Source organism: Drosophila ananassae, chromosome XR (assembly GCF_017639315.1).
Source record: "Drosophila ananassae strain 14024-0371.13 chromosome XR, ASM1763931v2, whole genome shotgun sequence".
Taxonomy (NCBI): Eukaryota; Metazoa; Arthropoda; class Insecta; order Diptera; family Drosophilidae; genus Drosophila; species Drosophila ananassae.
In genome coordinates, this window is record NC_057932.1 from 20,670,490 (window position 1) to 20,887,859 (window position 217,370).

At 40.4% G+C, this 217,370-nt stretch overlaps 6 protein-coding genes, 2 long non-coding RNA genes and 6 other non-coding genes across 34 annotated transcripts; 7 read left to right on the forward strand and 7 right to left on the reverse strand.

Annotated features, from left to right (window-relative positions):
* Positions 1-12,587: 12,587 nt before the first annotated feature.
* On the forward strand, positions 12,588-12,669 carry Trnas-aga. The gene has a single exon. It is a non-coding gene; the product is annotated as a tRNA-Ser (tRNA).
* Positions 12,670-12,933: 264 nt separating this feature from the next.
* Trnas-aga lies at positions 12,934-13,015 on the forward strand. The gene has a single exon. It is a non-coding gene; the product is annotated as a tRNA-Ser (tRNA).
* Positions 13,016-20,546: 7,531 nt separating this feature from the next.
* Trnar-ucg lies at positions 20,547-20,619 on the reverse strand. The gene has a single exon. It is a non-coding gene; the product is annotated as a tRNA-Arg (tRNA).
* Positions 20,620-21,498: 879 nt separating this feature from the next.
* Positions 21,499-21,580, reverse strand: Trnas-cga. Its single transcript has one exon. It is a non-coding gene; the product is annotated as a tRNA-Ser (tRNA).
* A 266-nt stretch (positions 21,581-21,846) lies between these two features.
* Positions 21,847-21,928, reverse strand: Trnas-cga. Its single transcript has one exon. It is a non-coding gene; the product is annotated as a tRNA-Ser (tRNA).
* Positions 21,929-22,089: 161 nt separating this feature from the next.
* Trnar-ucg lies at positions 22,090-22,162 on the reverse strand. The gene has a single exon. It is a non-coding gene; the product is annotated as a tRNA-Arg (tRNA).
* A 6,090-nt stretch (positions 22,163-28,252) lies between these two features.
* LOC123257698 lies at positions 28,253-29,334 on the reverse strand. The gene is made up of 3 exons (XM_044717571.1): positions 29,178-29,334; positions 28,669-29,113; positions 28,253-28,612 (listed from the first exon to the last, which is right to left on the reverse strand). The coding sequence occupies exons 1-3, from the start codon at positions 29,241-29,243 to the stop codon at positions 28,605-28,607; spliced, it is 519 nt and encodes a 172-aa protein (XP_044573506.1). The 5' UTR covers positions 29,244-29,334; the 3' UTR covers positions 28,253-28,604.
* A 5,429-nt stretch (positions 29,335-34,763) lies between these two features.
* Positions 34,764-38,340, reverse strand: LOC6501993 (ubiquitin-conjugating enzyme E2 N). 5 transcript variants are annotated; one of them, XM_014904208.3, is made up of 3 exons: positions 38,138-38,339; positions 38,007-38,068; positions 34,764-35,667 (listed from the first exon to the last, which is right to left on the reverse strand). In XM_014904208.3, exon 3 carries the CDS (start codon positions 35,564-35,566, stop codon positions 35,111-35,113), a length of 456 nt encoding a protein of 151 aa, XP_014759694.1. In that variant the 5' UTR covers positions 35,567-35,667; positions 38,007-38,068; positions 38,138-38,339; the 3' UTR covers positions 34,764-35,110. The 5 variants fall into 5 exon arrangements, with proteins under 5 accessions (XP_014759694.1, XP_014759696.1, XP_014759695.1 ...); XM_014904210.3 differs by lacking the exon at positions 38,007-38,068 and having other exon boundaries at positions 38,138-38,340; XM_014904209.3 differs by having other exon boundaries at positions 38,007-38,339.
* Positions 38,341-45,282: 6,942 nt separating this feature from the next.
* On the forward strand, positions 45,283-48,770 carry LOC123257699. 2 transcript variants are annotated; one of them, XR_006507810.1, is made up of 2 exons: positions 45,283-46,282; positions 48,735-48,770. It is a non-coding gene; the product is annotated as an uncharacterized LOC123257699 (long non-coding RNA). The 2 variants fall into 2 exon arrangements; XR_006507811.1 differs by lacking the exon at positions 45,283-46,282 and adding an exon at positions 46,372-48,557.
* Positions 48,771-49,074: 304 nt separating this feature from the next.
* Positions 49,075-67,089, forward strand: LOC123257700. Its single transcript, XR_006507812.1, has 2 exons — positions 49,075-49,816; positions 66,761-67,089. It is a non-coding gene; the product is annotated as an uncharacterized LOC123257700 (long non-coding RNA).
* A 48-nt stretch (positions 67,090-67,137) lies between these two features.
* On the forward strand, positions 67,138-199,021 carry LOC6501829 (broad-complex core protein). Of its 8 annotated transcripts, none has more exons than XM_044717573.1 (10): positions 67,138-67,552; positions 108,164-108,240; positions 142,040-142,200; positions 157,067-157,258; positions 157,573-159,444; positions 159,509-159,637; positions 185,789-185,955; positions 186,025-187,465; positions 190,430-190,890; positions 190,949-199,021. In XM_044717573.1, exons 3-10 carry the CDS (start codon positions 142,060-142,062, stop codon positions 191,220-191,222), a joined length of 4,677 nt encoding a protein of 1,558 aa, XP_044573508.1. In that variant the 5' UTR covers positions 67,138-67,552; positions 108,164-108,240; positions 142,040-142,059; the 3' UTR covers positions 191,223-199,021. The 8 variants fall into 8 exon arrangements, with proteins under 8 accessions (XP_044573508.1, XP_044573509.1, XP_032308173.1 ...); XM_044717574.1 differs by lacking the exon at positions 108,164-108,240 and having other exon boundaries at positions 157,573-158,374; positions 158,447-159,444; XM_032452280.2 differs by lacking the exons at positions 67,138-67,552; positions 108,164-108,240 and adding exons at positions 102,135-102,262; positions 102,767-103,036.
* LOC6501992 lies at positions 78,951-80,687 on the reverse strand. Its single transcript, XM_001966802.4, has 2 exons — positions 80,003-80,687; positions 78,951-79,939 (listed from the first exon to the last, which is right to left on the reverse strand). Exons 1-2 carry the CDS (start codon positions 80,393-80,395, stop codon positions 79,295-79,297), a joined length of 1,038 nt encoding a protein of 345 aa, XP_001966838.1. The 5' UTR covers positions 80,396-80,687; the 3' UTR covers positions 78,951-79,294.
* On the forward strand, positions 125,193-133,155 carry LOC123257686 (prisilkin-39-like). Its single transcript, XM_044717511.1, has 8 exons — positions 125,193-125,294; positions 129,011-129,148; positions 129,715-129,803; positions 130,523-130,619; positions 131,045-131,182; positions 131,608-131,745; positions 132,460-132,597; positions 133,000-133,155. Exons 1-8 carry the CDS (start codon positions 125,193-125,195, stop codon positions 133,153-133,155), a joined length of 996 nt encoding a protein of 331 aa, XP_044573446.1.
* Positions 199,022-200,094: 1,073 nt separating the features above from the next.
* On the forward strand, positions 200,095-215,516 carry LOC6501836 (AMP deaminase 2). Of its 9 annotated transcripts, none has more exons than XM_014904104.3 (11): positions 200,095-200,608; positions 207,954-208,098; positions 210,109-210,443; positions 210,945-210,980; positions 213,131-213,249; positions 213,318-213,412; positions 213,481-213,937; positions 214,005-214,459; positions 214,522-214,816; positions 214,874-214,984; positions 215,052-215,516. In XM_014904104.3, the coding sequence occupies exons 1-11, from the start codon at positions 200,488-200,490 to the stop codon at positions 215,223-215,225; spliced, it is 2,343 nt and encodes a 780-aa protein (XP_014759590.1). In that variant the 5' UTR covers positions 200,095-200,487; the 3' UTR covers positions 215,226-215,516. The 9 variants fall into 9 exon arrangements, with proteins under 9 accessions (XP_014759590.1, XP_014759594.1, XP_014759592.1 ...); XM_014904106.3 differs by lacking the exon at positions 200,095-200,608 and adding an exon at positions 205,283-205,902; XM_014904109.3 differs by lacking the exon at positions 200,095-200,608 and adding an exon at positions 205,284-205,908.
* Positions 215,517-217,370: the final 1,854 nt, after the last annotated feature.

Below are 217,370 nucleotides of genomic sequence, written 5' to 3' on the forward strand. Positions count from 1 at the left end.
GAAGATCCGGCTCAGGTTTATATTTTTTTCAAAATTCAGGAAGAAAGTGATAAAGATTGAAGTTTTCAGAGATCTTTATATGTTTATTCAAGAGATGATTTATTAAAAATTAAATAAAAGGAAAACTTTTAAAGATAATCTTCCTTTTGCCATTCAAGGTACTATAATTTACTTAACTTTTCTGAAGCCAATAGTTCAAAAATAATCAATCTGAAACTGAATATCCAAAATTCAAGCCTATAAATTTGTAGTTTCCAGCTCTGCCTTGCTGGGAAGTGCTCCCCGCTGAAAACTATTAATTAATTTAAACAAATGGAAATCATTTTGGGAAGCAAACAAATAAATTTACTGTTGTTTGCAGACAAACACGCAACACAATCGAAAGGGGTGGTTCGGAGGGATTTTTCGTGTGCTGGGATGTCCTGGCTCTGGTGCTGCTCCTCGAAATGAATGCCGTGTGCAGATGTCCTGCCAATCAATGGCTACGCTTCAATAAACACATACATCGCATTCTGTGAGAGGGGGGGGGGGCGGGGTGTTGCAGGGGTGGTGCCAGTATCCTGGCACCAACACACGTACATGCAAAATAGGGGCGACTCCAAAGCTCGAGGCCCCCGCAAAAATTTGCAGCACGAACAAATCGTAAAAATTATTAAACAAAAAAAAAAAAAAAGAGAAGAGAGCAAGGAGCGAGGGAGATGGGACGTATGTATAGAAAGAAATGGAAAATCGGGACTATGGGGCTAAAAAGAGATGGACGGCTGGCATAGAGGGAGATGGTAAATAGAAAAAAAAAACAAATTAAAAAATAGCTGGAAAGGAAAATATAGGAGAAAAAAATCGGAGAGTGGAAAATAGAGGGGGTGGTTCGATCCCTTCATTTATTGATGTGCAGCGAGTATCCCTATGATTGCCTTTTCAGAAACTATAAGCCCGCCTGCCCCCTGCCACTCCCCCCAAGCCTAGCAATCTGCCTCCCCCCCATATGCTGCGGCACTGATTGCTTCATTTTTTATACTTCGTCCTTTGCAGGAACTCAACATTTTGTTTCGCTTATTTACCCACACACACACACCCACACCCACACACACACACTCGAAAAGAGAATGGATAAAAGGACTAAAAGGGGAGGAAGGGGAGAGAGAGGGGCAGGGGCTGTCCACTTACAAGGACTCTGAATATATTTGCAATTTTTAATTAGAAATCTGCACACATGACTGGTTCGCTTGATGAGTCCTTTTTTTTGGTCAAGTCCTTAAAGTTCATCACCATCAACAAATCCCACTAAAATCGCAAGAATCAGATACTATATAGGTAGATATTTTTTAGATATCTGCCAAGAAAGGCCAACCGACTAAGCTGACGCACCAAAAAGTCATTTGAAAGTCGTACAAGGAACTGCAAGGAAGGCCAAAGTTTCCGTTCTGGGGGGAGTTAAAAAATAGGGGAGCTGCCAGGTAACAGGAAAAAAGGGGGGCCAATGGAGATTTGTTGCTTGTTTTCGAATAATACCATACACCCCAGATGATGAAAGGACATAATGAGCTCAAGGACTAAGCGCCTAAGGACTTGTTGCCAGCAGATTATAGTTTCTTGGAGGAAGTATCTGAGATGATAGTTCGTGATGTATCCATACAAGATATATCTACATTCCACAAACATTCTTGTTTAGATAATTAACTATCCAACTTTTCGAATAAAATTGTTAAAATTTTCTTGGCATATTTCCCAAGCTAATGGGGATCATTCGAATGGCCGGAAAAATGCAGGCGGCTAAAGTTTGTGCCAATAATGAGAGCAGGCCGTTGGGGTGACATCACACGCAAACACACACACTGTCACACACACTATAAGATGGTGGGGGGAGGGGAAAAAGGAAAAGCGCATCGAAAATGGCAACAAAGGACCAACACCAACACGAACAAACACACATCCGAAGGGATACAAGCTGGCGTGAAAAATAAAATGTCAAAAGTGTTTACGTGCTGCCCCCCCTAACCCTCCCCCCACCCTTCAGGAACTATCTTTCCCTCGGCGCCCCGTCTCTTTCTGGCAGCTATCCGAGGCATGCAACAACAAAAAATGTCATGGTGGGCGGCACAGCATTCATTATATGCAACAACACTGAATGTTGCCGACTTGGCAAGAAGCACAAAATAAAAATATACAAATAGGTATACTATATACTATATTACTATACTATATTATTGCCAATATCAAAGATATAGAGACTTGTGAGGAAAAGATATATCAGAAATACTTGAATTTCCCTAGAAACAAAATTTCAATTTTTGTAGCATACTTTGCGCCGCTCACGGCCTATGGAGTGCTGGGTGGTATACGTAATATTTAATATTTCAATTCGTTCAATTCGTAAAACTCGTTAAATGGTTAATAAATAAATTTATAAAAATAAATAATTCAATATTAATAGTTTTTAACCTATAGGAAAGAAAATTTAAACTAAAAACTATTCTGGGCTATGAAAATGTATGCAATTTTTGAAAATTTGTATAACATTTTTATTCCTTTGAACTATGAAGTGTTTTTTATAAAATATTCTTTATTATCTTAGATTTTATTTCACTATAACCTATGTTTTTCAAGAGCTTATTAAATTAAAACGAATAAAAACCGCATCTTATGACCACCTTGTAAAGTAATCTATAACTTTAATAAAGATCTTTTATCTTATAACTTGATCTGAAGACTTTTAAGAAATGCTCTCTAGAAAACCAAGGCACATGTAACTAAATATACAATTTTCAAAAATATTTTAAAATAAAGCTTAACTTGTTCTGGTATTTTTTCAAGGCCTTGTCCAAAATTCTATCATATTACTATCATATTAATTATGTTTGTAGTCCCCTAGTAGGGAACCCCTTTCATAAGATACAAAACTTACCATTTCACTTATATTTTAATAATAATTTTAAAAATAGTAATATTTTTTTAATAATTTATTTATTTCCTCATAAAAAACTCAAGTAAACTCCCCATCCCTTCGAAGTGATCTCAAATGCAAATACTTTGGCACCAGTGACCAGTGCCTGGCGGTGACTGTGACTTTGGGCCACGTGACTGCTAGAAGAAAGACTGCCAGAAAGAGATGGATGACTGGGAAAGAAAGTGCTGGTGGGATGGGGGTGGGGGAGGCTGCCATTGGAGGGAAGAGGGCTCAAAAGGGACGCACCGAAACGAAAACGAAACGAGGGAGGCGCCAGCGCCGGCGTCGACGTTGGCGTTAACGTTGACAGCGCTGTTGGCGTCTCTGCCGGCTGCCCAATGGGTCGCCACATGCTCTCACTCTTCGACTCTTTCTCTCACTCACTCTCTGGCTCCTTCTCTGTCTCTCGCCCGCCCGCCCCCCTTTTGGGGTCCCTCTATCTCTCTTGCTCTCTGTTTCGCTGTTGCACTCGTCACAGTTTTGTTCTCCTTGTTGTTGTTGTTTTTTGTTGCCTTTGCCTGCTGTTTTTGCTTTCTTTCATTTCTTTTGCGTTTGTTTTTTTGTTTTTTTTTTTTTGTGAGTGTGTGAGTATTTTTTTGCATTTCTTGCTGCGTTTGCCAAAAGGGGCGATTTTTGCTCCGGTGGTGATGCGTTGTTTTTGTTTTCTTTTATTTTTTTACTTTTAGCATGCTTTTTTTTCTGTTTGTTTGTTTTTTGTTTGTTTCGCCTTTTTCGCAACGAATTTTTTCCCATGCACCACTGATGTTGTTTTTGTTGCAGCTGCTGTTGTTTTTTGCTGTTGTTGTTCTTGTTGGTGTACTTTTGCAGCTGACTGCCAATTGTTTTGGGCCAATCACAACGGAGTGCAGCGTCGCATGTGGGTGTGGCCTAAAAATGCAACCCCCTGCAGGTGGACGCGGGCAGCGCTGCCACCGCGCGCTCACTTTTAGCTCTTGTTTTTTTGTCCACTTGTTTTTGTTTTTTATTTTTTAGTTTATATTGTTGTTGTTGTTTTTGGCCAAGCTGCCAAAAAAAAATTTTGTGTTTTGACCCAAGAAAGGCAAAAAAACAAAAAAAAAAGAAGGAACAAATAAATAGAGTGACCAAAGGCCCTCCGCACACACACACTAACACACACGCATCCACACTAATAGGATATGCAGAGGGGGGCTAGAGGTCGGAGGTTCCAATCGAATATGTGGGTGAGGCAGAGTGCTGGGGGGGGGTGCAGCTTACAAAAAAATATAGAAACAAGTCCTCTTATTTTGAGACACCTGCTTTATAATTATCTGTTTCTGAACTTTTCATTTTAAAATTCATGATAAAAATATTTATATAATCTACTAAATTGTCTTTTTTTTTATAAAACTATCTATTAAAAATAGGATTGATAATTTGAACAAATTTCACAAGAGATACATTTTAAGATACATTTTAGTTTCACTGTCTTTTAATATCTTTTAAATGAAAAGGTTACAAAAAAGGAAGAGTAAATTTTTCATTTAAAAATAAATAAAATATCTCATTAATTGTATTAAAAAATATCTTAAAGATTCTCACCATTTAACAGAATTAAAACTTCAACTTAATAAGTATCTCAGTATCTTTATTTTGGTTTTAAATTTTATTCGCGATTCTTAGTTTCCATTTTTTTTTTGTTGTTTTGCCGGCAAAAAGTTTTCACTTTCCTTCTGAAGGAAAAATGGGTGGTATCAACAACAACACTAACAAGATGAAGAAAAGCTGAGCACAATAAATACTTGACGCCATGTGGCACGAGTGGGAGTGTGGGGGCGAGTGTTTGAGTTGCAAGTTGCAAAGTCAAAGAGACGAGCAAGTTGCAGCAGAGGCAACAATCCGAAGAAAAGGCGAAGAAAAGTCGAAGAAGAAGAATGGGAATGGGAAGTCTGCGGGAAAAACACTTTCAACTTTTCCAAGCCAACCAAGGATCAAGTCAATTGAGGAATCGAGATTATGAATAACAAATGAGCTCTATTTCCGCGGGTAATTATTGCGATTTTATAGATACTTCTTACACTAAAGGATAGGGCTTTAAGGTTTCTAGATACTTTTTGTACTTGTGAGTTAAAAAGGCTATAAAATATTGGAAATAAACTTACCTTTATAGGAGGTTTTAAGGCCAATCTGTAAAATAAATTGTAAATATTAGATATAATTAATAAATGATAAGAAAATGATAAAAATGTGTCCATCTCTTTTTCCTAAAAATAACAGACAAGTTTCCTTATTAGTACCCCCTTAAATCACCAGAGTAGATCCCTGAACAAAAGGATAATATTCAGATGGCACACAGTCTGACGCCACATATTGCATACATTTGTGCGCCATCCGAGGGAAATAAATGGCCGAGAATGTTTGCGAATTAAATTTTATTTGCCGCTATTTTGCGCACAATTTAATGTCATTTTTATGCAGCTAATATATATATATGTAAAGTATATAGTCGGATATATATTTTTGGGGATAGGAGACAAGAGCAAGTTTGGCCAGCCAGCGAGTGAGGAGAGTGAAAGTGGCTCCTTTCTTTTAGTTTTTTTTTTCTTTTTTTGGAGCACAGAGCAGAAAGTGGCGAACAAGTTACACATATAGTGTGTTCTGGCAAATATATAATATATATATAGAGTGCTGTACATAGGGAGTATCTCAGTGTGTGGTGGCAAAGTTTTCAATTTCGCTTTCAGCATAAATATGCCAGAGAGAAGTTTCCTCGACTCGACTCGACTCGACTCGACGACTCGACGCTTTTCCTTTCTTTTTTTTTCTATTTTTGGCCCGCTGGCTGTTTTGTCTGCATTATGACCCACTTAAGTGGCTTTATTGCGAAGGTTACGGAAACTTTGACTAGGCATCCCCCCCTCCCAGCCCCTCCTAGCCCCTCAGCCCCCTTGTCTGATATGGAGATGCAACCCGATATCAGTTGGAAAAAGTTTTTAACTTGATTTAATGAGTTTTAATTGCCGACGCTTGGCAACTTCTCAAGTGTGTTAATTCATTTGACTGTTTCCCTGTTTGCCTTGTTTTTATTGCACAGTTACCCCTTCTACCCTCTCGCTCTCACAGCTATTTATTTTCCAAAAAAGCACATGTATCTGGCAGATACATCAACTATCTTTGCATGCCATGTCATCACCAAACAGAAACAGAAACAGAAACAGAAGCCTGTCTGTCATACCAACACAAATTGTTATTTTTGTTTGAAACCCTGAACATATCCGATATATATATATATATATATATATATATATATTCCAGGTATTTGTATATATATATATATATTCTCTTAATAAAACTGTCAATCAAACGGCACAGGAGACGTAGAACCGCCGAACACAAACTAGAGCGACAGAACGACATTTAGAAGATAGAGCCAACAAGACTGTCAAGCTCCGGGCCGGAGTTCGAAACTCCGCCCACAACTCATGCCAGCCCGGCCCGGGCCCGGACCGACCCAGGAATTATGTCAATAAACAAAAAAATTATAAACAGTTTCCTCATAAAGAGAAAATAATACTCTTTTTCAAAACAAGCTACTAACAAATTCTCTAACAATTTTCATAATTTTTCCAATAATTATTTTCAATAATTTGTAGAGACTGGTTGACTAAAATAAATTTTAGGTATAGATTATAGCACTTGTGGTATTAAACTTTTATTTTTTTAAGCAATTTCAATCCCTTTTTTAAAAGAGGACAAGATTGAAACACTTTTTTTAGGCACTCTTAGCCCTTAAAGTCTATTAGAGGCTATTACAGTACCATTTACTCAAAAGAATAATAGATCCTACCTGTCTCCTCAAACAGTTCCCTTCTCGAACAATAAATATAAACAAAAAACTTAAATAAATAAAAAGAAACTTCGAACCCTTCACCGAACAGCTATGGACGGAAAAAACAACCTGTCATGGGTTTAGTTTCCGAGTCTGATTCTGAGTTTCTGGCCTTTTGCTCTTCGATTTGTTGTTTATGTCATTTGGCAAATTGATTTCATTTGAGGACACCTGACACCTGGCCCTAGCCCCTCAGCTCAGTTGGTGGCAGTTGTTTTATTGGCCCATGTTTGTTTAATGTCAAGTGAAAGTTTTCTTGTTTCATTATTTCCATATCCTTTTTCCAGGTGTCCAGGTAGTGCATTACTTGATCACTTTGCCGAAAGGAATGCTAAGATATATGCACTTCTTGGATGTAGTTTTGGTCTGAGGATATACCCAAAGATATCTTTCGTTTCTGGTTCTATTAATTTTAGCCAGAGAAGCGGGAGAAGTCACTAAAAAGCCAAAAAAGCAAATCTTTCGTTTCCTTGCAGGTCTTTCAGTTGTCAGCAACATGTTGCTAGCAGCAAATGTTGACGCTAATTAGACACTCAAGATGTGCCGATGCTGCACTGCAAGAAATATTCTCAATGTTTTATAATTACATTAAAAAAATATATGTCTTCAAAACTAAACTATTTGGCATTTAATCTTTTAGTATAATATGTTTCAGACCAAGTTGTAATATTTTTTTGTTTATTTTTAGACAAAAGCTTCATAGTTTTCTTAATTAGCATTTAATATATTTAAAATCTATAGCCAAAAATGATTAAAAACTTTAATAGATTCAAGTGGATTATTTTGTCCAGTGTATAATCTTATTAATGACCAAGAGGGAGGCCTTTTGGGGGCGGGGCTGGTGACTTTAGTTGCCTGACGTCGGCAAATAACAAAAGACTTGAACATTTTTGTACACCGGCAACATGTTGCCGGCAGGTTGCTGTTGCCGCTGCTGCTACTGTTGCAAGTAGCTGCTGTTGTTGCTTTTGTTGCAAGTTGCTCCTTTTTGTCGTCTTCATCTGGTTTTGTTGCCCTGCAGCGGCGGCATGTGAACAACACAATGTGTCATGTTGTTATTGTCGTTGTCCGCTGTCCGTGTGTCCGTGTGTCCGTGTGTCCGCTTGTCCGTTGTCTGGTGTCCGCTTGTCCCCTGTCCGTTGTTGTTGTTCGCGCAATCGATTTGTTGTTGGTGTTCAATTAATTGTACTCAATGCCAATGTTTGCCGGCTACTGTTTGCTTGTTGCATGTTGCATGTTGCTGTGGCGCCAATCGACGACTTTGAAAGCGACGGCGGCATTCAAGAGAGAGATCCCCAAACGAAGCGAATGGATTGGATTCGAATCGAATCGAATCGAATCTGAATCTGAATCCGAATCCGAATCGTTTTCGGATCAACAGAGATTAGCATCGACCTGGGCAGCAACAACAAATTGCAATTTATTTTGAAAAATAAATTTGTACTATTTGCGGCCGGGTGGTCTTCAAAATGTTTGCTTAATTCATGTCATTGTTGAGTTGTTTACTAGCTTTTTGGTTGTAATTACAATTCAATGAGAGATTAGCGAGAGGGCTTTGTATTAAGCTTCTATCTTTTTAGTAAATAATTTATGGTAATAGTAATATTCTATAGGGCCCACTTAAGAGATTCTTAAAGAAAAGAAATAAGATTCTATTTTATTTGTAATTTGAAGTAGAGTTTTTAATTATTGTGCTTCTTAAGTCATCCCTATGAGAAGCGTGGAGAAGGGCTCTAATCGGTCTGTTGGTATATTCTAGTATTTTTCTTTGTTTTAATTATTTAGTATAATTTTAAATTTTATTTAGATGTCAAAAGAAACTATCTAATTAATCTTAGGATTAATAAATCTTTTTATTTATTGTAATTTAATATTTTATTATATTTTTTTTCTAAACTAGACCCTTTGAGAAGCGAGGAGAAGGGCACTCTTAATGGAATTTATGAAAAAAATAATATGTTTCGAGCCAAGATTTAAGCAACACTCTCCCTGACTATTGATGGTCGATGGCCAGCCAGAAAGCAGACACATTTCGACTTGTTGGCCAGAATAACTAGCCACGTTAAGACCGGCAAATGGAAGATGCTTTTTAATTAGCCGGCTACGAGGAATTCCAGACAAAGGGACCAGGGACCAGGGACCAGAAATCCCAAAAAACGAAAACAACAACGATGGGAGGCATAAAAGTAAGGATGCCGGGCGCCGGGGGCGTTGTGAGGGAGGGGGGTAGAGGCGTTGTGGCAATGATGAGTGCAATTTGGAAGGTGCCCCAAAATGCTGCAAGCAAAATGAGGCGACGAAACACGAGCCAAGACAAAATTCGCGGACAAAAAACACTCAGAGACCCAAAAGACAACTTCATTTTTGTTGTTTTAGTGTCTGCCGCAAGCGGGTGGTTTTTCCAGGGGGGTGGGGGGGGAAGAAGGAGGAGGGGTCATGCAAAAGTGTTAATGGCGGCTAATAAGGCGAGACACAAAAAAAGGAACGAAGGACTAAGGACGAAGACCGAAAGGCGGAACGTCGCCGAATGACATTAACAAGCGTGATAACAAAAAAAAATATATATATTCCGCAAAAAATTATATATATATTCAGATACGGGGAACAACAACAACACAAGATGAAGACATTTTCGCAAAAAATAAAAGAAAGTGGGGCCGGGAAAGCCACAAGGAAGGAGCTGGCTGACAGACACAACTTTAAGTTGGCCAGGAGGCACTAACTTGGCCCAGACTCTTATTCAATTAAAGGCATGACCTTTGCAGATGAATATTAAGAAATTGTCCTTAAAGTTAGTCACTAAAATTAGTACTAATGCCTTAAATATTTAATTTGTATTATGGTCTTGTTGGCTAACTGCCTTTTGGCTTAAATACCCACCTGATAATTAACTCTTTCCTACTTTACTCTTTTTTATTTCCAAAAAAAAAACCATATACATTCCTGGACCAACATACTTGCAAGGAATTTAAATCCTGATATATCCTGGCCAGTTGAGTAAACTTTCCAATCATTTTCCAACTAATATTCCGCTAAAAGGACACTTTAAAATTTGTGAAATATTTGCGCCACGAAACTATGGAGCGGTTCTGGCGCTGGCGAAAGGATTATTAGGGGCCAAAAAAGGACCAAGGACCAAGCGGAAAGCAGCAAGGACCAAGAGGCATGAGGCATGAGCGTGGGCGTGGCAGGATGAGTGAAGTGTGGCAGCTTTAGACAGCTTTTGGCTGCATAGTTTCAGTTTTGCCTCTAATTTAACGGCAGAGTACGCCGAAAAACGAGAAAACGACGACGAGAAGGCAGACAAAACATTTGGCAGCTGCCAAGACATCCTTTAAGGACCTTCCCTTGATCCACCCCCCCCCCCCCCCCCAGGCACACCCCATCCATCCGCGACAGGATATTACGCTGGGTTGGCCTGACAAGAAGCGATTAAGAAGATAAATGATTATTTTGAGAAATGCTAAAATAATAGACACCGAAAATCCTCGGGCCTCGTCTTAAATTTCTAATTAGATGCGAGCGTAGCTGCAATTTTTGCCGCCTCGTCTGCCAGCTAACTTATTGATTATTTCTACTCACTATACCCCCTCCACTATACCCTGTCTACCAAGACCAAGTACATATGTATATCCAAGTATTTTGACCCCCGAATAAGGGAGCAACGCACTTCACTTCATGCCCAAAAAATAACACGAGGCCGTAGACCTGAAACCGGCTGTCCTTTTTCGGCATTTCTATATATATATATATGTCTCTTTATATATATATTCTATATATAAACAGTTAGTATTTTCATTGTCAAGGCTAAGCACCCTCAACACGCATTTGTGCGTTTGTAGCTCACGGATACTGAGATACAGGCAGTAGGCACTCGGAGATACTTTCTAGATGAGTGACAGGTTTTGTATGCTCTGTATTATTTAAATAATAAATTATTAAAATAAGACAATAATTTATAAAAAAAGGATTTTGTTTTCAAAGATAATACAAATAATTACGAAATATTTTATGATTTCTAAGTAATTGAAACTTTGAAAGTGAAGAGTTGAAAAAGTGGAAAAGTTTTATTCTTAAGCTTAGATAATTATTTTTAATAATGGATAAATATTGCTTTAATTGAAATCTAATTTTTTTTAAGAATTTTAAAAGAAATTACTCTCGAACCTTTGAAAATCAGCCCATTAATGACTGGCCAAGACTGGCAACCTTCTCAAAAATCCCAAAAATACCCCTTAAAAAATTGTGAAAAAATTACAGTAACAATTATTTATAAAAAACCCCTTAAAGCTATATTATTTTTCAGTCAAACAAACTTATCCCTCCAGTCCGAATATACCCGCTAGAAATGCCTTTTTCCCGCAGAGTATTGACAGGCATTCGTAAGAGTGCGTAGAGCATTGAACTTGGCCCAAGTTGAGTCAACTTTTGTGCGTGTATCCGTCAGATACATTGAACCTGCGCAGCCCTCCTCCGCCCCCCTCCGCCCCCCAGCTGGCCCAGCACACACCCCCTCCTGGGCGGCGGGGCAGCCTAGTAAGATACTCGCCGCTAACGGCGCTTTCTTTTATGATTTTTAATTAATTTTTATGTGGCAAGCACAAAACCGAAAATCTTGTTAGCCAAAAAATTAAAATTTAAGCGAATTTGATAGATAGTTAGATAGGTGGATGGATAGATAGGTTGCCAAAAGAGAAACAAAACCATAATACGAGGAAAGAGTCAAGTCAATGAACCAAAAAAGGTCAAAAACCAAAATGTTTGCAAAAATCTTTTTTTGCTCATCGCCGATTTAAATTGTATTTTTTTTTTATTGTTTTATGATTATTTTATTTTTTTTGGGACTAGAGCTTGTCGGAGTCTCTATGTCCCTGCGTAGCACATTAGATCTAATGTTTGGGGCTGAGATATAGCCAGTGATAAATAGGGCTTGATCCGATTTCAGCAAAAATTCGCCAATCTGGCCAATCACTTGGCCATATCTGGCCCACCCAACCGATGTTTCCTTGTAGTATTGTCATTTGATATAATTTCTAACAAGTTCATTTCAGTTTGTCCATGGGGGCTGTGAAAGTTTCGACCAGATCGCACGATAATTGCACAAATATGGTAGTAGCTTTTGTGAAAATTATTCGAATTAACATAAAACTCATAAATGTTTCCCAGCTCGTTCCAGCTCGAAAAATGAGGACGATCTCGAATAGCTTGCGGTTTTGTAAAAGAAATTTGATATACCTGTATGATTATAGTATTATTATTTTAATTTTGGTTTGGAAATGATTTTTTTTAACTATCTATGCGAAATTAAAATATTATTTCGAAATAGTTCAAATATTTATTAGAGATTATAAGTATTATTTGTATATAAAATAGTATCTTGTTAAAAATAGAACTATTTATGTATATAGACTCCATATTATAGGCTCTTAGCTTTATCTTCACATTAATTCAATAAGAAACAACAAATATATATGGCATATATGTATATCTGAATATGAAAATTGTGAAAACTCTTTATTTTTGAACCGAAAACTAAGAAACCATAAATTATGAACATTTTTACACAAATCCCTCAGCTACAAGCTCCGAATTCCATAAAAAGGCTCCCCAAAATCCCCAAACTGATTAAATGAATATCAAATAAGTGTCTCCTATTGATTTGTGGTATCTGCATATAGTTATGTAGTTTATACAGCTTTTTTGATTCCTATTTATAGGTCTGCCCCCACACCGCCCCATCCGGTCCATAGTTTCTTGAAGTTTTGACGCCGACTGGAAGCCCGGTGGTCATGAGCAGTCGTGGCCGAGCGGTTAAGGCGTCTGACTAGAAATCAGATTCCCTCTGGGAGCGTAGGTTCGAATCCTACCGGCTGCGATCATGGAAAGTATCTTTTTTTCGAAATTATTTATTAAATCTATCTAGAAACTCGCTTTTTATTCATTTCTCCACTACAAACATTATGTTATATTTTCACAGAAATAAACAATAGCCTAGTAATTCTTTTGATAGTAAAAGCTCTCAAATATCTCTCATTTCCTGAAAGATAAACCCACAAATACTTATTCCATATACTTTTTATATAAATAAATGTCAAAAAGTTAGCTTAAACCAACTAACTAGTGTAGGCGTGACAAGCAAGCAGTCGTGGCCGAGCGGTTAAGGCGTCTGACTAGAAATCAGATTCCCTCTGGGAGCGTAGGTTCGAATCCTACCGACTGCGATCGAGAGTACTCTTTTTTTTTTTTTCAATAAAATATTGGTGGGGGGAGGAATATTTTGCCAATATTCCGCTCCGCCAAACCAAAGAGCAAGAAATTGGCACTGTAATTAACCCCATATTGATTGAATTTTAAAGGCGTTTAGGTTGGGCCACCCGCTGAGTCCCGAATCTTCGATTTCGGACGGTTAAGGGGCAAGGAACTCTGTCGAGCGTTGAACTCGCCCCAAAGAGGCAGTTGTAGAAATGTGCAAAAAACAAAAAAGCAACAAAAACAAAAACAATACCCAAAAGGCAACAGAAACGCGTCGAGCAGTTGCCAGATGCTAAGTGAGTGATAGACAAGCAACAAGCGACGACAACTTGCGCAAATCGACGACAGAAATCGGAGCAACGCATGAGGCCAGCTTAGAAAAAAAATTGGCAAAGATTTCAAGACACCATCAGGGGAGTGAAGCTTCCAATACTCTAACTCTAGAGCTATCTTCTAGAGCTATTAAATTGAGTGTAGATTGGATATATGCAGATGAAATGAAACATTTTAAAAAAGATACTAAAAGAGAAGCCTTACCTTTAAGGTTCTACCTTTTTGCCAAAATAAATATAAATTAGATTAAAATATAAGAAATTAATGGCTTAGTTTATTCTTTATTTTCTATGTAATTATAAGATTAAATAATAAGATCTTTCATGAAGAAATACAAATGAAACTAACCCCTTCCAAGAGTATAATTTTTTATGCAGAAAAAAAAAGGTGGAAAAAAAGTGCGGAAAATGTTAGATACGCGTATCTTTTGGGCTGATTTCGGGCTGGTTGTTGTTGTTGGCTTTGTATCTGCGAGTATATATGTATCCGAGAGATAAACGACCGCACAAACGAAAGACTTTGACCCAAATTCGCCTCCGAAGCCTGCGTTGATTAATCGACTTTAGACTTTAGAGTTTAGAGCTGCCCATCTCACAGATACAAAAAAAAAGAATTTGCACAGCTGCTCCTGAGCCGGCTAATTGAGGAAATCGAATGTAAAATTATGTGAGCGGCAAGCCAAGATACAAAATTCGCAAATGGTGACGCATTCGTCTAATTTATGTATCTGATAGATACCGCCCGAATGGTCACACGAACTCCAAGCCATCTCTTCTTTTTTCTTATTTTTTTGCTGACCTTCTTCTTCGGTTTAGGATTTTCACTTTTGGGCCACGCCATAAATTAGTTACCTTTGCGGCGATTTTAATACAATATATGTATATGTTGAAATTATTTCAGTTTCTTGGCTCCCTTGGCTCCCTTGGCTCTTTGCCGCTTCGGCTATGTTTTCATTAATTTTATTGTGTTTCTGCAACAAGCGATTCGTCTTACCGATACCTGGAAACTGTGGCAGTTTTCTGTAATTATTGCCACATTATCGCCGCCGGTTGACAAATCCGGGGCAATGTTTTCTGGTAATCAGAGATCTCTCTAGTGGCCACAGCTTAATGACCTCTCAGTAATAATTACCTCGATATTATTTTATTCATTTTTGAATATGTGGCTCTTCGGAGCCCTATTAGTGGTGGAAAAATAAACACGCCCCCGAATGGCAGCCGGACAAGTCAAAGGGGAGGGTACTTCCCTCTATATATCTTAATACATAACTACTTATATACCATAGTATAGTATAGTATAGTATGTACTATATAGATAAATGGTAAGCTGACTCAACTCGACGAAGAAATCATTTGCATAAAATAATTTTGCGTGTTTTGAGTAAATAAATTATGGAACAAGTGTAGGGCGCAAAAGAAACCGATATGGCAACAGAATGCCGTCTCATACAGGTGCAGATACTCTACTCCACTAAAGATACAGATACACACAGGCGCACACTTGTGGATGCAATTGCAAAAGTTTTTGTTTTTGTTTTTCATTCAAGCTGCTTCAATGAAGTTGTGCAGACAAAAGATACAAATGTATCAACATAAACTCTAGGAGAGCACACAGAAAAAAAGAGGGGATTACTAAGAAATGTTTAAAATTATAAAATAATCGCGTTAGGACTTCCTTTCACATTTTATTTAACCAAAATGAGTCTTAATAAACCTGGGCACACTGTTCCCAAGCCAAAACAGAAATAATACGACTTTGGTCACACCTTTTTTCAACAAAAATCTATTTAAACAACAAATAACTCCACAGATATGATCGTATTACTTTCCACATCTAAAAAACCCTTAAAATTAATAAATTTTTTTCGCAGTGGCCTTATCGAGTGGCCAAGCCCGTTGAAAACTTAACCGTTTCTCCTTCTTTCTAGATCCTGGTAACATGTCGTTGGGCAATTAATAACGGATTATGAGGCGACGACTCCCAAAGCGTTGACAATGCGGAAAAAATAAAATAAACCCAAAGACTGCACAGCAGGGCAGGATGGGAAATGGATGGGAAGTGGAGAAGCTCATGGATGAGTGGGTGGAGGATGGTCGGGGCATCTTTGAGATGCACAACATCGAGTGGATAGAATGCACGAAAATGTATAAAAGTAACGCGCGTATCTGTGCGCTACAAATGTATCTTTCATCATCATTGGGTCTCCCCTCGTTTTCTTTTCGTATAATTCTCCTTTGGCCCCGGATTTTGTATTATTTTTTATTTTTGTTTTTTTTTTTGTCCACCCATTGCGCCATTCCAAGTCCCAGTCTCATTCCATAATCAGGCTTTTAAGCTGATGAAAAGGAAAATTCCCGAGCATTCAGAGTCCAAAGTTTTCTTTCTTTTCAGTTTTTCTCCTTCAATTTTCCTCCTCACAGCCTGAAGATTTTTCGTTTCGTTCGTAGGTTTTTATTTTGCGGATTTCTTGTGAAAAGCGTAAAAATTGCTGTAGATTAGCCAGGCAATGACATTGTTGGCTCTGTTTGCGTTTCATAGACACATCTCATATGAGCCGAGCTTTTATTCGGTCAGGGGTTTCAAGAAGGGTTCGACACTCTCTTGACAAAAAAAAAAATACGAGTTGAGAAGTTGTTTTTGACATTTTTTGGAATTAAAGCGTTTGGAATTAAAGCGAATTAAGGCAAAGAGGCCTTGAACTTTTAAAAATGCTGGCCACACTATTCCTAATCCAACACCAACCTAGTCACATTTTTATTTTAAGGAAATATACATAAATATGATAAAAACTATGATAGTTTTATTATTATTTACTTTTTTTTCCAACAAATTTAAAAAAATATAAACAAATTTCTGTTACCAAATATTCCTTATCAACTAAACTAGATTCAAAAAATGTATTTAACTAAACTAGATTCAAAAAATGTATTTATTATCTAGTTTTTGTCTAAAAAAGTGGCCTTTTTAAGATATTTTATGCCACCTTAAGAGCACATCCCAAGCAAAAAAATAAAAAAAAAATGCCTTTTTGCATAATTCTATAAATCATAAAATACAACTACAAAAAAAAAGGAAGAAAACAAGGCAGATGGAAATGCCTCAGCTTGGGGCTGTTGTTCCTTTGATTTTATTTTATTTTGTTTATTTTTTTTGTCGAAAAACCTTTCCCTGGAAAATTCTATTACACTTTTCTTTTTTCTTTTTTTTTTTTTGCTGCCATCTTGGCTGTTTTCTCATTTTTTTCACTCACATTTTATGTGCGTCTTGTGATTTTTTCACAATTTTCTCCGTTGTTTCATTTTTTTGTCGTAGATGTTGTTGTTGTTTGTTGCACTGTTTGTTGCTGTTTTTCCTCTCAAGTGCAATATGCAGGCCTGCCCCGTGCCACACCCCCTCATCCCAACCCCTTTGCCCCCATCTGTTTTTTAGTACACTCTGGCTTGGCTTTGGCTCCTTCATGTATTTTTTATCTAAATGCCCCAAAGGCATTCTTTTGCAGAAAAGACAAAGTCGCCTGCTACTCCTCCAAAAAAAAATAATAATAATAAAAAAAAGGAGGAGGAGAAAATAAGAAGAAAATAACGCAATATATATGTATATTATTTTTTGTTGTTTTTTTTTTTTGTGACTTGCAGCAGAAAGTTGGCGAATTTGGCAAGAAGAAGGCAAAAGTCATGCGCCAGAGAGCTCCTGAAGGACGCATCAAGGAGACAGTTGCCAGTTGTTTGTATTTTTTCGTGTTTTTGTTGTTGTTGTTGGTGCACACACCCCACCCCCCCTTTTTGGCCGCTTCATCATCATTAGCGCCCTCCCAAAAAAAAAAAAAAAAGAAAAGGCGAAAAAACCAAAATGCATTTCACACACAAAAGAAAAGAAACGCCGAAATATGCTTAGGGTTAAGTATTCCCGTTAGAGGAAGGACAGCTGCCTCAGACCCTGATCCCTAAATATATATATTTTTTTTTTCCACCAAAGTCTTCGCCCTCGCCCTCGTCTTTTTGCTTTTTTTGTTGCAATTGTCAATGGCCCTAATCCAAAAGAGGTCCTGGCCCACGGATAACGGTGCATCAGGACACAAGCACACATGCCTCTGTTACGAAGGATATGCCCATTGTTTGACCAAAAAATTGTCCTTCACACACAAAAACCTTTGACAGGCCGACAGAATTTAAATTCCAAACGAATTCTTAGATGCTCTTTCTATAAAATATTCCATATTAAATGAGTAAAATTTAAGGATTTAAGTCTGAATAAATTAGTTCTAAATATATATTTTTTAAATATTTTATAAACTGAAGATATCTAGAATAAGTTAAGAGCCTTAAAATTTTAAGCTTTAGGCTTTAAAAAATCACCTCTAAGAGTAAAAATTAAATTATTCCATTAAACCTTTCTTATTTTTCTTCTTTATTTTATATAAAATAATACAAAAATCCTAAAATAATTCATAGTCTAGAAACAAAATATTTTTCTAATAAGACTAAAAAAAGATCCTTAAAAAGCAGAGTATCCCGTATCCCTAAAAACTCCAAAGACCCTAAGAAGCGAAGCGAAGGATGTGCCACCCGTCTTGAGGACCAAAACAAAATCGCCCCCGCCGAGAAAAATACGAAAAAGCGTCGAGGAGGCGGCCCGGCCTGCAGTTCAATGCACCTACGACATCTAAACCGAAAAAGGCGAAAAGAAAAAATTAAGGCAAAGAAATAAGAATACAAATAACGAAAATAAACAGGCAAGGCCCACACACACACACACACACACACACATGTGTGTTATTTATTGCGACACAAAGGACTCGCGCAGGGAGACAGACGTTCAATGTCCTGCAGCCTGCAAAACGGGCTAATAAAATGTGACGAGCGTAACGCAGAACGCAGCGCGAATCGAGAACTTAACGTTAGCAGGACACAGGACACATGGCTAACACACACACACACACACTCACACTGATGCAGTTGCAAGGATACAGATACAGCACGCAGGACATTGACACCCGAAAATGGAATGGCATAAAATAAAAGCCGGCGAGCCGAAAAGTCCGAAGCCCTACGAAGACGCCGAAACTGCCGACGCGCCGGCGAAGCCCAAAAAGCCAATGGCCCCCCGCAGGATGCGGCCAGGATCCGGGATAAGGCACTTAAAGAAATTATATATTGATTTAAGATTTTTAAGATTTTTCTTTTAAAAGAAAAGGCAAGAGGTATAACTTTTTTAATTGATGATTTGTTAGGTTTTGAATAAATAGGTTTTAAATAATAATAAATTAATGCAAATATTGTTTAAATATTATTACTTCCTTGAGAAACTTTTCCTACAACATTGACTTAGAAATCCTTTAAGGATATCCTTTTTTTCTTCCTGTGTTTGGGCACGTGTGCGTGTCTATACACAAGACAGTCGTGGGTCCTGCTGTCCCGAGTCCTCAGTTCTCAGTTCTCAGTTCTTCGAGACCTCCTCACTCCGGCCCCTTGGTAGTCCTGGGTAGTCCTCGAGTCCTGCTGGATTATCCCTAACGTCATCGGAGTGCATTGAACTCCTTTCAACCTTTTTTTGCCGCTCTGTTCGTCTTCGGTTCGGTTCTTCGGCTTCTTTTTCTTATTTCTTTTGTTTTTTGTGTTTTTTTTTTTGGGCGTAAATCAAAATGCGCCGAATGTGTCCTGGGGTCTGGGGTCCTGCAGCCCGCCAACAACAACAGCTGATGTCCTGGAGTCCCGAAGTCCTGACGCCCTCGTGTCCCAATATCCCTTGCTGTTGTTGCTGACATTGCGTATACGCAGTGTTGTCCTTCCCTCCTTGAAGAACAATTTTCTTGTTTTTATTTGATTATTTTGTTGGAAAGTTCGTTGAACGCTTTTTCGGTGGCAAGGATATCTCAAGTTGCAATTTCGATTTCATGTTGACAGGCCTAGCAACATGTTGCTAAGCAACATGAGGCTTGGATTCTCAAAAAAAAAGTGTAATTTCCAAAATGAAATAAACCAATCAAATTATGTGATTTATCCCCCCCGAAAAAAAAACCAAAATTAAATAATACTTAGTATGATTTTTTCACGCCTTTGAAAGAGCTTTGCAATTTCTTATTTAATCACGTTTCATGCTGAAAGTTCGTTGCAATTTTCTGCCACAAACCGCCAATCAAAGTTCGCCCATTCGGCGGCGTTTTTGGGCCCCAAAAGTCAATGGAATGGGGGGTGTCCATATAGCTGGACTCCATATAGTTGGACAAACGACCACCAGAACGCCACCAGGAGACGCGGAGACATGCAAATAGACTTCATATATGCGGCTCTGCTGAGTCGCTTGGTTGAGCATTGTTAAGATCAGTATCGGAATGAAGGAGGAGGGAGGTCTGGGATGGGATGGGATGGGTGGAGGAGGGAGGTCCATTCATGGCAAAAAGTCGGCGGAATAAAGCAGTCAGCTATCCCAGTTGGCAATACATTCTCCACCAGCCGAGCCATCTAGTTTGGCTGCACTTAATTTCAGCGCTTAACAGACAATTAAAATCCAATTAATTCTGACGTTTATTATGCTAAGCCGACTGTGGGCCTTTGGCTTGGATCTTTGGCTCTCTTGGCCAGAGGTTCCTCTGGCCAACCAGTGCCCCGAACGCCTGACTCCCCCTTGTTTTTTTTCTTTTTTTCCCAAGGAAGCTCCAACATAAATTGCAGACCAAGTCCTCCACTTTGTAGACGGGCTTGTTCTCTTGTCGGTTTCTCGTTGCTGAAAACTAAAAACTAAAAACTTGCTCCTCTGTCTTCTGTCTGCCAATGGCATACGAAAAAAAACAAAAAAGGTTCAGAAGCTACCAGAAGGCACTGCGAGAATTATAAATTCCAAGAAGACTTGACTCTGACAAATAGGGAATAGGGATTACAACCATGTTCTTCATATTTTCGTCAATATTTCTTATTTCTTGAATGTATTTTTGTCAGTGCACTTGCAGAACAAAGTTTAGCAGCCGCACTGGTGCGCTGGTGGCTGCCACATGTTGATTTGTCCATGAAAAAGTCAAATAAATCTTGCAATGCCTGATGCCAATTTACTAAAAAAGAGAGAAACAAGCAACAAGGACATGATTATTAGAAACCAACTACTATTTAGACCCTAAGACAGTCCAAAGTGCAAATAGCTAGTCCGAGATTGGAAAAAAAAGCTACAGTCCTTCGACCGTGACAGGAATCGAACCTGCAATCTTCGGATCCGAAGTCCGACGCCTTATCCATTGGGCCACACGGTCAGTTGCGTAATTTGCATATCTAATTTAAATTACATATTTAATTGTTACACATTTAATTACAACATTACAATGCTTAAGAAACATGACACTTTAACCTGGCACTCTTTAAAATAGTTCCACAAGAGAACATTCTTTTGGGCAAAACGCAAAAGTTAAAATGTGATATTACATTAATTTAATCCCCCGAAAATTTGGCACATCATCTCCGGAGTCCGGAGTCCGGAGTCTGGGGCTGATGACGGAGCAGTCCGAAAAACAAGTCCACGGGGAGACACTCTGGTGGAGCACAGACCGCAATGATAAGCAAAAACAACAACAAAGTTGTGAAACGACCAAGGACCCGACAGGACCAGACAGGACACACACACACACAGGACACGGTTAGAGCCTTTTTAGAGCCCGTCCGGAGCGGGGCGGGAGCGGGGCGGGAGCGGGGCGGGAGCGGGGCGGGAGCGGGGCGGGAGCGGGGCGGGGGCCACATAGGTCGATACACTACGCACACAGCGTAACCAGACGGAAGGGCAACGAAAGTAAAGGAAAGCCAGCCGAAAAAAAAAATAAAAGAATTTATTTTGCCAAAAATAAATGCCGGGGAACAGACCGAAAAAAGGTTGTGAAGGGTTCAACGAACCCGCCGGGCCCCGAATGTAAATAATTTGTGCGTGTCTGCCGGTGTTTTTGTGTATCTACGCAATGCCAGACAAAATTCAAACAGAAATCTATGGCGGTGAGTGTAAAATAATCAAAAAAGGTAACTCCAAGAGGGGGTTTCCTTTATTAATTGGAAACTGAGATTTCAGGAAACATATTTAGTAGTTTTCATATGATAGTTGAATAAAATATAATAAAAATAAATAAAAATAAAATAGAACACTCTTTCGCAGCCGGTAGGATTCGAACCTACGCTCCCAGAGGGAATCTGATTTCGAGTCAGACGCCTTAACCACTCGGCCACGACTGCTTGGTCACGATCAGTGCCAAATTTTGCTCCCGGGTAGCTCTAACTATAAAATAAAACAAATTCTGACTAATCTTAAAAATAAAAACAAAAATGTAATGTAAAAAATAAAAGCAAAGATGTAAAAAAAATAATGTAAAAAGTATTTATTTCAATACAATATTTTTAGAGAAACCTTTTCAAATTCTCATATAAAAAAAAAGACTCTTAAAAGAATAAAATAAAAAATTAAATTAAAACAAAATATGTAAAAAAAAGATTATTTATCTCGCAGCCGGTAGGATTCGAACCTACGCTCCCAGAGGGAATCTGATTTCGAGTCAGACGCCTTAACCACTCGGCCACGACTGCCTCATATTCGCCTCCGCCTCGAACACGCTGCTTAAGAATCTGTTCTATCTGCAACCATTTTTTTGCCACTTCCAACATAATTGGCAAACTAATTCGACTTTTTTGACACTTTCAAAAAGAATACAAAAAATGATAAAGAAAATAAAAAAAATTTACCAATTCGACCGTGACAGGACTCGAACCTGCAATCTTCGGATCCGAAGTCCGACGCCTTATCCATTAGGCCACACGGTCAGTTGGTACAGGGGGAGCTAACATCAAACATGTTCTGCCAGCGGGAGAACAAGTTGCAAGAGAACCTGGTGTGAGAACACTGTGGGATGAGAACATGTATGGAGCGAGCGGTTGGCAGTGGGAACAGAGTGTGAGAGGGTGGGCCGGTAAGAAAATTAAATAAATTAGGGTAAGACTTGTTTTGATTTTAAATTGTTTTATTACCTTTATTTATCCCATTTTTCTTTTATTTAATTTAGAAAAGAAAAGTAATAGTTGGATGACCGCTAGCCCCGATTTCAGCTTGTTTTCGTGGCAACAGCACCGCACAATTGGCCAGTTATTTACGGCTGTGTTGTGCTAGGTCATGATTATTTTATCAAGAACAAGTGGAAGACGAAGTTGCTGCAATAAAAATTCCGTTGCCCGTGGACCTAACTCCACTACCCACCACCCACCACCCACACAAAGCCCTCCCCCTTTTCCAGCCACTACTTAAGGGGGGGGTCCTTTTTTGGGGCTGCTTAAATTTTACCAAAATGCGAGTGCTTGTATTGGTAATGGCTGGATCGATAATTTGTGTCTGCGGCAAACGCACTTTTCCTGTTTTCTTTTCTTTTTTTTTTTTTGGGTTTTTCCTTTTTTCTTGTCTGCTGTTTTGGATGAAAATTCACAGGAATTTCCGGAAGTAAGTGGCCATATTATAGGTATTCTACCCAGTTTTTTATATTTACTGGCTAAATAAGAGTTAAAAGAGTTAAAAATATTAAATTCAATTTTATGAAACTATATATAAACTTGAATATATATTTTTAAAAAATGATTTTCTTTGTCTGCCTTTTTGTATAAAAAATATTAGTATTTTGGAAAGTAATTTTTTATTTTGTACCATATTTTAATAAACTAAACATCTAATTTTTTTATTTTAAATTAATACTAAACTTTTAGTTATTCTTTTCTTTAAAAATATGTGTCTTTAAGGGCCTGGGAAAGATGGAAAGTATTTCATTTATTTATTCTTTCTTTTTTCTTTCTTTTTGCCTTTATTTTCCTTCTTTTTTGTCTTTGTTAATGTGGAAGCTAAGTCGGTTACAATTAAAATTAATTACAAACTATCTAATTACATGGTAATATGCTAATCAGCCTCGCCTGTCGCTCCCCGCTCCCTGTCCTCCTTCTCTCCTGTCTCTTTTCCACTTGCCACGCACTTGGCAACCACTGATACAGGAGCGTGGCGGGGGAGGAAGGGTGGCTGGGTGGCATCCACCAATTCACAAATGCAGTTTGCATGTCGGTTGTACGTTGCATGTAAAACTTAATGAGATTTCTGCCATGGCCATGACAAACCCAAAAAAAAAATACATGTATAAAAAATATAAAAAATGAAAACAAAACAACAACAAAAAAAGAAGAGTATATAATATGTATAAAAAAAGATAAAGAGAAAAGGAAAGATAAAGAAAGAAATCCACTTCGAGATGGAGACTAAAGTTGGCGCTGCTTCTTTTGGCCAATTATTGGCAGCACTATCGGGGCGCCATAAATCAGGTAAGGGCGAGGGAGGGGGCGGGGGCGGGGTCGGGGCAGAGGAGGTGCGGATTACAGGTAACAATGCCACAGCCAACAAAGAGTCATAAATAAATTCTTGCAACTAATTCTGTCAGCTACCGGTTGCCTTGCCCCATTGCGTTATTATTGATGGTTGCGGTTGCAACAATGCTCTCTTTCCCTCCCTCTCTCCCTCTCTCTCTCTCTCTCTCTCTCTCCGAAAATTGTGGCCCAGCAGGCCTCTGGAGTGGGGGGAGGGGGGCCCGCCCATGACCCATTCTAAGTCCCCTATTCATGATTAATGTCCTACCGGTGCTTTTTTCCAGGTGTTCAAGTGTAAACTCTAGTCTATTTCATTTTTTCAAACAAATGCATTTAATTATTTTTCTTAATAGCTGGGGGAGGGATTTCAAATAAGCAGGGTATACGGTATAGAATTAGTATATATTTTATATCTCATATTAACTATTTATATTTGTTATAATACTCTAAAAATAATAATAAAAATTAACACTTACATACATACATAGTTATTCTTCCCAAAGTATAATTCGCAAACATTCACGCATAAACATTCCAGCAGTTCATGAGTTCGAGTTCTCTTTTTTAGGCTAACTGTACTTTAAGGTGGAGACGCTTCGGTCCTTGGATGCTGCCCACCAACACTTGCATACTTTACACACACACGCGAAAGGAGAACACGGCCACGGATAAAATATTCCTAAATTCACTTTTCACAATAGGAACCATAAAAAACGATTTAAAATCTTAACTAAAAATGAAATTCTTCCAGATTAATTAAATAAAACTCTTCGAAATTACACAAAACACTTAAAAACACACGCGACTACTCTGGAATATTTTTATTTAACACTTAAATACATTTCAATTTAACAATTACTTTAAAATAAAAAGATTTAAAGACCGATTTAAACAAAATATTAAATTCTCGCTCGACGAAACGCTCCTTTTAAACCAAATTGCAGCATCCAAATGAATAATCAGCCCAAAAAATAAACGGGAAACAAGGAAACTGGGGGAGAGCAAAGGATCGCAAGGAAGAAGGAGTAAGTGGGAGTGGAAGTACAGTAGGAGAGAGCAATGGATCCTAGTGGGGAGACAGTGAGTGGGAGTGGGAGAGCAGGTGATCCTTGGCTCTCGCCACCTTTGCCTCGAAAAAGTTAACGGGAAACTGGGGGAGAGCAAAGGATCGCAAGGAGTGCAGTAGGAGAGCAATGGATCCTAATGGAGAGACAGTGAGTGGGAGTGGGAGAACAGGTGATCCTTGCCTCTCGCCACCTTTGCTTTGAGAAAGTTAACGGGAAATTGGGGGAGAGCAAAGAATCCTAAGGAAGAGGTAGTAAGTGGGAGTGGGAGTGGGAGTGGGAGAGCTGGTGACGCTGTGTAGCGGGTGTCACTTGCACTCCCAGCTATCCTTGGATCTCTCCATCTTTGCCTGGAAGTGTTCCTCGTTACCGTTTTGCGACTTCTTCCATTTATTTTTTCAGATTCGGGAGTTGATGCAGACGTTTCTTCTTAAATCGCGTGTGTTTTTAAAAAAGTGTAAATTTATCAACAAAATGGTCCTTGTGCTGGTTAAATTACATATTTAATTAAGTGGAATTTAGTCGTTTTTTAATTAAATATAATGACATTCCTGATTCGAACCTGTGAACATCATTTGGAGCCTTAGCAGAAAGATCTAACGGTAACCTACCGATATATTTGTTGCAGTATGAACATTTTCAACAGTTATTAAAGGTATTTATGTCATTTATCTTTATTTTTGTATTTTATATTATTTTTTATGTTTTAAAAGAAATACTTAATTAACGCATGCATAGATATAAGTTTATTATACATTTGGGGATTGAAAAATGTTTTAAGACAATCCGCTTAAGAATCGGATGAAAATCGGTCAAGATATAGCCATCCCTGTGGGCCATATAGGCCTTCCATGCATTTCCGAAGGGGATCCCCCAGAAAATTTAAGAAAAAAATGAAAAAATATTTCGTTCTCAGATTTTGATGCAAAATGATGGAGAATCGATCCACAAATCGATTAAAACATTCCGCGTAAGAATCGGATGAAAATCGGTCAAGATATAGCCATCCCTGTGGGCCATATAGGCCTTCCATGCATTTCCGAAGGGGATCCCCCAGAAAATTTAAGAAAAAAATGAAAAAATATTTCGTTCTCAGATTTTGATGCAAAATGATGGAGAATCGATCCACAAATCGATTAAAACATTCCGCGTAAGAATCGGATGAAAATCGGCCAAGATATAGTCATCCCTGTGGGCCATATAGGCCTTCCATGCTTTTCCGAAGGGGATCCCCCAGAAAATTTGAGAAAAAATTGAAAAAATATTTCGTTCTCAGATTTTGATGCAGAATGATGAAGAATCGATCCACAAATCGATTAAAACATTCCGCGTAAGAATCGGATGAAAATCGGCCAAGATATAGCCATCCCTGTGGGCCATATAGGCCTTCCATGCTTTTCCGAAGGGGATCCCCCAGAAAATTTGAGAAAAAATTGAAAAAATATTTCGTTCTCAGGTTTTGATGCAGAATGATGGGGAATCGATCCACAAATCGATTAAGGTATTCCGCTCAAAAATCGGATGGAAATCGGCTAAGATATAGCCATTCCAGTGGGCCATATAGCCCCTTCATGCATTTCTGAAGAGGATCCCCCAGAAAATTTGAGAAAAAATTGAAAAAATATTTCGTTCTCAGGTTTTGATGCAGAATGATGGGGAATCGATCCACAAATCGATTAAGGTATTCCGCTTAAGAATCGGATGAAAATCGGCCAAGATGTAGCCATCCCTGTGGGCCATATAGGCCTTCCATGCATTTCTGAAGGGCATCCCCCAGAAAATTTGAGAAAAAATTGAAAAAATATTTCGTTCTCAGGTTTTGATGCAAAATGATGGAGAATCGATCTACAAATCGATTAAGGTATTCCGCTTGAGAATCGGATGGGAATTGGCAAAGATATAGACATCTTCCTGGCCCATATGGGCGAAACCCATATGCTTTCCCAGAGTTACTGAGAGCGGGTGTCACTTGTTCTCCCATGGATCCTTGGATCTCTTCATCTTTGCTTGGAGTTTAACCACGAAATTAACGGGACATGATCAGGGAGCACAGTACGTGGGAGTGGGAGAGCAAGTGGAGGGAGCAATAAATAGACTTACTCTGAGAGTAAGTGAGACAGCCAGATGGTGTCCATTGGGGAGCATTACATTATGTTCTTTCGCAGAGTTACTGAGAGCAGGTTGCACTTGATCCTTAGCTCTCTCCATTTTTTCCATCCTGGAAGTTTTTTTGGTTACCGATTAGCGGTTCTTCCGTTTATTTTTTGCAGATTCGGAAGTTGAAGAGAATGTGTTTTTTTTTTAAATCGCGTGTGTTTTGTAAAAAGTGTAAATTTATTTAAAAAAGTGGATTTTAATCGGTTTTTTTTCAATGAAATACCATGGTATTGAACTCTACCAATGGTGTGCATATTTTACAGTTATTAAGGTATTTAATTTTTATTTTATATTATTTTTTATATATTTTAAAAAAAATATTATTTCAACTACCTATGCACAAATATTTGTTTTTTATGCGTTTTTTGATACAAGACATGGGGAATAATAAAAAATAAATATTTTAAGACATTCCGCTCGAGAATTGGCTAGAAAGTGGCGAAGATATAGGCATCGTCCTGGCCCATAGAGGACGAAAGGACCTCCAATCACATGCAGCTGGCGAATAATTATGAAACTGCTAGTATTTTAAGGAGTCTGGCCGGGACGGCTAAAGGCGAATTATGTAAGCAACTCTGAAGCATATTCCGCTTCAATTGATCTCTGAATATTTGATGGGAACAGTCGAGTAAACAATATGGTAAATGTTGTTTGTAGGTATTGTACGGAGGGCAGTGCCAGTAGTAGTGGAGTGGAGTGGAGTGGAGCAAGTTGGCTGCCAAGTCAGGGGAGTCAGGGGAGTCAGGTGGTGTGGTGGAGTGGTGGCAGCCCCGGACGCCGGCTGCGGGCTTTGTCCTTAGCTTTCCTGGTGCTCCCAGTGCTCCACTATATGGTACCTTGTACTTACATATCCCCAAACAATCCTTCGCCGCCCACGCCTCCCGCCCCCATGTCCAGTGGCACAAAACCGAAATAAATAATTGATGAAACAGCAAAGCGCACGTAGGGATTTCAAGTCAGTCCATTCCCCCCATTTCCGCCCCATCCAGCTGCACTAGCTCCGGCCCCTCCTCTGCGCAGGACCTCCCTCCTGCCCTCCTGCCCTCCTGCCCTCCTCCCTGCCAGGACATTCGACTCTTTTTCATCCATTCGCTGCGGGGGAAACTGAAAACTAGAGACCATCTCTCTGGCCTACAACGCACGGTGTTGCACATATTCCTGCCACATACATACGCTGTCCTTGTTCTTTGCAGCGCATGGGCTTTTGAAGGATGAAGGATGCATCGATATGGTATGCGGTATGGTAGGGTATAAAGTGGAAGAAAATATGAACATGTAGTTAGATCCTTAGATATATAGATCCTTTTTCAATTAGAACTTATTTTTAATAACTTATTAGTAATAATGCGAAGCAATTAAATATTAAACTGTTTTTTAATAGCCTAAAAATAACTAAAAAGCTCCGAATACTCCGATATATTTTCCTCAAAATGCGCATTTTCCAAAGGACCGGCTGCTTCTTCCATTAGTCCTTTCGTCGGATCAATAAATATACAAATTCATCTTAATAAGATCTATCAAATAAAGCAATGGAATTAAAAAATTAATAGTAAAATTAATTAAAAATTAATTTTGGAATACATCCACATCCATATTCAGTTGCCAAATTACTGTCAGGATATCCGTCTTCGTCTCGATCGAAAGTGGAAAACTTAGTGCCCTGTCTCAAAAATACTTAATAAATAAATAAAAATAATAAGATATTGTTTTACTAACGTAGCTTTATTTTTTGGCTATCAACTGAAAGTTTAGGCAGAACATCAATAGTTAGTACTTTTGTTGTTATTTGACCAGAAGACTCGATATAATCATGTTTCACTGTTCTATGAATTTCCTGAGAATAGCCAATACCATTTTCTTGTAGGTCGCTGAGTTCATCGTTTACATTTTGATTTTTATTACTAATTTTCGGACCTATTAGGTCGAGGAAGTTGCTTAATTTCGGGTGCTGTGATTGCAACTTTGCGTATTTAACATTCAGATCATCGAGTTGGCGCTGCACTTCCATATTGTTCTTAAGCAACTCCGCATTATCCTTTTGCAACTGTTGTATCTGGAAGTCCTTCTCGTGGACCTTCTCGAAGTACCTCAGCAATGGCTTAACTATAGGATAACAGACGGCGGCGCAGTCGTCCTCCTGCTCCTCCGACAGGTAGCAGGACTGTGGAGTTTTTGAATTTGAATTACTCTTCGGAATAAAAACACTCGAGGCGGGCAGCTCTTACTTCTTCCGATCCTTGGGAGGCGGAGATGAGAAAAGTCACAGAAAGCAGGATCACAGGAGCTATCATTTTTTTTATTTTTTTGGTTTTGAAGAGACTGTGTTCTAGAAGAAGCAATGGTCAAATTTCAACTGATACTGCCAGAAATTTAAATCGTCCACGAGCCTCAGCTTGACCTAAAAAAGGTTTAGCTAGTCCCTGATAAGAAGAACAGAACCCCGATAAGAAGAACAGTCTCCGCGAGAGTGCTCTCACGGATAGAAAAATGGGTTCTACATCTGACTTCTGTTCTTGAATCAATACCAGAATTTTTCACGCCTAAATCAGGGAATAAATTCGTTATTGGGGATAAATTGGGGATTCCACAGATGGCACACGCATGGGAGGTCAGAGGTCGGAGAGCTGTCGGTTGGCAAGAAGCACTTGTTCCTCCTCCTCCTAGTAACAGATGCGCGTGTTTATGAGTGTTATCAGTCAGAACCTATCACTGAGATTCAAGAGAGGTACTTCCGTCCGATGCCATTTAAAATATTTCCAAACAAATTCCAAAAATAATTCCAAAAATGATGAATATAAAGCTAATAATACGAAGGAATACCCCGAAATCTATCTATAAATGCGGGTTGTATATGGTATTTATATATTTCCACGCATACATATATATACATATATATTCCTGTACGTGCGCACTTATCGATTTTCTGGTTGAGAAACTTTAAGCGAAATGCGCCCAAAGCGTTCGGTCCGGCCGGGCCGGGCCGAGCCCAAAAAGCCAGGGTTCCCACCTAACCCACCAGTCCCTAACCCACCTAGACGCCTCCTGTCCGTTCCCTTATATCCTTTTTTTTTATTTTTATTTTTTTTTTTTGCGAAAGGGTTGCCAGGGCCACATGCGAAGCATGTCTGTGTGTGAATTTTATTTTATATTTTTTTTTGCCGAGAACGTGTGTGAACGTGTGGGAGGTGGCAACAATAGGCGTGTTACGTCCACTTTTTTTCGGTCCTCGTCATCGTCAACGTCAAACAGACCCAGAAGCGTAAAAAAAATATATAAATATAAATAAATAAATAAATAACTGGAGGAATAGAGATTGGGGAAATGCCAACAGAATATTAAAGGATAGTCCTTTATTATCCTGAAACGTCTTGAGTTGCAATTAATTTGGGGCTAATGGAAGGGCCATCGGCCGATACAAACAAGGACACATGTCCAGGCACTCAAATACCTATATAAATAGTTGAATTTGTGGACTTAATTCCCCGAAAAGTTTCCATAGGCTGCCCCAAGAACATATCTCTAAATACCCAAAGACCACACAGTGCGTTTCATGAGTGTAGAGTCGGCATGGCAGTACAAAATATTTAACTAAATAATCTTGAAAATAAACAGTTTAATTGTCAAGTCAAGAGTTCAAATTGTTTTTGTTTCTATAAATTTTCGAAAAATTGAAGTGAAAACTTTGCAAACTCCTATTTAAGCCTTAAACTTTAAAAGCAAACTTTAAACTTTTCATTTAAAAACATCAACTTTTCCCTACCTATTTTTAATTCAAATTTAAAAACTCTCATAATTTCAAATGTATTTATTTATTATTGAAGAGCGAAACTTATTTTGGTGAAACGCAAGTTGCAACTATCTGTCAGTGTGGGTGTGGGTGTGTGTGTGTGTGTGTGTGCCAGGGCCAGACATGCAACGCACACGACCCCCAAAGAGCCACCCCCTAAACACACACACAAATACACGCAAATAGAGACAGACATCCCTAGACCTAAGTTGCATGAACTTCGCATTTTGGTGCACGGGCGCCCCCAAAGGGGGTTGCGATGCGATGGCGCCTACCAAACTCGAAACAAAGGGGTGGCAGCTACTCCAAGGGGGTGTCCTTGGAGTGTATGTGTGTGTGTGTGGGTGTGTGGGAGGCGGTTGCACGCACACACACGGACTCTGGCCAAGCCCAAAGGCCTGAGATGCCGCCATTTTACTGCGTCCTGCACACACACACACTGACACTGACACACCTCTCTCTCTCCCCCCCTCCCTCGCCTTTGGCACCCCTTGCACATTTGTGCTGCAGGTGCGCCACCATGACAGCAATATGGGCAGGAGGGGGGGTGGTGGTGGTGCCTAGTCCAAAGGATAGCTGATTGCGAGCTCGGCAGAAAATTTCCGACCTATCGCATGCAGTATCCTCGTTGCGTTTGCAACTCAACCCAAAAAAAAAAAAAAAAAAACAGGAGTAAGGGGGGGAGTGTGTGTGGAAAAAAAACATACTGCCCTAACCGCTGGACACCCCCCTGGCCCCCTTTGTCCCTTAAAACCGACACCCGCCCATGCGTGCCATACACCCTTTTCGACAAAAAACAAAAAAAAAACACAAAAAAGGATATAAGAAAAGAAGAAACACGAGATATAGCGCAGAGAGCTCATCCTGCCCGAAGCCTGGACTTTCCTCTTTCTATTTTTCCAGAGGGGTGGGGGTGGGGTGGGATGGGGTGGCAGAGGCACAGGCACTGGCACACTGAAATTCCTTGCTGCGATATCAATTAAGGATACAGCTCACTCTCGAGCACTCCGCTTTTATCCTTTTTGCTTTTTGTGAGGATTTTTAGGCAGACTCAGACTCAGAGACCGAAAGTCCAGTACTGTCCGACTCCAAGTACGAGTCCTGTGGCACCCCCCCATCCTCCTGCCAAAAAAAGAAAAGAGAAAAAAAAATCTAAAACCCGAAACTTTGTTCAATGCTGCAATGGACAGGCCAAAAAATACAGACAACGATAGCGGTGCGAGCGAGAGCCGGATGTCCTGCCGGAGAGAGACAGCACTACTGCACAGGACTGCATGTGCGTGTGTCTGCGTCATGTGTGTGTGTCAGTCAGTGTGTGTGTGTGTGTGTGTGTACTGGCCCTAATGGAAATTGGTTTTATGCATGTTGGCTTTTGTTTATTTTTACAATTTTGATGATGTTTTGCTGAATGCGATGCGAGTGCCACCCCTCTCGCTTCCACTCTCTTAGTCCTCTCTCTCTTTCTCTCTCTCTCTCTCTCTATCACTCTAACTGGCCTTTTTTGGGTGTCGACTGTACTTCCGGACATTGCATCTATTTCGTAGCTACATGTGTGCTGGTGTCCTAGGCTGTACGCCCTTTTTCGATTAGCTTTCAAACAAAAATGGCGGTGCTAGAGCGAGAGCGAGAGACCAATAACAGGTGCACCTGGAGGTCCTTTGGGATTGACTGTACCTACTCGGTGCCATGTCGGTGGGATTACACTTTCCCCAAAAATGCCAAAAATGCCAAAACAATCAGCCAACAAGTTTTCTTTTGGTGTCAAAAGCGATCGAAGAGTGAGAGGTGGACGAAAAAAAGGACTCTGGTGACTGTACTTGATCACTTGCTTTGGATCGAATCAAGGAATCAGGATTGAGAGTACAGTCCTTAGTGAGTTAACCCCTATATTCTTAAGGGTCCAAGTGAGAGATAACTTTGGCGATTGACTTCCTCAAGGACTTGTCCATTTGTCCTTTTTTGGCTCTAGTTCTAGATCTTAGAAATAGCTCTTAGTCCTTTCCCAGTCCTATTTCCAAGGAATTAAAACAAATATAGTCCTTAAAGTAGCTCTAGTCTGGGACAGATCTTAAGCTTTTCTTATAGACTCCAAGGATCGAACACTTCTGGCCTTAAAACTCGGATGATAGTTCCTTACAGGACACTACTTGCCCAGAATTATGAATCCTTTCAGACACCTAGGCCCAGGACTATGCATCCTGATTAGTTTTAAATACGAGACCAGTTATCAGAAGACAAGTGCCTGCCAGAAAGTACGAATTAAGAAGAAAAACTGAAGCCCACCTGGGAAATGTGCCTAGAAAGAGATGCAACATGGACCAGAGCAGGATGGAAATGGCAGGAAAATGGAAAATAAAGGCTACACTTGGTAGAGGAGGGGGAGGGCACCTCTTGTAACGATTAATAGCCATAGTTATGGTCTGCCGGACCACCCAACCACCCGACAGGACACCCCCAACCCCCCTGGTGTCTGCAACACACAATGAAGCTGCCGATAAAAATCCTGAAAAGCACACAAACACACCCACAGGACACAGGATACAGGACAGGACACATCGCACTTTGCATATGCGTTTTCCACCAGCCGTGTCGAATTTTCCGCCCGCCCATTTCCCAGGAAGAGAAACAGAAACAGGGAAGGAAAATGGTGAAAAAATTGCTTTAGGTTCGACATTTGACTGCCCAGTGCTGGTCAAATGGGGCCTCGAAATCGCCAGGACACCACATATGTATATAGGATGTGTGTGTGTGTGTGTGTGTGTGTGTATGTGCGAGAGTGCCCAATCAGAGGCGGGAAACAGGTCCTTTGGTTTTTCCGGCTTTTCCGGGCGGGGGTGTGGCCATTGGGCAGTTCAAAACAACAAAAAACTACACGGAGGAAAAAACAAGGCAAATTTTAAGCATTAATTTTTTTTTTTAATAAACTAATCTTTTTTAAATAAAATTTTCTTTTAAAAACTCCTTTTTCTAATTTTCCGATTTAAAACCCCCCCTTCCACCTTAAAAGAAAACACAACCTTGATATTTATTTTATTTTTTTTTTAATTTTTATTAAATTTTTCATTTTTATGTTGTTTTTATTTCACGTTTTTTGTTTTTACTTTTTCTTAGAAAAAAATTAATTTAATAAAAAAAAGGCGGAAACTGAATCAGATTTTGCTTGATTTTTTGTTTTTTATAATTTGTTCTTTGATTTGTGGTTGCTATTGTTGTTTTTTTATGTTTATTTTTTAGTGATTTTTGGTGGAAAAAAAATGTTGAATTACTGTACATAATTTTTTGTTTTTTTTTTTTTCTTCTGTAAAGTTGACAAAATCCAGCCACTACATTTATTATTTTGTTTTTTGTATAAATATATATATTGTATGCATTTATTGTTTTACTTTTATATTGTTATTTTTTACTAATAGCTTAAAGGCTTCTTTGTTTGGTAAAAAAAAAAAAAGATTAATTTCTTCATTTTTTTTTTAGTCAAGGGGACTTATCGAAACACAACCCAGGCAAAGCTCAACAATCGAAAAGTTATCAAAAAATTTCACTTTTAATGCGAAAAAGAGAATTTAATTTTTCAATAATGAAACTAAACAATTTCTATAATTTTTAACTCACTCTCTGTTATAAAAAAAAAATTCAAACTGCCTTTCGCTAGTTGGGTTAATGTTATGGGTTGGTTATTTCCGATACAGATACGATACAAATATATATGGCGTATATATAGTATAGTATAGCCGCCCCCCTCTCTTCCAACCAAAATAGAACTCTGCAGAAAATTATTTAAAACGGATACTTGTATTGTTTTTTTTGTTTTTGTTTTTTAAGTTTAAAATTTAAACTTATTTAAAGAATGCTTTCGCTATCGCCACTCTCTCCCCTCGATCGCCCCGATCGCTTGGATGAAAAAAAATATATTCATATTTTTTGTTGTTTTTTTTTTATATTTATATGTATACGTATATTTATGTAATATATATCCCGCCCGAGAAGGTTCTTCCAATTCAAGACAAAAAATAAAAAAAAATATTGATTTTTCTTCTTCTTCTTGCGATCTTATTTTAGTGTGTGGTGTTATTATTTTTTTTTTGTAGTTTTTTTATCGGTTTCTTTAGTTTTTTTTACTTCTTTAGGTTCTCCTCTGAATTCTCCCGGCTATTCTTCTGGCTCTATCTCTCTCTCTCTCTCTCGTTCGGACTGCTTCTGGTATTCTTCTGGTAGGCTCTTCCCCACCCGCCCCCAAAACGCACAAATCCACACACAAATCTCCTGTTGCAACTTCAACTGATCCTGGTACTTAGACGGCTCTTCTCTTCTGGTGCTACTCTCTTTCTTCTGTTGCTGTTGCTATTGTGTTTCTACCGGGGGGAGGGGAGGCATTCAGTCTTCAACGGCATACCGCTGGGTCCACTCGCGGGCATTGCGAATGGCCTCCGCCTCGTTGACCTTCCAGAGCTCGGCGACGTCGTTGGCCAGCGGGTCGTCGGGATTGGGGGCGCTGAGGAGGGCCTGGATCGAGAGCAAAATGGTGCGGATCTGGAGCGCCGGACTCCACTTGTCCTTGAGGACGTCCAGACAGATGCGGCCGAGACGATCGATGTTCGGATGATAGATCTTGGTGATGAAGCGGACCTTCGGTGCCGACATGGGGTAGTCCTCCGGTAGGAACAGCTCCAACTTGAACACACCGCCCTCGAACGGCGAGTCGTTGGGCCCGGTGACGATCACATGGAAGTATCGGGCGTTGTTCTCGTCGGGTATGGCGTTGATACCCGGCACCGGTTCCTGCATCAGACGCTGCGTCTCCTTGATGATCCGACGTGGCAGACTCGACATTTTCCCTTCTGCTCTAGCTCTTCACGCTCTCTCTCTCTCTCTCTCGACTCTAGCCCGGGACTTGGTGGTGGATCTCCTCCGACAGTTGGAATTGTTGGTGTCTAGAGAACAACAAATAATAATAATAAATAAATAAATTTAAATTGTAAAAAAATAGAGCCGCAAGTCCACGCTGCATTTCTCCACTCACATTTCATTGAATCGAAGCCATAACTACCGAATTTTCTATGAAAAGTTCTTACAAACAAGTGTACTACAAAACAAACTGTGATCTGGATGCAACAAGGGGTCGAAAAGTTGTGGGAGGGAAGCGTTTTCGAGTCAATGACAGTCGTGAATTCGGGGTTTGAGGGCTACTTTGTTTCAGATTCACTCAGTTTCTATGGTTTTTGGTTGAAAAACGGTACAAAACAAGTCAGGACATGTCCCAGATCCAAGATCTCATGCCAGGAGCACCTTACAACCTCTTAGATGCCACTCTTATATGCCAGACTTCATGTCCAGAAACTCTTTATAACCTCTAATACCCCAAGTTTCTATGGTTTCTGGTTGAAAAATGGTACAAAACAAGTCAGAACATGTCCCAGATCCCAGATGATCCTAGATTTCGTGTCCATTCATGTTCAGAAGCTCCTTATAACCTCTAAAACTCTTAGTTCCTAGAACTATAATACTCTATTTGAAATATAAACTAATGCCTGTTTTTTTTTAATTTTCTGCAAATTAATGGAACAGCTGTTCTCCCTCCAAGTAATTCAAATCGAGCGGCATGTGCAGCATTTCACCGTTATAAAAAAGAACAAGCGTTTTTTTTATTTTCTTGCTTTTTCCTCCTCAAGGACGTCGTCCCAAGTGTACGTGAGGGGGTGGGGAGGTGGGGAGGCAATGAGGTGGTTGCCGGCAAGAGGGAGGGGTGGGGTGGGGTTGGCTGGGACTTTCGGTCTGATTCGTCGCTTTCACTTTCCTCAAGAAAGTTTTCGCAACACAGAATTTTGCATGCCACAGAGATGTCTCTCGGATGCATGGAGGAGCGAGCTTCTTTGCCACTTAAGGGGGGGACTTGCTTAACAACTTTAATTTAAAATAAATATTGCTTAAAAGTTATAAGAATAATTTTATTAAATAAATAAAATATTTTAGGATTATATTTTTATTAGGAACCCCCCTAAATAGTAGTATATATTTAAATATGAAAATATGAATAATACCAGGACCCTCCCTAAAAACCATAATAAAATTAAAAAATAAATGAATATTATTTCTTGTTCTTGACTAGAGAACCCCTTTTGCCACTACTAGAACACTCCCCACTATGACCTTGCGGTTTCTTTTAAATATTTTCCAATATTTTGTAAGCCGGACCACCCTTCGGACTACCAGGACACCCCCTCCCCCCTCACTGTGACCTTGCCAGTCCCTTCAAACCGTTAAACAGACAAAAAAAAAAATAAAAGGAAGACAAAAGTAAACAGACACAAAGCGTCTAGTGACGCACAATGGCGCGCGTGCTTCGTGCCGCGACGCGAGTCCCAATATGCGCACCACTGCAGCCGCCAGGCGGGCCAGGCCAGGCCAGGCCAGGAGGAAGCTTCCAGAAGAGCAAAAACAAAAACAAACAGAGAATTCCAATAATTCCTCAACTAGCACCGCGGTAATTAGCAATTATCGGCAGGTGGGAGAGAGAGAGTGAGACAGAGAGGGAGTGCTGGCGGCTTCTATTCTATTAAAATTTATTGATTTCTTTTGGGTGACAAGCGCACGCACGCACACACACAAACACACACACACACGCTGAGACACGCAAGCGGGAGGGAAGAGGAAGCAGGGCGAGGTAGCAAGAAGAAGCAGAGTTGGTGGGGCGAAAAAGGCAAGGCAAGGCAAAGGGGAGAGTGGCGGAGAGTGCCATGCGGTGTTTTGGAAAATCAATAAAGTTGGAAATTAAATAAGTTGCCAGCTAATAAGTTTACAGTTGCTGCTCTTGTTCTTTCTTTCCGCTATTTTCATGCAAAAATTCAAGAGCTGGCAGAAATTTTTCACTCACACACACACACACACACGCAGACACTAGGAGAGAAAAAACGAAACACCGACACGCAGGCACGAAAAAGACAAAGAAAAGAAACACAAAAGAGCAGACAAATTTCGCAAAGAAGTTAAAAAGAGAAAGAAACGAAAACGCCGCAATAATTAAACAAAAAACAATATAATATTAACAATTTCTTGTCGAAACAAAGACTTACCACATACACACACATGCACACAATCGCACACACACACACACACACAGTGACAGAAAAAAAAAGCACACAAGATGCCGCAGTCTTTTCTTTCTATTTAGGAACAAATGTTTCAAAAAACAAAAAAAAAATACAAAAAAACCATAAATTTTTAATTAAATTAAATAGTTTTGATTTATTTGCGGCTGCCTCTTGTTTCTTACTTTGTTGTTTTTGTTCTCTCTGCACTTGCACACGGAATTTTCGTTGCCTTTTCTCGGCGGAGCTTAGGTAGCGGGTCAAAAACAATGATTTACTTTACAGTTACGAAAATTTTGATCAACACTCGACTCACTGAGTTGGGGCCAGTTGTTTGCTTTAATTTTTCGTTAATACTTTTAACGTTTTCTCGTTGATTTTTTGGTTATTTTAGCCTGGCAACTCAGCCACAAAAATTATGAATGTCGAACACACTCGAAAAAAAATTTCGACGTTTGCTGGTATGCGTGTGTCGGTGTGCGACTGACTTGCATGTGTTCTGTACGTGAGAGCGGCAATGTCAGATTTCCAGGGTTGCCAGGGCGTTGCCTCCAAATAATATCTTTTTCATTTGCAATTTTCGGTGTTATTCATGCTTTTATTGTTCGGGGGAGTATTTTTCTCAAAAAGTTTATGCCTTTAAATATTTATTTTCGATTTTAGTTTTTCAATTGCTATGTTGTGGAATTATTATATTTAGTGTTTCGGAAGCAGCTTTTGGCAGCCCTATTGCTTAGCGGCTGTCAAACGTGCCCGATTTTCGTAGCAATCGGCTGCGCGGCACGCTGTTAGCCCTGGTTTTGTAGCATTCAGCTTTTTGTGGCTTATCCAATTGGTTTGAATATGGGCGCCAAGAGTTTCTTATTGGATTTCGAATGGGAATGTCTAAGCTTTTGAGATTATTAGGGTTTGATTTTTAGTTATTTAGATTTTAGTATGAAGTTTAAAAAGTTATACTACGACTTAATAGGAATTTCGACTCTCTTCTGTACTTTTTTATACTTTTTTTTAGTTCAATCACCTAGATTTTTTAGTATTTTAAATTTTAAAATTAAAAATTTTTTTTTTTTTTAGGTTTTGAAGACGTTGAAGTATGGTTTGCCTTTAAGTTTATATAAATATTAAGTTGTTAGGATAAAAATTCTTTATTGTTTCCAACAAAATCTTAAAAAGAGGATTACTTCTGAATAAGAAAGGGCTTTAATGGATTAAAAGTTAATGAAAGTATTATAAGATAACTTTTTTTTTTTAAGTTTTCCAAGCAAAAGCTTTAAAAAAATACATTTCTTTTTTTGTTATCTAGTTTAAGCTAATTAATTGAAAGTCCTTGCAAAGGCCCTTTAGACTCCATTTGAAAAATGTTCGGAAAGTGCTGCCAAAATCTAAAAATTGGCTAAATGGCCAACAACAAAAAATGGTAAACGGAGTGAGACAACAACAAATTGTCAATTTGGTATAATCAACATTTATGCGTTTAACGAAAAGAGAGGCTGTCCAGCCCACACACACACACACACACAAACACACACACTACACACACACTAGACACACACGAACACAGTGAAACGTCGAATGCAATGCCCAATGGACGCACAAGAGGCGAAAAAAGCAACAACCAAAAACGGCAGAAAAACTAAAAATGCCAACAACAAACCCAATCGCCACCTCTCGCTTCCGCACACACGCGATTCATCATTCGTATTCGCTCGATTGCATTGCATAGGCCGCATATATATTCGAGTGTGTGTGTGTGGTTGAGTGCGAGATAAAAACAAACAACAACAACATCAGGGCAGCCATATGCATTACACACTCACACACACACACACACACACCATACATACGTGCGATCTGTTTTAGGCTGGGCAACGATAGTTAACCCAACCCACGAGAGAGAGCGAGCAACCTGACACTCTCTGCTGCTCTGCTGCAACGGCGCTGCTTCGCTTCACGCAGCCATCGATATGTGTGGGCGAGAGCGGGACGGGTAAGGGAGAGGGACAGAGGGATTGCATGCCGGTTTGGGGGATGGGGGCTTGGGGCGGTGGTTGGGGGTGGGGGTTGGGTGTTAGGGGTTGGGGGTTGTAGGGTGGGAGGGAGAGTGGGACGGCGACCTTTATTTGCTCTTGAGTTGCAGCTGTTCTAGTGCATTCAGTTTTTATTATTTTTTCTCGTTTTTTTTTTCCTGCCGTTTTTTTTTTCCTCGTGTTTATGGCCGGAGGTTTTCTTAGATTTTATCAAGGTTTTCTTTTGGCACAAAACCCGAGAAGAAGAAGCAGCACAACTTGAAGGAGTTCGGTTGCAAAAGGAGTGCGGGTGGGCAACTTTTGAAACTGATGTGGAGCAGGGGGGTTGAGGGCATAGGTGATAGTATTTAATTTACAAATATTTATTTTAAAAGTAATAAAATAATAAATTATAAATCAGGCATAAGATGTTAAAGGAAAAAAGTTAAAAATACTCATAAAACTTAAAACTTTATGAAAAAAAATGTGAGTTTTAGTTCTCACATCCTTTTAATTTTACTTTTTCCAAATATCTTTTATTTTCTTTATATTGAATATAAAAAATATTCCTTAAAAAACATTCTAAAGGTAAAAATATTTCATAGCAATGAGTCTTTGTTTTCAAAATAGAAGAAATATTAATTAAAAAATACTCAATTTAGTTGAAGAGTCTACTAAATAAAGTCCTAGCAATATAATATGTAATTTCTACAATCTAGTAACTTAAGAAGTCTTCCATTTTCTTAAAAATACACAAGCATCTCATAGATTTTAATGGCCGACCATTTTCTACCATAGTTACAACAACATGGCGTAGTTCTCTAGGGGTTCAATAGCACTAACGGGCTCTTAAGGGTGGGTAGGGGATCATTTTATGAAAGATACAATTGAAGAGTGACTATTTAAACTTTCTTAAAAAAAAAAAAACTTAAACTAATACCACTTAGAGATTAAGATTCCAACAAAGATACCAATTTAACTATAAAAATAGAGATTTTAAAACGAAGGATCGGAGAAAGTGATAGTTCCTTACAAGAAACTAAAACAAAGGACTCGAAAAAGAGCAACCTTTGAAACTTTCCCATTTTAATTGTTTAATTTTTGTTCTGTGGTGACTAAATTGTATTAGCAACACATCTGGTTAGCAACAAAATGTTGCCAAACGAGAAGCTTCGCAACATTCACGGCCCGAAGATGCGCTCTCTTTGTGGCGCCTGCAGTGCGAATGCATCTCAAGAGAGCGGAAAGAGCGAACATTGCTCTCTTGAGTCGAATATTAAAAACGCAACGAACAAAACGAGCAAAACAAAAGAAAATGCAAAAACACAAACAAAAAGAAGAATTCTCACTTTCTTTTTTGCTTTCTTTTCGGTGTTTTGTTTGTTGTTGTTGCTGTTGCGAAGGGCAGGACTTCAAGGGGGGCAGGGGGGCGTAGGAAGCGAGGGTTAGACGCACGCAAAAACCAAACAACAACAACAACAACAAAGTTAAGTCAAAAGTGTCCGTTAGTCAGATTAGATTTGTTGTTTTTGTTTTTGGGTTTTTCTTATTGTGGTTTCTTCTTCTTCTTCTTATTGTTTTTTGTCTTTATTTTCTCATCACGTGCGTCCTTAAAAAAAAACTAGTTAGATCTTGGGCTTTTTGGTTAAAAAATCCAAGTTTGTAAGGACTTTATAATGAGTTTCTTTTTTTTAGGTTTTTTTTGATGAAATTTCTAACTTTTTTTGAATTTTTTGAAAATGAAAGTTTTCTAAAAGGATTTTGAGTTAAGAGTTTGTAGTTTAAATAAGAAGTTTCAAAAGTTAAATTATAAAAAATCGGGTATAATTAAATATATAATAAAATAAAATATATAATGAAAATATTGAAAATAATATCATTGATTTCAAAAATTAAATTTTTGAAAAAATAATATCTTGGATTTAAAAAAATATATAAAAATAAATAAAAGAAATTTCAATTTTAAAATTAATTCTCTGCAATTGAAAAATGTATATTTTTTTAAAGTGTATAAATATAAATAGTAAATATTTGATTCATTTTCTATGTTTGATTTCGAATTAAGCCAAAAAAAATAACTTTTCTTGAATTTGAATTAGAAATTTAAGAATTCTAGTTAATAAATTGTAAAAAAATCACTAAAAAATTAAAATAAAATGTTAGTTTTCATTTGGGGCTCGAACCCTAACTCTATTAGATCCATTTAACCCCCAGGGTAGCCCCCCGCTTGGGTGTCCTGTGAGGAGGTTTCTGTTTTTGTTTGGGGTCGCGCGCCTCGTTTTGTGAGTGCAACAGACTTGGCTTAGAGTGGGCGGTGGTGTGGCGCTGGGTGGTCCTGGGTGGCCCTGGGTGGCCGAAGGAACAAAGGAAACCCTTGGCAACGCAGGCCAACAAAAAAGAAGCAGACACAAAAAAATATCAAGAAGCAAGAGCAGCAGCAGCAGCGACAACGACAACGACGACGACGAGGACGACGTTTAACGAAAAAGGACGAAGTCCTGTCTGTGTGAGTGTCTGTGTGTGAGTGTATGAGTGTGTGGGTGGAAAATTGCGTCCTGTCGGCCGTTTATTTGGGTGGCTGGGTGGTGCAACATAGGCTGTGAGTTCTTGTCGCCTTCTAATTTTTTTTTGGTTAAATTTTTTTTTTTTTTTTTTGATTTTTTTTTGGAGTCAATGTCTGGCACAGGCTTGTGTTTGAGTGTTTCTCTCTCTGTCGGTGTGTTGTTGTTTTTGAGTGTGTTGGTGTGTGGCGACTGCGTGCAGACAGGACACAAGTCCTGGAGCCAACCCCCATCCACCACTCGATGCGTTTTTTTTTGTTGCTTTTTTTGTTTGTTTTTGTTTTTAAGAGTCGGCGTCGCATTTTCGATTTTATTGAGCAAACAACGAATTCGCAAATAAAAACAAAACCAACGATAAAAGTGCAAAATAAAACAAAAAAAAATATAATGTATATAGAAGGCGATAACAAAAACAAAACAGTTAAGAGCGGCGAGGGGGTTGGGGGGTGGTGGCATTTGTGGTTTTTCATAGTTTACAGTTTGAGCGCCTCTTGGCAGCGATCGCTAGGGGTGGCAGGGCCTTAAAAACTGTAGGTAGTGCAAGTGATCGCAATGCTTCTAAAACTTCAGAGACAATTTCAAAATATACAAATTTACAATTGTAATTCAATTTAATGTAATTTTCAATTAAACGGAGTATACTATTATTACTATTTTACTTTACTTTTTATTAGTTTTTGTAAAGTGTGCAGTTTGAGAGGGTCTTTGCAGTGATCGCTAGGGGTGGCAAGGACTCTAAAACTGTAAGAACTGCAGTTTTACATTTATTTTATTTAACTATTAATTACTTGTATATTTATTGGTTTTTGTATGTTCTTAGATTGTTAAAATACTTGCTGGCCATTATTATTTACACTTTTCACCCCACTATGGCTCTCAAACTGATTGTCCTGGCAGTCCTTGTAAAACCCAACAAGCAGTGCCTCTCAAAGCCAACTGATCCTTTGCAGTGGCTCCGAAACCTATGCCTGTAACCAGAGCTCCTCAAACTATACACTGTCATTTTTAATTTATTTTTTTTTAACAAATATTTCTGATAAATAATAAATAAAAGTGTCAAACTGAAAAGTGATCGACCGAAAAAAAAATTATGATTAATCACTTCTCCGCCTTCCCCTCCGCCTTCTCCACCTTCTATTCCCATTTTTTTTTTGGCAAAAAGCGCGCAAATTTTTTTATATTTTTTTCGCCACTCAATTCCTATACCCCGATTTGATTTTTTTGGCTCATCTTTTTTATGCGACGCTTCTCTGTTTCTTCCACTTTTTTGCTCATTTAATTTATGTATTTTTTTGTTGCTTTTTTTTGCCAAAAAAAAAGTTCTTGTATAGTTCCATGTGTGCGAATTCTTGGCAAAAAAAATTAAAAAAAAAAAAATAGAAATAATGTTCAACGTCAACAGTGGGATCTCTCATTGAGTTTTTGGGGCGATTGGGAAGAAAGAGCGAGCGAGACAGGGAGAGGGAGAGCGGCGACGCAGGTGTATTTGCGTGTGTGGGACAGAGAGAGAGAGCCAACGACAGAGCCCCCACTCGCTCTGCGAAAGCTGATAAAAAAATTCGCAAACTAAAGAGAATTTGCAAATTCTTTGTTTCGCGCTCTCTCTGGTGAGTGCATGTCTGTGTGTGTGTGTGTGTGGCGTTGCGTGGCTTTTGAGCTTTGCAACATGTTGCTGGCAACATGTTTTTTCGCAAACTGCCGAGAGGGAGGATCTGGCCTTCTCACTTGCACCCACCAATACCCTACGCGTTCCCCCATCCCCCCATCATGCTCCCTATCTCTTTCCCTCTCGCTCTCTCCCCACTCTCTGGCTCTTTTTGACCAATGCAACTTTTGCACTTTTGCCTGTGAGTGTGTCCATGTGTGTGTGTGTGTGTTTGTGTGTGAGTGAGTGGGGGTCTCTTCTATGTCTTTGGTTTTTATTCTATTTCCCTTCAGTCTTTTTTTCATTGCGAATTTTTTGTAATTTTTTTGCAACTTTTTTTTGTTTGGAGCTCACTGGACCTCTGCTGCTGCGGCCGGCGCCGCTGCCGCCGCCAACGGCTCTGCCGGCGTCATTGTTGTCGTTGTTGCCTTTTCTCAGTCGCCAGTTGGCTTGTTCATTCGGTTGTATCGTTTGCTCCTCGTCGCTTGGTGTGAGTGCGAAAAGCGCAAAAAATATTTGCAAAAAATAAATATTAAGCACGTAAAAAAGGCCTCCTTAAAAAACGCGTAAATTTCGCCTCTAAAATAAAATTTCAAACAACAAAAATTCGGGACTAATCGCAGATATTTTTCTGATCTTTTTTTTCCTGTTCTTCCCAAAAACAAAAACTGTGTGAACAAAATTTTTACAATTTCTCTGGCAGTCGATCTTTTTTCGACTTTTTTTTTTGTGATCTCCGGTGGGTGGTTTCACCCAAAAATTCAAATCTACACAACTCTCTCCCCCTCTCTTATTCGCCAAAATTATGGAAATTGGCTAACAACTAAAGAGTTTCTAAAAATACTGAGAAAACAAGTGATATTTTTTATAAAATTAAAGGAATAATTCATGAAGTATCTTTGGCTTGATGGATAATTTTTTTTTTGCAGTTTCCATAGATTGTGTAATTAATTAATTTTTTTTCTTAGTAAATTTCATCAGAAAATAGTTTTAGAACACAAAACGATTGAAGAATTCTTCGGGAGAAGAATAGAAGAATTCTTAATTGATTTTATTTTCATTTAAATTTTAATGAATGTGATGCATTTTGTTAGAAATAATTGTTAAATATATATTCGCCTTTGAAGATTGTCAGTAAAATTTGTAATATTTTTAAAATATAATATATATTTTTTTTAATAATTAAAAATATAATTAAAAAGATAGGATTTAGGAAAACTTTACTGAAAAAAGTCGTCAAAATGTATACATTTTTAAAATTTATTAAATAATGTTTTTTGTTCTGCCACAAAAACTTCCTTATAATTCTCTGATAATATAATAATCAAAAATTCCTCGAAAAAAATCCTTTAAAATATTCAAACCTCTATTTTTGATTTTTAGTAAAATTTAGAAATTTCATATCTTAGAATTACAAATCTCCTTCTTATTTTTTAGTAATTTTAGAAATATTTCAGTTTATTTAAAAAAATATTTAAAAAATATCCTTAAATTGATCTTGAAACTCCTCTTAAACCCAGGCCCCCTTCGCGCCAAAGTTCTATTCTCTCGGCCAGAAATCAAAAGCGGCGAAAAAAGTCTCAAATGGCCCCCAAAGAGAGACTGAGCGAAAAGGAAGAGAATCCAAGTGCAAGAGCAGTGTGGCTCTGCCGGCGTAGGCGCTGCAGTCGACGCTGGCAGCGCAGCGCTGCGCGCACACCATGCAATGCGTTTTTCTTGCTTTTTGCGAATTTTCTCGCTCAGCCGAAGAGAGAATTGCGAAGTTTTCACTCGAATTTGGAGCGGAGTTGCCTTTTGGTCTTTAGCTTCTTCTTTGAAAGTTTTTTTCCCCCATTTTTTTTTTTTTGCATTCTGCGTTGCGCTCTCTTCCGCGTGTGCATGAGTGTGAGTGTTAGTGTGTGTGTGTGTGTGTTGCTGTTGCTGCGAATTGCTAGTTGGTGTTGTTGTTGGTGTTGCTGTTGTCATCCGCGGGTCCGGCAACGTAAACGAAACGTATCGAAAACGTATTGAATCATAACAGATCCGCACGTTGTCGCGCACGTACGCAGCCCGCGGAAGATACAAGATACAACATTACTAGATACAAGATACAACATCCAACAGCTACAAACCACAGCGCTAAACAAGAATATTTTTTTCAATTATTATTGCAACTGCAACACCGACAACACAGCAACAGCAACAACAACAAATCCACACACCAACACCCAACAAAAAAAAATCATCAAGAATCTCATCATCATTTTCCAGTAATTTTACCCCAAAAAAAGATACAAGTTTTTTGAAAAATCCCTTTTTTTGAAAAATTAATAATTTTTCCAAAACCGCGTCGCGCAACAAAAAAAACAATACAATTTTTTTCTAGTGATGAAAAAACAGATTTTTTTTTTGTAAAAGAAACAAATCTTGTTTAAAAAAAAAGTGTCCATTGGCAGCATAAGGAATTTTTTAATTTTTATCTCAAAAATTATGCTGCTTTCAAGTGTCAAAAAGTGAAATATAAGGAGTTTTTAAGGATTTACAAAAAATACAATATTTTATGGTTTTATTTTCGAAAAAGTTTCAAAAGTGACTTGTCAGTTTCTTAGTTTTGATTCTGATTTTTAAAATAGCTAGTTTTGAATAGTCTTTTTTCTGTAAATATTGGTTCTTAACTTTCGCCAAAAATATGAATTGTTCTGGACTCTGTTTGGTAAAAAATATTCATATTTTTCTGAAAAGTTGTGGCTAGTTTTTTGAGGAAGTGCTTTGTTGGAGCGAGTGCCTCAGGAATCCCAGCTCTAGCAAGTGTTTAGAAAAAAGGCCGACGGTTTTTTTAGTTTTCTGTTTTGGAGTTTGAGACCTTTGAGGTTCTAAAAATATGCCAGTTTTTCAACAGAAAGTTAAAGGAGGTTTCTGTGCCTTGGAATTAGTTCAAAATTTATTTAGTTTATAAAATTAGATCAAAGTATCTATTAGTTCTCAAGTAGTTTGTAGCCAATTCTTCGTGTTTTCCAGTTATGGTTTAAAATAAATAAGCATAAGATTTTGTATAAATTTATTTATAAAATTTCTGACTTTTGAAACTTACTGCTTAGTTTGTGTCTAATTATGTATGTCATGCACACTGAGAAAAATACTGAAAATACTGAGAAAAATGTTGAAAAATAGTGGCTTTCAAGAAAAAATGTTTAATAGAATTGTAATTTATGTTCAAATTTTGTGGAGTTTGTATGGGATTTTGTGTTTTTTGTTTAGAAAATAATATTCTATTTAGAAAAGAGACAAGAAAGTTTATTTTTTAGAAGTATTTTGAAAACATTACAAAAGTCTTTAGAATGTTGGTTTTTAGAGACTTAAAAGTTAAAAAATAATAGTAAATAAAAGTCAGGTATATCTTCCTTCTCTTAATTTAAATTTTAAATTGTGCTTAGGAATTTTTGTTAGATTCAATTTTCATTTTTAAATGACAAAATTTTATTCGAGAGTTTAAGTTTATTTTTTTATAAATTTTCTAATTATTTTACTTAGTATTTTTTCGAAAAGTTGAAAAACATATTTTCAAAATAAACAAATAAAAAAGTATTTCAAAAAGGATATTTTTGAAAGAAAAACAATAACGATCATGTCCTTTAAGCCCTTCCTAGTACCGTTAGCTGCGTAGCCTTTGTCTTGTCCTTTTGCCCTTCTCCCCTCTTTTTGGCTCGTCCTTTGGCCACAAACTTTTCCAAAACATATGGCAGACGTTTGCCGCCCCCTCCGGCCACCCCCGCCTCCCAAGTGTTGCATTCTGACTAGATTACGCATACGCCGCATTGACCGCTCCGAAGAGAGCGAGAGCCCGCGACAGAGAACGAGAGCTGCAGTTTTGAGTGAAAGAGCGTAAGAGTTATGCTGCCGCTGCCCCTGCTGCTGCGTTGGCTGCATTTCGCTGTCGGCGTCGCAGCTGCGTTTGTGGCCGCTCTTTGGCGAAGCGCGTGCGGCGCTCTTAGAAGCGAAAAAGAACAAAAAAAGTACAAATAATAGTAATAATCCCAAAGAGGCAGGCAGCCAGGCACTTTTATGCCATTCGGATGAGACTCTTTTGTTTTTTTTTTTTTTGGTAAAACGCCGAAGCCCAAGTTCGTTGCCTCTGCTGCTGCCTCTGCCTCTGCCTCAGTCGGTGGCTCTGTCGCTGCCACTGCTACTGCCACTGCTGCTTCTTCTTCTTCTCTCTCCTTTTGGCGATTTTTGGCCCCCCAAACGGTTTTCGGCTTTTCTGTCGGCTTTGGACTTTCGCAGAGATTTCACACGCGATGCGATTGCAGTTCTTGCAGACACTTTCATACGTTCGTTCGTGTTCGTTTATTTTTGTTTGCATTCTGCCTTAGCCTTTGGATTCCAAAACCAAATTCGAAATATATTTATGGGACTAACGGCAGTTGTACTAAAAAAAACAAGATACAAAAAATAAATCTTTAAAATTATCTAAAATAAATAATTAAAGCCAAAAAACACGATATTTTCATTTATTCGGAACACTACGCGCGCAATTTTTATCGTATTGTGAGTGCTTAAAAATAAAAAAAGAGAAATTGAAACTATAAACAAAAAACAAATGATATAAAAACTCAAAACTATTCTTAATTTTTTTTTATAAATTTTTTTCAAGTGATTAAGCGTCGGCAGATAAAAGTTTCATTCAAGTATTCTATTATCCTTATTATTATCCTATTATTGCAGGCATAAACTCAAACACAACTACAACAACAACAAAAATAAATAAAATAAAATAAAAAGATTAATAATAATAATATAATTGAATCCATAACAAGAAAAATGTTTTATAAATATATTAATTATCAACCAATAATACAACAAAGTTTTTAAAAATAATAAGAAATAGAAAGGGAAAAGAGAAAAAATTAAGGAAAAAAAAGTCAACCGAAGCAAATGTAATTTTTTTTTTTAAATTAAAATGAAACTACAACAACAACTACTACAACAGCAGCAACAACAACAACAACTACAGAAGCAGCAACACCAGCAGCAGCAACAACAGCAGCAGCAGCTGAAACAGCAACACCAACAACAGCAGCAACACCAACAACATCAACAACAACAACAACAACAACCAAATGCAACAACCAACCAAGGCGGCTTTCTTCATGTGTGTGTGTGAAAAAAACAACAACAACAACAGCAACAAGAACTTTAGAAAAACTTACAACTTTTTAGACTTGGAGCATTTTTCGAGGGAAATAGTTTAAAAAACAAAAATCGCAAGAAATCCAAAATTTATTTAGTGTTTTTTCTCCCAAAACAACAACATACAAATTACAAAAAACACACACGAAAAACAACCAAAAAGTGTCACTCAAAAAACAAAACAAAAAAAAACGTTAAGGAAAAAAGTCAAAAATGTACATTTTTTCGCTTTAATTTTTTAAAAACAACTTCGAAATCGAGACAGAGCGAGAGCGAGAGCGAGAGAGAGAGAGAGAGAGATGATGACGATCGGCATGCTCTAAGGTTGTGTTAATTTTGCACATAATTTAAAAAATAAAAAAAAACCGTAAACAATTTTTTCTCAAAATAAAAAATCAAGAAAATCACACAAAAAGTGAAAAAATTCTTTCGAAAGCGAAATTAACAAAAAGTCTTACAACAAAAAAATTCAATTCAATGCAAGCAGCAAGTGCAACAGCAACAACAACTAAAAAAACAACAATTTCACCCACAACAACAAAAGCGGCAACAACAACAACAGCAAGAACAAAAAGAACGAGAACAACGTTTTGAAACTGCGGTGTTTGGCGTTTATGGTGAGTTTTTTTGTTAAGATTCTTCTTGTTTTATTTTATTTTATTTAATTTTTTTGTTATAAAAAATATTTAATGTATGCGTAGGCTGGAAATCGGACACAAAGTGCTACTTGAGGCTCTCAAGTGTTAACTTGGTTTATTTCTTTTGGCCAAAAATGGCAAAAGTGTCGAGTGAGTGTCAAGGAGAAAGAAAGGAAAGTGTTTTTTTGGCTTAAACACTTTTTTTAAGAGAGATTATTGATTCTAAAAAATAATAAAAAAAAAGACAATTAGTCATTAGTTTGTTGTTTTGAAATTTTCAATAAAACTTAAAAATATTCTCCTAAAAATATTTCCCGTAAAATTTGCTTATTTTTTAAAGAAGAATCTCCCCCTCTGACATTTTCCGTTTGAACCGGATGTGCTTTTTATTGAAAATTTCTGCTGAATGTTATCAAATATGTAAAAAATGGAAATGCATTTTTCTGGGACGCTCCACAAAAAAACTAAAAACAGAACCGAAAAAAGTTGCAAAAATCGACAGAAAAAAAAGAACAAACAAATAGCCCAGCAGAGAAAGTCAGCCAATAAATTGAATAAAAAAAAGATTGAAATAAAAGTAAAAAACAAGTTAACTAAATGCTGGGTCAGTTTTAGAAAATGCCAGCAAATAGAACGGAGAAGAGGAAGTTTTGTCCGAACTTCCGGCGCCACCAGAGGCGCCATCTATTTTTTTATGTCATTTTCTCGCTTACTTTTTTTTAGCCTAGTTCATCATGAATTTTTTGCAAGAATTTGCTAGAAAAGTGCTTTTGAGGCAAATGTTTTGGAGTAATAGAAAAGGGGGGAGTTGGTTATTTTTTTCACTAAAATATAAATGCAAGAAAGATGTTTTTAAGATTTTTTGCAAGATGGTTAAGTTGAAAATTGCCATTTTATATCATAGAAATTATAGGAAGTTAAGTTTTTTATTTCTCCTACTTCCACTTAAGATCTTACAACACTGAAACGCACTGTTCCTGGCCCAGCAAGCTAAGAAATAAAATGTAGAATTCCAATCCCATTCCCAACGATGTCTCGCTGATTTTATGCCAATTATAAATATTTATAAGCAATACTACCCGCAGTTCCCATCCCGCAGTTCTGCGGGGGCTTCTCTCGTTAAAACTTTTCCTCCAATTTTCATTTAATTTTCCAGTCTTAAATGTTTTATTTGTCCTTTTCTGCGCAGGCGCAACAAGGTTGCAATAATTATTACTTTTACCTGAGCAAATATAAAAACTAAAAAATAAGATTCTTAAATTTTATTTAGAATTTTTCGTTTCCCGTTTCGAGTGCAAAAATTCATTACAATTCGCGTAATATTGTTGCTTTATTTTTTGTTGTTTTCTTTTTTTTATGTGCAACAGTTTTCATTTTTTTTGCTGTTGTTGGTGTTGTTGTTGTTTCTAATTATTTCGTGCAAGTGTGAGTGCAACTAATGAGCAACTGCCGCTCGCTCGCTCGGTCGGTCGGTCGGTTGAAATTATTAACTCATTATGAGGTCTCGGGTGTTTTAAGTGCCTCAAGTCAGCCTGTTTTGTTTCATTGTTTTTTTTTTGCCCATATTTTTTTTTTAATGGTTTGCGTGCGTTTTTTGTATTTTTTTTTTTTAAGTGTGTGCATCTTTTTTTATTTGCAATTTTCAGTTTGCAGTTGGCAGTTGGCAGTTTGTGGCAATTGAAAAAGGTGCAACATTGTTGGCGGCGGAAAATTAATTGAAATTACCCGAAAAAAGGTGGAAGGCAAAAAAAAAAATATGGAAGTAAGGTGCCTTTTTTAAGACAGGTGAATTAATAGGGTTAATTCAACGCTTCAGTTCTTAATATTTTTTGCTAATTCTTTTTGTTTTTTTAGGTAATTGCCGACTACTTTCAGCTGCTGTTTAATTTTTGGTTTCAAAACTGAGGATCTAAGTAATAATTTAGTTGCTAAAAAGGGGGGTACTAAGCTCAAAAAATTGGAATAAAAAATGGGAATAAAAAAGGTGCTAAATTAGGAATATAAATAGTAATAATTGAAGAAGGAAGAAAACAAATAAAATATATAAGATCTAAAAATTACAGGAAACTGACTTAAAAAATGAATAATATTTTGTATAATTTCCCTTCTCTAAAGTCCCTTCCTATAAAAATATCCCAAACTTTACGGAGCAACGAAACTCCGAAACTTCCTGATTTCCAATTGCCGAAAGGTTCAAATAAATATTTGATATTTTATAACCCGACCACGCCCCCCTCCGACTGGAATATACATATATATATTTTTTATTTGGCTCTTGACTTGCCGTAGTCTAGACAAATCAATATAATCCAGACGGCAAATGGCCAATATAAAAAGCACTACCTACCATCCATACACGTACGTACATATATAACAAAAATATTACGCATACGCCCGGCTGGATTCAATATCCTTTGCCTGTCGACGTATTTTATGTTTATTTTTTTTGTTATTTTATATTTTGATTTGAATCGTTTTTTATATATATATTTTTTTTTTATTATTTTTGTTAGCTGTAGTCTGTCTGGTGCAGCAAATTAAACAAAAATTTTTAGATTTCCTCAACAAGTTTTTGTCTCTCGATTGTATTTTCGGGCGAATTTTAGATGTCCGATTGTTGTAGGGGGGGGTGCTCGTATATATGTGCATATATTCTATATAGATGTATATATTTTATGTATGAATAGAGGGAGAGGGGAGGGGAGGGAAAACGTCTATATTTGCATTTGACAAAATAAGTGCATGAAGGCAAGAACGTAGCCTGAAAAGAAGGGCGCAAAAAAATGCCGTTAAATGTTCCAGGACACACAGGACACGGGACACAGACAGGAGGGAGCAGGGGCAGGAACAGGGACAGGGACAGGGACAGGGACAGGAGAGAGACAGGACTCAATTGCGAAAGTAAAAACAACAAGAAATAAACAGGCGAAGCAACTTGCGGTTGCAGGGGCGTCGTTATATTTAAGGGGGGCTGTGCACTGAGGGGGGAGTGGGGTGGGGTGGGGTGGGGTGGGGTGGGGTGGGGTGGGGTGTGGTGGCACTCGGATTTCGGGCTTGGAAGTGCAGGCAGGAAGGGAGGGCGGGTGGAGAAGGGGGGAATGTAATTTGGCGGCGCTTTCGTTTTTCGTTTCTTTTTCGTTTTCGCATTTCGCCGAAACTCGCACTTCAATTAATCAGGGGCTTGCACCCCCTTTTCTTTTCTTTTCTTTTCTTTTCTTTTATTTTATTTTATATTTTTTTTGTGGCCCCCCCCCTCCTTAACCCTTGTTCTGCCAAGTGCAAGCGCCGTCCTGTTTCTGGACTCTTTCTCTCTCTCTCTCTCCCTCGCTGTGTGTTTGCGTTTTTGTGCAAGGACCTTTCGATGCGCTCCTGCACACTCACCATCACACACTTAAGGATATATACCTCAAATTTTATATATATATATATATAAATATATAGAAAAAGGGGTTCAAATTTGTAGCCTCTTCTTCTTCTATGTCGGGTTTGTGTTTGTTTTTGTTTTTTTTTATAAACTTTTTTTTTTTTTGGAAGGTTGATGCAGCTTTTGTTGGTTTCTTACTCGTCCTGGAGTTCCTTTCCTTCCTTTTTTTCCACTTTTTTTGGTTTTTTTTTTTTTTTGGCAATTTAGCCTCTAAGCTGCGTGTTCGTGTGTGTGCATGTGTGTGGTACAGTTGCGCTTTCTATACGATTAAGGGACATGCCACCAGGGAGAGGGCACTTTGTGTAGCACACTTAAATGGTTGGGGAATAAAAGGTCCCTTCTTCGCCTCTCCACAAATATCAAGTTGGGAAATTATTATTTACTTTCTTGCTCTAATTGTTTTCCAACTATTAGATATTCTTTCTATATAATTTTTAGCTCTAATTATATATAATTTAAGTAACATACTATTTGTTCTTGAACCATTTTATTTCTATGATATGGGGATATGGAATAGTAGTATATGGAATATTCAGTCCTTTGAAGTGGTTTAAGGATAATTAAATGTTATCTATTCTTCTACTAGTAATACTTAATTTATAAAATGTTTCTAAATATTCTTTAATATTTTTAAAGTATTCTATTCTAATAATCTATATATTAAAATATATATCCTTTATTAAAATGGAGTATTATTGGTAAAAAATAAAGAAAAAAGGATAAATATATACCACTTTTCCATAGAATTCCATAGAATAGAGCTCTTTGCTATAGAATTCCATAGAATAGACTTTATATATTTCTTATATTTCAAGATTTTAAGCTCCTTTTTATATCCTTTTTTCATTTTTTATAATATGAAATAATCGAATAAAAAGACCCATTATTTAAGACCTGTTTTTGAAGCCAAGATTAAATGAAAAACTGAAAACCCCCTGAATCGTGGATATAAATAAAAGCTATTAAGGCCCACAGACCTGCCACAGAAGTTGTGCCACATTTTCAGAGCATCCATCTTCGCTGCCCCATGCCCCATGCCCCTCCACTCCCCTCAGCCCCTTCAATGGGCCCCCCTACTTGACCCCCTCGATCTGGCTACCGGTTTTTGCACTTTTCCCCCCCAAACAGATCAATTATGATACAATTATCTCTGCACTATTGACAGGCAGCGCGAATGGGCTCCTCGGTCCCCCATCACCCCACCTCTATCGCTGTCTCTGTCTCTGTCTCCCCCTAGGTAGTGCCATCTCTTTCGGCGGGATGTGAAGTGAAATGCGCGCATGCGCACAAGTGTTGCTTGTCATTATGTTAATTGCATTTAAGCGCCAACTCCAAAAGACTCCAAAAGACTCCAAAAGAGGAAACGAAACGCCAAGGAAACAAACAGAAAGAGAGGGGGCATTCAGAGGGGAGAGAGAGACAGAGACAGGGGGGGGGGGGGGGGAGACTGACACTGCTGAGACTGAGACTGGAGACTGGGACTGGAGACTGGGAAGACAGAAGCGAGAAGCTTTTATTATATTAACTTGCTGCTGCATATAATTGATGATGATTAAATCAATGCTACCGCAATGCGCCAGCATCTTCCATCTTCCTGTGGCAGCCCCCCCCTGCCCTGCCCTGTCTCCTGCCCCTCTTAATCCCCCTTATCCAACGCCTCTGAAGCGTGCTCTTCTTGTTCTTCTCTTTCACATTTTGTTTCGCATTTTTTTATGATTTTTTTTTCGTATTTTTTTATCACAGTTTCAGGTTTCTTTTTTAATTTTTTTTTTGCATCTGCTTTTCATTACGCAAGAGTTTTTATTATTATTATGCTTTTTTTAATGATTTTTTTTCGGCAGGCTGCTGGATCTGTGAAGTTAATGGGGATAAGGCTGGAGAGTATTTATTGGATGGGGATACGAGTGTGTCGTTATTTTTAAGCGAATAATTTTTGTGATTAGTTGGCTCTTTTTGTACTTTTTTTTTCAATTCTTGAGGATCCAAGTTTAAGAAAATAATTTATAAAAAAAGACATGATAGCTACATGTTAGTTTCTATATTTCAGTGTGACCAAATCAATGTATTATCCTAGGAATTAATAGGACTATCTGTAGAATTTCATAAACATTTCATAAAAGTATTTTTTACCATATTGTTTGTTAATAAAAAAATATACAATATATAAAATAAACACCAGAACTTGAATAATGTTTTTGTGGAATATCTATTCCCATATTCAGTGGAAGTGCAGCTAGACAATAATATTGCCGGGATAGGATCAAAAAATATTCATATTTTAGCTTAAAATACATGCATATTTGTGCTGAAATTTCATTCAACCCCTTCGAGTCGAAATTTGGGACCCTAAAACACAAAAACAGACGCAACAGAATCAACCCCAACAGCCAAAAAATGGTTTATAAAAAATGGCATAAAAAACAAAAAACGAAAAAGCGACAAAAAAAATGCCAGAAAAGCCAACGAGCCATGGAGTTCCCCCTTTTCCTTATGCACAAAAATATATATATATATATATATATTTGTCTAGATATATGCTGGAGATATAGATATATATTTTGTGCAATTTATACACCTGACCCTGCTGCACCGTCTGTTTGTTTTCGCTGATTATCTTTGGCGTATTTAGAGCGTAAAGCGTAGTCAGACAAACGGACATTTAAATACACAAAGTCCACAAACACACACATATATATTATATATATATATATATGGGTATATGGCCAAAAATGATAATGATGGCCAAGGAAAAGGGTCCAAGGATCAGCGGTCCCTCTGAAGAAATTGCCGCGCCGCGCCGCGCCGAAATTCAAAGTGAAATGCAATTTATATTTTCGACAAATTTCCATTGCCACCTGCACACCGAAAAAGTGCAATAAAAAAAATTAAGGAAAACTTTTTTTTTGCTTTTATTTCTGATCAGTCGAGGAAGAAGATTCCAGATGGGGATAAGGGATAAATGGGGTTTCGAGACTTTACGAGAGGGAAACAAGAGGAAATTGGTTTGTATTTTTGGCAAATTGGCTAGAAGTTGGAACAAGGGCTGGTATTTAGTTGATAAAAATGGAATAAATTATTTAAAAAAACTGCACTTTTCTCCTGAAAAAAATAAAAATTATGAAAAAAACATATTTCTTTAATATTTTAAACAACCAAAAAAACTTGACAACTTTATTGATAATTTTATCTCAAAATTTGAACATTTTAATCACTGTTCTCTGGAAAGTCAAAAAAAATAATCAGCAAAGCCCTTTGAACAAAATTGCTTCCTGGAGGTTCTCCGAAAAATTAAACAACGGTCATTGATCACAGACTTAAGCTCATTTGAAAATCATTTGAAATTGGCCAGCCGCGGTCCTCTCCCCCCCCAAAATGCAATCCTTCAAAGTTGAGCCATTAAAAGAACTCGGAAAACTCAAAAAAAAAAAATAACAAAAAATCTACTTGAATGCGAATGAGGGTAAAAATTGCACATGCATCGAGCACTAATGCAAATACTGCCCTGCGGCATTTGCCAAAAAAAGCTTATTGCCAAAAAATATCCAAACAGTAATGGGATGGGAATGGGGCTTTTCATTTTCATGGGTGGCTTAAAAAAATTCTCAGTCTGGGGATTTTTTTCGGTTTGGGGTTCTGCGAATTATATTGCATTCAAAAAAGACTAAGATTCGTTTAAATTTCCAGGGGTGTGGTCACAGGGGGACGCTAGGAAAAATATCAACACCACTTTACATTTTCCAGTTTTTATTTTATTTAATTCCCTCCGCCCCAACTCTTCCCCCCCATTTTGTTGTGTGTGTTTTGTCCCAATTTTCGGGTGTGTGTTTGGGAAAGTGTCACCCCTTTCGCCGCCTCTGGTTATGCTGCAATGCAGCTGAGGGCAGAGCTTGTGTTTCCATTAAAATGGAAGAGTTTCGGGGAAATTTGACAAACATCCGGTTGAACTTGACAAAAATTAGGAAATATTTTAAAGATATTTTAAAGAAAAATTGAAAACATTTGACAATTTCAATGGATTTTGTAAAAATCAATAAAATAATGGAAAAGACTATATGACTTCTATAAAATATAAAATAAGTCTAAGAAAAGTAGGAAGAATTTGGAAAAAATCTTCAAAAATGGGAGGAAAATATAGAAGTTAAGAAACCAATTAAGTTATAAGTTAGGAAGAAAGCAATTAAGACTTTATATTGAAACTGTTTATAAATACATGCAACATATTAAAAAATATATATTTCATTCTAAAATAATGCACTTGCTCCTCAAAAAAAAGCCACCAAAAGCCCAAACTCAAAACCAATATAAAAGCAAATATAAATTTATAAAAAAGAAGCATACTCTGTCTGGTTGCCCCTTACCCTGTTGCAGGTCCTGGGAGTCTTGACCCCCTCTCAACTCACACCCCTCCTTTGGCGAGCTGCACGCCCCTGGTTTGTAACACATTTTTGTGTGTTTTGCTCGTGTAGCACTTTTTTTTATTTTCTTGCATTTATTTTTTTTCGGGGAGTGTGTGCTAAAGGGGTTAAACAGGACGAAATGAAGCCCCCTCTTAACGCTCCTGCCACTTTACATTTTATTTATATATTTCACTTCTTTCTGCATTCTGTCCTTCTGCCAGTTTTGTGTTTGTTTCTTTTTTTTTCTCGATTTTTTATTTTTTTGGGTATTTTTTTTCGAGAGTCCTTGCAAAGGGTATTTGCATATTTTGAGTTGGGATATACATAGATGGTGTTATTGTTGGGGGTTTGGAAAATATTTCTCATGAACATATTAGGGATATATTTAAAAGAATATTTAGGATCTAAAAAAGTATAAAAATAAATGAAACAAATTTGTATTATTTTAGTTTCTTATTTTCTATCCTTAATAATTATATTTTCTTCAAATTAAATATATTTTAAGCTTCTTAAATGTAATATTTTTAGAAAAGTTCAAATACCATTTGTTTATTTCCTAATATAATAATAATAATAATAATAATAATAATATTTTTAAAGAAGTGTATTCCCCACTTCGGCTTGCCCAATTAACCCTTTTTTTTTAGTTTTATTTCCAATTTTTGTGTTTTTTTTTTTTTTTTTTGGTAATTTTTGGCAATTCGCTTGCCGCTGCTGCTTCTTCTCCTGCTGGCTGGCAATGGGCTTTTTTCGGGGTTGACTGCAATTGCATCCTGCAACCCAACCCCTGCTGCCACAGCCACTGCCTCTGCCTCTGCCCCCCCCCCCCCCCTTAGTGCTTCTTCTTCTTCTTCTTGCCGTGCGTTGTGAAGTGGAACGCAGTGACGGCGGCCGGAGGCAGGGGGGGCCTCGCCAAGGGGGTCGCTGCTCATCAGCCATCATCATCATCATCATCAACATCATGAACATCATCCGACGGACGCCGGGGCCTGGAAGGGGGAAGTTTTTTATTTTATTTCTTTTGCAGAAATATTTTTTTTTTTGGTCATTTTTTCGCGCTCGTTTTCCGTGTTGTTGCATTTCTGGTCTCGTGTTTTTGGGACATTTTATTTGTTATTTGCTGTCCTCGCACACACACAAACACACACACACACTCACACCGCCGCACGCACTTCCGGGCCGGGCTGCGAAAAAAAGGAAAGAAATTAAAATGCAAAAAACAACTGCCGAAAAAATGAATAAGAAAGTTGAAAGTTACAAAGGAGTAGATTTTAAAATACCCTAAGGGATTTTTTAAATTTATTTTTAACAGAAAATTATATAAAAATTCTTTCTAAAAATAAATACAAAATTTTCAATCAAGAACAGCTACAGAATTTCGATGAAAAATCGATAGTTTTGATTAAACTTTAAATTATATTTAAAAAAATGTTCATTTAAGAATTCAATTTAAATTAATTGTCTAATTTTGAATAGTTTCAAAGGTTTTTTGTTTATTATTAATTTAAAAGATATTTTAAACTCAAGAATTATTCTAGTTTCGATTAAAAATCATGTTCTATCGATAGATATTTTTCGATAAGAAATTGATCATTTTTCCCAATTATATGGAATAAATTTTATTATCTCCCTTTCTTGTGAACATTTTTAAGGACATCCCATATTCGAATATCCTTGATTCGCGAAAAGGATGTAGGCTAAAGCGGGAGAGTTTATTAGCCCCCGTCACTGATGAGGACAACGTTGACACCGACCAAGAGCAGCCGGCGTCGTTTTTGCCGTTATCGCGTCCATCGGACATAACCGAGGACATCCGAGCAGGACGAAAACCGGAGGGGGGCCAAGGATGGCGGGGGGCGTTGGAGGGGGAGGGGGAGCACAAGGCAGATAACCAGTGGACAGGGGACACATGTTCCATTCGCATTTTTCGTTGCGTTTTCGGGACTTTTTTCGCGCACTTGTCGCCGCTGCAAAATGAGTTCATTTTTTTTTTTGTATTTTGTTTTTTAGTCCTTGGGTTCGTTTGCATCTGCCAATTTTTTGTCGTCCTTTTTTCGGTGGATGGGGGAAGGGGGAGCGATAGCCAGGATCAAAGGGGAGCGAGCCATTGATGAGCACGCGATCGAACATTCTTGGTAGACTTTTGGGATCATTTTTTTAAGGTTTTGGAAGTTATTTAATTTTTATGACTTGGGGGGAATAAGTTTTATATTTATTTTTAGCTTTTCTTAATCATAATTTTAAATAATAATAGCTATTGTAATAATATCCGCTTTTCCTACAAAGCCTTGAAGTATTTTAGGTAATTTTGTTTCAAAAAATGAAGTTTTTGAAATGTGTCCTTAGTATGATATAGTATCAGAATAGTACCTAGTATCATATTGTCCCTGAAACCCCTTCGCAACCATACTTTCCCCTATTTACTTTTCTCAAAAATTAATCGGACGGGCAAAAGGACAGCCAAAGGACAGCAATTGCATTGTTTGGGATCCCCTGGCCTGTCGTGTCCTGTCTGATTCTATAATTTCCCTGGCCCGGAATATCCTTTTCTTCCGAGTACGCATCCGAGAGATGCCTTAGTGGCCCCAGCCACTTTGTTTTTCCTTTGGACTGGTTAACACTTGATTAGTTGTGTCACCGGCAGCACTTTGTCCCATTCCATTTGTTTTTTTTTTTTACTTTTTGTCGTCCTGTCGCCAAGGACGAGGTGGAGGGGTGGCAGGAGGAGGCTGTCGCTTGTGTTTCATCAGCTGCTTACAACAAAAAAAAAAAAAAACAAAAAAAAAATGAAAAATATAACACGAGAAAAGTAAAAATCTCGGGGGCAGCGACATGAATGCGACGCACTTCGATGACCTTTCATTATCTGTGCATCCCCTTGGAAAAAAAAAACTGTGAAAAAAGAAAAGGGGGGGTGCTGCTGCTACAGCTTGGCATGCAGCGCCTCCCCCCTCCTAACCAAGTTTTGTTATTGTTGTTTGTCAGCCTTTGTCAACAGAGGCATTGTTGTTGTTGTTGTTGTTGTCAGCGTCAGCAAAGAGAAACCTTTTTTGAAAATTGCGTGAGTTAGTTGCAACATCAAGAAGAAGACGAGGAAGAAGAAGGGGCAGAAACGCAGCATCAGCGACAGGATCAAAGGACCTCCAACATTTTTTTTGTTGTCGTATTTTTCGTTTTCTTGTTTTTTTCTCTACTTTTATTTGGGATGCCCTAAAAAAAGGATATTTTGTTTCAAAAAAATTAATATATTTTTAAGAAAATACTCCACAGATTTGGCTTAAAAAACAGGCCTAAATTTTTATTAAAAAATTTATAAAATTCTTGGCAAAAAAAGAACAATATTTACCTTCAAAAGTGCATATATTTTGGAAAAGAAACTCGACTTGAAACAAATATTTCTCTGTTATATTGTAGAGTATTCCCTATATTCGTTCTAAAAATCCTTCCTAATTGGAGATATTTTTTTTTTTTACATATTTTTTGTGTGCGTTGTAAGTTTGTTGCTTTTTGTTTTTGCCAACTCTTATATTTTCTCGCATTTTTTTGTTAGAATGAACTTCCCTGCGGGTCGCAAAAGGGAGAAGTGCGTCAGAAGTGCACTTCACATGGCAGGGAGGGAACGCAACGTTCAACAAAAGTGTCCAGACTGGGAGGGGGTACCTCCACCTTACCCCCTTCCCTCCCTTCGTTTGGCATCATCGTCTTGGGCTTTTGAGGTCCTTTGTAGTTCGCCGACGACTTGAATCCTTTTTGCCATTGCCTACTTGTAGGCGCACTAAAATGCGTTTATGCATAATTTTGTAGAGGGTCGAGGCACGAGGCTCGAGGCCCTAGTCCCCCGGGCCCCCCTTTTCGGATTTCTTACTATTTGCCACGCCCCTTGGTTCCTTTTTTTCTAATTGCTGCGCCACAAGGCCTGCGTCATAAATTATTATTAATTATTTAAGCCGAGTCGGGCTAGAAAGGGGGCTTTCATTTGGGAATAAGTATTAAAAAATAAATATGGAATAAATTAGGGCTTATTATTTAAGTTACTAATATTTAATTTATGTAAGTTTTAGAAATTTTAAAAGTATTCTTTAAGTAGAAATTGTAATGGGAGTTCTTCAGTATAGTTTTTTAAGAATTAAAATATTTTCAAAATACTCTCACTATTTTTAAAATATTTAACCTTCTAGCTGGAATATTTTTTAGACCCTTAATAATATGTAAAATAATTTTTTAATGATAAAATATTTGTTATTAATTAATTTCCTGCGAACCCCGTCGCTTTCTGTGTCACATATCGATTGCATTTGGAATCCAAGCCCAAGTGGCAGGCCAAACACGAGTCCCTGCCAGGATCCTGGGCTGAAAGAAGGAGGCGTGTGACAGGGGTGGAGCGAGAGGGGGGTTGTCGCCTAAAATGCGTGCTTAAGTGTGTGCGAAAAGAAGGAATCAAACACACACGCACAGGGGTAAAAAAAAGAGAAAAAAAATGGGAAAAAAATAAGAAAAACTCGAACCGCAAGTGAGACAAAAACTCAAGAGCCTCAAAGGAAGACGGGGTTTAGTAAGGGGGACGGGGGATGGCTGTGGGCGGGGGGTGGGAAGGATATAAGGAGTCTACGCAAGTTTCCTTTGTGAGCCTTTGGTTTCCACTCAACTTTCTGCCCCTTCAATGAGTTCTGAAAAGTCATCAACCGCGTTGACACGAGTTCAACAAATTGTGGCAATCGGAAATGGAAATTGTGGCGAGAAGTTATTGGAATTAATATCGGAGGAGATTAAACTTATAGATTATAAAATATTAAATTATATTTTATAGAAAAAACATAATATTATAATTAATCACAAGCCTTTAAAAGGAAAAAGAATTATAACTTCCAATGATGTAGATTCTTTAACTTTGCAGACACTTTCTAGCCTGGTTCTAGTCTCTAAGATAATAGTTTATAGACTTTTTAAATATATTATTAATGATATTAGCCCTCTGGAAACCTTATTTTCCAAACTAATACTGGAAATATTTTCCATTTGATCCCCAAGAACGAGAACCCGACTCCGCTCCAAAATTCTCTGGAACTTAAATTGGTTGATGTTTCTCGTTGCACTTGTTGGCTGTTTTTTCGAACTTGGATCTGCTGACATTTTCAGATTTTTTCCGCAAAGGAGTAGGCGTTGAACTTGCCAAAAGGGGGGGGATGGGAGATGGGGGATGGGGGATGGATGGGGTTACAATGTCTTGGTATCAAAATTCATAAACCCACCCGGCGGAGAGCTGACGCTGCCGCTTTTGTTGCAATTGTTGACTTCTCCTTCTATTTGCGCGCTTTTTTCCAGGAATTCCGTCACCGATACTGCCCATATGCAAAACTAAAATTAAAAAAAAAAAAGGGATAAAAAAAATTAAGACTGAAAAAGAAGTTCGTAAAAAATGATTGCTGCATTTTTCACAACGTCATTTTCTGGAAAATAAATGCAGCGAAAAAAATACAAAAAAATTATTGTTTGTTGTACAATAATTTATGCAAATATTGCAGACGCGCTCAACAAAAAAAACTTTATAATTATGACAAAAAAAAAAAATGAAAAGGGGAAAAAGGGGAAAAAGGGGTGCCCAGAGCCGTCACCGAGAGGGGTAACTGACCAGTCTCTGTCTGTCTGTCAGTCTGTCATTCAATCATTCCCGCCGTCAGTCAGTATGACATTCCGAGGCACTTGGGTTAGGACTTCATTGGATAATGGAATGAAATTTGAATAAAAATAACTTCAAAAATGGTTTAAAAAATATTTATTTTTGCAAAAGAAAGTGTAAAAATGATATAAGCAAGTCTAGCCTTATTTTCGTTCAATTTATTCCACATTTTATTAAACAATTATTGGACTTTGTTTATGGCATTTGATTTCTTCTGACATTTATGGTAGAAGAGCCAACCCCTCTTCGCTCCTTTCGTATTTTGGGTTAAAACTTTGTTTACTTCGTGGCGACTTTTTGAACTTGTTTGGCGTTTTGCATATAAACTATACTCTCAAAATGGTAAGATGTCGTGACAGTTGTCGGTTTATGCACAATTGCCTTGCAGTTTTCATAAATGGCACTGCGAAAAATAATAGGAGCTATCTGGGATATCTGGAGAAACAAAATAAAATCGAATGAATGGAAAAACAACATTATATTATTGAAGGAATTTAAAGAAAATAAATACTTAGAGAGAATTTTATTCTTATTTTATTATTGGCTCTTAAATATTATAATTAATGTTAGTATAAAAGATTTAAAATAATTGTTTATATTTGTTTAGTTTCTATTCTAAAAAAAAAAGTAAAGAATTGTCTAAAGAGAAGAACAGACAGACAGAAGGACACTGGACACTATTAAGAAGTCTCTCTATCTTCTACCTTTTAAAAATTAAAAAATAAATATATTAAAAAATTTCCCTTAAGTTTAACCCTTTTAATTTCTTAAAAATTTTTATCTCAAAAAATTCTTTAAATTTTAATATTTTTTGTAAATATTTATATTCCACTTTTTTTTCTGCCTGCTGCTGCCTGGCAAGTGAATGGAATTTTGTCATTGTCCTGTTCGGCATGTCCTTGCCCGTGTTTAGTTGTCCTTATCACCGCTGGAAAGAGATGGAGCTACCAAGACAGAATGGGGGGGGGGGGGGGGCTAGAAGAACGAGACGGCAGATCAGGGGGCAGAGAGGAAGAGAGACGGCAGTTGCAGACAGACAAACGGACGAGACAGATAAAATAAATGGGAAATTTGCACAAAAGAAAACGAAATTAAAAACGCAAGACGCAAAAGCCAAGTTACAACCAACAACAACATGAGGAGAGGAAGAATAAGAAGAAGAGTAACAGTAACATTTCATATGGCAGACTTGCAACAACCACCCACCCACCCATCCACCAACGCCCCCTCTTGCATTCTTTGCCTCCTACACCCCACACCCCACACCCCTCCCCATTCCCATTCAAATTCCTCCTTCCACCTTTAGACCCCCCTTGGCCCCCTTTACCGCCTTTTTCCGCGTTTTTCTGTTTCACCTGCAACACGGAATATGCAACTTTGCCACCGTCGAGGGTTTCTCAGTTTCTTTTTTTTTTTTTATTTTTATTTTTGTTGTTTTCGTTTTCGTATAGCTGGCTCTTCTTCTTCTTTATGGCTAAAGTCCTGGGAACAGACATTAACCCTTAAATAGGTCTTGGGGCTACAAAGGGCTCAAAATAATATGTTTTTTGGGTACAAATTTTACCTTTTTTAAGAGATTTTATTATTAAAAATAAAATAAAAAAATAAATATGAACTTCAACCATCTAAACCTTAATAGATGTGGGTTTTTGGGTTTTTGTTGCACCGTCTGTAGTTGCCACAACTGTTGATGCAACACCCAAACACACACACACTTGCAACTCAAACAGCTGTGCAGACATTTTAAGCAGCCTGTCGACATTGTTGCTGTTATTTTTTTCGTATTTTATTTTTATTTGTTGGTGTTGGTAAGGGAATTACACAGATACACACACACACAAACTGCAGCAGACACTTGCAACTCGTCTACTTGCAACTTGCAACAGCCACACACGTCTGGAATGAAGCGTAGACATTTTGTAGACTCACTTCTAGTATCTATCAACAATGCGTCTCGCCGTCTGACTTTCCTTCCAGTCTGTCTGGCTGTCTGGCAGTCTGGCAGTCTGGCAGTCTGGCATTGGTTTAAACTGTCTGTTAGTTTGTCAGTAGTCCCCCCCCTCCCCCCTTATACACATAGGTACTCCCACATAGATCCATTTAACCCGACGGGGTGGGAGTCCCAGGTCTGGTTTTTTTTTTCCAAGCTTATCAGTGCTCGTTATTCCATTCGATATTGAAGGGGTAATTTGAATGTTAAGTAGAAGGAAAAATTGGTTAAATGTGCTGGAAAAGGGGGTAACAAATGGCAAAAAAAAAAGGATAAATTACATGACTGTTTTGAACTCTCAACTCCAGAAAATAAAATAGAAATAAAAATAGAAAAATGAAGATTAACATCCTTTTGATTAAACTCTTGAGGGATTATTAAAAAAATTCATAATTTCCCTGAAATTATGTTTATTTTTGAACTTGAACTTTGAACTATGAACCTTGAACCTTGAACCTTGAACCTTGAACCCTGAGCTTGGGAACCTTGAACCTTGAACCTACTTTGTATGCTTCGGCAAATAAAACAAGAATAATTCTCTCTGAAAGTCAAGGAAAATGGAAGGAAACTTTTTCAATGCCACACCACAGACTTGGCCTTCTTCTTCTTCTTTTTAGCCTTGTTGGGTAGCATCATTTTCTTCTTCTTCTTCTTATTCTTGTTATAGCCACGTCTGATTAAAATATGCCAGAGTGTTGGAAAGAGATGGCAGGCTGAAAGGGAAACATAAAAGTGATGACGTCAAATGGCCAAAAAGTTGTTTCTTGAAACTTTAAAGGAAAGAAAAAGGAGTGAACAGAGATAGCTAGAGAGAGAGTAGGAGAAAGAGGCAACAGGTGGGGGAGGATTATTTAAAGGTTGACTTTTATGCAGCACTGTTGTGGCAGAAAACGTCATAATTAAGCCACATGTTGCAGCCTAAAATAATAAGATAATTTATTCATTTATTCTTATTATTTATTAATTATTAAATCTTATTATTACTTATTTTTTTATACTTTTTTGTTTATAAATTTCTCCAAGTGTATGTGTCTGTGTGTGTATGCTACTTGAGGCAACAAAGCAGACAGTCAACAGACTTTTCGAGTCAACAAGAACAACAACATGTGACCATAAGGCATTGCCGTTCAACTTTTGGCCTCCCACCACGCCCCCAACGCCACGCGTGCCTTTCTTACCCCATTTTGGGGGGTAATTAAAATAGTGAAAGTTGTACTTAACTTTTTGCAACGAAAACACAGTTGGGTGACATTTGCCATAGCCTACATTTGAGCTAAAAAGACAAATATGAAAGTGCTTCCGAATGAGTTGACGAGAAACTTGACTAAATGATGGGCTAATATTTTCTTAAACTATATTTTCATTATTTATACTTATACTATCTAAATTAAAGGCCTAAAGACTTAAATTTCTATTTTATTTAATTTATTTTCAGCATATTCTTCAAAATTCCAAATTTCAACGAAGAAGAAAGCGTGTAAAACTCAAAGAGAAACCAAGAGGAAAAGGAAACCAAAAAGCTAAAGGCACAAAAAATTATACAACACTATCCGTAATCTCGGCAATTCGAAAGGCAACTCTATCCCGAACAACTCTACCAAAACAACACGCTACAACTCTGGCAGCGCTCTCTGGCTATAAAATATAGAAGAAAACAAAAGAAAATCAACCAACATTCTCTCTCCCTCACACACACACACACACACACACATACAAAATCAGATATATATATAGAGATATATCTATATGATCCAATAGTCTCTACCAAGAACAACAACCACACAGAATCGACGAAGATATAGCAACCAACTGGACCAATTAATCGTTTATGGATTAAAAAAAATTAAATAAACTTTCGAACTTGGAAAATCATTTTTCATATTTTCGGAAATCACAAAAATCAGTGTTGTAAAACGGCCACAAAATTATAAATTTCGGTGTGCGAAAATAGCAAAAAAAGCAAAAACAAGATAAAATAAAAATCACTAAAAAGACTCTAAATAAAATCAAATAAAGTCGCTGATCTTTCAACAACAACTAAATATCGTTAACCAACACTTGCAAACAACAAACAACTATAACAAAAACAACAACAAACAACTAAATCCCAAAAAAACAACAACAAAAACGACGAAGACGACGGCCCCCGGACAAAAATCAATTGAAAAATTGAAACTTATGGATTGCTGGACGGGTAACGCCCGACTGGCGAGTGTTTTAGTTTAAGGTAAGTTTATATTTTTTTTAATTACATAAAATATTGCAATACTCTATAGGTTTTAGGTTATATAGTTTCCCCACCACAAAAACCACAAAACTTTAATTCAAATCTATTTGTTTCTTTATAACACTGGTTGTCTAATTTTCTAACTAATTACTAATGGTTATTTTACAATTATATTTTGTCGACTATAAGTTAAAATGGTTTAAGGCATTTAAGATATATTGAATCTTGGTGCTATCCACGTGGGTGACGAACAGTATGCCTTAGTTAGTTGAGAATTATACCAAAAAGAGATATATTCGAAAAAAAATGTTTAAAAACCTTTGCCAAGACTTAAGTTTCAGTTTGAGGTTTTTTTTCTAAAGTGTATTATATTATATAGGAATTATTTCAAAAAATTAAAAATAAGGGTTTTCAATACAAAAACATAGAATTTCCAACCCAAAACAAGGAAGGCAGGCGGCTGTCAATCAAAAGTACAAAAAAAGAAACGAAAACCACTGACAGCCATAGAAAAAAAATATGATGACGGCCATAGAAATATACATATCTGACTGGGTGTGTGTGTGTGTGTGTGTGTTTTGGCTAATTTTGGAAACTGCAATTAACGCACACACCGGCACGTACACACAAACTAATTAAAACAATTTTGCAATTGTGCAAAAAACCAGAGAAGCTGAACAAAAAAATGTTCAATTTAAAATGAGAAACCTTCAGATGAAACAAAGCCAAAGCCAAAGTTAAAACGCCATGTTTGGCCATACAATTGTTTGCCAGCAAACATACACACACTGGCACACACCCTCATAAAAGTATATGTATTTTTTGTGCGATCTTTTAGCATTCACTTCCCATTGTCAAAAAAATAAAATAAAAACGCAGACGACTTCCGCTTCGATCAACTCAAAAAAAAAAAGCACCAAAAAATAGCACAAAAAAATTTGGTAAAAAATAAAATAAAATCTTTGTTGTTGTTGTGGTGGCTTGCATTAAACATATTATTGTTGTTGTTGTTGAGGGCCCCCTCCTCCTCTCCTTCTGCTCATTATGATCCCATGTGCGCTGCGACCTTGGCCTTCAGAAATAAAATACCGAAAAAAAACGAAACGAAATTATTCGCAAATAATTTTTGCAGTCTCTCTTTTTTTTTCCTGACTTGTGGTTTGTTTGCCTTTGTTTGATGTTTTTGGTGAACTGCCCCGAAGGGGGTGGGGCAGCCAGGGGTGGTGCCGCCTTTATGGTTAATTGTAAGGAAGTGATTTGGTGATTTTTTTCCATTTGCCATTTTTAAAAAATCATAATTGGGGAGGGATGTAAGCTGAAATTGCAGAGATTGCCAGGAAAATAGTTCTTATTATTTATGTATATTTAATTTATAATACTGTGATATATAATATTTCAAGTATAGAGCCTTTAAACCCTAAAAACTAGCACAAAAAATAATTAAAATCAAAAGAAAAACTTAATCCACAAAAGAAAACTGTTTTCGAAAAGGTTTTGTCATGCAACATGATTTTTTCCTTTTTTTCCCCTGACTTTTCTTTACCATTTCCCCAAGATGAAGATTTTCCATTTTTTCAAATTCGTATTTTTGCCATTTTTCCGTTTAGTTCCCAGGGTCGGCGGCACAAATGCCTTTTCTCGTTTTCTCATTAATAAAACGTTAGCACCCGTTCGGGCTTCAACGCTTGGCCAAAGTGGCCAAGTGCAGGAGAGTACTGCTCGTATGACAAAATTAAGGCCTAATTGATGAAACGGCACAAAAACGGCCAGAGCCAGAGCCAGAGACAGAGCCAGGTTATTTCTATTGATTGAATGGGAAGGGAAAAGATCGAGGAAAGAGTGCGGAAAATGCCGGCGATGCCGTTGAGTTGCAAAGTGAAATGCGAATCGCCATACAGTCTCTTACATAATTATGTGCAATTTATGCGCAACGTGACAAATCAATTTTACTTACGGCCCCGTTGCCTTTTTTCTTTTTTTTCCTGGCTTTTTGTTTATTTGTTTGTGTTTTATTTCTGTGCTGTCTTCTTAAAAAAGCGTCGACAGCCCACAGATCCCGCTGGAAAGTCGCACGCTCGATTGTTGGCCAGAACCGTTAGCAGAAAATGGTCTAAACCAGAAAAAAATTAAACCAAAATTTGTTTATTGTTTGAAGAATATAAATTATAAAGTTAGAGCTTTTGTTTTTAGTGTAAAGGATCTTAAATATTAAAAAAAAAATTAAAACAAAAGTTCCTACTCTACCCAAAAATGTTTTTGGATTAAAATGTCTATATTGTTTACTAGTTTCTATACAAAATCTTTCCATTTTATTTTAACACTATTTTATAAACAATTTTTCAAGTTAATCTGTACTTGTTGTACTTCATTTCCGCATTCTTTATACTTTTTTTATACAAACACTCTTATTTTTCAATATTACGCATACGCCGCGTGGTTGCGTGTTAAATTTTTATTCAACTGCAATTTTTTGCGCCGTTTCTTGTTTTGTTTTCTTTCAAATATCAAAACACACGCAGCTGCACTGCCATTTTTTATGTAATGCACTCTATACATCATTTATACTCCATATGTACATATTTTTTTATTATCGAAAAATGCGTGCTCAGCTAAGCATTGAAAGAAAAAGAAACAAAAGCCGAGAAAAGCCAAGAAAATAAATAAACTGAATTGCTCACGATGCCACAACGTGCAATTTGTAATTGTTTTTGTTGCAATAGTGTGTGCCACGCCCAATAGCGCCCACACGCTCTTTATTTTTATTTTTTTTTTGTTTGTGGCGCCTGTCTTAAGTCTTATTACGGAAAAAATAATGAAAACTGAAAAACACTCGAAAGTCACACGTCAGAGCGAAAAAGATAAACCAGAGCCGAAGTATTTCAGATACAATGGAATGGAGTGTGGACCCACGGGTTGGATTTTCATTATTGATATTATTGTAAGCCGATCTGACCAGGTGGTGGAGATATATCTGCAGCATAAATGCATAATTGTATGAATGTACGTGGGAGCTGTTGTTTCTCCATTCTGTTCGCTGGTTAGTGGTATTTAAAAGTTAATAGAAGTTAAAATTCTAAAAAAAATTATAACACAGGAACGAGAAGGATAGCTCTCTAAAGTAACGAGAGGAAGCAACGAATTTTCTAGCCTGGTCACTCTCTAAAAACGTATTAGTTTCTTAGACATAGTACCTAGGCCCTATTATTTTTAAGAAAAGGAAAAAAAACTCAAAGTCAAGGCTAAATTGGAAGAAGGAAACACCTAATAAAAGAGAACAATGTTCTGGGTTAACTAGGAAATGACTTATGAGCGTGGGAACGAGAAGGTTGAGCCACAAAAGTAGCGAGTGAAAAGCAACGAGAGCTTGCACGCAATTTGCTGGCATGGTCACCCTAAAAATGTATTTCCTTGTGTTTTTTTGATTTTAATAATACATTTTTTATTTATTTCACGGCCCACCCAACCCCCCAAACCCCCAAACCCCCAACCTTCCCTAATTTTTTTTTACATTTTTTAATGCATTTCTTGTTGTGTAGCTGGTGCGTTGGCGTGTGTGTTATCGCTGTGGCATTGCCACAACTACAAACTACAACGCAATTATATGCAGGCCGCCCCCCCCTTCTTGCCCCTCGCCCCTCTTGGGCTTCTTCCGCCCACGTGGCGCCTACTCGCTCGCACTCATTATTCAAATGGGAGTGGGAGTGAGGGGCAATCGCATTTTGCGTGCATCAATTATTGCGCATTTCTCAGTTGCGTTGTTCAATTTTTTTTCTTCTATTTTTTTCTATTTTTTTTTTTTGCTTGCCTCCGTTGGCTGTGTTTTTATTTTTTATCTGACAGCCGCCTTCTAATTTACACAACAACAACAATTACCACTGTACAATTATAATGCATAACATTGGCCGAACAACTAAGCCAACAACCACACTAAAAACAACAACAAAAAATAGGAAATATAATTTAAAAAAATAGTACGATATCAAGGGCTATAAGGAAAATGTTAGTTTTTGTTTTTAAGACATTTTTTAATCAAAAAGTACCACAATACCATTTTTTTAATCAATTTTATTAAGATTTAACTATAATTTTGTAAAGAAAAAAATCATATAATTGAAAATTTTAAATTAAATCTTTCAAATAAGCCTCAAAGAAAACTCAGCTCTGGTCACTCATATTTTAACACCTGCTTTTCACAACTTCTACCCTTTGTCGGCCGGAACACATTGCGTATGCGTGATATTTTTTGTTCACTTTCGGAAAGAGGCATGCGTGGCTTCGGCTCTGATGTTTTTGCGGCTATTGGTGTTGCACTTGGCTGCGTGACACATTGTGTGACTGATTTTCCAACTAATAGTTGCAGGAACAACAGGCCATCAAGAAAAAAAAAATTGAAAAAAAAGAGTTAAGGGAGTTGTGGGCTTAGGCGAATTATATATGCCCTACAGGATGTATTTTATTTATAATCAAAGGCTTAAAAGCTTTAAAAGAAAGGTTGATATATCCTAAGAAGAGCTATAAGTTTCCCTCAAAATCTAATGTTTAAAGTATTAATAAAATCACTTCTGAAAACAATTTTTAGACCAACAATACCCTCATTGCAAAAGAGTAGTACAAAAAATAGCCAACAAAAAAAAAAAGAAATGTTGACATGCAAGCCAGGTCTGACCCATTGGCAATTAGCATTTTGGATGGAGTTGAATTTTTTAAGCTTTGCTTTACCAAAAAAAAACAAAAAAAAAAGAAATAATGATTTAAAAAAAAAAAAAATAACAGAAAAAATAGTGTACGGCAATATCTGATCGTGGTTTGCGTGTTCTTCTACTCTATATATGTGTGGGTTTGTGTGTAATTGTGGATTAATTATAGCCAAGGACCCCACACAAGATACAAATAAAGATACAAAATGTATCTCTATCTCGTCCAGTGTGTGTCTGTGCAATTTCCGTCCAACAGAACAAGGTTAATTCAGTTAGCCATTGTTGTCCGTTTTTTTTTCATTTGTTGCTTTTTTTCGTTTTTGTTTGTTGTTTTAATTACGCTCAGAGTTACATAATCATTGCATCTGATGAACACGCACATGGACTCTCACACACACACACACACACACACACACTTGTGTTTAAACTATTCCACTTTATGGCCAAAAAAAAGCAAAAAGAATTAGAAGCAGTTAATAAAATAACCCGTTAAGGGGTCTTTGGGTGACAATTTGTGCTTTTATTTTATTTGTCGGGCTTGTCTTATTCCATTTAAATTAAGCGAGTGTGTATGTCTTAAATAAAATCTACACTAAAATAAAAATTCACATAAACTGGTTTTTATGGCAAGCTTTTTTTTGCCAGTTGTGACTTGGAAATTGGAAAACTTTAAAAAGATGGCAAAAACTTATATTAAAAAAAAATATAGTATTAATTTTTAACATATTTTTGTTTTTAGAAATTGAATCTTATTAGATTTTCTTTATTTTAAATATTAAAAACCTTTTTTTTTTTTGACTCAACCTCCGACTAAAAATTTCACCAACACCCCAACGGCGAGAATCGACAACCTCCTAAGCGTGTTGGCTTGGGCCATTGCAAAATGTTTCCCATGACTTTGGCCCGAAAAGGCAACCCAAATGAAATTAAAATAAAAAGCTAAACAAAAAAAAAAAAATTGCAAAAAAGTGGCTAGAAAAAAAGAGAACTTTCGAAAGTTGTGACGAAAAGACAAGAGGAAAGCAGAAAAGAAGCCATCGTCACCGCAAGGCGAAGACGGAAAAAATTGCATAAATTTGGCATAAATTATGCTCTCACCTTAAGCAACTCAATACCCCACTTATCGCACTCCTATTTTTTTTGTCTAAAAAGGTATAAAAAATATGTATGAATATGTATATATTTTTAAAACATTTTTTTTGGTAAAAATACCATTTCAGGATAAAAGAAATGAAGGCATAAAAGATCAATTGTTCAATTGCTTTATTGTTAGGCTTTGTTAATTATTGTAGGTTTTGTTAAATAAATGCGGGAACTATATTTATTTTTTTTGTATATTTTTGTAGTTAAATAAAGGAAAGACTTAAACAGAAAACAGAAAGAGGGTGCGGCTCAGGCAGAGCAAGTGAAAGGAAAAGTTCAGGTCTCATCTCTCAGAGAAAGTAAATATATACTTTAAAAATGTATATATATTTTGTATAAAAAGGGTATTATTTTTAATAGAAATTTAGGCACATATCTTGGAATATATTTTATGTTTAATAATTAATCACGAATTTTAATTTCTGGCCAGCAAGCTAAAGAACTAATTTGCAGAAATAATGGCCATAAATTTGCACATTTCAATCTAGATAAGTGAAGCAGAAAAAAAGCCATAGTCGCACATTAATTAAACGAATTTCGCCATAAAACCCTTTAATCAGATTCGCCGGATGATTAATAATATTTGGTTTTGTGCCTAAATCGAAGCGACAGAACGAGCGAAAAATTCGCGAGTCTATTGAACTTTCCAACGGCCGCCCCATAAGCTTCCCCTAGAACGCCAAAAAAAAAGCCGAAAAAGTTCAATGAACCCCCAAAAAAGCAGAGAGTTGTAGTTGTTGCTGATAGTTCTGCTGCCCAAAGAGATCAACGACACGCACTACAAATGCCAAAGAACAACAACAAAAACTAAACCCCGCATAGGCCTCAATTCGCGAAAAAAAAATGCGAAAGTCAATGAACTCACACGCACTACACGCACACGCACACCACGCCAAAAAAGAGGCAGAGAAATTGGCAAAGTCAGCCGCAAAAAAGTGCGTAAGCAAAAAGCAAAAAAAAAAAACAACAAAAATTGCGAGATCAACGCACGCACGCATGTTGCCAAAAAATTTGCGAGCTCTTCCTCTTCGCTTTTTTTTGGCGCTCTATCAACATTTTCTTTTCAAAGTCAAGTTGAAGAGCAACTGCGTGCGAGGGTGTGTGTGTGTGTGGGTGTGTGTGTTGGCGATATTTTGTGCGAATTCTCTTGCCGCTCTCCGGCTCGCTCGCCCGCTCTCTCGCTCGCCATTTTTCTAATCGCTCTTGTTAGAGATTTCTATTTTTTTTTTTTTTTCTGCTTACGCAATTTCGCATGTTTGGCAAACAAAAAAGACACAAAAATAATAAAAAATAATCATCAGCGTTTATCAGTCTCAGATACACACACATATAGAACTGTACGTATATGTGAGCCATATGATTGAATTTCTGGCCAGATAACTCCCATATAGGCCTAGGGAAGTGCCAACCACCCAGTGTGTGGAGCTCTGACTGTAATAATGCCTTCTTATCGCACAAATGGCAAAAAATAAACTAGAAAAACTTGCAAAAAAATGAGAAAAAGGCACGTTCGCAGCTTTTCAAGGCATGACAATTAGAAACAATCATATAGGGTTAAAAAAACATACAGCGATAAGTGACAAGGGAATCAGGTCTAAAAACAAAGAAAGTATAATATTAAAAAATAAAAAAAATATATTTAATAAATAATATGCATAGATTTTACATAAATAAAACTTTTTAAGCCAGTTTTTAAGCCAGTTCTTTAATAGTTTTTATGGAAGGGAGTAAAAATACAGTAAAATGTATAAGCTATTCTTAAAAAATGTCTAAATAAATATTTATAAATAATAAGCCTTTTTTAAATAACGAACAATTAAATATAAATCTTCCAATTTCCATTCAATCTTGTTCTAAAAAATAATCATGTTTAATTAAACATTAATATTTAAATTTAAAACAAAATAATTTTTTGGAAAATCATCAAAAATGATGAAGAAATCCCCCTCCAAACCCCCAAAATTATGCAAACTATCACTTTTGCCATTTAAAGACACTGAAAAATAAATGATGGACATTTCAGTTAAAGGCAGCTGTCAGCTGGCCAGCAAGTCCAGTTGTAATTCCCCAACATTTGACCCCTGAACCCGCCGCACTCCCAAGAAAATGCATTAATCAATGACAGAAAAAAAAAATGCTGAATTTCTGCAAATGCCGAGACTCTTCCGCAAAAAACCGACAAAAAACATATGTTATCCGTATCTATTAGATTTCCGTATGTGGGTCACACACCAACGCTTTGCAAAAATCATAAAAATGGCAAAAAAAAATCGCGAAAAAAAAAAATAATTCGCACGCACTCAGCCGGCTGCGTAGATTGCGTATACGCAATGTATGTCAAGGACAGAAATGTGCGAATTTTTTTGTGTTATATCTCTCTCCCCTTGTCTCTCCGGGTCTGTCTGGTGCTCTAAGCTCTCCCCCTGTTCATTTTTCCAAAAAGCTAAAAAGCTAAAATTAGGAACAACAAAACCCCAAAAAAAAAAGACACCTACTGAACTAATTTGCACAGTGTATTCGTGTGCGTGGCGATAGCATTGAATTTCATCTGTGCGACACCACACAGCCCGCTAGAAATATTGCTCGCACTTCTCTATTTCTTTTTTTTTTTGCTTGGTTTTCCCTAGTTTTTTTTTTTTTTATTATTACTACTACTATTTTTTTTTCGCAACTATTCGCAATTCACGCCCACGGTCAAGCCAAAGGTCAGGCCAGTTGCCAGCTGCCAGTTGGCAGTTTCAGTTTCCAGTTCGCGGATCCGCGAAACAAAAGCCAGACACACTGAAAAATCCACAAGCGAGTGGCCATAGTTTTCCCTTAATTTTTTTTATTTAATTAAGATTATTTTTAAGGTTTAGGATGCTCGAAAAAAATTTTGAAAGAAGGAGATACTAGGATATGAAGTTTGAAGTAGAGCTTTTTAAAGAAAAGTATCTAGTATTATAAGTAGTATTTATAAGTTTATAAAAAAGCCGAAATTATGTGATTTTTTATTTAATTTCAAGGCAATATATATATATTTTTTTTTAGGGAAGTTATATGAAATTGGAAAAATTAGAAACAAATACTTTAAACAAAATCCAAGAATTTGTAATTAAAATAATATATTTTTTGATAATAAAAATTAAATTAAAAATATAGAACCCATAAAACCACATTATTTAAGAGGCTTCTTATATTTTTCAGTTAAAAAATAAAAAATCTTAGAAAAAATAAGACCAAAAACCTTTAAAAACCACCAAATATTTTCAAAAGAAAGAGTATCTTTTCGCAAACATAAATAGGCGACCGAGTATCTGTCGCTGTATCCGCCTTTGTATCTGTATCTTCTGGGTTCCCCATCCGAGCAGCAGCTGCTTCTGGGCTTTCTGGGCCCAATGCCTCTCCTCCACCTCCCCCTCCCCCTCGACGTGGGGCCCAACGCCCCTGTGTCCCAACTATGTATGTCAAATTTCCAATTGGGTCGCACGCACAAGCCACTTTGTTGTTATATTTGCGAATATGCCTCTTTCCAATTATTTTTTTTTGCAGTGTGTGTGACTGTGTGAGTTTTGTGCTTTTGCGAATTTTTGTTGTTTTTTGTGCTTTTTTTTGCGAGCGCGTTGATCGCGGAAACGAAACAAAAACTTTTTTGTTGTTGGCCGGCGTCTATCGCTTCTGTATCTGTATCTGTAGTTGTATCTGTGGCTGTGTATCTGCATCTGTGTGGCAACGCATTGCGTAATCGCTGCTGTACTCTTTGCTGAATTTTGTTGCTATTTTCGCAGTTTCTAGCCGCACCGTTTTTTCTTTCTGTGTGGACAGCAGCTTGACAACAAAACAAAGCGCCGAAAAAAACCAAAAATATGTAGTAGTTGGGGGGGTTTAACTCGGTGGCTTTTGCCTAGTTAGCGCCTTATAAAAAAAATGCCAAAAAAAAGCCCACATTCATATGTAGATGTGCGGTGTTTGGCGGCACAAAAGCAGTTAGAAGTCAAATTTCGCAACAAGCAACAAAAAAACTAAAAAAAAAGAAATAAAATACATTAAAAAAATCCGCAACATTAAAAAAAAAAGGCAGAAACCTGAAAAAGAAGAGGAGAAATTTTTGGACAAAATCAAGATTTGAGAGCTACATGTGCCATGAGCTAAAAAAAAAATAAATATATTTAAGAATTTCGAAATAGAAAATTAGATAGTTCCAGGAGGCATATCTTAAAGATGAATTATTTTTTAGAGTTTATTTTAATTGATTTCAATTTCGATTTGGATTTTTATGGGCCTGGTAAAGAAATAAAAAATAATAGAGGCCTCTAACATTTATTTTTTATTTTTATTTATTTTTTTTTTTGTTTCCAAGCGGTACGCAATCATTTTGATGAACCGTTAGTTAAGCACCAGGAACAACAAAAGCAACAATGGCTAATAAAATACAAACTCACACAGAGAGAGGGAGAGACATGAAAACCGAAAAAAGATAAATGAAATCAGCAAGGCAACAATAAAAAAAAATTCGCAAAAAATAAAACTTTTTTGCCAATCGCTACGCAGGCAGCGACGCCAACAGAGGCAGAGGCAGAGGCAGAGACAGCGACGGCGACCGAGGCAGCGAGTTGAGCATTTGACCTAAATTCGGGGACAGCTCTTCTGCTTCTTGGTTTTCTATTATTTTTTTCTTCTAATTTTTCTTCTTTTTTTTTTTTTATTTTGTTCTCAAACGCGCTTTTATGCGTTAACCCAAAACAATAAAAAAAGACTAGCAAAAAATTCGCAAACTTTTTTTTTGACTTTTTTGTGGCCTCTACTAATTTTGCAAACAGAAAAACATTTCAATTCCGCAAAAAGAGGAATTAGAAAAGAAACAAGCTTGAAACAACTGTACACAAAGCAAAAGTCAACACAGAAGAGGCATTTTTTTATTTTTAGTTCTTTTTTTTATTAAATTGTGGTCTAAGTCAGGGTTTTTTTTCGGTTTTTTTTGGTGTGCGGGATATCTTTTCGTAGAATTCTACATAGGAAACTCAGTACCTGTTTGGGTAAAGTATTTCAAAGGGCTTCTCATACTTTATTTGAAGCATACTTTTTTGTAAGAAATATTTATAGATTTTCCATAAAAGAAACAAATTTTAAAAAATATTTTTAATATTTATATGTAACTAAATACTTTTATAGATTTACGATTAATTCCTATAAAATAGGCATTAGTGTGTATTTTCTAGTGTATTTCCCAAAAGGATTGTCTTTTTTTATACTTTTTTGTAAGAAACATTAATTAATTTTTCAAATAAGAGATATATAATTTTTAAAAAATATTCACAATCTTTTTTTTGGCACTAAATAGCTTCAGAAAAAAGCTTATAGAACTCGAGATTAAATTTCTATGAAATTAGTTCCAATTTGTATCTATTTTCTCTTAAATATTTCCCCCAACTTAAATTCAAAAATATATTCACAATCTTTTGAAACTAAAAAGATATATCTATAAGCCTGTTATATCTATAAGCCTGTAGATTTTAAAGAAATATATATAGGAATAGATAGATACCCCGAATAATCCCTAATAATCTTCACAAACACCATTCATTTCACTCTTTTAATACATTTTCAATCAAGAGAATTTGACGACGTCTTCATAAAAATTTGTTACAAAAATATTCGAAGCATACCGATCACGGAACACGATTTAAATTTGGCCAAAAATTGGGGTTTTCTGATACGCAGCATCTGGGCACGATGCCTGCTATCTTTTTGCATAAAAATAACAAATGGAAATGGTACACGAATGGGTTTTGGATTAGAGATAGGGGGGATCTGAGAGGGCGATGCTACCACCTTATTTTGAGTAACAGTTACGGCTACAGTGGCACGTTGACACCGGAAGGTAGTCGCAACACTGTTACGGGCTTTTCACACACACAAGTATTCACACTTTGCCAGGCTGGTGCATCATGAGACGCCGGCGGACACATCCGATGGCCAGCTCCCAGTTGGCTGCCGCCGCCGCCTTCTCCTCCTCCTCGCGCAGGGCCTTCCTCTGCACCCGGATGCTCTTCTTCTTGGGGGTCTTTACGGCCTTCACCTCGGCCGCCGTGAACTTTTCCGCCAGCGGCTTCTCCGCCTCCAGCATCTCGTTGAGATTCTTGGACTTGCCCAGGCGACACTTTCCCTGGCGCCGGCGCCCCTTCCTGCTCGCAATGCTCTCCATCGAGAGGATCTCGCGGATCGAATCCATCCGCCGGATGGCGATGGGGGGCGTGGGACTCCGAATCCTACGGCCCGACGAGGGCGACACCCGCGACACCTTGGGATTGTGGGGCGGGGGCACCCGGGCGGCCGCCACTTTCGGCGGCAGCTCCAGTAGGTTGTCGTACTTGGGCCGCCTGTCGGCCAGCTGGGTGCGCAGGCGCGACTGTTTCGGGGGCGGCTTGTAGGACTCAACAGTGTAGCGGGTGGAGCGGTGGTTGTTCGCCGGGGAGCGCCCAAGGGACCACAGGCCGTTCCGCTCCTTCTGGAAGGCACGGTAGACCAAGTGCTTGGGCACGGGAATGGGCAGTTCGGCATGGCGTTGCTGGAGAAGACGTGGAGTCCTATAGTTTAGACCCCAGAGATCTCTGGGGAAGCGACTACTCACCGAATCGTATAGCTCCCGCTGGGCCATGCTCAGGCCCGGCCAGGTGAGGGCCGCCCGTTCCAGGCCCTCGTCTATGGAGCAGTTGTGCATGATGCACAGTTCGCGGACGCAGTTGTAGAACTGGAGGGGATTGGCGTCGCGTGGCTTGAAGCGGCTGAGGGCCTTTATAAGTCTGGCCCTCTGCTCCCGCCTCTGGTCGTCGGTCAGTTCGGCGTTCAAGGGTGGCACAGATCCTGGTGCCGATGGTGGGCCAGATCCTGCCCCGGAACCCGACACCCCGCCACCAGATCCCGAGTGAGGTGTTGGGCTCTGGACAGAACCCGATCCGTTGACGGAGCCATAGCCCTCGCGGTGCTGGACGGCGATCGGATTACCATGCTGGTCCTTGGCCATTGATGGATATGCCCGGGTATATCGTCTAGTTAGTTATTATAAAGACTAATCGGTATTAGTCGGTATCAGTACGAAAATATTAACGGAGCGCACTTCCAATTTTGTTCCTATGGACTGGTCTTCTGTTTTTTGGGGTTTCTCAAGCGACTGTTCACTAAGACATTGGAAATTTTAACTTGTTTTATAAAACCTAAAGCGAACCGGACGAAAAACAGACGAAATAGAAAAATACGCGTCGAATATGTGTCTATTCCAGACCGGCACTCTGAATAAAATGATCCAACCTGGAGATACAATCCGGCCCATGGCCGAAAAGTAAATCTCAAGGCCTACTATTCGCTCGAAAAGGAACAAATACTTCTAGCTTATGGCCATTATTTGCAAATAATAAATTAATAACACAGGGCAATTGATGCGGACAATGGGGGAAAATGGGAGTGCGTTTCAATGGGAGTGCATTTATCGGTTTAGGGCTTATTTGAATACATTTTTGTTAAGGGGTAGCATTCTGCGACACAATGGGCCCAATTGATCTACTCTGTTTGGTTGCAGAACGGAAATGAGCGCTTTAAATGCCAAGAGTTTCCAGGAAAGTTGGGAAAACAAATAGAATGGGTTTTTCAAACACTTTGGAGGAGAAAAGTTGCAGGAAAAGTGAGGTTAGGTGAGGATCTAGGGGATTTTGTTTTCAAAAAAGGGACTAACGCTTCAGTAGACATTTTTAATGATTTTTTTTTAGGTCCTATTCTTCACTTTTTTCTTCCATTTTGTCGTATTTTAGGAGCTTTTGAAAAATTAAGAATTTAAACTTCAAAAATGTGAGGTTAGGTCTGGTTTTTTGAGAATTTCTTATGAATTCCTCATTTTATCTTGTTGGAATTTTGAAATATTATAGTTTCCCTTAACTTTTAACCCTTCCCGCCCATCTTCCCGTTAAAGCTTCTGTGGTTGCTTTAAAAACTACGACTAAAAATGGCCGCCAATGGGTTAAACCTGAAAGAATGTCACTTGCTCTCTTTCTGGCCTATGATAGGTTCGCTATTGCCCACTCCCTCTCACACACACACGCACTGGAGAGGGTAAGCAACCCTTAGAATTCCCTACCCCTGAATGCGGATTCTCACCCTCGACAAGACTCGAGCATTTGTTCGACCATTAAATGCGTTCAGCAACAAAAAAGCAGAAAAAAGGCAAAAATAGAAGAATACCAACCGGAAGAATAGTGTGTGTGCTTCTCTAGTTTCTAAACCACTGTGTGTGTGTGTGTGTGTGAGAATGTCCTTAGCAGGAATCAAGCTACTACCCTTGTGCCTATCAGAAAAAAAAGCAAAAAACATGCGAAAAAGGAGTAGTAGCACACACCACGCCTTCTCCCTTGAGGTGCACGGCTAGAAAATAAAGGAAATAAAAGGTTTAAGTTTATTTAGGTAGTAAGATAAGGGGTTCTTCTGTAAAAATTATATTTAATAATATTTAAAGTCTGTTCTTTGGCATTCAAACTATCACAATTATCACAAAAAGTAATTTTGTGAGTCTTTCAACACACATAAAAAGACAATAATTGAGAAGAGCCTTAAATAATAATATATACCAAATAAATACCAAAAAAGTGAGGTTAGTTTTTGTATTAGATACCACTTAAAAAGGTATTTAGCTTAAAAAATCAAAGAAAATTATGGCTTAAATATTATCTTAGATATTAGATAGTTTTTAAAATAAAAATAAGTATATTTTCTTTGATCCTAGTAGCTTATTTAATGGAATAATTTATACAAAAAATTCAACCTAACCCAACTTTTTGTAGCCTTGTCTTTGGACTTTGCGTGTTCAGTGTGTTTTCGATAGTTTTGTTTCTTTTTTATTGTTTCTGGTACACCTGTTAGTGTTGCATTTATTATTGTTTTTTTTTTTTTTTTTTTGGTTCTCTGTTTTGCGAATAACAACAAATATTTGGACTATTCCATAGACATTCATTATACCTTTCGGGTAAACCAAACAAGAGGGAACGAGATAGATCTAGAAAGAGAGAGGGGAGGGCCAGGTCGGCCATTGGAATGAAGTTATAGTTATATATATATATATATATAAACAGACATATATGCACGGATCTAGGTGTATGAATGCAATTTTTTGCATGTGTTCTTCCCTTTTGGGCCAACGAATCGCTGGAGCGTTAAGTGTGTGCAAGGGAGAAGGGTAGTGGCTAGCGGAAGGGGGTCTGTAGGGGGTGTCCTCGTGTCTCGTGTGAAAATATATATATATATATATATGTGTATTTTCTTTCATCTTTTTTGCTGTTGTTGTTTGTACACAATTTGCATTTGCGCAAAAAGTGCAAAAGTTGACACACGCAGAACTGGGCAGCTTATTAGTGTCCATGTGTGTGTGTGTGTGAGAGAGTGTGTGTTCCAGTGTGTGTGTTTAAGTGTGTGTGTCTCGGTGTCCATCGCCGCCATTTTGCCGGCCAGTTTACTCACGTTTTTTTTTTTTTTTAACTACTTTTTTGTCGTTTTCCCCTCTGCCCATTTATAATTTTATTTGTTTTCTTCCCTGCCATTGCTTTTAATGAAATTTTTTTTTATTATTTCATCCCCCTCTTCCCCGTGAGAGCCCCCCTCTTTTAACTCACTTCACTGACATGCTTTCTCTTTCTCTCGTTGCAGGTGAGTGTTGGCGGCCCGCTTTTTTATTTATTAATGGATTTTTCATTTACCCTTGAGAGCGTTTTGACACAAGGATTGGCGGCCAAGGGAATAACAAACTTGACGTCATTTTTTACCAAAAAAAAAAAAATGGTACAAAAAACTCACTAAATAATTAAACTACAAAAAAACAGAGCTAATTGGTTGAGGGCAGGTAAGGTGGAAAATTAAGTAAAAATCAATTGGAAATAATTTGATGGACAATAATGATGTTTTTTGCCGATTTTCGGTCGCATGATTAGAGTTTATTAGCTTCTGGGAGGGATTAGTCTGCCCTCTGCAGGGGCATAAATTTATAAAAAATATTTCGTTCTCAGGTTTTGATGCAGAATGACGGGGAATCGATCCACAAATCGATTACGATATTCCGTTTAGGAATCGAATGGAAATCGGCGAAGATATAGCCATCTGAAGGGGCCATATAGGCCTCCCATGCACTTTCGAAGGGGATCCCCCAGAAAATTTGAGAAAAAATTGAAAAAATATTTCGTCCTCAGGTTTTGATGCAGAATGATGGGAAATCGATCCACAAATCGATAAAGGTATTCCTTTTAGAAATCGGATGAAAATCGGCGAAGATATAGCCATCTGAAGGGGCCAAATAGGGCTTCCATGCACTTTTGAAGGGGATCCCCCAGAAAATTTGAGAAAAAATTGAAAAAATATTTCGTCCTCAGGTTTTGATGCAGAATGATGGGGAATCGATCCACAAATCGGCTCAAGAATCGGATGGAAGTCGGCCAAGATATAGACATCCTTTTGTGCGATGTAGTCCTTCTATACATTTACCTTTTAATTTTTTAAAATTTGACAATAAATTTAAATACCCTCTGCAAGGGTATAAAAGGGATTAAAAATAGGAAGGAAAGTGCCAAATAAGAGACCAGAAAAGGCATAAAAAACCAGAAGGGTTTCATTAAAAATTGCTGGCTCATTTGAGGATCTCTCCGCTGGTGTTTCTTCAGCTTTCTTCGGAGTCTTGCCTGTGTGGGCTGCGAAAAAGTTGCGTATGTCAACAAACAGATCCCGAAGTGTTGCCTGGCTGCTTCCCTGGCTGCCAAAAAGTAAACAACAACAAAGTAGCAGTCGGGGGATAAGTCAACAAAGTCAAATAACAGCAACAAAATGATGACAAAGTTAAAAAACTAGTGGAGGAAGGAGGAAGGCCAACTTCTATGCGGCTTCCAACGGCTGGAAAACTAAAAAATTAAGCCTAATAATAATAATATCTAACCGATCTGAACCCAGAACGTGACAAGAGTTCACTCAAATCAGAATTTTTTCCACCGAGATCTTCATATACATATATATTTTTTTTCATCTTTCTTGGCCGCAAAGTGTTGGGCTTTTGGCATTTTCCGGCATGACGGAATGAAATCAGCTACATCCCACCACGGCAGCACCTACACTTTTGGCCCGAAAGCTTCTTGGCCATGGCTTGAAAGGAATAGGCCAAAAATATCATATACTCTTTCTTGCTGAGAATAATTTATATTCAATTTTAATCTTATATAGATAGGACTTAGGACTTACAGAATACTAATACCCGGTACCGCTAAAGATCCTAATACCAGGAACTCAAGCACCTTTAAGTATCTAAAACTAAGTTCCTTACACTTAATTGTTCTTCAAGCTTAAACTTAATTATAGAAACTTAATTGTAGACCATTTAGTTATTTACAAGAATTCTTAAACTATTTTTTATAGAGCATTTATTGGTTTGTCTTTGGCTCTTTTTGCTCTTGATAGTGTTGTTGCTGTTGCTGCTGTAGTTGCAGCAAATGTTGCAGTTGCTGCTGCTGCCTATTGCCGTTGCAGTTTTGTCTTTTTTTGTATTTTTTTTTTGGTTTTAGTTTTGCTGCACGCAGAGCACGCATTTCCAGCGTGAAATGCAATTTCTGCGCCAAAGGAATTTCAATTGTGTTGGTGGGGCCCGAGGGGCAACAGTGCGGGAGGAGGACGTTTCAGACTCTGCCGAGGACTGGAGTCCAGTGAGAGAAAATAAGGCGTTTTTATAGAATTTTTAACAAAAAAAAAATGATATTTTGATAAAATTTTTTAAAGATATTAATACCTGGTACTCGAGAAGCCTAAAGAAATATAGTTCTGATATTTAGAAGAAGTTCTTGGTTTTTAAAGTTATAAATTATTTTTAGAAGAAGGTCTTAGAACAAAAAACTATTTATAGATTATTTTATAAAGAATTTCATAAAATAAATTAAAGAATTCTAAAGGAAGCTATTTCAATTGCAATCTTTTTAAGTTTTAATAGTTATATCCTCCTAAAACTTTATTGTTTCTTCTACTATATCTTTTCTACTATTTTCTTGAACTCCTACGTATTTTTTCTCAGTGCCTTCATGTGTATAATTTGGTTTTTTCTTTTGCCGTTGCAACTCCCGCAACTGCAGCTCAAAAGTCTGAAATCAACGGATGGATGATGGGCCAAGTCAGTCTCGGTTCTCGGTTGCAGTCTTCAGTCTTCAGTCTTCTTGTGGCGAGGAGAAGTCTTCTTTCTTCAGTCCTTACAGACTTGGGGCCTTTTGGATTAGACCCGGTTCAGTTTTGGCGTTCGTCAGTTTGTCAGTTTGTCAGTTCGGCCGTCATTCAGCCAGTCAGTCAGTCAGTCAAACGCACGACGCTCACGCAGAGCACGCAACTCGAATTTTCTTCTTTTCTGACTCTCCGAACTTCGGACTCTGACTCTGACTCTGAGCTCTGTCTTCTGAGCTGCGAATTCTTCCCGGCATAGACTTTGGCATTCTTCCGCAGCTTCCCATTTTTCTTCTTCTGCTTTTCGGTTCTTTTTTTTTTTAATGTTAGTTGAACTTGGAGGCCAAAGCAAATTGCAGGCAGGCTCTTCCGCGACGTCAGAATCTATTGTGGTTCTGGCAGATTTGTGCGGGTGTTTCTCCAGACTCTTTCCAGAGTCTTCTGGCTGGGAGAAAATGTTCTGGCTGGCAAGCTGGCAAGCGGAGAAACGGATCTCTTTGATCTTGATAAGCAAATCAAAGTGGAGCAAATGCAGAAACGCCAGAGTAGAAATTTGCCTCCAAGATGTTTCTATTTGAGGAGAATCCCTTGAATAGAAGAATTCCCCTTCCCCTTCGGTGACCTTCTGGGGCTTTGTTTCAATTAAAATTCATTATGCATTATCTTGGCATCTAGAGCCGTCGCTTTCGATCCTTGTTTACATATTTTATATTTACTTCTACCCCCCCCATTCCAAGTGAGCCTTGCGTTCCTTTTTCAGTTCTCCTCTCCTTTGGGTTGCAATTAAAATAATTACGATAATTATATAGTTACCAGGTAGCTACTACCTGGTAGCTAGTGTATGTGCATGTGAAAGGACACTCCCTCTCTCCCTGGAACCCAACCCTTTTCATCGCCAAGTGGCCACAATATTTTATTATTTATTTTATAGATTCCGGCATTTGTCGCCAGACATGCGATTACTCGGTGAGTCGGGTGACTCGGGCGAATTACGCAGAAATTGCCATGAAAAATGGCTCGATTTCGAACCCCTTAGGTCCTTAACCCACCTTAACCCTATAAACGAGGGTCTCTCAGCTCCTCCCCGTTCACATAATTAGTTGTGGCAAATAATTAGCATAAGCGAGCATAAACGCAGGGCAGCTGTCCCACGGAACGTGCCCCAAAAAAAGTGGTTAATTACGCGATTAATGGAATTTAAAAAAAGATATTCTCGAGGGGTTTTTTATTGCCTTTTTATATATTCCTTATAAATTTGTTACAATTAATTGATAAAATATTATAAAACTTATCGATTATTGTACAGTCTATCAGTGTAAGAGTGACCAAATCACTTGAAGAATCTATGGCACCTAAGAGGAAGTCTTCTTAAAAGTTATCAACTATTATTGATCAGTTCTAGACTCTTGAGGGACAAAAAGATGTATATTGGAACCACTATTTATCAGTTTTAGAGTGGCCATAGCATACATTTAACCAAATTTCAAGCTTAGAGTGACCAAAGCGCACTTTAAAACCAAGGAACTACAATATTTCAAAGTATGAGCTTCAAAAACTAAACATTCTTGTAGGATTTCCTTTAAAATCCACAACTCTTTTTTAGCTTAACACAAAATACAAAAAAAAGACAAATTATTGTTGATAATCAAATTGATAATTTTGCATTGAGTTCCTGACAAGTTCAATATCTTTCTTTGCCTCTTCTGTGGTTTTTGTTTCAGTTGCTTTGTTTTTTTGAGCTGGCTGAGTGGTTCAGTGGTCGGGCCCTGTGGTGGCGATGCCTGATGCCCTGCAACTGGTCAAACCACAATAACTGCAGGTCCAAGGGACCTGCCCAAAAAACAAAACAACAACAACAAAAAGTGGATAAAACCCGGGCAGATAAAGGAAAAGGGGCCATGCTGCTGGGAAAAATAAAAAAAAACTTCTCTTCCAACTGCTGTCTGCATTTTTGTGTTCAATGCTTCTGGCTACTCTTTTCTGCATTTCAGTCTTTTGTGCCTTGTTGCTTTTTTTTATACACTGCCAAGGGGTATACTAGTTTTTATTCTAAACTAGTTTCTGGATCAAGATTACTTCGGAAGTCTATATAGGCTTGTCCTTCTGTCCCCCAAACTAGACTCTCAGTTGTAGACCTTTCTGTGGAATCTATTTTAAAAGGTACTGCTCTGTTCTATTTCATAATAATTCCTTTAGGGATCTCCCAACTATATCCTCCTTCTTACCCCAAAGAGAGTATTTCAGCTTCGCTTTCTTCCAAGGCCCGCTTTCCTTTCCTTTTTTTTGCGCTTTTTAGCCGGTGGTCCTGCCACTCGCGCCTCTTTTTGTTCTCGACTTCTCGACTCCTTTTCGGACCGCAATCAGTTGTTTTTTAGCCCTCTTTTTTTTTTAGAGAGATACCTCTAGATGAGTGTGTGTGTGTGTGTTTTTTTTGTGCCATTGTTGTGTGTGGTCAGTTTCGGTTGCTCCTTCGGTGGCGGCTGTGCTGCTGCTGCTGCTGCTGTTGCTGTTTTGGGTCCCCGAGTTGATTACTTAATTCTATTGATGACGTTTTGACTGATTGCCTTATGAGCTTTCACTTTTTTGTGCTCTCCGGTTATTAACTGCCGTCGCTGTTATGAATTATTCATGCAACAACCACAAGGCGCACACTTTGTTGCCGCCTTGCCGCTGCCACTGCCGCTGCCGCTTTTTGTTGCAAGTAGTCCATGCCATGCTTTCTTGCCTCTTTTTTTGTATGTTGCTGCCTTGGCTGCGTGTCCGCTGCTTTGGGACTTCATCAGGCCTTCCGATCCGATCGGATCCGGACTGATGGTTGGGTCTTTGGGTCTCCAATGGGCTTTGCTCTCGTTAAACGTTTCAATTGACATTGCTGATTACACTGGACAGCAGGTTTTTGGATTGAAGTATTGAAGATTTCAATTAAATTAAGTCAAGTGAAGTTTTTAAGTGAAAATAGATGGTTATTCTAAGGTTATTCTAAGCTACCATATCTTGAGAACTATTGATAAAAAAATTATATCAATAAATTACTTAAAAGCTAATATCTTACCTTACCATGTCTATATGTGTCTATATCTTACTATATACTACTATCTTCCTGTACGATATATCATAAAAAACCATCGAAGAATCATAGGTTGAGAATTATAAGCACCGGAAATGGCAGCAAATACTTAGTTGGGAATTATAAATACAAGCTAAACAGGATTAAAGACTTGAAACTAAGCTAGTCCATTTTTAAAATTGAAAGCAAGTTAGAAAAAGGGACTGATTCGGAATAAGGACTTGAGAATTATAAGCAGAAATAATAAGAAAAGACAAGTAGCTTAAAAAGATGGTTTCTAGGCTTAAAACCCCCCTTATACTTAATTATAAAGAAAAACCCACAAAGGGTTAACCTTTTCCCAGGCTATTTAAGCACCTGTTGTTTTTGTGGCTATTTTTTGCTGGCCAGTGTTTACCGCTAGATGACTTTATTAACGCCACTGGTGGTGGCAACATCATCATCATCGTCATCATCGTCATCATCATCGTGGTAGTGGTCGTCATCGCCGTCATCTGAACATTCGAGTCCAGCTCTTCGAGTTGCAATCAAAGCCGCCGACAAAAGTTCCGCCGCACACTGCGGACAGTCGCCGACATGAGTGTAAGGCTTAGGCAGAGGTGTAGAGGTGTTGGATAAGGAGGGAGGGGAATGTGAGGTATATGGCACATGATTTAGTGTCAGGCAAGGCGAATTCCTTCACACCTGCTAAAGTCTCGCTGTCATGTCAATAATGTCGAAAATGCCACACTCTGTCTCTCTTTCTCTTTCTCTTTCACCTGGCACCAATAGTGCCATCTCTGTCTGGGCTGGATATTTCCCACTCTTTCACCTGATACTTGATAATGATGTGACAAAACAGCGGTCGAGATTTTTTTTCTCCTTATTTTTATTTCTTTTTTTTTAGTGGCAGGCCCCGCAGGCTAAAAAAATTGAGGCGCATCTCGAAGGCGAAGAAACTGCAACAAAAACTACAAAAATTTATATGAAAAAAGAAAGAGAAGGAGCTACAGGAGCGAGTGGGGGAGTGGGGAAGTGGGGCAGAGACGGGGTCCAGGTGGCACGTCGTCGTTGCCTGTCATTAACGTGATTTTGTTGCCGTTGCTGTTATGCGTTATTACGCATGCGTAGCGGCTAAAAAAGTCACTGAAAACTGGCTTAAAACAGTGACGAAGTCTATATACTCTGGGATTAGGGTTTTTAAGGATTTCTAGGGTGGTTTTGGGGTGAAATTATAGGGTATCTATAGCCTGCTACCATTATAGGCTGCTCTTTAGATCCAAATACAGCCGTGTTGGAAGTTTCAGTTGGATAGCTTCAAAACTGAGTGAGTTACTTGGGTTAGGAACTATATAGGTACTTCGGAATAATACAGTACAAGACAACTAGTATACCCCCTGTTAGTGTATTAAAAAAAAATACAACAAAAAATGCGTTTAAAGAGGAGGAGTGGTCTTGGAAGCTGCGACTACCGCTCCTTCTGGGATATCGCCTGCCAACGTTAAGCTAAAGTGACACTTTGACAGCGATGCGTGATAAACGGCCAAATAAAACCAAAATAAATTCACTAAAAAACGCAGCAGGAGAGGCCAAAAGACAGGAGGCAGGAGGCAGGAGACAGGAGGCGCTGGAGAAAATTAGAGAAGATTTCGGGAATCTACAAAGTGGCAGCTTAAGGAGGTAAAAAAATTGGTGAATGAAAAGGTGAAAGTGTGGGAAGTTCAGGAGGGATAGAGGGTTAAAGGTGCTGATTATAGATAGTTACTACTAGTAGTTAGTAGTAGTAATAGTTAGTAAATAATATACTATAATAACAATGAAATAATATATAAATAAAATAAAGTTTAAGGCTGAAAGTCAAAGGTTTAAGGTTTAATAAATAAAAGTTATATAGATCTCTTTAGAAAAGGTCTTTAGAAACATTGTAGATCTTTAAGAATAGGAAGGTTTCTTAGAAAATATCCCTAGAAATCATATGTAGGACAGATATAGAAAATATTTATTAAAAATCATAAGAAAACCTCTGAGAAAAGCCGTCTAGAAGCTGCAACTCCCTGCCTGCCATATATTCTGCTGGAAATTAGTTTATGCAACTCTGCTTGATATTTTGATCCGAAATATCAATTGTGGCCGCACCCGCACTAGATCTCAGGCCGCAGCCCCAGCCGCAGCCCCCGCACCCTCCCCCGCCCCTGGCTAGCTCCTTTAATTTTTTAAAAAAATTTTTTGTAGCCCCTGTGGGCCTGACAAAGCGTCCGCTGAAGTCGCATAAAAATGTTCGATGGCGCAGGCAAATAAAAAACTATAAAAACATGCCGTGGGGGGCTGATAGTGGGGAGGGGCAGTTAAAAGCCGCAAGGGGTGAAGGGGTATTATGGTATAGGGGTATTATGGTATAGGGGTATAGGGGGGGTTGACACGAGCACACACAGTGGTCGCGTTTTAAAACGCGAACAAAACGCGTGGGCGCACAATAGAGTTGTTGCTGCCATTGCTGATATTTTATTTTTTTTTTTTATTTTTTTTTTATTTTTAGCCATGTTAGTGTTGTTGTTGTTGTGCGGCTGACTTGAGAGCTTGGCTGCGCCGCTGGATTTTGACATTTTCTAACACGCGCCTGCCAAGCGGCATAAAAATTGACATATTATAATGTCATGGCGTCCCCGATTTGCGCCACTGCGTCCAACGAACAACATGCCACAACGGAAAGAGGCAGAAAAAGGAGGCCCTGGGTTTCGGGAAATCTCTCAATCCGTCAGCGGAGGCTGCGTGGGTGGGCGGAAAATGTTGATGGGTGGCTTGAAGGCTTGAAGGCTTGAAGGCGCAGGCGCAACAGAAACAGTTTTGTTGGCATTTTGTTTTGCCAAAAGTAGTCACTAAAAATATACATAAATTCTCTAAAAATTAAGAATTAGTTTAAGGCTTAATCTAAATATATTTTATGAGAAAAAAACTCTTTTTTGTTGATTATCTGACAGTTAAAAAACTGCCTCAAAGTCAGAGGAAACTCCAACCCACTAGTCTCTGAAGTCACAGCTCACGCACTTTTTCTCCAAAAGCCTTATTTTTATTTTTTTTTATAAACAAATTTGTTTGTTGCCTGATTTTTTTTTTTTTTAAATAGACTGTTTTTTTTAGTTGTTGTTGTTGTAGAGCAAGTCGGGACGATGCAAAACCGCAATTGAGTTTCTCAGTTGTTGTCTTTATCAGATTGTTGCAATTTTCTGTTGTTGCATGTTGTTTGTTGTTTTGTTGTTGTTGTTGAACAGCCCGCACTCTCTAAGCCAAGATCTTTATCAGGCTTTAAGGTTGGCTTTTGCCAACAACAACAACATCAACAACAAAAACAACAACAACAACAACAGTAACAACAGCAATGGCAGCAAAAAAAAAAAAACATGTAATGAAAATTATGACAAGCCAAAATCCACAAAAAAGAGTGAAAGAGATGCCAACTGAAAAGGAAAATTGTAATGCAACAAAAATCGTAGAAAAAAGCAAAGAAAAAAAATTATAATTCAATGGAAAATTGCGCCCACACACGCCTCGCTCAGCAAACAATTGTTGTTGCTTGTTTCTTATCGCAGGAAACAAACAAAAAAGTTGAAAAAAAAAATAAAAGCGGAAAGCGTTGTTGTTCAAAGTTGTCAAAGTTGTTGCTCTGGTTGTTTGGTGTGTGTGTGTGTGTGTGTGTGTGCTGAATTCTTGTCATATTTTAAGTTTTTCCAAACCTGGCCAAAAGTGATGGATTTGGCTTAAATGCGATTTGATGTTCGCGTCAATCTTGATTGCAAATCAAGCCACATTTTTTCCCGGAAAATTGCTTGTGATAAGATGTGTAGTTTTCTGGAGAGATGAATAGATTTATGGCATAAATAATAGGTTAATAATTATGAAAAAAAAAAAACTAAACAACAATTTAATAAAATAATATATATGATACCCGGTACTCCTACTCTTTTGACTCTTTCGGGATTCGTTTTCTAATAAATGTTACAAATTATGTATTTAATATTTCAGCAGGGAAATTGTTTTTATATTTTGTAAAAAAATGAACAATTTTTCTTTTAAGAATAAAAACAAATAATAATAATTAGAAAAACTATATAATGCCCGGTACTCCTCTTGACTTCTATTTTGGGAATAAATATTGGAAATTATTGGCTTAAAGTCTTTTACGTTGAATTTTTTAACTAAAAAGGCTTAAAATACTTTAAAAGGTAGTTTATTTTTGCTTTTTTTTATTAGAAAATAAAATAAAACACTTGCTTTCCTATTAAACTTAATAATATGTTTTATTTTGAAACTAATTTAAGTTTAAACTTTCAAGTTTTTTTCATTCTTTGGCCTAATAATAAAAATAAAAATTTATTTCACTTAAAAATAGTTTATTTAGTTTATGGTAATTTGTTATTTGCCTGAAAATCTCTCACTGATTTCGTATAATTTTCCCAGAGACTCTAATAGATGTTTTAGCAATCACGACTTGTAACTGACATTTATTCCCCCCCATCTGTCCGATCTCCACTCTCCACTCCCCACAGTCCTCTTGGCAATCGGTCGATTAATGATCATTACAAATTACACTTGCCATTCGAATGGCTGTTCTTTGGCTTTCCTGGTAACATAATTACCATGATTTCTAACCGACTTTTAATTGAATTAAATACGAACAAGCGAACGCTGCATAATAATAAATTGCCGTCGATTGACGATCGTTAGCAGGCCAAAAGCGAAAGTTGCGTTCGCCAAATTGGCCAAGATCGCATCAGTTGGCTGTTACTTTTTTTCTCCTCCATAGTATGTATGTATCTCTGTCTCTTTTGGGACGCCGGTAGTAGTCCTGTCCTGTGTTTGCCTGTAAATTAAGATCGTGCGATTAGCGCTGACAGATCGCCGGATCGGCGGATCGGCAGATCGGGGGAATCCGGGCGATTCGGGCGATCCGGTGGATATACTCGTCGTATGTATATCGTTCGATCCGCTCCATCTCTTTGGGAGAGCTTTCTACATTTTTAATGAGCATTTCAGCTCCGCCATCGATCGTGACTGCCTTCCTTCCTCCCTCTCTTTCTATTCCCATCTAGCTGTCTCTTTCCGATGGCCCCTCATACCTGTCTGCTGTCTGCATTTCAGATTTCCGTTGTGGGTGGCTCTGATCGTCAATGGTTTGCTTTGATTGCTTCAGGAGAGTACCAATATTCCTGTTTTTATTCACATTAGGCAGTTTTTTATTTAGCTTTATTGTATTTCTCATAAATATATCTTAACTAACGTATAAGTGATTAATATATCAAAAGAAATATATCCACTTTGCATTCTGAAACATTTAATTTCATTGTAGCTTCGTAAAGCTTCTAAAAAATGTCTTAAAAAAAAATCTAAAAAATATTCTGTTTCCACATTTTTATGGAGAAGAATAGGGAATCGATTTACAAACCGATTAAAACATTCCGCTTAGAAATCGGGTGGAAATCGGCCAAGATATAGCCATTTCAAAAGGCCATATAGGCCTCCCATGCACTTTCGAAGGGGATCCCCCAGAAAATTAGGGAAAAAATTGAAAAAATATTTTGTTCTCAGGTTTTGATGCAGAATGATGGGGAATCGATCCACAAATCGATTAAAGCATTCCGCTTAACAATCGGATGAATATCGGCCGAGATATAGCCTTCTGAAGGGGCCATATAGGGCTTCCATGCATTTCCGAAGGGGATCCCCCAGAAAATTTGCGAAAAAATTGAAAAAATATTTCGTTCTCAGGTTTTGATGCAAAATGATGGGGAATCGATCTACAAACCGATTAAAACATTCCGCTCAAGAATCGGATGAAAATCGGCCAAGATATAGCCATCCTTGTGGGCCATATAGGCCTTCCATGCATTTCCGAAGGGGATCCCCCAGAAAATTTAGAAAAAAAATGAAAAAATATTTCGTTCTCAGGTTTTGATGCAGAATGATGGGGAATCGATCCACAAATCGATTAAGGTATTCTGCTTCAAGATCGGATAGAAATCGGCCAAGATACAGTCAAAACTCTGCCCAAAGTTGTAGTACCCTCTGCTAGGGCTTAAAAGCCAAGTTCGTTTTAGCCAAAAGATGTGTGTTTTTGGCCAAAGGGTATTGCCAGTTTCCTCCAGTTGGCATCTTGTTGTTGTTTGTTGCGAGCGTTGTTGGTTTTGTTGTTGTTGGCTTTGTGCGGGTGCGGATACCTTGGCCAGGTCGCGTTGTTGTTTTTCTTCTTCTTCTTGGCCTTTTTTTGCTGTTACCAATCGCTGTCCTCGTTGTTGTTGTTGTTGTTTGTAGTACCAACATCTCTGTGGACTCCTTTGGGCCCGTCTCCAAATATCTGAATCTGAAAAACTGTGAGTGTATGTTGTTAATTTGCGTTTTGTTGCGTTTGTCGTTGTTTTGTTTTGTTTTGTTATGTTGTTGCCATTCTTGTTGTTGCAGTTGTTGTTGTTGTTGTCCTTGTTTCTGTTGCTGCTGCTGCTGTTGTTGTTGTTGTTGTTGTTGTGTTTGTTGGCTGGCAAATTGTTACACGCGTTGCCTGCTTTGATGTCTTTATGGGTTTTGAATTTAGTGTTGGCCTGCCCCGCACAATCGTGACTGCAATTCGTCGAGGGGGCCAAGAGGGGGGTCGGCAGGGGGTTACCAACTGGGAGAGTTCACTGTACACTGAACAACACAAAAGGTTAAGAAAAATAGTCTGAAAGCTAAAAAAAATCAAGAGAAACTTTAAGACTTCAAAGTCTGGGGTTTAAAAGGGATTAACTAAAAAATGTCTTAAAAAAAGGGTTTATTTAAGGAATTATTATTAAAAAAAAATGTATTTTAATACAAAAATATTAAAATCTTAACAAACAATTAACATTTTATTATAAAAACCTAAAAATACTTAAATAATCTCCCTGAAAACCTCTAGAAACCCCCCTTTTTTTTAAGTGCCTCAAGACCCATCTAGCTATAGCTCCCTCCCCACTTCCCCCCCACCCCTCTGCAGAAGACATAATCAAATGTGGACAAAATTATTGAGCAATTTAGTTTTACTTTATGGAGCAATTGCTTCGAGGTTGCGGAGCAGAAGGTTGTGGAGCTACACAGGAGGGATCTCTACTGGGATCTCTTTGTGGCATCTGGGATCCGAAATTTTCTTTGCCTTTGGTGTTGATGCCCCGAAAAGTCAGCTGCATCATCATAATGATGATCATCATTGCCATCCAGAGTTTATGTTTATGCGGTAAATGGCATTAATGGATTTATAGATGCACGTTCCGGAGAGGTGCCTTGAAAACCCAAAACCCAGGGCTTCCTTCCTAGCCGAGTGGAGTGGCTTGTTTGCGCTTAGTTTTGATTAGGATTTATGGCAGAGTGGCCTGTGGGTGGACGAGGCAGAAGGCAGGAGGCAGAAGGCAGGAGGACTTTCCACCTCAAAAATGGCCACTAAAAACGGCATCAATCACACGCAGATGTTGGCAATTATATTTTAAAAGAGTGGCTTTTCATTTATTAAAATATATTATACAAGTAGAACTTCCACCTCGAGATCTCTCTTATTTTCCCATCAATCACTCAATCATCCAGCCAAGCCGAGTGCAGTTACTGTCCATCAATCAAGGCATCTTCTTCAAAACATAATTAAATCCGGAATGGAGTCCGAAAGAAGTCCTCTTCTGAAAGCGATTACTCCCCGGGGTCAATGAGGCTCATTAGCAGAGTTCAATCATCGTGAGCTGGAGTCCTCCAATCAAAATGAATGCATCCATTTATGTCAATCAGGGCTGACCTCTCGCAAAGGCCATCCCATCCATTGATTGACGGTCACCCACACGAGCTATTTGATTGATAGTTGCATTGAGATGGCCAATCCCCCCAAGAGACCATGACAAAGTAGTTTGTCCATTTTTCTTTATTTTTTTTTTTTTAATATTTTTTCCTCAAGGAAAGGTTCTCTTCTTCTCCAGGCCGAGCCCCGTTTTTGAGGCTTTTTTTCTGCCATTTTTTTTCATAACCTTTCGAAAGGGTATTGGAGATTATAGGAAAAGGTTAAAAGACTAGACAGATTTTACTTTAAAGTTTCAAAAATATAAATAGATATTCATACCCGGTACTTTATTAAATAAAATTCATAAAATATCATAAGAGAGCCTTTAAAAGTTAATAATTTAAGAGCCACACTTTATTTTTTCTTTGCACAGTTTTAACTCAAAAGTTTATAAACAAAAAAAGATATTCATAACCGGTACTTATCAGAATAAATATTTCTGTCCTTTTGGATACAAATTCTATAAAATATCCTAAGAGAGCATTTAAAATTCCATCATTTAGGAGCCACACTTTACTTTTCTCAACTTATTTTGTGGATGATTCTGCCCTTTGGCCAAAAACTGTCGCAACTCATCAATTTTCATTCAGCGGCCCCGTGGAGCGGACGCGTCTTGTGGCAACTATTATTCACGCCTAGGCCTCGGCTCGGCTCGGCTCGGCTTGGCTCTTTCTTCTGCAAATCTTCTGCGGCTCTTGGGGAGCAGCTCTTCCCCAGCTCCTGCCAGCCTTCTGCCTGCTGCCTTGTGCCTTGTGCCCCTTTTAGGCCAATTTGACGTTAAGCCAGAGCAATGAATGCTTTTAGCTGAAAACTGAGTAATTGAGTGACAATTAAGTTATTTCCAGACGAACAAGCTGCGATCTTCGACGGTCCTTGGCCGGTTTTTGGTCATCTCTGGTCGGGACTGGACTGCACTGGCCTGGACTGGCCTGGCCTGGTCACTCCTCTTGGCTCTTTCTTCTTAACTTTTTTTTTTAAAGTGACTTGCTCGTTTTTTGTCTACATTTTCTTTTTATGAAATATTGCCAAGTTCATATCTCAATTATGAACGCCAAAGGCACAGTGGGCTGAAAGGCTTTTTTTAAAGAATATTTTTGATATTAAATTATATATTGTAATATTTGTGTCTTTATATATTTTACTGCTTATAAAAACTTATAGATTATAGATTAAATAATTTTCTATTCCGAACATTTACTCAGACTTTCTTATTATTTATTTTAATTTTCTTAAACAATATGGCTATTTTTGTTTGCCCTTTTGTCCTTTCTGTTACAGATTTCAAGTTTTTCAAATTAATGTATTATTTATTATACAATTTATTAAATTTTAAAAAATATTTATAAATTATTAGACAAAAAACGTATAGAAAATATTATAGATTTTAGATAGTTAGTCTTAGTTCGACTTAAATATTAAGCTACCATCTGAATTAAATAAATAAATATTATAGATTTTATTTATTAATTATTTTACTAATAATATTTTAGACATCTTAAATAAATGCCAAAATATTTCACTTTTTTGCTGTCCTGCTCCCACTGTCCTGCAGCTTGTGGTGCTGCCGCTGCACTTTCTGCTGCATGCCCCTCTTTCAGCGACTCTCTGAGTGAGATTAATCGCGGCTTTGACAGGAACTGCATTTGCTGCTGCACTTCGGTTCTCCGCTCTGGCGGGGGATGCTGGGGCAGGCTTGGGGCAGGGGCGTGCCAAGGGAGGGGCCGGCTGGGCAGGCTGCCTTTGACATTATCACCAAAAGAAGCCGCCCGTCCGCGCAGTCGTCGTCAATCAGTCGCCGGGTCTGCCTCTCGTCACTATTTTTTTCTCAGACACTGTTTAGTTTAATTAATCTTTTATTTTTTATTTTTTATTTATGCCTTTTGATGCATTTTTTTGTGGGATTTTTGTTGGTGAACTTTAACACCGCTTATGTCAAATTATGTCTTCACTTCGGACCAGTTGGACCAGTGGGCGTGGCGCCTTGCAGTCTGTCCCCCCACCCCCTCCCTCCTCACTGGATGCTCCTCGCTGATTTATGGCCAAAAGTGCATTTGGCGGCGGCTTGTTTTTGTTTACGTTTACCGCTGACAAAACGCAGCAATTTTTTTGCACTTCACTCTCTTGAAATATTACGCATACGCAGCGTGGGCGGGTGAGGGTGAGGGCGAGGGCGAAGGCGAGGAGATTACAGTAAAATGGGTCTCAACGGGTGGGAATGGTGGCGGGGGCGGTGGCGGTGGCGGGGGAAGTATTATGACAAATTGCACAAGAGTCGAGCGCGAACTTGAGAAAACAAATGCGATAGGAAAACATGAAAAAAAGCACAAAAGGCGCAAAAGGCAACAAGAAAAGAGGGGGGAACAAAATGAGTAAGTGTGTACACACTGGGAAACAGACGCCAAGCGATATGAAAAGCGTTCGCCGACAACAACAACAACAACTGCAGGCAACAAGAAAGTGCAGGAAGGGGCGTGGGTGGCTGGGAGCGAGGGGGGCTACCACAAAGGACTAGCGGATTAAAGAAATTTGATAAATAAATAAATTATTCAAATTTTCAAGCCCCACTATGCCCTCTCTGTGGGAAAACCCGCTATTTCTATCACCCTTCCTGTTCTTTTCCTCTCCTTCGACCTACGACACTGTGCTGATAAAGAGGTGGTGGTGGGGGTTGAGGGGGCCGGCGAAGGGCGAAACGAACGCGTGCGTACATTCATTTGACGCTGCCAACGCGTCGCCTTTACTTTGTTCTTGTTGTTGTTGCTGTTGTTGTTGATTTTGTTGCGATTGTCGCATTACATAAGTTGCATATCGTTTCCGCCATAGCGCCCACACACACCAGCACAGTGGAATCAATTATTGGCCCACTGTGGCAGAAAAAAATAATACGATTTTAATACATTTATTAATATTTAATATTTAAATAAGTTTTCAATTCAATAGTATTTAAATAATTAACAAGATCTATTACATTTTCTTTACTTGTTTCCCCAACTTTCCCCACTGTATCCCCTCCTTGCATCCCCTCGCCGTCCCCCCAAGGAAGAGGCGTCGTGTGCACTCTACATTCGTGTTCTCGTTTTCGTTCGCACTCTGGGCATTTTTTTCCCCCCCATTTTCTTCTCCGCACTTTTCTCGCTCTCTACCTCTCTCTCGGGGGCCAAGCGATCGCATTGCGCATTGCGTTGCGCATCAGAACAACGCTCGACCTTGACAGTGAAAATTCAATGGCTGCGATGGCTGCGATGGGGCACTGCTGCTGCCGCGGTCACTGCCGCAGCTGGCGTTGGCGTTGGCGTTGGCGGCGACGCGTTTGCAATTGACGAGCGCAAATGGTTACATACAGACATACAGTTATACAAACGTATGTATGCACATCGGGGGAAATGTATATTGGAATATATGGTACAGTAAATATTTGAAAAAAGGATCACTAAATTTTTATATAGATATTTAATCTATTTAATGCAATAAATTTCAATAGTTCGATAGTCCATCAATACTTCCACCCCTACTAATTAGATCTATAAAAATCGATCCTTCAAGTCCCCACTGTGGGAAACTGTGGGAATGTCTATACATTCGGCGTTCCCTGCACTAGTTTTTGCAATTTGTAGAACTCGAACATTTTGCGTATGTTACTGTCTGACTGACTGACTGTTTGTTATTTTTTTATTTCTTTTTTTCCCCTATTTTTTTTTTAATTAAATTTTTTTTTTTGTTTGTGTGGGCCTTTTGTTATTGTTTTAAGTGCATTCGCCGCATGACCTTGAACATTTCAACTTTTTTCTCGCAATTGGCAGCATGCGCACATAAAATAAACAAATAGACCATTGTATGTATGTTTTTTCTGTAAATAGATATATAGATATATATCTTGCATCTCTGTACTCCGATCTACATAGCATGACGTTTGGATATCTCTTTTCTATTTCCCGATCGAGGAAAAGGCAATTAAGACGGATCGAATTTTCAAATGAAAATATTTAAAAATCATATTTAAAATCTTAATGATCAAAAGACAGTTATGTTCTCTACAAAAATAATAAGTTCCACCCAAAAACTACCGTTAGATCAAGTGAGCAAACTTCATCTCATTCCTTGCCCACCATTTTGCTCTCATCTTCTTCCTGCGTTTCCCTTTTTCTTGTAATGTCGCCGCTCTCTTCCGCTCTCCTTGTGCATCTCCCCCCGCTTGCCCTGTAATTTGATTTTTTTCCCCCAAAATTTATTTTCGTTCTTTTTGCGCAACTCGGCGAAAAATAGCGTCTTAGAGGCACAAAAAAAGTCGAAAAAAAGAAGGAAAAACTGTGTGCTTGGCAATGAAAACCGTGGCCATTGGCTCTTAGCAACATTTACGTGCGAGGTTCGAATTCGTTTGTTGCTGATTTCGCTAAGAAAATTTCAACAATTTGTGCACTTTCTTTTGTTTGCCAGCAAACAGTTTGAAAGTGGCGGGGGGTGGGGAGGGATGAGGGGGATGGCTAATCTAGGGGAGCGAGCAGAAAAGGGGGCGCTGGCAGCAGCTGCCTTGGGTTAAGTTTTCAAGGGCACGCGAGTGCACGTAAAGAAATTAGAGTGATTACTAGGGAATATTTAATATAATATAAATATTTTCTATCATTATATAATAGTATTTCATATTTTTCAATAATAATAAACTGAAAAATACAAATATTTCAATTAATGGAAGAGGAAGAACACGCGCTCTCCGCACATCTAACGCGATCAGTTACAGTTACACTTTGCCAGTCGCTCACCTACACTAAAAGTGTAAGGAAGGAAAAAACCTAAAAGGGGGAGGGAAAAAAAACTTAGTTAAATAAAAATTCACGCTCCATCTCCCTCTCCCCACTGTCTCTCTTTCGCACGCGTGTGGCCTTGCACTTACGCCGTTGCGTTCCGCCGATGCGGTCGACGCCGACGCCAACGCCACCGCCAACGCCAACGCCATTGACATCGCCATCGCTCTGCCATGCTCTGCACTTCCGCACACACGACAAACGAGGAACGTATAGCTGACGAAGCGTGGCAGCAAAGTGCCACCTCTCTCCGCGCTCGTTCTCTCGCTCACTCACTCTCCACCAATATCACGTCATCCCCACCGCCCGCTCTCACCTTTCGCTTGCTCGCTCCCTCCTTCATCTCAGTAGACTGCGAATGCAAGTGAAAAGTGAAATGCTTGCAAAAAGAATGTTAGAATCATTAGCGGCGGGGAAAAAGCTAAAAAAAACAGCTAGAATAGAAGATCGTTTAAATAAATTAGAAGGAGAAAAATTTAAAACAAGCTAGATAAGCTTAAAAATAGGTTAATATTTTAAGATTAAGATTTAATTCTTAGAAAAGCATAATTGTTAATAGAAATTATTTTTTTTATACTTTTCTATTGAAAATATTAAAATAAAAGGTTATTGGGTGATTTGAAAAAAACTATTGCATATTTTTCAGGGTATCCTCACATCTTATCCAATTTCTAACATCGAATGATAATTAGTATAAAAATAGTTACTATTTTAAGCTCATTCGATTATTACGCAAAAAAAAACCGCCAAATGGCCCCCCAGCTTCAGAGATTTTTTGTGCATCTCTAGCGAGAACTAGCCAGCTGCAGCTGCGTTTGCCGTTTGCCGTTTGTCGTCGCCACTGCCCATCGCCAATTTCATTTCATTTAGTTTGTCGGTGCAGTGCAGAGGGAGCGGACGTGAGTGAGTGCGATTTTTTATTTTCCGTGTGCCTTTCTGCTCTATCCGTTATTCGTTTCCATTGCGCCTGCTGCGGTCAGTTGCCATTTTACAACAGCCGCTGTTAGTTATTTTCTGTGCGTCGTCGCGTGTTTCTCCACAGCAACTGCAATTGCAACTGCAACTGCAACTGCAACTGAAACTGCCACTGCTGCCACAGCAGCAGCAGCAGCAGAGGAGGCGGCAACAGCATCAGCCACCGTGCAGTAGTGACACAGAAAAACGTGAAGCCATTTTTTTTTTGTTTCCTTTTCCTCGCTTCCTTCCTGGGCGTGCGTGCACGCGCGTGTTTAGTCGCAATCGCGATCTTCTCAAGGCTGCACGCGTTTTCTGCCGACGCCGCTGCGCTGCTGCCTTTTGCCTGTTGCCCGCCCGCCTTTCGCTGCTGCTCTGCCGCGTCGTCTGCGTCGCGTCTACGTGTTCAAAGGCAGAAATTCCTTTGCAGTTCGTGCCGTTTGCCTTCATAATTCCCCCCTAATTATAATTATTTTTTTTTTGTGAAAAAATATTCAAAAAAAAACTATTACCATTTATTTATTTTTTTTTTGGTGAAATTTGTGCGGAAAGGAAAATGAATGCATAACGCATACTGCAGGTTCAAGGAAGTTTAAAGGGCCCCCCTCAAATGCATCTAAAATAGTCCGCCCGCCCACCCCCCCACACGCCGAGTGAAAAGGAAAAGTGAAAATAATTAATTTAAATAATAGAAGTAATCAACGAGAGAGCGAGAGAGAGAGAGAGACGGATTTCAGTGTTTCAGTTTATCTCTTGGAGTGCTTTCGTTTGTTGTCTTTCGGTCTCCTCTTGCCTCCGCTGCCTGCTGCATCAGCAACCAGGGTGAGTCCGCCGCCGCAGCGTCCCAATCTGATCCGATCGCCCCTTAAGAAAACGATCTGTCCAAAATCGGATGGAATTTTTTCTGAAAATAGTTGACTTTGTGGCCCACATTGCGTATACTTGATATTTGCTATGTATCAAGTATACGCAGTGTGTGCATATTTTTTTAAGGGGCTTGTTTTTATATTTTTAAAGGGTTTTAATTATTGTTTATTTAATATAAAAAAATATATAAAGAATATGAAAACATTACTTTTTAAATAAACCAAAACAAGTCTTGAGATATTACGTATACGCAGTGTGTTTTTTTAGAATTCAGAGGAAGTTAATGATTTTATTTATTTTTTTAAATTAAAATCCATTTTTGTTTGAAAATTTAAAATTCCAAAAAGTAATTTCCTTAAAAATCTTCAAAATAAGCCCCGTTATATTAAGTATACGCAGTGTGTACACATGAATTTAGGGGATATAACGGTATAATAGATAGAAATATATTGATTTTCATGTAAAAATTTAGTGTTTAGTTTTTAACAATAACTTAAATACATTTTTTATTTTGATCTTAATTGAATTAATTTATAAATTCTGTTAAAAAGGTTACTATTTTTGAATTTTTGCTTAAAGAAATAGGTTTAATATTAATGTTTTATTTCTTATTATATATTTAATGTTCCACAATTCTATTTAAAAACGCATCTCCCAACACCCTCTATTATATATTTTTTGTGATATCGCAATCAGAAAATGGAGCAGACTTTCTGTCGTGCCAGAAACCCGAAGCCGAAATACCTTGAACTGTCTCATCGAATTATTCTTCTTCTTGTTCTTGTTCTTGTTCTTGTTCTTGTTGTTCGTTTTCTTTTTGCTGTTACTGTAATTATTATTATTGCCGGCTTTGCCTTTATCAGTCATTTGCTTGTGTATTATCAGGCCAAGTACCGTTAAGGCGAGCCAAGAAGTCGAAAGAGATTTAGAAAAGAAATTGAAAATGCCAGAAATTCAATTGGAAACAGGGGAGTGACTGGGGGGGGAATGTTTGGAATTGCATACATGCAAGTCCATGCCTGTCCGCCCGCTCAGTCGGTGATAAACGTTGCTGCCTCTGCCGCTGCCTCAGTCGCAGTCTCAGTCACTGTTGGCGTCTCTGCCGGCAGATGCCGAAGTTGGAAGTTTTTTTTTTTTTTTTTGCAAAACTGATAAGGAAACTCAAAGTGCGCTCGTGTGGGCGGTATTGGGTGATATTTGGAGCCCGCAGGTGGGCAGGGGGGTGGGGGAGGGTGTGGGGGTGCAAAGGGGCGGGCGCAGGCGGTCCAAGGGCAGGGCAATGCGTGTGTGATAAGCCAGGGGACTGCGCTGCTTCTGGCGCTGCTGCGTTTCTTGATTATATTCCACTTGTATTATTTTTTAATTATTTTGTTTTTAATAATTAAATAAATTAAATAATTATATACATATTATAATTGTTATAAATAATAATACACCTGCTCTAGTTACCTTTGAAATGAAAATCGAAAATCAAAGCTTCAAAAAAGTGTGCCCGTTTGCTGAGAGTGAGAGAAAATCCCCGAAATCCCTTTTCGCCAAAAAGCGTCCTTGGACCTTAAAAGGCTTTAGTAAATTTTTGTCCTCAAACGAGCTTACTTTGGAGCGAGAGTCTCGGAGTTCAGTCAGAAGCGGTCGAGGAGTCGAGGGCTCCACATCTAGCTCCTCCTTTTATTTTTCTTTCTTTTATTTTATTATTTTAATTATTTTAACTAAAATAACCAACGAGAGCTTTGTTCTTATGATTTTATTTATTTAATATATTTTATTTCTTTTTTAATTTTAAAAATTAGTTTTTGGCAATGGTTACCACGATTTTTCTTCTATCTTTTCTTCTATCTTTTTTCCTAATTTATTTTTTAAAGCTTATATAATGGCTGATTTTCTTCTTTTTTTTGTCCCTTTCTTTTTCCATTCTTTTCAAGTCCTGGACTCTCCGAATCCTTGAGACTGGAAGCTTCTTCTTCGATTATTAAACTGATTTTCTTTTATTTCTTTTTATTTACTATTTTTTATAAACCTTATTTTCTTTTATTTCCTTTTTATTTATTTTTCAAACTTTTGGTGCCTTGGTGATCCAGTTGCACTGCCCTAGGCCTCAAATTCGTAGCCTGCTTTTGGGGGACAGTTTAAGACAGACTCTAGAAAGAAAGCTTGGATCTAAAGAGTTGCCTTCAAAGAGTTCTCTTTCGAAGAGTTTAATAGAAAGTTTATGGCTTAGATAGTTGATGGAGTAAAGGTCTCTTTAAAGAGATGTTGAAATATAGACTCTTAAAATATAAACTATATAAGCTATGGAAAAATTAGAGAGATTTGCTCCCTAACTATCTCCCTAGTATTAAAATACTAGTATTATCACTAAAATACCAACCTTTCTAGATCTAGAACAGATTTTTTTATTTTTTTTTTGTAATTTATTTGAAAACCCTATTTTTCTTTCGATTTTTTTTTTGTTTTTTTATTTTTTCTGCTTAATGCAGCGCAACGAATTGCGGCGAGCGGCAAAAAAGCTTTTCATCAGCCCACAGTCGACAAACAACAACACTAACAACTAGCAACAACAACAACACACCCCATTGAAACAACAACAATGCAACTACAATGCCAGAAACAACAACAACAACAACAACAACAACAACGGCAACAACGGCAACAGCAACAGGAGCATGAAAAACATTTTCCCACGATTTGAGAACGGCGACGATGACGTTCGTCACCTAGAGAAACGCCCCAGACCACAGAGCCCCCTCCTCCACCTCCACGTCCACCATCACCCCCATCCGTCCAATTCTCCACGCCCCTGTCTTTGGGCGCAATTCTCCTCGAAATCGCTCATCTAAATGCAGACGCCTTTCGATTCTCCCGGGGCCTTCTCCTCGACAGCCCTACCATTCTTCTTTTGGGCATCATTTTCCGTACAATCTCTTTTCATTTGAGGGGGGTGGAGGGTGGAGATTGGCGGCGGAGGCGGGGGAATCGTATATTGATTCACATTTCCTTTTTTTTTTTAATTTTTTTTAGTTTTTTATGCAAAATTATGGGAAGGAAGTGGGAGAGAGAGTTTTAGGGCAACAGGATTGAGGTTTCGTGTTTAGATTTCGATTAAAAACTATTTTTATTCGATTATTCGATTGAAAGAGTCTTTAAACTAGCTTCAAATAACAAGTTATTCGATAAAAGTGATTGATTTCGATAAATCGATTAAGGAATTGTCTTAAACATCGATTTCATCCAGTTTCTAAGCTTAGCTTATCGATGAAATCGATTAATTGCGATAAATCGATTAAGGAAGTGTCTTAAAAATCGATTTCATCCAGTTTCTAAGCTTCGATTTTCGATAAAATCGATAAATTTCGATAAACAAATCAAAGAAGTCCCTCAATCTCCAAATCATTCTATTTCCCAGCAAACCTTGCTTTAAATTTCGATAAACCCGATTAATTTCGATTAATTTATTTAGACAAACATTTTCACATGGCCACCCCTTCTCCCCTTTTTATTACCCACCCCCGCTGCCCTGCACTTTGCGTTCATTCGTCATTCGCTGAGTAGATGGGTGTGGGAAAGTAGGCGGAGCACCAACAAAATAAAAAAAATAAAATAAAAAATGGAAAAAAAAAGAAAAAAATTACAATCGCGTGTTTGTTTGTTTGCCAACCACCCCCTCCCCCACAAGCACCTACTCCCCCTGGGCCTACTTCCCCCCCTCTGTTTTAGTTGTAATTGCATTTGTACCAGATGTGTGGGTGTGTTGTGTTGTGTTGTGTTGCTTGTTGGTGTTATTATTATTAACTTTGTTGTAGTTGTTGTTACCTTCGCCGTGCGACACGCGCTTAAATTGAATTGGATCATATCTGGGGACCGACCCCCAGTGCCCAGTACCCAGTACCCAGTACCTATTCCCCTATTCGACGATGGTGTTTCTAAATTACTAGCCACGCCCTTTCCTTTCTCTCTTTTTCTCACTCGGCTCTGAAGCCTCTGGCCTGGCCTGGTCTGGTATGGTCTGGTCTGGTCACACTGTTCGGGCCACAAAAATAAGAAAAACAAAAAAACTATCAGCAAAGTGACAGGAAAAATGCATTTTTCTTGGCCCGATTTTGGCCCTGAAACGTCCATTAGTTCATTAGCCACAATTGAAATACTCTAATAGTGGGTAGGCTGGTTAGGGGGGGTTGTTTGGGGATTTCTATGAAATATTATTGAGGAAGACTTGAAGGGAAATGGGGATTAAAAGGAAGAGAACTGTTTAGAACCAAGTGGTTGATGATTATAGAACTTCAGATCCCTTTAGCACTCTATAACTCTAAAAAACTATATTGGTTCGGCTCACAACAGTCATAATACAGTATTGTATCATTTTTCAGAGTACTTCTTAGGGGTTTCTTGAAGAATATAGAACTCCTAAGAACTAAGAACCCTAGAACTCCTAGGTTTCTATACTGTTCTTGATCTATAGATTCCTACTCATCATAATAGAGAGGTTCTCCCTTTAAACTCTTTATATTTCAGAGCATTTGTCCATCAATCTCAGCCAGACTCACTTTTCTATTGGCAGTTCTAGCATACAAGGGCAATTCCCGCTGCCACAAATCGCAGTTGCACTTGTAGAACTTGTTATTGTTGGCTCTTGGCCGACTCGGTGGGGCTATTACCATTTGATTCTGCCTTTGGAGCGCTGCCTTGTCATTATGAATGAGTTTAATCAATTTCGCAGAGCGGAAAGGTAAGGCGAGAAGGCCATTGTGTGCTGGCCGCTGACAGGTCGCAAGTGTTTGCACTTGACTTGCACCTCAAGAAACAGGCACATGTATCTGCAATCCATTCCCATTCCAATTTCAATTCCAATTTCAATTCAGAATTGAATTGCCGCTTAATTGCAGAGCAGGTTGTGGTGGCTGGTAGCTGGTAGCCATTATCTTGGCCCAGATGATGGCCAAGATCGGTGGCCATTGTAATAGCTGTCGGCCTTTGTCGGAGATCCCGCTGATTGATTGTCTATTAATAAAAGTTGCCATTTCCCCCACATTTTCCCCTCAAAACTCAAACTAATTCGTTCTTCTCTCCCATCTCTTCTCGTTCCAGGTGAGTTCCATCTCCATCTTAGCATCTTGGGATCCGAGCCGCCAGAAACATGTGTTGGGTCCTCGCTTCCAATTATGGTAGGAGCTATGGTACGGCAGGATAATTAATTCTGCCACCAAAAATTGTTATTTTTATTTGTATTTTTTTAAAAGCCAGCTGCAAGTCGTTCTTTGAAAAGCGCGCGTGCCAAAAAAAACTGAAACTGAAACAGAGGGCAGAGGGCAGAGGATGTTACCTGCCGACCTGCCTTCCGCTCTCCTATTTCCTTTATTTTCGAACGCCTGTCTGGGACCCTTGCGGCAGCTGTTTGTCGTTCTGCTGACCCAAATTTCTCAGCCGAAGATTTCTATCAGTCGATTCTCCAAATTTCCTCAAAAAAAAGCCCTCTGGGGGGCAACCCTTTTTCAGTTTCAGTTTCAAGTGAAAGTTCCTGGCGCGTGACTTTCCGGAAGACTACCGGAGGGTACCGAAGACCTTCAGAGTTAAGTGCGCCATCTGTTGGCTAACTGTAAAGGACCAAGCACCGTTAGGGTCCTAGTGAAAGTTCCCTTTCCTCTTTTACTTATCTTCTTTTCTTTGAAGATCCTGAGATCAATCTAAGGAAGTGCCTTTAGAGGGTCAGTGAAAGTTCTATTAGGGGTTGCTGTGGCTTTCTTTCCCTAAAAAAAACAGTTAGTTTCTTGGGAGACAGTAATTTCTGGTGAAATAATGATATAATAAAGTGAAAAAATGCAAGGAGAGCCAGAAAAACATATCGTTTTTAGTTAGAACTGACTTTTTCCTAAAAAAATATGATTTATTTTTACTAAAATAGTTTTAAATAGTTTTTCTATTGGTTTATAGATCTATTGATCCTCAATTTTCCCTTGAAACACCTGATCTACAGCCTAAAATAGCCAAAAAAGTCATAAACTACTTAATTTTAAGGCCTAAAATTGTCCAAAAATTGATTTTTTTAAGACTAATTAATAAATATAGAAGATTATTGAAAGAAATCTTAAAATTTCATATTAATGGTCATATTTCGACAAAAAATAACGAGTACAAAAGTCTAAAACCCACAAGAAACAGTTCCTCCATCGAATATGATTAATAATCCTCCATCTTGGGAGAGAAATGGCAGAAATGGGAAACTTCAAAAGTGGCATTAACGGCAAATCGGTTTGCTAATGTCTCTCCATGGATCACCGTTAGGCTGCTCTCCTGTTCTCCCTCTCTCCTGCTCTCTCATGTCGTGCGTGTTTCCGTTTCATTCCAGAAACGAAAAACCGCTCCAATTCGTTCCGCTCCGAAATACCATTAACTTGACAACAAAAAAAAAAAATACCAAAAAGCAAATACCAATTCCGAATGTTAAAAGCATTAATCAATCATATATGTATGGCTGGAAGTATGTTCCTGCCGCGATCTGGGGCGTTATCTTGCCTAATGAAGCATAATTTGTATCCCAGCTCGATCAGCTCGGAGAGGGGGAGCTAGGGAGGGCCGCCAGGACGATTCATCTTTTAATTACCGCGTTGAAAGCCAGTATTTTTCATCGCCGCATCGATCGATAGTCTCTCTAGCTAGCTGTCTCTATCTCTCTCCCTCTATCTCTCTCTTTCTCGCAAGCTTTTGAAGCCAAGACTGTTAACCCACGCATGCCCGAGCAATTTAGTGTGTTAAGGCCTTTGCACTAAAATAAATCTGCGGCGATTTGTTTGTTTGCACAAGCTGCCGGCAGTGCCACGCCCCCCTCTCTCCACCTCTCCCCCTCTCGACGAGGCCTCCTTTTTTTTTTTCTTTCCTTCTTTCTTTCATTTTTTTTTTCTCCTTCTGCCGTTAACTGCCTGCGGGGCCTACACGAAATATAACAGTCTAAGCCTGGTTTTTGTAGAGCTCTCCCTCTCCTCCTCCTTCTCTGCCGATCTCCCTCTCTCTCTCTCTCTCACACACTCTGTGGTAATGCCGCCCCCTTCTGCCAAGTGTTATTTATCATAAAAAATTGCCCAGATTTGTTTTGCGACGGCCAGGAGACATGGGGCTCATTTGTTAGAGTCTCCAGCTATAGCTTTCTCTTCTCTCCCCCCCCCCCAGCGAGGAGTCTCCTCGCTTCTCTGAAGAATTGCTCTGGTGGCTCTGGGAGAAGAAGGGTATTGAAGAATTGACACACTCTCTTGCTAAACTCTTTACACTCTTTTCCTCTTTAATTTCATATTATTCTCTTTGAAATTATTATTTTTTTTCATATTATTTCCTCCAACTGCTTCAGCAAGTGGAGATTCTTGTTAATCTTCTTGTTCACTTTCTCCAGCAGCTTCTTGAAAATAAACTTGGTCAGGGTATGTCCTGGAGCCTCCGGATGGCCCCTCTTGGGAGGCCTGCCCTTGCCTGCCTCCTCCTCCTTCATCCCGTCGCTGTCGCCGTCGCCCATCCTCTCAGATTCCGGAAGATTCTGGCAGATTCTGGCAGACTCCTCTTCCACAGTCCTCCTCAAAGTTCAACGCAAACACAACCACAATCTGTCAAATAATTTATCAGTGTTTGCCGATGATGTTCACAGGCAGGCGCTCTAAGATTATACGATTCTTTAAGATTCTCCCGTCTTGCTGACGCGTCTTCTGCGAGCTTGCGATATAAACTGCTGATCGAGCTCGTGGCAGTATCGAACTGCCTTCTGTTTGCAGAATCCTCTACGAGTCTACGATCCACTGGCGCTTGGTACGCCGTTAAATAAACAAACTGCCGGCCTCATAGGGCTTGGAAAGCAAACACGGAGCTCGGCTGCTTCTCAGGTTCACTGGTGGGGGCGGGGGAGGCGAGTTGCTTTCGAAGGGATGAGTAATCTGGTGCCATTATTTACTCATGGGCTTTCTTCACATTATGTACTTTGAGTTTGGCTCTATTCTGGGTTATATATGACCTGTAGGTCACACTTTTTGTGCTCAACTGGCAGTGTGACCTTGCTATGCCACCAAATATGTCAGTTTTTGGATGATTTTGAGCGAAATAAACAATAATCTTGCACTTTTCTTTGTTTTTTCTTTGATTATAGAGGTACTACTACCGCCTAATCATATATAATCTATGGGAAGCCCTTTTGAAGCTTAACTAGCCAGTGAATTCATTCTTTTTCACCTAAGTACACTTCACATCCCAGTTTAATTGTTGCTTTTCTCTAAGCTCTAGCTAATATACAACCTAGGTCACACTTTTCATGCCTAGATCACAGTGTGACCTTGCTAGTCACCCAAATCGGCAAGCCACCCAGGAAATGCTACGCCATTTAGTGCCTTTTAGGACCAGAAGCCACTGCCCTTATATAATTCTGTCAGTGCACACTCGGCCATTTCTCGGCCATCTCCCTCCGCTTACCGCTTATTTTGCGAAAATGCTTTCAATTGTTTGCGACTGCATTTTGGCCTTTTGATCAGACCAGAGCATCATCGCTGCACCCGTCTCTGCCTCTGCCTCTGCCTCTCTGCCTCTCTGTGCTTTTGATTTGCCTTTATTTATTCCGTTTGCAGTTCTTGTTTCATTTCTTTTTCGTTTATTTCGTTCGCTCTCAAACAAAAACGATTAAATTATCTCAAGGTTGCACGCGCGCGCCTTCCTTTTTTTGTTGCGGGATTCCTTCTTTTATTTTGAAATCTCTGAGATTTCAACACATCTCTGGGGTTCGCTTTTGGCTTTTGCTTTTTGGCCTACAGACCCAGTTTGTGAATCGTTTTTTAAGCGTAAACTGGTTGCCCTTTTTTTTGTGCGAGGCCCTTGTCCTTTGGAGCCTCCTTTCTCGTTTTTTTTCCCCTTTTTTTTTTTGCCTTTTTTGCAGCCACCTGTTGTCGAAATCGATTTAACCCGCCAGGTATCGCAATCAGGATCGTGCCTTCTGCCACGCCCCCTTCTCCACCAACCACCGATCATCGTGTGAATTATGATATTACAGGGTCGTTGTTGCAAGTTGCAAGTTGCAAGTTGCAAGTTGCCCGTTGCCAGTTGGCAGTTGGGAGTCACGTGCTCTTTTGATTTCCAGCCGGCCAACAGGTGGATCGGATAACGAAGCTTCCAGCGAATATATTTATTTATTATCGGCTGGGATTTTGTGTTTATAGCGGGAGCTTAATGGCTGGTTGCACGGCCGGAGCTAAGGTGTCAACAGCAGCCATTCGAGGCGGTGCAAAGAAATGGGTGCAAGTCAACAGCATTCCTAGCGGAGATCGTTAGAAGAGCTCTCGGCTATCATATAACTAATTGCACTTCCATCAGCTGCTGCTGCTGCTGCTGTTGCTGTTGCTGCTGCTGCTGCTAGTTGCCACAACAATTGATAAGAATAACACAAACAGCAGGGGCAGATCATCAAGGAAGAGAGAAATATTTCGAGTGCACAACAATGACGGGGGATATATTTGAGAAATGCCAGCAAAACCCACGCGGGAGCTGGAAGAGGGCACTGAGAGAAAAGACTGCCTCAGAGGAGTTAATTTTACAAAGAATTGCACTTTTGGCTGCCTAGCAAGGTCACACTGGAGAGATTCGTAGGCAGAGTGTGCCCAATAACCTTTGTGATTCAGAGCCGAAGCTGAAATTAATGATTTTCGCTGGCAAGTGACAAAATAAACCGTTCAGCTGGCTAACGATGCGCGCGTGTCAGCAACATGTTGCAAGTGTTGCAGTTGCTAGTGTTGTTGTTGCTAGTGTTGCAGTTGCTGTTGTCGTTTGTATCATTAGTCAAAAGAAACCAAGTCAGTGGCAATCAGCAGGCCGTATGTTGACCAAATCAATTGCCAGTTGCAGTTGCAGTTGCAGTGGCATTCTCTGTGTGTTGTTGTCGTTGACACAATCAGCAGCAGCAACTGCAGCAGCAACAGCAACAGCAGCAACAATAGACTTAAGTCTGGTCATGATTCATGGACATGCTGCAAGCTGCAGTTTCTATTTAGCCTGCAACACAACACCCACACAAGGATGCTGCCATGCAACACACGCTAATTGTGTGAGAAAGCAGGAGGAGGCAGCAGTAGCCCATTGCTCACAAACGCCCACGCGATCAAACGAAAATGAAAAGCAGGGTCTAGCTAGCCTGGCATATTTAGCATTCGCAACAGCAGCAGTAGCAGCAGCAGCAGCAGCAGCAGCTACAACGCAATCATAACCATAAAAAGTTTCTCATTTTGGTGGCATTTTTTCGGGAAAAGAAAAGCTTTGCGGCCGAGTTTGGTCAGGAGTTTCGGCAGAGCCGTAAAAGGAGCTTGTAAGTGCTACTGTTTCCAGGCAAATGCCGCATAATTTACGCAAAAATAGCAGCCGGGCGACTGCTTTTCACTTTTCTGCGCAAATGGCCATGCAAATTACAAGACACATTAGCTCGCGAGCGGCAATCCTACGCCTAGCCCCAAAAATGGGACCAACAACAAAGCGGAAATGCCAACAGAAATGGACAACAAGGCAGTTGGCGATGGGCCAGAGTTGCCACCTGCAAGTTATTTGCTTCGGAAAGAGTATTGGTCACACTGCTATGCCATAACACTGACCAGTGTGACCTTGCTGGGCAGGCAAAGGCGGCAAGAACACCTCATTAGTGCCTAATTTTGTTGATTCCCTCGACAACCCTGGCGATTGGGGCCAGTTCGGCCGTTTTGGAGCCTAGTTTGGAATGCTTAGTTAACCGTAAACAGTCGCCCAGCCCCCTCCCCCCCATTTTGGCATTTTGGCATTGATTGCTAGCCACTGGCCACACTGGCCACAGCAGTACAGGAGGCGGAGGCGGGGGAGAGCGTGAATAACATTTGGTAATCATGCCACAAACACGAAAATGCATTAACCAAAATTGTGATCATAAATTGTGAATCGACACGCGGCGGGTGCTGTTCCTCTGCCCCTCTTCCCCTTAACCCCCCTGAGCTCCTAACCCCGAACTGGACCAGAGGACCAGAGCACCCGGAGGACCTGGAAGACGCAACGGTGCAACTTGGTGGCAGCCACGGGCAGTTGGGCCTTATCCCCCACATGCGAGGACTGTGCAACCGTTTGCTGTTGCAGCTGCGCACATTCTTGGCGAGAGAAAGTTTTGTTGTTGCACAAGTGGCAGGAGGCAAGAGGCAGGAGGCAAGCGGCAAGCGGCAAGCGGCAGTGGCAGTGGCAGTGGCAGTTGCAGAGGCAGTCAGTTGGAGGCAAATATTTCCTCAAAAATGAAGAAGCCTTGAGGTGGCAGTCTTTTGAAAGGTTAAAGGTGGAGCCTTGTGGCAAGTACAACTACTAGTACTAGTCCTCCTACTAGAAGCTCAAACTTGCAACAAATCCGTCACTTGGTCACTTAGTCCACGGCTTAATCAAAGCCAGTGGCATCCTGCCCCAAAAAAAGTGCCAATAGTAGTGGCTGCCCCTTGTGGCACATACTATATGACTCATGTGGCTCCTTGTTTTGTTTTCTTTTTTTTTTCCTCCCCATCACTCCGTTTCAGTGTTTTTTTGGATGAATTCTCAAAAATTTCTAGTGGATTTGTGGCACTAGTTGGTAGTGGTGGTAGTGGTGGTGGTGGCATGCCCCCTATTGTTGCTTGCTGCTAGTTGTTGTTGTTGTTGTTGTTGTTGTTATGTATGTGTTTGTACAACGCCTTGAATGCGGCTTCTGTTGTCGGTTGTCTGGTTGTCTGGTTGCTGGTTGTTGCTTGTCTGTTGTCGTTAGCCTGTTGCTGCTGTTGCCCCTTCTCCTGTTGCAAGTTGCTCTTGTTTTTGAGTATCAACGCATTCCACTGCCCAACTCACTCGCCACATGCGATAAAAATTTATTGAGCCGGAGAGGAGCAGCAGGCCGGCCTCTGGGTCTCGATTTCAGTTTCTTTTCTGTTTTTTTTTTTTTTTGGTTGTTTATTTTTATTGTTGTTGTTGGCGAGGTGTTGTGGCAGTTGCTGTTGCTCTGTTGATCCTCTTGCCACTTGCCACTTGCCACTGCCTCTTGCCACGAAATCAATTGAGTTTAACTGCTTTTAATTTAGTTGGAATTTGTGCGGCTTTAATGGATTTATGTCGGCTTACAGCAGGTGGCACTAGTGGCAGTAGTGGCAGTTGCAAGTGGCGGTTGCAAGTGGCAAGGAGGGAGATGAGGCCTTGCCCCTGCTACTCTTGCTACCACTTGATATTAAAATTTATCATGTGCTAAAAACTTATCAATTAAATATATGCATAACATTGGCCAGACATTATGATGTTGCTGCTACATGTTGCTCATGTTGCGCTTGTCGCTTGCGCTGCCGCCCGGCAGCAACATCCATCACTACTCTTGCCACTCGATGTCGCGACTGCCATTTAGACATGCCTTGCCATGTTATTAACTAATTACAGGCGACTAATCTAAAACGCCGCCATGCAACAGGTGCCCATGCATCATCCTTGCTACCTAGCCTTGCTAGCTTGCAACATGCTACCTGCTACTTGCTACTTGCAACATTGCGGCAGCTGCCTAATGAAAAGTGACATCTTGGCCACGACCAGGCCCAAACTGTCAACGTCTCCTTGTCTCCTTTGTGCGTCTCTTTTGGCCACCATCTTCCTGCCCCACGGTTCCTGCCCCACCTTGCCTCGTTTGCATGTCTTGTCATTCGTCATTCTCCTGTTGCATGTTGCATGTTGCCAGCAGCCACCAGCCAGCAGCCAGCAGCTAGAAGATGTCGCTGCGAAGGGGGGGCCACCCGCTAGACACATGTTGCACTTGTTGCAGGTGGCACGTACATACCAGGTTGCAAGTCAGAAAGAGTCGGCAACTATTGTAATTTAATTAATTATAATTAATTATTATTAATTATTTTCGGACTTTTTGATTAAAAAGTAAAAGGACTTGCCACTAGTTGCATGCCCCCTGCTGTTGCTTGCCACCGATTGTTGCCGGAAGCAGATTCTGTGTTAATTACAATGCAGCTCCGATCTACCGATGATTATGATGTTGTTGTTGTTGTTGCGTTGACATGCGTTGCTAAACGTGCCGCCTGTTGTGGCAGCATCACCCCTCTCCCCCTCCCTCTCAACATCCTTAACCCATGGCACGCATTCAAATGAGTTCGAGTCTAAAGCCCAAGAAGAGAGAAAGAGACTTGATTTCCTTTCCTCCGAAAGACAGACAGCCGAGCAGCATCTTGCGGCTTGTGGCATGGCGAATGTTACCTGTTATGTTGCTGTTGTTGCAGTTGTTGCTGTTGTTGCTGCTGCCGCTTGGAAGATTATGAAAATTAGATATACAAATCAGCAAACGAACGGATGCTGTACGAGCTGCATCTCACATGGGGCATCAACGGTTGATGCCTCCAAGATCCAGCTTCGTCCAGCGGGGAGATCTTCGATCGGGAGCCACTGTAGGCGACTCTCCAGATGCTCTTCCTGGCTCTTCCTGCCACAAGACTTTGGACTTTGCTCATCTTACTTGGTGATTTTGGTTTCAGGAACTCATTTTTATATTTTAGAGAACTAGAAACTAATTTTTGTTGGAAATTGGTTAGGAAAAAGGGGCTGTAGTGGAGTTTATTGTGGAATATATGATACCAGATACCTACTAGGTATAAAGGTTATCAGGGCTGTTAAGAGGAGTGGAGATAGAAGACTATGAGATACCCGGTACTTTTGAAATTAAAACTAAAATTAATCCAAACTATCTTCAATTTTAATTTTGAATCGGAGAAGAATTAATAGAAGAATGGCACAAGACTAGACCCATATATAGTCTATATACCAGGGATATAGAGCCTCTTAACCCTATGAACCCCCCTTAACCCACTATAACTCCTTCCAAACTCTCCCCAAGAGCTACTAACAAGATGTAAGATAGATCCAAGGGCTAAATGATAGAAGAATATGCTTACCACACTATATATGATACCAGGTACCTCTCTTAACCCTTATAACCCCCCTTAACCCACTATAACTCCTTGCAAACTCCTCCCAAAAGCCAATAAGCTCAAACTTCTTGAAAGAGTAACAATTTTTTGAGTGAGGGAAGACAACTTATGTTTCTTTGAGATTTCTGTGGCTGCCGGCAACAGCAACAGCATGGGCATCGGCATCGGCATCAGTACAACATGCAACATGTTGCTGCGGGTCAGGGTCGAGTCATGTTGCAGCTATGAGGGAGCTCTGTTGGCTCCTTTCTTTTTTTTTTTTGTTTTTTTTTGTGAAAATTGCTTACCAATCAAATGGCACTCGAGAGAGAGGCTCTCGCGGAAATTGCTTGAAACGGAAATGTGTTGCTCCTGATGTTGCAAGTTGCTGTTGCAAGTTGCTGTTGCACGTTGCTGCTGCTGTTGCCAATTTCATGTCATTTGTTGACAACGCACAACGGATATTGTTTAGTATTTTGCATAAAGTTTCGAGGTTAGGAGGAAGTTGTCGCTTGCCTGCCTCCTCTCCTTGCAACACTACTCCCCCCCTCCCCTGGCTCCGCTTAATTATAGTCATTCTGGCCTTGTGCATTTTTTTTGCCAGGCGCCGCCGTCGCCAAAAGCTAAAAAAAAAAAAAAATATAAAAAAAAAAAAAGACAAAACTTCACATAGTCCGAAGTGGCCACGCCCACTCCACACACTATTTGCTTTGGCCTGCGGTTGCATTTCTTCTTCTTCTTCTTCTTGCACTTCTTCTCGGTCGGTTTTCGGGGCGGTTTCTTTTGGAATTTTTTATGCGGCCAGTTGCTGGCCAGACTTCTTCTGGCTGGAACTGGCTTCGTGCAACTACAATTTCGGGGGCGTGGCCACAAAGCCAAAAAGCCAAAAAGCAAAATAATCCAACAGATATATGTGGTGGGAGGGGTTGAGGGGATTTTAGGGTCTTTAATGAGGTCGATTTAGAGGATTCTAGGGGTACAATGGGTGATATTTGTGGGAATATTTATAAAAGAGAGTCTATAGTGAGGGAGATGTCTTTGAGAGAAGTTGATAGTAGACTTTAATTTTATCTTTAAAGAGCTATACCCTTCAGAGAACTACAATCCTAGTCTCTATAAAGGGGGTTTCGGAGTTATAATGAGGTATGTCTTTTAGAAATTGATAATATCGGGGCTAGGGTTCTTCAAGAGATATATCTTTTAATATTTTTCCTTAAGAAGAGGATTTTAGGAATACAGTCCTTAAAAAGTGGACTTTGGAATATACCTATTAGAAATTGATTAAAATAATGGGGGATAGTCCGCATTAGGCTTAGGGTCTATAGAGAATATTGTCTTGGTCTTCAGAATGGGAAGTTAAAGGGTTACAAGAAGGTCCATCTTCAACAGAATCGTATCTCAGACGCTCTAGAGAGGCCTTCAGAGCCATATCCTTTGGAAACTAGAAGTAATAGTCCTTAAAAAGAGGCCTCATGACTCGAAGCTATAATTTCCGCGAAAACTTAATTAAAAACCAGAGGATAACTGGGACTAGCCACTAGTAGCTGTTATTTTTAGTTCCCCACTTAGCACTCTCGGCCAGAGAGCCAGCGGAGGAGCAGGGGAGTGGAGGGGCTTTAATATGCACTCACCTGTCAGATCATTAAAGTAAAAATTGATTTTCTAACTCGCAACGATTTTTGCATTAACAATTAGGAGGCTCCTCGGCTGGCATCTTCAGTGTTATTAATTAACAATGCCACACCAGGCAGGCGCATTTAGGGCATTAATTGCTCCAGACCCCAACCGGTCTGGAGCTGGTCCACAGCAGAGTCCTCCCGCTCCTCACAAGACACAAGAAGCTCCTTGTGGCCGACGCCTCAATCAATCTAGCAAATTGTCGCCCCTCCAACTCCACCCGATATGGCTTTTCAGAGCGATCGAATCGATCTCGGTGCGATCTCGGCAATATCGAACACCAATCGAGTGGCTCCACGGCCTCTAATTATGACAGCAGGGAGAGGAGCTGCCAATAGAGATGAGAGTGATCGATAAAGCCGTCGCAATAATCGATCCTCGTCATCGTCATCGAGCGAGGCTGCAAATTGTCAATCAGGGGAGTCATTACTACCAGGGATGTCCACTTGAGGGTCTGGGGGTCTCATATTCATATTCCTCTTGAACTCGTAACATTTTTTTTTGTGAGAAATAATCGATAAACAATCGATTAATAATCGATTAATGCGATAACTAGTTGGCTTTCTCTCTTGGCGGAGATTTGTTTCTGTGTCTTGGAGGAGCTCTTGGGGAGTTGGCAGCTCTGTTTTGTGGCACACCCACTGCTGCCGCTGCCGCTGCCGCTGCCGTTACCGCCCGCCACGCCCCCTCCACAAGCGGCAACACGCCCACTGAAAACGCTCGCTGAGCTTTAATGCGTTTTCATTTAACACAAGACCTGGCCGGGCCAGGCCTGGCTTGTTAGCTGGTAGTCTTGACTGTTTGGTAGGAGAGTGTGTCTGGTAGGAGAGTGTGTGCAAGAGTGTGTGCAAGAGTGTGTGCGTGAACACCTCCCACTTGGCAATCTAATATAGTTTTTTTTCCTTTTTTTTTTGCACAACCTGGACTCGGATTCCAGCTCCTTGGCTACCGATTTTCACAGAAGAGTGGGCTTTTCCTCTCCCCAAATGCCCTACAGAGCTACAAATAACAGAGAACTAAAATATTTTGGTTTAAAATTAGGTTTTTTATTTAATAATTTAAGATTAAAGGGGAGAGAATTCTTAAAAGTTAAAAAAACAAGACTAAATATCACTCACTAATCACTAATATATTAAAAATTATTAAATAAGAGCAAAGAAGAGTATTAAAAAGTCGGTTTGAAGAAGCCCTACTGGCACTTTCGCACATTTTGCTCTGGCTTTTGGCGCTTTTCGCTTCCGCATGCCTGCCTCCAGATATATATTATATACCTCCGATATGTTAAAGTATATATGGTGTGTGGCAGGAGGCACATGTGTATCAATATTTTTCAGCTCGTTTAGGTTCCTCACTCCTCACTACCCACTCTTTACCCACCCCGCTCCACATTAATAACGCATCCCACCCTCTAATTGCATTTTCCCGGCCTGGCTTCGCCTTTAATCGAATTCTGTGCCTCCCTGCCCTCCTGCCTCCGATCCTGGGCATCCTAGGAGTGATGTGCAATTTCGATTACGCTTAGCTATTTCTTTATAGATTATATACAGAGTCTATATATATATATATATATAAATGTATATCTGTCTTAAAGCCTGGCTTTCTAAAGAAAAGTGCTTCCGCGTTTTGGGCAGGAGAGGAGAGTTATGTGGCGAGATTAGCGGGTGTGTGCTAATGTCCCAGTCCAGTCCAGTCCAGTCCAGTCGTGGCTATCGGGCCTAATGAAACCCATAACTTCTGGTCGGGAGTGCCTTATTGGGGTCATGGGAGAGGTGTTGATCGCTAATCGCTGCCTCCTAGGGCTGCCCAGTCCTCCTCAAACTTAAACTCCTAAAACTTAAGCCATTTAATTCCAAATCTCTAACTTCCTTTCTCTTTTTCTCTGGCTCTCTTGCAGGTGAGTTATTCGCACAACTTCAATTAGCAATTGAGATTGGCTCGAGGAATGCCTTAAATAGCAAGTGCCCCAAAAAGCAGAGAGACTGTGTAAGTGATTCGGATGTTCGGAATGAGTCTGGCTGGCCATATGGGGGCTGGAGATGCATAAGCTAGAGCTGGAACTGGAGACTGGAGGCTCAGAGCTGTCACATTTAAGAGGCCCGCCAACCGCCGAGAGAAATGACCACAAAATGCAAACATAAATCAACACAATGCCCCCAAATGCTCTCCGCTTTTGCCGCCAAAAGGTGTGGATGCCGAAAAAACTACAAAAAATGGCAAAAAAACAGCAACAGCATATGAAAATGCAAATTTCACATGGGAAGAAATAAAAAAAACTAGCCGCGGGGGATGACAATTTGCAGTTTCTGCAGTGGTGGTGCAGTGGTGCAGTGGTGGGGAGCTATCTGGTGGTGCTGCTACTGCCTTGCCTTGGCTTGTGAAAAAAAAAACAGTTGCCAAGTTGTTGCTGAATTAATAAACTTGCAACTGGCGGCGGCGCGGTGGCGCGGTGGCGCGGTGGCTTGGTGGCTTTTGTGGAAATGCCGCCAAATGTTTATAGCTTGAAGCCAGCCAGCAGCCAAGAGCCAAGAGCTAAGAGGCAAACGCTTATGGTCTCCCTGCCTTCCAGCGGCCGATTCAAAACGAACCAAACCGAATTGAAATCTGACACCAAAAGAATTGACACAAAACACAAACAAAACATTAACCAGAGGAGGCACTAAGAAAAATAAGCAAAATAGAAGGTTTTCTTATATATTTTTAACCTATTATATTATTACTTACAACTTATATATCAAAGTTTATTATTACATCATATTATATTGTATATTTTATCATATTTTCGAGGGGAGTACTTCGGAGAAAGGTTTTTAATCATTTTTTTAGGGGGGTTTTTAAAAGGAAATTATTAGAATAAAGGTTTTAAAGGAGTTAGGGACATTTTTAGAGGACTTTCAGGGGGATATGTGAGGATATTATTGAAGGAAATTATTAAAATAAGAGTGGTAAGGGAGTCTATAGGAACCTCATTCAAAGGAATATGATGAAGGGGGCAAGAAAACACTATTATTATAATATTTTCAGAGGAGATGTGTAGGGAAATTATTATAATAACATGTTTAAGGGGGGTATATATTAACAGAGATATAAATTTAATAAAACTTTCAATCGAGTAGCTAAGGACATGTTTAAAAGAATACAAAGAAGGAGTTGGAGGAGCTATAACATTATTACTATTATACTTTCAAAGAGGATATGAAAAGGTAATAACCTCTTTAAGGGGGTATATTTATAATATATTTATATTTATATATACTTATAAATATATAATATATTTATAATAATTCTTTAAACCCAAAAGCTTAGAAACTTTAACATTTTAACATTTGAAGCCAAAAGAGACTCCATAGCTTAGTCTCTATAGAAACTAGACCAATTTCTCTTTAAAAACCCCCCCCCACCGTGTTACCGCGTTTTGTTACCACTTTTTTGGGGCCAACTCTTTTGGCCAAGAAACTCTGGCCAACAATGACACAACTGGCTGTTTCGGGTGACTTCCAGACTTGGTCAGCCGACCGCCGACCGCCGACCCGCCAACAAAAATGCAAATTCTATGAATGCCCATACGGCCAGCGATAGCCTCCCCCCCCCTCCCCCTGCCTTGGATGCTGCCAGGAGGCAGTAGCACTAGCACCCCCCCCTAACTCTGGTAGCCCCCCTCAGATCAGCTACCAAACGTGACTCAAATTGCTTTTAAATTGTTTTTTGAAGCAATAAACGAACGAAAACGAGCCAAGTTTCGTTTTGTTTTTCACTTTTTTAGTTTTTTTTTTTTAGTTTCTCCCATTTTTTGTATATTTTTTATATCCCTGGTGCATAGCAGCTGCCATAGATTCCAAATACTTCTCTTTTTTTCCCAATCGCCTCGGCCTTCCGCCGGCAATTGAAATGTCCCAGTGTCTCTGCTGGGCTGGAGGCCTCCAGATCTTAATTTTTATTCAACAAAAAAACAAAAACTAGTCTAAATAAAAAAGAAATATGAACAACTGTTAATTGTACAAATATGCTGGAGTCTATTACACGCTCGCCGCACAAAGATTTCCAGATTTTCGCCTTAATTGCCCTGCGGGGGCGCGGAGCAGCAATTTGTCTTTTGGTTTTTTGCATTTCCGTTTCGGCTTTTGGGGCTTTTGGGCCTCTGTGGGCCACTGAGAGATCATTGGAGGCCCGATACCTGCCCCGCGCGGTGGCGATTATTATTATGCAGATTTGGGCAGCGGCTAAAAACGGCTAACAATGTCGTAATTTGGCCAAACTAGCGGATTATCGTTCATGCCACAGCCCCTGGCCATATTTCGAGTGGTTTTTTCGGAGGGGGTTTTGGGGTTAGCTTTGTAGAGAAGGGGAGTTTCGGGGATTAGGGACCTCTAGGAGGTGAGTTTTGGGTATCAAAGAGTCTAGAAACAAAGAGTCTTCTTAAAAGCTTGTTCTTCAAGCCCTTCTTCAAGCCTTCCAAAAGAAGGAAGAATACTCTTTGAAATTAAACTCTCTTTTTGTTATTTTGAAGACTAACCTGCCCAGGAACTCCTTCAAAGCCCTGCTACTTGAGTCTAGGTACTTTTCTTATAAGTTTGTTCCTTAAAAAGTAGATATTCCTCGAGTCTCGGGTATCATAGTCTCTGAAGTGCCAAATTTTTGGTTTAAATCTCAAAACCAGACTCTCTTTTTGTTATTTTGAAGACTATCTTGTCCCGGAACTCCTTCAAAACCCTCATTCTCTCCAAACTCTCCAAGTACCAGGTATCAGATAGTCTCCCAGGCCTCCAAGTCTCATTCCATGAACCCTTTTGGGTTAAAATCTTCGAGGTTAAGAGACTTCCCAGTCTTTAAACACTTTGCCACCAGAAGCCCTAAAAAGTTTCTTAATTTCTATCCCGCAGAAAGATTTATGAAGAAAAGTCAAGGTGTTTGATGGCGACCACCCTGACTCTGGCTCTGACTCTGGCTCTGGACCCTTCTTGTTTAGGGTTTCCTATTCTTCCCAGCCCGTTTCTGGCTCTCTTCCCGCTTTTTATGGGAAGCCAGTGTCGCTGCTAATGACAACGGTAGCGGCTACTGTGCTCCTGCCGGCAATTACTTAATTTCCACCTGACTATTGTTCTCTATTTTTTAGGTGTATCTGTTAGGTGCTTGTTCCTTGAAGTCTTTGGCCCGACTTCGGAGTCGGGGATTGTAAATCAAGTCGGCGTTCGCTACTGAAGCAGAAAATTACTTTCATCATAATTTAGAGTTAGTTATGAGCAGCGCTGTGGTGGCCACCAGCCACTAGCCACTAGCCACTAGCCGGGCTGGCCAGAACGGGTTGCTGGTCTTGGTCTTGGTCTTGGGCCTAGAAATTGAAAAATCATCCAGAACCGAGAACAGAGAGCCCAGAAACCAGGATGTAGGTCCAAAGCCAAACATTTGCGCGTCAAACAAAGTGGCAGTGAAATAACAAAATTATGTTGGCAGATTTGTGGCGGAGACCGGCAGAAGAATCTGGGGGATCTGGAGGATCTGGAGGAGAGAAATAGTAGAACATATAATTGCTACGTGGTGCAGTGGTGCAGTGGTGCTTCTAAGTTACTGCTCCAGTGTGTCTGGTGACGTTTGTGGCATGACTGATGTGGCGTGGGCTTCCTTCTCATGCCACTCGGCTCTGCTATTCTTTTTTTTCTACTCTGGATGGTGTTTTTTTATATTTTTTATGATAAGAAATGGCTAGAAAATTGTTTAATTAAAATGGGGGAAAATGGAGATTCTTCCAGGATTGTTTATTGGCTTTCTTCTTGACTGTTAGATTCTTCTATACAGTCTTCTAGAAGAAAATCTCTCAAATATATGTTTAGTTTTTATTTTTGGTATAAATATTTACTTTTAAGCTAAAATTGCTTAGAAAATTAAAGCAGAAGCTAGTCTGGAAAAGTGTTTGGGTTTCGGGTGGCTTTCTTCTGGAGAAGCTCTTACCTTTCAGGCTTGGCTTTTCCCCGGAAGTTTCTTCTAAATAAAGAAATCTTAGACAGGGTTTGAAAAATATTTATTTTATTTATTCAAAATACTTAAATACTATTAGTAATAAAAATTAGAAAATAGTCTTCCCCCTCTAAACTAAGCCCTAAAAACAGTCCTAATTATAGTTAAAATAATAACTACAACTAAGCTGAAACATACTTAAGTTAGTGGCCCTGAAACCACCCTGGACTTGTGGGTTAATTAGACCTGCCCCGATTGAGGCGCACTTGATCCCTCCTCGCTGGATTTCTTGATCTTGGGCTCTGGGCTCTGGTCTCTGGTCTCTGGTGCATAAATTAAACTTAATTTGATCTGCTCTGGCTGTTGCTGTTGCTGTTGCAGTTGCAACGCCTCATCCATAACAATGCAACAAGCCTGGAAGAGCTGCCTCGGCTGCCTCTTTCCCGAAACCCAGTCGCGTCCACAATCAAGTCAAGTGTTTATTTGTTTATGGGAATTTGTTCTCGTTTTTTGTTCTATTTGGAGCCTCCTCCACATCCTCCTCCTCCTAGGTGAGTGGCATGTTGCATGTGGTGGCGGGCGGCAGTTGCAAGTTGCAAGTTGCTGGTGGCTGGTGGCTGCCGTGGCTGCCGTGGCTGCAGCATTGGTGGTCCGATCTGGTCGTTCGTGCGTTTTTGTTTGCCGCAATTAGCGTGTGGGCAGTTGCTTCGAGGGGAGTGGGGGTTGGTGTGTGTGGGGGCGTGGCAGGTATGGGGGTGGATGAGTGAAAGTCGGCACGAGGCATGATCTGTCCAGGAAGAGAGAGAAAGAAAGAGAGGAGGTGGCTTAGAGTTTAAATTTTATTTCACAAATTTATTTAATTTTTAATTGTTAAAAAAATAGTTAAAAAATAGTTAAAAAATACTTGAAAAATAGACAAGACCCTCTTGGTTTCGGGAGGATCATCTGGCAACCTGTTCCGGGTGGCACGAACACCTGTAGCCCACCTCCCGCCTCTCACCTCCCACCTCCCGCCGCTCAGGTAGCCCAGGTGAGAGCCAAGAGCCAAGAGCCAACCGGTTCGCTCGCCGAGCTCGTTAGTTAATTCCGAGCTGTAAATATTATAACAGATCGCGTTCCATTATTGTATTAACAACAGTCAGGAGGGGGAAGGGGGGCTTAGAGATACAGATACATATTTAGATACATATTCAGATACAGATACAGATACAGATACTTTTCCAGATACAGCCACAACTACTGGCAGATATCACTCGAAACATGAGCTAAGCCTGACTTCTGACAGACATTTTCTTAAATATTTTTGCAGTTTTTGGTTTTCATTTTTTATTTTTAGCTTTATGAATAAAAAAAGAATTAGTAACTGGTTTGGTTTTTTTAGTTTTTCTTTGTTTTTCAAACAAAAATGGAAATTTCGCAGCGCTGTGATTGATGTGGGTTAATTTCGTGGCTCAGCGGGACTTGGCAGATGGGGGTTAAGAGGGGGCGCCAGGTGGCAGGCGGCAGGTGGCCAGGGGAGGGGGATTGGGGCTGTTGCGATGAAAAGTGGGTCCATGAAAAATGGCCAAAAACAAGAGATAAAAGTGAATGGTGAAAAGTTGGAAAAATCATATTCAGATTAGAGGATAGATGGAGTCAAATTAGGGGTTAAGGATAAGGGATTAAGGGGTTAACTATTAGTATTATTATTACTACTACTATTACTCTTATTCTCTTATAATAACTCCCATTATTATTAACATAATTTTCGAGCCTAAGCAGCTCCACGTTCTTTTTTGCGCTCACATTACTCATACGCCGTGTTGCGCCTGGGAGGCGGGTATAAAATAACAGATTTATGCCTGCGTTGCAGCCAATGACACGCCAATTAGCCGCCACCGCTGCAGTGCCAACAATTGCAACTGCAACTGCAACAAAAAAATACAACAAGAAGCTGGCAAATAAAGCTTTGACATTTTTATGATGCTAAGCGGAGTTGCAAAGAAGGGGGTGGTGGTGAGAGGAGAAAGGGAAGGAGGTGCGGTGTGTGGTGTGTGGCAAGTTAATGTTGAAAATCTTGTGGCAGCTGCAGAGCCTGACCTTTGCATGTGGCAAGTCGCGAGTCGCGAATTGCGAATTGAGTTTGACAGCTGCCGGGGCGACACGATCCGATTGCGATTCCGATTCCCATTCCGATTTCGATTGCGATTGCGATCGCTCTTTGACCTTAATACGCGCCAGCTGTGCGTCAACACCCCCTTTTTTTTATTTGTCCAAAAATCTGAGAGAGAAAAAAAGTCAAATCGAATATTTATTTTTTTTTTTTTTCAGAAATTCAGCGGAGAAACAAATAAGAAAAAATTTAAATGATACCTGGTACCTTGTAGCCTACTAATAAGAGCCTCTAACTAGAGATAGTAACTCTTATTATTCCCAGTGCATTACCCCCTTCTGGCCATTGTCATTTGACACCTAATTTGGTGTGGGAAGATTTTCCAAACGGGGGCAGAGTCAGGGCCAGGGCAGGGGGGAGCGGCCGTAGACACGCACGGAGAGTCTCTAATAAGCGCTCAATAAATGTGCAACACCCGCTGGCAACAGCAACATGTTGCTGCTGTTGCTGCTGTTGTGCGTGCCCCAACAACAATATGGGAAATGCATGTGGCATACTATTGTTGTTGTTGTTTTTTCTAGTATTTTTTTTTTTTATTTTGCCTTTTTGTAATCAACCGGGCAATCTCATTAATAAATTGCACTGCATGCAACATGCAGCTGTTGTTGTTGCTGTTGCTGTTGTTGTTGCTGTAACGGCAGCAACATTAATTGGCTGCTTAGAGAGCTGACAAGCCAGCGCGGCCCCTCAGGTACAGTGAGAGCTGGCTAGGGACTACCGAGGGGCAAGTTTCCACCGAAATACATGAGATTTCTTCAATTTATCGAAAATTATCGAATGTTTTCTTCCATTTTCACATGAATTAAAGTTATAGTATGGGAATACATAGGAAGTATGGGCTATGGTCTTGAAACTATTGTAATTTATCGAAATTATCGAAAGTTATCGAAGAGTTTTCTTCCATTTTTACATCAATTAGTGTCATAGTATGGAAATACATAGGAAGTATATAGAACCTACCTAGATTTTTATATAAAGAGAGGCCTATGATCTTTAAACTTTTGTAATTTATCGAAATTATCGATAATATCAAAATATTTTACTTGAACTCAACGATAACCCAAGAGTTATCGATATTTTTACAAAAAGTAATGGCCCCTAACCTATCGAATTTATTGAAAGTTATCGATATATTTCGATTATTCCGATAGATCCTGATGTTGAGAATTATTTTCAGTAAAAAATTGGGAAACTTGGTGTCTAAACATATCGATATTTATCGATTGCCGACTGTAGCAGCACTTTGTTAATGCGCCTGCCATCCGGCCATAACAAATTTCAAGTTGCCGATAGGTGGCGCTGCTGCAGGCCATCAACAGCCAACATCCAACAGCCAACAGCCAGCGGCCAACATTAATTGTTTATGCATTCTGATGGCTTGCGGCGATGTTGCTGCAGTTGGTGGCAGCTTCTGAGCTTCTCTGATTTCGGGGCCTGCTAATTGATTTTTATGCACCCATACCCCTTACCCCTACCCATACCCCTACCACTACCCATCCAGGGCAGCGGCGGACAAGGCGGCACATATTTTAAACACAAATTACAAAGCAATAATCATAAATCTTTTTTGCGGCTCGGCAACATGTTGCAGCGGCGGGCATTTATCAAAAAAGTGTACATATCTGCACCGGAGCGTGTGTGTGTATGAGTGTGTGTGTGTGTGTGTGGACAAATGGGCATTGCGTGTGCCACATCTGAAGGTTGTTGTTGTTCTTGCGGATATGTTGCTGCAACAAAGTGGAGCACGTGGCCAGCAATTATGGCTGAGTTGCTGCTGCCCCCGACGCTGTTGCAGCTCCTGCTGATTGCTCTTCATTGAGTGCCAGTCACTCTCTCGACCGCCCGGATATTGCTACGCACATGCTGCATGCCACACCGGCCACTTCCTGGCTCCGGGCTACAGTCTACAGGCTACAGGCTACAGGCTCCAGGTTCTAGGCTACGGTTAGGGTTTACAGGCTCCTCGAACCGGCTACAGGCTCCTGGAACCGGCTACAGGTTCCTGGAACCGGCCTACAGGCTCCTGGAAGCGGCTACAGGCTCCTGGAACCGGGCTACAGGCTCCTGGAACCGGGCTACAGGCTCCTGGAACCGGGCTACAGGCTCCTGGAACCGGCTACAGGCTCCTGGAACCGGGCTACAGGCTCCTGGAACCGGCTACAGGCTCCTGGAACCGGGCTACAGGCTCCTGGAACCGGGCTACAGGCTCCTGGAACCGGGCTACAGGCTTCTGGAACCGGCTACAGGATCCTGGAACCGGCTGTAGGCTTCAGGTTTCAGGCTACGGGCTACAGGTTAGGGTCTACAGGCTACAGGTTAGTGTCTACAAGCTACAGGCTTCAGGTTCCAGGCTACGGACTACAGGTTAGGGTTTGCAGGCTCCTGGAACCGGCTACAGGCTCCTGGAGCCGGGCTACAGGCTCCTGGAACCGGCTACAGGCTCCTGGAACCGTCTACAGGCTCCTGGAGCCGGGCTACAGGCTCCTGGAACCGGGCTACAGGCTCCTGGAACCGGCTACAGGCTCCTGGAACCGGCTACAGGCACCTGAAATCGGGCTACAGGCTCCTGGAGCCGGCTACAGGCTCCTGGAGCCGGGCTACAGGCTCCTGGAACCGGCTACAGGCTCCTGGAACCGGCTACAGGCTCCTGGAACCGGGCTACAGGCTCCTGAAACCGTCTACAGGCTCCTGGAGCCGGGCTACAGGCTCCTGGAACCGGGCTACAGGCTCCTGGAACCGGCTACAGGCTCCTGGAACCGGCTACGGGCTCCTGGAACCAGGCTACAGGCTCCTGGAACCGGCTACAGGCTCCTGGAACCGGCTACAGGCTCCTGGAACCGGCTACAGGCTCCTGGAACCGGCTACAGGCTCCTGGAACCGGGCTACAGGCTCCTGGAACCGGGCTACAGGCTCCTGGAACCGGGCTACAGGCTTCTGGAACCGGCTACAGGATCCTGGAACCGGCTGTAGGCTTCAGGTTTCAGGCTACGGGCTACAGGTTAGGGTCTACAGGCTACAGGTTAGTGTCTACAAGCTACAGGCTTCAGGTTCCAGGCTACGGACTACAGGTTCGGGTTTGCAGACTCCTGGAACCGGCTACAGGCTCCTGGAGCCGGGCTACAGGCTCCTGGAACCGGCTACAGGCTCCTGGAACCGTCTACAGGCTCCTGAAGCCGGGCTACAGGCTCCTGGAACCGGCTACAGGCTCCTGGAGCCGGGCTACAGGCTCCTGGAACCGGCTACAGGCTCCTGGAGCCGGGCTACAGGCTCCTGGAACCGGTTACAGGCTCCTGGAACCGGGCTACAGGCTCCTGGAACCGGGCTACAGGCTCCTGGAACAAGGCTACAGGCTCCTGGAACCAGCTACAGGCTCCTGGAACCGGCTAAAGGCTCCTGGAACCGGCTACAGGCACCTGGAACCGGGCTACAGGCTCCTGGAACCGGGCTACAGGCTCCTGGAACCGGGCTACAGGCTCCTGGAACCGGGCTACAGGCTCCTGGAACCGGGCTACAGGCTCCTGGAACCGGCTACAGGCTCCTGGAACCGGCTACAGGCTCCTGGAACCGGCTACAGGCTCCTGGAACCGGCTACAGGCTCCTGGAACCGGGCTACAGGCTCCTGGAACCGGGCTACAGGCTCCTGGAACCGGCTACAGGCTCCTGGAATCGGCTACAGGCTCCTGGAACCGGGCTACAGGCTCCTGGAACCGGGCTACATGCTTCTGGAACCGGCTACAGGATCCTGGAACCGGCTGTAGGCTTCAGGTTTCAGGCTACGGGCTACAGGTTAGTGTCTACAAGCTACAGGCCTCAGGTTCCAGGCTACGGACTACAGGTTAGGGTTTGCAGGCTCCTGGAACCGGCTACAGGCTCCTGGAGCCGGGCTACAGGCTCCTGGAACCGGCTACAGGCTCCTGGAACCGTCTACAGGCTCCTGGAGCCGGGCTACAGGCTCCTGGAACCGGGCTACAGGCTCCTGGAACCGGTTACAGGCTCCTGGAGCCGGGCTACAGGCTCCTGGAACCGGGCTACAGGCTCCTGGAACCGGCTACAGGTTCCTGGAACCAGGCTACAGGCTCCTGGAACCGGGCTACAGGCTCCTGGAACCGGCTACAGGCTCCTGGAACCGGCTACAGGCTCCTGGAACCGGCTACAGGCTCCTGGAACCAGGCTACAGGCTCCTGGAACCGGGCTACAGGCTCCTGGAACCGGCTACAGGCTCCTGGAACCGGGCTACAGGCTCCTGGAACCGGGCTACAGGCTTCTGGAACCGGCTACAGGATCCTGGAACCGGCTGTAGGCTTCAGGTTTCAGGCTACGGGCTACAGGTTAGGGTCTACAGGCTACAGGTTAGTGTCTACAAGCTACAGGCTTCAGGTTCCAGGCTACGGACTACAGGTTAGGGTTTGCAGGCTCCTGGAACCGGCTACAGGCTCCTGGAGCCGGGCTACAGGCTCCTGGAACCGGCTACAGGCTCCTGGAGCCGGGCTACAGGCTCCTGGAACCGGGCTACAGGCTCCTGGAACCGGGCTACAGGCTCCTGGAACCGGCTACAGGCTCCTGGAACCGGCTACAGGCACCTGGAACCGGGCTACAGGCTCCTGAAACCGTCTACAGGCTCCTGGAGCCGGGCTACAGGCTCCTGGAACCGGGCTACAGGCTCCTGGAACCGGCTACAGGCTCCTTGGAACCAGGCTACAGGCTCCTGGAACCGGCTACAGGCTCCTGGAACCGGCTACAGGCTCCTGGAACCGGCTACAGGCTCCTGGAACCGGCTACAGGCTCCTGGAACCGGGCTACAGGCTCCTGGAACCGGGCTACAGGCTTCTGGAACCGGCTACAGGATCCTGGAACCGGCTGTAGGCTTCAGGTTTCAGGCTACGGGCTACAGGTTAGGGTCTACAGGCTACATGTTAGTGTCTACAAGCTACAGGCTTCAGGTTCCAGGCTACGGACTACAGGTTAGGGTTTGCAGGCTCCTGTAACCGGCTACAGGCTCCTGGAGCCGGGCTACAGGCTCCTGGAACCGGCTACAGGCTCCTTGGAACCAGGCTACAGGCTCCTGGAGCCGGGCTACAGGCTCCTGGAACCGGCTACAGGCTCCTGGAACCGTCTACAGGCTCCTGGAGCCGGGCTACAGGCTCCTGGAACCGTCTACAGGCTCCTGGAGCCGGGCTACAGGCTCCTGGAACCGGCTACAGGCTCCTGGAGCCGGGCTACAGGCTCCTGGAACCGGCTACAGGCTCCTGGAGCCGGGCTACAGGCTCCTGGAACCGGCTACAGGCTCCTGGAGCCGGGCTACAGGCTCCTGGAACCGGATACAGGCTCCTGGAACCGGGCTACAGGCTCCTGGAACCGGGCTACAGGCTCCTGGAACCAGGCTACAGGCTCCTGGAACCAGCTACAGGCTCCTGGAACCGGCTACAGGCTCCTGGAACCGGCTACAGGCACCTGGAACCGGGCTACAGGCTCCTGGAACCGGGCTACAGGCTCCTGGAACCGGGCTACAGGCTCCTGGAACCGGGCTACAGGCTCCTGGAACCGGCTACAGGCTCCTGGAACCGGCTACAGGCTCCTGGAACCGGGCTACAGGCTCCTGGAACCGGCTACAGGCTCCTGGAACCGGGCTACAGGCTCCTGGAACCGGGCTACAGGCTCCTGGAACCGGGCTACAGGCTTCTGGAACCGGCTACAGGATCCTGGAACCGGCTGTAGGCTTCAGGTTTCAGGCTACGGGCTACAGGTTAGGGTCTACAGGCTACAGGTTAGTGTCTACAAGCTACAGGCTTCAGGTTCCAGGCTACGGACTACAGGTTAGGGTTTGCAGGCTCCTGGAACCGGCTACAGGCTCCTGGAGCCGGGCTACAGGCTCCTGGAACCGGCTACAGGCTCCTGGAACCGGCTACAGGCTCCTGGAGCCGGGCTACAGGCTCCTGGAACCGGCTACAGGCTCCTGGAGCCGGGCTACAGGCTCCTGGAACCGGCTACAGGCTCCTGGAACCGGGCTACAGGCTCCTGGAACCAGGCTACAGGCTCCTGGAACAAGCTACAGGCTCCTGGAACCGGCTACAGGCTCCTGGAACCGGCTACAGGCTCCTGGAACCAGCTACAGGCTCCTGGAACCGGCTACAGGCACCTGGAACCGGGCTACAGGCTCCTGGAACCGGGCTACCGGCTCCTGGAACCGGCTACAGGCTCCTGGAACCGGGCTACAGGCTCCTGGCTACAGGATCCTGGAACCGGCTGTAGGCTTCTGGTTTCAGGCTACGGGCTACAGGTTAGGGTCTACAGGCTACAGGTTAGTGTCTACAAGCTACAGGCTTCAGGTTCCAGGCTACGGACTACAGGTTAGGGTTTGCAGGCTCCTGTAACCGGCTACAGGCTCCTGGAGCCGGGCTACAGGCTCCTGGAACCGGCTACAGGCTCCTGGAACCGTCTACAGGCTCCTGGAGCCGGGCTACAGGCTCCTGGAACCGGCTGCAGGCTCCTGGAGCCGGGCTACAGGCTCCTGGAACCGGCTACAGGCTCCTGGAGCCGGGCTACAGGCTCCTGGAACCGGCTACAGGCTCCTGGAACCGGGCTACAGGCTCCTGGAACCGGGCTACAGGCTCCTGGAACCAGGCTACAGGCTCCTGGAACCAGCTACAGGCTCCTGGAACCGGCTACAGGCTCCTGGAACCGGCTACAGGCACCAGGAACCGGGCTACAGGCTCCTGGAACCGGGCTACAGGCTCCTGGAACCGGGCTACAGGCTCCTGGATCCGGGCTACAGGCTCCTGGAACCGGGCTACAGGCTCCTGGAACCGGCTACAGGCTCCTGGAACCGGCTACAGGCTCCTGGAACCGGCTACAGGCTCCTGGAACCGGCTACAGGCAACTGGAACCGGGCTACAGGCTCCTGGAACCGGGCTACAGGCTCCTGGAACCGGGCTACAGGCTCCTGGAACCGGGCTACAGGCTCCTGGAACCGGCTACAGGCTCCTGGAACCGGGCTACAGGCTCCTGGAACCGGCGACAGGTTCCTGGAACCGGGCTACAGGCACCAGGAACCGGGCTACAGGCCCCTGGAACCGGCTACAGGCACCTGGAACCGGGCTACAGGCTCCTGGAACCGGCTACAGGCTCCTGGAACCGGGCTACAGGCTCCTGGAACCGGCTACAGGCTCCTGGAACCGGCTACAGGCTCCTGGAGCCGGGCTACAGGCTCCTGGAACCGGCTACAGGCTCCTGGAACCGGCTACAGGCAACTGGAACCGGGCTACAGGCACCAGGAAGCGGGCTACAGGCTCCTGGAACCGTCTACAGGCTCCTGGAGCCGGGCTACAGGCTCCTGGAACCGGCTACAGGCTCCTGGAACCGGCTACAGGCAACTGGAACCGGGCTACAGGCAACTGGAACCGGGCTACAGGCTCCTGGAACCGGCTACAGGCTCCTGGAACCGGGCTACAGGCTCCTGGAACCGGCTACAGGCTCCTGGAACCGGCTACAGGCTCCTGGAACCGGGCTACAGGCTCCTGGAACCGGCTACAGGCTCCTGGAACCGGCTACAGGCTCCTGGAACCGTCTACAGGCTCCTGGAGCCGGGCTGCAGGCTCCTGGAACCGGCTACGGGCTCCTGGAACCGGCTACAGGCAACTGGAACCGGGCTACAGGCACCAGGAAGCGGGCTACAGGCTCCTGGAACCGTCTACTGGCTCCTGGAGCCGGGCTACAGGCTCCTGGAACCGGCTACAGGCTCCTGGAACCGGCTACAGGCAACTGGAACCGGGCTACAGGCAACTGGAACCGGGCTACAGGCTCCTGGAACCGGCTACAGGCTCCTGGAACCGGGCTACAGGCTCCTGGAACCGGGCTACAGGCTCCTGGAACCGGGCTACAGGCTCCTGGAACCGGCTACAGGCTCCTGGAACCGGCTACAGGCAACTGGAACCGGGCTACAGGCTCCTGGAACCGGGCTACAGGCTCCTGGAACCGGGCTACAGGCTCCTGGAACCGGCTACAGGCTCCTGGAACCGGCTACAGGCTCCTGGAACCGGGCTACAGGCTCCTGGAACCGTCTACAGGCTCCTGGAACCGGCTACAGGCTCCTGGAACCGGGCTACAGGCTCCTGGAACCGGCTACAGGCTCCTGGCACCGGCTACAGGCACCTGGAACCGGCTACAGGCTCCTGGAACCGGGCTACAGGCTCCTGGAACCGGCTACAGGCTCCTGGAACCGGGCTACAGGCTCCTGGAACCGGGCTAAAGGCTCCTGGAACCGGCTACAGGCTCCTGGAACCGGCTACAGGCTCCTGGAACCGGCTACAGGCTCCTGGAACCGGGCTACAGGCTCCTGGAACCGGCTACAGGCTCCTGGAACCGGCTACAGGCTCCTGGAACCGGCTACAGGCTCCTGGAACCGGGCTACAGGCTCCTGAAAGCGGGCAACAGGCACCAGGAAGCGGGCTACAGGCACCAGGAAGCGGGCTACAGGCTCCTGGAACCGTCTACAGGCTCCTGGAGCCGGACTACAGGCTCCTGGAACCGGCTACAGGCTCCTGGAACCGGCTACAGGCAACTGGAACCGGGCTACAGGCTCCTGGAACCGGCTACAGGCTCCTGGAACCGGGCTACAGGCTCCTGGAACCGGGCTACAGGCAACTGGAACCGGGCTACAGGCTCCTGGAGCCGGGCTACAGGCTCCTGGAACCGGCTACAGGCTCCTGGAACCGGCTACAGGCAACTGGAACCGGGCTACAGGCAACTGGAACCGGGCTACAGGCACCAGGAAGCGGGCTACAGGCTCCTGGAACCGTCTACAGGCTCCTGGAGCCGGGCTACAGGCTCCTGGAACCGGCTACAGGCTCCTGGAACCGGCTACAGGCAACTGGAACCGGGCTACAGGCAACTGGAACCGGGCTACAGGCAACTGGAACCGGGCTACAGGCACCAGGAAGCGGGCTACAGGCTCCTGGAACCGTCTACAGGCTCCTGGAGCCGGGCTACAGGCTCCTGGAACCGGCTACAGGCTGCTGGAGCCGGGCTACAGGCAACTGGAACCGGGCTACAGGCACCAGGAAGCGGGCTACAGGCTCCTGGAATCGTCTACAGGCTCCTGGAGCCGGGCTACAGGCTCCTGGAACCGGCTACAGGCTCCTGGAACCGGGCTACAGGCTCCTGGAACCGGGCTACAGGCTCCTGGAACCGGGCTACAGGCTCCTGGAACCGGACTACAGGCTCCTGGAACCGGCTACAGGCAACTGGAACCGGGCTACAGGCAACTGGAACCGGGCTACAGGCTCCTGGAACCGGGCTGCAGGCTCCTGGAACCGTCTACAGGCTCCTGGAGCCGGGCTACAGGCCCTGGAACCGTGCTACAGGCTCCTGGAACCGTGCTTCAGGCTCCTGGGACCGGCTACAGGCTATATCTTATCAATTAGACTACAAATAATAAATAAAAAATAATAATAATAATAATAAATGTATTCAGATGGAAACCATTAGGGTTTTATGCTTAGGGTTGGGATCAGAATTAGATAGGGACTTCGGAAGGAAGCAGCTGTGGACGGCTGGTGGAGCGGGAGAGTGGCGGGAATCTGGAACACTTCCGCCTCGCCGGTGACCCTCGCATCTTGCCACTTGAGGCAGCATTCCAGTGCCACTTGCAGCTGCAACACCTCTGCGGGCCTTGCGACTCATTGGAGCCCTAGCTTATTAGGCCGTAATGAGTGTTGGGCCGTTCTTTCGATATTTTATTTACTATTTTTTGCTGGCCTGGCTGCCTGGCTGTCGCAACAAGCTGGCTGGCAAGGCAAATACTGTAATTGCAGTGGCAACGTGCAACGATTTGCGGCAACGAGGTGAAGGCGAAACTACAAAAGCCGCAAAAAGAAACACAGAGTGTTTATATGAAAATTGAAAATGATTATTGCGCAACGACAGCGCCGGAGACTAACCGACAAATAGTCAAAGTTTTCGATGCTTTGCATTCGACACGCAGCAACAGCAACAGCAACTGCAATGGCAGCGGCAACTGCAACTGCAACACAGCAATAGCAACCACAATAACAATTGGCTAATAATATAAATTTTGTGGCCAAAATAACGACAGCAGCAGCAGCAGCAGCAGCAGTCAGATTCCAAGGCTCTTGTGAGTTTTTGTTCCAAAAAGTGATCTCGTTTTGCGAGTTGAGCTTCTCATTTAATTGAATTTCGATTGGACTGCCGTTGACCCGAGCCTGCCACCAATATGTCACTTGTTGCACTTGCTACCAGTGCTGGCGTGCTGATGTTGCAGTTGCAGTGGCAGTGGCTTGCTTATCGTCCCACAAATAACTGCAAATTGTGCAGCAACTGTATTGTTTGTCTCTGCTTATCTTTTGGCCAAAAAAAAAAAAAAAAAAACAGAAACAGAAACAGAAAGAACTGGCCAGTAAATCAGTGCAACAACAACTGCAGCAGCAGCAGCAGAAACTGCAACTGCAACTGGCAACAAACTGCCAGGCAACACGCATGCGCCGCCAAAAGTCATGTTCGTGCCACAAAGGCGACACCTAAGCCATACATATTGTAGGTGGCAGCAAGCTGCAACAACAACAACAGCAACGGCAACACTGCCACAAAAATGGGGTTTAAATAAAGGGGGGTTGTGGCTATAAGAGAGGAGTATCTAGTAGAGAAAGCTATATAGAAGGGAGAACTATCTAGAAGATAGTCTACAAATAGAAATAGAGAACTAAAAGAAGTACCGGGTATCTCTAATCTATTATCTTCCTCATAGCTAGAGAAATAAACAAGTACCAGGTATCTATAGCTTTCTTTCTAGTCTCTAATCTACAATCTTCCCACCTATAAAAGATATAACTACAAGTACCTGGTATATAAAAGTATCTATCTAAGTATCTATCTCTAACAATAAATAAAGAAAAAAGTACCAGGTATCTTATACTTCCTAGTTAGTCCTACAACCTACTCCCCCATAGTTCCCAGTGCCTCTCACAACACTCCTTTAAGCCTAATCATTTTTTGGTAATAATTTTGCATATTTTTCTTTCCAGCCGCCTTTTGTTGTTTTAGTTTTTTTTTTTTTTTACGCAACTCGAGGCTGAGAAACAGCTATCCCTTGGCTTTGCCGGCCAGTGCGAGTGCGAGTGCGTGGGTGTGGTGTGTAGGTGTGGGCGTGGGTCAGCCTCTAAAGTGCAGCTGGCCGAAAAGTGCTTGCCACTTTGAACTTGCCACAGCAACAATGGCTAGCTGTTGGCAGGAAGCTCTCTTTGAAAAAAAAAAACAAAATAGAAGGGGGGGAGCCGCTCAGAAAGCGATCTGCTTTAAACGCTTTCGAAATTTACGAGCCGAGGCCCAGAGCGAAATCCTTTCACCAACTGGCGGACTAGCGGACGGCGATTAATAAATCAATAAAAAAGCATTTATAATCATAGTTGTTGCAGCGGTTGCTGCTGCAACTTCCGCACAGTGACAAGCGGCAATTTCGAGGCTGGCCACACCATGACAGCCCAGCAGTGTGGCAGTGTGGAACAATTAAGCTGCCGCCCGAGACATGTATTTAAAGCGTACTTGGAGTAATAGTTTACAAGCTTGACTCTGGTCTGGGACCTGGTTCTTGGGAAGAATGTCTTGGGAGACGACTGTAGAGAGGGAGTTTCTTTGAGGCTTTTCTTTTAAACTATTATTTGAGGGCAGAACTGGGAGAGAAAGGTCACACTAGACCAGAGAACCAAGAGCCAAGCTATATCTTATGTAGGAATATATATCAAGAGATCGAAGATATATAACCTATAAACTACCAGAAATATTGGAAATACTTCCCAGATACTTTCAAGAAACTCATTTATTAAGATTAGGAGCAAAGGAGCGACTAGAGAGACTAGAAATGCGGCAGCAACATGTTGCGCAACTTATCAAAATAATCATCATTCAAATCGACAACAGCAAGAGCAACACAAGCACCAGGCAACAAGAGCAACAAGCAACATGAGCAACACAAACTGCGCAGGCAGCATTATGATAATCGCAAACGGTGTCGGCAATCTTCAAACGCCGCGAAACAACAGCGAAATTGCAACTGTTTTGCAGCTCGAACACCCCTAGAGTGACTGCTGCTGCTGCTGCTGCCCCCCTTTCTTGCCACTCCCCCTCTATATCGCAATTAATAATCAAGGGGCAGGGGCAGGGGCAGGAGGCAGCAGAGAAGGTGCGGCATAACTGAAAACCCAACAGAAACTGCATCGTGCGCCCTTCTTTTTGATTTAAAATGTGCCGCCATCGCCATCGCACGTAGGCGTACTCACACGCAGTTCAGCCATGCCTTGCCTCATGCGGCATGCCCCAGCTTCTTGCTTCTTGCTGCTTGCCCCATCCCCTCTCAAAAACAAGTGGCCGGACCAGAGGAGAGCCGTGCCTTCATCAGTCAAGTGTGTTGTCTGCCGGGAATGGACCACAAAAGGTTGCAGTTGCAGTGGCAGTGGCAGTGGCAGTGGCACTGGTGTTGCAAGGAGCTGTGGGGCACTGCGAGAAAGCATTGGTGGGGCTGGGGGCACAACTATCCAAGAAAGAGACACTTTTCTGCGAGTGTATTCGAACGGTAAGTGCCACAGCCGCGGCAGCCACCATTTGTGGGCCGTGGGGCAGTCATAGTGCGTGGGTTTCCGACAGCCCGGATGGCCTGGACTCGGATGGCGGAGTGGAATGGATCGAGTGGCGAGATCGTCATTGATCATTGTCCGGTCGGGTGGCCAGTGTGGCCAGATCTGATTGCTCTCCCAAGCCATGGCTAGTTGGCTTGAAGGCTAATTATTGAGTGGGAATTAAGTCTAAGCTGCCTCTTGCAAGTTGCAACAAAGGCTCACCTCATTAGCCAATTGCTCGCACTCCATCAGCCTAACAGCTACCCCCCTCCTCCTCCCTGGCTATATAGTTTATAAATAAATAAATCAAATGCAAATTTCTCCTACTACTGCTTTCATAAAAAATAAATATAAAAAATAGCTAAAGGAGAAATAAAAATGGGAAACATGAAAGGCAAGGCGACCGCCTTCTAGTGGGTGTGACATGGCTGCGGCCTGGAGAGAGAGGGGGGTGGCGCCTCAGGTGAGCGGCCAAGCATGGACATGGCGGGGTGTCCAGGGGAGGGAGAGGGAGGATGAGGCCTAGAAGCCGGCTCGTCAGGGAGTCTTAATTAGAAAATTGCTAATAACTCATGCACACGAACAAATTTCAATATTAATGAGTTTCGGAGAGGAGGCAGGGGGCAGGGGCAGGGCAGGGGCAGAGGAAGCAGCCAACTTGCCACTGCAACAGGGCTAGAGTACTTCAGAGAGAGAGTCTCTAGTCTCTTGGCCCAGACTGTCTGGCCGCCACGCGGGGGTCTTTAATTGAAAAGGAAGCCCAGACCGGGCCAGCAGCATCTTGGCCAGAACAGTGGGCTCTGTGGGAGATCAGCTTGGTGGTGGCCATCTCCTCCTCCTGGCCATGCCCCCCTTGCTGGCCAATTGCTGGTCGGCTGCCTGTCTTACGCTGCTCATTAACTTGGCCAAAGACTCAATAGGTGGCTCGCTCGCTGGGCCCCCATCATCATTTGACTGATTTAGTTGTCAGTAATTGTTGTTTGAAGTTGTTTGTTGGCCAAGTTCTGTGCCCTTTCTTTCGGCTACCCCCCTCACTTCACTCATAATTAGCATGCAAGCGGCATAAATCGCAGCAGCACCAGCAACAACAATTAACAGACCCAAATTGCATGCAACACAGAGTGGCTTTCTCTTCTCTTGGAGTCTCTTGGCCTTCCTGGGTCTTCTTTCATGAAGAAAGACTACTACTACTTCTACTTCTACTTAGCATGCAGTGCTGGCAGTCATTGACGTCTGCAAAAGAACGTGCAACGTAGGCCAGGCCACGACAAAAAAAAAATGGTTGGAAATCAGCGACAACACGGCAGCCACAACTGTCAATTATATTAGTTGCTCTTAGTTCTTACTACACACAGCGCTAATTCAGAAATCATGCGTGGGCAGAAGCTACCAGCTACCAGCTAGCAGCTAGCAGCTAACAGCTAGCTGGCTAGAAGCAACATTGCAACTGCAACATGGCCACTGGCAACTTCTCTTAATTAAGTGTCGACCTGCCGTTGCATGCAAATGGGGAAACAAGCCAGCAAGCCAGCAAGCCACAAAAAAAGCCAACCATAAAAAGAAGAGTCTGCTGCTGCTGGCGGTGCTGGTGCCTCCGACCTTTAGCCGGATTGCGTGCCAGTTGCCACTTGGGCCATAATTTCCAGTCATTTTCTCCGGCATTTTTTGGCCAAAAGCACTACAAGTGTGTGAACTGCGAAAAGGTTAACAGAAAGGGGTTCTCCACCAAAAGGAGGCTTCCAACAGAAATAAAATATCAAGTGAAGAGTTCGACCCCTAGCTTGTTTTCTTTTTTTTTTTCCTCACTTTTTTATTTGAAAATGAAAATAAAAATAAAAAAAAAAAAGGCAAGATCCAGGAAGGTAACAAAATGCATGCGTAATTCACGCTTTACGATCGCAATGGCCTCGCTAGCCTACAGATACTGAGATACTCAGATACTCAGATACTTGCTCTAACAGATACAGATACAGATAGTGATTCTAACTCCCCGGCATAAAATCGTTATCGAGCTGCCAGATCCGTGGCATGCTGTGTGCCCGGTGCGTACTGCAATAAATCAAAGTTTTATTTGTTGAAATAAATTCAGAGTTTATTGCTTCGTTATTATTTTGTTGGCCATCAAAAAACAGGCAACAAGGGGAAGGGGGAGGGGGAGGTGGAGAAGGAACTTCTCTACTTCTTAGCCAACTGACTTGACTGGAGAGCCAGCCAGAGGATCGTTTCGTTGATTGCCATTCGGGCCAATTAATTAATCAGTCAAGTCTGTTCGAGAAAGGCAGGAAGAACAGAGACTCAGAGACTCCAATTCAATAGCATTTCTTTAATATTGAATATTTAACTTTAAAGCTCTCTAAACTTTAAGCAAATTGGATAGAAAAAAACAGCCTTCCAACAGCCAAAGTGCCAAGTCAGCGTGCCTCGCCAGGTGGCAGTGACACCTCTGAACCCTGGGCCCGATTTCGCAACCAACTTGGCATTTTTTGGCGTGGCATTAATTGCATCCAAAAGATAAAGATACATCTGATTACGCAATTTCTGAGCAATTCTCAAATATATTTTCTATATTTCTCTGTAACTTGACTTGAAACTATCAACTAATACTATAATTCTTGACTTGATTTCTTTGCAGCAGCGTAAGCTGTCACCGACATGGGCAGTGAGCACTACTGCTTGAGGTGGAACAATTACCAATCCAACCTGTTAGGGGTGTTTAGTCAATTACTACAAGACGGGAGCCTGGTGGACGTCACACTAGTTTGTTCAGAGGGCACATCCATCCGAGCCCATAAGGTAAGTTCTTTCAGTTCATCCATTACAACTAGTCAATTGCAGCTTTGGTCACACTGTTTTGGAGATTGGGTTGGCTATGGTCACACTGTCTAAAGGGTAAATGGCATGGTCACACTCACTCTTAGAACTTGGAACTTTAGAAGCCTAGAACCTACATCCCAGAATGAGTTATGAAGCTCTCCTAGCTAAGGTCACTCTGTCATCAATCGTCTTAGCTCTTGTCTCCTTCAGACATCTGGTCACACTGGCCCAAGATCAAATTCAAGCCTGTCGAGAGCTTCTAAGAGCACTTTTTCCTCATAAAACGCTTATGAATCGAGTGGGAAAGCCGATGGCGTGCTAAACGGTAACTGTTTAATGCGGAAGCTGGCCATCAAGGTCGCAGTTGGCGTTTCTGGCCACCGCCTCCTCCTCTTTCCTATCCAGCCTCCCGCCTTCTCCTTGAAATGCCAAGTGAATAAATTAACGCAGTCGCAACAGCAGCAGCCGCAGCAGCAGCAGCAGCAACAAGATCAAATGCAATTTACACATTTGTCAGTAAATTGTCAACTTAACGCGGCAACACAGCGCAGTCTAAACGAGCCACAGCAGCGAATGTTGCTACTGCAGTGGAGGCAGTGGAGGCAGTGGAGGCAGCAACACTACCAGCAGCAGCAACACTAGCAACAACCATTGCATATCGCACATGGCTCGGCAACATGTTGACAAGGTCACCGTCTAATGGAAATTGACGGCAGCGGCAGTGGCAGTGGCAGGGGCAATGGCAGGGGCAGTCAGGCTATCTCTTCCTCTTGCCAAGTGTGAGTGCATAAATCATGCGTTGCAACAACAACAACAACAATAATACTAACAACTATAGCAACAACAACAACACATTAAAAGCCAAGAGCTCACGTCTGTCAATTGAAATTCCTGTTAAATTAAGCGGAAAATATTTAACAGCATTTTACGGTTTGTTGTTGTTGGTGTGGCAAGATGCTGTTGTTGTTGTTGCTGCCACTAAACTAGACTTGCTGCTTGCTGGTGCTGGAAGAGGAAGTTGCTGAAGAAGAAGCAGAGACCTGGGCAACCTGGGCCTGGCTGATAAAGTTATTTTTGAATCCAGAACAGGAAAACGGGCAAATGGTTCAATTAGAAAAGTGGCAGCTCGCTGGCTCACTCACTCACCTGCTGGTACCTGGTGGCAGGTATTTTCATTAGCATTGGGAAATGGTTATGGGCATTCTAGGGGATCATGTTCCACATAGGCAGAGGATCAAGTCATTATAGGCCTCTGTTCAGAGGTAGAGAATGAGAGAGATCATTAAACTACTTCCCCATAGACCCATAGACCCATAGATCCTACAACCATCTAAGAAAAGTAAACTACTAATCAGTACTACCATCCCTGAAGTCTCATCTCTTCAGCCGTACATTAAGCGGCAGCGCCCTATGCTCTTTGAGAGTTAGGAGAGAGTGAGAGAGACTTTCTCATAGATCTATAGGCTCAACAATGATCTAAAAAAAAGCAGCAAGCTACTAATCAGAATCAGAATCCTGGGGTAGCCGATTAACAAATTTCCATTTGAAGGAGCTGGAGAGTCCTTTGCTTGCTCCCCTCTGTTGGCGGGGGGAATCAACTTCATTAGCCATCGGAAGGCAAAGGAGCTGCCAGGATAAGGCAAACAAACAAACAAACTGATGAGTTCATTTCCTTTTTAGACAGGACGACTAACGAAAAAGAAACAATAAAAGGGGGAATTAAAAGAAAAACAAAATGGAGAAAGGAATGGAGAAGGAGTGGGAGAGAAAAGGAGTCTTTATTGAGACACAGGACACATGTCCTGCCAGGGACTGAGACTGGGACTGGGACTGGGCAAACTAATTAGCAAATGCACATAGACAGCTGTTGACGTTTAGAAGGACGAAGGACGAAGGACGAGAATGGAGGATGGAGGCTGGAGGATAACGGATAACGGATAAAGGACAACTCAAGGCGGGGCTCAGGGGCTGCTGCCAAGGAGGCCTCTGAAATCGAATGAAAGTCAACCGACTGAGCAATTACTTTTGCATATAGTCTAGTCCTCCAGGACACGTCCGCTGGCGCCTTGCCTTGCCAGTCGTCCTTCTCGCTGTCATCCTCCATCCGCCATCCTCCATCCTCAGTTGTTGCAGTTGTCATTTCCACCCCGAAACAAGGACACCCCGGCATGGCGCAAAAAATTGTTAAATTGATTAAAAAGCAAAGTGTCGATGAACGAGGCAATGATGACAGCCGGCAGCAGGATCAGTGGCCAGGACATCGTCGCCAGGACATGCAGAAGTCGATTCAATGAAAAAGGAGCAAAAGCAGAAAAAAGGTGCGGGGGCCGACAACCTAGTGGTGCTAGAGTCCTTGCATCCTGGCCGTGCGTCCTGAAATGGAGCCAAGCCAAATATGCTCTCATGTGCGTGTAGTGGCGAGCAGAGCGAGGGTGGTTTCTAAAGTTTTCGCAAATAATTGGAAGTGGGAGTAATACGTTTAGAAATATTTGATTACTTCTTTAGGAAAATATTTAAATAAAATATTAATTTGATCATTTTTAGAGGACAAAATATATAGGATTTATGAAATCCCTTTCGAAGACTGAAATATATTATTTTTGGAACAAAATCTAACCAGTTTGTTGTTATTACTTGGAATCTAATCAGAATCTCTATATTTTCTTAAAGATTTAGGAACTAAGCTAAAAATAAACTAATATTTTTTAACAATAAGTGTGTTGAGAATAAAAAAGTAAAAGTTTTTAGTAAAATGTGCCTTTGAAAAGTATCGGATATCATAGTTTAAAAGAAATACTCGATATCTAATGTTAAAATTGTAAAATGCCTAAAATTTAGACAAAATAAACCGGAAAAAATAGAAAAATCATGAAATCAACACCTCCCAGGACGAACAAGGACCAACATCCGAACAGAGAGAAACCCTTCAACCCCCCCTCGCTCTGGCAAACGTGTGGAAGTGATTTTTTTCACTTTTGTTTTTTTGTTTTTTGTTAACCCACCATTGGCAGTTGGTAGTTTCCCTTTTTCGCCTTGGCTCCTGCGTTTTTTTTCGCAACTCGCCACACACTCGAGCTTGCAGCAGCCACAGGCCTTTGTCCTTCCGCCAGGGGGCAGGCAGACACGGAACAGGGTAGGGGTAGGGGTAGGGGGCTGGGATAGTGGCGCCGCAAACGGCGTCGGCACTTTAACTCAATTTGAGGCATTTAACGTATGCTCGGTTGATATTTGATGCGATTTTAGAATCGTTGCCAGCAGCCCCCGCTCCCCCTCATCACCCTCATCCCCAGGAAGCTATCCCATTTTTTTTGCGCCCGTTTAGTGCGATTTGGAGGGGTTTTTTTTGGTTTTTTGGCGTGTCCTGGCAGGACGAAAGCAGCCGAAAGGCAAACAAAGTGTAACAAATGTCGTTGCGGACAGGTCAGGCCTGTATGGAGAGGCTCTCTGTGCCGGCGGATGGATAGTCTGCCGTTGGCAAATGACTTTCGATGACTTTTCTGGCAAATTTCTGTTCAAATATTTGCAGTTTTTTTTCGGACAAAAATAGAGAGAAAAATGTTAAACTGGAGTGTGTGTTGTCTTAAGCTGATTTGTTGGTCAGCCAAGAGTCTGATTGAGTTGCCCCGCCCCCGGAGCGATTGGGCGGCTGGGCGGCAGGGTGTTGAACAACATGCCAGACATGCCACACGACGACTGGGGCAGACTCCGAGAGGCAGGCGCACGCTCGCTGCACTGACAACACATTTCTGACAAGCCAACAATGGCTCGGCAACAGCCCCGGCCCGGCCCGGCCCGACAGCTGCAACAACTTGCAACACATGTTGCAACAAATCGCTCGCCCCTTGGCCCTGCATCGGACTGCCTCAACTGCATCGATAGAGTTTCAAAAATGAATACAATAAAATTAACAGAATAAGCAACAGAACCTGCCTCCGGGCCAGCAAAACTCTCAGATTAATTGATTTGCATAATTTTGTAACAAGAGATTATTAATAAAACAGGCAAGCAGGCTGGAAGGAGGCAGGCAGGCCAACTAATTGCAATTTTATGTTAACAACTGCGAGTCGACTCCGAAGTCAGTTATCTTTCATCGCAAGGAGCTCATGAGGCGTGGGTGGGGCGAGCGAGCGACTGCTCAAGTCGAGCAATTATCATTTCCATTCCAACATTTTCCATTTTCCATTTTCCGCTCTCCACTTGGCCACTTGGCCATTTGGCCAACACGGCGTATGCGTAATGCTGTTCGAATAGCGCACATTGCGCATACGCCGCGTGGTCACGTACGCTAATCCGTTGTGGCAGGCCCGGGCTCCACTATAATTTGATAATTAGCCACATAAAATGTGTAATAACAGCGAGTGCCGGATCTGGGATCAGGTGGCTATAGTGGCTCTGGTGGCTTGGTGGCTCTGGTGGCTCTGGTGGCTCAGTGGGTGAATGGCTAGCCGAAATGTCAATTTTAATGGCTTGGCATTTGCGCCGAAACGGTGGACCATTGTTCCCCCAAAACTGGGGCTGCGTAGGGGCCTTATATGAGTCCTCGATATGAGTCTCATTTCGAATGGGGAGTGCTGCCACCCCACCTGCCTTTTGTGAAAAACACGACTCGCATTACGTATGCCATAATTATCAATTAGAAATCAATTGATTATTTTCCAGACTCGCGAAAAGCGAATCAGCGCCAAGACAATGGCCAGTGGCAGGCACTAGGCACTAGGCAACAGGCAACAGCAACAAAAATTGCATACCAATTGCACAGAACTGGCAGCACAGCAGCATCTCAGCCACAATAACTCGTATTTTTGCACTGCCGTCGGCAATATTTATTATTTCTCTCTCTATACAATTTTTTTCCTATTTTTTTTGTTTTTTTTTTTTGGCCTGGGAAAAATCTGAGACAGCATCCGAGCCAGCAGCTTTATGGCAAAACTGTTAATTTAAATTGGAAAATTATACAAAAATATTCAAATCGCTTCGCCTTTACATTCGAATCTGCCTGTTGATCTGAGTCGCTCTCAAACGTCACGTTTTCACGCGGCACAGCAGCAGCAACATCAACAAGTTGCTCTCAGCCAGCTGCCTGTTGCTGTTGCAGTTGTTGCAGTTGTTGCTGTTGCAGTTGTTGCTGTTGCTGTTGCAGTCAGTGCAATCAACAAAAGCAATTCACGCATTCAATTAAATGCCTTCAAATGTGACTTGCCGACATTTCTTTATGTTGCTCGCGTTGTACTAGCAATTGTTGCTGTTGCTATTGCTGTTGCTGTTGCTGACGCCGAGGCATGCATTAAAATCCTATAAAATTGTCATGTTAATAACCAATAATTGTTAATTTACAACTCACACACGGACGTGGCTAAATACACACTGCACTGCACTGAGCACTGAGCACTGAGCTCTGTGGCATGGCAGGCCAAAGTGTCTGAAACCATATATCGCACAATCATCGGAGGGTAATCGGAGTAAGAGTTATCGAAGACTTTTATACACTAATCGATTACTAGCCTTTAGTTTCTTGTTTTTAACTTGAAAGTTTGTATCTTACAAGATTTAAGATTAAAGAATAACATTTTTATAATACAAACCCGATAGTTTGTTCTGATTGGCACAAAATTATAAACTCTTCTTGTCATTTATCGATTTTATCGATAGTTGAATTGAACAAAAATCGTAAAGAATCATTTACAATGAGAAATCAATAGATTTCTATGAGACTTTACTTTAACTTTGGTTCAAAAAACAAACCTTTCTTCCAATTTATCGATTTTAATCGACTAATTTGATTATCAGACCTGTTTTTCGATAAACAAACAAGCATCTAAGCTATTAAAATAAAAGCTAAACTCCTGTCAGAGTATTAAAAAGAAGTATTAACATTTTTTCTTAATTTCTTAAACAACTTGTTAAGTTGTTAAAGTGTGCGTGGTTTCGTTTTCTGAGTTATTTGGTTTTTGGCTCGTTGTGGCATTTGCAGCATGTCCATTAACATTTCTGCCACATTTCTGGCTCCATTTGTTTCCTATTTTTTATTGCTTATTTTTTTTTGGCCTTTTCTGGCTCCGATATGCAATTGTTGGCCCAAGAATGCCAGGCATTTTGATAAAACTGGGAAGGGGAAGGGGAAGGGGGATTGTTTCCAGGACAGAGACTGAAACTGAAACTGGACTGTTTCTGAGGAGATTAGAGGCCGAGAGAGAGTGAAACATGTATCTTTCAGATACAAACTAGGCAAATGCGGCTAAAGCGGCATATGCCAGAAATAAAATTGTATTTCTTGTTGTATTTTTTTATAATTAAAATTAACAACTTTTCTTGTCACGACTGGCGACGACTCTCGACTCTCGAACTCGACTTGCTGCCTGCTTGCCGGCTGCTATAATTATGCGCATTTTCAACAGATTTATATCTGGCTATAGTCTTCTGGCTATAGCCCCTGCTCCCCTCCCCTCCCCACCCCTAACCCCCTTTAAAAACGCATACAGCTAAAAAATAGAAAAAAAAAAAAAAAAAGATAGCGTATCTCATTAGAATTGCCAGCTGTGTATGGGCTTTATAGATAGATATAGAAACCCAACTCTCGGCATAGTATATAATTAGTAATTGTTGCACAAGCCGCCGCCTCCTCAGAGGGGGGGGAGGGGACTCTGCCATTAGGCAGAGAGTGCAAGAGAGAGGGAGATGGCCAGAACGGGCTAAATTAAAACCCAGTTTGAAGGTCAACAGCGACACGAGTTGCGTGGCCCGGCAGCAGCAGCAGCAGCAGTAAAAGCAACAACAACAAAGGCAATAAAACTATGCACAAATGTCTTAAAAAAAAAAAAATAATAGAAATAAAAACAAAAACAAAAAACTGACGTCAGCAACAGGAACTGAAAACTGAAACTGAAACTGAATCTGAAAATAATCGCGCTGCGCATGCGTTGGCGCTGATTCGCATTTTTTGCCATTTTTTTTTTGCAATTTTTTGCTTGTTTTTTGGGTGTTGGTGTTGCAGAAAACAAGATTAATCACCAAGTGAGCTTTAAAATGGGAAATAAATAAAAAATAATCCACCAAGAGTCTCTCATTAATCAGAAAAATGATAAAAATTAAATTTCAAATAAAATGAAACTCTCTCTCTCTTTGTTATATATTTTTTTTTGTTTTTTTAATCAATCCTAAACACTAAACTTTATGTAAATCATATTTTTTCGCCAGCCATAAACATAAAATATTTTACAATGTAAAAAAGAAAAAAAAAACTAACAAGAAAAATGTGTATTTTATTGGAAAGCCATTACTTTTTTGGGGAAAGGCTGAGCCCGATCTGCGCCAGAGTCTGGTGGTCCTGGTGCGAACTTCGGAGCCACCTACTCTCTAGTCATATTTTCCAATTTCCTCTCTCTTTTTCCTCCGTTTTTTATTTGATTTATTTTTTATTATTAGTTTTTTTTATTTAACGCAAACGGGTTTTGCTGCCAGGCCATGCCCCCATAAAAGTGTCAATTAAATTATGTTGCCGGCAACATTTTACAATTTGCAACAAATTGTTAACAGCACTGGCCTGCCACAAATCAATATTGGTATTTTTAACATTTTTTTAGCAGAGAGAGAGAGAGAGAAAGAGATAGAGAGAGAGAGAGAGAAAGAGAGAGAGAGAGAGAGAAAGAGAGAGAGAGAGGAGAGGAGTCTGGAGGACTGCTGTCCTTTGTTGCTTAGCGTGGGAGAGTCCTTCGAACAGAAGTGACCTTCGGATATCGCCTCTAGGAGCTCAGAGGAGCTGCGTGGCAGGTCAAGTGATTATCCTTGCCTCGTCCTTTGTCCTTTGTCCTGTGATGTCTGTGGGTCTGTGGTCGTCTTGCCTGCTTCCGGCCCCAGTCCAAGTCCAAGTCTGAGTCTGAGACTCTCAGGTGACCACAAAGGCTGACCAGTCTCACGCAATTGTTAGACAATGACAAAGGACTCCCTCACCTGGGCAGGACCTGGCCGGGCAGACGGGCAGACGGACCTTCCGGGACGGCGTCAGCTTTTGTGCGTGTGCTCCCTGGCCCCTGGCCCCTAGCCCCCTCCCCCCCGCAAGCTGACCATTGGGCGGATATTATTTAGACGCTATTGTATGGCGCCGTGACTACCTCGCTACCTCGCTACCTTGCTACCTGGCCTACCTGCAATTAGCCGGCCACAGCTGCTGCGATCTGATCCGATCCGATCTCAACTCAATGGATCGATGTGTGTAGGCAAATTCGTAAGAGCAGCAGCGCCACTTGTCACTGGGCTTTCAAAGAATTTTTTAATCATTCGAGTTGCGAGAGAGGGAGGGACTGTGGAGGGTCTGTGGAGTGGCCCCTGGCTATGGTTCTCTAAAGGTTAGTCTCGGAAACTAGCTTTCAAAAAGATTTTGCTCTCAAAGATTAGCTATTCGAGGTGGGCTAGGTATGGTATGATATGATACAAGTAGGAATACCTACAGATACCTTCCATAGATACAATATCTTTCAGTTTAAGCATCTCTAGAATTAATAGAATCTCAAAAATACAAGAAGGTTTATATTTTATTTATTTTTTAATAAATATATCTATACTTTAGGATCCTAGGCCTTAAATTATATTATTTCTTAGATCTTGCCTTATTATTTTTTATTTTAATTATTTAATACTTATGCCTGCCTGTCTTATTCCTACAAAAAAAGTGTCTAGAACCCAAGGCCAAGACCATAAATATTTATGGGAAAATAAAGGCTGCAAAGTTCAATCTATAAGCTCTGTTGTGTGGCCATAAATTAATTACAAAATGTGTTAACAATTCAAGTTGCAAGAAACTGCAAGAATTAAAAAAAAATAAAAAATAGAAAAACCGAAAAAAGAAGGAAAAATAAAAATAAAGCTAAGAACGCCGCATAAATCTTACGGAATGCGCATAAATTTGCATTGACGACCTTGGGGCCCGACTTGCCGCCTAATCTCCACCCCTCCCTCACACACACACACACCAACTCGTTTATCATCAGATAACGGCAACTGTTGATAAACACACACACACACACACACACAATATGCGTAAAGTGGGGTTATTACAGAGAGAGGATATGAAATAAAGGATACCCTTTAGAAAGAATTAAAAGTTTAAAGTAATATATTTTTTACAAATAATTTTAAGAGTCATTTGATCATTTTTTAATTCAAAATTAAAAGCCAAAGCAGCTCTGTTTAGTTGCCATCTCTCTTCTATTTCATCTATCTCTTATTTGTTTTTAAATATTTTCATAAAAATGCTCAACATTCACTCGAAATTAGCATACCCCCTTAATTCATGTTTGATTTTATTTTTTCCCCCTTTTTTTCCATTTTTTTTTTAATGCAAACCAGTAATTTATTTCCCGGCCAAGTTCAAGTTCAATGTCATTCGCATACGCGTGTATAAGTATCTGTATCTGTGCGTGCTAGTATCTGTATCTGAGAGTGTGTGAATGCCAAAACTCGTTCAATCAAAGAGCCCCCCACTCCCCCCCTAGCAGTCACCCCACCACGCACACTTACGCACAGATAGCTGTTTTTGTTTCTTCTTTTTGCAAGTTTATTTTATTTTATTTTGCTTTTGTTTTTGTTTTTGTTTTTTTCGCTTCGTCTCTTTTCGTTTCTCGTATCTCGTATCTTGCTGTTGCTGTTGTTGTTGTTGTTGTTGCTTTCTCGCACATCGCAGCAACAAGTGGCAGCGAGTTGCCAACGGCACTCCCTCAGAGTCCCCCCGCCACCTCTTATGCCTCCCCTTATTCTCTTATCAACTGGTTTCTGTGACGTCATCGTGTGCGTGGCCCCCTTTACGCACGTTTTACGCACATTTCAGTGTTGTTGTTGTTGTTGTTGTTGCTTGTGTTTCTGGGGGGCGCGTCTCATTGAACTTGAGAAAGAAACAGCTGATTATTGTGCGTGTGATGTGCGTGGGGTGGGGGGGGGGGGGGGGGGGGGGGGGGGAGGGTTAGAGTGTGCGTTGTTTTTAAGCATTTCTGACAAAAGTGGGTTAAGCTTTGGGTATTATTTTTTATTTTTTATTTTTTAAGTATAACAGATATTTTTAATAGTTATTGGAAAGTAAAGCCAAAAAAAACCTAAAGACAACCGTGCGTATACGTAACACGTAATGTACATTACGTATACGTAATATTTGTAGGAACCAATTGGGAATTATAGTTATATTTTCATAAAAACTATGTTCTCATATTAAATACTATTATTATTATTTTATTATCAATCTACACTGTGAAAAACTACTATCCCTTTTAAATAACATTAAATTCCATTAAATTCCCAAGAAACCCTTAGTTACTGCCACTTCCCAGACCTAAACAGAATTATATAATTATTCCCCCACATATTCCACTTTGCTGAGCTTTTGGTTTCAAGTTCGGTTTTGGGTTTGTCTCTTGGCTTTTATTTATTTTGTTCTTTTTCTTTTTCTTTTATTTTTATTTTTATTCTTTTTTTTTCGCCACTCGCTGAAATTGTGTTTGGACTTTGATTTCAAGGTCAGAGCCGCAACGCATTAGCAGCGTCTCTTTCTCTTTCTCTTTTATTTTTGATTTATTTATTTTTGCTCGTCTATGCAATCACTCATTCGAAGCCGAAATCGAGACACTATATACCTGTATATAGGTGTGTATGGGAAGGTGTGTGTTAGAGCAGTCTGGCAACAGCCGGAAGCCAACGCACCCCGCCAACTGCAACCGCAATTAGACAGAGACAGCAGCTGTAGAACCTCAGAGCCTCTCGATGAGATAATTTTTCAAAATTATTCATTTTCAGATGGCCTGCCTGGTCTGCGTCTGCCAGTTCTTCCTTTAACTTTACTCTTATTTTATTTTTTTTTGTATTTCTATTTATTTTTGTTTCTCCTCTCGCACTTATTTATTTATTTATACACCGGTGTGTGTGTTGGTGGGTGTGTGTTGGTGTGTGTGTGTTGCGTTTTTGCAATTCACAATCCGCAACTGCTTATCGTTTCCCATTCCCATGCCCCTTCGCCCCTCGCCCCTTCGCCCCAAAAGACTGCGACACTGGGAAAAAAAAGCGTCCAAAGAACAACAGGGAAGCTTTTAAGCTGCGTTGCGTGCGTTCTTCTGCTTCCTCTTCCTCTTCTGCTTCTGCTTCTTCTTCTTCCTTTTTTTTTTTGTCTAATGCGAGGGTGTGATTGTGTGGGAGTGTGTGTGTGTGAGAGTCCGGGTACATGTGCTTACAGAAGAGGGCATTTAAATAGTTCCAGCCTAATTATTCCCTAATATTATTACTAAAATTAATTTAAAAGCCTAAAAAATAAAAAACTAATTTTTTTAAGGCTTAAAACGGAATATTTTTGATCTAAATATTTATAAAATAATATTAAAATGAGATCCTGAAACAAAAATAATATTTTAAAGCTAGTAAGTTTAAATTTTAGATAATTAAAAAACAAATATTAAATATATTTGTTGTTATGTAAAGTTAAACTACAGTAATTTGAACTGAAGCCCTATAAAAGTGTTTGAATAACTATCTTTTAAGACCAGAATGTACCATTTCCTGGCTCTAACACTAGTCCCTTAAATACTTTATATACTTTATATATTTTTTAAATAAGAAAGCCCTATTGGACCGCCCTCTGGTGTGAGTATGCTCTGTTCAGTGTGCTGGTGTGTGCATTATTTCGCACACTTGCTTGTGCGGTTCCGCTGTGAATGCGAATATCAAGGTCAACGTGTGATGTGTTTCTGCTGCTGCTGCTGCTGCTGCTGCCCCGCCTCCACGCCTACCCTAGCCCCCTTGCCCCCCTGCCCTGCCGCCCCCTCTCGAAAGTAGTCATCCACAAAATGAGCTCTAAGAAAATAATTAAATGGCAGGCAGGCGAAAGAAAGACGGCGGCAAAAAACGCAATTTTTGAAGCGCAGTTGTTAAATTAGAAATGCCATATTTTGAAATGAATATTTTTGTATTTTTTGTTCTGTTGGCCAACTGGCTGTTGCTATTTGTCTACTCGAGCGGAGGCTTCTTGGCCATTAATCAGTTTCTGAAATGCCTTTCGAGGAGTCTCGAAAATGGCAACCAGATGATGCGGCATAATTGTTATTAATTATAAAAAAAATTGAAATTATAAAAAAAATATGCAATATGGGAGGGAGTGTGAGCAGGTTTTGGAATCTAAAGAAGCCCCAGGCCTCCAGAGGAAGACTAAACGGCCATTAGACTCAGCTCGGAGAGCGGAGCGGCCTGTCATCGGCCATCGGAAAAATCAATAAAACGAAATTGCGGGAAAAACAATCGATAACGATAATCCATCAGAGCATCAGAGCATCGGATCATCTTGGGAAAATTATATAAATTTGAACACATTATGGGGGATTGAGGAACAGAAACCTAATCACAATGTCGGCGGAGGAGAAGGAGAAGGAGAAGAATTCCTCGGAAGAGGAGGCTAGAAATTGTATTAAGACATAAATGCCGAAGACTCTTCTCCTGCAGACTCCTCACCTGCAGAAGAACACAACAATAAAAAGAGCCGCAAGCGCCACAAACATAGGCAGGTAACTGAAGACACAAGACACAAGACACAAGGCGATATGCAAACATAATAATTTGCATATTCTAGCTCTGATGGTGGTCAGCTCTGCCAGAAGAATCTGGCAGAAGAATCGAAGGAAAGAGAGTCTACAAAAGGGAGTGGCTCCATGGCCTTCATAATAGAAATGTTAACCTTTCCGAGACTCGCAAGAGTCGCACCCAAAAACCGGCAACCTTTCTCTACAAAATTTCTAGTTTTCTAGTTTTTTTTCGAAAAATTATTTCTTGGGAAGCGGAGATCTCCGATCTTCCATCTCCGATAGCTCCGATAACAGTCCGGCGATAACCGCCCTGTCGATAAATCTAACTGGCGCCCGAGTAGGCGCAGAGGGAGCTTCTTGATTTATTTTTGTGCGTAATTGGAAATGGGAACAGAGACTGAGACTGAGACAGAGACCGAAGAGTCGAAGAGTCGTAGCCATTTATTTGGCTTAATTTATTTTTAAGCCACTTTGGTAGAGCGTTTTTTTTCGGCTAACAACGCCCACCTGGAACATGCGATCTCTGCTCTGGACTTGCCACCTCTCGCTGCAAATTTATGTTGTTGACTATTTTGCTGCAAATTACATGCGAGGCTGAGGCTGAGGCTTCTTGAGGCTACTTCGGCTCCTACTTCTACTCTGGAGCCTGCTAACTGGGCCGTGGCGTTAGAAATCAAAGCCTTTGGCGTTCATTAGCTTTGGGGGCGTAACACTCAGCCTTCTGATTCTTCTTCTTCTTCTTCTACAGCCACTTCTTCTTCCTCTTCGTTCAATTAAAAGTGTTGCCAATTTGCGACGCCTCTCCCCCTTCCCCCCTCCCCTTGTGCCAGCCAAGCCCCCTACTCCTTTTTTTTTTATTTTAGTTGTAATCAGGAAATTCGATTTTCTTAATGCCACTGAAGGAGTTTTGGGCAAAGGGAGGGGTGGGGGACAATGGGGCGGGGCAGTGACCAGACTGGACCCAGGACCCACACCACCTCACCACCCCCCACCCCCACCTGTGACTTCTAATATGCGCGTGAATTTATTAACGCTCATTGCACGCCGTTGCCGTTGCCGTTCGGGGGCGTGTGCAGGCCGATTGCATTTTTTTAAATAAATTCTGGCGCAAACGGCGCGTGACAGGAGAGTGGGGCCAAGGGGGGTGTGTGGCAAGCACTAGAGATGGGAGAGGCTAAAATTTTAGCCACAATTCTTGCCACAAAGTTACTCCATGAAAAGGAGTTACTAAAGTATACCTTTCTCCACTAAAAATAGTAGTTAGAGATGCCTATTTAGTCTCTAATCTAGAGAGAAATAGCAAACCGATACTTATCGATTAGTATCGCTGACTGCTAGAGATGGGAGAAGCTAAAATTTTAGCCACAATTCTTGCCACAAAGTTACCTAATCGAAAGGAGTTACTAGACTACTCTTTTCTCCACTAGAAGTACTAGTTATAGCTTCCTATTTGGTCTCCAATCGAGAGAGAAATAGCAAACCGATACTTATCGATTAGTATCGCTTACTGCTCTCACGCTGCCACCTCTACTCCATCGAGGTTAGGCCAGTCTTAGGCCAAAACCTCATTAGGCCACTACGAAATCTATATGCGAAATGGAGGCCGACGCCTTTTCAATTTGCCAGCAATGAAAATTTACAACATGGCTGCATCGCCTCCTGCCTCCTGCCTCCTGTTACATGCCCCACCCCTCCTATGGCCTATTGCCTCCTTATCCTACAATCTTTCGGGAATATATCGAGCCGTTCATTGCATACCCCAAGGCGTGCATGCGCACATAAAAATCGACAGCAATGTTGAAGCGGATCGGAACTGGTTGCCAGTTGGTGCCGCTGCTGCTGCTGCTGCTGTGGCATTGTCATTCGTGGCATGTTCACGCCTTGACGCCCGCAGCCAACTTGCAACAGAATGTTAAAAAAAAAAGGCAAAAAAGAGAAAGAAAACTGGACGCCAAATTGAACTCCAACTGAATCGCTAGCTCCTTTTTTTTTTGCCCTCCTCCCGCTCCTCGACTGGGTGGACTGGTGGGCTGTGGCATCTTCAAAAGCGGCGTTTGTGGCTGCGTTTCAGAGAGCCAGATCGTAAATCTAATAAGTGCCTGTTGCAGTGGCAGGCTCGGGGGGAAACTGGCCAATGGAATGGAAAATGTGCGCCTTTCCTCTGGCCCTCTGGCTCTGGATATTCAGGCCGATAACGAATTACAGGGGAACACTCTTCAAAACATATTCAGAAACTAAATTGTGACTTACCAGTACTAGTTGATTCTTAAATATTTCCTCTCTTATGTCGACACTTGCAGGTGGTCCTCTCGGCTTGTTCCTCGTACTTCCAGAGCCTGTTCCTGGAGCACCCCGAAAGACATCCAATTGTGATATTGAAGGACGTCCGATTCGCCGAGCTGCAAACCCTAGTTGAATTCATGTACAAGGGCGAGGTGAACGTGCAATACTGTCAGTTGTCCGCGCTGCTCAAGACAGCCGAATCCCTCAAGGTAAGACACCTCATATCTGGAATAAGAAGCATTATTATAGAGGATATAGTAATAAGAATCTTTGGCAGAAGTTCTAGACATTGTCTCTTAAAATCTAATCTGGAAAAGTGCGACTGTTGGTGGTAGAAGTGCCACCATGTCACAACTATAGAAAAGTGTGGCCGTATCTGAGACGGAGAGAAAAATGCCAAATGCTTTTTGAACTTTAACGCTTTAGGAAATTTATGTCCTGACAGGAGTTTACTATTATAGATCTCTTACTTTTATAGAAATTTTAAATTAAATTTGAAAAAAATGCATAAATTACTTTGCAGGTCAAAGGCCTCGCCGAGATGACTAACCAGAACACGACGCTGCGGGAGCCGGAGCGGGAGCCCGATCGCCTGCGTCCGCAGGGCGGCGGTGGCGGCAGCGGCGGAGGCGTGGCATCCGCCCACAAGGCGGCCGACAGCCCGGCAACGGCGCTGGACGCCACAGCAGCAACTCAGGCGGCGGCAGCGACGTCGGCGGCCACAGCAACTGCAACAGCAACGGCGGCAGCGGCAACCTCAACCTCAGCGACATCTGCAGCGGGGGCAGGAACGGGAACGGGAACGGGAACAGGAACGGCAGCGGGGAGCAGTAGCAGTACCACCAGCACCACCACCAGCAGCAGCACAACCACATCCTGTGCCACAGCCGCCACATCCACAGCAGGAGCAGCAGCCCCATCGGCGGCAGCAGCTGCCACATCCGCCGAAGAGGCCACCTCCTCCTCCTCCTCGTCCACCCAGCCGGGCCAGAAGAGGGAGGCCAGCGACCAGAGCAGTCCCACGCCCGCCAAGCGCTCCTCGCGCCACCAGGACGCCTCGGAGGACGCCCTGGACACACACAGCGGCAAGGAGCACGTGCAGCCGGCCGACGAGCTGCTGCAGGAGGAGCTGCTGGCCGGAGGCCGGAACGAGGAGGACGAGGACGCGGTGGAGGAGGTGGACGAGCTGGACGAGAACGAGGACTTTGAGGATGCGCTGCGAGAGCAGGAACGGGATCCGGAGCATGAGGACGACGAGGATGAGGAGGACACGCCAATGCCGTTAGATCTCTACCACAGGCCAGCCGTCGAGGCGAAGGTTGCAGGTAAGAGAGTCGGATCAGGACTAGGATCTAGACTAGGCCATACCTTCTACAAATATCCCTTCCCCTTTCCAGGTTCCAACCAGAGCGGCAGCACCACTAGCAACACCAATGCCACCACCACCCGTAACATCAACAACAACAACTCCAGCAGCAACAACAATAACAATAATAGCAACAACAACAACAACAACAATAATACGAGCGGCCGAAAAGCTACCTCAGCCAACAATAGCAACGGTGGTGCAGCAGTGGAGTCGAGCGGTGGCTCCGTGGTGGCCGTCGATGACGACGATGACGAGGAGGAGGAGGAGCAACCACAGCTGCACCACCACCACCACCATCACTCGCACCACCACTTGCAACACCGGGCGAGGCGGGACAACGATCGTCTGCAGGTGCAGGAGCAGGAGGAGGAGGACCTGGACGACGACGTGGTGGTGGTGGGCAATGCCACAGCCACCGTGGTGGCCAGGGGCATAGCCCAGCGGCTGGCCCACCACCACCAGCAGGGCCTGCGCCTCCAACACCCCGCCCACGTCCACCACCCCCACTCGCACTCGCACCCGCACCCCCACCCGCACCACCTGGTGGACGAGGACGAGGACGAGGGGTTGCCGGTGATCGCCAAGACGGAGATCCTCGACGAGGACTACGACGACGAGATGGACCTGGACGACGACGACGAGGCGGACAACAGCAGCAACGACCTGGGCCTCAACATGAAGATGGGCGGCTCCGGGGGCGGTGGTGGCGGCGTGGACCTGTCCACCGGCTCCACCCTGATCCCCTCGCCCCTGATCACCCTGCCCTCGTCCTCGACGGCGGCAGCGGCAGCAGCAGCAGCAGCAGCGGCGGCGGCAGCTGCCGTGGAGTCGGCCAGATCGACTCCCGCGGGCCAGGGCTCCGGTTCCGGAGCGGGCAACACGGCCGCCGACCTGAGCATCGGCGGGAGGCCGGCGTCGCGGAGTTCCAGAGATGGCGGCAATGATGGAAGAGGAGCCACCTCCTCCTCCAGCCTGCTGAGCCCCGGCACGGTGGCCAATCTCCTGCCTGTGCAGTCGGTACCACTGGTGGGTTCACTTCCTCCTCTCTCCCAAGACTTGCCTAATCGGAAAACAATCTATTCCCCCGCAGAGCCTCAAGAAGGAGATCGACTGCAGCGAGGACGACAGCAGCAGCCACAGTAGACACATGCAACAGCGTTCGGCATCGGCTGGCGGCGGCCTGGGCGGCGACCTTGACTACCGCGCCTCCCACGAGTCGGTAAGTGGACTAGAATCTTGAGTCTCATATATGATAGCCCCTGGTCCCCCCTCTCACCCAATCTTCTCTCCCCCCTTGATTCGAAGAGCCCCCCTGTCAAAATTCTAGCCCCCCGTTCAGTGAATGCTTTTGCGGCTTCGATAGGAAGAAGAAGTTCTTCAGAGAATCATGAAAAAAAAAAAAAAACAAAATGAAAGAAATCTGCAGAAGAATCCGACCTCACATATATCTCTCTCTCTCTATCTTAAGTATTATCTCTCTCTCTCTGTCTGTTCCTACATATGTATGTACATATATGCGTATATATATGTATGTATGCAGCCTTTATATACCACCATTATATACTATTATATAAGGAAATACAAGGTCTAAAATATGATAATGAAAAAAAAAAACAAAAAAAAAAATGAAAACAAAACTCAAACATATATTTTTGCTCTTCGTCGTGTTCTTTGTCTATGAATTTTTTATACTTACATATATATATATATATCCAATATCCAGTATCCTATACTATATATATACTCCACCCTATATATTATATATGCCCCCCCCCCCCCCAACCCCCCCAAAAAGAAAGTCAAGTTTTTCGTTTTTTTTCCGTTCTCTCCGTTCTGTTGAAAAAAAAAAAAAGTAATTGCAGTTCCATAGCTTTCTATATATACTCTCCATATGATATATATTTTGTTTAATGTGTAGCGCTCTCTCTCTTTCTATCTCTATGTCTGTCTCTCTCTCTATCTACCTTTAGATAGCTATTAGCTACCTCTTTCACACACTCTCGCTCTATCTCTCTCTCTAGCTCTATAACTGTATAACTGTCTATCGATAAATGTCTGTAATTTTTTCATAAATTTTAAACCAATCAGTATCTCTATCTGTATCTGTATTTGTATCTGTATCTGTATCTTTATCTCTATTTGTATCTGTATCTGTATGTTTGTAATCTATGTTTTTGTTGTTTTCTAACTTATGTGTGTAACTATCCCCCCATACCCCCCCCCCCCCATTATATAATACTAAACACAAGTTCTTGCACAGTTTTTGGTATTTTTTATTCGTCTTTTTCTCACTTTTGTTTTACCTTTTGGCCTCTCTCCCCCCTCCCTCCACTTGCCACACATTCCTGGCAATTTCCGTTTGCAATTTTGTCACCTTTGTAGCCCCAACTCCCACCCCCCTTCAGTATTATTTATTTACTGACCATGTTTCTAGTCCTTCCCCCCTTTAGTCCTTTTAATTATTTTATATATTTTTTAATTTAATATTTTTGTTGTTTTTGCTCTTGTTATTGCTATTGTTGTTGTTGTTGCTGTTGCAGTTGCAGTTGCATGTTTACACTATAATTCTCAATAGAAAGGACCAGGCCACTGTCCACCAGGTGATCGAAAAAAATGTGAAAATAAATCACAAAAAAGGGGAGTCTTGCTATCCCACTTTAAGGATAAAAAATAATATTTTTTAAATTTCAAAACCCATCAAGATCCCCCCTTTAATTGTCAAATTACAAAAAGAAGCCCCCCATTATTCCCATGGTTTATATGACTTCTAGCTCCGAGTAGCCCTGATGTCCTGCCAAGTCCTGCCATGTTCTGTGTCCCGTGTCCTGTGTCCTGCGTCCTGTGTTCTATGTAAATAAAATAAAAACCAAATCAAATATTCAAATCAAACAATGAGAAAAATTGTCGCATGTTGCAGCAGGACGAGAAAAAATGTCAAAAAAAAAATAAGAGAAAAGAAAAATAAGAGAAATGTGTTGAAACCCGGGCTGGCTCGATATTCAATTTATTTCTGGCTCCCCAGAGCGGCCACCCCCCCTGCTACCCCCTACTCCCGGCTGGTGTCTGCCACTAATTTTGGCTCGCATTCAGAAAGTAATGCATACTTTCGGGGGCCGAGCGCAACTGTACACCTGGTACAGTGGAACTTGCCAGAAAGCAAATAAAGGATAGGGGGGGGATAGAACCAAAAAAAAAGTTACAAAAAAAAATGGAACAGGCAGCCCTCGCTGGAGTAGAAAAGGCAAAAGAAACATGAGTAGCCACTGTCGTGTTTCTTATGCCCGCTTTTCCTGCTCCTCTGCACCAAGGGGTAAACCATATATACACATACATATATATATATTTATATATATATATATGCTTAAAAAAACGCACTTTGTTGCAACGGATGACGAGTTTAAAAGAAGGAGAACGGCATGACAGGCCCCAGATGGACCTAGCCAGCGGAAATGTTGTCAAAAAAAAAAAAAGAAAGAAAAAGAAAACGAAAACCGAGAAATTAAAATTCAAGTTGCAGTGTTGACTTGCCGGAGGGGGTAACACGAGTTCATAAAAAGTCTTGTAAAAAAATTCAAGAGCTTAGCTTTAAAGACTGGATCTTTTTTGGAAATAATTTTGGGATTTGAAGTCACCGGGCTAGGTGGCAACCCTGCCAAGGGGGGGCTTACATGCATAAATTCAAATAAAAATTTATCTAAAAAAGAAGGCACGAGGAGGCAGCCCAAAAGAAGGCAACAAAAAGTGGCAGCCGCCTCGAGTTTTCAGGCGGACGTTGACGTTGCAGGAACATGCACCCCCAGGGGCGTGGCTAAAAGGGGGTGCTGCTACTTCAATTTTAATCTCAAAAGTCTAATATTTGATCTCAAAAGTGTTGATTAATTTTCTGGACTATTTTTTATTTAAAATTTAATCATTGGAGAAAAGAAATAGCAACTACGCCCCTGTCCCTCTGCAAAAGGGGCTGCAATTCGTTGACTCTGATGTATTCCGGAGGCCTCTTGTAGGCCTCTCCAAGCCATTGCCGCATAATAAATACTTTTGCTTTTACACTTTCTTTTTTTTTCTTGTTTTTCTTTTTTTCTTCCTTTTTTTTCCTATTTTTTTTCTCTTATTTTTTAGCCAACCTTTCCGAGGGAAATGATTATAACGACTGCAGTCCGAAGGAGGGGAGAGCTAAGGGGGTTGCAGGAACAAAACCAAAACAAAAATCAACGCACAGAACCAACAACTTTTGCTTTCTTTTTCTTTTTCTACACGGAACTCGACACACACACACACACACACACACTCTCACACACACAGCCAGACTTACTCACACACACACACATGAGTATTTAATTTTGAAACAAATGCGTTGGTTCTTGTTTTATTTTTTTGGTTCTCCGCTTGTGCAATTTTTTCATAGCATACCTTTGGGCTGGCCCTGTCGCCGCTGCTGTGCTTGCATTTTATTCTGCCCGGGTGGGTGTCCTTCCCGCCCCGCTCTCTTCTTCCTTCTCTGAGCCTTCTCTGCCTTACCCTTGACTTCCTCCCCACCCTCCTGCCCCCCCTCTGTCAGCGATTTGCGTTGTTTGTTTTCCGTCTACATTGCGTATGCGTAATATGTGAGCCCTGGCACAGTCCGGGGGGCGACTTTAGGACTAGGGATGCCTAGTTCTTGGCAAGTGGATTGGATTTTCGGTTAAATGCGGATAGCTTCTACGAGGGCGCTTCCTTGGGGCTAAGGGGGAAAGGGGTTTCTCTTCAGTGGACAACAGGGCGTATGAGTAATGTCTATAGTTCATAGGGAAACTGAAAGAGGCTCAGGTTCTTAGGCCAAAAATGGAAGAATTCTTTAGATTCTGTATGTGTGTAGTGAGAATTTGAGAATTTTTGGAAAGCCTTTCAATACCTACTTTCGTCAGACACCAGGGCGTATGAGTAATGTTTTCTTCAAAGAAGATAATCCAAGTTCTGGGTCTTTTAGAGTCTTGGACTATGAACAATCTAAAACTTTATTCAAATCAGATTATTTCATAGATTTGATTTGACTTCTAACCTTTTTTTTAAGCCTTTTTTCCCTAGACACCACGGCGTATGAGTGATGTAGAATTTGAAAGATAGAATCTAAGGGGTTTGGATGAAGAAATAGCTCTGTTTTTAGTCCTTTTTAGGCCAGACACCATGGCGTATGAGTAATGGGGATACTTAATACAAAGAAATTTGTTCCTAAAAATGGAATCAAGACTTTTCTGAGAAAGAAAATGTTTTTTTTGGGAAAATTACTTCCCCAGCATATCTTTTAACAGGTACTCCCCCAAAATTAAACCCTCCCAGACCTATTTTTTCGCCCGCCACTGTCCAGATACATATATACTTTTAATATTTTTATTCGGAGGCTTCTGCACAACTTTTGACTGAATGCATTTAGGTATTGCCCCGCTGTGGCAGCTCCCCCCTGCCACTGCCCCCGCCCCTGCCCCTGTCCTGTCCTGTCGGCACTCTAAGCCCGCCATCAATGCCTGGCAACTGTCAATCATGCAATGCACAAAAAAACCGCAAAAAAAATTATATTTCTCTGCGGCAGTGGTAGTGGCAGGGGCAGTGGCAGTGGCAGCGGAAATCCAAGCAAATAAAAAAGAAAACAAAAAATATTAAAAACCAAACCAAAAAAAAATACAAAAATACAAAAAATAATAAAGAAGAAATGCAAAAAATTCTGGCAAAACGCAACAAACGCCAAAGCGAAAATATATTGCATTGGGTGGGTGGTGGCAGGTGGCAAGTACCCACCACCTCCACCCCCTCACGCACATTGCACATTTGGCGCTGCAGTCGGCTGCTGCGTCGGCTGCTGCGTCAGCTGCTGCGTCGACTTCGCTGCCCGGGCATTGTAATCAGCGCTCGATGCCGCGCACTGCGTTGATTGCAAAGTTTTTCAAGTGCTTTTTGGTGGGCCACCCCCTGCTGCCACGCCTCCCCCCCCCCCAGATTTGGGCTTAAAAAACAAGAGCCGGCTGCTAATAGATGGGCTTTAAAAGGTCACTGGATTTTTGGTTATTCTAAGGCCATAAGGGGTTAATAGGAAGTGACTAATAATTTTTAAAAAATATTTTAACATTAAAACACTTTAGAACATTAGAAAAAAAATTTAAATATTTCAGTTTCTATACCTGTTTTTCAACAATTTCAAGAATAAAACTGATTTGAAAAGTAATAAAAAGATTAAGGGATAATTAAGAGACTAAATGGAAAAATAACAATAGTCCCTAGAAGAAGCCTTACATGAAAAATGAATAAAAAAAAACCTTTAAGAACTCCTCCCACTCGAAATATCTGACTCCCAGCCCACGCCCACATGCATAAAAAATATTGCAAAAAAATATCGCAAAAAAAGGGAAAAATAAACAAATAAATGCATCGAAAAGAGCAGAGATTGCCGTTCCCCAAAAAAGGACATCAAATGCGGGAATACAAATAATACACATCCAGAGCCCAAGAACCTGCTCCCCTCCCCAGCTCCCAGGGGGGGCTCTCATAAATACACATCAATGCCATGCCAGCGTGGAGCACCCCCCCTCCACTTTCAATCGCCAACTTTTCACAAAAAAATGGCAAAAAAAAAAGGAGAAATTATAACAATACATAATAATTTGTGCAAAAATATTGCGAAAAGAGGAGCGAAGCGAAATATTTGAAATAGTCGCTTCCGCATGGAGGCTCCAAAGCCCCAAAAACCCCACACTATACCCCCTTTAGGGGGGTAACTTTTCTATGAGCTTCCGCCGTATTTCCAGATGCGTTATATGCGTCATCTATTGCGTCTATTTTTTTATAAAAAAAAAAAAAAAAAGGGAAAAATAATTAAGCGCCAAATGCAAACAAACGGACGAAAAAATATATATTTTTTACATATTTCCCAGCAGGGGGAGGGAGGGGGGAGGAGTGCAGCTCAAAAAGGCAAGGCAGAGCCAAGAGTTTTCATTAAAAATTTGCTTTTTATTAAAATGATGAAGGAGGACGAGAGGCAGTCAAGTTGAGGTTGAGGGTCGAGGTTGAGGGTCGAGGTTGAGGTTGGGTTTGGGGTTTGGGGTTTCGGGTTTGGCAGTTGAAATGGAGTGCCTCCGAGGGGATGGCGGCCTGCAAAGCGGCATTAAAATGAAGAGAAGAGCCAAAAGAGCCGCAAAAAGAATGCCATTTTGAGCCAAAAACCAAACCAAGACCAAGTAGTGCCACAGGGCCGAACCGAACCGAAACCAGACGCACACCGATCGATATTTGATTATTATTGCTGCGACGACACCGATGACTGTAATCATGAGGGGGCTGCAGCTTCTAAGGATAATGGATGGCCAGGACTCGGTTCAGTTCGAGAAAAGGAAGAGTTCTTTAGAATAATAATATTCTAATAAAGGGGTTAAGAACCAGGCCTTTGGAGGAAGAAAAGCCAGAAGACTTCTTGACTTTGAGGCTTTAGATAAAAATATTCTAAGAAATCAATAGAATTTCTCAGAGTGTAAGGCGCAAGGATAGTGCGTCTAGGACTTTGAGGGGGGGGCCAGGCAGAAGCAAAGGACAAGAAACAAGAAGCAAGGACCAAGGACCAAGGACCATATAATCACTCCCATTAGACTCCCAGCTAATGGGCTCATTGAACTCTCCTCCAAAAATCGAATCAGTTCAACGACTGTGTTTCCTTTTTTTTCCCCAAAAATTCCTTCGTAATGTTTGATTTTTTAGCTTTTTTTTTAGCTGGCCTTTTTGTGGTGGTGGTGATGGTGGTGACCCAAATCCGGTTGGACCCTGCACTACTGGGGTTATTCAATAATCCGCCGCTCGGGCCACCAAAAACTGCAATTTGCCTAATGGAAAGTTGGTTTATTTTTTGTGTGTTTTTTTTTTTGTATTTTTGCATTTTTGTGTGTGCCGTCGTCGGTTGGCTTCAGAAATCACGCAACATCAGTGGATGTAAGTTAGTGGTGCAGCGGGCTAGTTATCTCTTTCCGCTGCTCCTGTTTTTCATGATTTTATTTTTATTTTTAGTTTGTTTGCCCTTTAAAGCCAAGGGCCTTAAAAGCCCGTCCTGCCGGCAATTTATGGGAAAAGTTTGGCTCCCTGTTCCACTAATGAATTATAGGTATTATAGGCACAACAACTGCAACAACAGCACTGCATAAGCTCTATTATTTTTTCAAAATATTGTATATATAGTTTTAAGTTCACTCCTCCTCTACACTCGAAAAAAAAAAACACTTTCATCCCATCCAGTAGACTGTAAATATTAACGCATGTTCCATTTCCATTTATTTTTTACTTTATTTTATTTCTAAAATCCATTAAAACGAAACCCAGACACCCAGCAAACATTTTGGCAAACTCTACAAAAAAAAAATCAAATAAAAAATAAAACTAATAATATACTTTTTATTTGCGCTTTGTCAACCACCAAAAGAATCAAAATCGAACTCGAAATTGAAACCAAAAAAAAGCTAAAAAAAAAAAAATAAATAAAAATAACCAGAAAAAGAATGTAAATGAGAACAAAATTCGTTGCACAAAATTTGGACCACGCCCACCTATTTCTATATGTTTTTTGTCGAAAGATATATAGTTATATATTTATATATACGATCGATCCACCCCCCACCCCAGTACCCCAGTACCTGAAAGAATATTAATATTTTACTTTTGCATTGAAACTAGCTGAGCAGAAATAATTTATTAATTATTTTGTATTTTATTTTTCAATTTAAAGCTTAACTGTAAATGTAATAGTTTGCTAAATATCGTGTTGTCTCGCTCTCGCTATCGCTATCGCTCTGTCACTGTGTGTATTATCCTGCCTCCCTCTTTGTCTCTTTCTAATTGTCTATCTATCCGTCTCTCTCTCTGCCTCCATATCTATATATAAATATTACTATTATTGTGTCAAACTGTGTGTTGTGCTTTAAATATGTTATTAATTAATCCAATACGAAACCGGAACAGAATATAAAATCTTAAAATTATTAAACAAAAAAAAAAAAATACAAAGAAAAGAAACTACAAATTCTCCATCGAATAAAACAAGAGAGGGGTCCAGATCTGAACGTTGTGCAATTGATAATCAAAGTATATAGATGCCACGGCATCTATATCCATATATAAAATGCAAACAAATAATCGTACTAAAGCGCTTTTGGTGTTTTTTAAGCTACATAACTACAAGAAGAACAAAACTGCTCTATAAAAACCAAAAAAATTAGACAATTCAAATAAAAAATTAAAACTAAAAAATTATAGAGGACTAAACACTACACCAACACACTCACTCATACACCACACATACACACACACTATATACCATACTATATACTATTTTATCAACGATATATATGTATTATCTAAATGTGGAACGCTTTACCATAAATCGTTCGTTCGTTGTTCGTTTATGTAAATGGTAACTGTGTGTGTTCTATTTTTCCATAAACTAAGTGTCTTTCATTTCTCTCTTAAATTTAAATTTAATTATTTTAATTATTTTTCTCTTCTATTATGAATTAATCTTTTTTTTTTATTGTGTATCTGAGTGTATGGTATGATTTCATCTTAGAAAGTCTTGTTTCCTTTAAAAGATACCATTTTTAGCCAGTTTTTTAAAATTGAAACCCCATCTGGCCTTAATTTAATCTCTAAATGTGTCACTTTTTAAATGTAGCCCCTAAACATTGCACTTTATATATATTTTTTTTGTTAAAAAAAGCTAAAAATCAACTCAAGTTCATGTTGTTCATCTTAAAGTCATAAAAACTCATTTCAAAAAACTCATAAAAAATGAAAGAATAATCCCATACTCACTTACTTACTCTTAATTTTTTGTTTTATTTCTTGCCTTAAATACATACTTTTTTTTTAATTTCTTATTTATTTATGCTAAAAAACGTAATACCATACTCTAAGCTGTGATTGTCTGTCTCTTTTTCACTCTCTTTTTTTAAATCGATGTTGTTGGCGAACGTTGTGTACTTTCGTTTCTCGTTACTCGTTCTCGTTTCTCGTTACTCGTTTCTCGTTACTCATTTCTTCCGTTTGATTTCCCTCTTTTTCCAACTCTACTCTTTTATCAAATAATCCAACTCGCTCTGTCTGTCTCTCTATCTCTCTCTCTATATATCTTTCTATCTCTGTCGTTACTTTTGTGTTTACTATATAAGCCTACTCGTATGTATACATAATATATGCCTTTGTTCCTTCCATATCATTTATCGTTGTTGTGCTCTCTCTCTCTCTCTCTCTCAATCTCTCTCTCTCTCTATCCAATCCAGTAACTAAACAATATTTAAATCGAAAGGCAATATATATCCCCCCTTATGTCTGTGTGTGTGTGTTGGTGTGAGTGTGAGTGCGAGTGAGCGAGTGGTCCCTGACTCGCTACATTATAGCGAGTACATATATATTGATTTTTTGAAATAAATGTTGTGTCATGGCATATTTTGTGTATATGTATAAGAGCGACGATCTACTGCCCCAGGCGTATAAGTACGTATAAGTTGGTGTACACCTGCCCCGCCCACCACCCACTACACACCACCTGTGCTGTGCCACCGTGCCACCTTAACCTTAAGCTAGGCGGAGACTACCTACTATATGTTTTTTATGCGCAGATTTCTCGGCTCCCCAGAGACCAATAGTCCTTAGAATATCGGATCATTATTACGTTTTTTTTTCTCATTTGTTTATGATCCCTTTTCCCGTTCTTAATTACTTACTTACTTGCCTTTTGTTGCACCTTTTTTTGTTTTTCGTTGTGCCACACACATTTAAAATGAAAAATTACCAAAAAACAAAACGAACAAACACATGATAAGTGAAACAAAGTATTGATTTGTTTTGTACTTATTTTGATTTCAAAAATTAAACAAATTCGAGACATTGTCAAGAAGTTGATCTGCGTTTTTTGAACATGGCTGTGCGAATGAACATTCCTGTGACTTGTACTTATACTTATTTTTGTTCAGAGTCGATGTATTTTTTATTTTTGTTGTTTTTTTTTTTTTTAATTACTTTACTTTACTTTGTTTTAGTTTTAGTTTTTTTTTTGTCGTTTGGAAAGTTGTTAATTTTTTCAAAAGCATCATTTTTTGTCGAGAAAAGTGCGGCGTTTGCAGGCAAAAGTGGAGAAACTTCTTGAAAATAGTTGAGCGCAGAGTTTCTGATTTTATTTCTTTTTCTTTAATTTGATTTCTAAATTATGTTTGTTTATATTTTTATATTTTTCCAAAAAAAAACCACACACAAAATTCTTCAAAAATTCGAAATTCAAAAACAAAAAACACGATTTGGCCCCCAACCCCCAAAAAAACAAAAATTATAAAAAAAAATTCAGTATTTTTTGCTGAATATTTTTTTTAGTTTTCTCCAAAAACAAAAAAATATAAAATTATTTACGTTTTTTTTATTGTTTTGTTGTATTCAAAATTTATACCTTTCGTTTAAGCATTTATGGATGATATTTCTGTACAGATCTGGATTATTTAATTAAATTATTGATTTTTTATTTCTGTGCGCAACACATTGGCTTTTCAATTTCCAAATTTTTCAACCAAAAAAAATGTCATTTTTTGAATTGAAATTTGAAATATTTTTTGTCAACCTGTTGTTGTTGTTATTGTTGAGAAGCCAAGCGAATGAAAAATCAATAAGCCCGAAATCGAAAACGAAAACCCCACAAAATTTGTATTCAGTCCAATACTGTTTTTGTTTTCAAAACCAAAATTCAAACTCGAAAATTGCAAACTCGAAAAAACTTTGAAAAGCGTACCGCGTTCCGAACTTGATCAAGACGTTTGGTCAAAATTTTGAGTCGGCAAAAAAAATAAACAACAAAAACAAAACAATTTTTAACAATAAGTTTACACTAAAAAATAAAAACACAAAAAGCTTAATGTAAAAAACCAAAATCAAAATGGAGAGCAAAGAAAAGCTATGTCCATTCTTAACGTACGATTATGCGACGTTTTTCGAACAACGCCCAAACAAAAATCGAAATTCAACTTCTTGAAAAAATACAGAAAAAAAAAAAAAAGAAAATGGAATAATTAACATAAAAAAAATAAAATAAACAAATGAAAAACAACAAACGAAAAATACACAACGAAAGTCAAATGCTGAAACCCCCTCTTGTTTTTTTGGCATTCATCCAGCGGTTTGAGACACTATCGAAAAAAAATATTTAAAAAATAATTTAAAAAACTTTAAAAAAAAAAGCGAAGGAGTCCAGGCTAGGGGTTTCGAACCCGAGTCTGGCCTCGAGGAGGAGGAAGAAGAAGATGAAGGAGGATGAGGATGAGAAGAAGAAGAAGATGTAATAGTAGAAGGGAGAGGCGCAGAGCCGGTGGAGAGCATTTTTAGATTATTTTTCGAAAAAAAAAAAAAATAAAAAATAAAAATAACATTTAAATCATTCCTTATTTTGATCCTTTCTATAATTTCCTTTTTGTAAATTCTGTAATTTGTTTTTGAAAAAATACTTCCTTTCTTGATTTCCTTTCTCTCTCCCACTCTCTCGTGTATGAATAATTAATTTTTAAATTAGATTTGCAATTTTTTAATTTTAATTTCGGGGAAAGAGAGAACCGTTGCTTTGATTTGTTGCATTTAGTTTTTTTCTGGATTAATTATGTAATTCTCTCCCCATCTCTTTCTCTCTCTCTATCTCTCTCTCACTCTCTCTATCGTTCTGTCTCTTTCTCTGTTCCTCTAATTCGCTCCGACAATGAGTCTATCTCTTTCTTTGGCTGTCTAACCATCTCTTTCACTCTAAAACGTTTTTTTGTAATTTTATGAATACCATTTTTTTTGGTTTCTTGTTAGAAAGTAAAAGAAATACTGAAAAAAATACCAAAATAATAAATACTAGACAAAGAAAACGAAGAAAAGCAAAAAGTAATAATAACAGACATTGTTAGAGATTTAAAACTAAAGTCTTAAATAAAAAAGAAGTAATAAGAAAAACAGATGAAATCGATTGCCAGCAAAAACTGAAACTGAAACTGAAAAATACCAAAAAATAATACCGAACCAAAACAAAAACCAAATACCAAAAAAAAAAGCAAGAAAGCAAAGCCAAAAGTAGTAAAGAAGTTGATGTTGGATTTTTGTTTGGTGTCTGTTCCAGGAAACGTCCGAATCGCCCCACCAACAACAGCAGGGCAGTAGTAGCTCCGCGGTCGCGGCTGCCGCCGCCATGCTGCACCACCAGCAACAACAACAACAACAACAGCAGCAGCAACAGCAACAGCAGCAACAACAGTCTGCCCAACAACAACAACAGCAAGCCCCCTCGTTGCACAGCAGCAGCCCCCCCACACCGCCGCCCATGGCCGTCTATCCGTGCATGTACTGCGGCCTGGGCTTCCCCAACCAATCGAAGCTCACCCGCCACCTGCTGACCCACTCGCTGAAGACGCTGGAGTACCGGGAGCCCACCACCACCGCCCTGCTCCACTCGCACCTCCTCAACGACCTGAACATGGCCGCCGCCGGGCTGCCGCCCGCCTTCGCGGCCTTCCAGATGAACGCGGCGGCCATGGCGGCCAGTTCGGCGGCCGCCGGCAACCAGGTGGATACCCAGGAGCAGGTGGCGGCCGTGGCGGCCGCAGCGGCTGCCTTTGGCATCGACATGGAGGCGGCCCTCTCCCTGGCCAGCAGCTGCTCCACCTTCCAGAGTCTGACGGCGAGCTGCTTGGAGAGCGCCGCGGGCATCGGCGGCGGGGCAGGAGGAGGCGGGGTGCCGGGAGCAGGAGCTTCCGGGTCCGTGGGAGGCGGCGCTGCTGGAGGAGGGGTGGGCGTTGGCGGAGGCCGGAATGCCTCTGGCAATGGAGCTGCTGGTGGTGGTGCAGCGGGTGGTTCAGCGTCAGCGGGGGGCGGTGGCAGTGGCGGCGGCGTTGGTGGTGGTGGTGGTGGAGGTGGCAGCGGGGGATCATCCTCCCCCTCGACCTCGGCCGCTGCCGCGGCAGCCGCTGCCGCTGCTGCTGCCGCCCAGTCGGCGTCGCTGCTCGGCTCGGCCGCCGGCGCGTCCAGTGATCCGAATAGTGTTGTCATGTGTAAGTTCTGTGCTAAAAGTTTTCCCGATGTTACATCACTGATCACGCATTTGTCGGTACATACAGGTGATCGACCATTTAAATGTGAGTTTTGTGGCAAAGCGTTTAAGCTGCGCCACCACATGAAAGATCATTGTCGCGTGCACACCGGTAAGTTGATTAGTTTTTAGACTCCACCAGTTCATAAATTACAATCGCCACCCACAACTTCACTCCATTGTCCTCCATTTAGTCCTTAATAGAAACACTGAGAGAAACTATAGCAAAGTCTGTCCGTTTAACATTTTAAAGGTATCTAGCCTTAAAATCACTCTAGCTATCCCTAAAGGATAGCGTATCTATGAGATATTTCTACTGATTATTGTCTTAAAAAGATTCAGATTATCTCTATAATTGTTTTTTAAACAAATTTTAAACAAAAAACAAATTTAAAACAAAAATCCCTTAGACACTGTCATAGAACACTGGGCGTATACTTAATCTCAACTCACTAGGCGTATACGTGATTTTTTCTTGACCCTCGCAAATATTGCGTATACGCCTAGTTGGCATTTTTTTTATTTTCAATTTAAAGGCTGAAACACAAACTAATAGCTCTATCCCTTAAAAAAAATGATAAAATACTTCAAAAATCAATCATAAAAAATATTACGTATACGCCTAGTGGTTGAAAATCAAGTATACGCCTAGTTATTAAAAAAACACCTCAAAGTGTCATTAAATGGCAAAATTTGTCTCTAAAAAGTCTCTAAAAAACAAATGTAAAAAGTTTTCCAATATTTATCCATAATTTGTCCATAGAAAATATTACGTATACGCCTAGTGGGTTTTGAGAACCACATTTCTGAGAACTTTTCCCCAAATATCCATCATTTCATAGCACTGCCATTTTCACAAACCATTTTCCACAAAAACTACATACACTTTAATGATAATAAAAAAAAGAAATAGTATCCTCTATAATGTATATTTCCCTGTGATTTCCCTGTTGCCCTTTTTGCGTTGCGGGGAAATCGATTTTCAGGCGAACGGCCGTTCCGATGTAATATGTGCGGGAAAACGTTTTCCCGCTCAACGATACTCAAGGCGCACGAGAAAACGCATTTTCCCAAGTATGTGCGCAAGTTTTTGTCACCCAGCCCGGTCGAGACGAAGGACGAGATGCCGCAATAGTGAAACGATTTTAGTTTGTTATTAAATTATTATTATTACTACTATTATTATTATAATAATAACAACAATAACAACAACAACAACAACAACAACAGTAGCAGCAATGCCAATTATCTGCAATACACCAACAACAACAACAACAGCAACAATTATAACAACAACTACAACAACAATTAAAAGAAAAAAGCCAAGAAGAACTTTTGACTTTAAGAGAAGAATTCAAAAAGAAAGAGAATGGAGACCAATTACACCAACACACACACACACACACTCTTACACCAACACAACAACACTACAACACGTATATGTATATACCGTTGAATCCCTGTATATACATATGTATATATTTTATTAATTATGTAAAAGCGAGGCATCAGAGACGCCGCAGAAACACAAGCTGGGCGCAAAAACCAGAAACTCTAGCAAATAGGAAAGAGACAGAAACAGAAACACACACACACCAACACACACTCACACCCACACACAATAGAAGAGCAGGCAGGCTATAACCATACACGAAGAGAAAAACAAAAAAAAAACACACACACATCTATATTAATATATATACATTATATATACAATAATTATATAGCAGCATATTGTCGAATTGTTGAAGTTTATACCAAGAAGCGAACTTGTTTTTTTTTCTAGTAATAGGACACCAAGAGAGGCGATCGAAGAGAAGGACGCCCGAGTTAAGAGAGAGAGATCCGGGCTCTTGACGTTTTTTTTTTTTTGAAAGTGAACGGGAAAAAGTGAAAGAGCGAAAATGTCAGAGAGAGCAGGTCATTAGTAGGCCGAGAGCGGCCCGAGAGTGGCAGGAATCTAATGAGAAAAAGGATATATATATATAATATACATATATATATATATATATATATATATACAACTATATATATTTTTCAAAAGTATATATATAAGAGATCGTAAGACATATATAGGCAAGAAAGCGAGATAGCGATAGCGAGAGGAAAAAGCGCAAAAAAATAAATGAGAAAGAGAAAGAAAAGTTTATAAAAATATTGAAAAAAAAATGTATAAAAAATTGCTAACTATACACATGATACATGGACGGGAGAGTGGAGGAAATTGATCTATTGAATACGATTTAGTAATGCTAGCGATAGCGATTAACGATAACGATAACGATAACGATAACGGTAAACATATATAACATAATGAAAGAACAGTGAACACGTGATGTAACTTTTTAAGTAGCAGCCGAAAGCCGAAGGATCCGAGGACGTAGAATGTTGACGATGATAATAAAATAGAGAGTTGAAAAAAGAGTAAAGAGTAGCTTAAAAGAGAAAACCCTTGAACCCCTGCCCCCCCCTGCCCCCTAACACACACACACACACTCTCACACACAAACAGCAGAAGAAGCAGAGCCAAGTAAAAGCAAAGTAAACTGGTGAACAAAAAACAAATAAAAATTAAAAAAAAATTAAAAATAAAAAGAAATAGCGGACATGAACTCTAGGCACCTCTGTACTTTGTAGCATACTTTTGTGCGTCGTTCGATTTTCTTTCTCTTCAGCGAGAGTAGAAAACACATACATATCCCCCCTTTTAAATGAAAGCTATTAGTGCGAGAGTTAGTAGACCTAGGACTAGACCACCCCCTTCTCCCCTTCTCCCCGACACCCCAACTCCCCAACACACTCACTCACTCACACACAGGACTTAGTATATACAGCAACATATACATATATCTATATACAATATTTATATATATAAACCAGAAGATGCAGAGAACCCTTTTGACATAGAGAGTCTGTGATCTAAACGATATTTATATGATATATACTTACTATATACATAAACCGAAACAGAAAGGGGGTAGCCTTGTAGAGACTCAACAGAGTGGCTCAACATTTCCTTTTCAACTTTGGATAAAATAATCTTAAAATCTAAACTAAAAACGCACATCCCCCCCCTCCCCTTATTTTCTTGCCAAGTTTGCTTTGCTTTGATGGTGGAAGAGTAGGACCCCCCCTCCCCCCCCTTTTTAGTGACTAGAAGCAGGAGGGAATCATGAGAACCCACTTTATAGATAAGTTTAGATCTTTTGTTAGTTATCCGACGAATCAGCTACGATTTATCCTCCTTGGCTATTTGGAAACCGGCTCGATCGACCCTCGCTAGATCTCCACGACCGCCCACGACCGCCTCCACCTCCACTGGGGCGATTAGAGGAGGGGCAGCCGGAAGAAGCAACAACAATGAATGCAAATCGATCTCAAAATTATAACAAAACGAAACAACAAACAACAAATCTATAAAAAAAAAAACAAAACAAAAAAAAGTGAAGAACTTCTGGGGCTGCCCTCTCTGAGAAGTCAAGATCAGTTTCCGCTTCAGCGCTTCCGCCGGGCAAGGAGCTTTTGTTTTCGATTTTTGGCAACGGATTGGGAACAGCAAGCTACAAAACTGAAACACATAACTACTACTAATAATAATCATAATGACAAGAAGCAACAACAATTAACGCACACTGAAAGAAAAGAGGGGGCACGCTAGACAAAATTCAAAATTCTAAATTTTAAACAAACAAAAAAAAAAAAGAAAACTTTTTGGCAAAAAAAAAAAAACAAAAAATGGGGAGAAAAAAACGGAAACAAACACAAAACTTTTGGATTAAACAATTTGGCTGTGATAGCATTACAATTACAAGAATAGGGAGTAACTAATGGATATTTAACCAAAAAACCAAAGGGGAGCTGATTGCTTTGCATTTTTGTAAGGCGGATTGAGAGAAGAAATGAAAAATAAAAAATAAAATAATAATAATGATTAGCGCGTTGCCATTTATCACTTTTGTTGTTGGCTTACTTTTCTCATATGCAGTATTAAAGGGATTTTTAGAAGGGTAATTACCATAAAAGAATAAAAACGAATAAAGCGAGTAAAGCGAGTAATGAGTAACGAGTAACGAGTTAGAGGCAAACGGCATCAATTCAATAATTGTGATGTTTTTAGGAAAGCAAACACAAACACAACAAATATCTGCATTGAAACTTGACTAAAAACAAAATTAAAACTAAAAACTAATCAAATAAAATTAACGTTTAGAAACATAAATAATAATAATAAGAGAGAGCAAAACAAAATTGTGATTTTCGGCCTTTTAGAAACAAAATTATAAACACTTAATAATAACGAGTATAAAAATTACGATATAGATTCGAACCAAAGCTTTCTCGATAATTTTAATTGCATTTCCATAGCAGAAAGTAATAAAAAAAAAAAAAAAAACAGGAGGGGAAGAAGCAGTTACTCAAGTCCTTGCCCAGGATGCGCGGAAAGAGGAAGAAACAAGACATTCCAAGAAGAAGAATTAAAATAAATGGGTGGAAGGTGGAACCACGAAGGCGGAGTGGAACTAGTTCGCGACGGTCACGAGTTCGAGACAAACATAAAAACTTTTTTTTTTAACTATTTTTTTTTTTCGTCTTAATAATTAATTAAATGCACTGAAAGCCCCTCACACACACCAAACACACGCACACCCACACCCACACACACACACAATGATTCATGCTCTGTGTCTCTTATTAATTTTTTTTTTTAATATAAACACCCACATAAATATATACAAATCGATATATATTTAGTTCTAAATGTTTAAGCGAAATGTTATTATTATTATACCAATTTATATGAAATTTATTTAGCTTTAGCAACAAAAACAAACAAATTTAACTAAAACAAAAAAAAAACAACTAAAAAAACAAACGACAAAAAAACGTGGCAACAAATTTAAAAATATATATACTTTTTTTTTCGTTTATTTCTTTTGATAAGTTCGAACTTCCTTCTGTTCTGTTCAGTAATGTGTATGTATTATACGATTTTGTCAACCCAGAAGCCCAAACACAATGAATTTGTAAGCTATATGCGAAAAGAGAACACCCCCGCCCCAGCCCCAGCCCCAGCCCTACTTACTAAACATAAATTCAAAATTGTCAAACACAAGCCAGCAGCGAGCAGCTCGAGTGGAAAACAACAAACAAACAACAAAAAAAACAAGAAAAACCGAAATTAAAACAAATAAAAAAATCAATGTTTGGCCTTTTTTATTTCCATTTTTTACCATTAAACTCATCCCGAAAAAAAGATATATACTTTTCACATATCATTCCAAGATAAAATTCATTGTGTCCAGCCCCCCTTTCATTTCTCATTTAGTTTTTAAGCAATTTTTAGATTTTAAGTTTAGTGCTTAAGAGTTTTATTATCGCCTAAGTTGTGATCAAAAGTTCCTTAGTTTGGTTCCCCCATGAACGTTAATTTGTTTCAATTTATTTTTAATTAATTACTTCGACAAGAACAAGAACAAGAACAAGAACAACAAGCCATTCAGCAACCGAGCAGCAACACGAGAAAATTCCAACAAGTTCCTTCACAGCGAATTACATAATAAATTAAACAAACTAACTAATTAAAGACAAGCCTATAGCGAAATATACAAAATTGCCAATCGATCCCCAAAACACAAGTCCCCTTAAAAGTCACACAGTTTTTTAATCATTTTTTTTATCATTTTGTTTTATTTCTGATACGTTTTCTTTTGTGTTTTTTTTTTTTAATCTAAGTCTTAAGTTGTTGCCAGTTTTTTTCGCGAGTGTAGCGACGAGAAGGAGAGAAAAAAGAACTTTTGGATCAAATCAATGCTAATACAAATTTTTAGTCGAAATTTACGAGGAAACACTTTTAGGCCTAAATAGAAACAAAAGACTCGAAATTCGTTAGCTTCGTTTCGTTTCCCAACAAAACAAAAAAAATGAAAATTTTAGTTTTGAACTTTTAGACTCAAGTTAAGGATAAATGCTAAATGCTAAATGCTAAATGATTAAATTACAAAATATACATTTAATTGCACTTAAAATCTCGTATAGAAGAGCAGCATATACCAGCCTAGGATCTAAATAGATATTCAGCTTCGGTTCTACGATTTCCGCTTTAGGTTCCAGAACGAAAAAAAAAATGTGAAAAAAAATATGAATCCCTTCGGGCACTGGGAGAAAAATTATTAAGGAAAAAAATATCATTAGGCGTAACTGCAAAAATGCATTTTAAAGGAAACAGGAATTTAAAAATATATATACAAGAACAAAAAACAGAAATAAAACACAAGCAAGGAGGAAGCAAGGAGGAAAATAAAAAATATTAAATTATATATATACAATGTATTTGGGAAAAAAAGCGAAAAAAAATAAGGATATTTATATATGAACCTATAACACACACACATACACACACTGACACTACCCCCTACCCCCCCATCCCCCACTCGCCCCTCGATCGGGAGGCTATATCTTGGATATATACTCCCCGGATCGAGAGCTTCCCCGAACTTGTACAGCAAGCGCAGTAGAGAAGAGGATCAGATCAGGAGCAGTAGCAGGATATGTTAGGAGGACAAGTAAACATTACGCTAGAATTGCATACAAGTCGAATTTATATAAATCTATATACTAGCAACATTACATACTCAACTTACTGTAATAAAAAACAAAGCAAAAAAACAACTAAAAAAAGAAAGCAATTAATAAGTATTTTAAAAAGCGTTTTTTAGTTCGTTTCCAAGACGATTCCAATCGAAATTCAGAGAAAAACTTCAAGAGATCAAGCTTTGGCACACAAAATAACTAAACAAAAAAAACAAAAAAAAGGAATCATTAAAAAACAAAATACAGTTATTAAAATCCAAATTCCAAACCCAAATTCCAGAGAAAAGAACTCAAAATGAAAATAATACAAAAATTGCAAGTTTCGGCAAAATGATGAAAAACGAAAAGTTCCGTTTCGGTTTTAATTTTTCGGCATAGACCTATTTGTTTGCGATTTGAGTTATGATTTTCGATTACGTAACAAGATTTCGTCTCAAGACACACACATAGAAGACCTTTTCATTTTAATTTCTAGCAGAAAAAGTGCTCAGGGTAAACACAGATTCTTCCAATACAACATAACTAACAAACAAACAAACAAACAAACAAACAAACAAGAGAAACGGCAGAAACAAGCAACAAACAATATTTATATATGCATATATCTCTCAATATACATATATCTAGATATATATCTATATATACCGAATATATACAACAACAATACAACTACAACTACAACAAGAAGCAAGAAGCAAGAACAATAGTACCAATATTTAAACACAAATCTAATTTACAAAAAAGTGTTGAAAAAAAAGTGAAGAAAATAAAAGAGAAGAGAAGAGAAATATTAGAAATATGGAAAACATGGCTGCGGAGGAAAATGCTTTACATAATGCATTACGTAACATAGAGAATCTTTACAATCGATTTCTAATTAGTCTATTTTTATTGTGAACAGCGTATTTTTTTAATTAACAATTAACAAATAACAATTAACAAGTAACAGTAACTATGAGACGTAAGACGTGGCGAGTAATAGGACTTAACACAATCAAACAATAGTTGAAATATACCGAACTTGTTTGTGTGTTTTTTAAAACAGGACTCTGTAGCTTAGCCCCGAGGACCCCCCTCCCCCAATAATGCCTTTTTTTTCGTGTTCGATTCGATCGATTTGCGCTGAAAAGTATGCCACAATTACTGACCTCGGTCCGGGCAAGAACTAGTTCCACACAAGCACACAAGCGACACAAAATGAAATAGAAAGCATTTAACAAAACAGAATACGACAATAAACCGAAGCAGGAACCGAATGAGGAACTAGTTCCGCCAAAAAACCCCAATCACAATCAGCCAACAACTAACTGTAAATAGAATAGATCAGACACGAACCAAGTTCAAGGGAACTAGTTCCAGGCCCGAAACAAAATAGAGGTTATGGCATACATTCCGTGAAATACGATATTACGATGATATTAATCGATATCGAATCGAGTAATCGAGACGAGACACACACTGACAACAAAATGAGAGAAAGAGAAACCTACACACATGTACCCTGTTGACGAATTGCCTTCTTCTACATTAATTTTACATAATCACCTACAATACAAATAACTTAAGTGTACCCAAGACCGATAGACCGATAGACCGATGACAAGCGATAGCACCAATTGTTAAATAAAAAAAAGAAAGAATAACAAAGAAAACAATTGATATTTACAAGCCCCAGCAGCTCTCATAAATGTTTTCCACGTTTTTTACAGAGTGTGTTACCAAGAATAATAATAATAAAAACTAATTACAAAATACAAAATACAAAATAGAAAGCAAGCAAGAAATATATAAGAAAAATATACACCATAACATAATATAATAATCCGATCTGTATCCGAGTTGTAGTCGAACGTGTATGAGATATTGTTTGTTTGTTCCATTTTTGTATAATTGTTCCGATTTAGTATGATTTTGAACATTAAATATATGCCTTTTTCGGTTCGTTGAGCGAAACTTGTAAGCTGAGCAGGCGAGAGACAGTGAGACGCAATAAACTAAACTGAATTGGTTTCATCGGCGTACTAATCAACACAAAACACAAGACATAATCATAATCAGCAACAGAAACAGAAACAGCAACAGAAACAGAAGCAATATAGCAGCTCTAATTAACCAAAAAAACATAATAAGTTTGAGTGCCAAGCTAACAATTCGAGGACATACTGTACATAGATATAAAAAAAAAATGAGTGAAAAGCGAACAGAAGCAGAAAAAGGTACAGCAAGTATCTGTGAACTAGTTCATCTTTTCTGAACACAATTTTCCCATCCAAATTCCCATTTTTCCCAACAGAGATTGTGATAAAAAAAAAAAGCAAATTATTTCTTCTCAAAAAGATTCTCACTAAAAAGAACTAGTTCATAACACAAGCCGACTCTAAAAAGCAATTTTCCCTAAAAAGTTTTAATGCAAAAAAAAAGAAAAGAAGAAAAAAAGACAATTTCAAATGGAAATAATGTACATAGTTTTTAAAACTCCCAGGCGAGGAATATAGAACCAATTTTTGAAGATCAACTCCTCCCCCATAAGCTTCCTCTCCCCAAAGAAAACCCCTCCACACACTCACACACACACACACACGTTTTTTGATACGCTAAAGTCAAGTTAGAAGCAAATACAAACAAAATATATACATTATGATATCTACACTTGAATATGAATATATATATTATATAGAAGGTAAAGGGAAAAACTAATAGCAGGACATTGGAAACCTAAAAAAGCTTCAAAAGTTGTAAACAATTTTTTTCGGTATTAAGGCTCAAGCACACCACACGACACGACACGACACACGCGACGACCTACACTGAGAGAAACTCACACATATACAGAGGATAGAGAAGAAGCTGAACCACTGAGAGAAAATACTTGTTGATTGTAGAGCAGCTTATTTTTTGTCAGATCAGATTCAGATTCAGATTCAGAGCTAGCTGAGGCTTACAAAGAGATACAGATACAGATACAGATACAGATACACTGGAAAAAAGCTGAACAATTTTTTCAAGAGAAGAGGAGGAGAAAAAAAAACAAAAAGAAAACGTCAGAAAGATAAAGGATGAAAAAGCAAAAAAAATGAGAGAAAAACAACACTGTAGTGCCTACTCCCCTTAAAAAAAAAAAAAACAAAAAACATAAAAAACAAAACAAAAAACAGAATAAAAAATAAAATAAAAAACAAAAAAAATATATATATATACAATACATATATACATTATACATACTAAAATAATATTTTATAAAAATGCGAAAAGGACACAAAAAAAGCAAAAAAAAAAACAAAAAACAACAACACCAAGGAAGGAAGTCAAAACGGAAATTGCGGTTTTTTTGATAGTTATTTTTTTAGGCGAGCAACGGGAGGCATTGAGATCTATATATACATTATATAAAAAGTAAATATTAGAACCACACACACACCACACACCCACACACTCATACTTAAAGCATGTAAAGAAAAAGAAAATGAAGAAAAATGAAATTAGTTTGCAACTGAAAGGAAAGGCGGCAGAGAAATACTAAAAAGGACAACTATTAGAGGTCTCTGGCCACACCATTTTAGCCACACACACACACTGACACACACACTCTGACACACTCACACAACCAAATCGACAAGGTAGAAACAAAAACAAAGTAGTTTTGCATATCCCAAAAAAAAGAAAGGAAAGGACACTTACTCGAAAAAAAAAAACAACAAACAATTTATCAAAAATGAAAAAATGTAAACTAGTTTTTAGCAAACAGAATAATAACTATTTTCACAGAAAGAGACACAAGAAATGTAAGCATACATATTTAATGAAAAAAAATTCTGACAAGAAAAAGGACATGAACTTTTAACCTTCCCAGCCAGATGATAGCCAGGATAAGCAAAGTAATATTAATTTTTATCGAGAGACAAACAAATGGGTAGCAAAATAATAGTTTTAGTAACTGAGAGAAACGGTTGAGAAATTCTTTAAGTTCCCTATTGAGGCTCATTCATAAATAATTTTACATATTTTTTATACAATTATTAATTTGTTTTGTCTGCAAGGACGCGTTTTTTTTTTTGCTCCTAAGTTATTGGAACCCAGAGGGGAGTCTTTCGAAGGATATGAGAGCAGTGGAAAAGACATTCCGAGAAACAATATCATTCCATTCATTGTCCTTCTTGCGGCCCCTTCTGGGCTTTCACCAAAAAAAAAGGAACTGCCTAACGAGAGGGTTAATAATCAGATTAAGAGGCGGTTGAAAAAATAAATACAACAAGACACCAAGTTCAGATCAAGATCCAATAAACAAAAAGCATAAAAAACAAAAAGAGATGATGAACAAATAGCTGCAATACGTTATGATTACGTCAATATGTTCCTAACAATATAGACATACAAGATACATAAATAATTTATATAAATATATATACTTAACTAACTGTAAAACACGCCACACTCCACACACACACACGCCACACACATACTGAGAAATGGAAAAGAATTATACAATAATTAATTTAAAAAAAAAAAAAAAGCAGCAACTAACTGAAATCTTTCTTAGTTGTAGCTTCAAAAGTAAGAGAGTACTCCCATTATCCGTAGACTAAGTTGAGCGATTTGCGATTATTTATTGAGCGCTACGACGGCCCTAGCATACCATTAGGCGCTGGACTGTCTGTACGCTCGAATAGAACTATAACATAAACTGCAATTTAAGTTCCAATCGACACAGTTCACAGTTCAGTTTGCGATCATTTTTTTTATTATTATTATTATCTTATTATCACTATTATGATTATTTTACTGATTACGGTCGAGATAAGATTTTGGAAGCAACAGAAAGCGAAATAAAAGTAAACAAAACCATCTCACGCATCTACATTACTTTTCAAAACCCATCCCATCCCTCATACAGCGCGGAACTGGAACTGGAACTGGAACTGGTTCTGGAGCCTGGAGCCAGTTCGCTCACAACTGTACTTTGTACTTAATATGCAAGAGAGAGAGCTTGATATATGATATATGATATATATCTCCGGAAAAAGCCCAAAACAAAAAAACACAATTAAAAAAAAAAAAGAAAAAGAAAACAATTATTACTAAAAGCGGAAGGTTAAAATTATACGCTAACTATATATATTTTTTTTCGTAGTACGAGCCCAAAAGCACTGACGAGAGGAGGTCGGTCGACTCTTTTTTGGGTTGGTCCGATCCACTGCTGAATAATGAACCATTTCGGGAATAAACCGCTTATCAGGCACCAAAATATGTAAAATCTAAAACCTACACACAAATAGAGAGCAATCAGTAAAGTATTTTAGAACTCTTGAGCAAAACTCAGCCCGAAACATATTTTAGGAAATCCAAAAAATAAAAAAAGAGACAAATTCCGACTCCCAGAATTAAACACTCGGCCCAAGAACAAGAAATTTATATGAAAATAACGATGGGAAAAATATTTAAGCAAAGCAAGGCATATCATAGTTTATAACAAAGCAAAAAAAACAAAAAAAAAAAAAAATGCAAAAAAAAAAATAATAAGCAAGAAAAGCAAATAAAATAAAAAATACTGTCTGAAAAAAATATACTGTCTGGCCTCCAATAGAAGGATATTTGATTTGTAATTCAAAAGAAACCCCAAATAAGAAGAGAATGAGAAGAAAGAAGAAAGAAGAGGAGGAGACCTATAGGATCAGCTGAGGATCAGTCATATATAGCTAGCTATATAGTCTATGCCTAATAACATTTCTAGTAGTCGAGCGAAAAAAAAAAAAACTTCAAGAACTTGTTCACACACACACACACACACAGAATGGCCACACTCATACACCAATACTCCACACACACATACACACACACACAGACACAAACACAGACACAGAGACACAAACAAGAAGAGTAAAGAATGAAACAAAAAGAATGATAGAAGTAGCTGCAAAAGCTGAAAAACGGAAAACAAAAGTGAAGAAAAGAAAATGAAATAAAATTCTATATAAATAAAAATATTGAAAAAGAAAAAAAAAAAACAGTTATGTTTTTCAAGAGTTTCTCTCTCCAGGGGGTGCTGATAAGTAGGCAACAAAAAGTTATAATTTCATTTTTAATCTCACCTCCCTAAGACCCTTAAGTTTTTAATCTCAACTAGACCTAATCTCTCATCCCACAAATATTCTCAATATATTTTCTCGAATCTCAAAGTCCACCCCGATCACCCGTAAGCTCTAGCTACGGGTCTAGCCTAGCCCTAAGTAACCCCATTCCGCGCCACGTAAGTACCATCTTTTCTAAGATCTGCAACCCTGTCAGTCACTCCCCCCCTCCCCCTAGCTGCTTCTTCTTTTTTACGATCTATGTGTGAGTTTTGTTTGCCGAATCCGCCCGTACAGTAGAGCCTAGATGTTGTGGTCTCTGTGTCAGTGTCTTCAGTTCCCGCCTTGCATGTCTTTTTTGGGCTTCTTTTGATTTCCACGCCACGCCCTCCGCCCCCCTCCATCCCCTGCGATGCCTAGACCATAGACCCGACCAGTCTAGCTCCCATTTTCAAAAATCAAAAACCAAGAGATATACTTGCCCCGATCTCTGGCCCAGAATCAAAATCAGAATCAGAATCAGAACCAGAAACTAGAGCACCATTTCAGGGCCTTCGAAGCATAAAATGAGAAACAAAATCCACTAAACTGATCCACTTTCGACTCCCAACAGCTCCTGCGCAACTTCGGCTCCCCGATGGGCGCCATGGCGGCCAGCCGCTGCCCCACGCCCTTCGCCTTCCCCTTCACGCCCCTGGGCCTGAGCCTCTTCGACATCGATCCGTCCCGAATACTCAGCCTGCTCCACCACCAGACCTGGCTAGCGGAAGAGGCCCTCCGGTAAGCCATCCAGCCATCCAGCCATCCAGCCGAGGATGCCATCTAATCCATTTCTCCTCTCTCCGACAGGACCCGCGGCTTGCTGACCGCGCCCAAGGACTTCCCCCACCGCTTCACCACCCTCAGCGACCTGCTGACCAAGGACTTTCAGCCGGGCCAGCCCAGCACGGCCACGCCCACCGCCACGGCCACCGCCACCACAGCCACCTCCTCGTCCGCCGGAAAGCAGCCGGCTCCGGGCTCCTTCAACCTGAGATACCCCACCCCGACGGCCTTCTACCAGCGGGAGCCGCCCAAGGCGACCAAGTCCTCGCCGTCGCCCCAGCAGATGGCCACCAGCTCCACCACCACGGGCCTCTCCAACGACCTCTCCTCCGGCGAGGACTCCTGCAAGCGCAGCTCCGCCGACAGCGACGAGGTGACCATCGTGGAGCTGCCCAGCGAGCGGAGCGCCCAGCTGTACAAGGAGTCCCTGGAGCAGCTGCTGCAGCGCCAGCGAAGGACCCCCATCCTGGGGGTGGGCTCCTCGGGCGCCGGCTCGGTCATCGTGGACGCCACCGGGCTGCGGCAGTACACCCAGCTGCTGCTGGCCTCGGGCCAGGCGGAGGCCAAGGAGAAGGGCACCTCCTCCTCGTCCAGCTCCTCCACGCCGCCCCTGATGAACCACCAGCACCTCAGCCAGATGCTAAAGAGTCCCTCGGACACCTGCTCCTCGCTCTTCAGCTCCGGCGGCGGCGGTGGTGGAGGAGGGGGCGGGGGCAGCAGCTCCACCGGAGAGACCATCGAGGAGGAGACTCGGTGCGTGGTGTGCAACGCCCACTTCCCGAACGTGTGGCTGCTGGAGCAGCACGCCGCCCTGCAGCACCCCCACGTGGGGCCCGGGGAGGAGAAGCCCTTCATCTGCGAGCAGTGCGGCCAGTCGTACCGCTACCGGAGCGCCTACGCCAAGCACAAGGAGCAGAACCACCGGGCCCGGCTGCCGGCCGACAAGCTCTTCACCTGCGACGTCTGCGGGATGCAGTTTCGCTACCTCAAGAGCTTCAAGAAGCACCGCCTCAACCACGCCCTGGAGCGCCTGCACGGCAAGAAGAGTGTGGGCGTCGGCGTCGGCTTGGGCCGCTCTCTGACGGTGGCCGCGCCCACTTCCGTCGCCGTTTCGGTCTCCGCCTCCGCATCGGGCGGGTCGTCGGTGACATCGGTGGACCAGGACGTGGTCACCAGCTCGCAGGAGCCGATGCTGGCCGACGAGGGCGAGGACCTGCGCGTGAATGTGAAGAGGGAGGGCGCCGGCAACATTCCCACCACCAACTCGGAGTCGGGGGAGCCCTCCTCCCGCGAGTCCCGGCGACCCGGCACCGCCGACAGCGAGGAGCACGAGCAGGACAACACGGTGGACTCCGCCGGCATCACGATGCTCTACCAGGACAACAACTCCTCCGCCTCGGCCTCCACCAGCGCCACCGAGCCGAACATCAGCAGCTCCGATGGCATTCATAGTACAAACAAGCGGGTGAGTGGGGGGAGTATTTTGGGGACACTTTGGGTTGAAATTTATTATTTTTAGTGAAGGGTTAAGGATATTATTTATTTTGGCATTTTCGATAAGAATCGGCGGGGTAATGCCGAAGTTGTGGCCTCCACTGGAAGGGTTTGAATTTAACCCATTTTTGAAATTCAGAGAAAAATCAGGGAAGGAGAAACCGCAAAAATAACTGTGATTTAAGGGACATTTTGAAGAAAAAATATATAAATATATAATATAAAAATATAAATAATATATAAATATAAATAATATAATAATAAAAAATAAAATTAATGAAACAATATTCATAAATACATATCAAGTTATAAAATTGTTCGTTTTTTAAAGTTGTTTTAGACTTTTCTGCGATTTATTAGTTTTTTTTTTATAAAATTACTAGATTACTTTATTTTTTTGATTTAAAATAAAATCCAAGTCCATTTTTAATCTTTTAACTAATACATAAACTAATTTTTTTATATTTTATAGAATATAAAAAATCTTTAAAGTAATTAATTAATAAAATTAAATTTAAAATCATTTCAATTCATAAAGAAATTAATTTTTTCAAGTTTTTCTTTAATCGCAAAGAAAACTCAAAACCAAAATGAGTGCAAAATAAAAAGAATGGAAAGCAAAATGGAGACAAAAAATGAGACTCACCAGTAACTAACTGTACTTCCATTGATGCGGTATATTCTTCTTCTTTCTTCTTCTGTCTTTAAGTGCAGTTCTGGCAATGTTCATTATTTTAGAAGAAGAAGAAGTTTCATATTTTACAAGTCCCAACACGATCGGCACGCATGAAATCGGAAGCGAACGGACGAACGAAACGGACGAATCGAAAATCACTAAAAAGACTAAACTAAACGATTGAATTTTAAAACACACTTTATAATTTTAATCACTTTTTATAACACTAAGTAGCGAAGCACAGCACTATTTATTTTCTGAAAGACCGGCCCCAAAAATTGGCATTTTCGCACATTTTCACACTTTATTCAAGCCAATTAACTATTTCGGCCATAATTAAACACTTTCTCATTAATTTTTATTAAATAAATAAACCGAATCACTTTTTAAATCACTTTATATTCACACGCGCAAACCGAATTACCGACATTTTTATTTTAATCACAAAATAAAACGCGAGAACTTACCGAGAACCGAACCGATCGCGGCGACATCCAGCGCAAAAGAAAGAAGTGCACGTGCCGCTGCCGCTAATTCTGTTCAATGGAAGTCCAACTTTCCATACTTTCCAACGCTCATGTTCGGGAGCTGCAAGGAATGCGTTCTCACTCTCTCTCTCCCAAGAGTGCACCTGAAGCACCAGGCGAACAGACTTGAAAAAAAGATGACAATAACGGGGCTGCTCCCGTTGTTGCTCCCACTCTCGCTAGCTGGAATGCCTATGGGTGCTCTTGCAATTATTTGCGTCATGCGAATTACCTAATAGAGAAGAAGAGTGATCACGGGTTAATATATTTATTATTAACTTGATAATATTATAATGTTATACATAATAATTTAATATTATTTATAATTGAAATATAGTTATATTAATTAACATCTTTTATTAATTTATAGTATTTAGAGCATTTAAATTTCTGTGATTCTTATCGCTCTTGCCCGGGGCAGAATAGGGGGGGAATTGGAAGGGATTTTGATGCAGAATGATGGGGAATCGATCCAGAAACCGTTTAAAACATTCCGCATAAGAATCGGATAGAAATCGGCCAAGATATGGCCATCTCAAGGGGCCACATAGGACTTCCATGCACTTTTGAAGGGGATCCCCCAGAAAATTGGGGAAAAAATTTAAAAAATATTTCGTTCTCAGATTTTGATGCAGAATGATGGGGAGTCGATCCAGAAACCGTTTAAAACATTCCGCACAAGAATCGGATAGAAATCGGCCAAGATATGGCCATCTCAAGGGGCCTCATAGGGCTTCCATGCACTTTTGAAGGGGATCCCCCAGAAAATTGGAGAAAAAATTGAAAAAATATTTCGTTCTCAGATTTTGATGCAGAACGATGGGGAATCGATCCAGAAACCGTTTAAAACATTCCGCATAAGAATCGGATAGAAATCGGCCAAGATATGGCCATCTCAAGGGGCCTCATAGGGCTTCCATGCACTTTTGAAGGGGATCCCCCAGAAAATTGGAGAAAAAATTTAAAAAATATTTCGTTCTCGGATTTTGATGCAGAACGATGGGGAATCGATCCAGAAACCGTTTAAAACATTCCGCACAAGAATCGGATAGAAATCGGCCAAGATATGGCCATCTCAAGGGGCCACATAGGGCTTCCATGCACTTTTGAAGAGGATCCCCCAGAAAATTGGGGAAAAAATTGAAAAAATATTTCGTTCTCGGATTTTGATGCAGAACGATGGGAAATCGATCCAAAAACCGTTTAAAACATTCCGCATAAGAATCGGATAGAAATCGGCCAAGATATGGCCATCTCAAGGGGCCACATAGGGCTTCCATGCACTTTTGAAGAGGATCCCCCAGAAAATTGGGGAAAAAATTTAAAAAATATTTCGTTCTCGGATTTTGATGCAGAACGATGGGGAATCGATCCAGAAGTCGTTTAAAACATTCCTTTTTAAGATCGGGTGGAAATTGGCCAAGATATAGCAATATGTGTGGGAAATGTGAGGGGAAAGTTCGCATTTTCATTTAAATGGCAGCTATAAGATATATATTCCTCTAATCTTTATGAAATCTTGTAGCAGAATAAAAGAAATCTTTATGAAATCTTGTAAAAGAAATAAAAATATAACAGAATAGAATAGAAGGAGAGGAACCCCCTCAAGGGGATGAGAACATTTCCAAATATTACGTATACGTAACGCGGGAATACTTTAATGTGTAGATTTAAAAAATTCTTAAAAAAAATGCAAAAATTAAATAATTAACTTGTGAATCTTAACCCTTAGGCCCGCCTGCACCACTTGGAAACGGATCCCTCCTACCCCCACCAGCAGCACCACCAGCACCCACACCAACACCCCCACCACCACCACCACCATCACCACCCGCAGCAGCAGCCGCACCACCACGGCCAGCCCGGCCAGCTGCCGCCGCACCTGGGGCACGTGGCCCTGCCCCTGGCCGCCACCTCGGGCGCCGGGCCGTCCTCCTCCTCGGCGGCCGCCGCAGCCGCTGTGGTGGCCGCCGCCGCTGCCAACTCTGGCGGCAGTGCAGCTGGAGGCGGGGCAGCCGGTGGCGGTGGCGCCACAGGACCCACCTCGGGTGGCATCAGCTCCCTGAGCTCGCTGACGTCTCTGATCAACGCCGAGCGGATACCGAACGAGCAGTTCCTGGGCCTGAATCCGCAGGAGGCCTCAATACTCAACTTTTTGCGGGTCGATGCCGCCGAGAGGCAGCGGGACAAGAGGTGAGGTCCTTGAATACTCACATCTACTTCAAAACTAATGAGATTTTTGGTCCTGCAGGCCCGCCACCTCGCGCTTCGCCTGCCCCTTTTGCGGCAAGTGCGTCCGCTCCAAGGAGAACCTCAAGCTGCACGTCCGCAAGCACACCGGGGAACGGCCCTTCGTCTGCCTCTTCTGCGGAAGGGCCTTCGGCGGGAAGTCGGACCTCACCCGCCACCTGAGGATCCATACCGGGGAGCGGCCGTACCACTGCGAGTCGTGCGGCAAGTGCTTCGCCCGGGCGGACTACCTCTCGAAGCACCTCACCACCCACATCCACAACGCCCCGCGCTGAGATGAGGCGCGTAGGAGGCGGCTCCTACGCAGATAAGGAACCGGCTTCAGGACGAGAGCGAATCTACTAGATACGACGCATCTGCGAGTCTAGATTCGAACTATTTTTTTTTTTTTTTAGGTGTGGTGCAAGCTAGAGAAGAAAAATGATTAAGAAAAATTAAAATTACGGGCAACTAATTAGCACGGGTATTAAAGTGTTTAAGAAGAATATACACCTAACTCTCTTAATATAAAAAAAAAGAAAACAAAAACTAAGTGTGTGTAAGGACTAAAAACAATTATAATTATCGTAGCACAAAATGAACTCTTTTTTTTTTTTTTTGTAAAATTATACTGATTAAGTGCAGAATCGATGATAAAAAAATGGAAAAGAAATGAAAAACTGACAGAAACAGAAACAGAAAAAGATACAGAAACAGTAAACAGCCACTAAACCGGAAACCGAAATAGCAATAAACAAGATAGTCTGTATTTTTTAGCGAGAAGGAGGATATCTGCCGTTTATATACACAATAGATAAAGAATATATATAATTTTACACCGATCTATAGACGCTAAACTAGCAACAACTTGTACAAAACGAGCTAACTAGCGAAGAACTACTGTAACTCTGTTACCTACCTACAGGAAAAATGGAAAAAACAATAAACTAGGAGCGCAACTTTAGTTAATTCTAGAACAGGACAGATGGACAGATGGACAGATGGTCACACTAAGCCGGAAACTAGAAACTTGTGAGGGAACTGTACTAGCTGCAAGCATTATTTATTCTTCGGTTGACCGTCGATCGATCTACAGGATATACTGAATATGTTCAGGATGATAGGCGTTATAGGTATTGTAGGGCTGGGAGATATACCTACTAGGAGAAATAGGATCTACCACCGTCAATAGTTTAATTTAATATACAAATCGAAGCAAATGCAAAATGCAAATCAAAACTAAACTTACATAGCAACAATTAACAATTAACAAATTAACAATAGCAATTACAACTGCAAACTGCAAACTGCAACTACAACAACACAAAACTAACTGTGATCACAACAACAAACAAACAAACAAACAAACAATTGAAGTTTTTTAACAATAATAAAAACTACAAGAATGCATAGTAAATGAGGATGGCAACCCTGGCAGAGGCAATAGAGGACAGGACGAACGAAATGTGCAATTAAACAATAAAAATAAAAATAGCCACTAAACGAAAATAGGAACAGAACTAATTTCCCAAAAATACATATATAACTTAAATGCTTATTTCGATTTCAATTTTAAATAAAAAGCCACAACCAACACACAGATACACACACACACACACCAACACCAACACCAACACCCGATGAAATCAGAAAGAGAAAGTGACAAAAAGCGTTGAACCAAGAACATCGAATTAAATTTTAAATGTAAATGTTAAAAAAAAAGGATAAACTGCGTAGCGTAGCATTCACGGGGATTTTTTTGTACTAAACTAAATGTCTAATAATTGCCGTACCAAAAAGAGAAAGTGTTAGGAGGAGGAGGACTACAGTAGAGCCCATTGAATGCGAATGCGAATGAGAATGAGAACAAATCAAAGTAAAAGTGGTAGAAGTAAAGTAATGAAAACTTTCACTGTGCCAAAAAGTTTCAAGTACCTCATAATTTAACTAAATATTAAAGGAGCGGATGAGCCGATTGAACCGATAAACGATTAACGATTAACGATAACACCGATATACAGCCCACACACGCAGTCCACAAGTCCAAAAGTCCACACCAACCCGATACCCCGTAACGAAATGAGTCTAGACAGAAAACTGTCAACTTTTATGATTAAATAGAAGCTAAAAGCTGCAGAAATATAACCGGAGAAGGCTAGAGAATAGTTAGTTACTTAGATAGAGATAGCCAGATAGCCAGAGAAAGAGATAGGAGATAGGAGATAGGAAGGAAGCGCATTGAAGTTCGAACCACCATTTCAAAATATTTCTTCATATTTTTTTTTGTATTTTATTTTTAATGCAAGAAAAACAAACACAATTCTGCCTAAAATTTTGTATTTTCTCAGCAAACTTAAGTGTTCAATTGTAGGAATATATAATATATATATGTTATGTGATAGTTTATCAAGAATTACTGCACTGTACTTTTTTTTTTTCTAAAAATCGAAAATCTACAAACTACAATCTACAATCTAAAAACTACACCTATATTAGTTTTAAACGAAAAGACAGCTTCGATTCGGGTGTCAGTTTCAAGATCAGGGCTTTTAGCAAATGTTATAGTTATTAGTTTACCATTATTATTATTTGCATTATTACCATTATTATTTAGCACTACTCTGATGTGAATTTCAGTCGAGAATTAACTTTGATTTTCTTCAAACTTTGTATACCTTATATACTTTATCTACTTTATTTATTTTGTAACCAAACGCTACTGCAACAAACAAACAAACAAACAAACAACAACACTGCCTTTTGTAAACACAAACAAAACAACAAACAAATAATGCAAACACTGAAAAAAACGTACTACTTTGTAAGTTACTCTCCACTCTACTCCACTATGATTTATTTTTTTTTTTGAGTGTAAAAACATCACAAAAATGCCGAATTATTTCAATTTTTATTCTTCAACATCAACTAGCTGTGAGCTGTGTATGTGAATTATTATTTTATTATTACAAGTTTATTAATTATAATTACCTTTACGACAATCTAATTACCTTTTTTTTGGAAACATTATTATTTTGCGATTATTTGATAGTATTTATTAATAAAGTTTTTTGCAAAAGAATCCGTCACTCATCCGTCTCATTTCGATTTTATTTTATTTTTAGTTTGTAAATTATAAATTATAGTTGAAAAAAATGCGCCTTAAACCAATTGTAGCAACCTAAGGTAAGACGATTCGAGAACTTGAATAACCCTTTCGATCTAAAGTCTAAAGTTAAGGAACCCCCGACAAAAAAAAAACACAAAAAATAACAAACCACTTGGAAAGCAATATTAACAAAATTTAACAAAAACTTAAATCTAACGTAATTTTTTCTTAGGTGTGTGTGTAAGTTAATGTTGATAAAAAAAACAAAAAACAAAAAATTAAATTAAAAAATTACAAATTACTGACAACCAATTAATCACCATCAAAATTAAGGCGAAAAATTAAATAGGAACTAAAGGATAGACATTTTTTTTGAGAGAATAGTGCTAGGAGCCGATTGATTTTAAGCCAAAAATCGAAAAAAAAACAACACATTGGAGGGATTCAAGACTCTTATTTCGTATATACATACATATACATTATATATACATTATATATATTACAAATTTACCTACACATTTATATATATAGGGAGGGTCAGAGGTCCGAGATCGGAGGTAGTATGTTTTTTTTAAGAAATAAGGCATAAGGGCACTTACTTACATGCAGGAAAATACGTGTAACAGAAAATTACATTACAAAATCCAACAACGAAAACTTTTGGCATTAGAATTAATGCATTTTTAAATACAATATTTATTAGAGGCGGAAGGACGACGAGCAGGCGGTGGGTCGGACCTTCAAGGAAGCTAATGGAAAAAAAAAAATGAAAATAAAATCCAAAATATTATATAGAATATATCTATATACAGATACATAAATGTACATGTGGTTTTCGGTGTCTATTACTTATATAAATAGATATATATACATTATATACATACATCCATACCATATATATACGACAAAATCAAACAAACAAACAAATATATATATACACGACGTGAAAGAGCCCACAGGACAAGCCCAGAATTATGAATGTTGTTCATTTGACTAGTAAGCGGAAGCAACTACTATATAATATATATATTATATACTAACTAACGGTATTCCACCCCCACACAAACACAAACACAAACACAAACACACTCACACCACCCCCACGGAGGCATCGCCGGCCAGCGATTAAAAAAACTTATTTAATCGAGTACCACTTTGATTAAAAAATAAATTATTAAAAAAGAATTAATTTATTTTTCCATCCCAGGCCACCCAGGCGACGATGTCTCCGAATCATTTAGCAAAAATACAAAAAATAATACATTTAAAACAAAGTAAAAACTACGATTTCATGAAATTACGACAATTTCGAGGTTTCACATGCAAAAAATAAAAAAAAAACAAAAGAAATGAAAGGAGAAAAATATACAAAAAAAAAAATATTAGAAAGAGGTTCTATATTCGGTTTACACTTGAATTTTTAAACAAAGACCAGGCCCTTTGTTGCAGCATTTGAACTTAAACCGGATAATTGTTAACAGCAACTAACTAACAACTAACTCATCGTGTGTAAATATAATACATTACATAGTCGGATTAGACCGCACAACATGAATATTTATGAAACAAAATGGATGGCGACATGGACGGAGAGTAGTAGTACATGCAATATATTTTTCGGTGTTAGGCGTCTTTTTGAGATTTTTACAGAACAAGAACAAGAACAAGAACAAGTCCCTCGAATAAAGTAAATATTTCATTGTTGATGTTGTGAGCATAAAAACTATAACTAAACTATAACTAAATGCAAACCGTATTAACTAATTAAATTAAAGTTTAAACTAAAATTGTATTTATTTCTCCTACTCTCTCTAAACACACACGTCTCTCTCACCTAAGATCTAACCTTTAGCTGTCTAAAAAATATTTCTAGGAGTCTCATAAGTCATACGATCCGAATCGAAATCACAAAAAAAAATATAAAAAAGAATGTTTGCATTTTTTTTTTTTGGAAATATTAATAAAAGTAAGCAAACTTTGGTGTCTACAAATTATACGAAAAATATAAAAAAAAAAAAGAAAACCACTCGAGATGCAAGTTGGCATTTTTAGATCAAATTAAAAAATTAAAAAATAAAAAATAAATAGCAAGGCAAGATTTAAGAAATATTAAGCGCAGGGGACGGTATTCGGGAGGAGGGAAGGAGGGAGGAAATACTTAGCAATAATTCTGAAATGACCTCAATCAAATATTTTTTAAATTTTATATATTTTAATCGTGCAAATGAAATATGAACCTAATGTGTAAATAAATCTTGAATACATACAAAAAGAAAACAAAAATCTGAATAGCAAAATCAAAAACAAAATGGAAAACACATAAAAATGTCTCTCGAACGAACGAAGTAAGAATGTGATATTTTTCTAAGGTGTACTAACAAAAACTAAAAAATCAAAAAAAAAAAAAAATGACATACAAATACAAATACGAATTGAAAAACAAAAATCAAACTTGCAAGAATTCGATTAAAATATTGAATATGAAACACTTTTAGTGAGAAACCGAAATAGGACAAGACAAGCCCACAAAAATAGAACAGAAGTGCAATAGAGACTGATTTTAAACGTCATCTCATCATCGAGACATCGCCACCAGAAACCAATCGAATCGAAAACACACAGAATTTTGAGGAAGAACCCAGGGGAGTTTTCTTTTTCTTTTATTTTTAACAGACTCAGGTGTGTTCTATGCATTTTGGGAGTTTAGTTCTCGTTTCATCCAAGACTCTAGGCGCCAAAAACTATTAACTTTTTTGTTTTTATTTCAAAATACATAATTTTTAATGCGGTTTTAGGATATTTTTTCGGACCAAAAGGCTTCAATATTCATACCCGGTACTTGTACTTTACAAGATCATACTTTAGATACAGGAAAACCTTGTAAAATCTATAAACTATTTAAATTCTTGACTAAAATTCTATTCTAGACTATTTAAATTAAATTCTTAAATTCTAAGACTATTCCTTTCTATTCTTATGTCTGCTAGTTTCAAATTTAACTAGTTATTGAAAGAACAAACTTAAAGATCGTCCATTTTTATGGAAAATAGTGTTGAAAAGCGAAAGAAATATGAGGAATTAGAGAACTAACGGGTATTTTACATTTCAAAATTATTATTTTATTAGAAACTGAAAGAAATAACATTCTTGATAGAAACTTTAGACCCTAGAGAGAAAAATACAATGAAATCCTGAAGGAAGAATAAGAAGAACAGAGAACTAGAGAAATACCAGGTATTATAGAGTCTTTCGAAGGACTTGAATGGAAAAGGGATCTATAGAAATGTTTTATTTAAGTTATTAAATACCATTTTAGTTTTAAGATTTTAGTTTAAACATTTTATTTATTTCGAAGAGTTTATTTCGAAGAATTTATTTTAAAGGAGGAACCGGAAGTCTTGGTGGCCTAGTGTTGAGAAATGTCTTAAACTTTTATTTTTAAAGTTTGTTGAAATTTATTTAACGATTAGCACTTTGGAGGGAAAAAAGCGATAGAGTTATAGAGAGAGAGAGAGAGAGAAAGAGAGAGACAGGGAGATAGGAATAGAAAGAGAAAGAGGGAATGCGTGTGAAAGGAATGGAATTAATGGAACCAATTTGAGACGCACTGCGTGGTTAAGGTTTAAAAAGAAAAGTTTAAAGAAGCAATGTTAGTTGGGTGCATTTCGAGTGCACAGCGTTGTAATTATTTTTGTGATAAAATCCGAAGCGCAATTTTTTTCTCCAACTGTATGGTAGGTAAGCGGTCTGTAAATAGTCGGAAATGGGAGCGGAAGCGGAAGTGGGAGATGGGAAGTGAGGTAGGTAGAGGGTCAGAGATGGAAGAATGTATGTTTATGAAGGTGCTACGAACAAAGACGTAATTGAAAATGTGATACAGTTTTTTCCTTAAACCTATTTATTCAAAATGGTATGAAGAAAAGCGAGTAACGAGTGGCGAGTAACGAGTAACGAGAGGAAACGGAAATGGAAGAGAGGAAAGTGAAAAGGAAGCGGAAGGAGCTTAGCAATATGCTTTAGAAGCGACAGAAATTTAATTCATCATCGTTTGGTTCTTGTTTTTGAAAAGTTTTCAGGAATTAATAAACAAAATGTGAGTTTTTACTTTAGTATGCCTTTGTTCCACCTTCCTTCGTTGGAAAAACAAATGAAGAATAATGAGATCGCAAAGAAAACAGAGACAGAAGCACACACACACCACACACACACCCCACACACACACCCACACTGACAATTACCACCACAATCCCGAAAAAAAGGACGAGGAAATTGTAAAAAATTTACACTTTAGGAAAATCTCTAAATTTTAAGCTTTCGGTGTTTTTAAACCAAACAAAAAACAAAAAAAAAAAAAAAATTAAGAAAAAAATTACAATAAAAATTAATGAAACCAAAAAAAAAATTAGCGAAAACACATGAAAAAATTTATATATATACATACATATATATATATATATATTTCGATATTTAAAATTTCATTCGGAAAGAAAAGCAAAACATAAACAATTTTGAGCAAACTCTCGGTGTTTTAAAATTAAGCGCATGCAAAAACCAAAAAAAAACTTAACACATTAAACACTAAACAAGTACAGTAAAACACAATTAACTAAGCCAAGAGTAAACCCAAAAACAAAATAATAATTTAAGCGAACAGACGTAAACCAAAAACAAAAACCTCTTTCACTTTCGTGTCTTTGACTTAAAACCAAAAAAAAAAACAAAACAAAACAAGAAAAAGAAAATAAAAAAGAAAACAGAAAAAAAAAAACATTTAAAAAATTCAAAATGACAAAAAAATGACAACAAAATATTAAGCATATTTTTAAAATGTAATTTAGCACAAAACGAAAACCGAAAATCGAAACAATTTTTAAAAACTACCAAAATATATTGATGTGTATTTGATAAACGAAATCAAAAAAAAAAACAAAAAACAAAAAAGAAAAGAAAATGACGGAGAAAGGAACTTGAAAAAAAGGAGTTACATAACTAATCAAAACCGGAAACTACTGATATTTGTTTTCACATTTCCTAGATACAATATTTCGAAAGTATGCTTTTCGTCGTTTTCGGTTTCGGTTTCGGTTTCGAATCTTTTTGGTTGGAAAATGGGATAAAATGGAAAAAAAATGAAAAACTTTTACAAAACTACGAAATGCAATGCCTGCCAAAGAATTAATGTTTTTAAAGCAAAACAACAACAAATATTACTTATGTACTTATGTATATGTATGCAACCAAACAACAACAACAACAACAACAACAAAAGTTCAATAAAGCCGTTCCAAAATGAAGAAACCAAAAATACCAAATCGAAAAACAAAAAAATGGGAAAAAAAAACTAAGAACAGAAACAAGTAACTTGTTCGAAGGATCTTTTGCGTTTCCTTATTATACAAGACATTTTCGACTTGAAATTAATTAATAAATAAATCACAAAAAAAAAATCAAAAAAAAACTTAAGAAAACAAAACAAATGTAACACGAGCCACGAGAAACTTTTTTTGCAAAGTAACTTACAATTAAAAGAAAGTAACAAAAACAAAAATTAAATGAGAAACTGAAACAACTATTTGTCGTGTACAAGCAACTTATTTGTATTTAAACTAATAAAGTGAAATGTTTATTGGTTTATTTTTTAAGAAACAACAACAAAAACAAAACAAACACCACCATTTTTATGCATTACATTATAAAAAGAAGCCACAAGCAAATAAAATAATTACCAAAAAAGTAGAGTCTTTTTATTTGGGCAGTTTTGAACTTGAGCGCCAAAAGCTTAAGAGGCTTTCTAATAAAATGGCCACACTAAGCTTTTTAAAGAAGTATGGCAACATTACATCCCCAAAGCTATCATTTTAATAAAGAAAGGGGGTTACATTTTAGGACATTTTGGAGCCCACTTCTCTTAACTTTTATTAGAAATTCCTAAACTTGAACCTTAAAACTTTAAACTTTCATTTAAATGGCAGACCCCGAAGCTTTTTTCAACTTTCCGTTAATTGGTTTTGGTGCCATTTTTTTGGCGCTCTAGCTACGGTCACACTGCGCATTCGTTCGCTTCAGTCGCAAAAAAAATCGCACCGAATAAGTTGAGCTTTTCAGACATTACTGTTTCTCTCCCTCCCCCTTTTCAACCGCACACGAAATAGCAGTATTATTGTTGTTACCACCATTTGTTGTGGCTCTGGCTCTTGTTGTTGCATTGCCATTGTTTTTTTTACTGTGTACTAGAGCATCGAGTGTCGAGAACTCAAAAAGCATAAATTAAAGAGTGCAGCAAGTGGGGCAGAGTGTTTAGCTTTCGAGTCTTGGGATTCCGAGGGACCAGGCTCCAAAACAGCAGGAGTGCAGCAAGGCACCAGTTCCGGAAAGGAGAATAGCCGGACAGTCGACAGCGGACACCGGACACCGGACACCGGACACTGGGAAGCGGACACCGGACACCGGACACAATGCAGAGCTACGCGGACGCCCTTAGTGCCAAGGGATATCGCAGCTTCGGGTTCGACACGGACGTCGAGATGGACATGGACATGGGCCTGGCAGTGCGCCGCATCGAGAAACGCAAGGGCGGTGAGTTGCCACTGAGTGTGTGAGTGTGTGAGTGTGTGACTGTGTGAGTGTGCCTCTGCTGGTGTGTGTGTGTGCTGCCCAGGGGCGTGGACATCCCCCAAACAGTATAAACGACAAGTCCTTTACAAATTATGGATTATTTAATTATAAAAGGACATTTTTATTCATGTTTTCCTCTCTGTTTCTAAAGAATATGTTTTTGAAGCAATAACTTTAAACTTTAAACTTTAAACTCATTTTGAATGTTTAGTAAATGAATAAAGAATCTTAATCTTTCATTTCTCATTCAGTTTTGAAAACTATTTTCTTTTCTTTCATTTATCGTACTATTTGTGGAAAAGAATAGTTTCTGATTCATTCTTTGAAATCTTTTTTAAACTTGCTGCCCCAATTTTGAAAATATTTTACAAAATAATTAGAGAGAACTAAATCATTTGCTTATAATATTATTTATTTATTAACAAGTAACAAGTTTTTAAGTAAAATAAATTTAAATAAAGTTGTTTATAATATTTTTTGTAAATTATGCAGTTTAGGCTTAAGTTCCTAAAATTACATTTAAAGAAAAAAAGCCTCTTTTTATTTGTTTTAGTATTTTAAAAGTTGAATAATAGAATATAGAATATATATCTTTAACTATCAATATAGTTAATATGGATATAGAAATTTGATTGAAGAAAATCATAAATTTCAAATTAAAATAGAAGTAAAATAGAAGATTGAAGAGTAGAGTAAGTTACCTTAAAGAGGAAACAGTTACTGGAAGCCCCTTTGGGTTGGCTTCTCAAGACCCCCCCTGGAACGACGCCCCTGCACTTGAAGTACGAAGACCATATGCGTGTGTGGGATGCATTGACTTTTGCGCCTTGGCTCTTTTTGTATTTTTTTTTGTATTTTTTTATTTGCTGGTCAACGCCGTAAAATATTTCCACTTTCCACGTCGAAAGAGGCCAACAGACCAAGTAACCCCTTTGTATTTGTATTTTTTGTTCTGGCTCTTTTTTATTTATTTTTTATATGTACACATAAGTATATGTGCAATTTATTCTTTTTATATTTTGCGTGCCAGTGCCAGTGTCAGTGTCAGTGTTCTGGCATTCTCGCTGCTAATGACGTGCAATTATTGTAATCAAGCGGCGAGAAAGAGGCGTGCTGGTAACTGGGCATAAATTATCTGGCTAAACTACTTCAATTCCTCGGCTGCCCTTTAATTATCTAGATACTTCCCAGAATAGTGTAGGAACTTGTGCCGAGAGAGGTCCAGAGATGACGCCACTGTAGTTTCGATTTTCGATTTTTCTCGCTTCGCTTTGCCAAGAAAAGCGGAAAGCGAAAAGCGAAAAGCTGTCATAAATCTTGGAAGTCATCATGTGAATCACTATCGATTCAAAAGTGGCTTCCATAGATGCCCCCAAACAGACTCCAACTGACAGACCTTGTGCTGGCACTACACTTTTCTTTTTACGCTGAAACTCTTTTGTTTATTTCGCATTTGTGTTACCTGTTTTTTAGCGCTCTTTTTTACCATTTTTTTATACTGTTGATGCAGCAAACAAGCCAAGAGCAAATACTGTACAAAAAACAGAGCTAAACGAAGCGAAGCCATTTAGAAAATTGGTTAAACATGCGCCAGACTCATGCAAGCCCAAAAACGCCACAGAAATTATGGGATAATATTATATTTCTGTATGTGGTGGATGGTGGATGGTGGGAAGTGGGAAGTGGTGCCCCAATTAGCTGTTTGTCTTGAGTCATCCTGGGTGGTGTTTGGGTCATAAAGTACCGAAACCCCAGAACCCAACCCTGGCCTGGCCTAATCTAATCTGGTGGACAGCAGGGCCCGTCCTACTGTTTGCCCAACTCTATTTATGATGCAGATGGCGATAGGCAGAGGCCATAAATATGGATAGAAAGAGTGTAGTTTGAGGTTATATGTCTAAGGTCTCAAGTTTTTAAAAAGAAACCCCCTAAAGGAACCAACTCTCAAGTCCCCTAGCTCTCCACATGTTCTTGTTTGTCGGTTATCAGCTCCACTCCACTAATATTCCAGAATTCCTGCCCCAACATTCCCTCCTAGAGCCTCTTATCGGTCTATAAATAGTCCCCCGAACAAGGTCTAACATCCAAAACGCTCTGTGTGGGTTGGCATTCGCGGAAATCCATTATCTGCCCATCTAGGGCCCATCCATACGGCTCCTATTGTGACGAATGTGCTCATGAATATGTGGATACATCACCGTATCTAGACCCACTCAATTGGGGCAGTCTCTATGAGAAATGTGTTCTTTTCAATCAACTGAACTGAAGAAGGAACTCAGTGGCAAGGGCCTGCCATTGTTCGCCTTGTTTTGCAAACTATTCGGAATGTTTATTCGTAAGTTTTAGCCCAGAAACAAGTCAAAGGCTTTGTTATAAATTTGTAGATAATTAAAGAAACAATTTAAATATTATCTTCTTAAAGATTTCTCATTTTATGACTAATTGAACAACTATTTTTGAATTATAGTCTCTATATTATATCAGTTCCTAGAGTTTACTGACTACCCCATACTCTTTTTGTAAAAAAAAAGACAAAAACTAGTTAAAAACAACTACTTAATACCCGGTACTCTTCTTGCTAGACTCCAGCCTTCAAAGCACACTTTTTGTAGCATACTTTTCGCCGTGTTCAGAGTCAGAGTCAGAGCCAGAGGCAGAGCTCCCCTTGAAATAGTAGTTTCTAGACCCGTTTCTAGTTGTCCCACCTGTGCTGTAGCCCCAGCCAGCTGGCCACTGTCTGTCTGGTCTAGGTCAGGGTTTTCCAATTAGAAACAAATGTGAAATGAAATGAAATGAAATGAAAAGGCGGGCGCCAACAAAGAAAACAAAGGCAAGGCCTTCCCGCTATCCCGCCACCCCATTCCACCTGCCTCACAGACCTCTTAAATGATTTATTCCGGGTTTTTCTTGATTTTCTTGTTTATTTTCCCATTTTTTTTGTAGATGGGACATTTGTTCTCTTCAGTCTTCAACGCGAACCGCTGTTCTCTTGCGCGGCGAGTCGCGAGAAACTCTGAGAAGCTAATACCGAACTGACTGCATGACTAAATGCCAAATCGCTTACTTATTTATTTATTTATTACACGCCAGTGTAATAATACCTCAGGGGGGCTATAGCCCGGCGAGTTGGACAAATATGAGTGGAAAATCAGAATCAGTTGGCTGCGCGAAGTCGAAACGAGTGGAAATCCTTTTTCCGAAGGGAAAAGCAATCAGCTTTTCCGCCAATCATTACGCAAGTGGGAAAGTTTTCAGTGTCATATGTGGGGGAAAAATCAATTCCCGATCAGAATTCTAGTGGCAGAGTGCCCAAAAAGGGGAAAAGCGGCAATTAATAAGTTCGCAATTCGTAATTCGCAATTCTATCAATAAGCACATAAACAAAGCCAAAAATAAAACCCAAATAATATCTATATGCAAATAATAATAAACAAAACATTCATATGTGTCTGAGAGAAATGTATTTTTATCGAATCGGTTCTCGTAGCGCCGAAATGAACTGCCGATGACTTGCAGTACTGCCAAGTGCCCCCGAAAACCCCAAAAACCGATTCATCCACAAATAATGCCCAGTTGAACAAACTGGGGGGCTGACTTATAGAGCTATCACAACAACCCCGGTTGTGATATCGGTTATTAACAACCTGGCGCTAATCTAACGATTCTTCAGACCACTTTCGGTCTGTGAATCCCGCTAAACGACTCTGACAGGGCGTCGAAATAACAACCAGCCCAAAATACACCTAAAATGTATTAAACTAGACAAGCCCTGGCTCTTGACTAATTTAGGAAAGTTACCAATCTGGAAATATCAATCTTATCGCTGCTCTATCGCCGATCTTGCCGCCTTTTTTCGCAAATAGAAATTTTATTAGATTCTGTTACTATTCTGTTATCACTTTTTGAAATAAATGCAAACATTTTATTCCAACAAGCCCTAAAAGTGGCTACTTGATAAGCTTTCTTTAGATACTAAATTCCAATACATTTTAGCAAAAGAATTGATAGATATTCAAAGCTTGGGATTTATTTATGTTTTTCTCATTAAATTTAAGACTATATGGGATAGAATTTTAGGATCTCAGCACCTTTATAATAAATTTCTATAAATATATTTTCAATAACTCCCATTTTAATATACAAAAAATTCAAATTTTGTCAGTTTTTGTATTTATTTTCATCAAATAACAAAAATAATAATATTTTATAGGGAGTTTTCACTGTAAAAATACTATTTTATACATGATACATTAAAAAACAAACAATTAGGGAAATCATAGGTCTGGTTCTTACAGAATTTGATTTTAAGAAGAAGTAACTCCTTCCCAGAGGTCCCAAGACTCGCGGAAACTTCAAGAGAGCCCTTCTACCCTTAGTAGCCCTCTTAGTAGCCCCCTTCCAGATAAACAATCACAATTTATCAAAAATATATATAAATATATCCATATATATGGAGTTCAAAGAGCTGTGATCTTAGACATACTAGCATGCCATTTGTTTATCCAGAATTCCGTTTATAATTAGCGAGCGTGGTGGGAGCGAAAGCTCTTCTGGCGCAGAGGCCGCCTCGGGCGGGAAAGCTCTCCCCCAACTTTTCCGCATATATACACTTTGGATCAACAGCGGATCGGGAGAGGTGTTAACCAGAGAATTAGTGTAAAGAGCGGCAGAGATACATGGGTGGGACAAAGGCTGAAGACAAAGGCTAGAAGCGAAAAAATCTAAAAACAAGCGCGTAGAAAAATTCGCAAATTGCGTCGGAAAGTATTTTGAACAAAATTATTTTGAACATATATCCAACCGATCCGAAAGCACCTCAGTTGCCCGAAGACCGAATCTCGAGCTGTGCGGCGGCACCTGTCACCGGGAAAATTACATAAACTTACAAAATACAAAACAAACTCAACAAAAAATATAAATAATCCGACACAATTCAAAACAAAGTTCCCCAAAAACCAAAACCAATCGCCAAACAGAAACTGCCAACAGTCGTAGCTGCGAGGACTTGTCAAGGACTTGACGCAAGGATCCCCCCAACGGATCCCCCCCGAAAGCCAGCACAATGTCGTACCGCGGCATGCTGAGCACCTCGGACTCCTCGAGCTCCAGGGATGCCCGTGGCCAGGACGCGGACTCCTTCGACGGCTCCGTGATGTCTCATGCCATGCTGGTGCCGAAGGAGACCGCGCTCCTGAGCTCCAAGGGCAGCAAGGCGAGCAGCCACAAGGGGCTGCCCCAACAGGCCCCCAGTAGTTGTAAGTGTAAGTTAATACACGGCAAAAATAATGCAGGGGTTTGGTTTAGGAAAATTATAGAAATTCTACTATTATAGAGGGGAAAAAAGGAACAAAAATTCAAATTATGAATTATTTTAAACAAATATATAAAATAATTGAAAGGTAGAATCTCTGCCTTGATTTTTTATATTTTTCTGTTTTGGTGACGAAAGTATTACTTTGTGTTTTAACATATGTTGGTACTACATTTAATATATATTTTTATGGCTCTTAAGTAGAAAAAGTAAATAATGCAATTTATTCACTTATTTGTCGTTAAAAAATGCATTATTTTTTTTAATAAGAAGAGAAATGTTCAAGTTGAAAGTCTAAATAGTTAAAAAAGATATAATTTAGCCTCAAATATATACTTTAATTCCTCAAAATAATTAGAAAATATTTCAAAAACTTGGCCACTTAAAAAATTATATTTAAATGACTAATTTAATGTATTAATAATACATTTTTAAAGGCTGATGATAAATTATTATTTTTTAATCAAAAGAAAGTGACTCTCCGCTACTATCAGTGTTGTTTATTTTTTTGTCATTTGTTGGTGTTGTTGTTTGTTGTTTGTTGTTTTCTGTCTGTTGTTTGTTGTTTGCCCACGCAGGCAGCGCAGCGACTGCTCGGCCGCTGCGCTGCCGTCTATCACTCAAGTTCGGCTTTGTGGTTGTTGCTTTCATGATTATTGTTTATTGTTGTTGTTGTTATTGTTGTTATTGTTGTTGTTGTTGTTGTCAAGTGTGGGCCGATGCGAGTCGCACTAACCCACATATTTTTTTAAAAACAAAAACAATCTACACTACATATATACTATAGTATATATTCCAAAGAAAGCTGAAATACTCTTCAAAAACAATCTCTTTTTTTTTAATTTTTTAATCTCATTTCTTTTGAAAACCTTTATAAATTAATTGCTAAATAACTACTTAAATTACTTTAATAATTTGCCTGGTTTGTGACCTTGGAAAGGGTATAGGCACTTCGTGCTGTTTCCCAAAACTTTCCACGGCCTGTTTGTTGTTTGTTGTTTGTTGAAGTGCGTGTTTTGATTTTTGTCCCGTATTTTTGCTATCTCCGACACTTCAGCCCCAGCCCCTCGGTCTATGCCTTGTGCACTGAGAGAAATTCCAGCATAATTATTAAGTAATGGTTTGCAAAGCAATTTCTTTAATTTTTCACAAATGCAAACTTGTTTTAAAGCTATTAAAGCAATTATAATAAAATTAAACGAGTTCTAAGCCTAAAACTAAAGAATTATTACCATAGAAACCCTGTTTTATATTTTTTCTCATAATTTTATATTATTTTTATGTAAATATGGCTAAAAAATAATAAAAACTACCTGCCACTGCCCGGAAATAGTAATATCTCCGACAAAATAATATCCTAGATCTATATATCCTAGATATCTCTTATTTTTTTCACCTTTTTTCTGATAAATATTTCTCTCAGTGCACCCCTTTTCTTGTTGCAAATTTGTAATCAGCCATCGATCTGGTTGTTATTTCTTCACCAAGTTGTTATATTTTTTTCCTTATTTTATTATTATTTTATTTGTATTTTTTGTTGTTTTTGTTTTTGTGATGCTGTCAAAGATGCTGCGCCTCTGCTGCAGAGCTGCTGCTGCTCTGTCGACGTCGATCCGATCCGATCCGATCCGTCCGATCCAATCTCTGTTTTCATTTCGACGCCAACTCTCGCTCAGGTTACAAGTTTTCCAATTTTCTCCGCATTCCGCTCTGTGTGCCGCGTGTCTTTCTTTGTCTTCCTCTCGCCATGAACTTCAATCGCATGGATACCGCCCACCGGCTCCGGGTGGATGTCCGGCTCTTCGGCGACCAGGTGATGGGCACGGGCACAGCTCCCCCGGACTCGCCCACCTGTTCCTCGCCCCTCCTCGAACCGGATGAGAGCTGTAGGTTCTCTTTTTTTTTGAAGAAATAATGCCACATCTCCACTTGTCTTTCTTAACAATTATTTTATATATTAGTTTTAATTTATAATCATATAAAATATAATTTCAGGTGACATCAATGACTCGCCGGTGGAGGAGAAGGCCGAGTCGGACGTGGAGCTGACCAACGAGATCTCGGCCCCCTACGAAGTGCCACAGTTCCCCATCGAACAGATTGAGAAGAAGCTCCAGATCCAGCGCCATCTCAATGAGAAGTGAGTTTGTTTTCTATTTTTTTATTTTTAAATTTAAATTATATATTCCATTATCTATTTGAATCTGGGCTTATCGCTAAAATGCATTCCATAAAGTGCTGGCCTTTCGTTTAAATCAGTTTTTGTTCTGAATTCCAACTGGCAGCACTTCCCAAAAAAATATTCTCATATTATTAATATTATTATTATAAAAAAATGTAAGAAACAATAAAAATAATTAGGATAAAATATTAATAATTAATAATTACTTAAACTTGTTTCAAAGTTAAGCAACAAGAGTAGAGAGTTGTCTTTGATCTTTTTTAAGAAATAGCTCGAAAGAATCGAATTTAAAATCTAAAATTGAAAAATATAACTATGGAATTATGTCTTAAACTTTACTTGATAATTTAATATTAATTTTCCCGCCTTTGGAATAACTTGTAACTTGTTTATTTCTAATTTTCCAATCCAATCCAAGCTCTGAACCCGAAGATCTCGTGATTATTTCTTATCTCCCAGAGTCTGGTTCTATTTTGGGATTATTACACTGGAAAAAAAATACTGTTTCGCGTGGCTGGATTAGTTGCCATGACACTTTCAATAGCCTCGTAATGAGGTGGCCGCCACATCGAAGCGTTGCACGCGTTGCAATTAGCTGCTGGCTGCCACCAGGTGGGGCAGGGTCGGTGGGGGGGGGGGCACTTCCAAAGTGCAAGGAAGGTGCAAGAGTGTCTGTCTGTCTGGCTTTTTGGACCATGCTGGCTGAACACGTTTTGATTTTGAATAGAACTGCATTAGGCAGCCACCTCCGAGTGGGTTGTCCGCCGTCCGCTGTCCGCCGTCCACTGTCCGCTGTCCGCTATCTTCGCTGGCTTTTACGGTGGTGGCACTGGTGAAGCTTATGCCATAACCAACAGAGCCACCACCGCGGCACCAGCACCAGCACCTCCAGCGCCAAATGCCGTCACTTTCAGTACGCTCCGATCCGATCCAATAAGCGGCCAGCCCCGGCGGCGCAAAAAACATTTCAACAAACGCGCCCCGAAAAAAAAAAAAATATAAAAAATACACGGAACTTTCGGTCAAACCCACCTGGGCGACCTACGCTGACATTGAGCCATCGAAGCACCACCCCAAGCCAACCACCCACCTATCCACCCACCCACCAAGCCACCCACTGTGCCCCACTAACAGGCGATGGCCTCTCGGTTCGTGTCGCACGGAAAGCGTCGCTTTTCGTGAAAAAAAAAGAAAACACAAGAAAAGCCAAAGAAACTTCCCAACTCGCACGGACACTTGAAGTTTTTCCATTTTTCGGTTTTTTTTTCTCGCGAATCCTGACAAGTTCCTGGCACGCAAAAGAATCGGGGACAGGCCCCCACAGCTGGGGGTGCCCAGGAATTCTCCAACTTGTTAATTTTTTTGAGTTAAAACTTGATAGGATTTTTTTAGTTTTTAATACTTGAGTAATTAGTGTTTCAGAGACTGAAAAGTGACTTGACTTGGTGGAAAATCCAGGCTTTCAGGCCTCTAGGTTGAGTTTAAGACTCCTTCTGATCGAAACTGTAGAGCTCTCCAGGCCTTTAACCATTTTTTAGTTAATTGCTGTTTTGTGTCTTAGGAGACAATCGAGATAATTCCTTTAATTTCAATAATAGTCCCTCAAAACACGCAAGTTGTTCGTCTATTTTTTGGTACTCCTGTCGGGGGGCTGCAGGATTATATCCTTATAGCGTGCCGGGAATCCCCATAAATCATCTGGTCAATCGATCATAGCTTTGGGCCGCCGAAGACTGGCACTTGATTGGGTTTCTGGAGCAATTGGAGGCCGGAAGCCAAGCGAGGATGTCGTTTGCGGATGACAGCTACAGTTTTGGGCGCTGCTACGAGTACCAGCCGGACGACTCCAAGTGGTTAGCCTTTAAGACTCTGAAACCCTGGCCTCTGGAACCTGGCCACACTCTCTCTGCTAGAGTGACCAAAGTCTAGTGTTTTCAACTAAAACCCTTCTGTTTCTCCATCTTCCAGGCAGGCAGTGGCTCCTCGCTCGGCCGCCGCAGCGCAGATACCGACCCCGATGAGGGAGTCCTCCAGCAGCGCCGAAGGACACGACGCGGAGTTCGACATGGACAGGAACGACGCGGACATCAACTTCCAGCGCGTCTCCATTTCCGGCGAGGACACCAGCGGCGTGCCCCTGGAGGACCTGGAGCGGGCCTCCACTCTCCTGATCGAGGCCCTGCGCCTGCGCAGCCACTACATGACCATGTCCGACCAGTCGTTCCCCTCGACCACGGCCCGGTTCCTCAAGACGGTGCGCCTCAAGGACCGGATCGAGAACGTGCCCGCCAAGGCGGTATCGGGTAAGGAAATTGAAGTCCGATAGTCCCCAGAATCCCCAGCCCTCCAGAGGGTCCAGAGAGTCCTGTGTCCCCTAGATTGGGATGGATCGAGCCAGATCCCTCCCGCTATACTGTATATATCGCGATGTGTAAATATTTGTAATCGGAATCTGTTGTAAATGGCGTTAAGATGCACCAGCAAGTAATCTAGCCACCGATCTGCTCCCGGAGCGGGTCCTGTATCATACATGTCGAGAGTTGCCTGTGTTTTGTGTCGACTGTACCTCCGCCAGAGTTGCCAGGCAGCTCAGCTCAGCTCGGCTCCTGTGTCCGTCCCTTTGTTGCCTCCGCCTAGCTTCTTACTCTAGTCCTAGTCCTGTCTTCTTTCTTTCTTTTTATTGTATCTTCCCGCCGCGATTACATTTCTCCATAATGTACTCTATATATAGTTTAGCGTTGAGTTCTTTTGATTTCGTACCGAATATTTATTTCTCTTCTCGTATTTTTCATTATTTCTTATAGAAATCATTCGCAAAATGAGTGTTTCGAGCCTACAAGGTAATTCGTGCGCACACCACCACCTCCACCACCACCACCACTCTTTTTCTTTTTCTGTTCTATATCCTCCTTCCTGTATCCTCATTATCCTTTTCTGTTTGAACTCCCAAAGGAGCACTCTGCCTCCTCCTGCCTGAACATCTTTATTTTCGTTGCTCCGCTCGCCTTAACCTCAAACCCCAAAACGCTGTAACTGTAATTGTTTCTGAGATAGGGTCACACCTCTTTCGAAACATTTAGAGCTGGCCACACTGATTCTCCTGCCTGGCCCGCACTCGCATGCAAGTTTATTTCCAACCGCTTCCCTCTCACACTCTCACTGAAACGCGTTCTATTAACCTTTGAAATCTGTTATTTGTTATTCGTCCTTCGTTTACTGCCTGTTATGCTTTTAGTTCCTGTTCATTTGTGCGTTGTCTCTAAAAATGCATATTTTGCTTCAAAAACCAGCCACAAGCTCACAAATCCGTAGTCGGCTTCTGAGTTCTTCCACTTTTCTGCTCCCGAGACCCTCCAGAAAGCAACAACACCTTGTACAAAAGGATCACTTCCGTAGATAATTATGATGCATACTTGTTAAGTAACACCCTAGGGTGGACCTCAAAATAATGCAAAATATAAAGACTGTTTTAAGGAACTAACTTTAGCTATTTAATTATTATACTGAGAGCTTATAAATGGGGCAAAATAGGGAAATGTGATTGTAATAAAACTAATGTTTTTTTAATAATTCAAAAAAATCCAAACTTACATGAAAATTCCAAGAATTCCAAACTTTTATTACATATTTTATGTATATTTACGTATTTACTTTACATGACTGGAAGCATGTTCATTTAGGTCTCAAATAACGGTTCATTAGGCTAGGAACGCTCCTCTGGGGCTCTAGTTGTGTTCCACTCACATGCTCCTCTTCCTCCTTTCCTCTTCACACTCATGCGAGGTGTAGCATGCGGATAATGTTTAGTCCAATACACTGGAAGCATGTTCACTTAGGTCTCAGTTAACGGTTCTTTGGGCTAGGAACGCTCCTCTGGGGCTCTGGATGCCATCCGCTCACATGCTTTCCTCCTCACACTCATGCGAGTTGGAGCACGCGGTCAAGAATTTCATCATATTTCACGATTTGCGTTTAAAAACTATTTAAATATTGTTCAAATTACCATTAACAAGTCTTTTTTACCGAAAAGTGACTTTTAAGTTTTTAAATATCCTTTAAATCACACAAAAACAAGTACTTTTTCTTCCATTTACACTTTTCACTTAATTAAACTTATTAAACTTTAAACAAATCGATGAAAATAAGAAATTAAATGTTTTTAGTCGGAAGGATATAAAATTACACGTTTCCAACCGAGGCTTGAGCAAGAAATGATTTCTGAGAGGAAAATAAAAGATGGAGAACGAGGAATAGGGAATAGGGAATAGGGAGAGAGCCAGGTCTAAAGGAAACATGGGGCAGAGAGAGTAATTGGAAGTGGGAGAGCAGGTGATGCTGAAGTTGTCCAGTTTCGTCGTCCGTTACCCCCACTTACACTTGCGCTCTCTGCGATCCTTTCTCACTCCATTTTTCCATTAGCCATTGTTAGAGAGTTAGTGGAATTGGGAGAGCAGGTGATTCTGAAGTATTACAGTTTCAACCTGCTACTCCCCCTTCTCTCGCTCACTGCGAGCCTTTCCTCTCCATCTTTCCATTTTCCAGTCAGATCTTGACTTTGAATACGGTTTTTTGTAAAAAAAATAATTATATGTTTATTTTTATAAGCATTTCAATTTTAATATTTATTTTCTACTTCTCTGTCATTACATTCTATATATTACTCATACGCAGTGTTGTAATTTTTTTGAAATATATACATATGTTATTCTATGGAAAGTAATCCAATTTCTAGAGGTCCACCCTACACTCCAAATACTCCAAACACTCAAAAAAAATACAAAAATCATTCAAATAGCAACAACACTCGCACGTATCCTTGAGCGTAGTGTTGAGTTGCCACTAACTCTTAATCGCTTACCAACACTGTTCCGACGCCATTGCAACTAAACGAACTTCTATTTTTTTTTAAACTTTTTCCAAAACTCACGAATCAAACAACAATAATCCACACAAACCGACACCCGAAACACCAATCCCTCGCGGCATGCAGATTTCCACACGAGGCCATCCCAAATGAGGCTGACGAATCCCTGGGCCGTGGAGTTCCCTCCGGACGAGGACTACCTGATCAAGCCCGTGAACGGAGTGTTTCACATATACGAGGATCAGGTGAGCGCTTGCCCCAGATATTCCACGAAGAGTTTAACTAAATATGTTTTTTTTAATTCAATTTTTAGGATGAGAGCAAGGAGTTGAAGTTCGAGTATCCGGACATGAGCCAATTCGTGAATGACATGCAGGTTATGTGCAACATGATAGCCGATGGACCCCTGTGAGACAATAATACCACAAGTATATACCAAAAAATACTAAACCAATCCCTATCCCCATCCCCAACAGGAAATCCTTTTGCTATCGCCGACTGTGCTACCTGTCCTCCAAGTACCAGATGCACGTCCTCCTCAACGAGCTGCGCGAACTGGCCGCCCAGAAGGCGGTGCCCCACAGGGACTTCTACAACACCCGCAAGGTGGACACCCACATCCACGCCGCCTCCTGCATGAACCAGAAGCACCTGCTCCGCTTCATTAAGAAGACCCTGAAGAACAATGCCAACGAGGTGGTCACCTGCACCAATGGCCAGCCGATGACCCTGGCCCAGGTGTTCCAGTCCATGAATCTGACGACCTACGACCTCACCGTCGACATGCTGGACGTACATGCCGATCGGAACACCTTCCATCGCTTCGACAAGTTCAATTCCAAGTACAATCCCATCGGGGAGTCCAGGCTGAGGGAGGTGTTCCTCAAGACGGACAACTATCTGAACGGGAAGTACTTTGCCCAGATTATAAAGGTAAGCGGAGTAGCGGATAGGCGGATACCCAAGCCAAGAATATACTGAATCCCTAATGTCCTTGCAGGAAGTCGCCTTCGATCTGGAGGAGTCAAAGTACCAAAATGCCGAACTACGTCTGTCCATTTACGGAAAGTCTCCAGACGAATGGGCCAAGCTGGCCAAGTGGGCCATCGACAACGAGGTCTATAGCTCCAACATCCGTTGGCTGATCCAGATTCCCCGTCTCTTCGACATCTTCAAGTCGAACAAGATGATGAAGTCATTCCAGGAGATCCTGAACAACATATTCCTGCCGCTCTTCCAGGCCACCGCCCGGCCCAGCGAGCATCCGGACTTGCACAGGTTCCTTCAGTATGTGATTGGCTTCGATTCCGTCGACGATGAGTCCAAGCCGGAGAATCCGCTCTTCGACAACGACGTGCCCCGGCCGGAGGAGTGGAACTACGAGGAGAATCCGCCATATGCCTACTATATCTACTATATGTACGCCAACATGACGGTTCTCAACAAGTTCAGACAGTAGGTTTCTGGTCCTTCCATCTCTTGTTTATTTTTAATATTTCTCGGATCACCCCATTTAGGAAGCGTGGCATGAACACCTTCGTCCTGCGCCCCCATTGCGGCGAGGCAGGACCTGTGCAGCATCTGGTCTGCGGCTACCTTATGGCCGAGAACATCTCCCACGGCCTCCTGCTGCGCAAGGTGCCCGTGCTCCAGTATCTCTACTATCTCACCCAGATCGGCATCGCCATGTCCCCGCTCTCCAACAACTCCCTGTTCCTCAACTATCACCGCAATCCCCTGCCGGAGTACCTGGCCCGCGGACTCATCATCTCCCTTTCCACGGATGATCCCTTGCAGTTCCACTTCACCAAGGTGAGATTACCTTTCTGTTCTATCGGGGATCTGTAATCATTTTTTGTGAATCCTTAGGAACCTCTCATGGAGGAGTACAGCATTGCGGCCCAGGTCTGGAAGCTGAGCTCCTGCGACATGTGCGAACTGGCCAGGAACAGTGTGATAATGAGCGGATTTCCACATAGCGTGAGTACTTTAGAGGATCAGGTGAGGAACATTTCCCATTAATCTTCCATTTCGATCCACTCCGCAGATCAAACAGCAGTGGCTGGGACCCACTTACTTCGAGGATGGCATCAACGGCAACGACATCACCCGCACCAATGTGCCGGAGATCCGGGTCGCCTATCGCTACGAGACTTTGCTGGACGAGCTCTCCAACATCTTCAAGGTCAACCAGACCTGTGGCACTAGCACGGATCACTAGGGGACGTCTGTGTGTCCACTCCACGGAACTCAAATCCAAAATCCAATCCAAATCCGCTCCGGCTACGATTACGGTTTACGGTTTACGGCCACGGGTCCGTGTTTCCGGGCTGTCTTGGCTTCCTACGCTAATTATAAATAAATAAAACGGATTATTATGATATATATATTGTATATTTCATATTCCATATATATATTCGCAAAACACAACCCAATATATAACTGTTTCTGTACTAACCAAGATATAACGCGGCAGAAAAAATTCTTTAAATAAAACAAACTTGTACACTCACAGGAGCGATTTTCAATATTTCAAATAATAAACCACAATGAAGGATCTCTCACATAGCCTTCCTCCCATGTCCCATATAGGTATCCACGAGATCCCCTTGCAAAATCCTGGATATCCCTTTGTGGCCCCTCCCCATGGCTATATCTTTGCCAATTCGCATCCGATTCTCAAGCGGAATACCTTAAACGATTTGTGGATCGATTCCCCGTGAAACTGCATCAAAATCCCAGGACGAAATATTTTTTCAATTTTTTTCATCATTTTCCAAGGGATCCCCTTGCAAAATCCTGGATATCCCTTTGTGGCCCCTCCCCATGGCTATATCTTTGCCAATTCGCATCCGATTCTCAAGCGGAATACCTTAAACGATTTGTGGATCGATTCCCCGTGAAACTGCATCAAAATCCCAGGACGAAATATTTTTTCAATTTTTTTCATCATTTTCCAAGGGATCCCCTTGCAAAATCCTGGATATCCCTTTGTGGCCCCTCCCCATGGCTATATCTTTGCCAATTCGCATCCGATTCTCAAGCGGAATACCTTAAACGATTTGTGGATCGATTCCCCGTGAAACTGCATCAAAATCCCAGGACGAAATATTTTTTCAATTTTTTTCATCATTTTCCATGGGATCCCCTTGTAAAATCCTGGATATCCCTTTGTGGCCACTCCCCATGGCTATATCTTTGCCAATTCGCATCCGATTCTCAAGCAGAATACCTTAAACGATTTGTGGATCGATTCCCCGTGAAACTCCATCAAAATCCCAGAACGAAATATTTTTTCAATTTTTTCCATCATTTTCCATGGGATCCCCTTGCAAAATCCTGGATATCCCTACATGGCCCCTCCCCATGGCTATATCTTTGCCAATTCGCATCCGATTCTCAAGCGGAATACCTTAAACGATTTGTGGATCGATTCCCCGTGAAACTGCATCAAAACCCCAGGACGAAATATTTTTTCAAATTTTTTCATCATTTTCCATGGGATCCCCTTGCAAAATCCTGGATATCCCTTTGTGGCCCCTCCCCATGGCTATATCTTTGCCAATTCGCATCCGATTCTCAAGCGGAATACCTTAAACGATTTGTGGATCGATTCCCCGTGAAACTGCATCAAAATCCCAGGACGAAATATTTTTTCAATTTTTTTCATCATTTTCCATGGGATCCCCTTGCAAAATCCTGGATATCCCTATAAGGCCCCTCCCCATGGCTATATCTTTGCCAATTCGCATCCGATTCTCAAGCGGAATACCTTAAACGATTTGTGGATCGATTCCCCGTGAAACTGCATCAAAACCCCAGGACGAAATATTTTTTCAAATTTTTTCATCATTTTCCATGGGATCCCCTTGCAAAATCCTGGATATCCCTTTGTGGCCCCTCCCCATGGCTATATCTTTGCCAATTCGCATCCGATTCTCAAGCGGAATACCTTAAACGATTTGTGGATCGATTCCCCGTGAAACTGCATCAAAATCCCAGGACGAAATATTTTTTCAATTTTTTCCATCATTTTCCATGGGATCCCCTTGCAAAATCCTGGATATCCGTTTGTGGCCCCTCCCCATGGCTATATCTTTTCCAATTCGCATCCGATTCTCAAGCGGAATACCTTAAACGATTTGTGGATCCATTCCCCGCCAAACTGCATCAAAATCCCAGGACGAAATATTTTTTCAATTTTTTTCATCATTTTCCAAGGGATCCCCTTGCAAAATCCTGGATATCCCTTTGTGGCCCCTCCCCATGGCTATATCTTTGCCAATTCGCATCCGATTCGCAAGCGGAATACCTTAAACGATTTGTGGATCGATTCCCCGCGAAACTCCATCAAAATCCCAGGACG

Excerpts from the sequence above, each read along its gene's own strand:
- LOC123257698 (XM_044717571.1), bottom strand. The coding sequence starts at position 29,243 with ATGATAGCTCCTGTGATCCTGCTTTCTGTGACTTTTCTCATCTCCGCC. Across the intron at positions 29,114-29,177 it reads CCTCCCAAGGATCGGAAGAA|TCCTGCTACCTGTCGGAGGA; the intron begins GTAAGAGCTGCC and ends AAAACTCCACAG.
- LOC6501993 (XM_014904210.3), bottom strand. The coding sequence starts at position 35,566 with ATGTCGAGTCTGCCACGTCGGATCATCAAGGAGACGCAGCGTCTGATG.
- LOC6501992 (XM_001966802.4), bottom strand. The coding sequence starts at position 80,395 with ATGGCCAAGGACCAGCATGGTAATCCGATCGCCGTCCAGCACCGCGAG. Across the intron at positions 79,940-80,002 it reads AGCGGGAGCTATACGATTCG|CAACGCCATGCCGAACTGCC; the intron begins GTGAGTAGTCGC and ends CGTCTTCTCCAG.
- LOC123257686 (XM_044717511.1), top strand. The coding sequence starts at position 125,193 with ATGTTGCATGTGGTGGCGGGCGGCAGTTGCAAGTTGCAAGTTGCTGGT. Across the intron at positions 125,295-129,010 it reads ATTGGTGGTCCGATCTGGTC|GCTTCTGGAACCGGCTACAG; the intron begins GTTCGTGCGTTT and ends ACCGGGCTACAG. Across the intron at positions 131,746-132,459 it reads TTCCAGGCTACGGACTACAG|GCTTCTGGAACCGGCTACAG; the intron begins GTTAGGGTTTGC and ends ACCGGGCTACAG.
- LOC6501829 (XM_044717573.1), top strand. The coding sequence starts at position 142,060 with ATGGGCAGTGAGCACTACTGCTTGAGGTGGAACAATTACCAATCCAAC. Across the intron at positions 142,201-157,066 it reads CATCCATCCGAGCCCATAAG|GTGGTCCTCTCGGCTTGTTC; the intron begins GTAAGTTCTTTC and ends CGACACTTGCAG. Across the intron at positions 159,445-159,508 it reads CTGTGCAGTCGGTACCACTG|AGCCTCAAGAAGGAGATCGA; the intron begins GTGGGTTCACTT and ends ATTCCCCCGCAG.
- LOC6501836 (XM_014904109.3), top strand. The coding sequence starts at position 205,710 with ATGTCGTACCGCGGCATGCTGAGCACCTCGGACTCCTCGAGCTCCAGG. Across the intron at positions 208,099-210,108 it reads CAGCGCCATCTCAATGAGAA|GCAGGCAGTGGCTCCTCGCT; the intron begins GTGAGTTTGTTT and ends TCCATCTTCCAG. Across the intron at positions 210,444-210,944 it reads GCCCGCCAAGGCGGTATCGG|AAATCATTCGCAAAATGAGT; the intron begins GTAAGGAAATTG and ends TATTTCTTATAG.